This window comes from Lontra canadensis, unplaced genomic scaffold, assembly GCF_010015895.1.
Source record: "Lontra canadensis isolate GAN:19392208 unplaced genomic scaffold, GSC_riverotter_1.0 scaffold3, whole genome shotgun sequence".
Lineage (NCBI taxonomy): Eukaryota > Metazoa > Chordata > Mammalia > Carnivora > Mustelidae > Lontra > Lontra canadensis.
This window is the reverse complement of record NW_022630997.1, coordinates 15086916-15370393: the sequence shown is the minus strand read 5'-3', so window position 1 is coordinate 15370393 and position 283478 is coordinate 15086916. Positions and strand designations below refer to the sequence as shown.

The 283478-nt window shown below is 46.4% G+C and overlaps 9 protein-coding genes, 1 long non-coding RNA gene and 2 pseudogenes across 19 annotated transcripts; 5 read left to right on the top strand and 7 right to left on the bottom strand.

Moving 5' to 3' along the window:
- The first annotated feature begins 25637 nt into the window (after window positions 1-25637).
- On the top strand, window positions 25638-37458 carry INA (internexin neuronal intermediate filament protein alpha). Its single transcript, XM_032881093.1, is given in 4 exon segments — window positions 25638-26806; window positions 35159-35283; window positions 36614-36680; window positions 36682-37458. Coding segments are annotated over 4 exon segments (1503 nt in total). The 5' UTR covers window positions 25638-25741; the 3' UTR covers window positions 36928-37458.
- A 10454-nt stretch (window positions 37459-47912) lies between these two features.
- Window positions 47913-78716, bottom strand: PCGF6 (polycomb group ring finger 6). 6 transcript variants are annotated; one of them, XM_032881012.1, is made up of 10 exons: window positions 78154-78707; window positions 77278-77377; window positions 77091-77187; window positions 76226-76281; window positions 76066-76125; window positions 75073-75181; window positions 70108-70135; window positions 61121-61219; window positions 53626-53712; window positions 47913-48789 (listed from the first exon to the last, which is right to left on the bottom strand). In XM_032881012.1, exons 1-10 carry the CDS (start codon window positions 78682-78684, stop codon window positions 48733-48735), a joined length of 1224 nt encoding a protein of 407 aa, XP_032736903.1. In that variant the 5' UTR covers window positions 78685-78707; the 3' UTR covers window positions 47913-48732. The 6 variants fall into 6 exon arrangements, with proteins under 6 accessions (XP_032736903.1, XP_032736914.1, XP_032736923.1 ...); XM_032881023.1 differs by lacking the exon at window positions 53626-53712 and having other exon boundaries at window positions 78154-78714; XM_032881032.1 differs by lacking the exon at window positions 61121-61219 and having other exon boundaries at window positions 78154-78710.
- On the bottom strand, window positions 72702-73351 carry LOC116879717 (annotated as a pseudogene).
- A 3753-nt stretch (window positions 78717-82469) lies between the features above and the next one.
- LOC116881334 lies at window positions 82470-95023 on the bottom strand. Its single transcript, XR_004385388.1, has 3 exons — window positions 94570-95023; window positions 87360-87397; window positions 82470-82800 (listed from the first exon to the last, which is right to left on the bottom strand). It is a non-coding gene; the product is annotated as an uncharacterized LOC116881334 (long non-coding RNA).
- Window positions 95019-108742, top strand: TAF5 (TATA-box binding protein associated factor 5). Of its 2 annotated transcripts, XM_032880992.1 has the most exons (11): window positions 95019-95596; window positions 97604-97841; window positions 101224-101539; window positions 102280-102443; window positions 102550-102685; window positions 103309-103429; window positions 104160-104289; window positions 106080-106244; window positions 106854-107031; window positions 107212-107389; window positions 107678-108742. In XM_032880992.1, exons 1-11 carry the CDS (start codon window positions 95038-95040, stop codon window positions 107893-107895), a joined length of 2403 nt encoding a protein of 800 aa, XP_032736883.1. In that variant the 5' UTR covers window positions 95019-95037; the 3' UTR covers window positions 107896-108742. The 2 variants fall into 2 exon arrangements, with proteins under 2 accessions (XP_032736883.1, XP_032736891.1); XM_032881000.1 differs by lacking the exon at window positions 107212-107389 and having other exon boundaries at window positions 107678-107843.
- Window positions 108730-114480, bottom strand: ATP5MD (ATP synthase membrane subunit DAPIT). Its single transcript, XM_032881072.1, has 4 exons — window positions 114347-114480; window positions 110337-110432; window positions 110156-110248; window positions 108730-108833 (listed from the first exon to the last, which is right to left on the bottom strand). Exons 2-3 carry the CDS (start codon window positions 110421-110423, stop codon window positions 110159-110161), a joined length of 177 nt encoding a protein of 58 aa, XP_032736963.1. The 5' UTR covers window positions 110424-110432; window positions 114347-114480; the 3' UTR covers window positions 108730-108833; window positions 110156-110158.
- A 99-nt stretch (window positions 114481-114579) lies between these two features.
- PDCD11 (programmed cell death 11) lies at window positions 114580-156291 on the top strand. 2 transcript variants are annotated; one of them, XM_032880984.1, is made up of 36 exons: window positions 114580-114684; window positions 116285-116397; window positions 117432-117563; window positions 118129-118296; window positions 119881-120042; window positions 121365-121488; window positions 121994-122175; window positions 126955-127062; window positions 128873-129079; window positions 129714-129838; window positions 130019-130079; window positions 130733-130879; window positions 132164-132415; window positions 132999-133133; window positions 133661-133855; window positions 135197-135367; window positions 136340-136559; window positions 137448-137597; window positions 138017-138132; window positions 139665-140206; window positions 141082-141144; window positions 143615-143723; window positions 145096-145185; window positions 145385-145487; window positions 145938-146115; window positions 149154-149210; window positions 149734-149856; window positions 150477-150599; window positions 151021-151321; window positions 151557-151673; window positions 152380-152529; window positions 152750-152994; window positions 153699-153867; window positions 154433-154586; window positions 155050-155215; window positions 155945-156291. In XM_032880984.1, exons 2-36 carry the CDS (start codon window positions 116305-116307, stop codon window positions 156114-156116), a joined length of 5610 nt encoding a protein of 1869 aa, XP_032736875.1. In that variant the 5' UTR covers window positions 114580-114684; window positions 116285-116304; the 3' UTR covers window positions 156117-156291. The 2 variants fall into 2 exon arrangements, with proteins under 2 accessions (XP_032736875.1, XP_032736868.1); XM_032880977.1 differs by having other exon boundaries at window positions 114581-114684; window positions 152747-152994.
- Window positions 156292-158337: 2046 nt separating this feature from the next.
- On the bottom strand, window positions 158338-162619 carry CALHM2 (calcium homeostasis modulator family member 2). Of its 2 annotated transcripts, XM_032880970.1 has the most exons (3): window positions 162274-162619; window positions 159643-160357; window positions 158338-158858 (listed from the first exon to the last, which is right to left on the bottom strand). In XM_032880970.1, the coding sequence occupies exons 2-3, from the start codon at window positions 160195-160197 to the stop codon at window positions 158442-158444; spliced, it is 972 nt and encodes a 323-aa protein (XP_032736861.1). In that variant the 5' UTR covers window positions 160198-160357; window positions 162274-162619; the 3' UTR covers window positions 158338-158441. The 2 variants fall into 2 exon arrangements, with proteins under 2 accessions (XP_032736861.1, XP_032736864.1); XM_032880973.1 differs by lacking the exon at window positions 162274-162619 and having other exon boundaries at window positions 159643-160520.
- A 2480-nt stretch (window positions 162620-165099) lies between these two features.
- On the bottom strand, window positions 165100-169541 carry CALHM1 (calcium homeostasis modulator 1). Its single transcript, XM_032878311.1, has 4 exons — window positions 169276-169541; window positions 168789-169140; window positions 167683-168402; window positions 165100-165582 (listed from the first exon to the last, which is right to left on the bottom strand). The coding sequence occupies exons 1-4, from the start codon at window positions 169539-169541 to the stop codon at window positions 165100-165102; spliced, it is 1821 nt and encodes a 606-aa protein (XP_032734202.1).
- A 9546-nt stretch (window positions 169542-179087) lies between these two features.
- CALHM3 (calcium homeostasis modulator 3) lies at window positions 179088-185192 on the bottom strand. Its single transcript, XM_032877428.1, has 3 exons — window positions 184906-185192; window positions 182664-182919; window positions 179088-179573 (listed from the first exon to the last, which is right to left on the bottom strand). Exons 1-3 carry the CDS (start codon window positions 185190-185192, stop codon window positions 179088-179090), a joined length of 1029 nt encoding a protein of 342 aa, XP_032733319.1.
- Window positions 185193-201004: 15812 nt separating this feature from the next.
- Window positions 201005-280084, top strand: NEURL1 (neuralized E3 ubiquitin protein ligase 1). Of its 2 annotated transcripts, none has more exons than XM_032880935.1 (6): window positions 201005-201674; window positions 259649-259890; window positions 260311-260632; window positions 272591-273280; window positions 276733-276879; window positions 277576-280084. In XM_032880935.1, the coding sequence occupies exons 1-6, from the start codon at window positions 201590-201592 to the stop codon at window positions 277812-277814; spliced, it is 1725 nt and encodes a 574-aa protein (XP_032736826.1). In that variant the 5' UTR covers window positions 201005-201589; the 3' UTR covers window positions 277815-280084. The 2 variants fall into 2 exon arrangements, with proteins under 2 accessions (XP_032736826.1, XP_032736835.1); XM_032880944.1 differs by lacking the exon at window positions 201005-201674 and adding an exon at window positions 246695-246943.
- LOC116881252 lies at window positions 221270-221567 on the top strand (annotated as a pseudogene).
- Window positions 280085-283478: the final 3394 nt, after the last annotated feature.

Below are 283478 nucleotides of genomic sequence, written 5' to 3'. Positions count from 1 at the left end.
CAGACTCCCTGCTGAGAAGGAAGCCGGATATAGGACTCGATCTTCGGACTCCAGGATCATGACCTGAGCCGAAGGCAGTTGCTTAATCAACTGAGCCACCCAGGTGCCCTAAAATAAATATTAAAAAAAAAAAAAAAAAAAGACAGACAAATCTAGAAACAGACCCTTAACTATAGAGAACAAACTGATGGGTACCAGAGAGGAGCTAGGTGTGGGGATGGGGATTAAGAGTCCATTTATCATGAGGAGCACTGAGTAATGTACAGAATTGTTGATTCAAGGCACCTGGTGGCTCAGTGGATTAAGTGTCTTGACTCTTGGTTTTGGCTCAGGTCATTATCAGGGTCATGAAATTGAGCCCAACGTGGGGCTCCACACTCAGCATGGAGTCTGCTTGAGATTCTCTCCCTCTCCCTCTGCTCCTCTGTCTCCTCACAAGCTGTCACTCCTTCTCTCTCTCAAAACAAATAAATAAATAAATAGAATTGTTAAGTCACTATATTGTACACCTGAAACTAATATAATTGGAATTAAAATAAAAAAAAAACAATTAAAAATAAGTTTATCCCTTTCTGGCCCTGAGGTCTTAAAACCCTTGGGATTTCCTAGGTGCCCTTTGCTATGTTAATGAGGTGACTTTTGGACCATACTTAACTGGAGGTTGGTTGTCGGGGAACCAAACTTGTGAGTCCCACCCCACTGGTCTCTGGGGTGGAGAAGGGGGCTACAGATTCAATCAATTAGCAACAGTCCGTGACTGAATCAATTGTGCCTATATACTTAAGCTTTCATAAAAACCCAAAAGGACAGGGTTTCAGAGAGCTTCCTTCCAGGTTAGCAAACGTGGACACTTGGGGAGTCCCTCCCAAAGGAAACACAGGGACACCCTCAAAGAGGGTACAGAAGCTCCTCACTCCCCTTCTCCATGCCTTGCCCTATGCCTCTCTTCCATAAGTTTTATCCTTTTGTAATAAACTGGTAATCTAGCAAGTAAAACGTTTCTCTGACTTGTGCACCACTTTAGCAAATTAATCAAACCTGAGAAGGAGAGGACTGTGGGAAGCTCTGATCTATAGCCAGCCAGTCAGAAGCACAGGTAGGGACCTGGACTGGTGAGTTGCGTCTGAAGCTGGGGGATGCGGGTACAGGGACCTGTGGCATTTGATGCTGTCTCTGTGTAGACACCATCAGAATTGCGTTGAAATGTAGGACCCCCAGCTGGTGTCCAAGAATTGCTTGATGGGGTGAGGAGACCCCCTCCCCTTGGATTGTCCTAGAACCCAAACACACCAGTAGCTAGAGGAAGGCAGCCATAAAGATGAAAGACTCCTGACTGTGTTTGTGTTGCAGGAGGAGAACCAGAAGAGAGACTGTGGGTGGAGGAAAGGGAGGAGATCCTGACGGTGCAGGTGGTGCTGAGGGCATTGTCTGGAGGATCGGAGGAGGAGGGGCACGTCTGGTCGAAGGGGAAGAAGTAGGGAGGCCGCTCCTGGGCTGGGCCTGAGAACAGAGATCCAGGGACCCATGACGTCAGTCAGAGAGCAAGTGCACTGGGAGTGGGGCAAGTGGGAAAACTGAGGGCAATGGAGTCTGGCCAGAGAACTGTAGGTGAGCATTTCTGAGCTGGAACAGTCGTGACAATGTCCAGGGTGTGGCTGGCTGAGGTGGCAGTTGTGTCCTGCAGTTAAAAGTTCAAGAATTATGAGTTGGCTTATCCTCAGGAACAGATCTGAGATGGAAAAAAAAGAAAAGAAAAGAAAAGAAAAGAAAAGAAAAGAAAAGAAAAAGCCTGGTGAGTTCTATTCTCAAAGAGATCAAGAGAAAGCAATTCCCCAGCCTGACACGGAATCACATGTGAGGATTTAAAAACATAATTCCAAGACCTAAGTTATGGCTGATCTAACTACCTCTTGCCAAAATATAAACGGATAGCTTCATCAAGGGTAGACCAAACATTCAGGCTGTGTAACAGACGGAAACTGCGAAGCAGGAATCTACATGACAAATCAAGGCTCCGTCAGCTACAAAATGAGTTAAATCTACCTTTCTGAGTTAGACTAAGGACCGGTCTCCGCTCATTCACGCGTGCATCCAACAACCGTGCCTTCTTTCTGCCAGGTACTTTTGCTGAGCCCTGGGGATGCAAAAATGAGTCATCGGTGATCTTTATGGAGCTTACAAACAAGTACGGGCACCAACCCTAAGCCAACATGAAAATTCTAGAGCAGAGGTAGGTAGAAAGTGCAGGGGGATTATGTAAACACAAAGAAAGGGACCTAGATTTGGGGGAAGCAGCACAGAAGAGCAGATATATGAGATGAACCTTGACAAGGAGCAGAGTGTCCCAGGCAGTACTGATAAGAACCTGGAGGGAAGGAGGGTCGCTACACCCAGGCAAGACATGAGGGGTTTCTTCAGGGGAACATGCGTTAATCAGAGATCAAACCACAACCAGGATCCTGATACCACTCATTAGCCGGGGGCTGCTGGGACATCATCAGGCTCCTAGGGGACAACAATCTCCCCTGAGCAGAAAGCAGTAACAGCAACCGTGGCCCACATAACTGCACATGGGCCCACTCCAAATCCGGGCTGAGGGACGCTCCCTGTGGTGCTGAGGCTTGTGCTGAGTCATCCCTCACAGGACCGAGTTTCTTGCGGCCCCTGGGATCTTGCTTCACAAGCTGCTGCTTGGCTTCCCTGTGGTTTCCAGGCCAAGCAAGGAGAAAAAATAAATATTAACCAAAGGTACTTCTACAGCTGGGTGCCCAGGACCCCTCCCCATGCCTCCCTCCTCTTATTCTTTGCTCTGGAAGCTAGGATTAGCTGCTGATTGCCCAGTTTCACAATCCTCTTGGCCACTCTGCGAAAGGGCAAAGGTGAGCAGCTCTCGGGAGGGATCTGGGGCTGGGAGGGACGTGAGGGCAGACAACCTGTTTCCCTGGGAGGGCCCCTGGCTGACCTGAAGCTCCCTTCAGCACCCAGGCCTGGCTCCCAGGGAGGCTCGCACCACACCACACGGCTTTTCAGGGGAACTTCCTGGTTGACTGGCACCAACGGCGGGAACCTGACACAAAACAACTCTCTCTTCAGCTTCAGCTCCTTCTGATGGAGCTGGACTCCAATGATGGAGTTGGACTCAAAGAACTTCAGGCAATCCTATCCTGAGCTGAGCTGAGCTGACCAGACCAAATACCTTCTGCTGGTTGACTCCTCCCTCCAGCACCCCAGGAGGTCTGGGAGGTGCTTCAGGTACTCTCCAGAAGAGCCCATCTGTTTAATTTATTATTTTCTGAGGGCTTATTTGCTCACCACAACAACCCTATGACATGGGTACTATTATTTCTATTTCACAAATGAAAAAAGCGAGGCCCAGAGAGATTAAGTAAGTTGCCCCAGAACATTCAGCTAGTAAAGCTGCGGAGTCCCCATTAGCTCTAGGTCCAAAGACCTGGGTCCTCCCAATCCATTACACTTCACAGTGCTGGTCGACCAGGGGTCAGTCAGGTGCAGATCACGGCCTATACTTGAGTTGTTGGGGCCAGGAGTAGGATGTCAGACCAAAGGACAAAACAACTTGTTGGGCTTTTTGTTTTTTTAAGATTTTATTAACTTATTTGACACACAGAGAGAGAGAGTGTGTATGTGCTTGCATGCACAAGCAGGGGGCACTGCAGAAAGAGAGGGAGAAGCGGACTCCCCACTGAGCTGGGAGCCCAACTGTGGGGCTGGATCCCAGGACCCTGGGATCATGACCTGAGCCAAAGGCAGACGCTTAACCAACCGAGTCGCCCAGATGTTAAATGGGGATAATAATAGTACCTACTTCAACTGGTGGTTGTGAGGATCCAATTAAATAACTTAAAAATTCATAAATGCTTTAAAAACAGCTACTAATGGGATGCCTGGGTGGCTCAGTCAGTTAAGCATCTGCCTTCGGCTTGGGTTGTGATCTCGGAGTCCTGGGATCGAGCCCTGCATCGTTCCTGGTCATTGGGGAGCCTGCTTTGCCCTCTCTCTCTGCAGTGCTCCCTGCTAATGCACACTCCCTATGTCAAATAAATAAATAAAATCTTTAAAAAAAAACCATAAACCTTACAAGTCGTTTTGTCCTTTGGTCTGTCTTGACTCCTCACTCCCTAGCCCAACAACTCCAGTATAGGCCGCGATCTGCACCTGACTGACGTGCTTCTCCCTCTCTCTGCCTCTGCTTCTGCTTGTGTGCTTTCTCGCTCTCTGTCAAATAAATAAATAAAACCTTTTTAAAAATCAATAAAGTAAATAAATAAAAACTCACTATTATTAATGAATGTTATATAGTAGTTGTCATTTTTTTTAAAAGATTTTATTTATTTGACACAGAGAGATCACAAGCAGGCAGAGAAGCAGGCAGAGAGAGAGGGGAAGCAGGCTCCCTGCTAGAGTAGAGAGCCTGATGCGGGGCTGGATCCCAGGACCCCGAGACCATGACCCGAGCCAAAGGCAGAGGTTTAACCCACTGAGCCATCCAGGCACCCCAGCAGTTGCCATTTTTATTTGTTATTTGTTTTTTTTTTCCTTATGTATCCTTTCATTATACCCCTGGTTTCTCTTGGTTTAGAGAATTGAACATTGCCTTGGTTCTTTTGTTGTTTTTGTTTTTTTTGTTTTGTTAGTAGTGGCCAGTTTTAAAATTTTATTTATTTGTTTTAGAGAGAGAGCGTGAGCCAGAGCCGGGGGCTGGGGTGGCGGTGGGGCAGAGGAAGAGGGAGAAAGAGAATATCAAGCAGACTCCCTGTTAAGCCCAGAGCCCAATGTGGGGCTCAATCTCACAACCCTGAGATCATGACCAGAGCTGAAGCCAAAGGTCCAACGCTTAATTGACTGAGCCACCCCAGTACCCCAATAGTCACCACTTTTAAATTGTGTAACATATACATAAAATTTACCATTTTAATCACTTTTAAGTGTACGGCTCAGTGGCATCAAGCATATCCACACCGTTGTGCAACCATCACCACCAACCATCTCCAGAACTTTGACGTCTTCTCAAACTTAAATTCTGCCATCAGCTTTCATTTAACGTAACATAACTCTTACATTAAATATTTTTATGCTCCTATCTCCTTAACCGCGGGATGGAAATTACAACTCTGGGTTCAGATTCAGATTCCCTCACTGTCTGTTTGAACTTGAATAATCCCGGTAAATCTCTGAACACCAGTTCCTCCTTGCAGATAGGGAGAACACACAGTGTTGTGGTTAGTATCGGAAGAGATCACAGAGGGAAAAGTACGTTGCAACCTCCATGCAAAGCACTCCACAAACATATGGTCTTTAGATTGGTGGATAGATCCTACTTTTAAGCTCCTAGCTCAGCTCCTGGCACGTAATAGGAGCTCAGAAAAAGTTCTGAAGGAACCAGGTAAATTCCGAGGTGTTGGGTCATACTGCCCCCTGGTGGTATCCAAGAAAGGTGCAGCGTCTCTGGCCTCGCGGGTACTCTTGGGGCTGATTGGGTAAGATCAGGGGCCGACCGGGAACTGGAGGGAAACCCAAGGTTCCATGCCCAAAGGGCCTTTCCTTTTCGCCTAGACACACACATTATTCCCAGACATTCCCCAGGTTCCACTCTCCATTCCAAAAGGGCTGGTCTTCTTTCCATACTCCTAACTTTCTCTTACTGCTTTTGCTCATGCTGTTACACTTCCCCACTGGTGGCTCACCCAAATCCTAAATCTTCAGACCGGCTTAAATATTGCCTCCTCCAGAAGGCCTCCCTGGAGTCCTCTCCCTCAATCCTTTATTGTTTTGTTTTGTTTTTTAAGAGAGGAGGTGGGGAGACAGAGAGAGAAGAAGGTCAGAGAGAGAATCTTAAGCAGGCTCCATGCCCAGCACTGAGCCCCATACAGGGCTGGAATCTCACAACCCTAAGATCATGATGTGAGCCAAAATCAAGAGTTTGGACTTAAGGGACTGAGCCACCCAAGAGCTCCTCCCCCAACCCTATTTTTAAACCTCTGCAGAACTCATAGTCTCTACTTGATTATATGCTGGTATGTAGTTCTCTCCAAACTTTGGTTCGTTGATATAATTTCCTGGTTTTCTTAATGTTCCCCAGGTTTCCAGAACATGAACTGAAGGGATGAACTGGATTTCTTAAAAGCTGTACATTTCTGAGAGCCTAGGTACATGCTTCGATATACAGCACTGGGTACTTTTATAAACATGCTTTTGTTCTTCATGGTAACTGTGATGCAACGCTACTGCACATTACATATTACAATTTGTAGAGAACGAAACTGAGATACAACCAAATGCAGTGTGTGATCCAAAAACAAAACCCGAAAACAGCTAAAAAGACAACTGGGAAATTTGAATATAGATATATATTAGAGCATTGATTGGGCGCCTGTGCGGCTCAGTCAGTTAAGCGTCCAACTCTTGGTTTCAGCTCAGGTCTTGATCTCAAGGTCATGAAATAGAGCCCTGTGTGCTCACCATGGAGTCTGCTTCAGACACTCTCTCCCTCTGCCCTTCCCCGCTGTGCGGGTGCAGGTGCAGGTGCTCTCTCTCTCTCAGAGAAATAAATCAATCTTTAAAAAAAAAAAAAAAAAAGTAAAAACTTTTGATGGGTCCCCTGGCTGGCTCAGTCAAGAAAGCATGTGACTCCTGATCTCAGGGTCAGGAGTTTGAGCCCCAATGCTGAATGCAGAGATCACACACAAAAAAAAAAGTAAAATTTGTGAATAATTTTAAAAATATTTGAAGACTATATGAACACAAAAAATACATGATAAAAGCTAAATTTTTAAGCAGAATACAGAATTATAACAAAAAATTGGGAGGAAAAAAATAAACCTTTTTTTCTTTTCACATGGCTGAACAGAAGCTCTGAGACTTATTTCTCTAATTATCACAAGAACTTTTAATTCTTTTTTTTTTTTTTTTTTTTCACAAGAGCCTTAACTCCAAGAGAATCTCTGAAGGAGTTGCTGCAAGCTACCTGTTACTTTGAACCTATTTTTATGAGAGAGAGAATATATCCGTCTAAATCAGGAAACAGAGGGGGGAAAGAAGAAGCCTTCAGATTAGGTCCTGACAGTGCCTGCATGTCCAGGAAACATTCTGAAGCACCAAGTCAATCATTAATCACAAAATCTTATAGCAGGAATAACCTAACCTAATTAATTTCTTTAAAATGCGTTTACCTGGGGCACCTGAGTGGCTCAGTCGGTTAAGCATCTGCCTTCAGCTCTGGTCATGATCCCAGGGTCCTGGGATCGAGCTCCCCACATCAGCCTCCAGCCTAACGTTGTTGGGTTTTCTGCTCTGCAGGGGAACCTGCTTCTCCCTCTCCCCCCTGCCTGCCACTCCCCCTGCTATGCACGAGCTCACTCTCTCTCTCTATCAAATAAATAAATAAATAAAATCTGAAAAATGAACTTACTTGAGCAATGATGGGTCAGTAAATACCCATCACGGAACACTAGCATTTGTCCACCTGAGGGGACAGAGAGGCAGCAATAAGAATGGAAAGGCTGGGAAGCAAATTGTCTCAAATGATGAGAAAATCATGTAGCTCTGATGAGCAGGAAGGGGGTATGGTCCTGTTTCACAGAACACTAAGACACAGGGGTGGGGGTAGGGAGTAGGAGACTGGTGCCGAGACAGCCTTCTCTGAAGGATAAGGGCCCTTCTGTTCACTTCAGGATTCCTGTTTTCCACTATCCTTGTCCTGCTCTCCAAAGAAACAGGGAAAGATATACAGATTTTTCCCACTATCAAAAAGTAGATCATCCTTATGAAACCTTTTTAAATGGTATAGAGTCAGGGTGCCTGGGTGGCTCAGTGGTTTAAGTTGCTGCCTTCGGCCCAGGTCATGATCTCAGGGTCCTGGGATCGAGTCCTGCATCGGGCTCTCTGCTCAGCGGGGAGCCTGCTTCCCTCTCACTCTCTCTTCCTGCCTCTCTGCCTACTTGTGATCTCTCTCTGTCAAATAAATAAATAAAATCCTAAAAAAAAAAAAAGATTTAAAATGGTATAGAGTGAAGAAGCAATTGCCATTCATTTATATGGAAATTTTTTTAGAGTTCTCAGACCCCAAAAATAACCTCTCTTAGGCTTTCCTGATACCTTAGGACACACCTTGCCAATGATGATATTGAATTGTGATAAAGCACGCATGCTCATAGACAGCTTGATGCTCAGTTGTTGAGTGTGGTTCCCCAGGAAGGAGTCCACCTGGGCCATGCCTGTTGCCCAGAAGGCACACTGCCTCTCTGGGGCTTGCTGCAAAACAAACCCTGCACGTTATTTTTGATTCTCGCCTTTTTTCTATAAAAGCCAAAATCCTCTTTGGATTTCTTTTGGTTAGGGAAAACAGAAATTAATGTAGGTCTTTCCTAAAGACAAAGCGGTAATAATGCGAACTTTGGAAAAGTAGAGGATATCTGTAATGACAAGATATGAAGCAAATGTTTCTCAGAAGCCCAGTTTTAATCAATGTGACCAGCATGACCAGAAACAGCCAGAACCACTAGCCTAGGGGATAAATATGGTCACATCTCTTCTATTTTCCAAAACAAAATCAGCTTATCACCTAATACGCCAGATTAGCAGAGAAAGCCCAGTATCTGTTTCTCCCCTTAAGTTGTCCAACACCCCCAGTTTTACTCAAACCAAAGGGACCAATATTATCTCTGAGAAATTTAAGGACGGAGAACTAAAGACACATTTCCATTCACCAGAGAACAAGTTTCGGGGAGCTGCTTCCCCTCTCTCTGCCACACATGCAGCTGATGAAAACCCTCCATGCACAGCCCGAAACATTCTGTCCCTCCCTGCAGGTAGCTTGCTGTTCTAGATCTCTCTGATGCTCTGAGCTGGACCTCCCAGCTCTGAGGTGACTCCCACATACTTGACCATCACGTGCCAGTCTCGTTGTAAGAAGAGGAGATAAGGACACAGACATGCAGAGGAAGGACCATGTGAAAACAGAGGGAGAAAATGACCAACAACAAGCAAAGGAGAGAGATTTCAGAAGAAATGAACTCTGCCAAATGCCTTGATCTTAGACGCTTAACCTCCAGAACTGTGAGCAAATTAACTTCTGTCATGTCAATGACAGTCAATACTGTCATTTCAGTCTACAGTATTATGGTAATCCTAGCAAATTAATACAGGGTCAACTTCATTCTTTTGCAGTCATCTATCCAGTTGTCCCTAAATCATGTGTTGGAAAGACTATTCTTTCCCCCATTGAATGTTCTTGGCACCCTTGTCAAAAAATCAAGTCACCTAAAATGTACAGGATTATTTCTGTACTCTTAATTCTATCCCATTGATTTACAGGTCTATCCTCATGCCAGCGCAACACTGTTTTGATTAGCATAACTTTGTAGTTAAGTTTTGAAATCAAGAACTGTGAGTCCTCCAACTTTGTTCTTTTTCGGGATTGGTTTGGCTATTCAGGGTACCTTGTAATTCCATATGAATTTTAGAATCAGTTGGTCCGTGTCCAGCTATTAAAAAAAAAAAAAAGCCACTGAGATTTTGGTAACTATTGTGCTGAATCTACAGGTCAATTTGGGGGAGTGCTGCCATCAGATTAAGTCTTCTGATACATGAACAAAGGGACATATTTCTATTTATTTAGATCTTTAATTTCTTTCAGTGATATTTTGTAGTTTTCAGTGTATAAGTCTTGAATTTCTTTTGTTAAATTTATTTCTAAGTATTCATTCTTTTTAATGCCAATATAAGTGGAATTTTCATTTTACTTTTTTTTTTTTTTTTTTTTAGTTTTTATTTTAAGTAGGCTCCATGCCCAATGTGGGGCTTGAACTCACTACTCTGAGATCAAGATTCACACATTCTACTGATGGAGCCAGCCAGGTACCCCGTAAGTGGAATTTCTAAATTTTAATTTTCAGATTATTCATTGTTAGTTTATAGAAGTACACTTGGTTTGGGTACACTGATCTTGTATCTTGCAACCTTGATGAACTTGACATCAATAGGTTTTTCCAGATTCTCTAGGTTTTCTCTATATAAAATCATGTCATCTGTGAACAGAAATAGTTTTATTTCCTTCTAATCTGAAGGCTTTTTAACTTCCTTTTGTTGCCTAATTCTTTGGCTAGAACTTCCAATACAATGTTAGATAGATATGGAAAGAGTGGATATCTTTGCCTTGTTCCTGATCTTAGGAAGAAAGCTTTCCATCTTTTACCATTAGGATTTTAACTATGGGTTTTTTGTACATGCTTTTTATCAGGTTGAGAGAGTTCCTTTCTTTAAAAAAAAAAAAAAAAAAGACCATGAGTTCAAGCCCTGAGCTGAGATCAACAGACACATGCTTAACCAATCAAGCCACCTAAGGGGCCTGAGAAAGTTCCTTTCTATTTCTAGTTTGTTGGGTGTTTTTATCATGAAAGGGTGTTCAATTTTGTTGAACAATTTTTCTGCATTGATTGAAATGAAACCATGTGTATTTTCACACTTTGTTCTATTAATATGGTGTGTTGTATTGATTTTCACATGCTGAGCCACCATTGCATTGTTAGGGTAAATCTCACTTAGTCAAGAGGTGTAATCCTCTTAATGTACTTGCTTAAATCAATTTGCTAGTATTTCGTTAAGGATTTTTGCATCTGTATTCATAAGGAATATTGGTCCTGTAGTTTTCTTTTTATGTGTTATCTTTGTCCGACTTTGATATCAGGACAATACTGGCCTCATATAATGAATTAAGAAGTGTTCTTTTGGGGCACCTGGGTGGCTCAGTTGATTGAGTGTTTGCCTTCAGCTCAGGCCATGATCCTGGGGACCTGGGATCAAGCCCCACATTGGGCTTTCTGCTCAGAGGGGAGCCTGCTTCTCCCTCTCCCTCTGCCGCTCCCCCTACCTGTTCTCTCTTTCTGTCAAATGAATAAATAAAATCTTTTAAAAAAGTGTTTTCTCTTCTTGTATTTTTTGTGAGAGTTTGAGAAGGATTACTGCCGATTCTTCTTCAAATATCTGATAGAATTTACCCGTGAAAGCAACTTGTCCTGGACTTTTGTCGTTTTTGTTTAGAGTTTTTATTATTGATTTAATCTCATTACTTATTATAAGTCTATTAGTGTCCAGTGTTCTGAAAAAGTTGATTCTGACAGTTTTGCCACCTTTTTTGTTGCCATTATGAAGGGATGAACTCTTGGAGTTTCTTACTCTACTGTTTCGCTGATGGGACTTCAATATGAGTTATTATTGGTAAAATAAACCTGGTGACTTGGTGAAGGTAGTGTCTGCAAGGTTTCTCCACTGCAAAGTTATTATTTTTTTCTTTTTCCCTATGCTATTCCAAAGGTCAGCAAACTATGGCTGGAAGGCCAAATCCACCCACTGCCTGTTTTTGTAAATAAATTTTATTTAACATTATTTATTTAAATAAAGTACACAGCCTCTCATTTGCTTACTTATTTTCTGTGACTGCTTTCATGTTACAATAGCAGAGGTGAACTGTTACAAAAGAGACTGTGTGGCTCACAGAGACTAATACAGATCCTACCTGGCTCTTTGCTGACTCTAATTATATTCATTAGAAGCATATCACTAAACTTAGCCCATGTGCAAGAGGAGGGGAATTAAGGTCTAGGTTGTGGAGAAAGGAATATCAAAGCATTTTTGGACATATGTTTTAAAAAGATAATAAATATTTGGGGGACTCTATTTTGAAGCTATGCAAATATCCTGTTTCTCAAAGTTTTGCCCACTAATATTAGCTTCATCAGCAGATTTTGCTTGCAGCAATTATGACTGTGGTGTTCTAATAGTGATTTTCTGTTTCTCCCATCTCTTTTACATGTATTAATTGAAATCCTTCTATAAGGGAGATTTGTCCCTTCTTCCCCATTTATTTATTTAATCTTTTAATTATGTAAGTATTGGCTCAAAATTGGGTATTATATAAGACTGATGGATCACTGAACTCTATCTCTGAAACTAATAATATGTTGTATGTTAATTAACTGAATTTAAATAAAAAACTAAGTATGGGTTCACAAATATTTATTTATTCTTTGGATCATAATCCAGCACTATCATATTTATGTATCATAATTTTATTTAGGTATCATAACCATCATCATTTACTTCATGGTATGGGAATTGTACTTTCTCTTGTTGGAGAGACAAATGAGAACACAGTACAAGGTTTTGAGTTAGAAACCTCAATTTGTGACCTTGAGCAAGTCTCTTGACCTCTCACACTTTTTTCTCATCAGCAGAATAAAAATACCAACAGCCACCTCACAGGCTTCTCATGAAAATGCTGTTTGAACTGAGAAGCAGGATGTAGATGTTAGAGTCTTTGGCAGTGAACCTCCCTTACTATTATTTTCCTCTTCACTTTTCTTCTCTTCCTCTTTCTTTCCTCCATTCTGAGTCCACTTGTTTTCTCCTCTGCCTGTGTCATAGGCCCAGCAGATGTCCCCCATGGCACTATAGGGGTGAAACCGGTAGGGTCTGAGTCACAGCACTTCTTTGAAGAAGGACCGTTTCTAGGACCAACCCAAATAACCAGTCTCCTTCTGCCGCTACCCCTAGAAGTCACTTTACGGACTACTTTGGGGTTCAAAGAAGTCTGCTTCCAGCACACATTTTCCTAGCTCTCATTCCCTGGAGGACAGGGAGCTTGCCTTAATCTTTGTAACTCCCTCACCTCCCTTATTACACAATGCCCTTCAGATAGTCTTCAATCATCTTTGGATGTGGATTTTAACACACATTCTGCATTTAAAAATACACATATTCTGCCTGTTACCACTGTGCAGAACAGGCATATTACTGGCAAACGTCATCAATGAAATTCATTTGATGGTTTCTATCATTTTATTAGAGCCTCATTCCTGGTTTGGAGATATCTGACTTTCTACTTCAGTAGGAACTAGCTGTGTGGGAGGCTCTAAACTAAATCAGGTAGACATGGCACTGGACCTCAAGGAACCCACAGTATAGGTGAGGGAAGAGAGCTCTGCACAGATAAACAACCATAGATTATCAAGGACTTCAAGTTTTTATTTATTTATTTATTTGTCAGTGAGAGAGAAAGCACACAGTGGGGGGAGCAGCAGGCAGAGGGAGAAGCAGGCTCCCTGCTGAGCAGGGATCCCAAGGTGGGACTCAGTCTCAGGACCTTGGGATCATGGCCTGCGACAAAGTCAGATGTTTAGCCAACTGAGCCACCCAAGCGTTCCTATCAAGGACTTCAAATATCAGACAAATCAGACAAATATCAGACAAAGACCTTTGAGGAGGAAGGTGATGTAATCCATACTGAGGAAGCGGAAGGGGTGAAATGCATGAGCCTGGGTACATGGGGGCAATCAGAAGGCTTCTAGAATGATCCCATGAGAAATAATATACATCAATGGCAGTAAGAATGTAAAGAAGTAGACAAAAAACCTTGCAACAGGACATGATCAATTGGGAATCAGAGAATCTTAGAAGGTGACCTTTGAAATTATCTGGGACAACTCTTACGTTTTAGAAGAGGAAGATGAGAACTGAGAACACTGTTAACTTGCCCAAGCTCACACTGTTAGTTAGCAACTGTACTAGTCAAGGTAACTCTAGGTTATTCTGCAGTAACAGTCAATCCCCAGTCTCCAGGGCCTAACCCACAGAAGTTTATTTCCTATTCACAAAAATTTCACTGTGAGCCTGAAGGTTCCCCAGAGCAGCACCATTCTGAACAATGATTCAGGGACCCAGTCTGCTCTTGTAGGTTCTGCCAACTCAACTCATATCTTCCAGGATGAGAAAGTATGGAGGATATGTATCACTTCCTCTCACAACCTTTGGCCAGAATTAGACACATGTCCCAGCCTAACTGCAAGAGAGGTTGAGAAATGCAGTGGGAAGAAAGTGGGCATGAGATACTTATGTGCTGTTTGGTGAGCACTACAGTCTCTGTCACAGTCACAGAACTAGGAATGGCCTTATCCCCATAATCCAGTCCTTTTTATGACAGTTTATGGTAAGGGGAACCCACTGCATACATTTGCTCACACCTGTGTTCTATCTTCATGTTACTGTAGACTTGGCAAGAGAACTGAAAACAGATTTTCAGTCTTGAGAGAAACAACCTCATTCAGAAACTGTAAGTAGGCAGCTTGAAATAAGCTGGGGATATTTAAAGCAACTCCAAACTACATATCACCATATGGTAATTATTCACACAATTTAAAAAATATGTGCAGAAATATCTGCATAGTACACATCAACTCAGAATATATACCTGTGATCCATGACTTGTGAAGTCACAGAAGTAGAGACAGGGCATAATAGGGTTATAATACAATGGACAGCCTCACCATAAAGCACAGGAGAGCTGATCTAGAAGGATGGAGTCAATGACTCCCTGGGCACCAGCCTGTCATGCTCTCAACCTCCTTCTGAGAGAAGCAGGCCTTTACCATGAAAAGCCAGATTCAATAGCATAGGACTTATCACTCTGGCCACCACTGATTAGAGAAGAGGAAGATGCTTGACTTGAGGGCAGCTAATTTCTTAGGCAGGCCAGTGGCTTATGAGGTGGTATGATAGGAGATAATTGGAGATTAACTAGGCCAATCAGAAAAAGAGATTTTTGAAGACAGTCTGGAAATGAAGGGCACAGGAGAAAGATAGAATGTCCTTGAAGTAGTAGAAATCTGGAGTCAACAAAAGCCTGAGTGTTGCTGCTTCTCAAAGAGTGAGAGTAGGTAGTTCATAGTGCCAGACCATACAGAAGCTGTGGAAGCAGAATATCACTGAGTTGGCAAAATGGCTGAGTATCAGAAAATGAGCAAATTCCTGCTATTAAGGGGGCAATGATATATTTGGGTTCCTAGAGTTGTGCTGATTAGATTCCAAACTGCTTTTACGTCCCCAATAAGCCCAGTCATAGAGCTATTCCTGAACTTCTAAGCCCTGTTGCTGAGATTTCTGTCTTCCTTAATTTTCTAAGGTTGCTTACAATCACCCCTCATTACTGGGGTGGCCTGAGTGAATCTGTCCTTTGCAGTCACAAGACTCTATTAGGCCATAGAAAGAAACGAAGTTCTAATATGGGCTATGACATGGATGAATCTTGAACACATTATGCCAAATAGAATAATTCAGACACAAAAGAATAAATATGGTATCATCTCACTTACATGAGGTACGTAGAATAACCAAAATCAAAGAGACAGAATGTAGAATATAAGTTATCAAGGGCTGGGGTCTGGGGGAATTGGGGAGTTATTATTTAATGTTTAGAAAGTTTTTGTTGAATGATGAAATGAATGATGAATGATGAAAAAGTTTTATAAATAGTGGCTACTATCTAGTGGTAATGATTACATGACATTGTGAAAGTACTTAACACCACTGAGTTGTACATTTTACATTATACATTTTAAAAGTTGGGGCACCTGGGTGGCTCAGTGGGCTAAAGTCTCTGCCTTCGGCTCAGGTCATGATCTCAGAGTCCTGGGATCGAGCCCCGCATCGGGCTCTCTGCTTGGCGGGGAGCCTGCTTCCTCCTCTCTCTCTGCCTGCCTCTCTGCCTACTTGTGATCTCTGTCAAATAAATAAACAAAAATCTTTAAAAAAATTGTTTAAATAGTAAAATTCATGTAATGCATATTTTACCACACACACACACACACACACACACACACACACATCCATTAGGGATGCAGTATGATGGAAGGAACAGCAGCTTAGAGTCAGAGAAACTGGGTTCAAGACTCAGATCTGCCATTTTCTACCTGGGTCACTTTAGTCAAATTACCCAACTTCTTAGTATATTCATTTGAAAAACAGATAATAAAACCCTTTCTAAATTTGTTATGAGGAACAATGAAGAAAAATGTATTAAATCATTACATAAACATCTTTTGAAAACAGTCTAGTTACTTGCTATGCATATTTGAAGTGGAGACAACAGGTCTCTGTATTCTCATTTTAGGAAAGTGTATTCTCATTTTAGGAAAGAGGGAGGCTTCTCCTTTATATGCTCAGGGCACACTGGTGTGAACATTGTGAAGCTCACCATGTCTGCCTTCAAGGACCAGACTTCACTGAATGCCCCTCTTCTCCACTTCATTCTTCTACTCCCTCTCTAGCCCCTTTTGGGTCCCCACTACTCTGCTATTCTCCCTTCCTCCAATCCCTATGGAGACTAGCCCTTAGGAAGGATTATTTTTTCATTCAAACTGAAGTCCCTTTATTCCCCTTCCCAGAGTATTCCTGTGTTTAGGTCATATCTCTTTCCACAGAGGGAAAAACTTAATCTGTTTAAGTTTGCTGACTTGAACTGAAAGATTTTTTTAGGCATCAGGGACATGTAGGTGTAAGAAATGCTGGAATAAAGAGAGGCCTCCAAGCCCTTTGTATCTCCCACAGCCAGGCTGTTAATAATCCTGAAATATTTGCTGACTGGGATCTTTTCTCTGGGCATCAGCAAAAGGCAGCGGTGGACTAAATGTTTCTCAAATTTGATTCCATTCTGACATTCTAAGAAGTCTAGTAAGTAGGCACACACACTAGGAAGGCTGAAGAGCTGTCCAAGGTGCTGAAGTGTAACTGAGCAGCGAAGCCTCTTTGTAGGCTCTGGGGGGCCTTGGCAACACTGGTTCGGCTTTAACTCAGATTTACAAGAGGTGGATGAACAGATAATTCCGGGAAGGGGAAAGGAGGAGAGAGAGAATTACACAAATTCAGACTTTCAGATAGGTTTAAGCACAGAGAGACTGATGAGGTCAAAACACAGAAAACTTTTTTTTTTAACCTAGAAACTTTTATTTTCAAATAAGAATGGTTACCAAGATAGGCCAAATGTCTTTAGCAAAAATATGGCACAAGTGAAAAGGAAAAGAAAACTGTGTGTCAAAAAAACGCAACACAGGGGCGCCTGGGTGGCTCAGTGGGTTAAAGCCTCTGCCTTCGGCTCAGGTCATGATCTCAGAGTCCTGGGATCGAGCCCCACATCCGGCTCTCTGCTCAGCAGGGAGCCTGCTTCCTCCTCTCTCTCTGCCTGCCTCTCTGCCTACTTGTAATCTGTCTGTCAAATAAATAAATAAAATCTTTTAAAAAAATTTAAAAAACGCAACACAAAACCATCTAAACACAAATTTATAAGCAAAACTACAACCACATAGATTGATGTGTTGCCATCAACTGAGCCATACCAATGGACTCATAGCTCTTTATTTTTATCTTCTATAGATGGAAAAAGTTGTATTTTTATGAAGAGAAGACAACTGGAAGTATGACTTAGCCTGATGTCACATTATTTCACGTGTCTTTGCTAAAAACATACACCCTTCTCCAGAAGTCTGGAGCATGATCCTCCTTACCTGCCTTAACTATATGCTCAAGCAAGCATCTTTTCATCAAGGCTAAAGAAACTTTGCTGAAAAAAATAACTAATCTAAAACCAGACACAGAGAGAGGATGGGTTTCCCTCTGAGTACCCAGCACTTATGGTCTGCAGTCAAATACATACTGCCTAATGTTAGTCCTTGGGTTAGGAACAGAAGTTAGACATAACTCTCCAACTAATCCCAAGTTCCTTAGGAGTAGCGACCATGTCTCACATCTTCTACAAAGACCCAAACAGCACCAAACATGCAGCCGGACACACAGTAGGTTCTCAATAAATGTTGGTCGGTTTGACTGCTTAAGGCAAAGTAGAAATGGAAGCTGGATTTTATTCAGATGATGTATTTTCTTTTTCTTTCTTTTAAAAAATTAAAGTGTTTTTAATGGGGAAAAACTAAAAACAACATAAAGTCCAACAAGACACTGAGTAAACAAATTATGGCATATCCATGCACTACACTGAATTGTAGAAAGACGTAAATAGATCCGGATACCTGCTATGAGAAAATGGCCACAATTAATGACATTTTAAAAAGCTCCAGAACAGTATATAAGATGCACATGATTCTATACTTATAAAAATTTAATCTAAGAATAGTGACTACTTTTTATCACTTCTATATTCATTGCTGTAATTCTAGCAGCTGGCATAGGGCCAAGGTTCAGTTAATGTTTGTTAAATGACTAGGATAGCACCAAGCACTCAGAGTAGCACTTAAAATACTCCCAACAAAGTGTGAATTCTGATCTTTTTCTGTTACACTAGAAAAAGCAGGATTTTCCTATTGTTGGGCAAAAGGAGGGAGGAGAAGACTTCAAATTAGATGAAGCTGGGAGAGCATTAGATTGAAGGTCATTAGTTCAATCCTAGATTTGGGTGACACTTTCTCTTTTTTAATTTCTTATTTGAGAAGGGCAGCGGGGCAGACGGGGAGGGAGAGAGAGAATCTTTTTTATCTTTATTTTTTAAGATTTTAGTTATTTGTCAGAGAGAGAGAGAAAAAACAAGCAGGGGCAGCAGGGGGAAGAGGGAGAAGCAGGCTCCCCACTGAGCAAGGAGCCTGATTCGAGACTTGATCCCAGGACCCTGGGATCATGACCTGAGCCAAACATAGACACTCAACTGACTGAGCCAACCAGGCATCCCGAGAAAGAGAATCTTAAGCAGGTTCCACAACCAGCACAGAACTGGATGTGGGGCTTGATCCCACAACCCTGAGACCATGACCTGGGCCAAAATCAGGATGTTTAACAAACTGAGTCACCCAGGTGCCCCTGCCCCATTTTTTGCCTACTTTATCTGCCTATCCATCTATATATTATCCAATCTTCTTAACTTTTTTTTTAAAGATTTTATTTATTTAGTTGACAGAGAGATAGAGATCACAAGTAGGCAGAGTAGCAGGTAGAGGGAGACAGAGAAGCACGCTCCCTGCTCAGCAGGAAGCCCAATGTGGGGCTCAATCCCAGGACCCTGGGATCATGACTTGAGCCGAAGGCAGCCACTTAAATGACTGAGCTACCCAGGCACCCCTCTTCCTAACTTTTTATTTTGAAAAATTTCAAATCGAGAGAAAAGTTGCAAGGCTAATAAAATAAACACCTGTATTCACCAACTGTTAACTTTTTGCCACATTTGCTTTATCTCCTCTGTGTGTGTGTGTGTGTGTGTGTGTGTGTGTGCTAAACCATCTGAGAGTAAGTTATATAAACCATGACACTGCAACCCAAAATACTTCAGCATGTATCTCCAAAGAACATTTGCCTATTTATATATTTTTTCCCAAAGAACTATTTCATACTTTGAAATACTTTAAGACTCACAAGAAGTTGCAAAAATAGTACAGAAAGTTCCCAGGTATCACTCACTCAGCTTGCTCTCCATGATAACATCTTATATAACTATAGTACATTATCAAAACCAGGGAAATGACACTGACACAGCAAATTTATTCAACTACAGATCTTATTTGGATTTCACTAGGTTTCTCAGTTTCTCTCTTTCTCTCATTTATGAAATTTTCACATGTATAGATTTGAGTGTCAACTGCTCCATCACCATGAAAAAAACAACAACCTTGTTACCCCTTTATAGTGACATCCTCCCTCAAACCCTAATCCATCAACCACTAATCTGTTCTCCTTCACTATAATTTTGTCACTTTGAGAATGTTTCACAAATGGAGTCATGTATTATGTAACATTTTGAGATTAGCACAGTGCCCTTGTGATTCATCCAAGTTGTTGAGAATTATTCATCGATAGTTGATTCATTTTTTAATTTTAATTGTTTTAATAGTTGATTCTTTTCAATACTGAGTGGTATTACATTGGACAATTGGTTTGTTCACTCACCTGTTGAAGGACATTTGGGTTGTTTCCTGTTTTTGTCTACTATCAAGAAAGCTGCTATGGATATTCATGTACAGATTTTTTGTAGGTTTTCATTTTTCTTTTTTTTTTTTCAGATTTTATTTATTTGAGAAAGAGAGAGCATGCATTGGGTGGGGAGGGGCAGAGGAAGAAGCACACTCCCTGCTTAGCAGAGAGCCTGATGTGTGTCTCAATCCCAGGACCCTGAGATCATGACCTGAGCCTAAGGCAGCTGATTAACCGGCTGAGCCACTCAGGTGCCTAGTTTTCATTTTATTCTAGGCTAAATACTCTGGAATGAGATTGCTGGGTCATATGGTAAGTATATGTTTAACTTTATAAAAAAACAGCCAAAGTGTCTTCCAGAGGGGCTGTACCATTTTACAGTCCTACAGATAACAGATCCAGATGTTCTGAATTCTTGTAAGTAGTTTGTATTGTCAATATTTTGTTTCAGCCACTCTAGGAGGTGGATAGTATATATCACTGTGGTTTTCACTTGCATTTCCCTAATGGCTAGTGATTTGAACATATTTTCATACACTTATTTGCCATCTGTATATTCCCTTTGGTAAAAAGTCTATTCAAATCTTTTGCCCATTTTTTATCTTTTTTTTTTTTTTTAAGATTTTATATATTTACTTGACAGAGAGAGACAGAGCAAGAGAAGGAACGCAAGCAGGAGGAATGGGAGAGGGAGAAGCAGGCTTCCGCCAAGCAGGAAGCCTGATGCAGGGCATGATCCCAGGATCCTGGAATCATGATCCCAGCCAAAGGCAGACAATTAACGACAGAGCCACCCAGGCGCCCTTTTGCCCATTTTCTAACTGGAATGATTCTTACTGCTATGTTTGGAGTTCTTTATATATTACGGATACAAATCCTTTGTGAGATATATGATTTACGAACATTTTCTCCCAGTCTATGGTTTATCTTTTTATCATCATCATCTTCTTATCTTCTTAGTAAGGTCTTTTCCAAACATTTTTTAATTTTGATGAAGTCAAATCTACTGATTTCTTTTGTGGGTTGCACCCATGGTGTCATGCTGAAGATTCTTCCCAAGTGGTTGTATAAAAAAGAATTTTTTAAAAAGATTTTATTTATTTACTTATTTGAGAGAGTACAAGCAGGGCTAGGGTCAGAGGGAGAGGAATAGGGAGAAGCAGACTCCCCGCTGAGCAGAGAGCCTGATGTGGGGCTCAATCTCAGGACCCTAAGATCATGACCTGAGTCAAAGGCAAAGGCTTAACCAACTGAGGCACCCAGGCAAACACCCAAAAAAGAATTTTCAACCATTTTTTTCACCTTACATGTGTTTAATACTGTGTTAGAGGCTGAGAGAGATTCACAGATGTAGAAGAAGAGTTGTGCTCAAGGGATTTTCAGTTAAGTTTAGACAAGCAAACAATTAACAGCAGAAGATGGTAGGTCATTATGAGTTATGTAAGTATTGAAAAGGCTATGGGTAGGAGGAGTTGAGTTCATGGGAGGGAACCTCATCTTACATTTGAAATAGCAGGGAAGTCTTCATGGAGGAGGTGGCATTTGAGCCTTAAGGATATGAACAGTTGAAATAGGGGCAGAGGAGGAAATACCAAGAAGAAAGAATTGCGTAAGTGAAGAAACAGGGGTAGGACAGAAAAGTCAACATCAAGAAGTGGGCTGGGGTGGGGAGGCTAAAGGTTAGATGAGTTCACTTTTAGATATACAGGACTTGAAGACCAGCAAGATTGATGAGGAGATGTCCAACAGGTAGTTGGAGATGTGAGATTAAATTTATACAATGGAGGGGCGCCTGGGTGGCTCAGTGGGTTAAGCCTCTGCCTTCAGCTCAGGTCATGGTCTCAGGGTCCTGGAATCAAGCCCCGCATCGGGCTCTCCACTCAACAGGGAGACTGCTTGCCCTCCCCACCCTCCCGCCTGCCTCTCTGCCTACTTGTGATCGCTCTCTGTCAAATAAATAAATAAAATCTTAAAAAAACATTAAGTTGGACATTGGAAATAAGGATTTGAGCATCATCAGCATAGGTCAGGCCTTTTGTTATACACCCCACAGCAATCTGTACTCTCCTTCAAAGCACTTGTCACAGTGATAATTAATAATTCACTGTGTAATTAGTTGTTTAATCTCTATTTGTCTTGTTAGGATTCCAGTCTCATGAAGAGAGTCCATATCTGCCTTATATGTTGGACCTAGTCCAGTGCCTTGCACTCAGAGAAATATTTGCTGAACGAATAAAGAGATAGTTCTAATAGCCACCATTTATTGAGCAGGCACATGGCAGACACAGTATACCAATTCTATATATATAATCTCATTTAAACCTCACGGAAATTTTATGAGGGGCAGGTCAAGGCTTCTCAAAACTAAATTCCAGGGTCTGAGGTAAGGCCCAAGAATCTGAATTGAAGCTCCCAGTGAGTTCTAATGAGCAGTCAGGCTTGGAAACCACTCAGGTGCATAGTTCCATTGAAATGGTACAGATAAAGAAACTAAGGTTCAGCAAGTAACAGTGATTTATTCAAAGTCCCATGGCTAGAAAGAGCCATGATACAAAAGTAGATCCCTTAGGGAGAGAATTTTACCACAAGCTTCCTTGCCTCTGTGAGACATAAGATCTGGAAAAAGAGTTTATGAAGGAAGAGCAGAAGGCCAGAAACTGGATCTTTGAAACCAAGGTGAGTAGTGAGCACTGCCAAATGCCACAGAGGGGCCACAGAGGATGTGGCATGGGGGAGGACCAGGGGATGCCTAGTCCATGAGTCTGCAGCGCCTGGGTCTGACATTACAGCAAGATCAAGATATGGACTTTGCATAGGGCAGGGCACTCCCTCAAGAAACCTGGCCAGCTGGAAGAAATTGTCGTTTGAGGCTCAGCCAAGATCACTTCTTGGTAATAGAGCTTTGTGCTAAAAATATTAAAGCCAAACATCTGGGCTATGGGGTAGTATGCCAAGAAAAGGGAGGTACACAAGCCCCATGGGGGAATCTCAGTTTGGAATCAAAGATCGACTGTTTAGAAATTACAAAATGCAGCCCACTCTAGATTTTCCATGCCACTACCCCTTTGTTGGATTATTCAGGCCTTTTGCCTCACCTCTGCTTTGGGTGTGTTTTACCTTTGGGGTACTGCTTCTATTGGAGGATGGAAAGAGAAAGAAAGGTAAAACTCCAACTAGGACATTTTGCTGATATTTAGTTATTCAGTCCTGAATAATAGAGGAGTTATACTCATGAGTTATTCTCAGTTGAAATGAGACTGGAACTAGAGCCCAGACGATCTAGTTTACTGCAGCTATTTCTACTCACCACGCGGTCATGCTGGCCTCAGGTACCCCAGTCAAGGTTGGCTGTATTATCTTTGCCAACGGGCAGCCTCAAGGCCTGTGCAACGACATGGTGGACAGTTTCCTGCAATCCCATCACTAACCCCAATTCATACCCTTTTGATGGCAGATGGGAAGCAATGTCCCTTTATTTGAAAGAGGACAATGATGACGAGAATCCCTTATACCCATACAGCTTACAAAGCACCTTCACGCGCATCACTTCAATCTTTCATGACCCTGGGAAGGAGGTGTTGTTATTCCTACAAGCTTGGTAAGTGCAGAAGCCACAATTCAAACCCATCACCCTGATTCTTTGAATTATAAAACAAGCTGCTACTTTGTTATTGGCCAAAACTCTTCGGAAGCCCACTATTATGGTTACACTGGCTGCATGGAAATTAATGAGACAAGAGCCTCTTTGCCGTAAGAAGTAGAATTACATAGTGAGGAAACAATGTATGTTTGCTTGCTAGCTACCTTGTGCAGAGTGCTGCAGCTGAGCCCTGGTTTCTGATCTTTAAGATGGGGGTAAAGGGACACCCTGAAGAGTGGCCAGAAGGAAACAAACCTATATACAAAAGTCCTGGCACAATGGCCAGCAGAGAGTAATCACTCAGGAGTGTTAGCTAGCACTCTTCTGTCCTTCACCTCACCAGGTATTTCTGAGCCCAGTGAACACAGAATTAAGCTCAGATCTTGGTCTGTGATAAGGAACCAGGGGGGACAGGCTGTGGCATGGCCTGACCATCTTCCACGACATCAAGCATAAAGCCAAGAAGTATATTCCAAAGTCCCATAGGACTCCTATTCTCCCTTCCTCTAGTGGCCTGTCTCAGGTACTATTTCCCTGTGTGAAGTTAAAACTTGTCCTAGATCATGATCTCAGGGTCCTGGGATCGAGCCCCACTTTGGGCTCTCTGCTCGCAGGGAGCCTGCTTCCTCCTCTCTCTCTCTCTGCCTGCCTCTCTGCCTTCTTTTGATCTCCGTCGGTCAAATAAATAAATAAAATCTTAAAAAAAAAAAAAAAAACTTGTCCTAGAACTACATCCTTGAGATTCCAAATCAAAAAGGACTTCAGTCTGGAATTCTGGAGTCTACTAAATGTTCTTCCTAACTCCCTCTCCTAAGCCATAGCCACATCGGGAGAGATAGGATAAGCTAGAAGGTGAGTGCACACTACAGACCCTACACTGACTCCTCCAAGCCTTCATCTCTCCAGATCCCGGTCTTTGACAACACCCACCTCCACCCTGTGTTTCGAACTAGGCCTGCCCTGTGGCCAGCACTCTTCCCCACTCCTGGAGTTTAACGCCTCTTTTGTTCAAAGAGAAATGTCCCCAGGAAGGGGCACCCCTAAACCAGAACAGCATTTACACAACCTGAAATCGCTAATACCTACAGGACCACATAGGTAAACTAAATGAATTAAGAAGGTGGGTGTTAAGGACGCCTGGGTGGCTCAGTCAGTTAAGCCGCTGCCTTCCGCTCAGGTCATGATCCCAGCGTACTGGGATCGAGTCCCAATCGGGGTCCTTCCTCAGAAGGGAGCCTGCTTTTCTCTCCGCCTCTGCCTGCCACTCTGCCTGCTTGTGTGCTCTCTTGCGCGCGCGCGCTCTCTCTCTGACAAATAAGTAAATAAATAAATAATCCTAAAAAAAAAGAAGAAGAAGAAGGTGGGCGTTATTAAATGGAGAGTGCTGGGGGCTGTGGTGAACCCATCCTCATCGGGAGCTCCCGGGGCGGGTATGAGCATACAGGCCACCTCCCAGAAAAACCCTAACTCAGGGTGGAGGCAAGGAGGACAGGGTCAAGGCAAGCGACAGAGCCGCGTGGTCTGCGGATGGGAAACCCGCTTACTTATACAAATGTCTGAAGCACTTCAGTTTTGCCCACTACAACGTTCCAGCTCTTTCCCGCGCGTCCTTCCACTATCTGCAACTCAGGCTCGTGTTCTTTATCCATCTCCCATCTTTTCCAGGGCGTCACAAGCATTCCACCCAGCCACCCGCCCTGGGCGCTTCCGAGAGCTGCAGAGGAACAGCTGATGAGATGATCTCTGACGTAGACCCACTCTACCCCCTGGGAACCCCGAACTAGCTGAGGAAAGGGACAAAGCCTGAGGGAGGAGACAAAGTCCCCATTCTAACTGAAAAAAAACAGGGCCTCACCCTCAGGAGCTCCCGGGGAGGGATGGGCGGGCCTACGGGACCCCTCCCAGAAAACCCTAGCTCTGGGTGGGCTAAAGGTGGCAAGGAGAACAGGGTCAAGGGCAGCGACATAGCCGGGTCATCTGCGGATGGGAAACCCCAGTCGTTTAGACACCCCTCCGCTCAAGTCACTCCCAAACCAGACAATTCTTGGGGAGGAGTGCCGCGGGCAGGGAGCGGCTTCTACGCAAATCGCTTTGTCTCCGCGTCCTAGGTCCGCCGCGCGCGCAGCTGCAGTTGTCACTGCGCTCCCCCACCCCCCGCCCGCTTCTGGATGCCCCCCTTCCCTCTCTCCACCAGACCCGGAGCAGGAGCTCCGCCCCCAACGCGCCGCCCCAGCCCCGGCGCTTTAAAACCCGGTGCACACCGCCCAGCCGCGCCCCGTCTGGCGCACCTCTTCTCTCCTCTGTATCTTCAGCCGCAGCTGCTCTCCCGGCCCTGGTCCCGGCACCATGAGCTTCGGCTCGGAGCACTACCTGTGCGCCTCCTCCTCCTACCGCAAGGTGTTTGGAGATGGCTCTCGTCTGTCCTCGCGCCTCTCCAGCGCCGGTGGCGCGGGTAGCTTCCGCTCGCAGTCGCTGTCCCGCTGCAATGTGGCCTCCTCGGCCCCGTGCTCCTCGGCCTCGTCGCTTGGCCTGGGCCTGGCCTACCGCCGGCCCCCTGCGTCCGACGGGCTCGACCTGAGTCAGGCGGCAGCGCGCACCAACGAGTACAAGATTATCCGCACCAACGAGAAGGAGCAGCTGCAGGGCCTCAACGACCGCTTCGCCGTGTTCATCGAGAAGGTGCACCAGCTGGAGACGCAGAACCGCGCGCTCGAGGCCGAGCTGGCGGCGCTGCGGCAGCGCCACGCCGAACCGTCGCGCGTTGGCGAGCTCTTCCAGCGCGAGCTGCGCGACCTGCGCGCGCAGCTGGAGGAGGCGAGCTCGGCGCGCGCGCAAGCCCTGCTGGAGCGCGACGGGCTGGCGGAGGAGGTGCAGCGGCTTCGGGCGCGCTGCGAGGAGGAGAGTCGAGGGCGAGAAGGCGCCGAGCGCGCGCTGAAGGCGCAGCAGCGCGACGTGGACGGTGCCACGCTGGCCCGCCTGGACCTGGAGAAGAAGGTGGAGTCGCTGCTAGACGAGTTGGCCTTTGTGCGCCAGGTGCACGACGAGGAGGTGGCCGAGCTGCTGGCCACGCTGCAGGCATCGTCGCAGGCCGCGGCCGAGGTGGACGTGGCTGTGGCCAAACCAGACCTGAGTTCGGCGCTGAGGGAGATCCGCGCCCAGTATGAGTCCCTGGCTGCCAAGAACCTCCAGTCAGCCGAGGAGTGGTACAAGTCCAAGTTTGCCAACCTGAACGAGCAGGCAGCGCGCAGCACGGAGGCCATCCGGGCAAGCCGCGAGGAGATTCACGAGTACAGGCGTCAGCTGCAGGCACGCACCATCGAGATTGAGGGGCTGCGTGGGGCCAATGAGTCCTTGGAAAGGCAGATCCTGGAACTGGAGGAGCGGCACAGTGCAGAGGTGGCTAGCTACCAGGTAAGGGCTGAAACGCTCCAAAGGGAGGGGCGCCCTGACCTCTCCCCCACCTACCTATGCCTTCCCACACAATTGGGCCCTTAGGAACTGAGAGGAACGGGAGTGGGTGGGTGGGTGGAGGAAGGACCCCAACTGGAGGTGCTGACAAACAAAAGCCCAGGAGCCTACACTATTCATTCTAGAGTCCTGGTCACCCTCTTTCCTTGCCCGTCAAATCCCCGTCCGAGCCCTTTTAGAAAAAACCCTTAAGCTTATGTTTTTCAGAATCCAGAAATCTAATTTATTCCTCTCTGTCCACAAGTGGACATAAACATCTTGGTGACCTGAAGAACAGTCCCCCACCCAAAGTAGGAGTGAACCCAATGCAGTTGGGATACAGTCTCTCATGTTGGCAGTGCTGTCTCAGCTGTGTGGATTGTTGGGTTGACTTTGGAAGGCTTTCTGTGCGCCCGGAATTGATATTTATGGAGTATGGTCTGCGCTAGAGAGAAGAATGGTGGACTGACTATGGTATGTGCTAGGGAGAAGAATGCTGGATCCTTCTGGGAAGGGTTTCTGCCCAATCATTTTCTTGAGTTTTGCCTTCAAAAGAGTAGAGATTGGGAGCCAAGGAGCTGAGTGATTGGGCTAGTTACAACCGCCCTTCTCTACCCTCTTTCCCTTCCAAGACAGACAGACAGACAGACACACACACACACACACACACACACACACACACACACACGAGTTTCCTTGTCGATCTGCAGCTGGTATTTCTTCCTAAAGAAAGCTTTATACCACTTAGCAAATAGGAATTGCATGGGCGCTGTCCGCGGTGCTGATCTAGAGTGCTTTCCATCTCAGAAATGATGTCTCCCGTCTCATGTCCTAGTTATGACTCTAGGTAATTAACTGCTTTGTTGTTGTTGTTGTTTTTTCTTCTGCAACACCATCACATCAGTCTTGGCTACCTGCAATCAAAGGTCACCTCATAGCATCAATTTTCACTGTCATGGATGGCTTACCACTTAGCAAAAAACACCTAATCTGCTCAGCAGCAGTGAGGTCCCACTTGAAAATTCACATCTCCTTAACAATTTTCCATCCTCAATGTATGTGATAAATCACAGAGATGGGTGATTCTATCCTTGTTATAGGCCACTTATTTTTTTCCATCTTTCCATGTCTCCTAAGCTCCTTTGAAGGTGTTAATTGGATCTTTCTTCCTTTTCTCTCCAAACAAAGACCACGGCATCTTCAGTTTTACTGTATTGGGCATTCTGGGCTTATGACCACAAAGAGTACAGAGACAGGAGAAAAGAAAGGAATCTAAATAGTGTTTCAGTTTCAAGGTCCAATTAAAGCTCCATTGGGTAGAATGGTACTAATTCAGAAATTTGCAATAACTCATTCTGGCCAAAATCGAAGTTTACATTTGATGAAATTAATAGGGCTTGGAAACATTAATAAAAAAGAACAAAGAGAGGAGTAAAACCTCAAAAGTACTGTTTTAGTCTATAGCTGAAGAATTATTATTGGCGTGCAGGTATTTATTGTCTATTAAAACTGCTCCATTTGCTAAAAGAAGAAAGCTTGCCTGGGCCTTTTGTTTGGGTTATTTGGAATTACAGTACTATTCAAGTAAATACTTCTATTCTGCTTCAAAAGCTGTAACTTGAATTTTTCACTGTATGGCCTAGCTCCTGCATGGCCTGAATTAATCACATTTAGTTAACTGAGATTTCATGTATTCTTCTAGAAGCCTCAAAAGATGAGCTAGGGGGTCTTCTGAAGGGCTAGCCCAGTCTTTCTACAAAAAGGCTAACTTACCTGCAACTACAACTGCCATCTGAATTGGTCTTTGCCATGCCCTCTGTTTGCTTAGTCTAGCCCTACACCCTAAGAGATAGTGACAGTATTGTCTGACTTGTTTTGGTTGCTTTAATCGGCTTTCAGTGTCAGACAATAGGAGGGTCATCCAGACACGGTCTGCAGGAAACAAACAAAAACCCTCCAGAAACTGCGGCACCTGCGTCTCTGCAGTGTGCCCCTGTCCGCGTTGGCCTTCAGAGCCTCAGTGGACCTGCTGGTGGAATGGAAGACCAGCTAAGACAACAGAAAGCTATTTCCTACCCCTTGGGACTTCAGGCTGAGGAGGGGCTCACACCCTCACCTGCCGAACCTGAAGGCCTGAAGTCACAAGCGTATCCTCTGGCTGTTTTCTCTAAGAATTTTAGCAGTGCTGGCCAAGATGAAAAACCTCCTTCTCCACAGTGAAATTCAGCCATTGTTTTCTTGCCCTCTCCCCCCTCCCCTTCCGCTGCAGTAATGGGAGGCTGTTCTCTTTCTTCTGCTTCAGAGATTAGTGATAGGCCCATTTTCCTTTGCAAGCTTACCACCCCCTAAGAGGCAGAGGAAAGCCCCATTAAAGTGACATTTTCCCTGCCCAGAATGCTGACAGGCTATTCAAGGATAGAAAGCTTATTACAGTTTTGAAAGGGTAAAGAATGATTCAAGGTGACATAGTAAGTACACAATGATATATGAGATTGTCCAAATCAGGCGACAGGAGAAATTATGAAGAGCTAGGGCCATTGTCTTCAAAAGCCAAATGTAGCCACCCTCTATAGCTGAACCCTTTTCCATTTCTGACCCAGGGTGAATCTGGTTCCTGCATAGCTGCTCTACCACCATTAGAGGCCCTGTTCTCCCAAAGATGCGTAAGGATATTTTTGCAGGATACTGGAGGCCCTGGCCCTGTACTCTGGTCAGTCTTGGAAAGCCGGAGCTTTCCTTGAAAGACCTTGCAGAACAATCAAGCTCACCATTAGTTAATGCTCCCCAGGGAGAAGAGCCAAGTCTGCCCTCTTCTCTCTAGTATGAGATTGGAATACAACCTAATGAAATAGCAAAAAGGGGTTGGCCCCTTGGAGATTGGGCGTGCAACTGGCTGCTTATAAATCTATGGCTTGATAGATTTATCTCTGAAACTAGAATCCAAGAAGAAACTACATTTGTTCCTGTTTTTCCTTTTAACTCTTCCATGTGTTTTTAGTTTTGTTTTTGCCCCTCCCTGCCTCATTGTATTGCTGTCACCAAGGCCACCTTGATAGCTCCTCTACAAAAATAAATTTAAACTTGCAGTTCCTAAACCCATTGATCCACCAAGGTCACTTAGGGGCTTAACAAAAAGATTCTCAGGCCTACGCCCAAAGATTTGGATTCAGTGGTTCACAGGTGCGGCCCAGGAATATGCATTTTCAGTAAAAGCCCTGCACCGTCTTGTCCTTGGGCTGATTTGGCAGTGCACTAACCTAAACCACACTCCACAATATAAACCAGCTCATAGAATGCAAGATTTCAAAGTATGATAGGGAAAGAGAAAGGAAGCAAGCAAGCAAGCCAAGACAGGAGGGAGAAGAAGGCATATGGGCAGTCCACCTATAAAAATCCTCTCTCCTCGCCCAGTAATTCTGGAGGGGCTCTTTCACCCAGACTGTGCTGCTGCACTCACTACTACTGCTCACCTGGCTGAGGGCTCCCAAAAGTGATGAAATCCATAGCACTATTTGTGGTTCCTTTCCTCCACTGCAGATGTGTGTGTGGCGTGGTCTTTCTCTTATTCCAGGCCCTGCATCCTTCCAGCCCTTGGGAAGATGCTCAGCACATGTTTTAGCTACTACTCCAGGAGAGACCTCAGCTGGAACTGGGAGTGCCTCTGCCATTCCCTCAGGCTAAGCCAACAGCGGCTGCGTGGTTGGGGGAGGGGGTAGACTGCAGCACTCGGCTCAGATTTCCAGCTGGAGGCCATCTTTGGCAGGGCTTTTGAAGGGCAATGCAAGACAGTCTGGTGTGGGCTGAAGACAGCATAAACAAAGGGACTAGATGTTGAAGAGCAATGATCAGCAGTCAGCCCAGTTCCTTCTGAAAGGAGCAGAGTCATGCTTTTTGTCTACTCCGATCCATAAAATAGACATGTGAAATGTGTAACATAAAAATTCAAGAAAATCTCTATCTAGAACTCAGCTCCCAACAACCTTTTATTCAGCAAACACAGCTCTGAAACAAAAATGTTGTTTTTAGAAAGGACCTTATTAATCTGCTGATGAGACAAAACGTCCATGTTCAAATCACATATTGGGAAGCTGACCACTCTGATGATCCTAACTTACTCATTCTTACTTTTCATGATTCTAAAGGACATTGTCTTTTGAATTTGAAGCATGGTGCAAGATAGAGAAGAGGGACCAATGGAGTCAGCCATCATGGAGAAAGAGTAGCTTAGTTCAACTTTCAGAACAAAGAAAACCAATAAATAGCAAGCACTAATTCAAACACTGCTCTTTGGGGCCATTTAGGGTAGAAATAAATAATCTGATATACCTCAGTTGACAAAAGACATCATAGAATTATAGAAAAATAATTGCTCATTATCATAACCTGTAGTTGCTAAGAAAGGCTACATTATGTTTATATCCTCATTAAGAACGGTACCTTCCCCATGGGGCACCTGGCTGGCTCAGTCGGAGGAGCATGCTACTCTTGATCTCGTGGTCCTGAGTTTGAGTCCCATGTTGGGTGCAGACAGTACTTTAATAAAAAAATATTTTTAAAAATGGTACAAACTCCTTTAAAAAGGCTTTTTTCCCCAAAAATCATTATTTTAAGAAAATCTGGTGCTTTAAGGAATATGCCTTCAACTATCTAATATTAACGTCTTATTATACATTGTTTTCCTTGGTAATCCAGGAGGTTGCAGGGAGGCCTCATGATTAATTCATCCATGTGATTAAAAAGGGTGTAGACTCGCATGGTATGATACTAACAATAATTTATTGACCAATTTTTACGTGACAAGTGCTGTTTTAATACCCGTTACCTAATTTAACAGATAATCGACTCATATAACAATGTGAGGTGCTTAATTTGAAATCCCAACTTGAGGATCTCAGAACATCTCAGAAAAGAATATTATAATTTTCCATATATAGAAATGGGAACTTTGAAGAGACTAAAATATAGAAAACTGACTGGGGCGTGTTGGATATTTGAGGCAGGGCAAGAAATGCAACCCCAGGGCGCCTGGGTGGCTCTCAGTGGGTTAAAGCCTCTGCCTTCGGCTCAGGTCATGATCCCAGGGTCCTGGGATCGAGCCCCACATCAGGCTCTCTGTTCCACGGGGAGCCTGCTTCCTCCTCTCTCTCTCTGCCTGCCTCTCTACCTACTTGTGATCTCTGTCTGTCAAATAAATAAATAAAATATTTTTTAAAGAAAAGAAAAGAAATGCAACCCCAAGATCCTGATGAAATCCTCCTCTTTTCCTCAGATTTCATTTCTCCTGTCCTTTGCCTACTGAGAGGTCTTCCTCCCTCTCCCCTTTCCCACAGTAACATCGCTTCTCTTACCCCCAGTGCATCACTAGCAGACTTGCCTGTAGGTTAGTTTAACCTCAACTAACAACCATCAAGTAAAATGTTTGGTAAAAATCATTTTAAGCCCTTATGATCTCTTAACACACTTTGGAATATTTCCATCACTGTCCGTATAATATATATTTTCCCCACTGCTTGTCATTCCTTGCTCTGTACCTGTCGGTTAATTGAGTTTCTCCCTTGTGGCATTCCCATCAATATTTAGAGAAGAGGTAGGAGGTATGAATTTTCCTTCTTTCTGCAGATTCTCTTGATTTGGAAGTTTGCACCTCCCAATGTTACCAGCCCTGCTTTCCACCATCACCTCGTCATCCCCACACAGGAAGTTACAAGGATCCCTCACCACTTACTTCTTGAGGTTTCTGATGTTTATCTGCATCACTGTTTCACAAAAGTTACTCTGAATTGCTGTGTTCTTCATGTCGACAAAGTTGCAACTGAATTATATGGGTTATTTGCTCACATCTTTTCAGGGCAGAGGAAAAGAGGCGCTGGTGTAGCACGGTTCATTCATTTAACGATGACTCACAGGCCATCTACAATGTGCATTGTGCTAGGCTCTGGGCTTTCAGTGGTGAACCATACAGAATCAGCCCCCATTTCCACACCGAGTACATTCTAGAGCAGTCGTTCTCTGATAGGAATGACTTGCCTTCCAGGGGACATTTAGCAGTGTCTGGGGACATTGTTGATTATCACAACCAGGAGGGAGAGTACGTGCTAAACACCCTCCAATTCACAGGACAGCCCCCCTCAGCAGAGAATGATCCAGCCCCAAATGTCAACAGTGCCTAGGTGGAAAAACCATGAAATAGAGGAAGGTGACAGAAAATAAATTAGTAAAGTAATAAATAAGTGAAAGAATTTCAGATAATGATAAAGCAGAGCGGCCAGTTCAAGTATGTGCTTTCTTTTAATTTGTCCTCCCGCTGGAGGTGCCTTTTTCTCATTTGTATGAAGCCCCTTCCCATGCTAGCCACTGCCCGGGCTTGAGGTAAATTAGGCTGCTTAATTTGGACACAAAGGAAGACTGACTAGAGGGCATTTGAACTGAATCTTCAGTGACTGAGAGTTGGCCACGGAAGACCCACTACAGAACATTCCAAACATACGAAACAGCTAGCTTAAAGGGGGGCCTGGAGCAGAAGTGAATTTAGCATAAGGAGTAAAAGAGAAAGCCCAGGTCGCTGAAACCCTTTGAGCCAGGGGAATAGTACAGGCCATGCTGAGAAGTTGGGACTTAATTGTAAAGCTGTTAGAAGGTTTCAGACCCCGTGAGCGACTAGATCTGCTGTGTTTTCGAAAGACCCTTTGGGGGCGCCTGGGCCGCTCATTTAGTTAAGCAGCGGATTCCTGGTTTTAGCTCAGGTTGTGATCTCATGGGTCATGGAATCAAGCCCAGAGCTGGGCTCTGCTCAGTGGGGAGCCTGCTTGAAGATTCTCTCCCGCTGCACCCCCCACCCCCACACCAAGTGTGCACACATGCGCGCTCTCTCTCTCACACGCTCTCTCAAATAAATAAATATTAAAAAATAATAATAAAGCTTAAAAGACTGCTCAAGGATCAAAGATTAAAGTTATTTTTTGGGTACCCAGGTGGCACAGTCAGTTAAGCCTCCGACTTTTGGTTTCTGCTTAGGTGGTGAGCTCAGCCAGGGTCATGTGACTGGGTTCCGCGGGGAGTCTGCTTTGAGTTTCTCTCTCCTTCTCCCCTCCCTTTCCTGCTTGTGCTCTCTTTCTCTCTCAAATAAATAAAATTTAAAGAAAAAAATTTTAAGCTGGGGCGCCTGGGTGGCTCAGTGGGTTAAAGCCTCTGCCTTCAGCTCGGGTCATGATCCCAAGGTCCTGGGTTCGAGCCCCGCCATCGGGCTTTCTGCTCAGCGGGGAGCCTGCTTCCTCCTCTCTCTCTCTCTCTCTGCCTGCCTCTCTGCCTGCTTGTGATCTCTGTCAAATAAATAAATAAAATCTTTAATAAAAAAAAATATTTTTAAGCTATTTTTCTACTGGGCTTGTACCCGAAAGAATTTGGAGCAAAACTATTATATGGACCTAGTTTCTTTTTTATTTATTTTCAAAGATTTTATATATTTGGGAGAGAGAAACGGCAAGCTCAAGTGGCGGGGAGGGGCAGTTGGAGCAGATCCCAAGCAGACTCTGCATTGAGTGCAGAGCCCAGTCCAGGGGTAGACTTAACCACACCGAGATCATGACCTGAGCGGAAATCGAGAGCTGGCTGCCCAACTGACTGAGCCCACCCAAGTGCCCCCTAGTTTCTTTCTTAAAAGTCTAATTTCAGCCTGCCATTTGGATTTTTTTTAAATTCTGTGGAGTATTTCTGCTTCCTCCTTGCCTGCTGTGTAAAATGCTTTCAGTAAGGTGATCAAGCAGCAGACTTCCAGGAAACCATCCAGACGGATGGAGGCAGAGAAGACTTGCTATCTTCTCTGTGCTTTTTCACAGTTGGAATTTTCTGAGTCTAAACTCCTAACCTGAAGCTTTGGGTTTTGGAAAGGACATACAACAGCTGAATTATTCAGTAGCAATACAATAAGCAAGGGAGGGAGGAGAAGTAAGTTGTGGGTTTTGGGTTTTTTGGGTTTTTTTTTCTAAGTTTTTACTTCAATTCCAGTCAGTTAATATACAGCCTGGTATCAGTTTCAGGTGACTGTTTAACAAGAGAGAGAGAAAATACCTCCCTGGTGTGCATTTGAGAAGCACAAATGCAGTAGAAGTTGCCAACCCTTACCATGTGTCTGAGTCTCCTAGGGACCTTGTGAAACAATGCAGAGGCAGGGACCTCACCCCAGAACGAGCAAATCAGTATCTGGGCCGGGGTACAGGCCTAGATTTTTAATGTGTCATCAGGGTTGAGAATCCTTGTTTTGTGGAAATCTCACTGCATTGCAGCTGATTCAAAGATGCTGGATATGTCACTTTTCAGGATAGCATCGGGCAGCTGGAAAATGACCTGCGGAACACCAAGAGTGAGATGGCGCGCCACCTTCGGGAATACCAGGACTTGCTCAATGTCAAAATGGCTCTTGATATTGAGATAGCCGCTTACAGGTATTTCAAGGGGAATGCTCCCCCAAGCAGATCCAGCCACCTGGGGCAACGCCCCCCAAATAAGTGGATAAGTGGTTTTATAGTCTCTCCAATTTCTGATGGGTGAGAAGGGATGAGGAAAGTCATCTCCGGCCCCTTGCAGGGGAGCTAACTCCTCTGTCCCTCAACTTATTTATATCCCAACTCTACCCTACTAGTCCTGGAGTGGTCCACCTGCCTCTGCTAGGATTGAAGGAGATAATGTGAGTATCCATTTTTAAAGATGCTAACTTAAAAAAAAAAATAGGGCTTACACAACGTAGAACATCCTAACAGGTAAAGTATCCCTCTGAATTTCTTCTCAATGTTCAAGCAAACATTTGCCTTTAAAAAAAGATAATAACAGTAGCTACTATTTTTTGAATGGCTACTATGTTCCAGGCACTATTAGATACTGTATTTAAATGATCTAGGTATCCAGTCATATTATTTCCATTTTGCAGATGAGGAAAATTGAACCACAGACTGACCATGTAACTTGTTCTGAGTCATGGTGCTGGTGAAGGGAAGAGCTCAGCTTCAACCCTGATCTGAGAATTCTTTTTCTTTTACATTATATATACTTCTTCAAAACAAAACTCCAAGAGTATGTGATAGTGTCTTGAGTTTCTGGTTTTAAAGAAAAGATGATAAGCAGTATTAGAAATAAGAAAAAAAGGCATTGGGCCCATTGCTATGATGCTCGTTAGGCTAAGCTGAGAAAAAATCTGGTATCTGAAACAGTTGAATTCACTGGTTTTTGAAGTTGCTGTTTCCCTTTTCTTTGTACTCCTCTACATTGAAAAAAAGTACAAATCTCAAGTTCAGGCTAAATGAGGCATCTCCTTCCTCCTCTGTGGGCTTCTCTCCTCCTTATCCCTATTGCACTTAAGGTTCTAATTAGTAAAATTACTTCTCCTTAGAGCTTGGTAGACTCTAAAGTGCCAAAAATGGGTGTGATGAGGCCAAGGGGAATTGTACAAAAATTCCTTTTTGAATGTATTCATGAATAGGGTAGGTTTCCCTTTGGTAGTGCTTTAAACACAGCTGATGCTAAAGGTGTGTGAGTGTGTGTATGTGTGCACATGCACGTGTGCATGTATGTGCACATATGTGTGCATGTGCTAGATCAACTCCCAAGTCTTTGAACCTTGGAAGACAATATTTATTGGTCTCAACCTCACAAAGAGACTGCAGAGACTTTCAGAATCTTTCTAAAATGAATAGGAGCTGGAGGGTTAAGTTCTTTTTTTTTTTTTTTTTTTAAGTTACAGGTTGACTTCCTAAGACTTTTTCTCTGTTGGATTTACAGGAAACTGCTGGAAGGCGAGGAGACACGTTTTAGCACCAGTGGATTAAGCATTTCAGGGCTGAATCCACCCCCCCAATCCGGCTTATCTGCTCCCACCTAGAATCCTCAGTTCTACAACCTCCAAAGTCTCATCCACTGGGCTGTCTCTTAAGAAAGAGGAAGAGGAGGAGGAGGAGGCTTCTAAGGCAGCCTCTAAGAAAACCTCCCAGATAGGGGAAAGTTTTGAAGAAATACTGGAGGAGACAGTAATATCTACTAAGAAAACCGAGAAATCAATTATAGAAGAAAGCACCACTTCAAGCCAAAAAATATAATTCTGTCGCTTTAAAAAAAAAAAAAAAAGTTAATGCTTAAGAGGGGATAATATGCATTTGACTTGTTAAAGAGCCTATTCCTGAACCAAAACACCTGTCACCACTAGAAAATATCTTCAAGGCTTCAGTCTCCTATCTAGCATTGAACACTCCACTTTCTCTAATAAGACAACCACCCCTTAGGTTGGAGCAAAGTGCAGTCCTAGAGCAAATCACAGAGGAGTTATCTAAGAACTCAGCTTTCTCACCTAAAGCTCAGGCTTCACAGCGTTAGATGATTCAGGTACAGAGGAAGTACAAACTAAGGTGCTAAATCTGTGATCATCGTCATTTGCTGTGAATTGAAATTAAAACTTAGATTCGCTCACCATACCCAGACCTCACCTGGCCCTATAGTCTCATTCTAGGTACCTAAAACATAAGATCACTGCCAAAGATAAACCAATGGTCCACATCCACAGCACTCTGACGAAACTGCTTCACAAGTGATAGGTGTTTGTTTAATAGAAACTTCCTCCCTCCCCTCGAAATTCCATCCTTTTCTTCCATTCAGGAAAAAAAAAAAAAGCTAGTGTAGTATTCTTCCCCCTTAAAAACAGTTAGGTTCTTCTCAAAAGAATTTAACTTACCCCCTTTAGATCTCTTTGTTCAATGGGTAAAATTAGATGCATGTTGACCATTTCTGTGATTCGTGTAGACTTCTCCCTGCCCATTTCACGTCCTTCCAATAATGTAAGTGAAGAAAAATGGCAGTGATGAGTTTTAAGGGTTGTCCCCAACAAATAATGAAAAGAGTCCCTAGATTTTAGGCTTTCAACTTCTTCAAATCCACTTAATTTAGGGAGAAAAAAAGTATGAAGAATGTAGTTGTTCACTTTAACTTTAGAAACACGGTCTTAGTGCCCCAAGCTGTGATTAAGCTGACCTTAAATTTAGTAGTAGAAGCTAGAAGAGGTGAGTATTTGTGTGAATGGAAAAAGTCGAGGTCTCATTGATCTGTGTGAGTTCATTTGTGGTGATCTAGAATTAGCTGTTTCAGGCCCTTACCCTTAGAACACACATAGCCCCTTTCTCACTGTCTCAGTCCTAAAGAGGCCTTGCTTTCACTCTCCTTTGCCTTGTAAGAGTGCTGAGTGTAATTACTTTATCACCAGGACACAATGCTACTGCCCAAAAGTAACAGGAATCGCTTCTGGTCAATCACCACCACCAGCAAACATAAAAATGAAATCCTTCTCTTTTCTAAAAGAGCCCTGCCCCACGGTTTTCCCATTGCTGCATGGCTGGTGGGGTCTCCTTTCCCTGCTGGAGAGGCAGCGACGCTCAGGCTAGAGAAGGGCACACGTGCTCCTACTCGTGTGCAAGAAAGGACACTCTGGAGAGTCCGCTTTTCATCTGCCCGACCGTGTAGCAGCCGCATCACCCCACCTTCCACATGTGCCAAGTTTGATGTAGGGCTAAGTCTGTCCTGCAGTCCCTTCCGCCAGACCTAAGAGTTGCCGTGTCTGTCGCGCACCTTTGCTGCAAGTGCTGTTGTGATAGGGAGTGATGCTGTTACTGAACTTTCTTATCCTAGGACCTGCTTCAGCGGTTCAAGGAACTGGAAAGATACTTTCTCTAACTCGTTTCCCTCACTCCATCCCTGTCTTTACTCCCCACACTTACTGTAACACGTTAGTAAGATAAGAATTAAAAGTCACACGAATCCCACCAACATAATGTGTTCTGTGGTTTTTGTGGCTACAGTAGAGAAAACTGCTGTTTTGGGGGCTCCTGGCTGGCTTAGTTGGGAGAGCATGTGACTCAGTCTCAGGGTCGTGAGTTCAAGCCCCATGTTGGGCTTAGAGCTTACTTAAAAAAGAGAGAGGGATGCCTGGGTGGCTCCGTCAGTTAAGCGTCTGCCTTTAGCTCAAATCATGATCTCGTGGTCCTGGGGTTGAGCTCTGTGATGGGCACCCTGCTCAGTGGGGAGTCTGTTGCTCCCCCTCCCTCTGCCTCTGCCCTTGCCCCTGCTCATGCTCTCTCTCTGTCAAATAAAATCTTTAAGAGAGAGAGAGAAGCAAGCACTGTTCTGGTTCAGTAAGACAGCTGGACCCCAAATAATTTTGGAATTGTATATTCTCTGCTTTTGCATCCGTGTTTACATGGGAAGCCTGGGTGGCTCAGTCGGTTAAGCATCCACATTTACAGTTTTGGTTTTTTTTCCCTTGCCAAGGTTTTGTAGTTCTATAGTCTGCGTGTGTTCACACTGTCTCAAACACATAATGCACTAAGCGGTCAGTTTATGGCAAGGAGTGGAGAAATCAAACAAATGATGCAAGACAATATGTTCTGTGCCTGGATAATGATTCAACTAGCTTAACTTGAACATTTCTGAGAATGAAGTGGCAGAACGCATATGGTAAAAGGTAATTCAAAACAGTATCTTGTCTCTTTTTTTGAAGATGGGTTTATATTTCTGTAGAACCCATATGTTTAATTAGCCCATTGGCAGCAGTAATAGAATTTTCCTCTACTGTAATGATTCTTAACCCTTTATGGATTACAGACCCCTTGTAGAAAGCTATGGACATTTCTCCCAGAAAAATCCACACACAAAGCTTTGTAATATCAAGGGGCTTGGGGCTTCTTGTTGAACCATCTACCTCTGGTGTCCAGAAGTCCATGGACTTCCCAGTTGGGGTCCCCTAATGTCATGTTAGGTTCCGGGATAGAGACTAAATGAGGGGAATACACTGATGTGGGTATGAAGCTGGAGTTTGCTGAATCCTGATGGATACCGTCATTCTCAGTGCATCTGGCTAAGAGTGCTTGAATGCCTTGCAAAGATACATTGATTGTACTGCTTCGGGAAAAGGGATGTTAGTCCCACACCAACAATGAGAGTTTTATAACAATTAAACATCTTTGAGGACCTCTTAAGGAACGATAATAGTCTCATCAATCCATGGGTTTGAAATACAGATATTGGTTGCCACTTCTAAGAATACCATCTCATTAATGGATCCTGGATGCAAAACTGCCAGGCTTTTATTACATTTATATAATTTCTAGCTCTAATTGGCATCTTCTGTTTTCAGTGAGTTGCCACTAATTGCCATGAGCTCATTTATAAAGGATTAAAAGCATCTTAAGGAGTTGATGAATCATTAAATCAGGACAATTTCAGTAACAAGGAAACATAGAATTCAGAATCATAAGGCAGGGAAGGGGAAGGAAGCAACACCATCAGTTAATGACAGAACAGGACACCACAGTGAGTCTGTGCGATTGTGGGGAAGCCTGTCCATAAAGCATGTTAGTGATAACCGATGACGACTTTCAGATTCTTTAGACAATGAGGTTCCCCTGCATCCTGAGACTAATAACAGCTTTAATTTCTTCAGTGCCTGCCTACTATGTGTCAGACACTGTAGTAGGCAGTAAACAGAAGTATCTCACTGAAACCTCACAACCACTCTTTAGGTAGTATTTGTAGACCCATTTTACAAATAAAGATATAGAGCCTGGGGGGCGCCTGGGTGGCTCAGTGGGTTGAGCCTCTGCCTTCGGCTCAGGTCATGATCTCAGGGTCCTGGGATCGAGCCCCGCATTGGGCTCTCTGCTCAGCGGGGAGCCTGCTTCCTCCTCTCTCTCTGCCTGTCTCTCTGCCTACTTGTGATCTCTGTCGAATAAATAAATAAAATATTAAAAAAAAAAATAAAAATAAAAATAAAAGATATAGAGCCTGGGAATGACGAAGTTAAAACCCTTTGTCTAATGTCAGAGAATAAGAGCTGGGATTTGAACCCTTATCTTCGGACTGCAGTGCCTGCTTCTCTTTTCTATATTGCCTCTCTACATAAAAGAAAGTTCTCTCACTCGAGGGAGTAAAAATATTTATTTTTCTCCTCTTTTTCCCCTCTTCCCCACTGGGTTTTACTTACGGTTTTTCTGCCCTAGAAACCTTTGACAACACCAAGTCCCACAGGCAAATTGCAAATTGCAAAAAAAAAAAACAAAAAAAAAAAACCACTTTGCAGACTTCCCGAACCTATTAACTTCCTGCATTGCCATGAGGTCATAACAGCTCAAACCTGGATTCTGAGCCCATCTAACTGAGTCACCTCCTAGTAAAAACAAAATAGAATTGCGTGCCTTTACCTAATTTTTAAAAAGCAGGGTTTTTTTAATATTTTATTTATTTATTTGACAGACAGAGATCACAAGTAGGCAGAGAGGCAGGCAGAGAGAGAGCCAGGGAAACAGGCTCCTTGCTGAGCAGAGAGCCTGATGTGGGGCTCGATCCCAGGACCCTGGGATCATGACCTGAGCCGAAGGCAGAGGCTTTAACCCACTGAGCCACCCAGGTGCCCCTAAAAAGGAGTTTTAAAAAATAATTTTGCAAAGGAACTCTGCAGCTCAGTATCAAAGGGCCTGGAAATTACAGGATGTTGCAGAAGGGACAATTCCTCAGGAGGTAATAAATCCAGGATAGTTAGAATTCATTTTACTGCACTGGCTACAGAAGGGGGCAAGATTTGAGCAACTGTCTAGAAACCAGAGTCCAAATTTTAGCTCCAGACCCGATGCAAGTCACATATAGTCCTGCAGGTAAACTTCTAGAACTTACTTGTGAACGCAATTAGGGAGTCCAGAACCACCATTCATGACTCTAGAGGCAAACATGAAATAGTTTGAAAATGTTTTTTAAAATTCACTGTGGGGTGTCTGAATGAAGCAGTCAGTTGGGCATTTGACTCTTGGTTTTTGCTCAGCTCATGTTCTCAGGGTCTTGAGAATGAGGCCCGTGTTGGGTTCCCCACTCAGTGCTGGTGTCTGCTCGAGTCTCTCTCTCTCTCTCCACCTCTGCCCCCCAACTTGTGTGTGCATGCTCTCTCTCTAAAATAAGTAAATAAATCTAGGGGTGCCTGAGTGGCTCAGTGGTTTAAGCCTCTGCCTTCAGCTCTGGTCATGATCTCAGGGTCCTGGGATCGAGCCCCACATCGGGCTTTCTGCTCTGCAGGGAGCCTGCTTCCTCCTCTCTCTCTGCCTGCCTTTCTGCCTACTTGTGATCTCTGTCTGTCAAATAAATAAATAAAATCTTTAAAAATAAAATAAGTAAATAAATCTTAAAAAAAATTCATTGGAACAGAAAGCAGATTGGCAGTTGCCAGGGCTAAAGAGAGGGGGTGATAGGGGGTAACTCTTCAGGGGGCTTGGGGTTTTATTTTGGACACAATGCCCAGGATTGTGAACACTGCACATGCCACTGAATTGTTCACTTTAAAATGACTAATTTTATAACATGTAAATTTCACCTCAATTTAAAAAATCCACTGATCGAGAATTTATGGAGCAGAAAAATATAATTACAAAGTCTACTATACCTTCTGCTCCAGCTGAGACCGCTATGTACAGCCAAGCTGGTTCAATCTCAGTGAGAAGGAATTCTATTAGGACAACATAAGCCAGATCTAATAAGAGTATTGATCCAAAACGGGACCTAGAGAAAAACACCAGAAATGGCTGGATGTAAACAAAAGAAAGAATAGCTAGAAAGGCTGCTTGTTTATGAGCACCCATCATTGATTTCCAGTTGAGATTATTTTTATTATTATATCATCAGAAATTTCTAAAGTCCTGGAAAACATCTGAATCAGAAGAATACATTTTTCCCCCTGAGAACCAAATAAGCTGGTGTGCCTGAAAGCACAGTAACTTAAAATGGAAAAAAACCTGAGAGGGGCTTTGTAAGATCTTAAAATAGAGCTCATATGAGAAATTTTATTTTTCTTTATAGAACATACTACTACTGGCTTGGCAGCGTGTTCAAATTTAATGTACAGTTTAGATCGGTCATCATGCCTTTACTCTTTTCAAATATCTTATATGGATATGCCATTTACAAAGGGGGTGTATGCTCCTGAATCCTGCCAAACAAAGGATTGTTTTTATTAAATTACCGTCCCCTGCTGCAAATCCTCAAAAGATGAGGAAAAACAGTTACTATGTAGATCAAATGACTTCTCTCCTCCTCTATTGATCTTTTAGATGCTTTGATTGAGCTCATGTTTTTATGTTCCAGAAGCTTACTAGGTGGGGGGTTGTGAGTAGCTAAAATGTATAAATTCTTTCTTACAATCCCTTGAAACACTCAGACACACAGACACATATCCCAGGATTGTAATAAGACACAGTGAGTCACACTGCGGATGTTTAAACATGTATGATTCTACAATTCTTCAATGATTCCAAATAATAGGAAATAGAGAAAGCTCAGGATACAAAGGAAAATGGAGATTGATCTTGGAGGGGTCTCCAGGCCCCCTTCCTCAGCGATTGATTATCGTGAATCACTCCATGGCTATTCTCTCCCTGGTGAGGTAAGTGGTCTCTGCTGGGTAGGTCTGAGACACTTCATTCCAGCTCTATCATATCTCTTATTAATAGGGGGTATAGAATGCTAGCAGAGCGTAACCAGAGTCCTTAGCATAAGGGCTGGAGTTTTGAATACAATCAGTAGCAGGTCTAGTTAATTGCTGATTATTGTGCTGGGCAAAAAAGGTATTTTTTCTTGGAAGTGTTCATTATATATTTTTTAAAGTAATCTCTATGCCCAATGTGGGGCTCAAACTCAAGACCCGGTGATCAAGAGTTGCACACTCTACCGACTGAGCCAGCCACCTAGGTGTCCCTAAAACAAACTTAAGGGGTCCCAGCTGGCTCAGTCAGTAGAACATGTGACTCCTAATCTCAGGATCGTGAGTTCAAGCTCCACATTGGGCATGGAGCCTACTTAAAATTAAAACAAAACAAAACAAATTTAACTCACTTAGGTTCATCTCTTATGCTGGGAGTATGAATAAATGAGAAGTGTAACTTCCATTTCCCATGATTTCCTGGCATAAGGATTCATACATGGCATATACAATTCCTGATGTCCTTCAGGGCTAGACAATCTTTGATCTTCACCTCAAGTCAGCCTGGAGCTCAACAAAAGGAACTCCTGGCAACTGAAACTGTCTATGGACTAACCTAGTCTGCAAAGTATAAGCAGCAGAGCCAAGACTAGAGTTAGGGTGAAAGCAGAATCCACGTCTGACTTCAGAGCCTGTGTCCCCCCACCCCTGAGCCAGTTATCCGTAGAAGGATGTGAAGAAAGAAAATATGCAAGGAAAGAAGATGGGAAAATAAATGGTTCAACATCAATCTTTTAATATTAGTGGACCCTCTTACTCATTAGAAAGGAACTAATTCAGCAAAGTAATCTAAGAAGTGACTACATAGGGACCACATTTGAACTTGGTAGTAGGTTTATGCCAGCTGTGGTCCTGAATGCTTTACATATTCATTAATTCTCATAACAGCTCTTTGAGTTAGGTTCCTTTGCCCCTGTTTACAGGTAAGAAAAACTACAGTTCAGAGAAATTATACATGTCCGAGATCATAGAACTTGCAAGGAGCAAAGCTGGGAATCAAGACCATGCAGTCTGACTTCAAAATTCATCTCCTTAACCACTATGCATTAATGCCTCTCTGTTTGTCCTGGCAAACCTTTGTCTTCCTTAACCTCTAAATTAAAATATTATTTAATCAGCTTTTCTCTTGGGAAAACATTTTCTTAGAAACCTCTGAAGGAAACAAAGAATCTGTTCTCATTTAAATGAAAATAGTATCACAATAAGAACCTCTGGGAAACCACAGACACCATCAGAACAAAATCAAAATGTAGTAAAAATTAAACTATAATTTCCATTCCATGTAAGTAAATGTTTGGCAAGCTTTCAGGAGATCAATATGACATTTCAGTTGTGAAATGACTATTAAGCTCAATAGATGATAAAATATTTCATCAGTCCAGTTTTGAAGAGAGGCCAATAATCAAACTCATGCGCACAACATACTGAAAAGGGAAAAAAATGAAGACCCACTCCAGTCTTGGCCTCCCAAAGAAAACAAAGGCGAACATTCAGAATCAGAATCTGCTTGAAACTTCTCTCTTCACAGGGGTTGCAATATTAGAATTCTAAAGAGAAAAAATTTAAAAATGTAAAATTAGTCACACATACATTTGATAAGTCGCTTACAACTTGGTGATCCTACAAGAATATTCATCTAAGATTGAATCACAGAGGATATACTTTGAGCAAGAAATATAGGACAGATAAATGGGTCAGAGGTATTAATTTCAAGAATTCAAAGTCATTGTAGGAGAGTCATTGTGTGTGTGTGTGTGTGTGTGTGTGTATGCAAGATCTGTGTTAGTCTGAAGTCAAGAGAAGGAATTGTCAGAGACGAGATAAGAATGTATCTCAATCAAGAGGGAAGGGCAAGGGCGCCTGGGTGGCTCAGTGGGTTAACCCTCTGCCTTAGGCTCAGGTCAGGTCATGATCTCAGGGTCCTGGGATCGAGTCCCACGTCAGGCTCTCTGCTTGGCGGGGAGCCCGCTTCCTCTCTCTCTGCCTGCCTCTCTGCCTACTTGTGATCTCTCTCTGCCAAATAAATAAATAAAATCTAAAAAAAAAAAAAAAGAGGGAAGGGCAATGCAGTAGAAGCAGAGGGGAAGCTCAGTGACACCCAAGGTCACCGGAAATGACTTTGGCCTATACTAGAAAGAAAAGATTGGAATGGCAATTAAGGGAGAAACTGGAAAACCTGCCAAGCACATGTTCTGCCAAACTACAACCACCACAAACTATCCATCTGGGCATCTTTGCTTAGTGTCAGCTCAGAGAGGATGTAGGCAAAACCAAATGGACCTGCAGCTATGCCAAATGAATCTATTTTTAGCCACTGAAGTTGGGCTCTCAAATCTGTATTTCATATACCTTATTCACGCAGATTTGGGAATTTAATCTTGTTCCTAATAAAAATTACTTTTGAAAAAAACTTTGACCTTATTTCATCTAAACTAAGTGCATGCTGCCAGTGATGGCAGCCAAGCTAACCCAAGGCAACAAGTCAGCCCTTGTTTGTGCTTTTCCCACATCCAAGTCTTTGGCCCTCAGTCATCAGACAGAGACCTTGTCTTGTCTTAAGTTTTAGCTTCTCTGAGTTAACCATAAGCAATTGCTTAACCCTCACTCTTGTTTCTGCCCTAGGTCTCTCTCTTGATTCCCTATCCCATTACCCTCCCATCTCTCTGTAGTTGGGTATGCTACCAAGAACTGGACACGACACAAAGTGGATATTTGAATTATTAACTCCCTTGATCTGAAATTGTATTTTTGTTGATGGAAGCCCAAGATTGTACTGATTTTAGGGAGTACAGATTTGAAAGCCAATCAATCAGCAATCTTTGTTTACTGCCTCGTAGTAGCAATAAGTCAAATAGATATAACCATGTATGACTTAATTCTTTGGGGTTTTGGAGGTCAAATCTGGAGGGAGCAAAAATAGAAAAGGTAGAGCTCTTTTGTGACCTTTTTTTTTTTTTTTTAAGATTTTATTTATTTATTTGACAGGATGAGAGCACAAGCAGGAGGAATGGCAGAGGGAGAGGGAGAAGCAGGCTCCCCGCTGAGCACCCCACTGCCCTCCATACAGGGATGGACCCCAGGAGCAGGGAGCCCAATGCAGGAGTTGATCCTAGGACCTTGGGATCATGACCTGAGCTGAAGCTAAACGTTCAGCCAAGCCACCCAGGTGTGCCTCTTTTGACTCCTACTATAGTATTTTACCAGTAACTGTCTTTTACTAAGATTCTGAGAACTGTGTGTAGCTATAAACTGTGATTTCCTTGAAGCAGACCACCCCTTTAATTTTAATCTTGTCCATGCAACATCTAACAAGAATTTATCAATTCTTCTTGTTCATTGTATAAGTGTTTATCAAATCATTACATTTAATATTCTACTTTACTAGAAAAACTCATCTACCAAAAAAAATTTTTTATTTTATATATATATATATATATATATATATATATATATATGGTATTTTCCCATGTTACCGAGCCCTTGGAATATCCTGTCTGTATGCCTGAAACCTTGGGCCACACCAGATAGTTTATCCTAACAATGTGACTTATGGTGAATGACTATTTTTGTATACCTGGAGCCCCGGGATATGCTTTATCGGTTTGACCACTGAGTGGGTGCTGGACTCTCAAAAGCTGAGTCAGTCATGGACACTGCAGGATTCCCAAGAAAAACCCTGGATACTAAGGCTCAGGTGAGCTTCTCTGGTTGGCAAGTTTACCCATGTCACATATCGTTGCTCAAAGAATTAAACACCGTCCCTGTGTCTCCACGGGGAGGAGACAACTGAAAGCTTGTGCCTGGTTTTTCCTGGACTCTGCAGTATACATCTTTTTCCCTTTGCTGATTTTAATCTCTATCCTTTCACTGTAATACACCATAAGGATAAATATAATGAGTCCTTCTAGTGAACCATTAAAGCTGAAGGTAGTCTTGGGGATCCCTGACACAGATATGTTAACGTGGGACAAGAATTAACATAGTAAGTAATTTCGGCAAGAAACATTTAAGAGGCAATGAACTCCATGGTTGCTATTCTGTCCACTCTCAGGGAGCAGCACCTGGTAAAATCAGTGACGATGTTTATAAAATATCTGTTTGATGGCAGTTTAACTTTAATTTGGATGCCTCATCTCTTAAAGAATTTTGGTTATTTTTCCTTCAATCCACAATAAATATGAACATTTCAGAATAGGTTAAAATAAATTTTTATTAAAAATTTTTATTAAATGTTAGAAGAGATTTATATACAATTCACAAATTCTTTACAAAACAATTGCCAAACCTTATTCATTTGTAATTGTTTCTGTGCAGACTTGGAAATTTTATAGTGAAATAGGGTCTATAAAATATTTTTTTTAGAAAGCATCACAATGCTAGTTTTAGGCAAAATAACATTTAAAACTGAAATCTTTGCATGTGAGTGAACTCTCAAGCACCCGTATTTTTTATCCCAGTGACAAAGTAATGGGAAAATGAACATTAAATTGACTGAGGAAACAATGAATAAGTATTCTGTAAACCTGCAAATTCACTCAAGTTTATTACTTTCAGAAGCAGTGGCATTACAAGGTATTGACAACCAAACTATGTACTCAAATAAAATGAATGTTAGTCAAATTAACATTCAAAGAATAAAAATAATGTTTCAAAGAGGCACCCCTTGTTGTAAGATCTGTTAAAGAAGTCTCTAGCACACTGAAGGCTTACGGTAATAAACCCTGCAGGAGATAGTCTCTTCACACAGAATGATAATTCATCCCTTTTAGAAGTAAATATCGTCTCTGTAGTAGTATTGCTGGTAAATGAAAGATACAAGTTCAAAATATGATGGTAACATACAAAAGTGGTCAACAGTTTTGGTCTTTGTCTGAGAGGTAAACTCTGTAGTTCAGCAAAGACTGGCTTTGAGTCTTCAGTACGAAAAGGATGACTGTCCATCCATCCAACCAATACCATTCCAGAGGGCAGAATCCTAACCGCCAACTTGAAAGGAATATGGCTCAACAAAGAAGAAACAGTAACCGATTTACCTCAAAGAATAGGAAGCAAAATCAACATCAAAGTATTTGAAATCACAAGGAATTTAAAAATTTAATGCTTTGAAAATTTCCCCCTGAGCTATGGATGCTTTTTTATATATAGTCTCTAGTAAAACAGATGCATTCTGTCATTCCAAATTGTACTTATAAATGCTATGAATCTTGGTGCTGAAAATAAGTAAGTTATGTCTCCAACAGCACAAAGTGGTCGCAATTACATGTTCTGTGGAAATCTTTGGTGAAATGCAATCCTGCAGAAGCCTCCTTATTTTGTTTCCCTCCTCCTAATGCTGCTAGAATCTTCAAGTAATTTTTAAGGGAGAAACTACAAGACCATAATGAAGGACCAGCAGACCATCCTGAAAAGAAAAAAAAAAGTGTTTTGCAGTTATTTGAAAACCAGTTCTGTAAATGATTAAGTCAGATATGGTTTATTTTTCATAGCCCAACACTAATGTGAAATTCTTTGGTTTAAAGAAAATAAAGGGTCCAAGATAAATAAACCTGCTTATTCATATTCACCTCATCACCAAACATTCCCTGTCAGTGTGCCTTTTTAATCATTTTTCAGTATGTAACACATGCTCTTTTGCACCTAGAATACAATAGCTTTGAGTAAGGGCTTGAGAAATGTTACTGTCTTTTTCTGAGATTCTACATCATATATGTATTGTTCCTCAACTACCCTGGCAGGCTGATCAATGGATTTCCCTTTTTCTTCTCACTTTCCAATCCAAACCACTTCAAGACTTTTTTTCACTGATTCCTAACACCATTTCGTTCCATCACTAAGCTGGCTGTATTGCAAAAATAATTACATTTCATACATCTTCATCTTCTTTTTGGAAATAAGAGAACTGTTGCTCAAGGAAAAGCCAGTTATTTTTTCAAAGAAACAGAAAGGTGACTAAGTCCTCTTCCTTCTTTGTAAATCACACATAAAATTCAAGTTAATAATGATAGCCGTTTGAAAAACTAATGGTCCCTAATCATTGTATTGCCAATTACTTTTGCTACTCTGACAAACTTTCCATACCTATAGTGTACCTATCTAACGGAAGGATAATTATAACCTGTAATATTGCAACAAAGAACAATCAGCCTTGGAGCATCTTTCCAATACTCAATTACATATAAATTTTATTAGCAAAATTATGAGACTTGAGATTTCTTTAAAAAATCCAAATGCCATTAAAAAAAGTTATGAAAAACTGTGAATGGCCATGAAATGGCTATTAGTATTAATTTGGGGGTTACAATGAAACATTAATAAGTAAGCAAACCTACAAATATGGAATCCATGAATAATAATTACCAACTGTATATTCTTTCGCTCACTGTTAAGTCTGTACAACTCATCCCTGTCGCTGCATATGATAGTTGTATTCAATTGCATGTATATGCCACAATTTTTTACTCATTCTTTGTTGGACATTTGGGTTGCTTCTAGTTTGTGGCTATCACGAATGAAGGTATTATAAAGTATCTTGTACATGTCTTATGGTAAACATAATATTCATTTTTTTTTAGAAAATTTTTTATTTACGTATTTGACAGAGATCACAAGTAGGCAGAGAGGCAGGCAGAGAGAGAGGGAGAAGCAGGCTCCCTGCTGAGCAGAGAGCCCGATGTGGGGCTCGATCCCAGGACCCTGAGACCATGACCTGAGCCAAAGGCAGAGGCTTAACCTACTGAGCCACCCTGGCGCCCCTATATTCATTTCTATTAGATCTATACTCGGGAATGGAATTGCTGGGGGAGTGGGCTTTAGTAGATATTACCAGCAGAATTCCAAAGTGATGAGGTCAGTTCACAGTCCCACTACCAACGTATATAAATTCTAGTCACTCCACATGCACACTGACACTTAACTCTGAGTCTTTTTTCATTTTAGCTGGTTCTTTTGCATTTTGGTGTGCCAATTTAGCCAAACTGGAACTATATGTCCCAGAATTCCCTTCCCTTTTGAGTTAGCCAGCAGAGATTTGTACAAGACTTGCAGAGTGAAGGAGGCAGAAGCCATTAGGTTCAGGTCATCACAGGGCACCAGATGCCCATCCAGCTTACACACAGTGTTGGGGGTACACTGGCTCGAATTATAGGTAGAGGGCAGCAGCCATGCCTGCAGCTAACTCCTCTTGCTCCCAGCTTCAGCCTCTCTGAATGTTGGGCCAAAGACCACCAGCTTTGTCTCTAGATCCCACATACCACTGAAGATGGAAATGATGAGAAACACATGCCATTTCTCCTTCCAGGTTCCAGTTTATTCCCACTACTCCCCACTTTCTGTCTATCTTTTCTTCCAACTGCTGCCCTCTTGATACACAATGACTACTAATCCACAGGCAGTATCTTTCCACACACTTCTTCACCAGCCCCTACGAATGTTTTAAGATATAATCCCTTATCCCATTCATACTGGTTCTGATTCCCAGATGGAATCCTAACTGTTAAAACTGGTGAATCTGGGTAAAGCACAGATGGATGTTCATTATACTATTCCTATGACTTCTCTGAAAGTTTAAAAACTTTCAAAGTACAAAGATTAATGTAACACCTTTGTAACCAGTACTCAGTTTTATTGAGTGTTAACACTTTGCCTTTTTTGTTTCAAATCTCTTTTTAAAATGATAAAAATTTTCCGGATGTCTGGGTGGCTCAGCTGGTTAAGTGTCCCTTCTTTGATTTCAGCTCAGGATGTGATCTCAGGGTTCTGAGATCGAGCCCTGCATCAGGCTCTGTGCCAGCACAGTCTGCTTGAGGTGCCCTCTCTCCCTCCCCCCTTGCACACGCATGCTCTCTAAATAAATTTAAAAATAAATAAATAAATAAATAAATAAATAAATAAAATCTTTAATAAAAAATGAAATAGGGGCGCCTGGGTGGCTCAGTGGGTTAAGCCTCTGCCTTCGGCTCAGGTCATGATCCCAGGGTCCTGGGATTGAGCCTCGCATCGGGCTCTCTGCACAGCGGGGAGCCTTCTTCCCTTCCTCTCTCTGCCTGCCTCTCTGCCTGCTTGTGATCTCTGCCTGTCAAATAAATAAATAAAATCTTAAAATAAATAAATAAATAAAAAGAAATAAAATAGGGGCGCTTGAGTGGCTCAGTTGGGTAGGCGTCTGCCTTCATCTCAAGTCATGATCCTGGGTCCTGGGATTGAGCCCTGAATCAGGCTCCCTGCTCAGTAAGGAGCCTGCTTCTTCCACTGCCACTCCCCCTGCTTGTGCAAATGCTCTCTCTCTCTCTCTCCTGTCAAATAAATAAATAAAATATTTTTAAAAACATAAAAAAAAGTGGGGCCCCTGGGTGGCTCAGTCGGTTGGGGCCTCTGCCTTCAGCTCAGGTCATGATCCCAGGGTCCTGGAAGAGAGCCCTGCATTGGGCTCTCTGCTCAGTGGGCAGCCTGCTTCCCTCTCTCTCTCTGCCCGCCTCTCTGCCTACTTGTGATCTCTGTCAAATAAATAAATAAAATCTTAAAACAACAACAACAAAACATAAAAAAAGGGGCTCCTGGGTGGCTCAGTGGGTTAAGCCTCTGCCTTTGGCTCAGGTCATGATCTCTGGGTCCTGGGATCGAGCCCCACATCAGGCTCTCTGCTCAGTAGGGAGCCTGCCTCCCCCTCTCTCCCTGCCTGCCTCTCTGCCTACTTGTGATCACTGTCTGTCAAATAAATAAATAAAATCTTAAAAAAACAACAGTTGTTTCCTTGTAAACAAAACATACACCTTTCCTATGATCCAGTAATTCCACTTCTAATTATTTGTTCAAAATAAGTGAAAGCATATATTCTTAAAAAAAACTAGTTAAAAAAGACAAGGAGGAAGAAAAGAAAAAAATATATACTTGTATAAGACTGTTTATAGCTACTTCCTTTGTATTAGCCCAAAACTGGAAATAGCCCACATGTCCATGAATAGGAAAATAATAAAATATGGCATATTATACACTGAAATACTTTGCAACAATAAAAAGGAATAAATGATTGCTACATGCAACCACACTGGGTAAGTTTCAAAATGTATGGTGAATGAGGGGCGCCTGGGTGGCTCAAGTTGTTAGGCGTCTGCCTTCGGCTCGGGTCGTGATCCCGGGGTCCTGGGATCAAGCCCGGCATCGGGCTCCCTGCTTGGCAGTAGGCTTGCTTCTCCCTTTCCGTCTCCCACTCCCCCTGCTTGTATTCCTTCTCTCTCTGTCTCTGTCAAATAAATAAATAAAATCTTTAAAAAAAAATGTATGGTGAATGAAAGATGCCAGACACAAAAGAGTTCATGTTCTAGGATTCCACTTATATGACATTCTAGAATAAACAAAATTAACCTATGGTAAACATAGCTGCAAATATTTATGATTTTGGGTTAGGCAATGGTTTTTAGATATGACGCCAAACACAGAAGGAACAAAAGGAAAAACAGATAAAATGGACTTCATTCTAATTAAAAACTTTTGTGTTTAAATAAATAAATAAATAAATAAATAAATAAATAACTACAAACAAACAAACTTGTGTTTCAAAGGTCACCACAAAGGAAATGAAAGGACTACCCACTGAATGGGAGAAAAGTTTTACAAATCATATCTGATAGTGATGGACTAGTATTTAGGACATATGAAGAACTCTTACAACTCAATATAAAAAGACAAAAACCCCAGTTTTTAAAAATGGACAAAGGATCTAAATAGAAATTTCTCCAAAGAAGATAGACAAATGGCCAATAAACACATGAAAAGATCCTCAACATGATTAGCCACCAGAGAATGAAATCAAAACTACAATGAGACATCACTGCACACCCAACAGGATGGCTGTAATAAAAAAAAATAGGTAGTAAGTGTTGGCAAGGATCGAGGGAAACTGGAACCCATATACACTGCTGGACGGATTATAAAATTGTGACATTGCTTGAAAACAGTCTTAACAGTTCCTTGAAAGGTTAAACACAGAGTTACCATACAACCCAGTGATTCCACTCCTAGATGAACACCAAAGAGAGATAAAAACATGGCCACACAAAAAAGGTAGAAATAGGAGGAACAAAAGAGCTAAACCATATAAATTGTTTAGAAAAGTGCCTGACACACAGGAAGCATTTGATAAATATTAGCCTTACTATTTATAGTCCAAGCAATGCTGATAACATATTTTTCATTGAAAAGCTTCCCTGCAGGCATAGGCATGATAAAGTGGAAGGGCTACCTGCATAGCTGCGTCACCAATTGCACGTCGAATTTCCCTTAGAGTCTGATACTGCTCCAACAAGTGATCACCACAGATGATATCTACCTATGGGCAAATAAGAGTATCAAATTGGTTTCCTGCTTCAAAAAACTGCATGAAAAAATTAAGAAAAACCAACGTAATTAATTCCAGACTAGACTTTGCTATTTTATTTTAGACTGATAAAACACTCTCAAGACAGATTTTAGAAACTTGCTACAAAAATAAAATGGAAGGAGCATTAGAAGACATTGTAGGACAATAGCATAGTACAGCAGATACTCAAAATGGTTTCCTTGACTCTCTGAGATCAAGTAAAATCACATTTGATATATTCAGCATAAAGGTGGCATAGGAAGATACATTTTTTTAAAGTTCTAAGATAAAATGATTAAAAAGGTATACGATACTTAAAAAGAAAATCTCTAGTTATTTGAATAATTCCCTTATAAGGAATATCTAATTTTCCAACAATGGAGAGTCTAACCCTAACATAAAGTACACACAAGGGAACTATTTTATGGATGCAACATCTTAGGATCGTTTTAGTCCTTTAGTAATATCAAAGCTCTAAGATAAATCTACTTTTACACTGGATGTTCTAGAAATAATGATGTTGTATAGTTATATACTATATGGTAGTGAGATTCTAGTATACTTACTTCCTAAGGCAAAAATGCAATTTTCAGTCTTTCTTTGTCCTGCAATGAGTATTCCTTTCCCATTGCCTTAAAATGGGGTCAGGTCCTTGATGTCTTATTAGTATAGAGCCCTTCACTGGCTGCATCTCATAATACCCCTGTTTAGTTTATGACATGACATTTCTCCTTGTCCTCTAACCCGGAATAGAGTATCACCTCTGCCTTTTATTTCTTCTTCCCCTTTCTTCTTACATGCAATCAGTCACCAAGTCCTATGGCTTTTTTTTCCCCCGACAATACCTCTTAGAGTTCATATTATCCTTTCAGCTGCTGCCCCGAGACTTAAAGCAGAAACCACACCACCTCCTAACCAGATTTCCTACTTTCAAATTCTGTTTACTCTAAAAATTGCACAAACTGCCAACATGTTAATCTTCCTAAAACCTTAAGCATGGCTGGGGAAGAGCAGTGAAAGCAGTTGCATTTCACTGAGAAGCTACTATGTATACCATATCTTATACCACATAACCTGACATGTGATCTCATTTAATCTTCATTCTTATGAGCTAGGTATTATAATTCCCATTTTACAGACAGGAATACTAAGAGGTGAAGACATTTAACTTCCCTAAGGTCACAAAGCTAGTAACTAGGAAAGTCCGGATCTAAACCCAGGTCTGTCCCAGGTCTATTTTTCTCCAAAGCCTACGTGTGTGTCAGGGGTTGGTGAACTTTTTCTATAAAAGGCTAGATAATAAATATTTTGGCTCTGTAGGCTGTAGGATCTGTCGTATCTACTTGATCTGCCACTAAATAGCAAGAAAACAGCCTATTTGGGCTGTGATCAGTGAAATTTTGTTTATAAAAACAGATGGCAGGCTACATTTGACCCATGGGTTATAGTTTGTCAACACCCAAGCTATATATCATAATGCATAAACACCGATTAGTACCAACTTTTGTGTTTCATACTCAGTAGTTTCAAAATTGGCTGAGCAATACTTGTTTGCAAAATGACTTAAAAGCAGTGATAGTGTAACTTGAGCACAGAACTTAGGTCCATGAAAAATTAAAGAACTTGGAAACGATCGCTATGTTCTGATTTAGTATTCAGCAACCCAGGGGCCGTCACTCTTCGTGAGCTTCACCATATGATCAAACCACATTAATGGTTTGGTTACTATATTTTTCAACTTAATCTTAACCCCCCAGAAGTTGGCCAGTTACTAACATTTTGATGTGCACAGCCCTAGATCTATGTGACCATGTGTTTTTTTTTTTTTAATGGGATTATAGGGGCGCCTAGGTGGCTCAGTGGGTTAAAGCCTCTGCCTTCAGCTCAGGTCATGATTCCCAAGGTCTTGGGATCAAGCCCCGCATCGGGCTCTCTGCTCCGCAAGGAGCCTGCTTCCCCCTCTCTCTCTGCCTGCCTCTCTGCCTACGTGTGATCTCTGTCAAATAAATAAAAAATAAAAATAAAAAATAAGTCTTTAAAATGGGATTATACCATACAAATTGTTCTACAACTTATTTAAAAAACAAAACAAAAACCCTTTATATACCATGGACATCTTTGAAGTACACAGTTAGCTCTCTCTTTAATACCTACACAGTGGGGGCACCTGGGTGGCTCAGTTGGTTAAGCACCTGCCTTTGGCTCAAGTCATGATCCCAGGGTTCTGGGATCGAGTCCTGTGTTGGGCTGCCTGCTCAGTGGGGAGTCTGCTTCTCCCTCTGCCTCTCCTCCTGGCTTGTGCTCTCTTTCTCTCTCAAATAAGTAAATAAAATCTTAAAAAAAAAAATAGCCACATAGTGTTACACTGTATGAATATATCATATTTTATGTACCCATTCCCTAGATAAACATTTAAATTGATTCCAATTTTACATACTGATTTTTTTTTTTTTTACATACTGATTTTTAAAAGTCACCTGACTGTAAATATTTCATAAATTACCACATTCAAACAGTCAGATCTCTGAAGTACCCACAAACATGATCCACATTTTTGGTAATCTGCTAGATGGACTCATGAAACATAGCAAGGATACATGGCCAGATCAGTAAGGGAGAATGATGTAGGTGGAATCTGGGCACATTCATGCACAGGCTCGCTATGCACATCCCACCGTCACCTCAGTTTAGGAAAAGATACACCCACAGCACTCCTTCTCCAGCACTAGAAATGCAAGCAACTTGTACAACATTTCTACCCAGGGAAGCCCATTTGAAGCCTGGAGTATAGATTTTTACTGAGAGCTGTTCATGTTGGCATTCTCTGCCTAGCAACCAGACTCCCCAAAGGAAAGCTGGTATTCATCACAAACCCACTGTTTATACAGTCTAGGCACAGAGTAACACCCTTATCAGTTAGGGCACTTTCCCTATTATTGTAGGGAACTTTTTACAGGCCAAGTTCCTAGATGCCAGGCAAGGGCTAAAGGGTAAGCAGGTCCTTCTACAGACAGCAGCTTCAAGCTGGCTTTATTACCTCTTTTCCTGTACAATCTTTCTACCCTCTGGCATATCAACTCTCAGAAAGGATAACTATAATATTTCTGAATCTCAGAGCAGAAATCAGAATGTGAGGCTAGTCTTAAGGCAAGAAAAACCTGTATCTTTTTATTTATTTATTTTTAAAACCTGTTTTTTGTTCATTTGTTTTTTGTTTTGTTTTTATAAGCAAGATCTCACTACAGGTTTCAGAATAGGATTTTTCACTGAATAAGCTAGTGCCACACGTGTTCTTTTCTGTTATAGAAAGTTCTTTTTTCTTCATCTGGTAAATTCCTGTGTACTCTTCAAGTCCATTCTTTGACTCCTCCGGAGTTAAATCGTTCACTCTTGTGCTCTTGCTGCACTCACCCTACCCTACTGTCTTTCAGCTGTTGTACCACACATCTCTCCCACACAACCGAATCCCTAGGTGGTATCAATTTTCTGTCTCATCTTTGTACTCTTACGGCCAAGTACATTGATGCTCAATTTAATATCAATAGGTAATAAGTAAATGGCAGGGATACACCATATGATACATTAGAGTCTGTTCAAAAATTGATTTGGAAACAATTTAATAGCAAGGTTAAAGTCATATAGTAAGCAAGTAATAATAATAACCTATCATTTAAGATATAATTAATTATGGCAGGATTAAAAACAAAATCTAGTATCACTTCCTTTATATAAAGAATTTTTAGTGATCAATATAATGTTTATTTTCTAAGTCTCATTTCATAAAAGCAAAGTAAGATCTAAGACCAAACAATGTACAAAGGAACACAAGAATAATTGTAAAACAAAATAAAAATAAGACAGGGCGCTTGGATGGCTCAGTGGGTTAAGCCTCTGCCTTTGGCTCAGGTCATGGTCTCAGGGTCTTGGGATCGAGCCCTGCATTGGGCTCTCCTGCTCAGCGGGAAGCCTGCTTCTCCCTCTCCCACTCTCCGTGCTTGTGTTCCCTCTCTAGATGTGTCTCTCCCTGTCAAATAGATAAAAAAATCTTAAAAAAAAAAAAAAGACATAAATGAGTTCAAAACACCACTACCTCAACCACAGTTAATCCAGAGGCACTGAGATCTCTAAGTGATGCCATCTATTCAGACAATTACTGATTTGTAATTTTGAACTAACTTAAATCTCTTAAGAATACATGATCTGTATTTTATTATTTTTCAGAATTATCTTCCTTTTTAATTCTGATGTGCCACAAATAACTTTAAAGGTAGTTTAGCATTTAACAGTTCTATAGCCCCATCCGTACCCACTGGTGAATAACCATAAGTGAAGGTCACATATCTGTAAACAAGGCACACATTTCCTACTTGGGAATAACTGGTTTAAAGAAGGTCAGCACAGCAGGCTCAAGTGACTGGGTTGGCCAAGTATTTTATTTTGATTAATGGTTAACTCGTTCAATGTTCCGCTCATATTAGAAGTAACTCTTGTTTATTCTCTCTTGGATTTGGAAGGTCTAAACAACTTTAGTCACAATATCTGCATATCTGGTAATTCTCTGTTCCATTATTTCAACATTTTGGTGAAACAGTAAATTATGAATGTTATCAGCTATATATATATTACCTGAATAGGAAAGAAATATTTACCTAGAGAGCCAAGAACTGACAGAAAAAATTAAATGTTGAAACAGATTTTATATAATTTTATCTCAAAATGCTGAAGGCCTTGAATTCTATGATATGGAAAAAAAAAATCACCACATTTTTACACAGTAAAGCCAATTTGGCAATTTAGAGGGGGTGGAGGGGAGGGGCAGGAGAGGGAGAGAGAATCTTTTTTTTTCTTTTTTAAAGATTTTATTTATTCATTTCTTAATTTGACAGATAGAGGGAGAGCGCAAGCAGGGGGAGTGGCAGGTAGAAGGAGAAGTAGGCTCCCTGCTGAGCAGGGAGCCCAAGGCGCGACTCAGTCCCAGGACCCTGGGATCATGATCTGAGCTGAAGGCATATGCTTAACCAATTGAGCCACCCAGGCTCCTCAAAGGAGAATCTTAAGCAGGCTCCATGCCCAGCACAGAGCCCAATGAGGGGCTCCAACCCACAGCCTGAGATTGTGACCTGAGACAAAATCAGAGTCAGACACTTAACTGACTTAAGTCACTCAGGTGTCCTGCAACTCATTTCTTAAAACACCAATGTAAAACTTCTAAATGCTGGGGCGCCTGGGTGGCTCAGTGGGTTAAAGCCTCTGCCTTCGGCTCAGGTCATGATCCCAGGGTCCTGGGATCGAGCCCCACATTGGGCTCTCTGCTCAGCAGGAAGCCTGCTTCCTCCTCTCTCTCTCTGCCTGCCTCTCTGCCTACTTGTGATCTCTGTCTGTCAAATAAATAACTAAATAAAATCTTTAAAAACAAACAAACAAAAAAAACTTCTAAATGCTAATTGTGTACTGATCAATATCTAGCCATAGAAGAAATCATCTATATCCTAATAAAGCCCTCTTGGGTGGTTCTTCTTAGATATTCTACATAATCAGATGCAAGTTTTCTGACTTCTGTTTTTAGAAATAATAGACTATTATGGGATCACTCACAGTTCTTTGTCCAGAGGTCTCTAAGCAGCTACCTATCTCTATCCAAAAGATGAGGAATAATCTCAAGCAAGTTATGGCTACAAAGTTACAGATAAGTCATTCTAGTTTTTAGTTGCCATGAGATACAGCCAGCATTATGTCAAACTCAGTCAGAGAAGTCATATTTCTCTGGATTAGACATTTATTTCGTACCTACAAATACCAGTACTAAAAACACTATCAAACTTTCAGCCAATTTTAAAATGTTAGTTGAATTAACAGCAAATAGGTGTTTTAAATAAAAATTATTTTATGAAATTTTACGCATAATGGATAATAAGAAAAACCCCTTTAAAATTTAAGTAATAATGGGGCACCTGGGTGGCTCAGTGGTTTAAGCCTCTGCCTTTGGCTCAGGTCATGGTCCCAGGGTCCTGGGATCGAGCCCCGCATCGGGCTCTCTGCTCAGCGGGGAGCCTGTTTCCCTTCCTCTCTCTCTGCCTGCTTGTGATCTCTCTCTGTCAAATAAATAAATAAAAATCTTAAAAAAAAATAAAATAAAATAAAATAAAATAAAATTTAAGTAATAAAAAAGGGGGGCGCCTGGGTGGCTCAATGGGTTAAGCCTCTGCCTTCAGCTCAGGTCATGATCTCAGGATCCTGGGATCGAGCCCCACATGGGGCTCTCTGCTCAGCCGGAGCCTGCTTCCCCCCCTCTCTCTCTGCCTGCCTCTCTGTCTACTTGTAATCTCTTTCTGTCAAATAAAGAAATAAAATTTAAAAAAAAAAAAAAGGAAAACTAGGGACGCCTGGGTGGCTCAGTTGGTTAAGCGGCTGCCTTCAGCTCAGGTCATGATCCCGGCGTCCTGGGATCGAGTCCCGAGTCAAGCTCCTTGCTCGTCGGGGAGCCTGCTTCTCCCTCTGCCTCTGCCTGCCACTCTGTCTGCCTGTGCTTGCTCTCTCCCTCTCTCTCTCTCTGACAAATAAATAAATAAAATCTTAAAAAAAAAAAAAAAAAAAAAAGGAAAACTATGTGCATTGTTACTGGCCCTCATTCTATGTTATGTTCAACAATACATGAGGTTTGAGTTCCCACCTTATAACAAGAACAAATTACATAGCCAGAATGGGAGGTTCTTTTCTTTTCTTTCTTTCTTTTTTTTTTTTTTTGTGGGGGGGAACTTATTTTCTAATGCTCAAAAACCAAATAGGGCTTATATTAGACAGCTATTTCACTTTTCTAGGTGTCTTGGAGCCAGTTTGCTGTAAAGATGTCCTCTAAAGAAGGGGCGCCTGGGTGGCTCAGTGGGTTGAGTCTCTGCCTTCGGCTCGGGTCATGATCCCAGGGTCCTCGGATCGAGCCCTGCATCGGGCTCTGTGCTCAGCAGGGAGCCTGCTTCCTCCCCTCTCTCTGCCTGGCTCTCTGCCTACTTGTGATCTCTGTCTGTCAAATAAATAAATAAAATCTTAAAAAAAAAAAAAAAAGAAAAGATGTCCTCTAAAGAGAAATGGATGACTAACAGATAATCTGTTATGCTAGTTCCAAAGAGGGGAACTGAGGCTCTTATCTTCAGCTCTTCTCTGACACTTACAGGTGGTTATCAGCGGCAGCGAGAAGCAGACAGTAAGTCAAATGTGATTCAATTGAGGCTAGAATCACTGTACCAATATTTAATGAATATTTACAATATCTACATATTCTAAAACAAAAGCCTTGGCATGAAATCCTAGAAACAGCTCTTTCTTCAATATGCTAAAGGTGATCTCACAACTTTATCTGTCCTTTCACACACATGTACTCTACCTGACAAGCTGGATCAAGACCCATTTTTCTTCTGAGGAATTTTTCTACATGCCCAATAGTTGCTTCTCCTGAAACTCGGACAAACTTCTTCTCCAAGGGCTATATAAATAAACATAAATAAATATTTTCAGAATAAATATGCATAAAACATATAAATCATAAAATAAATTTTATAGCAAAGATGTTCAACAGATTTATGAGAAAAACTACTATGAAATTTGAGCTAATTTACCTATCAAAGAAAAAAAAGAATTTTTGCCTAGCTTCCCCTCTCTGAAAAGTACATAAATACTTTTTAATAGAAAGGCCTACTGGTTTATTTTAATACCTCATCAAAAATAAAACTTAGAGTAAAATTTAGTGACAGAGAAAGAACACCTAAGACTAAATTATGTCTGAAACAATCTAGTTTCTTCAACAAAAAAACTGCAAAGAAAAAAAAAAAGATGGAGGATGAACTTCTAGACTAAAAAAGATACAAGGAATATAAATAAGAGATATGTCAACCAATTACAATGTATGACTCTTACGTGGGTCCTGATTTAAACAAATCTATAGGGGACGCCTGGCTGGCTCAGTGGGTTAAGCCTCTGCCTTCGGCTCAGGTCATGATCCCAGGGTCCTGGGGTCAAACCCCACATTGGGGCTTAGCAGGGAGCCTGCTTCCTCCTCTCTCACTGCCTGCCTGTCTGCCTACTTGTGATCTCTGTCTGTCAAATAAATAAAATCTTAAAAAAAAAAACAAAAAAACACAAATCTATAGAACAATTTTTATGAGATAATCTTGGAAATTTAAGTAGTATGTGCATATTCGATTAAGGAATTTGATTAAGTTCATTTTAAAAATTGGAGTATCATTATTATATTTGTAAAAAGTCCGTATCTTTTAGAAATAAATCTAATTATTTACTGATAAAAATGATACAGAGTCTGGGATTTGCTTTAAAAGCATGAGAAGTGGTGAAGATAGAGATGAAATGAGACTGGCCATCAGTTTATAATTACTGAAGCAGAGTTGTATACGTGGGCATTCATTTTACTGTTCGGTCTAGTTTTGTATAAGTAGGAAATTTTCCATAATAAAGGGTTTTCTTTTTTTTTAGTAAAGGGTTTTCTTTTTTTAAGTGGAAAATAAAAAGATTAACATCAAGACATATGTGGCTGGAGTCTGATTCAATGGTCTAATGTGATAGGTAGAGAGGCCTCGGGGTTTTAGAGCAGAAACTAATGCTTAGCCAGCTACTTCTGTCTCTGAGGCAATTTTTAAGGAGGCTACTATCTAATACAAACAAAAAGCTGAAGTAAACGGAACTAAAAGGCTACCTTTTAGGAAAACATGAGCAGTGTTTTTCAAAACTGAAAGAGAGGGAGCCCAGAATGACTACCAGAGGACCTAGACAGGTCAGGCAAACACTTGCTCCATGTAACAGTGCTCAGCTTTCCTACCCGTAGTTTGGTTTCTTAAGATCTTTCCTTACAATAAAGCTATCTCAAAAACAAACAAACAAACAAACAAAACAATAAAGCTATCCCTTCTTACCACAGTGTATGGAGCAGATAGCCTGAGTGTTTAGTGCAGACATTTCAGAAACAGACTGCTTGGCTATAGGTCTTGGGGTTCTGCCATCTTCTAGCTATAAGTCTGTATGCAAGTTGCTGAGTCTTTCTGTGCCCATTTGTAAAAGAGATAATAGCACCTACTACATCTCTTATATTTATCAAGAGGAAAGTGAGTTAATGGATGCAGATACCTATTAATTCCTGACATGTAGTTAATACCTGAGTACTGTGACCATTTTACTCTTAATGTAAAAGAATTGGACTCTTATAGAGGGCTTAATAATCATCATGGGATATTGATATAAACTAGACAAAAATGGCCAAGTTTCATTTTCTTTTAATGCAGGTACAGGAATCATCTCACAAAGCTAAGGCAGTCTCACTGAGGAGGAGGGACAGCCATCCCACTGGTGCAGTCCCCAAGAAAATACCTTATTGTAGGTGGCAATGCCTGATGAGAATGAGAATCCCATAAAGTTCCTTAGGAAGCTGCTACTGAATTATCTAGCTACGTCTATCCGGCAACCAGTGCATTTCTTTTTTCTTTTCTTTTCTTTTTTTTTTTTTAAGATTTTATTTATTTATTTAACAGATAGAGATCGCAAGTAGGCAGAGAGGCAGGCAGAGAGAGAGAGGAGGAAGCAGGCTCCCTGCAGAGCAGAGAGCCTGATGTGGGGCTCGATCCCAGGACCCTGGGATCATGACCTGAGCCGAAGGCAGAGGCTTTAACCCACTGAGCCATCCAGGCGCCCCAACCAGTGCATTTCTGAAGGTTAATTTCCTGGGCTTACCTCTGGTATACCAGCAGAGGACAGTCCATTTTCCCTTATTTCTAAATTCCTGGTGAGCACCTTACCCCAGGTGTTCGTTAAAATTAATCCATCCTAGCTAAAGTTATAAATACTGTACTGTTTAGATAATCCAGAACAGAAGTATGACATGTGTCAATACCTGGGAAAAAAAAACTGGTCTGGGCTTTCAAAGCTAGGGTGGCTAACCTTAGTCCTCATGCCCCAGGTTCAGAAGGTAACTGAATTTTCCTCCCATATAATTCACATCCAGTTTTTAAGAAAACAATTTGTCTTTTGTTTTGTTTTTCATTTAAAGCTCTAAAACCAGGGGCGCCTTGGTGGCTCAGTGGGTTAAGGCTTCTGCCTTCGGCCTTGGGTCATGGTCCCGGGGTCCTGGGATCGAGCTCTGCATTGGGCTCTCTGCTTGGTGGGGGAGCCTGCTTCCCTTCCTCTCTTTCTCCTGCCTCTCTGCCTACTTGTGATCTCTGTCAAATAAATAAATAAAATCTTTAAAAAAAAAAAAAGGCTCTAAAACCAGTTCTTACCTACATAGTCAACTCATTTTTTTCTGCTACACCTAACAGCCTCCTACCATCTGCAAATAAATAAGAAAAAAAATCCACAGAATTACACTTCTTTGAAATTAACTGACAGCAGTCTTCCCTGCCATCTATAGCACAAAAGGTCAAGTTGATAAAGTTGAGTAAGATAGTTTAGGATCTGTAGGGAGATTTAAAAGACATCTGTTATTTTCTTGCTTTAGATAAAGCTCTAAAAAGAGCTTTTAAAAAGATGGTATCAACTCATAATTACATTTTACCTTGAAAAATTCCTATCTCTGTCAACTGAAAAGGCCTAGAAACAGTTAAGAACCCAGTAGCTAGATGAACCCTTGGTAGCCAGACTTTGATTTTTAAAAACCACCAAAAGGAACCAGAACACCTTGGAGAAAGGACTAATGCCATGTCTGGGGGTCAACAGAGGTACAAGTTGAGCATGGAACACCTCGTCATATCAGATAGCAAGAAAATATTACAGACTATGATATCTAAGAAAGACAATTTGAACATCAATAAAGAAAATAACTGAAATGGGCTTATTTTTTTAGAAGTAAAAATTTTTTTGAGAGTGAGAGAGACAGAGATAGCGACAAACAACACAAGCCAGGAGAGGGAGAAGCAGGCTTCCCACTGAGCAGGGAGTCAATGAAGGGCTTAATGAAATGGGTTTAAATCACAAATATGTTTAAATTCATGAGTCCATATTAACTTTTTTTTTTTTTAAGATTTCATTTATTTATTTGACAGACAGAGATCACAAGTAGGTAGAGAGGCAGGCAGAGAGAGAGAGGAGGGAAGCAGGCTCCCTGCTGAGCAGAAAGGCCAATATGGGGCTCTATCCCAGGACCCTGAGATCATGACCTGAGCCGAAGGCAGAGGCTTAACCCACTGAGCCACTGAGGTGCCCCATGAGTTCATATTAAAGTAAAAGCAAAAACAACAAAACCTATTTGTGGTCATGACTGAAGTATGCTAACGAACCAACTCACTACTTTGGACTTGGGAAGTAAAGGAAAAGAATCAAGCATTTATCCTGCTTTTCCTATAGAAACTATACCACTGGCTAACCAAACAGACAAAGGGAAGTTTCTCTTTATAGAAGTATGTCAACTAATAAAAGAAAGAATGATGGGTGCCTGGTTGGCTCAGAGGGTTAAAGCCTCTGCCTTCAGCTCAGGTCATGATCCCAGGGTCTTGGGATCGAGACCCACATCGGGTTCTCCCCTTGGCGGGGAGCCTGCTTCCTCCTCTCTCTCTCTGCCTGCCTCTCTGCCTACTTGTGATCTCTGTCTGTCAAATAAATAAATAAAATCTTAAAAAAAAAAAAGAAAAAAAAAGAAAAAAAAAAAAAAGAATGATAGGAGCACCTGGCTGGCTCTGTTGGTGGAGCATGTGACCCTTGATTTTGGGGTTGTAAGTTCAAGCCCCACATTGGGTGTAGAGATTGTTAAAAATAAAATCTGGGGAGCCTGGGTGGCTCAGTCGTTAAGCATCTGCCTTCAGCTCAGGTCATGATCCCAGGGTCCTGGGATCCAGCCCCACATCAGGCTCCCTGCTCAGCAGGAAGCCTGCTTCTCCCTCTCCCACTCTCCCTGCTTGTGCTCTCACTGTGTCTCTCTCTGTCAAATAAATAAACAAAATCTTAAAAAAACAAAAAAATTAAAAAGTCTTAAAAAAAAAAAAAGAAGGAATGATAGCATCATTTTCCAAACCCTATTTAGTTAATGGGCTTAGTCATTGAGCACCAATGGCTGCTAACATTATAAAGAGGCCCAGACAAGCAGACATTCTGTGCCTCTAGATGGAAAGAAACACCACCACCTATGAAGTAGCCTCGCTCCCCTGAAATCAAACCTTTCTGATCAACACTCAGACTTAACTACCAGTTTATGGGAAATACAGAAGACAGAAACGCATGCTAAATTATACTGGGGCAATGCAACATCAAAACCCAATCTGTAGAAAACTGTAGCAAAAAGATTCAATTTCAACAATGAATTAAAAGAAAAAAGAAATGGAAAACCTATAGATTTGAAGACTTATCAACCAATCACAATATGTGAACTTTACCTGGATCCTGATTTAAAGTGTTACAGAAAAGAGAGAGAAAACACCCACTGTGATTGAGACAATTTAAAATTCTGAACATTGGATAGATATTGGACAGTAAGAAATCATTAAAACTTTTTTTCATTCACCATCCCCAACCTTTTGAAAAATGACTAACTTACAACATTGTAAGAGAGTACCCGGAAAACCCAGATAGCTTTCGCCTAGTTTGCGAACTGTTAGTATATTGCTATATTCATTTTATCTCTTTTAATTTATATGTATGTATGTGTAAGTGCATGTTAATGTTTTGTTGGACCACATGAGAATTATTTGAAGACAGGTATTTTACTCCTAAACATATTAGCAATTATCTTTTCAGAATAAAGGGATTCTCCTATATAACTACAATATAATTAACAGGAAGGATAAGGAGTATTCAGGCAATTTAACATTAATACAATGCAATCATCTAAAAAGTCCAAATTCCTTTATAAATTGCCCTAGTAATATCCTTTAAAAATTGTTCTTATGTCCTGAAGGCTCACCACTGCATTTTGTTGTCATGTTTCTGTAATCTCCTTTAATCTAGAATAGCTCTGCCACTTTATTATCTCTGATGACACTGACACTTAAGTAACTTTTTTTTTTTTTTGGTTATGACACTTTGTCATAAAAAAAGAGACTCGTCTTTTAAGAATACTGCAATATTTACAAATGAAGTGGCAAATGCTGGGGATTTATTTCAGAAAAATACTAGAAGGGAAATGGACAGAGGTATAGAAGAAATAAAATTGGCCATTAGTTAATTGGGAGAGCTGGGCGATGGGACACAGGGAGGTTCTACTTTTCACTATGTTTAAAATTTTTCACAATTAATGGGGTGACTGGGTGGCTCAGTCAGTTTAAGCACTTAACCCTTGATTTTGGCTCAGATCATGATCTCAGGGTCATGAGATCTAGCTCATGAGGGGCCTGCTTAGGATTCTTTCTCCCTCTATATTTTTTCCACAAAAACCTTGTTTTATTTTTATTCTTTCTTTAATGACAGCCCTAAAAACAATGAAATCATTTTCTGCTGGGTAAGAAAATGGAGGCAATTCATGAAATTTGAACATTTACTAGATATTTTCTGATATCAAGGAATTTCAAAGTATGATAATAGTATCATGTTTTTTAAAAAGATCTCTTATCTTCTAGGGATATATACTGAAGTGTTTACAAATGAAACATGTCTGGGGTTTGCGCCAAAACAAATCTGGAGAATGGGCGCTAGGAAGCAGTTGCAGTGGGAAATGGGTGTGGTATATTTAAAACAAGTTTGGCCTCGAGTTGATAAAGCTAGGTGATAGGCATATAGGAGTTTGATTATACTATTCTCCCATAGTTTTGAGACATGAAGTTTTCAGTTTTAATTGATGATACAGCTATTAATTTGAAGGCCTTATATCTGTGAGAGATGATGAACCTCTTTCATAAACAAATGGTTCTATTAATTCTGCATTTTGTGATGATTTTTACTTTGCTGAAACAGTCTTATACTTTCTTAGTTAACAGATTGGCAATATTACTGTTTTTTTCTTTTTATTCTGTCACTTTAACAATTCTAGTTATAGCCTTTTTTTTTTTAAGATTTTATTTATTTATTTGACAGAGAGATCACAGGTAGACAGAGAGGCAGGCAGAGAGAGAGGGGAGGGAAGCAGGCTCCCTGCTGAGCACAGGGCTGGAGGCGGCACTCGATCCCAGGACCCTGGGATCATGACCTGAGCCAAAGGCAGAGGCTTTAACCCACTGAGCCACCCAGGCATCCCAATAAATAAAATCTTAAAAAAAAAAAAAGTTCCCACTGGATCTTGGTTTAATTACTTTTTAAAAATTTAATAGCTTTACTGGGATAGAAGTCATGTATCATTAAATTCATCATTTTAAAGTATACAATTCAATGGCTTTTAGTTTATTTAAGCAGGGTTGTACAACTCATCACCACTACCTAATTTCAGAACATCTTCATCACCCAAAAAGAAACCTCACACCAAAGAGCAATCACTCCCAATTTCCCCCTCTCCCCCAAGATGCTGGCAACCACCATCTATAGTATTTACTGCTTCTGTGAATTTCCCTGCTCTAGACATTTCACATAAATGGAATCATGCATTATGTGGTCTCTTGGCACCTGGTTTCTTTCACTTAACATAATAGTTTCAAAATTCATCCATGTTGTAGCATTTACCGTACTCCACTCCTTTTTATTGCCAAATAATACTCCACTGTGTGACAATATCATACTGTGTTCATCCATTTACCAACAGATGGATATTTGGGTTGTTTCCAATTTGGGGTTATTCTCTCATAAATGTTTATTTTTCAACTTGAATCCAAATAAATGCTATACACTGTAGTGAGTTATGTCCCTTGAGTCTCTTTTAATATGTTCTACGTATGTTTCCTCTTCCCCTCTCCCTTTTATTCCAAAAAAAGCTGTAGCTTCCCACTGTCTAGATTTGGCTTATTATATTCCTACGGTGTCACTTAACATGTTCCTTTGTCCCCCGAATTTCTTGTAAATTAGTAATTAAATCTAGGGAGTATGATCAGCCGCACATTTGTTTTGGCAAGAATACTTCACAGGTGGTATTGTCATATTTTTCTAATGTGTGACTATTAGAACTACATAAATATTCTAGGTCCATATGTGCTTTTGTGGAAGCAACAGGTTAATATTTCAAATTAATGTCTAGTTCTTTCTTCATGAAGTTTTTATACTCTGTTGGTCTGTGTGGCTACTACAGGTCATTTGACAAACATCTTTGGCAAACTCTAGGATCATATGACACTGTACTTGTCCCATACGAGAAATTTATATGCTATTTTCCCACCCACCATACTACTAGGGAAAGAACTCCCTTATCACCATAAATCTGGTATTTGACAACTTAGAATAAATTCAAAGTTACCAAACTTAACACTGCATTCCCTCCATCCCACTGATCTCTGGGAAACATCTATAATATACTTCATCCACAGAAGTACCTATCTATTCCTACATTTTAATCCACATCTCTAAGCCAATACTGTATTCACAAAACAGTATACTCAACCAGGTATAATTCACCCAAATATTAGTACAGACTTTGAAAAAGTGTCAAAAAATCTATACAGATCAAAGTCAGCTATTTCCTATATATTTACAGACGCAAGTAACTGTAAGGCCGGATCTAGCCCTTTTCAAAAAGTTACCTCAAAAGAGGAAAAAAAAAAAAAAAGGAAAAGTTACCTCTTCCTGAACGACTCGTACTATAGGAGCAACACTGGGTATAATGGGGCCTGTGATAATAGAGGCTTTAAGACAAACTCTGAACTTAGGTACATTAACAAAGGACTTCATTCTTACCTCTAAAATTTTAGTAAATGATTGAAGCAACAAGTTTGGGCAGCTTGACAAGCTTGGCAAGCTTGAGCCCAAAATGTTACATGCAAGTAAAAATTTAAGTTCATATTTAACTCTGAATGCCAACTATGCAAAAAATGCTTTGAAATATTTTTAAAATATTTCATTTATTTATTTGACAGAGAGAGAGACAGTGAGAAAAGGAACACAAGCAGGGGGACTGGGAGAGGGAGAAGTAGGCTTCCAGCTGACCAGGGAGCCCAATGCAGGGCTTGATCCCAGGATCCTGGGATCATGATCTGAGCCGAAGGCAGATGCTTAACAACTGAGCCACCAAGGTGCCCACTTTGAAATATTTTTTAAAGTCACCAAATTATCACAGTATTTGGTTTTAGAGTTCTAAAAATTTCTCACTTGTTTACTTAGACCACTATCCTGAATTAATAACAAATCCCTACTTAATAACTCTTTTCTCATAAACTTATTATGAGAGCATTACTAAATGTACTTCACATTTCTACAACTTTTATTTACAAAACTGTACTGTAATCGAAAACATTCTCCACATGATTGCTAATCTGACTCTGTAATTGTGGACTACAGGGTCCTCCTGTGAAGTAAATAAAAATAAAATACCTTAAAATGTCCCGTGCCTTCATTAGCACTGAAAAACGAAAGCAAAATTAATCAACATTTTAAACTATACATTAAATCATATAACACAGAAAAATAACATCAATATAAATATTTGAGGAACATCAGTTTAAGTTTAAAACCTAACCCTTTACGAAACAAATAAATGTAGTTGTCATTTCTGCCACCTACTGGCAAGGCAAAGGCAGTGTTACCTACTATTTTAACACTACTTTGTATACTCCAGGAGTTACACTACTTTGTATACTTCCAGGAGTTAAAAGTATATCCTTAATATTTAGATTTTCCCCACACGTAGCATTCTAACATTTCCCAATTTAAAGTAAAACTTCTTTCTATTATAATTAATGTGTCTTTTTCTTTACAGTAACCCTTACAAAATAGATTTCTTACAAGAAGTCTGCTAGATTACCTATTGTTTTACTTATAGCAATAATGGGCATGATTTACTCAGTTTGCTCTTTACCTTGACGTATAAAGATATTTCTTGGTTAAATCAATTATGTTTATGTCATGAGGAGACAAGGGGAACTAATTTTTGTTGGGCATCTACTATGTACCAGGCATTATAGTAGGTCTTCATAATAGGATGCATGTTTTTCATTTAGTCCTCATAAAGCCCTGCATATCAGGTATTAATATTCCCCTTCTGTAGAAGAGAATAAAGCTCAAAGAGGTTTAATAACTTGCTTAAGGTCACAGAGCTATTAAGTGATAAAGCTTCCAACTCAGGTGTACCTAGCAACAAGACCCACATTCTCTCTTCCCTATCATGTTGTGAAGAGTAGGCCAGATCACAATTGCATCCGCTACGGCATATTCTTATAATACAAATAAAGAAATATATTAAAATATAACATAGAAGCTATATTACAAAATATTACATTAAGATAAATGTTATATATGTGGGTATACTAGAAACCTAAAATATATAAGTTTAGAGTTATAATACTCTATTTTTTACAAGAATTATCTCTATAGAATCCATGATATATGGTCATCTGGCTTCTCCTTAGGCACCTAAAGAGATAGAGAGTTTATCTGACAAGTCAGTCTGTTCCATTTGTGGGCAACTTTGTTAGAACTGCTTGCTTGCACTGAAGCAAATGTTTCTCCCTATAACTTACACCCGCTAATCCTAGTTCTGCCTTTTGGTAGTCTTATGAACTAAACTCAGTCTTTCTTTTATATGATAACCCTCTAAAGATCTGAAATGAACTTAAGGGGCTTATGACTGTTTTCTCTTTTTCAGATTATTTTTGTTCCTTCCCTTACCACGTATGCCATGGTTTTTAAAACTTTTACTGTTCTGGTTATACCTTGGCTTACCATCTCTCTTAAAATGTATGTAGTTGAACATAATACTCTAGCTGGATTAATACAGCATACAGTTGGCTATCACCTCCCTGGTTCACTAAATGCTACTGAGTTTAAAACTGCATGAAATTTCTGCTGTATCACATGTATGTCATGTGAGTCCATTTTCCACACTAGACACATGTACAAATTACAGTACCATGGACTACTTTAACTTTTATTTTTGAATGACCCTGCATTATTTCAATATTCACATATTGATAATAGTTTAGACATGGTAGGAATACCATAAGTTGATACTTAGAACAATCTTGTTAGTTGCTATTATAATCCTCAATTCAGAAATTCAGAAACTGATGATGAGAGTTCAACTACATCCCAAAGGTTATATACCTTGACTTACTGACTCTTCAAAGTCTATGCTTTCTACACGTACTATACTACCTATCTGAAGTTATTTCTTTTTATCATCTTCTACTTTACTCACAGAAACTAAAGAACAAAAAAAGACAAGTACAAGACTATCTAAAGATCACAAAACACAGCATATTCAGTTTGGGGGGGGAATCTAACTTCATATTCCAATAGTTGAAAAATCACTGTTCACAGGCTAAACCTACCTCAGTTTTTTTGCTCCTCCAACTTAAGTGGGCTCAAAAGCTGGTCCAAATTTGCTTTTGTACTCGCATCAGGTTAAAACTCCTCTGCCACTTGCCCTGCCGTGAAAGAGCTGTCTATGGGCTACCCTCAGGAGCCTGACTTTGTGGTAACATAAAAGCTCTTCCATGTAGTGAACTCTGGGGACTGGTGACTTCAAACGGATTCTTTGCCTCTGGAAGCTTTCTTTCAAAAGGACTCCTTGCCACACTGGAAGCTTTCTTTCCCTCAACCAGTTGAAAACAGATAAAGAGCTATATTATGAGTTAGACTACTCATCATAATCAGCCACATAAAAGGCTCAATTCTTTCTTTTTACGGATAGGGAAGCTGAAACCCTGAGAAGTTAAAACTAAAAGTTCCATGACAGCAAAGGCCATGGCTGACTTATTCAAACTGTATTCTCAACAACCAGCAGAAGGCTGTGCTGGTACATATAGCAGGACCTTAACAAACATCTTGTGAATAAACAAAAAGCAATTTGTTAGTGATTACAAAGCTAGATAATAGAGAAGCGAGGATTTAAATCTAGATCCTTTATTCCGAGTGAGGGCTCTTTTTTTTTTCCTTTTTTTGGAACAAGAACCAAGTTTTTTATTTGTTCATTTCTTATATTTGAAGTATTCTTCAATGACATCCCTGGCCCGAGACTCTTGGCCATAGCCTTTAACCACCACACAACTGCAACCAACCACTTATGGGGTTTTCCTTCTCTGTCAATTTTATAGAGGCCCACCCATTCCCCTAGCTTCTTGCTGTCATCAGCCTTAGTTAGGCTGATTTAGTGTTCAGCATAAGGGGCCTCCATCAACTTGACATACATAGGCTCATCATAGTTGGATGCAAACACACAAAGATAGGTTTGGTGCTTGTCTAAAGTTTTGGCAGCTTTGTAAATTCCACATGCTTAGGCCTGTATGGGTGAGGGCAGTCGTCAGCACCTCTTTTAAAGCAGTATTAATGTCCATTATACTTCCAGCAGCAATGCCTTTCTCGGCCTTGGCGGCAGGTTTCAGGTGGAGCCAAACCGAGTCCACCTAAGCCTCAGCCTCCTGGCGACTGGCAGCAGGGAAAGAGCATGAGGGCTCTTTTTTCTATAGGAGGGGATGTACTAATAATATAATATGTTTGGTAAGTGGTAATGAATGCCTTGAGTACTGTGGTCAAGTCTCACTCATATAGGAGAGTCTGCCATGATTAATTATTGATTTCTGCAGGTGGGCAAAGGAAGTGGCAATGGTGGCACATCCATCGCATATCTGCTATCTTTACATCCTTGCCACTTTTCAAAAAATGTATTAAAAAACCTAATCATCAGTTCTTACCATGCATTGTAGGAAATGTTACATTTCCTAAAATATTTTTTGGAAATATAAATTCCTTTCAGTTTTCAAATTTTAATTAGACTTATTAAAAATCAAGTTACATGGTAAAAATTCAAATACAATGAAAAGAAAGACTTTTTCCCATTGTAGACTCACATACTAGTTTCTGGCAACTAACTGCCATTAACATTTTCTCATATATCCTTTCAGGAATGGTCTGTGCATGCAAAACATATGTCTACACACATCTTTTCCATCACCCTCTTTAAAATAAATAAGTAAACAGAAACACACTATGTAGTCTCCTCTTTTGGAGACTGTTCCATATTAGCACACACGCTATCACGCTAACACATACTCATGTGCTATATACCATTATTTAACCAGGTCCCTTTTGGACATTTAGATTTGAACACACTCCTTATTATCAGAAATTGCTGGTTTAAAGTTTGGTATTACATAGTTTCTGTTCATTCTTCCAAATGGATTTTTATTTCATTATCAACCATTACTACGTGGGATTTGTGTAGGCAGGAGAAACGTTTCTGGCCTCTTAGAGGTCCTTAATATCAGCTGATAACATAGAGTGACTACATAAAAAGATAAATACAATATAGCACAAGCTGAATACTAGTAAGTGATATGGTCAACCTAGAATTATAAGGTGGAAATAATTAAAAAGTAATCATCAGTGACATAAAATGGGAAGTCCATATTTTCCAAAAAAAAGCACTTTACTTTATTCTGCAAACTAAATATTCTGAAAACTGCAGTTTGATACATGCCAACTCTGTGATCATGACAGTGTTTAACAGTGTTGCAATATAACAGAGTACACCATATGCTACATATATCTTTTGAAAGAAGCAATTTATACGAATTAAAAGGATATCCAACTACTTTAAAAAACAATTTGGCAAAACCAAGTAAAGTTAAAAACAAACATATGCTAAGACTCTGCAAACCTATACTCTTAGAGAACTATCTTATATATGTGTGTGTGTATATATATATAATATATATATGGAAATATGTATACAAATACATAAAGTAACATTGTTTATAATAGCAAAAAAACTGGAAACAAGTTAAATGTTCAACAGTACAAGAAAAGATAAATTATGGTATGGCAATGGTGAAAATGAATGAACTAGAGCTACCTATTTCCACACAGATGAATCACAGAATGCAGAGTGAAAAAAACAAGTTGGGAAAAAAAAAAGCAAGTTGTAAAACACTTACAATGATACTATATGAAGTTTTTAATGGATAAAAGCAATTCTACATATTACTTAAGCACTGATACATGAGATAAACATACTTTAAAAATCACGGGAATACCAATCATTACTTTTAGGAGAGTGGTTATTAACCTCTAAGAGGGAGAGAGGGGGCGGTGAACAGGAAGAGGTAGTTGAAGGGCTTCTGGCATACTAGCATGGGTTATTTCTTAAGCCAGATGATAGTGATACAAGTGATTATAGTACTATTCTTTAGAACTTTTTTTAAGTCGTGAATATTTCAAGATTAATTTTTAAAAGGATATCAGAAGAACTTGATTTTACCTGAGTTCAGGATGATTTCGTAACTGTTGGGACTTAACAAGTTCTTTATTTTACAGTTAAGAGGTAGAGGTTTAGGTACTCACCCAATGAACTCTAGTAATAAAGACATATCAAGTTCAGGTGGAATACGAAACACGGATTCTAAGACTTTCTTAGATCTTCCTTTGCTTGAAGGGACTGGCTGTGGAACAGCTATTTAACAGCCAAAGAAAAAAAGCTGAGTTAGAATAAAAATTTCATGAATTGAGATCTTTGAAAAATTATTACACATAACTATGTTGACTATTTAAAAGATCATAAAACACTCAAACTCCCTTTCTCTAATAACATTAACTAATCTGTCAAAGCCAGTGAAATTGTACCTGGGGACCACTCCACAATGGAAGGCAGACATATGTGGCTGGTTTATCAGGGCCACAGAGAGAGCTCATCACTACACAACAGATACATGTAATCTTTAACAAGCACTACTGTGTGCCAGAGTTCAGGGCTCATACTCAGCACTGTACATGCACGTTCTTGTTTAATCTTATTATAATCCCCTAAGTATACTGCTACTCTTTTTTTTTTAACAGTTAAAACTACAAAGAAACTGAGATTACTGTTTAAGTGAGATTAGGCAATACGTAGTAAGTGGAAGAACCAGGATTTAAACAGAAATGTATCTAACGTCTATACTGTGACATTACCATCATCACAAAAACTATCTGAACAGTTACTATGTTCCAGGCACTGTTTTAAGTGCTTTGTATTACTCAATGTATTCTTACAACAATTTTATGAAGTGCTATCATTATCCCTACTTTATAGATGAGGAAACTGAGATATTGAAGTCTCACAGAAAGTAAAGGGGCAGAGCTAGGATCAAACTCAGACAGTCTAGCTCCAGAGCCTATGCCCTTTATTTTTTACAAATAATTAAATTGGATTATACTATATCTTTATCTTCATAATCTTTCTCCCTCTTTGATCATAAAATAACTGGCTATCACCAAAAAGAACCTCAAAGGGAGTAAATTTTATTAAGTTAGTATTCTTAAAGCTACAAATATATTATGATATACACCCAAACTTACCAGGTTTAGGTACTTCTAGACCTCTTTCTTTATAGAAATCATGCATTTGCTTTTTTTCTCCTAAAAAATGATAAAACACAGACTAAATTACACTTAAAATGTAACTAGTAGAGGCAGCAGAGATTCTGGGATTCACAACTATGTAATAAAACAAACTTACTTTCCTCTAGATTGATCACTAATTTGTACACTATGTCTTGTAACTGTCGGTCCAACCTAATAAAAGGAAAGGATGGAGAATACCTCAGAATTCAGCAAAATGCATTTTGGTACAGAGTGGGAGTGAATGATGCCCTTTGCAACTGTTTTCTCTTGGGAGTGGAATATCTCCTTTTTCAGAGGTGAATTACTTTTAGGTAGCACTGGCTCTCACCTGAGATGACCTCAAGTAATTAATTCTATGTAATCATAAGTAATCATAGACTCTCGAATAGTTTGCTCAATTATTCCATGTGTACTGGTCTTACTCCCTTGCAGAGACTGTATTTTGAACTTCTGTGCATCATCTACAAAGCATTCTTCTATGAAGGAGTAAAAATGTAATAGTATTTGCTGAACAAATGAAAGTAATCCACCTTTAGTACTTTTCTTCCCTTAGGAAACGGAGTATGAACGGAAAATGTGAAAAAAAAAAAAATAACCCACAATGACCTATGATACACAGGTTTTTCTAAAGAGGACAGTTATCTCAGGCATTACTTTTAAAAAGTAATTTCAAAATAAATTTTTAAAAATTCATTTTTAAAAAGTATTCTAAATATCCCCAAAATGACAAGCCTAAACTAGTTTCATTAACTTGAGTGACGGAATTAAAATCCTCAAAAAGAGAGGCCTGTGCTTTTTAAATTTTTTTGTCCCCAGCAGATATCACAGTGCCTGGTTCAGAGTAAGTGTTCTATATGTATTTTAGAGAATATGTAGTCCCCTTTTCAAAAGAGGTCAAGAGTTTATTCCCAACTACACAGCTAGAAGCCTTCAGAAAAAGTATATTTAAAATACAAATATTACTTATATATTTGTCTTACCTTATGTTATAAAGAGGTTGTGTCTGATGTACTACTATGTTGCATTTTGGACATCTGTTGCTATAGTAAAAATGTCTTACAATGCAGCTTTTACAAACTGTTGAAAAAGAAAATGTTTAAATTAGGACGCTTTACAGACATTCCAAAAATTGAATGTATTAGTTCGAAATGTGAACTATATGCTTACACGTATGAAGACATTCTGTAATGGTAGTTGCATCTATTAAGTAACCTTTGCAAATGGAACACAAGATGTATGGTGTCAGCTCAGAGAGATTAATCAAGCGCTGGAAATGCAATGCAAATAGTTGTAAAATACAAGTACTTGTCTTCTCAAATTCTTAAACCATAATCCCCACATTTCATTATAAACAATGTGTAACTTAATTTGCAACACGGTAACATGTTACAGTACCTCCAACCCTTCAAAATCCTAATCGAAGTTACAATAACACAATATAAACCAATGTTTCAAAAAGATCTCATTCTTTTGGATATACTTTATATTACCAGATGAGGGGTATCTTACTTTATGAATTAATTACAAAATGGGCAAACTTTCCAGATACTGGTGTTTACGTTTAATATATCAATTCCGACTGGCTAGATGTTACCAACTTTATAAAGTATGCGCTACGACATTAAAAAAACGAACAAAACCCCTTCCCAATTATACTTATGACATAGGGGTTTACCATCCTCTGAACACCCTGTAGAAAGGACTGTTTCCCTGTCCGACCGTAAGCTCTTGGAAGGCAGGAGCACTGTACCCTTGGCCCCTACCCGCCTGGCATAATTTAATAATTATTTACAGAATAATAGAGTCGGACCTGGAGAGCCTAAGTGATTGGCAGGAAGCTCACAAAAAGAGTCGGCAAGGAATCGGGTGCGGACCAGTCCGCGCCACATGCCTAGGCAGGTTGAGAGGGAGGGGTGGAGGTCGACGCGAGTGCCAAAGGCTGCAGCGGCGAGCTGGGGACGCGGCCCAGCCCTTACTGGGGAGGGCTGGCTTGGACCCTCAGGCCCCTCCGGCCCCGCGTGGTCGGGCACCGGCTATAAATACCTCCTCCTCGTCCTCTGAGTCCGGCCGACCCCCCTCCAGCCTCAGCGAGAAGTGGCTCATCTCTTCCTCCTCCTCCTCCTCCTCTTCCTCCAGCTCCTCATCCTCTTCCAACTCGTCGTCCTCGTCCTCGAAGCGGCCCCTCATGCGGCCCAGGCTGCGCTCAGGCTCCAACTCTGGGGGCCGGGAGCCCGAACAGCCTGGAGCCCCCGCCTCGGGCAAAGGCGGCGGGCCCTCCTCACCCGCTGCGGGTGCCGGGGTGAGAGCAGGCGGGGAGACAGCAGGCGGCGGCGGCATGGCTGCGGCTCCCTCGGCCTTGTCGGCGCCCGCGCTCCCTGCGGCCACCGAGACCCTCTCCATGCCGGGGGCAGAGACCGGGGGAGACGAGACCCGGCGGCTGGATAGCGCGGGAGTTCTGCCTACCTGCCTAGGCGGCCAGTGCGCAGGCGCGGGAGACCTGCAGGGCCCGCTGGGAAATGTGGTTCGCTGCCCCTCACCTAAACCTGGACGGGCATGCACTGAGCCCCTGTGCATATAGGGTGGGGCCTGCGGGTCGTATTCAGAATTTTTTCTTTGGAAGGCTGACGCTGTCTTTACTCCCTTTTGTTTTATTTATTTATTTTTTAAGATTTAATTTTTTAAAGTAATCTGTGTACCCAGCGTGGGGCTCGATCTTCCCAACCTGAGATCAAGAGCCGCAGGTTCTACCGACTGAGCCAACCCGCCCGTCTCTTCACTCCCTTTTAAAAATGACAAAATTGGTACCGTTCCAGACAGCAGTATTCTGTCTGCATCAGTTGATGCGCTGAGCACTTAAATGGGCTTTAAAGTAATGTATTATGAACAATAACGACTTGAATTTGAAGAGCCATTGTGCGTTTCTTTCATCCAAGATTATTTCCATTACGAAGTATGACGTCTCTATTTTTGAAATATGTAAGCTTACTTATTTAGAGCAATTAAATCTTGTATTGCCACAGGATGGAAATTTAATCGCCGTTGGAAGACCATCCGTGAGTTCCCAACACATAGAGGGAAGTCCATTATATTTAATTCAACAAACATTTATGGAAGGTCTATTATAGCAGGAACTGAGACCTATTCAGGCATTCCCACCCCCACCCCCAATTTTTTTTAGGAAAGATATTTGGAGTTGCTGACTAACATAGTGCCAGTTAATGTCATGATGCTTGCAAGCTGGATTCAGAAAGGAATCAAAAGCTCCTTAAGAAAAAATGCTGGGGGAAAAATATCTGAGAGAATTGGGTTGTCACTGAGTAAAATTAATGCTCATGTGGGAGTGGTGTACATTTTTCTTAGGGAATGGTGAGAAAATCAAGTCACTATGCTGGTTTGGGAAAAACAATCAGATTTAATGTGCCCCCATTGCTCCTGCACTAGCCTCTACCTTTCTCTCTGCAGTCCCCAAACTCTGGTCAAGCCTAAGATACTGAAATTTGCAAGATCCAAAAAGTGGAAGAAAGGAAATGTCTCCTTCTACACGGAGGAGTATAAAGCCTCAAGGGAGGGGAATGGGAACTTAGACCAGGATATTGAAAGAGGACACTGAAGAGAGAGAGATTGAAAGAGACAAGCATACACAATACCTGAGATACTCTCCTTACTGGGCTCTAAAACTATAAGCGCTTCCACATGATTATATTGGATGAAGGAATATAGCTTCTAACCTTTCAGCATTGTTAAGAGCTACCTGATGAAAAAGAATTACTTGTGCCATGAGCTTTAATTATAAAATTTTGAAGTAGTAGTAGATGAAATATTATTAATAATATTAACATTTTACTTTATGTATAATATGAAAATGTAAAACATTAATAATCCCCAAATTTAAAAAAAATACAATCAAGAATTGCACATTTTCAAAGCTGGCAAGCTGAGGAATTACGAAATTTGTATTACTGCTACTGGGTCCTTTGAGTTTAGCTGGTAAGCAGACATATCTGCAGGCTTTGTTAGTCCTATGGTATGAAAGGTAGTTTTATGTGTCATCTTGGCTAGGCTATACTGCCCAGTGATTCAAACACTTACCTAGGTATTCTGTGAAGGTATTTGTAGATATAATTAACACTGCATCAGTTGATTTTAAATAAGAGATATCCTGTATAATCTGAACAGATTTTATTCAAACAGTTGAATGGCCTGAGAGGTAAAACTGAGATTCCCCTGGAAGAGAAATTTTTCCTGAGGCCTGCAGCATTAATCCTTCCCAAGAGTTTCCAGCATGTTGGCCTGCCCTACAAGATTTCAGACCTACCTAGCAAGCCCCCATAATTGTGTAAAGCAGTTCCTTGTAATAAGTATCTTAGTAAATATATATATATATCCTACTGGTTATGTTTCTATGGTAGACCAACTAATCCATATGGTAAATGGCTTAATTATGTGATATTTATAAATATGCAAGGACTTCCAGGATATATCTATTTCATAAAATGAGAATTTCTTGCATCTCCGTTGTGATCCAAGTGTGTTTCCACATCAGACTTATATTTTAGCACTTATCAGGGACTTTACATTTTGACAAAGCATCAGAATTGAATCATATTCTAGACTGAGCTAGAACTTCACTCTTACTCTGGATGCTAACTAGTTAAAATGGTGTAAATGTAAAACAGCAAAAGTGGATCTAACACAAACAGTATTTGTACTCCTTGTATGATTATTAAACCAAGAGAGATGCTATAGAGTTGGTCTTTTGAAGGGAGGAGGCGTTGCTTTGACATTTCAAACAAAAAATCGTATCTAGGGGTGCCTGGTTGGTTCAGCTGGTGGAGCATGTGACTCTTGTTCTGGGAGTTGTGAATTTGAGCCCCACCTTGAGTGTACAGCCTACTTAGAAAAAAAAAAATCATATCTAAAAACTTACGAAAGTTTCACACATTAATTCACTGGGAGATGGCAGAGGTTGGTTGATTGTGAAGGATAGTGAGTTTCTGCGTATGAAATTTTTATTTTTATTTTTTAAATTTTTTTTAAAGATTTTATTTATTTATTTGACAAATAGAGATTACAAGTAGGTAGAGAGGCAGTCAGAGAGAGGAGGAAGCATGCTCCCTGCCGAGCAGAGAGCCCGATGTGGGGCTCGATCCCAGGACCCTGGGATCATGACCTGAGCTGAAGGCAGAGGCCTTAACCCACTGAGCCACCCAGGCGCCCCTGGGTAAGAAATTTTTAAAGCAGATCCATGACCATATTGTGGGACAGGCTGGGGAATCAAGAAATCATAAATGCTCCTTGGGACTTGGAGTGATTTCCTGGTACTCTTTGATGTAAGTAAACAATTCACTGAAGACCTTAATTTTTTAAAAAGATTTTATTTATTTACTTGACAGAAATCACAAGCAGGCAGAGAGAGAGAGAGAGGGAAGCAGTCTCCCTGATGAGCAGAGAGCCCAGTGAGGGGCTCGATCCCAGGACCCTGAGATCATGACCTGAGCCGAAGGCAGAGGCTTAACCCACTAAGCCATGCAGGCGCCCCAAGACCTTAATTTTTAAAAGCAGATTAAAAACCAAAGGGCTGTGGCACCTGGCTGGCTCAGTCAGAAGAGCATGTGACTTGTGAGTTTGAGCCCCATGTACCCAAGTACATTTACCCAACTAAATAGATTACTTAAATTAAAAAAAAAAAAAAAACTAACAACAACAACAACAAAAAAAAAAAACCAACAAAGGACTTTATGGTATCAATGTTCACTTCAAAAAATATTATTAAAACAGTTTCAAATCATCAAATGCATGTTATATATATAATTACTGATACTGAGCAAAATACAGACTCCAATCAAGGTCAAGACTTGAAGATATTTACACCTATTTCTTGTGCTGATTTGCTAACATAATGAGGGTTCCTGAAACACAGCTTTGTCTTGATTTCAAGGACCACATGGTTAATGATCTAAAATTCTGTACTACTGCTCAAGTCCTACAAATCTTGTGTTCTGATGTTATACAACAAATTGTATTTGTGAAAGAAAACTTTAGAGTCCTCTGAAACAAGTCAGATTCCAAAGGTTTAAAGCATCATGGTCCCTTTCCCAAATTAAAACATGTTTTCCCAAACACCTCATCCCAAAACACCCTCCTTAGAATTCCATTATAGAGGTTTGTAGGAACGATACGAAATCTGATTAAAGGCAATGGATCAATACATCCATTTTTTTCTTGTTGTTGCTACAAAAAATTGACCAAGAATAGCCAAAACCATCTTGAAAGAGAAGAATGAAGCTGGAGGACACACATATCCTGACTTGGGAACTTACTACAAAGCTACAGTAATCAAAACACTGTGGTGCTAGCATAAGGACAGACATACAGATCAAACAGAATAGAATTGAGAGTGCAGAAATAAACCCTCACATTTGTAGCCAATTGGTTCTTCACAAATTTCCCAAAACATCTAAAGGGGCAAGAATTTCAACAAATGGTGCCGGGATAACTGGATATCCACATGCAAAAGAATGAAGTTGGGCCTCTACCTCTTACCATCTACAAAAATTAGCTTAAATAGATCGCAGACTTAAATGTAATAGCTTAAAAAAGTGAGAGTACATTAGCAGACATGAAAATAGTATATTATGGTTATGGAAAATGATTCCATTATTTTTTCTTTTCAAAATTATGTTCAAAGACCTGGAAGTTAAAAAAAAAGAGGTCATAAAATTGTATAATAGAAATAATTCCTGAATAATAATAATAATAAGTCTTCATGTAAAATGACACTGGACCCAAGAAAGAGAGACTAAATAAGATTAAGCACAGCTTTTCTGATATGCTTTCATGAACCCACAGATACATGTCTGGTGCACATCACCATTATGTGTAATGAATGTTAGATAGCCCCTTCCTGTCCTTAAAAAATTAAAAAGAAATAGTAATTAAAGAGTTTTATATGTGTTATTGCGCTAATGCAATGTCCCGATTGATAGTTCTGAGATCCAAATTGTTTTTTAAGATGTTATTTATTCATTTGAGACAAAGAGATAGAAATAGAGAGCGAAAATGAACGGGGGAGAGGCAGAAGGAGAGAGAGAAGCAGATTCCCTGCCAAGCAGGGAGCCCCAGGTGGGGCTTGATCCCGGGATCCAGAGATCATGACCCAAGCTGAAGGCAGAAGCTTAACCATTTGAGCCACCCAGGGGCCCTGAAATTTTTTTTTTTTTTTTTTAAAGAGAGAGTAGGGGAGGAATAGACAGAGAGGGAGAAAAATGATCTTAAGTAGGCTCCACAGGGCTTGATCTCATGACCCTGATATCATGACCTGAGCCAAAATCGAGAGTCAGATGTTTAATTGACTTGAGCCACCCAGGCACTCTGAAATCTTTTAAAGTATATAAGGCAAATTTTGTCACTTGGGATGAGGGTATGGATATATCAGTAGGCCCTAAGTGCTGGTTTCACTTAATTCAGACCAGATATTCTGCACAATGAGGCAACCCAGGTCTTCTTGGTTGAGACTACTATCAGGAGTTCCCACAGAGGAAAGAAAAGGAACCAGCCTGTGGCAAACCACTGGAAGATATTGAAATAGAGCAACAATCTCCCTAAGATCAGTGTGGGTCCACAGAGGTAGAGAACCATTTAGCCAATAGCTGAAAAGTGAATACATTTGCATATCCTGTCTAAGTCCTTCAGGCAACAATTTCTCAGGTCTGAGAATTTGCTGTTTTTGTTTCACTTTTTCCCTGTGAGAAATAATATGCTTTTCCACTGGAAATACTGGAATTCTGAGGCAAACCCTCTACCTGGCAGGAATCAGAAAAGGCCAAAGCCATGTCTGAAAGGAGGCTATGAGCTTTTCAAGTCAAGTCCTGCAAATGCTCACAGGCGGCAGAAGGGCTTTGCAATTTGGAGTATAGTGGTCATGACCTACAGGTTATTCACACAGGAGGGGATAAAGCATCAGCCAACCACACACCCCAGGAAGCACAGTCTCCCACAGGAGAGACAGGTCAGGGGGCCAGTGTTGTCAAAATGGATCATACTCATCTTGTTCCATGAAGAACAGCATATTCAGACAGGGAGAGAGGGGAAGCCAAAGAAGAGAAAGAGAGAGAGGGAGGGAGAGAGGCTGATTTAAGTTAGCCAGTCTGCAATTATCACTGGGCATAGGCACCTGCTGAGTGTCATGAACAAGAAAATTCATGTTCATATGACAAGGCTTGTCACTGGCCCAGACACAGGATCTGGAGGAATGGAGAAATAAATATTCATAAAATAAAAATGTGATAGTCATTTAAATTCCCTCAAAATGGAGGAGGTTATTCCTTTTCTTCATTAGGAGAGGCTCATTTGGCCTGAATGAAGACAAATTGTTGCCTGATGTCTGCTGCCTATTCCATAAGTCACACCATGTCCTATTACTTAATAGACCAGACAATGCAGTCTATTACAACTACAGATCATATAAATTTAGAGAATTTACTAGAGGAGATAGCAATAGCACCTGGAAGAAGTTAACTATCTAGAGAAAAGAGGAAACCAAATAGTGGATCTGAGAGCACTAAACAGGAAACCGATAGCCTACAATAGAGGCTGGCAAATTTTTTTTCTGGAAAGTTGCATATAGTAAATATATTTGGCTTTGTGGGCCATTTAGCCTCTGTTGTAGCCACTCAACTCTGCTGCTCTAGCACAGAAACAGCCAGAGGTAATATACAGACAAATAACTGACCTTGTGCCAATAAAAGTTTATTTATAAAAAAGGCAGTGGGCCAAGTTTGGCCCACTGACTATAGTGTGCTGACCCCAGCCATAGAACAACTAATATCCTAGCATTAGAGATGAACTACCATACCAGTTGGTAGTCAAACCTGCAAAAAGAAAAGGTATAGCGGGAGTTAGTGGATGGGAACAGCTGCTTAGGCAAAGTGTGCCACTGATGAATGGGAGCTGAGGTTGAAGAGATAGGCTTCAGTTCAGGCAGGAGATGTGAACCAAGGGAAAGAATTTACATATTATGATAATTGAAGTAGGAAGACACTGAGGCGTGTAAAATTTTAAAGATTTTATTTTTTAATTTTTTAATGTAATCTCTACCTGCAATGTGGGGCTTCAACTCAGGACCCCAAGATCAAGTGTTGTATGTTCGACAGACTGAGCCAGCCAGGTGCCCCATGCATGTAAGATTTTAAATAAATTTATATTTCAAAAGGTCATTGCAGCTACTAGGTGAAAAAAGGGGAGGTGGTACGCTGAAAAAGGCTCGCCCCAAAGGATATCCACATCAAATTTGCATTCTGTGAATGCACCTATTCAGAAAAAGGACCTTTGAAGATGCAATTAAAATAAGGATTTTTTAAGTTAATTACTTAGTTAATATGAGAGAGAGAGTGAGAGAGAAAGAGAGAGAGCATGAGCCAGGGGAGGGGCAGAGAAGCAGACTCCCCACTCAGCAGGGAGCCCAACATGGAACTTGATCCCAGGACTCTGGGATCATGACCTGAGCCAAAGGCAGATGCTTAACTGACTGAGCTACTCAGACACCCTTAAAATAAGGATCTTGAGATGAGGAGAGAATCCTGTATTGTTGAGGTAGGCCCTAAATCCATTGACAAGTGTTCTCATAAGAAAAAGGCAGAGGTTAGGGCGCCTGGTTGGTGTAGTCAGTTAAGTGTCTGACTCTTTGTTTCAGCTCAGGTCATGCTCTCAGGGTCTTGGGATGGAGCTCCATATCAGGCTCCACACTCAGTATGGAGTTTGCTTGAGATTTTCTCTTCCTCTGCCTCTGTGCCTCCCACTCGTGCTGTTTCTCTCTCTCTCTCTCTCTCTCTCTCTAAAATAAATAAAATCTTAAAATACATATAATATGTATTATGTATATAATACATATATGTGTGTGTACATATATATATATGTATGTATAAGAAAAGAATAAGATACACAACATATAAAATAAAGATAAAAGAAAAAGATACAGACACAAACACAAAGAAGGTGGTGTGAAGGTAGACATTGGAATGGTGTGGTCACAAGTCAAGGAACACCAAAGAATGTCAACAATCACTAGAAGGTAGAAGATACAAGGATCACATTCACTCCCTAGAGCCTTGAGAGTGAACACTGCCCTTCTGACAACTTGACTTCAGGTTTCTAGCCTCTAGAACTGTGAGAAAATACATTTCTGTTGTTTAAAGCCACCAATTGTGTGATAATTTGTTATAACGGTTTCAGGAAATAAATACATAGCATAAGAAAAGAAGTAAGGAGACCCTTTAGGAGCCCACTGCAATAATCCAGATGATTGATGCTCATAGTTTGGTCTAGGATAATAGCAATGAAGAGGGAGACAGGTTGTCAGAATCAAGGGCTGTTTCAAACTAGGAGTTGGAGCAGACTGACCATGAGCTAATGAGGCCTGGGTTTCTGGCCTAAGAAACCAGGATGATGGTATTGCTAATTCCTGAGACAGGGAAGGAGCCAGTGTAGTGTTCACTTATGGACATATTGTGTTTAAGATGCTGGAGAATCATCAAAAGAAAATGTAGAGGGGTACCTGGGTGGCTCAGTCAGTTGAGCATCCAACTCTTGAGTTTGGCTCAAGTCATGATCTCAGAGTCTTGGGATGGAGCCCTCCATCAGGCTCCACACTCAGCATGGAGTCTGCTTGAGATTCTCTCTCTCTCCCTCTGCCCTTCCCTCCCCATACACCCTCTTTCCCTCTTTTTCCTTCTCTCAAATAAATAAATAAATCTTAAAAAATAAAAATGCCTGATACCACACTGCCATATTCTATAGTGGACATCCTTGCACATGCACACCAGATGGTTATTTCCATAATTCTTTTTTTTTAAAGATTTTATTTATTTGATAGAGATCACAAGTAGGCAGAAAGGCAGGCAGAGAGAGAGGGAGAAGCAGACTCCCTGCTGAGCAGAGAGCCCGATGTGGGGCTCGATCCCAGAACCCTGAGATCATGACCTGAGCCGAAGGCAGAGGCTTTAACACACAGAGCCACCCAGGTGCCCCATGGTTATTTCCATAATTCTAACAGTGGAATTAGTGAGTCAGAAGGTATAAACATTTACATTTTGGTCACACTTGTGGTTCTTATTTTATTTTAAGTCATGGTAAACAATGAAATATAAGGATGCTGTGAAAATAGGCCCTCTTATTGCTGGTGATAGTTTAATTAGTGCAACTTTAAACAAAGCAATTTACTAACTTATCAAGATATTGAAAAATGTATACACCTTTTACCTTTTAGCAATCCTACTCTGGGAGTCACTACCTAAGGAGATAATAAACATAAAAGTACTATTTATGACAGTCTCCATTAGAATACTATACAGTCATTAAAATGATGGTTATGAGGACTGTAATAACATGGTAAAATATATATTTATATATATAATTACAATTGTATAAAAAGAAACAGAAACACAGTGATATCCATGTTATGTTAGAGTATTGGGATTAACATAGTTTCTATCATCTTTCTGTAACGTGGTTTATTTTTGTAGAAAAAAATGATATTTGTTAAAGGTTGGAAAACAGACTTTATCAAAGGAAGAAAAGTTGGGTAGAAACAAGCTTTCATGGAGATTGACATGTTGATGCTAAACTTCATAGGGAAAAATAAACATGCAGGAATAGTCAGGAAAAGACTAGAAAAGCTCCAAGGATAGACAAGCTCTACAGTATTAAGCACAATATAAACCCTTTCTAATGAAAACATTGCATTACTATTACATGAATAAATAAACCAGAGATAGAATAGAAAATCCAGAAATCAATGCAAGTCCATATAGTACCTCAGTATATGATAAAAGTGGCATCTCAAATCACTGGGGCAAAGTCAGACTTTTTTCCAAGAAGGTGCTTAGGAAAATTAGTGATTTTGTGAGGAAAGAGTTAAAATAGCAGGTCTGTTGCTCATTGTCTTCTGTCTTCATGGGAACCCAGAACCATGATTGACCCTTGGTCAACCTCTGGGAATATGGCCCTCAGAATATTTTTGTGTATGTGTGTGTGTCGGTGATTGATGATTTTGCTGTGTACACCCGAAGCAATGGACGCTGCTGTCCCAGCTTGTCAGATTACTTTCAACGACATCAAGACTGATGATTTGCACGCATCTGATTTCACTGGTGGGGTCCTGAATGTGGGTTGCCAGGCTGGCTGTGTAGCAGGATAGACCTCTCATATGACTAGCCCTCCCACAAATGACTCAGATCTCAAAACTCAAACAAGATTTCTTGGGCAGAACATATCACATTTGTCTCTTTAATTTGATGGTAGAAAGAAAGCATGTCTGTGTGGGCTTGGATGGGAAATATGCAAAAGCCTGGGTTTGGCATTGGACTCTGGACTCTGCCAATACATCATCTTCCTGCCGACTTTGTTCTGCATCGTTTGCTGTAATAAACCTCAGCCTTGAGTCTAACCTGCAATTGAGTCTTATGAATGCTTTTGGTGAATTGCCAAACTTGAGAAAGTTTTGGAATTTTTTAAAAAATAATTTTTTTAATTTTTAAGTAATCTTTATACCCCCCAATGTGGGGCTGGAACTCACAACCCCAAGATCAAGAGTCACATGTTTTACCAACTGAGCCAGCCAGGCACTCCAGTTGTGGGATTTCTTTCTTTCTTTCTCTTTCCTTTTTCCTTATTCCCTTCCTTCCTTTATTCCTTCCAGATTTTATTTATTTATTTGTCAGGGAGAGAAAGAGAGAGAGCACAAGCAAGGTGAGCAGCAGGCAGAGGGAGAGGGAGAAGCAGGCTCCCCGATGAACAGGGAACCCGATGTGGGAATCAATCCCAGGACCCTGGGATCACGACCTGAACAGAAGGCAGACATTCAACCAACTGAGCCACCTAGGAATCCCCCCCTTTATTTTTCTCCTTAAAGACTTTATTTATCTACTTGTGGGATTTCTGAATCACTTTTGAAAAAAATAGATTTATACCTCACCTCATATTCAAGATTCAATTCCAAAGCAATTAGAGAGCTCACTGGAAATTATTCAAGCTCTAGAGGAAAATATGGGTGAATTCCTCTTTAGATGAGAGGAAAATCTATGGTTTCAAATCCAGATGCAATAAAATAAAAGTTTGTAACTTTGACTTCATAAAAAACACTTCTGGGGGCACCTGAGTGGCACAGCTGGTTAAGCATCCAACTCTTGGTTTCAGCTCAGGTTGTGATCTCAGGGTCCTGAGATGGAGCTCCATCTTGGGCTCTGTATTGTGCACGGAGTCTGCTTCAGATTTGTCTTCCTCTCCCTCTGCCCCTCCTGCTTGTGCTCTCTCACTCAAATATATAAATAAATCTAAAAAAAAAAAAAAAATCTTCTGCATGGCCCCCCAAATATAAACAATACCAAAAGACCATGGCCAAACTTGACCAAACTAGGAAAAAGTATTTGCAACACATATCTCAGATAAAGAACTAATATGCTAAATAGATAAAAAAAAAACTTAAAAAATTAGAGGAAAAAGATAACACTTAATCCCCCCACAGTAATATAAAAACAGCTCCAAAATGTGAAAAGATGTTCAAACTCTCTAATGATAAGACAAAACATAAACTAAAATACATATTGACCAAGGTAGCTGAGATTACTGGGGTTCTGGTCAAGATAATTAGTGCTTGGGACGCCTGGGTGGCTCAGTTGGTTAAGCCACTGCCTTCGGCTCAGGTCATGATCCCAGTGTCCTGGGATCGAGTCCCACATCGGGCTCCTTGCTCAGCGGGAGCCTGCTTCTCCATCTGCCTCTGCCTGCCACTCTGTCTGCCTGTGCTCACTCTGACAAATAAATAAATAAAATCTTAAAAAAAAAAAAAAGATAATTAGTGCTTTACTCTGTATTTTCCACTTAATACAGGTAAAAACTCTGGACAGAATGCATGGAATAACTATCTACAGACTCTAGAATGCAAACGGTAAGAGGCAGGTTGGGGAAGGCAACCGGAACTCAAACTAAAATTGACTCATCAATACATTTCCCATTTTGTTTTTCCTGTGGTATCTCCTGGCCCGGAGATACCACAGGAAAAACAAAATGCTGAAACCCAGAACTGTATACCTAGTGTGGTCAGAGAGAACTCCAAGAGAAATCCTCTATCATGGTTTGAGGACCAGGAAAGGGGGCCTCTGTAGGTCATAAAGTGTGATGGAAATCCAAAGTTTGTTTTTGTTCTTCCATTCTCTCCCACACCAGGCCATAGGCTCATCCATAGTAGCAATGGACAGGGATGGCAGTGGAGTCCAAGTAGGCACCTAAATCTCTGAGGGGAGAACACTGATGTTAAGAGCAAGGGGGTATCTCCGCTACTGTTTTCATTGTATATCTTCTTGCTTCTTCGTTCCACAACAGTTGGATTTTCAGGGTACACAACAGAGAAAACTAAAGCCCACTCCCTTTTCTAGCTAGAGGACCAGAAAGGGAAGTGTTAGGCAGATTAAGGAGATCAATAAAATGGTCCCATAAAGTTGGGTTTATCCTCAAGCTGCATATGCATGATCTGAGCCTAATCAATATTCCACAGGTTTTAAGAATTGAGATACTTGGTATACAAGGTATACCACAGCCTAGAAATTTCATTAATTTGATAAAGGGCATTTATAAAAATCCCACAGTGAACATCACACTTAACTATAAAAAACTAAGTACTTTTTCCCTAAGATAAGAAATGAAGAATGTCCACTTTCCCTCACCACTCATATTCAACACCATATTGCAAGTCCTAGCTAATGCAATACAACAAGAAAAAGAAATGAGGCACATGATTGGAAAGGACAAAATGAAACTGTGATGTGATGAGAAATATGCATTTGGTCTCTGACCCCTTCCTCTCCTAGCATAGGACTCTTAAAACCCATGGAGTCTCCTAAGTATTGTCTTTTTGTATGCTAATGAGATGATTGGTGGCTGAGGACATCTGAATAGCCTCAGGATGAGGTCTGGAACCAACCAAGGGATGGTTAGAACTTTCAGCCTCATCCACCCCGCCCCCACGTGACTTTTAATTTTGGAACCAAACAAGATGGTAAAATCACACTGGTGGCTGGCGCCCCATTACACCCAACCTGAGAAGGCACCAAAATTGACAGAGCTGTAAAAACTGTGAAAATCTTGAGGATATGTGTTTGTGCACATGTGTGTATGGGAGTTGGCAATAGGGAGTGATGGAGACCAGACAGTGACACCACAGACTTTCCTCCTTTTGGTACATCCTTCACCTTTTCCCAATGCTGGGCTTCTGCCTCTCCCTCTGGGTATACATACTAGCCAAGGAGCTGATACCTTCAGTGAAATACAAATTCATAGAGAAAAGTAATGAGATATAGGAGGGATGAGATAACAGATTAAATACATCCAATGAAATAGAATTTAAATAAATACACATCCTCAAAAAGAAAAGAATTTATATTGGTTTTATCAGGAGTTCTCGATTTGGGCACTATTGACATTTTGGGCCAGATAGTTCTTTGCTGTGGTGGGCCGGGGCTGTCCTGTGCATTGTGGGAAGTTTAGTAGCATTCCAAGCTCCTACCAGTTAGATGCCAGAAGCACTACCCTGAGATGTAACCACCAAAAGTGTCTTTAGATATTGCCAAATGTCCCCGGGGGGTGGGGACCAAAATCTCCCAACTGGATTGAAGCAGGATAATAAATCATGAAGAACCAATTCAAAGTACTATGGAAGGGGCGCCTGGGTGGCTCAGTGGGTTAAAGCCTTTGCCTTCAGCTCAGTCATGATCCCAGGGTCCTGGGATCGAGCCCTGCATTGGGCTCTCTGCTCAGTAGGGAGCCTGCTTCCTCCTTGTTCTCTGCCTGCTTCTCTGCCTACCTGTGATCTCTGTCAACTAAATAAATAAAATCTTAAAAAAAATACTATGGAAAATATAGTGGTTGAAGTAAGTAACTTAATAAATGGGTTATGTAGCAATATGGGTGTAGGCTGAGAATGAATGATTTCACTGAAAAATCAGATAGAGGAACCCTGCTAGAATGTATTAGGAAGAGGTAAGCATGAAAATATGAAAGCAAACCTAGAAGATAGAAGTGTAAATATTAATATCTGTATTATAAGAATACAAGAAGAGGTGTGCCTGGGTGGCTCAGTCTGTTAAGTATCTGCCTTTGGCTCAGGTCATGAGTTCAGGGTCCTGGGATTGAGTCCCGCATGGACTTCCTGCTCAGTGGGGAGTCTGTTTCTCCTCTCCCCATCCCTCCCTGCTCATGCTCTCTCTGTCTCTCAATAATTAAGTAAAAATCTTTTTAAAAAATCCCAAGAATATAAGAAGAAAGGGAAAAATAGAAGGGAGAAAATATCTGTAGATATAATGCTTCTAAATTCCCAGAATTAAAAAAAAAAATCTCAGATTGAATGGGTGTATAAAAGGCCAATCAGGAAAGATAAGAAAAATCTAATCCTAGATACATTAGAGCAAAATGAAAGAACATTGAAGAGAAAGAGAAATATCCAGAGAGAAAGAGTAGCTCTCCTGTAAAGGAATAAGATACAGATTGATATTAGATTTCTTAAAACATCCTGAGAGTAGAAGGAGAATGGGAGTAGGGATTAGAAAGGAAGAGGAAGGGGTGCCTGGGTGGCTCGGTGGTTTAAAGCTTCTGCCTTTGGCTCAGGTCATGATCCCAGGGTCCTGGGATCGAGCCCCTCATTGGGGTCTCTGCTCAGGGGGGAGCCTGCTTACCTCTCTCTGCCTGCTCTCTGCCTACTTGTAATCTCTGTCTGTCCAATAAATAAATAAAAAATCTTAAAAAAAAAGAAAGGAAGAGGAAAAGAGAAACAAAAATTAAAAAGTTGGCCTTGCAGTTATTCAATATACTTATCTCTACCATGGTATAACAGGAAAATCATTCTACCTGGAGTAAGTAACTGTCTGACGTACCAGCCCAGACTTTTTGGAACTTAAACAAAGGCAGGTGAAAGGTAGACCCTACAGAAGGAAAGGTAGACCCTATACTTTTGTGAGTCCCAGTATCTGGGCTTCAGCTGTAGAGGTGGATCCAGCTTCTAGGATCTGATTCTCAAGACAAATACACGCACCAGAATGTTAATTTACTATTTGTAAGGGCATAAAACAACCTTCCAGGGAATAATAAGCGTGCCTGAGCTTGTTAACCATGGCTTCTCTCAACTAGGTGCTCAATTATTTACCAATTAATTATCAAGTTATTTAGTAAATACTGAATCAGAAAAATCAGTTCAATGATCCTAAGGAAAAGGACAAATGCTCCCCACTTCATAAGTGTACACATGAGATTCAGGTTCTCTATTGATCACAGCTGGGTAAATGCTAAACAAGTCCTCTTAAAACAAACAAACAAAAAAGGTGCCTGGCTTGCTTAGCTGATGGAGCAAGAAACTCTTGATCTTGGGGTTGTGAGTTTGAGACCCTACATTAGGTGTAGAAATTATTTTAAAAAAATAAAATAAAATCTTGGGGGCGCCTGGGTGGCTCAGTCGTTAAGCGGTTGCCTTTGGATCAGGTCATGATGCCAGGGTTCTGGGATCGAGCCCCACATCCGGCTCCCTGCTCAGTGGAGAGCCTGCTTCTCCCTCTCTCTCTGCCTGCCGCTCTGCCTATTTGTGCTCTCTATCTCTCTGTCAAAAAAAAAAAAAAAAAAAAAAAGCTTTAAAAAAAATAAAATCTTTAAAAAAGATGTTAACCAATTCTTAGTCATCTTCCACTCTCCCCCACTTCCACCATGTTCCATAATTTTACTTTAGATATCCAGTTAGATTAGTTTCATATTCCAGTCTTGTGATCACCTTGAACATCATAACTGGACTTTATCAAACATTTACAGAACAGCTTTTATGGTGAAGGAAAAAACCAACAGCTATTTAATGGGTGTTAAGTATATCATGCATACATTATCTCACTTAATCCTTACACAGCTCTGTGAGGTTGGTACTATTATTATCTCCATTTTAGAAATTGGGCAACTGGAGTTAAGTAACTTGATCCACGTCATTCAGCTACTAAACAGGGTTGAAAGAAACCGGTGGGACTTAAAAACCAACAACAGTAATAACTATGCTAGATCTTCCCAACTCCCCAGGCTCACTTCTCTTGTCTACACCCATCCCCAGAATTTTGAGATTCAAATGAAATAAAATATGCAGCAAGGTTTTATAACCTATGAAGCATATTCCAAAATGGCACATGCTATTTAAAGATATACAATTAAAACGCAGTTTATTTGTAATAAAGGATAACACAGCACGAATACAGAACGTACATATTTCATAATGACAAAATGTAGGTACTTACTTTTTATTGAATTGTAACATGCATGCTGTGAAGTTCACAAAACTCAAGCGTGTAACTTGGTTCATTTTTACTAAGGTAAAACCAACACACACACACACACACACACACACACACAAGTCACAACCACCCAGATCAAAATATAAAATATTACCAGTATCTCAGAAGCCTCCTTCTGGCTCTCGGGTTTGCTTTTGAGTTTTAGACCTGGATTCAAATCTTGACACTTTGACTTTCTTCTTGCGAGACTTTGGCAAGTTGTTCAACCTCTTTGGGTCTCAGTTCAACCACCTGTAAAGAGAGGATAATACTGCCTTATGAGATTGTTGAAGTAAGGAGGTCATAAAATGTAAAATGTCTCTCACAGTGCCTAAAAATAGCGGGTCTGCAATAAACGGCAATCATTACAGTCAACTGTTACGGGCGGTCGCCACCTCCCACTTCCTGCCTTTCTGTCACTCATTTTTGAAAGTTGCTCTTGCTCCTATTCTTTTTCTCCTTCTTTCTCGCCCCTCCTACTGCCGTATATTGCCTTCCCAAGGTGTCGTAAAACGCTCCTCCCCGCCCTCCATGTGGCGAAAACGCAATCACGCTTGACGGCGCGAGGTGGCTCAGCCGCAAGATGGCGGCGCTGGCGGAGGAGCAGACGGAGGTGGCGGTCAAGTTGGAGCCAGAGGGACCGCCGACGCTGCTACCTCCGCAGGCGGGGGACGGCGCTGGCGAGGGTGGCGGCGGCACTACCAACAACGGCCCCAACGGCGGCGGCGGGAACGTTGCGGCGGCGTCATCGTCGGCCGGCGGGGATGGTGGGACCCCCAAACCCTCGGTGGCTGTCTCCGCCGTTGCTCCGGCGGGGGCGGCCCCGGTGCCAGCCGCTGCTCCGGAGGCCGGCGCTCCCCACGACCGACAGACTCTGCTGGCCGTGCTGCAGTTCCTGCGGCAGAGCAACCTCCGCGAGGCCGAAGAGGCGCTGCGCCGTGAGGCCCGGCTGCTGGAGGAGGCAGTGGCGGGCACCGGAGCCCCAGAGGCGGACGGCGCCGGTACAGAGGCGGCTAGCGCGCTTCTCAGCCGGGTCACAGCCTCGGCCCCTGGCCCCGCGGCCCCTGACCCTCCGGGCACCGGCGCTTCGGGGGCCGCCGCGGTCTCGGGTTTAGCGACAGGTTCTGCGGCTCCGGGGAAAGGTGAGCCGCGGAGTCCCGGGGAGGCAGGGCACGAAGGGGGAGCAAGCCGGGAAGGCTGAGGCTGGCAGGCCTGCACCTCTGCGGGCTTGTTTTGAATTTCCTGGGCCCGCCTCTAGGGCCACATGCCCGCCCCTTTCGCTAGTGCGCCGGCTGCGCAGTCAAACCCTTTTCCAAGCTGTCAGTTCCAGTGAGAGGCTGAGGAGAGCTGTTGAGCAGAGGGATGTCTGGGGGAAGGTGGGCGCTGAGAGGCGGGGACCTTCAGGGTTTTGGTCCCTTTCTTCTTTTTTCGGTTCTTGAGGCTTGGCAGGTCTGCATTAACACCCAACAATACTTACACAGTTCTGTACTAGCTTCTTTAAGTAATTACTAAAAATACTTTACATATCCTAATTCTCATAATTCCGCTGTGAGCTTAGACGTTACCTCTGTTTTAGAGATGAGAAAACGGACTCGGAAAGGCCAAGGGACTTGCTTTGGACCAAACAGCCAAGGAGTGATGGAACATAGTGTAGCCGCTATTTCGCAAAATATTAGGCTAACTAGTGTTAAACCTTTTGGGGAATGTAGATTTCTTGGCGTCACTTCAGACTTAGTGAATCAGATCGTGTAGAGGTGGAGTCTAGGAATCTCCATTTTTGAATATATGCTTCCAAGGGATTATTAATGTGTTTGAGAACCATTCCTTTAGGAGTATGCTTTGGACAGACCTAGGTTCAGACTCTTGTCTCTGTTGCTTTTACTTGTGTGATGCGGCTCTTCCTGAGGTTAAGGGGGTTTTTTGGCCCCCTTTTAAAATGGGTTATTGTGAGGCTCAGATATAATACACATATATATATAAAATGCCTGGTACTGATATGTATATACCTAACACTTAACACCCGAGACCACCCTCCCCAGCCTTTTCCTAGCAACTGTGTTGCCAAGTCCGTGCAGTAAAATTCATACACAGCATATGGTCTCAGAGGTGATCCTGAGCTGATGATAAACATTTATTGAATTAAGTTATCTAGTGCAGAGCCTCTAGCCAAATTAATCTCTATTTATGAGCCCTAATCTTTGCAGCATTGCCAGAAGTGAAGTATGAATATGTAGCATTGTATCCCACAGATAGAAATGTGCAAAAATGTGACTGAGGGGAATGTTTTCTGAATGCTGAACTTTATGAATGAACTATAAGATGGATGGATTATGTTGGTTATTTTTCTGTAATCTCTCATCTCTTCAGAAACTTGACCTATCATAACTCAGAAACCAGTAAGAAGGAAAAGAGGCCATCAGAATAACCAAAAGAACTTAAAGCATTTGTGCAGTGAAGAGCACAGCAGTATTAAAATTGCAACCTAAAATTTTCCAACAATCAAACTTTGATTAGATTGACAGGTGTATCATTGTTTGGTATTGGCATATTCCAAATAAATACTCGTGTTTTCTACCTTGGAATGATGTTTACAGGAATTATTTTAAGCATGTAGATTGAGTTATCTTTTGGAAACAAATAAGGCTCATCCATCACACTCTTGAAATGCTTGCATTTTATAAGGAGTGATAGATGTACATATATCCTACAGGTTAGGATGTGTTACAGGAAAGTCACAAAATACTTAGTAGCTCAGAGATCTGGGAATATTACTTCAGGGCATATCTTGGTGGTGGTGGGTGCCATTTACACTGAGTCTTGACAGAAGATTAATATAATTGTTTGATTTGCACATATCGTGTTTTATGAAATTTGTCTTTGAGGTAGCTGCAGGAAAAATACTGAACCTTTTTGTACTGATCTGAACATTTTATTTTAAGATATGGACAAGCTAGCTGAAGGAGTTTTGGATAGGGACTGAAACAGTCCCTTGACAGATTGTGTGATTGCTTTGGGGAAGAGACTTTGAGAGGACAGGAACAAACATCTAAGAAACAGTTTACCTCTGGACCGTAGCAAAACAGCCTTAGTCACTTGGTATATATTTTTGAAATACATTTTTTGAAAGTTGTTCTTCATTTTTTAAACAGTTGGAAGTGTAGCCGTAGAAGACCAGCCGGATGTCAGTGCTGTGCTGTCAGCCTACAACCAACAAGGAGACCCCACAATGTATGAAGAATACTATAGCGGACTAAAACACTTCATTGAATGTTCCTTGGACTGCCATCGGGCAGAATTATCCCAACTCTTTTATCCTCTGTTTGTACACATGTACTTGGAACTAGTCTACAATCAACATGAGAATGAAGCAAAATCATTTTTTGAGAAGTATGTGAATTTTATATATATTATATATATAGCACATATATATAATGTATATACACATCTGTAACCAAACAAATGTAAGATTGTAACTGAGAAAGTATTTCATGAAGGAGAGGTACCTGGTGCTAGGAGAACCTAAAAAGAGGGAGTGTGATCTAGTTGGAGAAGTCAGGGAAGGCTCCCAGAGGAAGTGATGCTTGAGGTAAGATCTGAAGATTGGGTAGGAGCTAACCAGATGAAGAGAAGAGGGAAAAGTATGTGTGACACTTCTGGTGGGAGGATCATGGTAGGTCCAGAGACGAAAGAGGGCCAGTGTGGCTGGAGCAGAGTATGGGTTCGAAGCTGGGCTGGAACAAGCAGGTTCTCGGGCCATGTCAAGGGTCTTTGTTTTTCCTGAGAACAGTCATGGGTTGTATTGGGTAGCATTATATCTGGTTGAGATTCACTGAAAACTCCAACAATAATGGCATAAATAAAAGTTTACTTTTTGTTTTTATCCTAAGAGCAATAGGAAGCTGTGTTTATTAGATTAGACTGAGAGTGACTGAAAGCCCAAACAACAGAGGCTTAAATACGATAAAAGTTTATTTCTCTCTCATAAAGATTAGGCAGTCCAGGACTGGTATAGAGTCTTTGATTACCAGGAACCTAGGCTTTCACCATCTTGATGCTCTTCCATCCTTGTCATGCGGCTTCCTCCTGTGGCACAAGATGGCTCTTTGGCTCTGAGCAATCACATCAGTGCTATAGTCAGCTGGGAGGGCACATCGTTCCTCAGAGTTGCACATACCTCTTCCCTTTTTTTATGTCGTTAGGCAACGGCTACAGTTACCTACAAGGGAAGTAAGACGTGTGGCCTTTGCCTAGGTGTTTATGTGCTCAGCTAATATTCAGGTATTCTGTCGTGGAGGAAGAAAGGAAAAAAATGGATGTTTGGGGACAGTGAGGTGTCTCTGCTACAGAAGTCATTGAAGGATCATGCCATTATTAGATTTGCATTTTTTTAAATTTTATTTATTTTTTTTAAGTAATCTCTTCACCCAGTGTGGGGCTGGAACTCACAACCCTGAGGTCAAGAGTTGTACGCTCTACTACCTGAGCCAGCCAGGCACCCCAATTTGCATTTTGAAAGGACCTTTATGCAGTTGGGAAAATAGATGGTTGTGAGGGGGAACAGAATGACTTTAGAGTGACCAGTTTGCAAGGTTATTGTAGTGGTTCTCAACCCAGAGTAGTAGTATTCCTGCTTCCCCTGGGCTACTTGAAAATGTGTGGAGGTGTTTCGGTTGTCATGACTAGAATGGGGAAGAGCAGGTGGCTTAGGGGTGCCAAATGTTCTAATATGTGCAGGTAGTCCACGTAGCAAAGAATTGTTCTGCCCCAAAATGTTCTGTTGAGAAACACTAGGCAAGGGTACATTAGTGTTTGTGAAAATAAGTAGCATATTGGTGAGGCAGTTGGTGATGGATTGGATATGGAGGTGAGGGAGATGAAGGTATTGGTAACCCCTAGGTTTCTGGCTCCCCCATCTGGATGGGGGAGTGCCCTTCACTAAGACAGAAAACCCTGGAAGAGGACCTGGTTTGTCAGGTTGTGGAGTAATCTTGACTTCGGATTTGAATATGCCTTTGACTCATTTAAGAGATACCAAGTCGGTAGGTGAATGATATAGAAAGCTCTGGAGCTCTGAAGAGATGTAGGGACTAGAGCCATAAATTGGAGTTGTGTGTAATTTTTTTTTTTTTTTTTTTTTTTTTAGTTGTGTGTAATATTGATGGATATGGATGAGATTGTCTGGGGAGGGGATGGGGATTATGAAATAAGTCAACAAGAGGGCTACACCTGGGCCTTGAGGAACTCCAACATTTGGAGTAGGAGAGATGGAAAAAGAGTAGAAGAGATGGCCAAGTAGAAGAGGTATAAGGAGAGGTCAGAGAAGTAGGAAGAAAACGGGGAGGGTATTGAGTTAATAGAAGCCAAAGAAAGGAGTGGTTAAAAAGGGGGCAGTACTTAACAGTTTGAATGAGAGCATTTTAGTACAAGCAATAGACCCAAAAGCCAGCATTTGTCAGATAACACAAGTAGTGGTAATACAGGAATAATAGAACTCCGGACACTTAGCTTCTTTGCCATTATGTCCATTCATTATTGTATGGTGCCTAACAGAAGGTTTATAAAGCGAATGTTCCGTAGCTCAGCATTTTTCAAAAAATTAACAAAGGCTGTTGATGACAGAACTTACACTCTAACCTAATTTTTCTTAGAGTATTGTCATCAAAAAACCTCTTTCTCTCCCAGTCCCATGAGATAGCCATCTCCTTACATAGGAAGCTGGAATATCCTGGGGAACTCTGTCTCCTTGTTATGGACAATCTCAGCCATTGCCCAGACACCATGCTCAGATGAGGTTATGGGCAGTAACTGATGTGAACACCAAGAGGCTGAGATTTCTAATTTCACTGAAATCTTGAACAGAAACCCTTAGTTCATGTCTTGATGAGTCTCAAAAGGGTAACACGGGTAACAGTTTAGGCATCTATTGGCTGTGTATCAGAGCTAGAGCCTATCTTATGTTTAGTCATTGTTCTTTAAATGTTTTTGCATTGTTTGCTGCTCTTAGTGAGTGCCAAATATATGATCTTTAATTTTACTTTATCAGGAATATTAAGATTTATAGAAACAAAAGTACATTTAAATTCACTAATTGTCACCAAGGCTGAAAGCTTTACTTAATTACCTTTGGTATTGGTGAGTAACATTGGAAGTGTTCATTCTTTGGTATCAACATTTGTTTGTCCTTTAGTCATATTATTATAGTGATGTTTAATAAATGTGTCTGGTATGAAGAATACAAGAAGTCATTGAAAATGTTAGGTTTTATGAGAATGCCATGTATTGATTATTATATGATATATATTATAATGTAATTATAATATAATAATTGATTATTATATATTATAAGGGGCTGGGTGATAGGTTCATTGAGTTAATTATACTAGTTTCTATTTTTGTATATGTTCGAAACTTTCCATAATAAAGTTTTTAAAAGTGGTTTTGAGAGAACATAAAATTTAGTAAAGCAGAAATTCTAATTCAAATGTCTACCAGTGGTGGATATCTTTCATTCACTTATGGTATTTATTTCAAATTCTCTTAAAATGTTAATGGTACATTTCATTAGAGAATTAAATTTTTAAATTTCAGGATGAATTCAGAAACTGAATTGTGATCATTTTGAAATGAGTTACTTCTGATCCTGTAGCTTAGTCCAGGATTATTCAGACTGCTACGTTGAAAATATTCTGGGATGTTTATAAATATATGGGGGAGAGCAGATCCCTTAATGATTACATTGAAAAATGACTTTTTAAAATCACTGAAACAGGTTCCATGGAGATCAGGAATGTTATTACCAGGATGACCTACGAGTATTATCTAGTCTTACCAAAAAGGAACACATGAAAGGGAATGAGACCATGTTGGATTTTCGAACAAGTAAATTTGTTCTGCGTATTTCCCGTGACTCGTACCAACTCTTGAAGAGGCATCTTCAGGAGAAACAGAACAATCAGATATGGAACATAGTTCAGGAGCACCTCTACATTGACATCTTTGATGGGATGCCGCGTAGTAAGCAACAGATAGATGCGATGGTGGGAAGTTTGGCAGGAGAGGCTAAACGAGAGGCAAACAAATCAAAGGTATGGGAATAAACCTAAGAACTATATAATGCAGATTATGAAAAACTGTAGCATTTCCATCTACATAATATACACATTTTTCTTATAGCTAGTTTGGGAATAACAGAACCCTGTATGCTAAGTTTCATGTTTTAAGGATGACGTGTAAATTAGTGAGAATTTGGGAATGGTTGCATTTAACAGAACCCTGACTACAGTGACTGAAACAAGGGATTTTGCATACATATAATGAATTGCAAAAGAAAGCCCTCTTGCTCTGGCACAAGGGCTCCTTCTAGTTTCTCCTCCATCATCTTTAGAATGTGGCTTTCTTCTTTGTGCTCACAGATGGCTGTTGTAGCTCCAGCATTGCACCTGCATTCCAGGAAGGCAGAAGGGGGAGGACAGAAGACATATCCCTGCTAAATCTTATCAGGAAAACAGTATTTTTTTTCCCGAAAACCCTACCCAGTATATTTGTATGTACATCTGCTGGCCAGAATGACGTTATATGGCTATTCCTACCTGCAGGGGAGTCTCGGAACAGAAATAATTTAACTGAGCATATTGCTGCTCCAACAAAATCAGGGTTCTGTTAGTAAGGAGGATGGGGAGATTGGCTATTGGGTAGATAAGTACAGAATCTGTTTCAGGGTATAAATTACTGTATTGTAATTGTGATTCATCCTATCAAGATATGAAAATGATGTATTAATGAATGAAATATTAATTTTGAAAATGTTGGCTCTTTTGACTTGTAGGTATTTTTTGGTTTATTAAAAGAGCCAGAAATTGAGGTGCCTTTAGATGATGAAGATGAAGAAGGAGAAAATGAAGAAGGAAAACCTAAAAAGAAGAAGCCTAAAAAAGATAGCATTGGATCCAAAAGCAAAAAACAAGATCCCAATGCTCCACCTCAAAACAGGTGAGGGCAAAACTTCAGGAACATGTGTGGAGGTTTAAGATGAACTGTTACTACAGAGAATTCAGTTTCTTAATAGAGTGATTTTCAGTCCGTTTTTCTTTCACAGAATCCCTCTTCCAGAGTTGAAAGACTCAGATAAGTTGGATAAGATAATGAATATGAAAGAAACCACCAAACGAGTACGCCTTGGGCCAGACTGTTTACCCTCCATTTGTTTCTATACATTCCTCAATGCTTACCAGGTTAGTAAGATAATTGTGCAATTTCTGGCTGGAGAGTCGTGTAATATGGTGACTTACCACTAAAAGAAACTTAGATGTGTTAACTAAGACGGAGTTTTCTTTTTTAAACTCTTGATGTAAATATAGCTTGAAGACAGAAGTTAAGAAAGGATAATTGGACACTGCTTGAAATAGTTAGAAGGCAATGTTGAAAAGACCTTTAGCAACTTGCAGGTGCCAGAATGTTGCTTATGTGTGTCCCTCGTTTTACTGATCAGAATTCTGTTAGCTTTTGAGGAGGAGGAAACTGTAGTTTAGCTCTTTTGAACTTGGCTTATATAAACTTAATACTTTTTATTAAAGATTCTATATGTCTTTATAGATTGTAATAAGCTGCTGAGGATATATTTATTAAGGTACAAAAATGATTAACATTTTCTTCATATCATGTGCTTTAAATTTGGAGGACAAAAGGGGTGAATGGTGACATGTTCTCAAAGTAAATACTTTCCAACAGTGTTTCATGGGAGAATGAAATCTTTTCTATGAGAGAAGGAGTTATCATTATGTTGTTTCTAAGATGTAATTTTTTTTTCCCGAGACCATATTGTGTAGTATAAAGTTTTTATTTTTTTTATTGGCAGGGCCTCACTGCAGTGGATGTTACTGATGATTCTAGTTTGATTGCTGGAGGTTTTGCAGATTCAACTGTTAGAGTGTGGTCTGTGACACCCAAAAAGCTTCGTAGTGTTAAACAAGCAGCAGGTAACTGAGATGACTTGTGAGGATGTGAACTCGTCCTTAGTTTACACCAATCTGGATTCCATGGAGTACGCATAAGAGATTGTGATCACAACAGAATTTCATTTGATTTTACTTTACCTCAAAATGCTAACATTCCCAAGCAAAAAGTGCATTGGAGTGGCAATCAGGAGACTGGGGTGTTAAACTGGTTTAACTTTGTGGGGCCTCAGTTTTCTCATCTGTAGAATGAGGGGGTTGGGCTAGAAAACTCCATGAGTTTAAAATCTAATTTTATGACTGTTTGCCTGTGAATTTTAAAAATGCCTTTAAATAATGGGAGAGTACTTTGTTTTAGCTCTAAAAATGGCTTAAAAAGAATTAGTTTTAGTATTTTTAAAGAGTTTCTTGCTAAATGTATTATTTAAACAAGGTAATACATTTTCAAAAACTTTTAATACTTCCATAGTTTCCATTTGTGTATGATATATTAGGTTACTTTGAGTTTTAATCATAGTTCCAACACTGAGCAGCTATGTACACTCCAGCAAATTGTTAACTGTCCTGAACCTGAGTTTCCTCTTCTGTACACTGGGATAGTTAAAGGCATTAACACTGTGGGTGGTATGTAGGAGGACTGTTCAAATGTTAGTTCTTCTGAACCATGATGTGATTGCCTTGAAATATTCTAATGAATGCACTTTTTAAAAAAATGAATATATTTTAAAATATCAATATTTTTGGACCGTTTTAGATCTTAGCCTCATAGACAAAGAATCAGATGATGTCTTAGAAAGAATAATGGATGAGAAAACAGCAAGTGAGTTGAAGATTTTGTATGGTCATAGCGGGCCTGTCTATGGAGCCAGCTTCAGTCCGGATAGGTAACATACAAACAATGAAAAATTAAATACTGCTGTATTATATTGAGATAATATATAAGTTAACTACTGGAAACATTTTGGGAAAAATTCTGTTAGAGAAATCTCATGGCTGCCTCTTCTGCATTATCTTTTAGAATCTTGCCATTTGCTAATTCATCTTGGGGTACTGGTGTACAAGATAACAACTTAATATATACCCAGATTTATAGAATCAAAGATGCACAGACTCAGGGTTTATTGGTTTTAAAAATTAGCTTCAGTTTTTGTATAACCCTGAGAGGGGCTGAATTGCTTCTTTGGGTTCCTGCCTTGGGTTTGTGGCTACTGCTGTATTCTGTCATCTCCAAATTGAGAACAGATTCCTGATATTAAAGGCATGTTAGCTGTCAATTAAAGATTTTGTGTAATCAAAAGAACTAAGAGGATACTGAAAAGGGAATTTGAAACCCGCAAATAGGTATTTGCTTATTTTTTATGATCTCTAATATTCTGTGAAAATGGGAGGAATTTTATATTTATAATAACCATTTGTATCTTAATTGGATAATAACTTTCAATCCATCAACATTTTCATCTTTATGAAATCTTGATAGGGTTTAGCCAGATGATACATTTTTACTTGCGGAAAATCTCTAATTTCAGCGAAAACCATAACAGTTTCAGTGATGCAGCTTTTGTGTTTATCTCTGAAAAAGCTAAATTATTACTTAAATGTCTATAGTGTTGTTTTTTTATTTTTTATTTTTTGTCAAAAAGACATTTCCTATTAAATGCTTATACATGGGGGCGCCTGGGTGGCTCAGTGGGTTAAAGCCTCTGCCTTCGGCTCAGGTCATGATCCCAGAGTCTTGGGATCGAGCCCCACATCAGGCTCTCTGCTCCGCAGAAAGCCTGCTTCCCCCTCTCTCTCTCTCTGTCTGCCTCTTCCTACTTGTGATCTCTCTCAAATAAATAAATAAAATCTTAAAAAAAAATGCTTACACAAGTCAAGAGAGGAAAAAAGCATCTCCATTTTATTTTTTAATTTTATCTTTTTAAAGATTTTACTTATTTATTTGACAGAGATCACAAGTAGGCAGGCAGAGAGAGAGAGAGGAGGAAGCAGGCTCTCCGCTGAGCAGACAGCCCGATGTGGGGCTTGATCCCAGGACCCCGGGATCATGACCTGAGCGGAAGGCAGAGGCTTTAACCCACTGAGCCACCCAGGCGCCCCGAGCATCTCCATTTTAAAGTAAAAAATTGTTGAGTTTTAAGTGACATCTTATATCACATTTCTTAGCTTTTCTCGATTAACCTTTTTGACTGACTTTCTGTTGGTACCCTTTGGTACAATTTTTTATAAGAAGTGTGGTTTTTCCATTATACTTTTAAAAATAATCTAACCTTGGGGCACCTGGGTGGCTCATTTGGGTTGAGTGTCTGCCTTCAGCTCAGATCATAATCCCAGGGTCCTGGGATCTGGCTCCTTGCTCAGCGGGGAGCCTGCTTCTCCCTCTCCCTGCCTCTCCCCCTGCTTGTGTGATCCCTCTCTCTGTGTGTCTCATAAATAGATAAAATCTTAAAAAAAGATCTAACCTCACTTAGTATGTGCTCAGTAGATGTAGAGTATTAGAGCTAACATTAGTTTTGTTATTACTTTCAACTTTTGTTATCTGCTGTGAATTCCATGTATAAAGTAAAAGATGTAGCATGTCAGGTTAGCTGTACTTATCATACTCAAATGTACAGAGAAACTGGACAAGTAACGATTTGATTCTGGGAATCAAATATATCACATTCTCTTCTCTCAGGAACTATTTGCTTTCCTCTTCAGAGGATGGAACTGTTAGATTGTGGAGTCTTCAAACATTTACTTGCTTGGTGGGATATAAAGGACACAACTACCCAGTATGGGACACACAGTTTTCTCCATATGGATATTATTTTGTGTCCGGGGGCCACGATCGAGTAGCTCGGTAAGAACACTGTGATCTTATGAATGGCAGAATGGTTTCTTTTTAAGGGAATTACAAGCTCCAGCCAAACTTATTTTCACTTCAGTTATTTGGGATCAAATTTTGAGATTGTCAGCATTTATAGCTTCTTATTTGAAAATTAATTTGGGGAGTATTACGATGTCTGCATTTATGTCCATATCAAGAGTCCTCCTTTTTTCCCCCTCAAGCTCCCACCAGCTAGATTTTCACTACCACTATGAGCACTGCTGGTGTTTTCCTGTGATCTTGAAAGTTCAGGATGAGGTAACTCAGGTTAGAAACTAATTTTATGGTGGCCAAAACTAGCAAAAAACACTTTTCTATGGGTTAGACTAAGAATTAGGGTAGGAAAGGTGGGTACATACAGAGAACTAGAGTTTAAAAAAATTTTGTACTAGATCAACTTAGTTTTCCTTAAGAATGTTATTTCATCTCATTCCATTTTTTTTTTTTCCCCTCATGGAGCCAGCGAGCGGGACCTATTTGGAGCTAGTATCTCACATGGGTGTTTCTATTTATTTCAGAGTTTTGGCAGTTAACTGTTACTTTTTTTTTTAAATTTTCTTTCAATGCATTTTTTTTTTAAAGGCTCTGGGCTACAGACCACTATCAGCCTTTAAGGATATTTGCTGGCCATCTTGCTGATGTGAATTGTACCAGATTCCATCCAAATTCTAATTATGTTGCTACGGGCTCTGCAGACAGAACTGTGCGGCTCTGGGATGTCCTGAATGGAAACTGTGTAAGAATATTCACTGGACACAAGGTATTTTATACCTTCATTATTATGGCATACAAGGTTGTTTTTGAGATAAAAATATTTCAAAAATTAACTAGTAACACATTTTAAAGAAACTATTCAATTCCACTAAGCTTTAAAACTCTTTATCTTACTTTGAGATATTTTTAACCCACTGTTGATTCTTTCCCTGGACTTCTTTTTTAGGGACCAATTCATTCCTTGACATTTTCTCCCAATGGGAGATTCCTGGCTACAGGAGCCACAGATGGCAGAGTACTCCTTTGGGATATTGGACATGGTTTGATGGTTGGAGAATTAAAAGGCCACACTGATACAGTCTGTTCACTTAGGTTTAGTAGAGATGGTGAAATTTTGGCATCAGGTAAATGACTAGAAATGGCTTTGTGTTAAAGGGTAAATGGTATGTTGAAATGAAACACTTAGGTTGACCGTGTTAGGTTTTGCTTCTCTTAGCCATGATTCCAGAGTATCCCCTGATCTGTGTGTTGACTTCTCAGGTTAAACTGATTGAAATGGTCCTTTAGAAGGAAGAGTTTATTAATCAAGTTTAGATTTTTTTCACCATAAATATACAGTAAATATATGAACTATATGTCAGACTCTAAATATGGTAGATGCTACTAAATGGTTTTCTTTGACTTCCTGTTAGGTTCAATGGATAATACAGTCCGGTTGTGGGATGCTGTCAAAGCATTTGAAGATTTAGAGACCGATGACTTTACTACAGCCACTGGGCATATAAATTTACCTGAGAATTCACAGGAGTTATTGTTGGGAACATATATGACCAAATCAACACCAGTTGTACACCTCCATTTTACTCGAAGAAACTTGGTTCTAGCTGCAGGAGCTTATAGTCCGCAATAAATCATCGGTATTAAAGACCTTTTGGAAGCTACTGTTTGAAAAAGGGAGACTAAAAGCAAATACCTCAGTGATTAATATTTAAGCTACAAAGAATGTTTTGTCTATATGGATCTGGAAGGATGCTGCTTAGAAAATCTGAACAGGACAGTTCCACGTTTCTATAGCAACCACATTTAACTAATTTCCGTTAGTTGAATAAGAGGTATTATGTTCGTGGAGGGGACATTTATGGTGCTTTGGATTGTGTGGAAACTATGCATTTTCTGTTCAAATGCTATTTTAATTTATTATGTTTAGGAAAAAAAATCAATTGACTTCAGTAATTCATCCTGCTTCAAGATTCAAACTGAGTAATGTAATACCATCTTGAATTTTAGCTGAAGAATTCTATGAGCATGTATGTTTCTGCTGTAAAAATGTAGTTACTGTATGGCACTCAAGTACTATGTTAAATGATCCACTAACATTTTTGCTTGCCCCATGATTAGTGGAATGTATGTTATTGGGTAGGGTGAACTACAATTTCTTTCTAAGAACTAGATGAAGTACAACCATCCACTGACATCTGAATTTATACCTGTTGGATTCTGAGTGCACCCAAAAACTCTATAAACCAGGTGAAGAAATTTAGCTTCCATGTTCTACTTCAGCTAAAACAGCTACATAAAACCTAGTACACTTGAAGTCAGACAGACATTTCAGTTGCTTACCTCCAGTACTGAGCCTTGCTTTGGAAACTAAAAGATTTAGACCAAGTCACTGCCAGTTTTTTGCCTTCGTTGCATTTTGTACAGTTTTTATATTTTTGATATATTGTAAATAAAGACAACCAGCTTTTCCAGGTTCATAATTTATTGTACAAATTGAATATCACATGATGAGCTGACAAAAGCTTCTCCAGGCATGGGAACTTAACAGATGAGGTACAAGTTAAAATCCTATAAAAAAAGTAAAAATAAATTAGACACAATTGTGTTCAACTCTACTTTTAAGACATTCAGTATAAGACATTACCAGTATAGGACTATCCCTGAACCCCCTGAAATTGAATGCAAATTCATCAGATTCTCAGAGTCAGTAACCACCCCAAAATGTCACAGCTTAATACAGTTTAACCTAATGGTTTACCTTTAACAAAAGAGCTGACTTCAGCATGACCCTGAATGTATGCTACTGCAAAAGTCTAGTATACAAAAGTACATTTTAAACAGTAGTAAACGTATCAGATAAAATTTATCCATTTTTATAATGGGGATACTACCACTCTCCCCAAAGTTGGGAGGTACTTAATACGGAAAAGTGGGCAAAGACTACCTATTTGTCAGGAATAAGTCATGGACCACTGCATGATGGGGTATGTATTCAACAGTTTTGAGATTGGAAAAGCTTTTAATAGCAGAGGAAAAATTTTCTCTGGAGAGCTATGGTAGATTAAGATCTAGGTTTTGGGTTTTCTGCACATCATCTACTACCAAAACAAGTATTTATTCACTCAAACATGGGCAAATGGAGATTGTGGTGTACCACAAGAAGAAAATGAAATCTATGGGAATTAAATGAAAATATAAAATTGTGAATAAAAATCTGAAACTAGCAAAAAAATAAGATATATTTGCAATGTACTTACAAGGTTGGTTAATAATTATTACATAAAGGGCTTATGTAAGAGAAATAAGGTCTTCCTAAAGAGACTCAATTGTTAAATGAAAAAAACATAAAGGGAATGTTAAGAAAAATACAAATGGTAAACAAATGGAAAAAATGTGTAACTTCATCAAATAGATATTTTCACTCATCAAATGAACAAAGATCAGAAACTGATTATTCAGCACTGGCAAAAGAGACCCTCTAACAAAGCTGGTTGCCCCATTAACCCTTGGGGAAAGCAGTTAAGCCTAAAACTATCATACAGACAACACATCATGTTCAAAAGTGTTCAATGCAATGTTATCTGTATTTAAAGAAAATCTCAATAGGAAACAGATATAAATCATATATCCATAAACACTCATGCATTCAAATAGAGAAAATATTTGTTATAAGACAATATTACAGACATGATTCATAGCCACTGGAAACCAAAGAAAAAAATATTAAAAAGAGCCAAACCAAAATGTTAACAAAAATTGTCAGGGTAATGGGATATGAACAGTATTTTCCTCCTGTATGTAACTTTGCACAATGACAATTTACTTCCATAGTGAGGGGAAAAGCCCTAACAACAAAATGGCTGTTATAAACTTATATATCAATTCCTTACTGTTTATGTTGCTTTCACAGCTGGTGTTTTTTTAGACCTTAACTTGAAGTATAAGATCATCAAAGCAATGCCTCCATATGTGGCCAGTACACACTAAAAAACAAAGGAGAAAGTAAACAAGAGCTTTTGCCACTTACATTATTCTAAAACATAACTGCTTAAAGGTATCACCAATACTTACATTCATTCTACCTGTGAGAGTATAAGAGTTGAAATATTTTTTGATACCAGTGAAATGGAATTGGGCATCAGCTTCTGGACCTGCCATGATTTCAATCTTTAAAAAAAAAAAAAAACAAACAATAAATTGGTTTGGATACAATTTAAAAAAAAATTTTGTTTTTGTTTCAAAGATTTTATTTTTTTAAGTTATCTCTACACCCAGCATGGGGCTTAAACTCACAACCCAGAGATCAAGAGTTACATGCTCCACCAACTAAGCCAGCCAGGCACCCTTTTGTTTGTTTGTTTTTAAAGTTTAAAAACCTGAAAAGTCATTGCACAGAAGAATTATGAGTTTTTTTTAATGCCTTGCCCAACACAGAAGTAGCAAAGATGGTTGAAAGAGGCTTGCTGATAAACTTTCAGAAGGAAGACTTTACCTTAGTTGCTATTGTATACATTCCAAAACATACATCAAATCACTTAGCACAGGAAGAGAACACAGTTTTCTCTAAGGCCCCCTCTCCTTTAACCCAATCTTGCTTGCTCTGCTACAGCATGTTACACTGTGTATGGAGTCAATCAGTTTTAAGAGTAGTTGAAAGTTGGAGCTTGTAATACATTTCAAAGTTTCTAAGGGTAACCACTAGCTAAACAGCTCCACTTGCAACTCCTTTCATAATTTTTCTTATGAAATAATTTAGGACCTCCATGGGAAGGAAGAGAAAGTATCATTTACTAAATGGAATTGATATATACTCCCATTTTTAAAAAACTAGCATTATTTTAACAAAAGGGATGCACATCAGAGTGTAAGAACTGGAAGATCACTTCCACAGTTTCAGGAATAAGAGCATGCTGGTTCAAGTTCTTTAAGATGGAGAGCCTACTAAAATGCTACCTAAATTAAGTCCTACCAAAATTATCAAAGTCTGTCAACTAGTTATAAAGAGCACATACCCACCATCTAGGCTGCAGTACCGTTAGCTCCTAACCCCCGCCCCCAGGACACACACTAGCTATTGGTGGTAGCAAGAAAGGTGGAATACCTTTCCCTCACAGCAAAATAGATAAAAGATCTAAATATAAATAGTAAAACCAAAGAATCCTGGAAAAAAAACATGGGCCAAAATTCTAATTATCTTAGGAAAGGGGAAATATAAAGGACAAAAACTAGAAGGGAAAACATAAAAGTGATCAAAGAAAGTAAAATGAGGCCAATATTTAACTATAAGACTGGGAAAAATAAGCATCTCCTCTGTTGCCTGAGTATAAACTGGTACAACTTTTCCTAAAGTACAATTTTGCAATACCCGTCCAATTATAAAATTAGTATACCCTTTCATGTAGCTGGATCATTTGTTCTCTAGGAATTTACCCTTACAGAGAAATCACAAAGGGAGACATGTTATATGGTTCAAGAATAGTGACTGAAATACTGTTCATAAAATAAGAAACTGGAAAAACTAAAAGTCCATCTACATACAGGAGACTGAGAAAATGATGGTTTCCATTTGAGGAAATACAATGTGCACAGATCCTTATGTACTGAAACAGAAAGATGTCCCTTTGTAATCTTAAAACAGTAAAAAAATAAAAATAAATCTATTTTTGGACATTATATTACAGAGCACATAAATGGTTCTCAGAGTCTGCTTCCTAGACCAGCAGCAACGATATCACTTGAAACTTGTTGAAAATGCAAATTCTCAGGCCCAATCTCAGGCCTATGCAATCAAAAACTCTGGGGCCCAGTAATCTGTTTTAATAGGCATTTCTGATGTAAGCTGAAGTTTGAAAGACACTGCAGTAATAGAAAACCAAATATTTGTTAGTAATTATATAGAAAAACTCTGGAAAAATATGCAGCAAACTTTTGGGAGTTATAAGTACCTATATTTTACACAGGCATATTATTTGTCATAATAAAAAATAGCAAAGGCACATTCAAAGGTCACCAAAACAACACTTGACAATTCGTATGTATGACCGCCTATCTACCACGACCGACGCCACGCCGAGTCGATTGGCAACACAGACGAGCCGGTCGAGGTCCGGTCGAGATTGGTAGGCAGTGGCCGTGACTCAGCTGGCTCTTGATGAAATGGAAGAGGGAGAGATCTGCGAAGAAGTCGTTGCTATAGAAACTGGCACTCCCCCTATTTACCATTCAAAGGCCTTCAGAGGCATTCACGTGCACAGAATTGGCAATGAAAATTTGGACAAATGACCTTAATTCTAAACAGTTTCAAGAAGGTTCTTGGAACAGTGAAGGAAATCCAAGCTTCCTTGGGCCTCCTCAGGGACCTTGGCCTTTCAGCCCAAGCAGGAAAATTTGCATTAAAATAAATCTTCATAATATAGCTTTTATAGTAACGGTTTCATTTTACTAGACTTACTAAAGGAATAGTTCCCCCCCCCCCATTCATTTTCATGACACACTTTTGGATTCTTACGGTATCAAGTGGGTTTCAAGGAGAAACCCTACATAAAAACAGGAGCTTGGTCAAATCATTAACTGATAACCCCACCACCTTGTGTGTAACAAAAACTTTTAGGAGGATGGTAGTGTCCAAATGAAATAATATTAAAGTGCTTTAAACTTCTCTCTACACAGTATGGGAGGAAGCCTGTGATATTCCACAGAGGACTAAATCTGACTGCTGGGAAGGGCATGGTATAGGAACTGGAATTTAGTCTGGGTCTTGAAGACTCTTGTGAAGGTGAGATGGAGGCCGGAGTGGGGATTAAAATGTTGCTGGTGAAATAAACAATGGGACAAAAGCCTACAAGCACTGGGGTCTGCACTCTTCAGCAAACTGCACAGTTACTTTTGGACGAAGACCAGGAACCCTTGTAGCTAGAGCACCCTCTGTGGAATAACTGAAACTGACACCTTCTTCCCTTTCTAATCGTATAGACACAACAAGGGAAAAATTACTTAAGACCAATAATTGCACTAACTGTTAAAAGATGGCCTGTAGAGAAGTCTAAGCATGGGGTCTTCCTGTTTCTTTCTTCTTCTTCTTTTTAAAAAAATTAACATATAATGTATTATTTGCCCCAGGGGTACAGGTCCGTGAACCACCAGGTTTACACACTTCACAGCAGTCACCATAGCACATACCCTCCCCAATGTCCATCACGCAGCCACCCTATCCGAACCCTCCTACCCCCCGGTCCCCATCAACCTCTTGTTTCTAATTAACCGGCGCACTGCTTTTAAATATTAATGAAGCCTTCCACCTCTTTCTTCACCTGTGAAACGGGAATTTCAGAAGAGGCCCAAAGTGACCAACTGTCCTCGCTACTTTGTTTTTTGAAACTGCCATTTTCCTGTCTGACTGAATATCTACCTGGAACGGTGAGATCACAAGGTAAAAGGAGGTCACGTCGAGAGCTACTCGGGTACCAGAAGCAGCCTCTTGCACTTCAAGGAGTATACAGCTCTCTGTTCTGGCTATCTCTTGGGAAAGGCCTTCCGGCTGGTCGACACAGACTGACATCTAAGCCTCTTACTGCGGGCCTAGCGACCCGCAGGGACTGGGCCACACACACACTCCCTTTGACAAAGGCTGCAGTGCCGCTAAAGCAGGCCTTGCTGGCCGGCTCCCTAAGCACAGCACAGGGGAAATAAACTGCAATGGGCAAACAGAGGAAAAGAGGTTAATCTGGCCAGAAGCCCGAGTTCCATTCAATATTACGTTGCTGGGTGACCTTGGGGGCGGGGGGACTCCCTTTGCTGCGGGCCTCTTTTTTTCTCTACTGTGATAGACGATCTAAGGGCCTTCGGGAACCATGGGAGCCTCCGGGACCTCCTACCCGCCTCGCCCCAAGGCTTCCCAGCCCAGTACAACCCCTCGCGCCTCGGCTCTCGTTATCTCTAATTCCTTTTCCATTCTCCACTGTCCTCGCACCCCACAACGAAGACCTAGCTGTGTTCCTCGACCAGGAATGGTCGGATTTTTATGCCAGCCCCGCAAAGCGGAGGCACGAGGCCTGAGCCAGGGTTCTCGTCTACACACCCACCTTGCAGAAGACACCAATTCCGCGGGTTGTGTCCTTCAACGTACGCAGCTACCCCGCAGCCGGCCGGAAGATGCCTCCTCCCCCGCACGCGTTGGACTGCCAGAGCGATTCAGCCTTCAGCGTCGATTGGCTATGGCTTGAAGTCCCTCCTTTCCGCTTCCTGTTTCTAACTCTCCTCCGCCCGGCCAGTAGGACTCTTCTTGGTAACGGAAATAGGGTGCTGGGCCCGCCCACGCTTCCGGGATAGCGTCGTTGGTCTCCTGGTATACCGGTCTCCGCGTGTGTGACTTCCAGCCATTCGGGTTCTGAAGTAGAGAGGTGCTGGCGTCGCGAGACTGGTGAGTGAGGACAAAGGCGAGAAGGGAGGAAACCTTGTGGCTTCCAGGTCGGTCCCAGAGCTAGATCCTCTGGGTCTTTGCCGTGCACGTAACAGTGCTGGGTGGTGAGTGGTTCACCCACCCCAGAGCAGCTCAGAAGCTGGCCCCTGTAACATCAGACTCTGTCCCTGGGAAGTTGCTTATCTCCCTTCTTTGCCTCTTTGAAGCTTCAGTTTCCCCTTGTCTGAAATAACATTAAGGGTCACATTCCCCGCAAACTAGACTTCTGGACTCTTTCCTATTTCTATGAAGCATGCACCCACCTATTCCTGATACCAAATCCAAGGCTTCCACTGGTCTTCACTTCTAATACAGTCTCAGCACTTTTTAGATCCTTATTCCCAGGGTCTCTCAGAACCAATCTCTGCTCTCTTCCATTCTTAGACCTAGTTCGCATTGGCATGGTTTCTCTGCTGTAGCGCAATTGACTTATACTCTATTTACTTTCCTTTAGTTCTCCCTACCTGTCCAATATATAGCCTGCAGTATATTTTTCTTGATTGTTATTCTCCTTCTTCCTCGACTTAAGGCTCTGACTTTTCAAAGTAAACATTAAACTATTCGTATCTAGTTCAGTATCTTTCACGAAACAGCTGCCTTGTGTTCTACAATTTAACTCTGATTATTATGCTTTATTCTCCCTGTGGCCTAGTTAAACAGTTCTTCAAAGAAAGAAAACAGCAACTTCTTGAACAATATTTTGAGAAGTTGCTGGTGATTACTGAAATATTTTGCTTTGTTTCTGTGCTTTTCCTCACATTCCTTCTCCTTTTCCTTTTCCACCTGTCAAAGTCTTTTTCATCTTTTAACAGCTCAAACAGATCTTCTTTAGGAAGCTTGCCCTCTTAACTGAAGACCTCATCACTTCCTCTTTCTTTGTTTATAGTTTCATTTGTATTTTATTTACTTTTTAAACGTTTATTGTTATTATTATTTTAGTAATGTCTACGCCGTACGTAGGGCTCGAACTTAATGACCCTGAGATCAAGAGCTGCTTGCTTTTCTGACTTAGCCAGGAAGGCCCCCCCCAATTAGTGTTTTATTTGCATAATTGTTTCATTTTTCTTAAAAATTTGCATGTTCCTTTTTTTTTTTATTAAAAAAATTTTTTTAAGTAGGCTACTCCCCCAGCGTGGAACCCAGCATGGGGCTTGAACTAATGACCCTGAGGTCAAGACCTAAGCCAGGAGCAAGAATCAGATGCTTAACCGACAGAACTACCCGGGCGGTCCAAAATCATGCATGTTCTTTGAAGATAGGGACTTATATAATCATTTGTGTATCTCTGACTTAACTGTAGTTACTCTATCATATTTACTAAATTGGATCTATAACTTCTTTTCATGGAGGAAAATGTATGGACTTGTGGTTTTGAAGCAGAGATCTTTGGATAGAAGAATTGTGGGTTATCTGGGGCCTAGCATCGAACCGTCTATTTCTTAGTCCTGAATGTTGTCTAGTACATTGGTGCTAGAAGGCTCTATCTCTTGCTCACTGATCACAACCTTTAGGAAATGGCACCAAGGTTACAGCACACTGATACTCTTCGCATTGTTTTTAGGAGACTGAAACACAGCAACCATGGAAGAAAGTTTCCCCCGAGGGGGTACAAGAAGGACCCACAAATCAGAGAAAGCTTTGCACAAGTCAGTTGAACAAGACAACTTATTTGATGTAAGTGGTATGCTTGTTTGATAAGACTCACAGAGCATTTATTCTTGTGAAGAACGAACCTTGTTTGAGAATGTGGTATTTTCCATATTTGTTTCTTTTGAAGTCTAGTTTTGGAAGTTGAACTTGTAAGAGAGTCCATACCACCATGAGGCTGTTTTTTAAAGCATGGCATTTAGTACTTGGGTTTACAGTGCTGTTGTTCCTTGTTCTTGGAAATTTGTGCCATGTCATTTAAGGTTGGAGAGAAAAGTTGTGGAATAAGTCATGAAAGGTACAACATGGGGAATATAGTCAGTGGTGTTGTAATGGTATCATATGGTGACAGGTGGTAGTTACACGTGGTGAGCATAGCATAATGTGTGGAGTTGTCAAATCACTATGCTGTACGCCTGAAACTAATGTAACATTGTGTGTTAACTGTACTTTAATTACTTAAAAATAAAGGATGGGGAGAAAGCAGTTGGTGATTGATTTTTAAATGGGATCCTTGCCACATACAATGGTCAGAATTTGCATTGAAATTCATCTTCACCTAGAGTAGGCTCCAAATGCTAGAGGGAAGGGAACTAACATTTGATTGTATTTTATGTAATCTTCCCAACTATACTGGAATAGAGAACATCATTCCATGTTGAGGAACAGGCTGAGAGAGGTTACATATTTTAACTGAAACCACACAGCTTGTTATGGTGGAGTTAGGAATTTAACTCGGGTCTCGATATCGGTACCTTCCATTTTTACACACTGTTCCTAATTGCTTCTCATAGTGGGGACCCCAGTGTCCATCGCACTCAAGGGAGGAAGAACATGGGAGCAAAGGGGCTTTTGAGAATATGAAGATGGCACCCACCTTGGGCAAAGGGAGCATTGGTGACAGAATGGGAGAGATGGGATTGGAGCAGGAATTAGAGGAACACTGGGGGTGTGGAGCAGTGGAGGAGTAACAAAGCAAGGTGACAGGTGACCCGAAGTTTAAGGGAAAGCCCAGGATTGTTTCTCTTCATTCTTTTGGATCTTTTGTTCCCCCTCTGTAGATTTCTACTGAAGAGGAATCCACCAAAAGGAAAAAGAGCCAGAAAGGGCCAGCAAAAACAAAAAAGTTGAAAACCGAAAAGAGAGAAAGCAGCAAGTCTATAAGAGAGAAGTTTGAAATCCTTAATATTGAGGTTTGTTACAGTTTGGTTTTGTTCTAAACGAACTACCTTATATTTTATATGCTCTTCCCTTTCTCATTTGCTCCATTCCTTTTGTATATATACACACGTGTGTGTGCGCGTGCATACGCACGCGTAAAGATTATTGCAGTTCATGCTCAGAATTGAGCATTATCACCTTCTAGTATTAACCAATGCATGGGGTCATGTGTCATTTTTCTTTTTAGCTGTTGAGTCCCTCATTGTGCTTGTGTCTTCATGAAATGTGTTTCAGTAGATTCATAGGTTAGAACTGGCGATAACTTTTAAACCTTTCTACTTCTACTCTTTCATTTCATAGCTATGGGAATTCCTTTGGAGAAGTGAAGTGGTCTTTTAATGTTCTTTACATTTTTAGATTATAACTTGGGTATGTGTTGTAAAAAAGAAAAAGAAAAGTTAAATGGTTCCTAAGGAAAAGATTCAAATTCAGCCTGCAGAAGTGTTTTGTTTGTTGGGACTAGAAGCCAGGCCCCCCCTAACATCCTCAGTCATTGTTCTTTTCCCTCTTGTGCACATTTCACTTTTCCTCTTCTAGTCCCTGTGTGAGGGGATGCGGATTTTGGGTTGTGTGAAAGAAGTAAATGAACTGGAACTGGTGATTAGTCTCCCCAATGGACTCCGGGGCTTTGTGCAAGTGACTGAAATCTGTGATGCCTACACTAAAAAGCTGAATGAGCAGGTGGCTCAAGACGAACCTGTGAAGGTAAGGGAAGCCTGGATCTACTCTGACGGGAACTAAGTGGTATACAAGCAGATGTAAAATTACAACTTTGCTAAGTGCTAAGAAGTCAAGGCACAAGGGCTCATGAGAGTTTATAGAGGGATTTTTTTTTTTTTCTTTCTCAAATAAGAGGATTTTGACTTAGCCCAGAGAGCCTGGAGGACTTCCTGAGGAAGGGACACTTGAACTGAGATCTGAAGGCTGAGTGTGTACTGGGTAAAGAAGGAAGGGAGTTCAGGCAGAAGGAGCACAATGTGGAACAGGGAGAAGGCTAGTGTGGCTAGAGCAGAGAGAGCAAGGGAGAGTGGTGTGGGTTGGGGCAGGAGAGGTGGGTGGAGGCTGGACCATGTTAAAATTAGTTTTTAATTCTAGAACCAATGGGAAGCCCTTGAAGTGTTCTCACTGGGGACGGGTGATGTGTAGACAGCATAGAGAATAGATGGAAGAGGCGTGTAGTTGCCTAGAGACCAGTTAAGGGGTTACCGTAGTAGCCCAGCTCTGAGATTGACAGCAGGCTGTGTTTAGGGTTTACCTACTGAGGAGGTCAAGTCAGTGCCCACTGATGGATTTGGTAAGGGGGATAAATCCTAATCTTCTGTTGTGTGTGAGTTGATGGTCAGCCTTGCCATTCTGAGATAGAAACCCTGAGAGAGGACCTGGGTTGGGAGAGATGATCACGATTTTATTTTTTAGTGTGTTGAATTTGAGGAACAGTTGAGACATCCAGTAGACAGGTGATTTCAGAGCTCAGAGTAGTCTGGGCTAGACACATAAATGTGTGAGATTACTCTGTGTAGGTGGTAACTGAAGCTAGAAGAGGGAAGAAGGGCCTAGAAGGAGCGGAAAAAGTGAGAAGAGACTGAAAGATGGACCCTCAAGTGAATACTGACCCTGGAGAAAGACTTGAGTCTTGAGTACTTTTTTTTTTTTTTAGATTTTATTTATTTATTTATTTGAGAGAGAGAGCGCACATGCACACATCTGTGCGCAGCAGGGAAAGGCAGAAGGAGAGGGAGGGAATCTCAAGCAGACTCCTCATGGAGCACAGGCCCCATGCAGGCCTCCATCCCACAACTCTGAGATCACCACCAGAGCTGACCAAGAGTCAGACGCTCAATTGCCTAAACCACCCAGGTGCCCCAGCCAGTGTTAAATGCTCTCTAAAGGTCACATATAAGAAGGACTGCGAAGCAAGTTACTGGATTTAGCAACATGAAGATCACTGGTGATTTTATTGGGAGTTAAAGTGGTGGGTGAGGGGTGGAACACAGTTCCGGAGAGCTAAAGGGCGAGCAGGAGATGAAGAGTGGAGAAGGTGAATACAGACGACTCTTGACAGGTCATCTTCATTTGCCTGTTCTGTGGAGATATTTGGAGGTCTTACGCTGAAATTGAAGACTGTGACTTGGCCACAGATCCCTCTTCCTTTGGCGAGTGGTTACCTTCTTCATGCACTTTGGGCTCTTTGGGGTCTGAGGATGAGAAACCACAGAGCGAGGGTTGGGCAGTGGTATGTTGGTTCATGGGAGGAGTGGGTATCAGATTGTTCTCATTTGTTTTATGCAGGACCTGTTCGGCTTGCCTGAACTCTTCTCACCTGGCATGCTGGTGAGGTGTGTGGTGAGCAGTGTGGGCATTACAGAGAGGGGCAAAAAGAGTATCAAGTTATCTCTGAACCCCAGAAACGTCAACGAAGTGCTAAGTGCTGAGGCCCTGAAGCCTGGGATGGTACGTATGGGGTCAAGGAAGAGGAGCAAACAATGTGCCTTTTTCCTGCCTTGTCTCCTAGGGAGTATCTAGACCACCTTTTACTTTCAGCTTAACTATTATACACAGGGGTGGGTTTTTTCCTGGGGAGAAGGTCTCTAGGGTGCTTAGGTACTTAATGGAAATCGAAGGCTTGAGCCTAATCACAATACCTTGGAGGGGCGAAAGGGAAAATTCACTGGTGGCCAATTAAAAAAAAAAACAAACCTCCGAGGAGGTTTAGCAGGGCGAGGAGTTCCTCAAAGTGCCTTACTTACCAAGACTTGTTCTTTACAGATAAAGTCATTTTCAGAGGCTTTCTGGCATCTCTGGGGAATGCTTGAGGGCTGGTCTCTGAGAGCAAGAGACAGGGTAGATAGGGGCAATGAGTCTGTCAGCTGTACTGATGGATAGCTCACTATTGAGTCTCCCAGCCCTGTGGAGAGTCAGGAGAAGTTAGTCCTATTTTCTGAGTCCCAACGTCTGGTAGGTATAAAACATACTCATAAACTACACTCATCTCGGTGCTCTTGTAATTAAGAGAAAGGAGATCAATATGATTTTTTAACTTTTAGTTAGAAGCAACCAGTTTGGGACAGGCCCTGAAAGCTGGCCAGAAAGGGGAATAAAAGTAAGCCAAGGTGCAGGAAATTGACAAATGTCAGCCTGCTGTTTGGCAGGGGCTGTTTTAGACATTTCATCTGAAGAAATTCTCAGCAATCCTGTGAGGCAGAAGGTAGATATTCCTCTTATGTATTTGGTAAAATGGACTCAGGTTTATGACTTGCCAAAGACCAAATGGTAAGAGCCACATTTGAATTTCACACTGCTTCCCATGAAATGTAAAGGAGGCTGGCAAGATTTTTTTTTTTTTTTTAAGTCTTGGAGACACTTAGAAAAAACACGGTGACAGCTAGAAGAGTAGTTCTGGATTAGTCATGGCTCTGGGAGTGACCTTGCAGGGCAATCTGGTTTACTCCTCTTTGTGTAACAATAGTCTTTGCTATCTTTTGAAAATTCTCTAGGGGAGAAACCCCTCTTTTTCGTTCCATTCAGCTGTGTATAACACTTCTTGCTGTCTGGAAACCATAACATTCCTCAAGCCCTGGGAGAATGAAAGCTGATGTCTTTCCCTTTTCTATCCTCAAGTGGGATTGAAGTTGTTGGGGGAGGCTTTGGGGGAGGATTGTGGGATGATGTGTCAAGATTGATGGTGGGAACATTTGTGTTTGGTAGTGGACTTCTGTTGTGTGTCCCATTACCTTTGACTTTTGAACTCTGGGGAATGCTTTCTCTTTCTCCAGCTGCTCACAGGCACTGTGTCCAGCCTGGAAGACCATGGCTATGTGGTGGACATTGGTGTTAGTGGGGCCAGAGCCTTTCTGCCAATGCAGAAAGCCCACGAGTATATCCGACAGAAGAACAAAGGTGAGGGGAGGAAGAGGGCCTTCTGCATGGTAGTGAGGCGGTACGTGTGGGGATGGTGTGTAAATACCATTTGGTGAATAAAATGACAGAATGGTGACTCCAAAGGCTGTTGCCTTTTCTAAAATCAGTGTTAATTCTAGCTGATAGGAAAGGGAATGTGTGTGAAGGGCGAGGGAGTGACAGGGTCTGAAATCCAATGGACCCGTTTCACTTTTCTCACCTAGAAGATTCCACTGAAATTTGGGCCTCCTGGGCCTCTGAACCAGCACTCTTCCTGCCTTGTTGAGAGTTTCATATTTTTAAGCAGTGTTGATACCAAATCAGTCAGGGTCACTTTATTCCTCTCTTTTAATTGGTACTGAGAGATTGGGAACGTGTGTATTATATGGTTAACTGGGCAGGTAGACCATAGACCTTTACAGATAGTGCTTGAACCCAAGTTAAGAGCCCTTCTCATGAAGGTATTTTTCCTTTTGGGGGCTGGGGCTGGGGCCGGGGCTTGCAGGTACTAAACTGAAGGTGGGGCAGTACCTGCACTGCATCATTGAGGAGGTCAAAGGCAATGGAGGAGTGGTTGGTCTGTCTATTGGTCATTCTGAAGTTTCTGCTGCCATTGCTACTGAGGAGCAAAACTGGACCCTTAATAACTTGCTACCAGGACTGGTGGTCAAAGCCCAGGTACAGAAGGTAAGCCATTCATTATCAGTACTGTTTTTATAAAATAGAGATAATTTGTGTTGTAGTGCGTGTGCATAGTCTGAAACTGTGCTACCCAATAGGGTAGACCTTGGTCGCTTGTGGCTTATTACACACTGAAAATGTAGCAAGTGCCATATGTTGAAATGATAATATTTTGGATGTATTGGGTTAATCAGTTATTAAAATAAATTTCATCTGTTTCTTTGTAGTTTTTAAATGTGACCACTGGTGAAGTTAATTACAGTTACACATGGATTATGTTTCTTTTGGACAGTGCTGACTGAAAAAGTCAAATAGTTTTTTGTTTTTAAAGATTTTATTTATTTGGGGGGAGGGGGAGAGACAGAGGGAGAAGAGAATCTCAGGCAGACTCCATGTTGAGCACAGAGCCCAACGCAGGGCTCAATCCAAGGCCCTGAAACCACAACCTGAGCTGAAATCAAGAGTTGGATGTTTAACCGACGGTGCCAGCCAGGCACCCCGAAAAAGTCACGCCTTTTTTTTTTTTAATTTATTTTATTTTTTATAAAAGCTTTTATTAAAAGGCTTTTATAACAAAGAACTATCTCATCTTTTCTAACTCCATCTTTCACTCTTTTATTTTTGGAAACTTACCTCTGTATGTTAAGTAATAAGCTTCTGCTGGTATCTCTTGGTTTATCAATTTTAGGCATTGAGTTTTAACTTCTTACCGTGGTAAGGTGATAATAAGACGATTTGGCTCTCTTAATTTTCCCTTTCCTTCCTTCACCCTCCTGAGATATAATAAATTTTTGGTTAAATCGTTATTCAGAGCTTAAATTACTATGGTTATATAAATATTATTTACTGCTGAGCTAGATAACGTACTATGATTGTTTCTCAAATAGCTTTTCCCCCTGGAGCTGATAATCAGCTTTTTAAAAAATATATATTTTATTTATTTATTTGACAGAGAGAGCTCACAAGTGGGCAGAGAGGCAAGCAGAGAGAGAGGGGGAAGCAGGCTCCCTGCTTTTTTTTTTTTTTTCCCCCTAAGATTTTATTTATTTGAAAAAGAGTGAGAGAGAGCACGAGTGGGGATAATACATCCTGTAGTTATTTTCCTCATACTGCATTTTTCCATAAAGGTGTTTAAACTTTAGTTACTTTTTTTTACCTACCTAGAGCTCTTTTTACTGTTACCCTCCTCTTGTCTAGACCAGTTGCTCTGGTAGGACTCCTGCAGAGCTGATATCCTTGGATTTCCTTTCTTGGTCTTCTGGGATCCTTCCCCTCTTTCTCTATATCGGAGTCTTCTTTGATTCCACATATTCCTCTTTTTTGGTTTACTTGCTCATTTTTGTGTGGTGCATTCTCCAGAAGCATCCTTGGTAAGATACAAAGGAGGTTAATTTCCTGACTTAGGGTGCTGAGGATCCCCCAGACCACTCCCAGGCTTGCTGATGCTCTAGAAGCTCTCAGAGGACTCCATATAGTGACACTTGTGACTGTGGTTTATTACAGTTGAAGGAAGCCAAGCAAAATCAGAAAGGGAAAAGGCACCAGGAGTACAAGCTTCCAAGAGTCCTTTCCCAGTGGAGTCAAAAGGGTGTAACTGTCTCTTTAGGAAGCTTATGAGAGAGTCAGTGCCCAAGAGTTTTTACTGGGGCTGCTCATGTAGGTACTCTCTTCTTGACATGTACCAAAATTCCAGATACCATGCTTTTGACACAAACAGTTCAGGTGCCGAGAGCCCCTTGGTTCTGGGAATTGTGGGAACATTTGTAAAATCTAAATTTTCAGACTGCAGCCAATGGCCAACCTTGCCAGCAGGCTTTTCTGAGGATCACATTCTGGGTCTTTCTGTGTTACTCTTTTCTGCACACCTAGTATGTCTGAAAATATCTTTACTCACATGTGATTGGTAGTAAAGCTAGGATTAGAATTCTTTGTCAAAAATAACAGAATTTTGAAGACCTGTTGCCATTGTCATCTAGCCTCTGGTGCTCTTAAAAAGTCTAGTGCTACTTTGATTTCTCTTTCTCGTATATGTTTCTTCTTTTTGGCAGAGTTCAGGAATTTTTTTTTTTTTTTTTTAAAGATTTACTTAGTTACTTTAAAGAGGGAGAGTGAGAAGTGGGGGAGTTGCAGAGGGAGAAGGAGAAAGAAAGAATCTCTAGCAGACTGCCCAATGAGTGCAGAGCCCAATTTGGGGCTCAATCCTATGACCCCAAGATCATGACCCGAGCCGAAAGCAAGAGTCAGATGCACAACCAACTGTGCCATCCAGCCGCCCCTTGGAAGAGTTTAAGAATTTTATTGTTATCTCTAAGCTTTCATGACGGGGCACCTGGGTAGCTCAGTCAGTTAAGTGGCTGCCTTCGGCTCAGGTCATGATCCCAGGGTCCTGGGATCTAGTCCCACATCTGGATCCCTGCTCCGAGGAGAGCCTGCTTCTCCCTTTCCCTTTGCTTGCCACTCTGCCTACTTGTGCTATCTCTCTGTCAAATAAATAAAATCTTAAAAAGATAAAAAAAAAAGATTTCATGATGATGTGTTTTGGTGTGATCTCTCTCCATTTATTTGTTTTACAATCCAGAAATGCAGATCTTTCAATTCTGAGAAAATTTCTTGTATTACTGTTTTTTTTTCTTTTTCTATTTTCAAATTGACATATAATTCACATATGGGAGGATACACCCCTTGTAATGTATACCTCAGTAATTTTTTAGTGTATTCACAAAGGTGTGCAGCCATCACCACTATTTGATTCTAGAACATTTTCATTACCCCAGTAAGAGATCCTGTACACATTGATGGTTACTCTCCATCTCTCCTTCTCTTAAGCCCCTGGCTCTACTTTTTGTCTCTAGATTTGTCTATTCTGGATATTTCATATAAATGGTGTCATACAATATGTGGCCTTTTGTATCGGGTTCTGTCACTTAGCATGTTTTCAAGGCTCATCCTTGTTGTAGCATGATGCAGCATGTGATTCATTCCTTTTTATGGCTAAATACTATTCCACAGTGTGGAGATGGCACATTTTGTTTCTGCATTCATCAGTTAGTGGACATTTGGGTTGTTTCTGCTCTGGGCTCTTAGGAGTGAAGCTGCTGTGAGATTGGTGTGTAAGTTTCTGTGTGAATGTAAGTTTTCATTTCTCTTAGGCATATACTTAGGAACAGAACTGCTGGTCATATGGTAACTGACCTTTTAAAGGAAGAGCCAAAATGGCGGCACCAGTTTATATTCCCATCACCAGTTTACATTCCCATCTTCCCATTTTCATAAATAGTTGTTATTATGCTTTTTATTATAGCCATCCTAGTGGGTATGAAGTGGTATCTCCTTGTGATTTTGATTTGCATTTCCCTGATGATTAGCAACGTTAAGCATCTTTTCATGGGCCGGTTGTGTTACGACCACTCGTGTATCTTCTTTGGAGAAATATCTGTTCAAAAGTTCTTTGTCCATCTTAAAGTTAGGTTATCTTTTTATTATTAAGTTGTAAGAGTTCTTTATATAGTCTGGATACTAGCCCCTTATCAGCCTTTTTTTTTTTTTTTTTTTAATATAGTTTCTTTTTTCTCTCGAACTCTGGATGATGTTAGGCTTAATGTTTCAGTTCTTTAATTTTCTTATTTTTTCATCTCACCTTTGTTTTGGTATGTGCATGTATTTTTCTGTATTGTGCCTTCTGGGAGACTCTCTTCAGTTTTAACTTTGTACTCTCTCTTAAATATTTGTTTTGATTGTCATTGTATGAGTGAGGTGCTGGAACACTTTGTATACCTGGTTGAGTGGGACATGTTGATGACCTCACACTCAGAATCCGGAGCTAGCAGACTTTGAGCAGCTCCCAATGTCATTGGTGTTAAGTCTTCTCTAGTATGTTAGATTTCTCTAGAAAGGATCTGTTAATCTGTTAATCTCCTCAGGAGGGTATAATACTGGCCTGAGAGCTAGGTGGTATATAATACTCAGAATTTTTCTTAATCTACATTTTCAGGGTTTGCACTCTCCCTGTCTTTTGAGTCTCTGTACAAGTTTCCTAGAAAATAACTCTCATTTTCTGTGAAACAGGAGAAGCATAGACCCTGTAGTTTGAGAAGAGGACCTGAGGGTTTAACTTTGTTTCCCAGATTTCAGTCTTCTGCCTCATTGATCTCTTTTGAGGTGCTTGTCACCTCTAATTGCTTAGCTTCTGGGGGGCTCCTTAGGGTGAATCAGCACAGGCAATATCTCCCTTTTGCTGGCATTAGGGTTTTGCCTTCTCGGTCTGGGCAGATCACCAAGTTAGCAACAGTTTGCCCAGGTGATCGGACTGGCAGTTCCCAAAGGATCCTTGTGAAAATGACCCTCCATCCCATCAGGAAATCTCAAGTTGGGAGGATTGATGCCTCTCATGCCAGAAGGGAGCTGAGCTTACTGAACAAAGGAACAGCTAGGGGTTGCCTGGATGGCTTAGTCGGTTAAGGGCCTGCCTTCGGCTCAGGTCAGGATCCCAGGGTCCTGGGATTGAGCCCCACATGGGACTCCTTGCTCATCAAGGAGCCTGCTTCTCTCTCTTCCTCTGCCTGTCCCTCTGCCTGCTTGTGTTCTCTCTCTCTGTGTCAAATAAATAAATAAAATCTTAAAAAAAATAGCACTGGGTGTTTTCCTGCCACTTAATTTTAAGGAAGAAGAATTGATAAGGGTTAGCTGAGGGAGGAGAGAGATGCAGTTGTGGAAAACACAGCAGTGAGGGTTTTGTATGAACAGTGTCTCACATTCTTGGTTCCTTCTTGTTCCATATATTTCTAGGTGACTCCAGTTGGCCTTACACTAAACTTCCTTTCATTCTTCACTGGCCTGGTCGACTTTATGCACCTGGATCCCAAGAAAGCTGGAACATATTTTTCAAATCAAGCAGTAAGAAATGTTTTCTTAATTCCAGTTGTATCCCAAACAGCTGTCTGGTATTGCAGCTAGCTATGAGCAGATCCTAGGGCTGCATGTGTACAGGTATTAGAGGCGGTGAGGGGAATGAAATGTGTTTTGGAAGGATCAGAGGATGCCACAGCGGTTATTTCTGTGGATTGAGATTAGAGAAGGAATCTATGAAAAAGAAGGCAACTTGTAGTTTGTATTTCTTACTGTTTTATATAGTTTGGTTTTGGCGGGGGTGGGTAGTGAATCTTTCGCTGTTATCATTTAAGGTGTTTAAGGATATTTAAAGTAAAAGAACAACATGTGCATTTAGTATATGTGCTGCCAAAGCAAGCACCAACATATGCATTTAAACAGAAAATGCAATTTACAAGCGCTATGGATACAGTAGATCCAACTTTGAAAAAATTTTATTTTTAAAAAGATTTTATTTATGTATTTTAGAGAGAGAGAGGGAATGTGTGCATGTGTGAGTGTGAGCTGAGGGAGGGGGAGAGGGGGAGAGAGAATCTCAAGTAGGCTCTGTGCTGAGTGTGGAACCCGATGTGGGGCTCAATCTCATGACCCTGAAATTATGACCTGAGCTGAAATGAAGAGTTGGGCACTTAACCAACTGAGCCACCTAGGTGCTCTGAAAAAATTTTTATTTTTACTTCAAAAGTTTTTAAAATTTTTTAAAGATTTTATTCATTAGGGAGAGAGTGTGCATGTGTGCGTGCATGAACCGGGGAGGGGTAAAGGGAGAGGGAGAAGCAGACTCTTCCTGCTGAGCAGAGAGACTGATGCAGAGCTCAGTCTCAGGACCCTGAGATCATGACCTGAACCAAAGCAGATGCTTAGCTGATGGAGCCACCAAGGTCTCCCTGAAAAATTTTTTTAATGGTATACCTGGTTAAAATACTGGCAGATTATACCGTGTGGTGTTAATCAGGATTAACTGGCTGATTTTTCTACATTTACCTAAATATCCAAATTTTCTGCAGTGATTATGACTATTTTGGAAGAAAGTCCCAATATACGTTATTCAGAGTTTTTTTTTTTTTTTAAAGATTTTATTTATTTATTTGACAGATAGAGATCACAAGTAGGCAGAGAGGCGGGCAGAGAGAGAGAGGAGGAGGCAGGCTCCCCGCCGAGCAGAGAGCCCGATGCGGGGCCCGATCCCAGGACACTGGGACCATGACCTGAGCCGAAGGCAGAGGCTTTAACCCACTGAGCCATCCAGGCGCCCCTGTTATTCAGAGTTTTTAAAAGAATCCTAAAATGATTTTCTTTCTTTTCTTTTTTGCTTTTAACAGTAATATATGCTATCGGATTCTACAGAGACATGTTTTTTAGCTAAACAAGTTTTCCCAGCACTTAGTGATAATATTAACTGTTTGGTGAACTTTTTTCTAGTAACTTTTTCTCCTTACAATCCTATTTGTAGACGTTTTACATGCTGTGACCTTGTGATCAGAGCAGGCTGTTCCTGGTGTGTTTTAGGCGGGTCTCTGGTACAGTGATGCTGGGACATGGCTTCTGTCGCATATGCGTTATTAGCCTCATGGTGTTAAGGGGACCCTGGTATGTTTTCCTGGCCTTGAGTGAGCGTGGATTTAGTTAGACGCAGTTTCTCTGGGGCATTTTGTTTGACTTTTGCCCAATTTTGTTTGGATTGCCCTAGTTGATATTCCTGCTTCCATCCATAACCTGGGCAGCAGACGTGGAGTCTTGAGCTCCGAAAGTCTGCTCTGGGGGCCTGATATTCCGTGTGCCTCCTCCTGCTCATGATTCTCTTTCTCTTATGTAGGTAAGGGCCTGTGTTCTCTGTGTCCATCCTCGGACCAGGGCCGTGCGACTGAGCCTGCGTCCCGTCTTCCTGCAGCCGGGACGCTCCCTCACCCGCCTCTCTTGCCAGCATCTGGGAGCCGTGCTGGATGATGTTCCTGTCCAGAGCTTTATCAGCAAGGCCGGCGCCACCTTCAGGCTGAAGGATGGGGCGCTGGCCTATGCCCGGGTGAGGAAGCGTTTCGTTTCAGCGGGATCTTATCACTAGAGAGACTCTGGGGACACGTGGGTCCTTTTCTGTTTTCTACATCCCTTGTATTAGTTGCCTATTTTTGAGTATCCCCAGCTGTGGCACACTCTGCAGAGGGATTAGAATAATATCTGTTTGTTCTTAGAATTTTTTAGGATTAATCTGACTGACTTTGATACCTGGTCGATGGTAGGTACAAGAATGAGTTCAGATCCACACCAGAGCTTGGCAAAGGTTTTGAAAGGGCCAGGTAATAAATATTTCAGGTTTGTGGGCCATTCGATCTCTGTCCTAACCACTCAGCTCTGTTGTAGCCGGAAAGCAGCCATAGACAGTACATAAATGAAGGGGCATGGCTGTGTTCCAGTAAAACTTTTATTTGCAAAATAGGCACTAACTTATGAGTTACAGTTTTTGGACTCATGATCTAGGCTGTTCTCTGACCTTACACAGTCTATGACCGTAAAGAGCAGTGTTTTAGTTAGCGGAATTATTTTAATAGGCGATCAATAGTGTTTTTATGGTAGGTGCTAAATGTGTCAATGTGTTTTCATATCTGATTGCCTCAGATCTATTGTGTCTGACTTGTGGTTAATCACTTGGTACTTTGTAGCTCAGCCATCTCTCCGACTCGAAGAACGTCTTCAGTGCTGACTCCTTCAAGCCAGGGAACACTCACAAGTGTAGAATCATCGATTACAGCCAAATGGATGAGCTGGCATTGCTCTCTCTTAGGACGTAAGTCTGTCATCGACACGTGTGGGGCTGGAGAAGTGTGCTTCTCTGGGGTTGCTTGCTCACAGTTTCTCCTGGCCTGACGTGACTATTTTCTTTCTTGCCAGCATGATTTTGGGAGCCCTGAATTTTAGGTAGCCTCTGCCCTGGCTTATTTAATCTTGTGTTTTCTTTTTGTTCTAGGTCCATTATTGAAGCTCAGTACCTTAGATATCATGACATCAAACCGGGGGCACTGGTGGAGGTAAGACTCAAGCATATCGTTAGATACTCGTTCACCTTCAGACATTCTTTAGTTCACAGGTTAACTGGCCACTCATTAGTTCTCACATGAACACATCAAAGTCATTTTCCTTACCCCTGCCTGTTAACTGGAGATTCTTTTTCTTCCCTTGGGTAACATGTAATTAATTTCAAGGTAAGGTCTTAATAGCATTACTCAAATACACAGAGGCAGGAGGTTATAAATCCTGGCATTTGATGGTATTTATTAGATTTGGGCAAAAGTTAGTTCTATGCTAGTTGAACTCCTGAGATGTTAGTATGAGGTCACTTGCAGTTGCCTCTCGTGTCCAGCCATTTAGCCCTAGTTGAGCAGATCTCCTTTATAGGTAGAGTTTGTTCCTTAAGAGACAGAATTCCCTCCTGCGAAGAATGTGCTCATGAGGTAGACAGAGAACATGTTCCCACAGAAAGATGTGAAGGTTCCTGTAAACAAAACAGACTGCATTCACATCAGTGCGGGGTGTGTGCTTTACCCTGTGACATCTGGAATAACAGGCAGTTAGCCTGGGAAGCTGGGCTTCAAAAGAGAGGTGTGACCTGCTTTGTTGTAAGAAGTAGAGGGGGGAAAGCCATTCTTGAGGCATGATGGCATCTTTTCTTTGGATTCTCTAGGGCACAGTGCTGACCATAAAGCCATACGGGATGCTGGTGAAGGTGGGCGAGCAAATCCGGGGCCTGATACCGCCCATGCACCTGGCCGACATCCTGATGAAGAATCCGGAAAAGAAGTACCACATCGGGGATGAGGTCAAGTGCCGGGTGAGCCTCCTGAAGGGTCTCCTTGGGGTTTAAGCCAGATGGGAAGAGAGCAGTGCTTCTCAGCTGAAGTTTCTGCCTTTTTCCACAGAATGACCATGTAACATCTGTGGTTTGTATCTGGCATTGAGAAGAGAAAACCGGGTCTCTGCCCTTGATTGTTGTGTAATATAATTGAGAGTCAAAATAATACATGAAGAGAGCAAGCCACTGTGTGACTTTTTGTCACTTGGTTTGGTGCAGGCTCTGTGCTATGGTCGTATCTCAGAGGGGAGGCAAGGGTGGGCTGGGCCAGCAGGAATATTGGTGATATCAGTAGTAACCACCCTGTAACATGTATTTTGTGCCATTTGCTATCCTAAGCCCCTGACATGCATTATGTCATTTAATCCTTAAAACGATCCCATAAAGTAAGTACCGTTATCCTCGTCTTGCAGTGGGGAAAGTAAAGTGTAGGAAAGTGAAGTCACACAGCTCGCTCAGAGTCACATAGCTAATAAATGGCAGCACCAGTTTTCACATGCAGGTCTATATGACCATCATAGCTTCTAGATTTCTGGCAGAGGTGGTACTTGAACTAGAAAGGATTTAAAGAGGAGCAAGGGGTGTGTTAGGCACAGAAATATCTAAATTAAGCTGCTGAAACCTGAGTGGTTTATAACAAAGTCTTGAATCCCAAGAGAAGCTTCACAGAGTTGTGAAGCTTAAATGTGATTCGCAGTACTTACCCCTAGGCCTGGTGTGTGCAGGCACTCACAACGTTAGATTTTCTTCTTTTCGTTTTATTTCATTATTGAGTTGAGAAAGATGCTGATCACCCATTGGTGCAAAATTTTATGGTGGTGGAGTCAGGAAGTTAGAAACAAAGGAATTTCTCTGCCTTTAAGGAGACGACCTGAGGGATGAGAGACGGTTGGCTCTCTCAGTCTCAGTTAGTAGCTAATACACATAGTGCCGAGCTGCTGAGTTGGCCTGGTGGTCCATTCTGTTCTACCAGACGGCACGTGGTCTGGGAGGGAGCTGAGGTGGCATTGAAGGGACTGACCCAGGACGCTGTGGAGGTGCATGGGGACGGTGCTTGTGGATGCAGGCCCAGGAGGGAACGTATGGGAGGAAGTACTTTTGAAATAGGTCGAATACTCCCTAGATTGTCCTCTGGCAGGGAGCAGGGAGAGAGATGGGTTCTTAAGGATGGACCCTGGCCTTTGGGTTCAGAGGTTGCAGAGACCAGTCCGATGGCTGTCTTGATAACGGGTAACTTGATGACAACCAGTATTCTTCCCTTAGGTTTTGCTTTGTGATCCTGAAGCCAAGAAGCTGATGATGACGCTGAAGAAAACCCTAATTGAGTCCAAGCTGCCTGCCATTACCTGCTATGCCGATGCCAAGCCTGGTCTGCAGACGCATGGCTTCATCCTCAGGGTCAAGGACTATGGCTGCATCGTGAAGTTCTACAACGATGTGCAGGGACTGGTGCCCAAGCATGAGCTCAGTGCCGAGTATGTCCCTGACCCAGAGAGGGTCTTTTACGCTGGCCAGGTAACCCTTTCCTGGGACAGGCCCATATCCTTGGTGACCCCATGAACTCCGATTTGACGGAGTAGCGGGAGGACTACTTTTTAAGGGCTAAGGAAGGGGCATGTGGGGCAGTGGGTTGGAGCCAGCTGCGTGGAGGAGATGTGGAACAGAAGTGAGAGGAACCCTCAGGGGGTTGTAGCAGAAGCTGGCAAACTAAGTGACCTCAGCCCCACAACCTGGAAGAGATGAATTCGTCTTTACCTGTAACAAACATGCTGGTGGCCCTCACATCAGAAATTGTTCTGAGGTCACTGTCACCACAAGATGGCAGTGCCATAAAACTAGTGAGTCTGGGTCTATCTAGGAAAAATAAGTTTTGAAAGCTTGGGGTTGTATCAAAAACCTATTCATGTTTTCCTCTCCCCTGAAAGGTGGACGTGAGGGGGATTCTGTGTATCTATCAGTACATTACTCTCCATTGCTTTCTGACCTGATCCCAGGTCTACGTGCCTCTCCCTCTGCAATGCTCATGGAGGGCAGCTCTCTCCAGGGCCTGGCTGGCCTGCGGGGAAGAGTTAGCCAGGCAAGTGTGATTTCTCACTAGGTGGTGAAGGTTGTGGTGCTGAACTGTGAGCCATCCAAAGAGAGGATGCTTTTGTCCTTCAAGCTGTTGGGTGATCCCAAGAAGGAGCATCTGGGACATAGTCAGAAGAAAAGAAGAACTGTTAGCCTTGGACAGGTACCTGGACTTCTCCAGAGAAGCTACTTCAGTTGACAAAGGCAGAAAGTGGGGTGCCACTGACACGTGGGGCACTGGGACCTGTGGAGGGAAAGATCAAGGTAGCTAGATAAGGTTCTAGGGCTAGACAGAATTGAGGGTCTTGAAAGAGGGTTCTTTTCTGTGTGTCAGAGCAAATGGAAGCTGTCCAGGAAAGGAAGGTGCCATTCTTGTATAGCTATTCAGCAGTGTCCTGCTGTCCTCTTTCCTCTCTGGTCTTTAGGACCAGCCTGCGATACTGCCTTTCCCCTGAGACTCAGTAGAGGGACTTGGGAGAGGAGTGATGCGAGCACTTAAATGCGTCTTGGTGTGTGTGCGGGTCCCTGGCGGCTCTTTGGGGGCAGTGGTGTGGGGTGTGGAAGAAAACTCCTTCTCTGATCTTGACCTCTCAATGATCCCTGGTGCTGGGACTTATCTCTGGCTGAGCCAGATGTGGTTGCTGTCTGCTCAGGACAAGTACCATTTTTTGTCTTTCTTTTCCTGAGTAGTTGGTGGATGTGAAGGTTTTAGAGAAGACCAAAGACGGGCTGGAGGTGGCTGTCCTGCCCTACAACACCCCTGCTTTCCTCCCCACGCCTCATCTGTCGGACCACGTCGCCAATGGCCCTCTGTTGTATCACTGGCTTCAGACTGGTGACACCCTTCACAGAGTACTTTGTCTCAGCCAGAGCGAGGGACGTGTTGTATCCTTTACTGGCATCTGGTGAGCTGTGGGCCCTTGGGGGAAGACTCTGCTCCGAACTGGAAGCTCCATGGGAAAAAGTCAGTCATTTGACTTCAGAAATACCTCCATAAAATGAAACTGGTGACCAGTCTGTACTTTCTTTTTTTTTTTTGAAAGATTTTATTTATTTATTTGACAGACAGAGATCACAAGTAGGCAGAGAGGCAGGCAGAGAGAGGAGGAAGCAGGCTCCCTGCTGAGCAGAGAGCCCCATGCGGGGCTCGATCCCAGGACTCCGAGATCATGACCCGAGCCGAAGGCAGCGGCTTAACCCACTGAGCCACCCAGGCGCCCCCCAGACTGTATTTTCCCTGCCTTCCCCTGGTGGAAAGTAAGAGGATATAAGTTCTACCAGTAGATGCTCGTCAGGACAGAGTGGGAGTCTAAGGTGTCGGACAGAGGGCAGTGTGGCCTGCCAGGTCCAGCGGGATATCTCCAGTAGCACATCTTGCCTTCTTATATACAGTGCTTGCCCCTTGAGCTGGAACAATTAATGAGGCAGCTGCTGTCCTCCTTCCCAATACCCGTCCCCCCTGCCGCCACCACCACCAGGCCCATGGGGCTCCCAAGTATTCCCTTTGGTCTTGGTATGTGTACTTCAAAGGAGTACTTCCTCACAGAATGTAAAATGAAATCTCTGAAGGGTAAAGATTGAGGAGGTGGGATAGAGTCAGTTAGTGTGAAGATTGTGGAGGATCCTGTCATGGTTGGTCCAGCTGCCAAACCACAGAGATGAGCCTGTCTCTTTTTGGTCCTCTTCAGTAACCTGGAGACAAACTAACAGAGAAAGGAAGAACACTGGTTCCTAAACTTGAGTGTGTATCAGAATCACCTGGAGGCCTTGTTTACACAGCTTGTGGGGCCCCACCCCAGAGTCTGTGATTCTGTAGGTCTGGGACAGTGCTTGGAAGCTTGCATTTCTTTTTTTCTTTTTTTTTTTTTTTTAAGATTTTTATTTATTTATTTGACAGAGAGAGAGAGAGAGACAGCAAGAGAGAGAACACAAGCACGGGGAGTGGGAGAGAGAAGCAGGCTTCCCGCTGATTAGGGAGTTTGATGCAGGGCTCAATCCCAGAACCCTGGGATTATTACCTGAGCTGAAAGCAGATGCTTAACAACTGAGCCCCCCAGGCATCCTAGGAATTAGCATTTCTAACAGATTCCAGGTGATGCTACTACTGTTAGTCTGCATGCTTAGAGAATCACTGTAGCAGTAGAGCAGGTAGAATGGAAAAAGGAGATGGAGAGATGGTTATTTCATCTGCGCTTTCTGGAATGTTCCTTGATGAAGTGCCATTAGCTCCTTTGTAGGAAGCCAGCTTTGGTCTCCACCGTGGAGGGTGGCCAGGATCCTAAAAGCTTCGCAGAAATCCATCCTGGGATGCTGCTCATCGGTTTTGTGAAGAGCATCAAGGACTATGGTGTGTTCGTCCAGTTCCCATCAGGTCTTAGTGGACTGGCCCCCAAAGCTGTAAGTTCAGCTCCATGTACCAAGAGCCTTGGGGGAGAGATACTGCAGTCATGGAACCTGAGAGTGGGAAGGTGCAGGATACCTTAATCCTTGTAAGATTTTCAGGGGCAAGGCAGAAAGGCCACCTGGCTGAGGGGAATGGGGCTGAGATTCTTGCCCAGCCATGTGTCCTGGTGCAGGGCTGTGTCCTGGAGGGAGGGGCATCTTTACTTCACAGTACAGCGTTGGGTAGGTGGGCAGGGGCTGTGAAGACTAGTCTCCAGTGCCAGAATAGTGACTTACACTCTCAGCATGTATAGACATGGCCGTTAACTTTCCTGAGCCACTGAGTACCAGTTTTGCAACCTCTGGGGTTTTTGAGGCATCACGATACCAGAATACCTTGGAAGGATCCCCTCCACCACGGTGTCACTGAAGTCATGAACTTTTCAGATTGCAAAAAGTCTTAGTGACCCCATCGTTGAACCCCTCATGCCTGCTGACTAAACTGTGACCCAGAGTCGGAGGAGTCTTAGTGAAGTCAGTGTAAGACGGTGGGAGAGCAGGTGGCCTGTAGTTTACCTATGGAAAGGAAGAAGTATGAATAAATACTTCTTCCTTTCCATAGGTTTATCCCCCTGATGTTTTCCCTAGACGGCTCTTATTTGTATCCCCTGCCAGAACAATTTGAGAGAAGAGGGGAAGCCTGCAGAAACATGCATAGCACAGGGCAGAGGGTTATCATCGTTGTTAGACATGTGGCTTGCCAGTGATGTGCCTCCTTGGCTGGGTGCCCTCTAGAAGGCTGGCTTGGACGGCCAGGGCCTTGCATGGTTTTCTGGAAGGGGAGTAGAGCTGTGCTGAAGAGAGGGCTGAGGAATCTTCCTGGCCTCCATCTCTCCCCACTCCTTCCCCCACACATCCTTTCCTGGGGGCATGAAGTGAGTTGTCTTGATAGAGACGTCCTGTCTTTACTTTCTGCCTGCTCATTAGATCATGAGTGACAAGTTTGTGACTTCCACAAGTGACCACTTCGTCGAGGGGCAGACAGTGGTTGCGAAGGTGACCAACGTGGATGAGGAGAAGCAGCGCATGCTGCTGTCGCTGCGGCTGTCGGACTGTGGTCTGGGCAACCTGGCCACCACCAGCCTCCTCCTCCTGAGCCAGTGCCTGGAAGAGCGGCAGGGTGTGCGCAGCCTCATGAGCAACCGAGGTGGGGGCACATGGGCTGAGGGGAGTCGGGGGTGGGGAACATCTGTTTTATTTGAGAGAGAGGCAGAGAGAGCACATGAGTGGGAGGGACAGAAGGAGAGCGAATGGCAAGCAGGCTCCGTGCTCATCTTGATCCCACAACCCTGAGATCACTACCTGAGTAGAAATCGAGAGTCAGATGCTTAACCAACTGAGCCACCCAGGCGTCCCCCCACCTTTTTTAATGGGAGTATAACTTGTATAAACTGCATACATCATTTAAGGTATAATTCAGTAAATGTTTATAAAACAAACACCCTCATTTACTCCCCAGATTCAGATAAAGATCATTACCAGTATCCCAGAGGTCCCCCTTGTGTTCTCTCCCAGACCAAAGTCAGAACTTCCCCTAGCTCTGTGTCCTCAGGTTTGCATTTGTTGTGAATCTGTTCACGTCTTCACTGCTCACTTACTCAGCCAGTACCTGGTGGATGAGAGAATGGAGCAGGGACCTGCTGGAAGACTCTGAGGGGTGGTTATGTTGATTTCTAAAGTTTCCAACCATCAGGGAGGATTGTTGGAATCCTGATGGGATTTGGGAATAAGAAGCTTGAGAGGATAGATTCCAAACTGAAGCAGTGAAAATTCAGAAAGCAAAGGAGAGTGTGTGTTTGTGGTATTTGTTGGCTACTTTCATGAGTGATGGCCAGGGAGGGTCAGCAAGAGGTGCAGGTCTCCCTCCCGGCAATCGGAGTGTTCACGGGCGTCGCATATTTCTACCAAAAGTGATCTACCTTCGCAATGCTCCAGGATTCTACTCTCCTCCGTGGGGCAGTGCGTTGCCAAAGGAAGAGAACGGTGAGTATTGTTTCCGCTTGTTAATCCTGTTTCCTTTGGGTCTCTCTGGCAGACTCTGTGTTGATCCAGACGTTGGCTGAGATGACACCCGGGATGGTCCTTGACCTAGAGGTGCAGGAGGTGTTGGAGGACGGCTCTGTGGTATTCAGTGAGGGCCCTGTGCCTGGCCTGGTTCTGAGGGCCAGCAGATACCATCGGGCAGGTGAGCACTGCTGTCTTGCCCCCAGTGGTTCATGGGGGAAATTCTTCGTCCATTCTTCCCTCTCTTGGGTACAGAATTCCCAAATGCATAATGTAGAGGAGCTGATTCAGTAGAAAATGTTGGCATCCCTGTCTTGTGTCTATGTAAATCAAGACACCTGACAGCGTGCCAAAGGTCTAAGTGTGAACCCTATTGTTATAATTGGGTAAATCCAGATTCTTATATAGCAGGTTGCATAAATTAAGGCACACCTGAATTTGAAATATGGGAGCTACACTTTTGGTTTTTCTTGCCCATATCATCCCAGGACGGATGTCCCCTTTTCTTTTTTGTCCCCAAGGGCTTGCAGGGCTCTTGGAGAGATGCTTCCTTCCCTACTCCAGGAGGGCGATCACGCTGTGTTTGCTTCTGCCCTGCAGGGCAGGAGGTGGAACCTGGGCAGAAGAAGAAGGTTGTCATCTTAAATGTTGATATGTTAAAATTGGAGGTACATGTTTCCCTTTGCCACGATTTGGTGAACAGAAGAGCTAAAAAGGTAAGCTGGCGATGACTTCCATTCCCGAGGTTTCAAAGGCATCACCCACCTCTTCAGCCCCACACACTTTGCTCAGGGGTTTCAGTGCAAATGCCTGTGGATGAGGTGATCATCTGCCTGGGTTGGTGGGGGTCATTCCCATACCTCTTCTCTGGTCTTGGTGGGGTTAGTAATAGTACCGACTTGCACTCTGGTGCCCATGATAAAGGATGTGGTCCCTGGCTTAGGGCCGGGTGGATAGTGTAAATGAGTGCAGCGGGCACGGCCAGCCACAGAGGGGCCGAGACGATTCCGTCCCATCTGCTTGTTGCCACGTGGGAACATCAGCATGTGCTGTTGCCGAGTCTGATTTTTAAGACGAGGCAGAATTTGACTTTTATTTGAAATAAATGTGGGAAATGTTGGAAACTCTTATTTTTAAGACCTATAACCCAAACAGAATAGGGCTATGCATAGTTCTGACGTCCAGGCTGCTCATCCACATTCCGTCCCGTACACTTCTGTGTGAGAGAAGAAGGGGTTCAGGGGGTGTCTCAGCACACGTGGTCTTTTTCTCTGGATGATGTATCTATTTGGTCCTCATCTCAAGTGCGTATTAAGAGGGCCCCTGGTAAGCGGCCCAACTCTTGATCCCAGCTCGGGTCTCCATCTCAGGGCCGTGAGTTTAAGCCCCACATGAGGCTCCACTTAAATAAACAAATGAATGAATGAATGAATGAATGAAGTACTTATTAAGCATCTAACTGTGTAGGGTGGGTGGAAAGAATTACATAGGTATAATTCCTCATGTCTGGCTGCCTATAATTTTAAGACATGGGGAGACAAAGAGAAATAGAAACAGTGTTGACCCCTCACTGAGTTTTCTAGCAGACCCATATCCCATATCTCCAAGTGAAACTGGTGCGCTCATACATAAGGGTGTGAGGGTTGGACTCTGAGGAAAGGGTGGGCTAAACTCCTCGCACACAACGAGCTCTCGGGAGTGACTGGTGAGTGGCTGAAAGGGTGAATAAACCATGGGGGCGCTGCAGAACTACGAGAGTTGGGGACACAGTGTCTTTGGCCATTAGGGGACACCCGGCTCTAAGAATCACCCCAGTAACTTTTATTTTATTTTTTTTATTTTTTATTTTTTTAAAGATTTTATTTATTTGACACAGATCACAGTGGACAGAGAGGCAAGCAGAGAGAGGGGAGGAAACAGGCTCCCTGCGGAGCAGAGAGCCCCAACACCCCAGTAACTTTTAAAATTCTGATTTCACTCGTTCTAGGATAGGACCTAGGAATCTGAATTCAAAACAAAAGCTAAGTTCCAGGGATTCTGATGCGGTGCTTTTGCGTTTAGTCAGGTCACCTCAGTAACAGGAGAGGAAGCCAGGCGGAGGGAGTGAAGGCTAGTTCGTTACAACTCGTCCTAACCCTGGGTTCCCTGGACTCAGGGGGCTTCCCCAGCCCCGGCCTGCCCAGTGGGTGATGACTGAGCACTTGTGCCCTGTAAGAAGTGGGGATGGTGGGTTTTCTGTGTTTTCCAGCTGAAGAAAGGCAGCGAGTACCAGGCGGTCGTGCAGCACTTGGAGGAGTCCTTTGCTGTCGCCTCCTTGGTCGAGACTGGCCACCTGGCAGCTTTCTCCTTGACCTCTCACCTCAATGACACCTTCCGCTTCGACTCAGAGAAGTTGCAGGTGGGACAGGGTGTCTCCCTAACCCTCAAGACCACAGAACCAGGAGTGACCGGTTTTCTTTTGGCTGTGGAGGGGCCAGCTGCTAAGAGGACTGTGAGACAGACCCGGAAGGACTCTGAGACCATCGATGAGGACGAGGAAGCAGATCCAGCTCTGGTTGTGGGGACTGTAAAAAAGCACACCCTGTCCATTGGGGACATGGTCACAGGCACTGTCAAGTCCGTCAAGCCCACCCATGTGGTTGTGACACTGGAAGACGGCATCATTGGTTGCATTCATGCCTCCCACATTCTAGATGATGTTCCAGTGGGCACATCTCCTACTGCCAAGCTGAAAGTTGGGAAGACAGTCACTGCCCGAGTGATTGGTGGGCGAGACATGAAGACATTCAAGTAGGGAGGCTTTGGGAGATGGGCTGGTTTGGAGGGGACATTGTTGTAATTGTGGGAGAAGGAATGGGCACTGAGGCAGGTTCGAAAAAGTTGTGCACGAATCAGATTTTCTTCTAGTTAGCAGAAGTGTTCACCAAAAGAATCCTTTTGTCTCTTTTCCTTTGAAAAAAGAATAGCATATGGTGCAGTGGTTAAGGGCATTAGTTTAAAGTGAGAGAGACCTGGGTTCGCATTCCAGGTTTACCACTTAAAATTGTGTGACCATGACTTAAGTAGTTACTTCACTCTGAGTTTTATTTTCCTAATTGGTAAAATGGGAGTATGGGCGGTTAGCACCTTTTGTGCAGAGGTTGAGAGAACATCTGGTACCCAGTGTGCTTAGCAGGTTGCCTGATGCAGTTACTGCTCAGTATACATTAAAGGTTGTTATAGTACTTTCTCCACTATATACTGTAGTCATCCTCCTTTTCTTTAAATCTACTTGCAATATTATTATTGTACCAGGAATCTTTGCTGTACTAAGAAAAGCAAAATAATTCTTAGTCTATAATTTGCATATTAATTTCAGTAACCGTACTCTCTAGACCTCCGTTTCCTTACTTTCAGAGTAAGAGTTGGAGGATGTAGTCCATAAGGAAAATTCTACTCAGGGTTTAATAATACAACGCTAAAGAGCAGATGAGTCAGCTACCCAGCATTTGCTGCTGAGAGTGAGAGAGGAAGCCCTCAGGCCTGACACGTCACCAGTGGGCAGGCTGCCAGCAGAGCAGGGGTCTTTTAATCTGGGTTTCCTGGGAGTAGAGAGAAAGTCTGATCTCCAGATTATGGTGGTACAGAGAATAAGAGAAATGATTTGACCTTATTTCTTTATCCAGGTTTCTCCCAATAAGTCATCCCAGATTTATTCGAACCATTCCAGAGCTGAGTGTCCGGCCAAGGTGAGGGGAACCCCAGTAGCATGGTCTCATGGAAAGAGTGGGGGACTTTGGAGTCAGGAGCCTGAGTTCCTGCCACGATTCTGCCAGCATTGTGACTTATTTTGCCTCTGTCTGTCTAGGTTGTCTTATTTCTCTGATAAGGATATTAGGCTTTGATAGGGCTAGGTAGAGGGATTATAAGAAACTTAATGTAAAAGCTATATTTAGGGTTTAAAAGTCTGGTTGCAGTTCTGTTTGTCAGCATGTAACAAAAAGGCACATTTTTGGTCTCAGTTCAATTTTTTGGAACTCAGTAATTCCAAAAATAAACAACATGTAGCCAAGAGTACCCATTCTTTGAGTGTAGAGACTACTGCTCAGTGACTGGAATTTTAGGTCACGCTCTAGTGGATTTCAGAGAGGGGTGTTCAGTGGGGGATTCTGTGTGGAGGAAAAACCAGTTCGATTTAATGTTGGATCCAGTTTGTCTGGGATCTTTTTTTTTTTTTTTTTTTTTCCCCCCAATTTTTCTTATTTAGTGTAATACTCTCTAGGTCCTTCCATGTTGTCACAAATGACAAGATCTCATTCCTTTTATGGCTGAACTTCAGAGTAAGCTCTTTAGTTGCTGAATGTGAGATTTGGTGGATGCACACACTCCTATTTGTTTACTATGTGGGTTCCTTGGTTTTGTCGATTTTGATCCTGATCCCCTCTAGTCTTTGTCATGAAAACAGACCTTTGTTGTGAGTCCACCAGATCTTCACCTGAGGTGTGATGCCTTATTTAATTAAGAGTTGGGGTCAGGTAGTTTCTTTAGGCTAAGGGGCGATACGTCCAGGTAACAAGGGTTGGTTCTTCTGAGTCCTCCCTTCTTGGTTTGCAGATGGTTATCTTCTTTGAGTGTCTTCATATGGTATTCTGTTTGTGTATATCTGTATCCCAGTCTCTTCCCTCATTTTGCTTTTTTGTTTTATTGTGGTTAAAACACAAAACATAAAATTACCCTCTTAACAGTTTTTAAGTTTGCATCACAGTGTTGTTGACTGTGTGCACATTATTGTAGAACAGATCCCCAGAACCTTTTCATCTTGCATGGCTGAAACTCTATACCCATAGAACAACTCTCCATTTCTTATTACCCCTTGCCTCCAGCAGCTGCCATTCTAACTTCTGTTTCTTGCATTTGATTACTTTAGATAACTCGTGTAAGTGGATCATGGTCAGTCTTTCTGGCTGTCTTCACTCAGCACAACATTCTGAAGTTTCATCCACATGGTAGCATGTAGCAGAATTTTCCTTCTTTTTAAAGGCTGAGTAATCAAGGCACCAGGCTGGCTCAGTCGTTAAGCGTCTGCCTTCGGCTCAGGTCATGGTCCCAGGGTCCTGGGATCGAGCCCCACATTGAGGCTCTGTGGGAAGCCTGCTTCTCCCTCTCCCACTCCCCCTGCTTGTATACACACACACACACACACACACACACACGCATGTATGTCTACAAAATTATTTTGTGTGGTTTCAAACTTCACATAAATGGCATGCTGTACTTAATATTTTGCAACTTGTTTTTTTCACTTAAAATTTTGTTTTTGAGATCTGCTTTTGTGTTTGTAGTTAAAATAGTAATTCATCTTTTATGAATGTGCCCAACCGATGGAGGATGTTTAAGGTGGTTTCCAGTTTTTCTCTATTATAAATAATGCCACAGGGAACATCTTTGAACTTGTTCCACTGTGTGTCTGTGCAAGGATTTCTGTAAGGTGGAATTTTCTGGGTTATAAGATATATGCATTTTAACTTTACTAGTATATGAATGTTTCTGTTTTTCTATATTCACCAGTGATTGCTATTATATGTGATAGTTTACTGGCATTACTTGTACTATTTTCTTGTTTGGTTTTGTTTTAGAAATTACTTGGTAAGCTGGATGGGGAGTTCTGTGATTTTTTTTTTTTTTTAAGTGCTTTGTGGACTGATAACCACATCCCCTTTTTTGCTTTACTGAGCAGAAAGGCAGTAATAATTTCAAGGTAGCATAGGGGACAGAGCCCTGGATTTTTGAATCAGAGCCCTGACTTCAACTCCTGGTTTAATAGCATAAAATGAGTTTAATAGTATCTACCCTGCCTCATGCACACATAAGATTGTTGTCACATTCATTGAGAGATTATTTGGGAAAGTTCTGCAAACTCTAAAGCAATAGGTAAATAGTATTACAAAAGAAGTGGTAAAACCATGTTGTTTCCTAAATTTTTACAGATTGTAGGCTACCTACTTTATAGCTTATTCATACCTAGGTGAATGAAGTGGAGGAGATAGCTGTCATGCAGATATTATGGCCATTCCCCTTGGAGGAGAGAAATGGGCCTGTGGGTGGTGTGCATGAACATGGGAGGTACAGTCAATCCATGACGATATCAGGGAGATGGTTTTAAGCTAGAAGCTGTATCCAGAGGTTGGCATACCCTTTCCATTGCTTTTCTGCCAACAGTGAGCTGGAGAAGGATGGCTGTACTGCTCTCAACACTCACTCTGTTAGCCCCTCGGAGAAGGTTAAACAGTACCAGGCTGGGCAGACTTTGATTTGTTTCTTGAAGAAGGTGAGTAGTGCACACTCTGCAGCATGATGCTGTCCTTTTTTCAGAAGAAAAAAGGGAGAAGCTGGAGACAACAGCCATTAACACTTAACATTTGCTTCTGTTTGCTACCATGTTGGTTTGTGGGAGACCAGAAGCCTAACTGAGGAGCTAAAATTATGGCTTATGAAACACTTAGCAAGCAACTCACAGTTGAACATGTTTGTAGATTAATGATATGAAAGGGAAAGAAAAAATCGAGAGCAAAATTTAAAGTAAATGTGCTGTTGGAGTCTAGATTTTTGTCTTTTATAAAGTTCAGGTACATTGTAGAATACTGTGTACCTGGGTGCCAGATTATGTGTTCTAGCCCCAAGTGGAACCAGGTGTTCATGAAAGGGAGAAAGGGAAGCGATCAGTGAAAGCTCTACCAGTTGGACTGTATCAAAGAGAAAGTTAGATTGGGCTTGACATTGACAGATACTTTCTCTTCACTCCTGCCAGATTGTTCTTCCATAAGCATCTGGCTGAGCATGTCACTGATGCCCTTTAGTTACCTCTTGTGCCCCTGGTGTCTTAGAGTGGTATTTAAAGCTTTTCATAATCTGACCTCATACACCTTGTGTACCAGTTAGCCTGAAAACCTCCTCTTTCCCTTCTTGTCTTTATTTCTGTACTCAAAGTACCCTCTGTTCATTCCTATAACCCTTTAAGGCCCAGCACAAATATCCCCCCCACCCCCTCCGCCCCATATTCCTAGTTCTCCTATGTATTCCCGTAGCACAGTGTGTTTCTACTGCTCTGGTTATTTGCACACTTGTTTGACTTACTCTTTATAGACTGTAATCTTGAAGGTAGGGTTTGGCTGTTATTTATCACTATGATGCCACGTACATAGTAGCTGCTTGGTAAGTGGTTTGTTGAATTCACTTTGAAAACTAGGGCTGCGTGTTTAGGGCAGGGCACTGTAAAGAGGGAAGAATCAAAATCTAAATTGATTTAGAAATCAGATGTTGAGCCCTGGAGAGAGGTGATTAAACCATCACTCGGCAGAGCTGATCTTGGAGGAGTCTGCAGAGGTCAGTGGGATTGTTCCTGCTGCTTGAGGCACCTCTGAGATCATTTTTGCCTCCTGATCAGTTGAGGCACCAAGAGGGATGCATGGTCGGCTAGCCTAGCAGAGGCTCTGAGCCAGGCTCTTGACTGAAGTCTATGAGAAGTGGAGATTGGGCAGGGGCAGTGGGATGTAGGGGGTGGATTCCTGTCCCTTGGGGAAAATGTAGGATTAGGACCCCTTCAGCCGTGCAGATTTTAGGAGAGTCTTCTATTCTGATGAAGGGAAAAGAACACACTTATATCCATCCCATTCCGTCTCTCCTCCTATGTTTTTCTCCAGTACAACGTGGTTAAGAAATGGCTTGAGGTGGAGATTGCTCCAGACATCCGGGGCAGGATTCCCTTGTTGCTCACCTCTCTCAGCTTCAAGGTCAGTGAGCTTGAGATGCCTGGAGAGGAAATCCAGGCTCCTAAGCTGGCCGTGTCTGGTGTGTGCACTGGGTACAAGAAACTATGTACTTATCCAGGGATTGGTTTGGGACATACTTGGTACAGAGACTTAAATGCTAGTTTTGGGTAAATGACAGACCTTTTCTCCAAACATTAAAGGAATTTTCTTGTCCTTCCAGGTTCTAAAACATCCAGATAAGAAGTTCCAGATTGGCCAGGCCCTGAAGGCTACTGTGGTTGGCCCAGATTGTTCCAAGGCTTTCTTGTGTCTCTCACTTATAGGTGTGGTGAAAAATGATGCCTGGTCAGAGAAGGGAGAGGGTAGAAAGAACTGGGAAAGAGTCATCAGGTAGTGCCCAGGTTCAAGGATGCCTCTGGTATTGGAGTCCTCAGAAAGCCTACTGGGGCCTGTGTCTTCTGGGAACACTTTCTTTGGGGGCTTTGTTCTCTGGCCTGTGTCAGTCTCCTATTGTCTGAGTCACCTCTTCTGACTTGGTTCATTTTCTCAAGTCTCTCAGAAGGGATTGTCCACCACAAGGCCCTGAGATTTCCCGACTACATGGCATGGTAATGTGGGTGTTTATGATCGTTTTGGTCCACTCTGCCTAGACATCCCCAAGTCTGGGCAGCCTCTGACTTCCCCAGCCCATGCTTGGCCAGTGTTCCAGATTCTTTCTTCTTTTGCCCTTCCCTGAGTCAGGTTTATTCTCCTACCGTTTTCCTACCTACCAGGTCCTCACAAGCTTGAGAAGGGGGAAGTGGCCATGGGCCGAGTGGTGAAGGTGACTCCCAAGGAGGGGCTGACTGTCTCCTTCCCCTTTGGGAAGATCGGAAGAGTCAGTGTATTTCACTTGAGTGACTCCTACTCAGAGATGCCCCTGGAAGACTTCGTCCCCCAGAAGGTTGTCAGGTAGGCCTAGTTTGTTCAGTTTTTTCCTCTTCAGCTCTATGTGGGAATGTAGATTTCTTTTAAAAAAAAAAATATGGATGTGATAGCTGATTTTGTACCAGAAGAAAATTGTAATAAAAAAGGAAAAGTTCTGTTGCTCCTCGCTTTCTCTACCACTTTTCATCATTATATACCTTGGTTTCTGTCTTTCAAGACTTTTACACACATGGAGGTATACTTTTTTTAATGTAATAATAGAATTCCGTTTTATATATTCTGCAGCTTGCTTTTTTTCTCATAGCAGTTTATCGTGGACTTTTTCTTTTCCTGTGCTAGTATATCTAAATCTACCTTGTTCTTTTTTTTTTTTTTTAAGATTTTATTTATTTATTTGACAGAGACACAGTGAGAGAGGGAACACAAGCAGGGGGAGTGAGAGAGGGAGAAGCAGACTCCCCACTGAGCAGGGAGCCCAATGCGGGGCTCGATCCCAGGCCCCTGGGATCATGACCTGAGTCGAAAGCAGACGCTTAACAACTGAGTCACCCAGACACCCCTCTACCTTGTTCTTTTACCTTATTTTTAACATTTTTGTTGGTGTCCCATTTTATTTTTTATCATTTTCTAAAACCTCTGTTGATGGACAATAATAATGAAGTGAATGTCTTTGTGCATGTGTTTCAACACAAGTGGAAATGTATCATGAAATATATTCCCAGAACTAAAATTGATGGGCCAAACGGCATTACACGTTTTGCCAAAGTGCTCTCCAAAAAGACTGCTGATTGATGTTCCTGCCATAAGTATGACTGTTTCTCACACCCCTGCCAGCAGTGGGTATTCTTAATTTTTAACCTAAGCTATTAAATAGGCAAAAATTGATCTCTCATTTTAAATTGCATTTCTCCCGGGGCGCCTGGGTGGCTCAGTGGGTTAGGCCGCTGTCTTCGGCTCGGGTCATGTTCTCAGGGTCTTAGGATCGAGCCCCGCATCAGGCTCTCTGCTCAGCAGGGAGCCTGCTTCCTCCTCTCTCTCTCTGCCTGCCTCTCTGCCTGCTTGTGATCTCTCTCTGTCAAATAAATAAATAAAATCTTTAAAAAAATAAATAAATAAAAAATAAAAAAATAAATTGCATTTCTCCTACGGGTCATTTTCCCACTTTATTGGCGGTTTACATTTGTTCTGTGCTTTGCTTGTCTTGTTCTTTGCTTTTGTTTGCTCATTTTTCTCCTGGACCATTCATCTTTTTAATAAAAAAAAAAAATTGATCTGTACATGATTTCTGCAAAAGGAGACCTTTTGCAGTTGGGGTGTTTTATGAACTATATTATGTGCACTAAAATGAGCCTGGTTTGGAGTTTTGTTTTTGTTTTTGATTTTTTAAGATTATTTATCTTAGCATGAGTGAGGGAAGGAGCAAAGAGAGGGAGAGAAGCAGTCTCCCCGCTGAGTATGGAGCCTGACATCACAACCCGAGCCAAAACCAAAAGTCAGATGCTCAATAGACTGAGCCACCGAGGTGCCCCTGGTTCAGAGTTTTAAAGTCATTTTCCAGGGTGACTAAATCAGCATTGAAGAGGCAGCCTTCAGCATGATACTGTACAGACTTCTGAGAATCCAGGTTGGCTGACAATAGAGTGAGAAGCCTTGAGGAGAGAGGGTGGAAAGTTGTAATGTTCTTTCCCACTTTAAGTATCCCAGCCGCCAGCACCTGCCTCATAAGCCCTCCACCACTTACCAGAGCTGAACAGCACAGAGATATTCAGGGCCTGGGTGAAGAAAAGAAACACATCTGAGAATTCCAGGATTATCTTTGCTTTGTCTCTTTGAGGCTTAAAAATGTGGTTGTGGGGTACCTGGGTGGCTCAGATAAGCGACTGCCTTTGGGTCGGGTCACGATCCTGGGGTCCCGGGATTGTGTCCCACGTCGGGCTCCCTGCTTGGTGGGGAGTCTGCTGCTCCCTATGACCCCACCCCCCGCCATGCTCGCTCGCTTGCTCGCTCGCTCGCTCGCTCTCTCTCTCATCTCTGTCTCAAATAAATAGATAAAAATCTTTTTAAAAATGTGGTTGTGGCTTTTAGCAAAATTTTTATTTTATTTTTTAAAGAATTTATTTACTTGACAGAGTGAGACAGAGTGTATGTGCTCACAAGCAGGGGGAGTGGCAGTGAGAGGGAGAAACAGGCTCTCTACTGAGCAGGGAGCCCAATGCAGGGGGCTCAATCCTAGGACCTTGGGATCACAGCCTGAGCTGAAGGCAGATACTTAACTGACTGAGCCACCCACGTGCCCTAAAATATTTACTTTAAATATATTTTATTTTAGCCAAGTCTGTGAGTTCTATTCATTTATGCTATCTGTCTAATGTGGATAATAAACTAATTGCCTAAAGGTAGATGATCCCTAAGGTCCTTCCTGCTTTAGGGGCTAGGAGGCAGGAGAAATTTGGGACTATTGTCATGGGAAAAATTTGGACTATTGCTGAATTTCTTTCCACTGCTTTGAGTCAATACTTTGAAATTGTGACTTTGCATTGCCAAGTGCTGTTTTCGGAGAAAAAAGTTTGGAAACCTAACCAAAGAGTAAACCTTGCTTCCCCTCCTTGGAAGCCTCCCCTGCTCAGGCCTCAATGATCTGTTTCCTCTGATCTGCCACGAGCCTGCTCTAGGACCTAGGTCATCCCCTGGTTACGGTTCCCAGTGGTTAGTGGCTAAGACTGCACACTGCTGGGATCCAACATCAGGCTGGTGTCACCTCCTCTGGGTACCCATGTGGTTCTCTGTGTCTTCCCAAGGGATCCATGCCTCCTTCGTTTTCTTCTCCCAGAACCTTTCTTGGGTAAGAAGACTAGGTAGTGAGAGGCTAATAAACTGAGGCCCAGAGAGGTGACTTGTCCAGAGTCCCTCAGCACATTCTCAACAGAATGAAGAACAGAGCCCAGGTGTCCTGTCCCTTCACTCTGGCCTGTTGGTCAGCCTTGTGGAGAGGAAGCTCCAGTGTTCTGCTGTCTCCTAGGATGCTGAAAAGTCAGCATCTCGTTTTCCGGCTCTCATTCCAGGTGTTACGTCCTGGCTACTACAGGCCACGTGCTGACTCTGTCACTGCGATCGTCCAGGTGAGTGTCTGTGGTGGGGAAGAGAAGGGCATGGAAGAGAGGCTAGGCTGCATAGACCTGATACAGAACTTGGGGCTTCCCCCCTTTCTTCTCTGCTCGTGCACTTTCTACCTGGCCCTGTCTGTCCAGAAAAGCTGCGGGCATTCACATTGCTAGAAGAACCTGTCAGCGCAGACTCTTATTGCCCAGGGCAAGGTTCGGACATCTGAATGTGATGTTCAAGGTGGCCATGCAGTGACCCCAGTGTGGGGAGATGGTCCAACCCCTGGGTTCCATAGTTCATGGCATGTGTCATGGAGTGATTGGCCTGAAGTCAGCCTGTTCTGTGGTTAGAAATCGATGTTTTTGAGGCCAAGTCCTGACAGGAATTTCAGGAGAGAGTAGGGCTGGGCTCTGAAGGTATAAGCCTATGGATGGGTCCAGAGTTGTATTCTTAAATGTAGAGTTTATCGCAAACGAGTCGGGGGTAAGAGTGGGGAAAGGAGGGTTGGGGTATGTGTACGTAAGCCTTTTATTCCTTTAGGACAAACCCGAAGACGAAGAGCAAAATAACTGATCCTGAGATCAACTCCATCCAGGACATTCAGGAAGGGCAGCTCCTGAGGGGCTATGTGAAGTCTGTCCAGCCGCATGGCGTGCTCTTCCGGTGAGTGAGGTGGCGCTTGCTGGGCCTGACGTGAGCGCCATCCCCCACCCCCTGGACCTGTTCTGGTCCTTAGTCTGTGGCGTTCCTTGGTCACTTTCTCTGAAGAAGATAGAAAGGAAAAGGGAGGCTGAGTTCTCATCAGTTTATTAAAATTCTGAGATGTTTTTAGACTTTAAAAAAAGTTTTGACTATTTTTATTGGTGTTTCGGACAAAGAGCATGGCATATTCAATTTCAATTTTAAATATATTTGGATTTTCTTTGATTTAGTATTTGATCATGATTGGTAAATGTTCTGTGAAATTACGTAGCATTCACAGCCGGCAGGGAGCACGGCCTTTTCTGCCACAGCTTCGTCATTTTCATCTTCTCCAGCCGTTGAGATTCATGTGTTCTGGTGTTCTGGTGTGGGGTGGGAGACTCCCTTCAGTCCCACCTTCATTATGCCTGATAACTGTTGCTAGTTTACAAAGCTCTCTGTATCCTTTTGAGTGCCAGGAACTTCTGTCTGTCCTAAATCCTTGTCACAACTTGGGTCCTTGGGAAAGTGGAGGCACTAGGCTAGGCTGGGACTCTGTTGCTGTATTTATGATCACAGGACCCTTGTCTCTCTCCTGTCAGCCTTGGCCCCTCTGTTGTGGGTTTGGCCCGATATCCGTATGTCTCCCAGTACAGTCCATCTGAGAAAGCCCTTTACAACAAACACCTCCCGGAAGGGAAGCTGCTCACAGCCAAGATCCTGAGGTAGGTGTCTCCCCTGCCGCACCCTGCCCTGCACCCCCTCATTTCCCTGGGAGCCCTGGGAGGAGATTCAGAGGTAAATTAGACACAACGGCTTGGGGGGTTGTGGTGCAGTGTTCAGATGAACACAGCCCTGTTGTTTGGAGCCTTCTACCTCAGCCCTAGTCTTGGCTCCTGAAAGCTGATGCGGAGACTTTTCTGTGCATAGGCAGTTGTTGTTGGGGACAGAGTAAGGGAGCATCGCAGCTGACCCCTGTATTTCACTGTTCAGTCTGGTAAAATGTGCAGGTCATTCTGAAGAATACTGAACAGATTCCAAGGCAGGGGGTGCCGGGCCCAGAAAACTGGGCTGCTCAAGAGAGGGAGGCCTGGGCTACTTGCTGTGTTTGTTGTCGTCATTGTCCTCCCTCCCTCCCTGTTGTAGCCTGAACCGCGGGAAGAACCTGGTAGAGCTGTCGTTCCTCCCTGATGACACTGGGAAGCCGGACGTGTTTCCTGCCTCCCTAGGACTGCCACTTCTAAAACAAGAGGAGAGGGAAAGGGAGGCGGCAGAGAAAGAGCACAAAGGAGAAGAAGAGAAGAAGAAGAATCAGAAAAGGAAAAGGAAGAGGAACCAGGAGGGGCCAGAGGAGGCACAACTGCCCGGCCAGGAGAAGAGTGAGGCCCAGAAACCGCAGGCAGAGAAGCGGGGCAGGCGGTGGCGCCAGGAGTCTGCAGGCGAGCAGGTGCGTCCCTCAGGGAGGGCGGCCCCCTCTTGGGGAAGGGACTGTGTTTCACAGCCAACTGGCCAGCCAAGTAGCCTTCTCTTGGACTGAGAGCCGTGTGAGTTCGGAGCCGGGCCCTGGGGGGTGCTAGGAGGGGCAGGGGGAGGGCATGGCCCTGGGCTGCCTGCGGGTTCTCCGGCGCAGGAGGGCGGCTCGCCATCTCTCCCCCACCCCGCCCCCGCCCCGATGACTTCAGGAAAGAGTGAACAAGAAGCAGAAGAAAGTTGCTCCATCAGAGGAGGATGACAGCGGTGTTGAAGTGTACTATCGGGAGGGAGAAGAGGAGATGGAAGAGATGAGTGTGCTCCCCAAGGTGAGGGACAGCGCTGAGTGGGGGTGGACAGGCTGTGCTGGGGAGGGAGGTCCTTGGTCCCCTGCCTGAGAGCTGGACAGTCTTGGGCTCATCCTCTTCTCTCCCATGGCCTAAGGCAGGGCTGCTAGGTCTTCACTTGGTCATTAGCATCCTGAGGACAGAGACCCTGCTTTACCCAAGGAGTGGGCTGCATAAAATAAGTTCTCATCAGTGTTTATTGAGTAGAGTGGAATTAAATCAGTGTGGTAGGCAAATAAAGGCTTAACCTCTTTGAGCCTGTATCTCCCTCTGAAAAATGAGGACGGTACCATTTGGACAGAGGCCTGTGAAAGGGCTGCCCAGACGTTAGGTACTCATATCCCTACACCTTTGGAACGCCTGTCACGTCTCTGTCCCAGCTCTGCTATCACGTTATACGCATATGGTACTTCATACAAGAACGTATGTAGGAATACACATATATATGGGATTTTTTAATTTGTCTTTACATACGTATGCTTTATAAGCTTGTTTCCTAAATGAATTTATTTACAAGGAAATCTTTTACATCACTACTATGTAGTTTCTCCAGCGGAGTGGGCCTGGCGTAGCCTGGCCCTGGGGGGTGAGGAAGGTCTCTGTGCGTGGTGGGGGCCCTGGCTTCTCAGGGGGAACAGGGTGCAGCCCGAGCTGAGTGCTTTCCTCACACACCTCTGTGATCCTTTAGGAGAAGCTGACCAGGCCAGCAGAAGCGCCCCGGCTCCAGCTGTCCTCTGGTTTCGTTTGGGATGTGGGACTAGACTCTCTGACCCCGGCATTACCACCTCGAGGAGACAGCTCAGACAGCGAGGAGGACGACGAGCCGCAGCAGGCCACGGTGGCGTATTTTGCAGGGCTTTGTCCTTTAGCAGGGAGCCCTGGGGGCCAGTCTCCTTTGCTCTGTCCAGGCCTGAGTGTCCTGATGGGGCAGGGCAGTCTCAGGCCTATGAGCAATCCTAGGGCTCACGGACCGCCCTGCCTTCTCTGGCTTCCAGCACAGACTGCCTTACTGGCCTGGGGAGCAGGTTACTCACGAGTGTTTGTGCCTTCCGTAGCAGAAGAAGAGCAAGAAGGAAAGGCTGTTGGAGAAGCAGAAGGCAGAGAAAGAGCTGTCCCGCATCGAGGAGGCGCTCATGGATCCTGGGCGACAGCCAGAGTCAGCGGATGATTTTGACCGCCTCCTGCTGAGCTCCCCCAACAGCTCCATCCTGTGGCTACAGTACATGGCCTTCCACCTGCAGGCCACAGAAATCGAGAAGGCCCGGGCCGTGGCTGAGAGGGCTCTCAAGACCATTTCCTTCAGGTCTCGGCTTGGCCCCCTGCTTGCGTAGGGGTTGGCTCTTGACAGGGAGGTGTCTCCCCGGGCTGCAGGCCTTGTCGCCTGCGGACCGTTTCCTCCTCAGGAGGCCGACAGCAGTTTGGGTGGCTGCCATCAGCACCCGTGGATTTTCAGGCTTCGGCTCCTAGCGAAACAGATCTGCTCGTTTATATTTTATAGTCCTCTTCACTGAGGTAGTGAAGGGTGACACTTACAGGAGTCCCTGTGCTTAGATAAGGTGCCCAACTTGGAACAGAAGTAGAACAGGGACAACGACTGCGCATAGGTGGGTGCAGACACTCAGTGGCCACGTGCCAGGCACAGGGTAGACTGAGTTTCCTGACAGCTAAGAGGAGGGTCGGCGAGCCTTTGCTTCGTTCTCTTAGTTTGGAGACAGAACCAGACCAGAGATTCTGTTCCTTTCCGGCCAAACCTTGAGCCAGGTTAAAATTTCGTGGGCTTCCTTTTTCAGAATGGAGGCAGACACCAGGGGAAGCCCAGGAGTCAGGGCCGGGCGTTCCTGCTTCCGTGAGAGCTACAGCGGGGGCCACGGGTTCACTTGAGGGCAGGAGCTGAGGGTGTGGTTGGAGCCTGCGAAGGAAGTAGTAGTTCCAGGCAGCATCCCTGGGTGGTAGTGCAGGCTTCCTCGGGCGGAAGTGATGGAGCTCATGTGCGGACTCTCCCTCCAGAGAGGAGCAGGAGAAGCTGAACGTGTGGGTGGCGCTGCTGAATCTAGAAAACATGTATGGCTCTCAGGAGTCACTGACCAAGGTCTTCGAGCGGGCCGTGCAGTACAACGAGCCTCTCAAGGTCTTTATCCATCTGGCTGACATCTACGCCAAGTCAGAGAAATTCCAGGTAGGAGTCTGGGCCAGGCGGCCCACTGTCAGGCGGCCCACTGTCAGGCGGTCCTCGGCGACTCGGAAACTAATTCCTGGCAAGTCCAGGGAGTCTTCCACACAGGCTTGCTCTGTGACCTCTGGGCCCCAACTTGTTCATCTTCCAAGTGCGAGGAGTCCTTTCCTCCCGTGTCTGCTTTAGGAAGGCAGGGCAAAGATGAGGGAAGTAAAGGGGACAGTGGACCCCTGTCGTGTATCTCATGGACCTACAGCCACAAGGCAGCAGCTCAGCCACATCCCTTTTCTGTCTCTCCTCTTCTCCCTTGGCATTCTCATGTTCTTCTACTCTTAGGACCTCCATACAGCACAGGATTAGTAGGGGGACTCCCTACCCTGTTAGGCCCTTTCTGTGCTCTCCCCATCTCTGGGAACCTGCCCGCTTTCCTCAGGATCTAGAGTTGCGCCTACATAGTGACCAGAGTCTGAGGCCATGTCTAGCCTCTTATGAGCATAGCTGTCTGTCATTTGTTATTCTTCCTGTCTCTGTTGTTGCCCCCTCTGTCTTATCACACTTCAAATCACAGGAAGCTGGTGAGCTCTACAACCGGATGCTGAAGCGGTTCAGGCAGGAGAAAGCTGTCTGGATCAAATATGGCTCCTTTCTTCTGCGGAGGGGCCAGGCTGGGGCTAGTCACCGTGTGATGCAGCGAGCTCTCGAATGTCTGCCCATTAAAGAGCGTGAGTGCTCATCCCTAGCCTCCAGCCCCATTCCTGGTCACATTATGCTCTGTGATATCTGGGCGTAGGGATTGGAGGTTTTCTCATCTGAGGGTGGTGTGGTATTAGGAAAGCCTGGTGGAGGGCATGGATCTCACTGTTGATTATATGCTCATGAACATCACATGTGTTGCATTTCAAATGCTAAACTTTTTAGAGATGGAGGAACAAAAAATAATCAGTGCTGATTTTGTTGCCCCTGCCCCATCTCCTTTCTGAGCCAGAGAGTGAGGTGTCTGCAGTGGGAGTCCTACATCAGTGCCCATTTGTGTATTTGGCCCCAAACTTTCCCAGTGTTCACTTGTCATCACCTAGGTCTTGGAACCTATGCATAGGGAGTCAGGAGTCAGACTGTCCGTGCAGCACGTTATGCTGTGGGGAGGGGTCTCTCTGCTTTGTGTGTCTGAGCTGTCTCTCCCTGCAGATGTGGATGTGATTGCCAAGTTTGCCCAGCTGGAGTTCCAGCTGGGGGATGCGGAACGGGCCAAAGCCATTTTTGAGAACACACTGAGCACCTACCCGAAGCGCACTGACGTCTGGTCGGTTTACATCGACATGACCATTAAGCATGGCAGCCAGAAGGAAGTCCGGTGAGAGGCAAAGAGAGGCCAGGGCTGAATTAACTGTGAAAGGTTGGGGATGTGGGCCAAGTGGATGAGTTTTACCCCCTGGAATCTTCCAGTATTCCCAGTTCTCTCACTGACTGGAAGACTAGCTTTGACGTGACATACAAGGTCCCGTGGTACTCATTTTCCAACTTGTTTTGCTGCCTCAGGAGCCAGCCTCTGGTCTGTGTCTGGAGTCTTGGGTGGGCTGGCCCTGGTGTGGGGGTCAGAAGACTTGGATTTCCCACATAATTCATTGAGCCTGGCTCTTGTGGTAGAGAATGGTCGCAGGCTTGCTGTTGTCACCTGCATCCCCAAAGGGGCAGAGAGGGTTAGAGACAGGTGGACTGAGGTCCAGAAAGAACTAGTGCCTCGCCCAAGCCCATCAGTGAGTTTGAAGCAGAGCTCTTCTCACAGATCCCTACCTTGTGTATATCTCCATCCCAGCAGCTTTGTCCTGACTCACTGTGTGACTTCAGGCCACTAAGTCCTTTTAACACCCGTGAGTGTCTGTCTGATCTGGAAAGTGAGGGTGGTAGTCTCTCTCCCCATGGACACCTTAGGAGTTAAGATGGTAGTAAATGTAAAGGTAGGAGTGAGGGTGCTGGGGTACAGGGGGCCTGGCTGCAGAGCCGCAGGGCAAGTAGACTAAAACTAGTCAGCGGTCAAGTGGCCGGGGGCAGGAGGCAAATGCTGCCTTACTCTTCTCCACAGGGACATCTTTGAACGGGTCATTCATCTCAGCCTGGCCCCCAAGCGAATGAAATTCTTCTTCAAGCGCTACCTGGACTATGAGAAACAACATGGCACTGAGAAGGATGTGCAGGCAGTAAAGGCGAAGGCCCTGGAATATGTGGAAGCTAAGAGCTCTGTGTTGGAGGACTAGTGGCCAAGCTGGCCTCGGATGACCACGTCAGCAGTGAGCCAGCCCGGCTGAGTCTCGGGCCCCTGGGCCGCTGGAAAACTGTGTTGCCTGAGGACTCTTATTTAAGTGTTGCTTTTTCTGCAGCAACTTTATGGTAATCCTGTCAGGATGAAAAACAATTTCAGCTTTCCTATAATTCCTTTTTGCATGTTTTATTTTAGTACTGCTTTATTTCACCCCCCCCTTTTTTTAGAACAAGAGAGAGAAAGCACATACGAGGGGGAAGGGGCAGAGGGAGAGAGAGAATCTCAAGCAGACTCACCACTGAGCGTGGAGCCCAACATGGGGCTCGATCTCACAGCCCCGAGATCATGAGCTGAAATCAAGAGTCAGACGCTTAACTGACTGAGCTACCCGGGTGCCCATTTTCCCTTTTTCTGAGGTTGCTATAAACAGCAGGCTCTTGGACTCCTTAAAGAGCGAAGACTCTCTCCCTCTTGGGGGTTTCCTGGGGAGGAGGAATGGAGGGGCTGACTCCTGACGATCTTGTGGTCAGGATCCCTCTTTGGCCCTGGCAGCCTCTTGGTCCAACCAGAGGGAGTCAGCAGAGCCCAGGGAGCGGGCCTTCTCCCCTAGGTCTCAGAGTCTCTGGGCATTCCCTCAACCTGAGCTCAGCTAGTTCTTGTGCCCTTTTGTGGAGTACATGAGGCTGGGACAGGAGGACAAAGGCAGACCCCTTTAGGGAGAAGGACCATTGGGGAGCCGGGCCTTTTGAGAGGAAAGCCATAGGTATTAGCTTAAATTACCTGGTGGTGTTGCCTCCCAGGCTCACCAGGCCCCGATTATCTAAGGTCTCCAAGGTGGGTGTCTCATTTGTGAAATGGGGACAAAAAGTCTTACTCTGAAGAGTTGTTCTGTGGATGGAATGAGAATGTATGTTTGTGTGCTGCCGCAGGGCCTGTGGGTAGGAGGCTTGGTTAGGGTGTAGACTGCCATGCTCTGTGAGCTGGGAAGAACTGCACTGTTTCTCCTTGTGGCTCCTCTGGGAAGAGGTTGCTGGGTGGAGGGCATTGATTGGCTTGATGGTTTTCCTTGAGATTGGAGGGAATGGGGACAGGTTGGGTCCACTACACCCATACCTCCCTGTGACCCTTGTAAACTTCCTAGAAAGATGGACTCTGTCTCCTTTGATCGTAATAATCCTGTATGTTTCAGAATTCTTGGACACCAGCACAGACCCTGTAGTTGTTGAAGCCAGTTCCTATTCAGCTTGGTCTTAAGGGGGTTAAATGTTTTCTTTGGCAGAGAGCTTTATGTGCCCTGAGAGTGGGAGAGCTTTTCCATGGGAAGTGACTGGGTCGAATGCTGGGAAGCAGGACAGGGAGAGCATCAAAGGTTTTAGAGGTGGTGGAGGTGACCAGACAGGGGTGGGTGTGTGTGGGTCGGGGGAGAGGCCCAGCTGAGGCTGTCCTGGTTTTTGGGCGTTAGCACAGGCTGTAGGAGCCAGTCTGCCATACGAGTGTGCAATCTTCTGACTCATGAAATTGAAGCCAATTTTCCCTCCAAGAAAGGCCAGGTTTCACCTCCTCAAATCAAATCAGATAACTGAATCTAATTGTCAAGACATCATCAGCCGTAGGGCCTTCCCAACACTTGGCTTTTTCCCTCTACCCCTGTCCTCCCTCCCATCCATTTTAATCTCACCCAGGGTCTCCCTGTCCCCCACCCCTCCCACAAAGGGGATGGGATTTGGGCCTGTCGCCATGACTACCGGCCTACTGTGGCATGGCCCATCCAATCATGCAGACACCAAGCTAGTGCTTTATACTAAGAAAAACTTTTATCAAAAATTTAAGTATATAAAATAAAGCCAGAGGTGGATGTTGGAGGGCATCTCCGGGCTGAGCGCCCCCGAGCCAGGTAACCACGTCAGTCACGTGTACGTTAACCACACGGTGTCCCGTACGAGGCATCTGCTGGTGAGCTTCCCTGTCACCTGGCTCCGCTGGCCATGGCTGCCGAGGCTTGGAGTCCCGTCAGTAAAAGGTCGTCCACATCATAGTTACGGAAGGACCAGTTCTACAGAAGGGTCTTTTCTCTCAAGCTGTTGACTGAGTGGTTGCTGTCGGCGGGAGAGGGGATTTCTTAAGAGCTGGGGCCTTCCTGTTGGAGTGGGCCCCACTGTCTGCTCACTCTCCACACCCCAAGCTACTTTGTCCTCCTGGCTCTTGGCCCATTTCCCCCCCAAGTGAAAAAAAAAAACCCTTCTGATGCTGGTGGGAGCAGGCATGGAGTTCAGTTTGAGACCAAGTACCATCCCCTGCAGAGAGGGTGGGGGCCAGACCCCTAGGAGGCGAGCGGGGCCATCTCCACGGTCTCGGGCGCTGCCCCGTTGCCCGTCAGACCCTGAGCCCACTTGTGCAGGCGGCTGTAGAGCGGGAGGCCCAGGTTCTCGTGGTACAGATAGACGCCGGTGATGGCGTTCCACTGCGGCCGAGGCTGTGTGCCTTCTACCGGGAACCTGGCCACCAGCTCCTCGTCCTCCTTGCTGAGCGCCACGAAGCCGAAGAAGCGGCGCACGTTGTTGGCGGCCAGCACCCGGGAGTGCACCTCCGCCGTGCGCTGGAAGAGCTGGTCCTCGCTGGTGCGGTACTGCGCCCAGTAGGCCTCCTGGCGGTAGCTGAGCGGCGAGCAGTAGCGCTTGAGGCACTTGGTCAGGAACACCAGGATGGCCACCACGCCGATGAGCAGCCACCCGAAGAGCTGGCCGGGGAAGGGGCAGGTTTGAGGAGGGGCAAGGGGCTGCCTGGACCCTCACCCGCCCCAGGAAGAAGCCGGACAAGCAGGTCAGAGGGCTTGGGCTGGGCTGACCCTGTGGGCCACACCCTCTGAGAGCAGCTTCTCCCTCTCTGAGGGAAGCCGGCCCTTCCGGCTGGGATTCCACTCCGTCCTCACTCCTTTGAACTCACGTGCTCTGGTTTTGGTTTTTGCTTTTTAGAAAATCCTGGGCTCCTTCCTGTCCCCTACATGCCCTGCTGCTCTGAGGGAGCACTTCCAGCTGTGTGTTCTGCCCAGGCCTCTGCCCGGACGGACCCGTGCTCCCTCAGAAGTGAGCCACGGCTGAGGCTAGGATCAGGGCAGCAGCCGTCGCTTCCTGGCTCGGGGGACTCCCTGAGGTCGGCAACACCTGGGCTCCCTTGGTGCTGGGCTGGGGTCCTTCTGGGGATAGGAACTTGTCAACTCCTAGCTGACAGCAGATGTTTCGTAAGCTTACAGGGGCTCGTGCTCAATCGGACAAGTAGCGATGACCGGGATCAAGCCTAAGTCTGAGCCAGAAGAACGTTCCTTTAATGTTTAAAACTTGCCTCACCAAGTCCTAAGCCACAGGCTACCCAACTCAGATACTGATGCTGATCTAGTGCTTTCCTGGAGACCCTAGCCCCCGAGGACCAGCTCTGGCTTCAACACTGGACCCCCCGCCTGGTACCTTCCCACCCGCTGTCACCTAGGGAAGAAAGAAGAGGAGCTTCCCCTTGCACAGCCTTACCTGGGACTCATACTTGAGCCTGCGGGTGACCTCCTCCCGGAAGCCCGACATGTTGGCAGGTTCCTCCCCGCAAGGGAACCTGGCCAGGATTTCGGCGGCATGGGCTGGTGGGAAGCCCTTCTCCCCGGCTGTGAGGGAGGATGGGTCCACAAACTCGCTGAGAGCACACACGTAGGCCTCACCTCGAAGCAGGGAGATGACAGACCAGGTGACAGGGGCCACAGCTGCACGGCCCAGGATGGAGCTGAGGAGGAGGAAGTTGGGGGCGGCCGAGCAGTTCTTGGTCCTCCGGTACTGACACTCGGCGACTAGGTTCCAGGTGTGGTTGTTGAGGATGACCCCGATGAGGAAGAGCGCCAGGGCCGGCACACCGATGGCTGTCAGCCCATACAGGTAGTTCCGGGCAGGTGAGCAAGGGCAGTGGAAAGCCACCATGGAGAACAGCTCCTGACTGCCCACTGTGCCCAGTGCCACCAGCCCATTAAAAATCATTACGTCCTTGCTCTTGAAGAAGAGTGATAGGAAGCGGAAGTTCTCTGCAATCAGGGCTGCCATGGTGATGCGTCAGTGCGGGGACCGTCGGCAAGGCTGGGGGTGGGGGAGACCAGGATCGATGGTTCCTGATGGGACTAGGAGGGAGTGGAGGCTGGTGGGTATCTGAAGGCAGGGCATGGTCTTGCCATTTTATTCCCTCCAGTGTCCAGCCTGGTGCTTCCTATGGGATAAAGGAAGCTGATAAATGTTTGCCTTGGAAAACTGAAAGGAATCGAGGGGATCCTGTATGGCCAAGCTAGTGAGAAAGGAGGAGACTTGGGGAACCCTGGACCTTGGGGACATGGTGACAGCTGCTCACTGAGCTCCCACTGGGTGTCAGGTGCTTTCTATCCCTCATTACCCATCATCACGATCCCCCACGGAGCTGCCCTGTCCCACGTGCATAGAGGTGAGGGGCTTGCCTGGGACACACAAGTGGCAGAGCTGAGATTCAGGCTCAAGTCCGTCTGCCTCAGGCACTTGGGTTCTTGTTACTCCCACAGGCTTCCCTTGCTGTCGAGATTAAGGATGGCCCTGTGGCGCCAGGGAATGTGGGGTCCTGGTGGTGCTAGGGCGCTGAGGGACCTAGGACTATTGGGGGCTGTTGTCCTCCAGGCCTCTAGCCCATGGGCATCCCAGCTGCAGTGGGTGTCCTGGGAGATAAGGGCATGGGTTTGCCTCAGTGGCATGGGGTGGGGTGGAGGAAAGAGTCTGGTCAGTGCTCAGTGAGGCACAGTGTCCCAGAGTTCATGAGAACTTTCCATTTTAGAGACCTCAGAGTCCAGACTGGTTTTAGGAGATTCTGGCTGTCAACACACTCCATGACTTTTCTCTGGGTCTGTGTCCTCATCTGTGAAAAGAGGATAAATCCTGGCCCTTGGTCTCCCCGTAGGGATGCTGGCGGGAAAAGAGAAGGAATTAATGATGCCTGACCATTGTCCTCTGTGTGAGACCCTCCATTTCACCCTGTCAAGACTTTAGGGTGACTCCCAGAGGTGAGGCAGTGGGGACGATTCTCTTTCCTGCCAAGATCTGAGGCCTAAAGAGGAGAACACGCCTCACTTGAGGCTATGACAGCACGGAGGTGTCTGGGCAGGACTTCTGAGCCTGACATAAGGAGGTTTGGGAAGCAGACAAGGGTGGGAGGAGCCAAGTGAGTCCTCTGTTTTCTTGGTCTCCAGCCCTTGCTCTGTGCTCAACCATGAGAGTCCTGGCAAACATTCCCTTCCCCACCCGTTACCCCTGCCCTATGTAGCAGCCTCCCAGGGGGGCTGCCCAGACTGCCAGTGACCGAGAATGGAGGCCAAGGCTCAACCATCCCCACCAGCCCATCCCCAGTTTGTTTGGCCATGATCTGGGCTCCAGTAGTGCCAGGAAGTGGGCTCCCTTTCTAGGCCCCACCCACACAAGCAGAGACACAGCCTAGGGTGTGGCCCATGTTCTCCCCATCTGGGGGATAAAAAACAAAACTCCACAGTCAGAAGCAGCCAGGGAATGGAGGGATAGGGCGGGCAGCAAACAGAGGTGGGGAGACCTGCCACATTTCCTTCTGTGCCTCTTTACGCCAGCAGTACCCCCCCATGCCAGTCTCTGCCAGTGTTGCCAGATGGGATGGGCAGAGCTCAGTGACCATGTGGGGAGCCAGGAGGAGGAGGGATCTAACTCTTCCTCCCATGCCCAGGGCAGGGACTCCATCCTACACCCTGGGAAAGAGTTTGTAATGTTGCCAGGACTGAACGGGTTAAAGGCAGGCTCCTCTCTTCCTTTTCGCCTCTTAACTTCAGGGTTTCTCATGAGCTTTCATGGGGCCCTGGGTTCATAATCTGCCCAAAGTGGGGTACAAGATATCAGAACACAGAGGATGGTGAGCAGTGGAGGGATGAGGCCATCATCTGAGACTACTGAAACATCTGGGCCTGGGTGGGACCTGCTACAACAGCAGTCAGGGCAGAAGACAAGACAGCCTGGAAGAGGGCTGCCCAGAGGAGCCTCAGTGAGAGGCCCTTCTCCCCAGGACAATCCCTCTGGGCAGCCTTGAGCAGTCCTGCCATGCTCCCCCTGTTGCCCGGCACGCCCCAGGGAGGGGCCCTTCCTTACCTGGGGCCAGCTGCGGTGCCAACCAGTGGCTCCAGCCCCAGCGGGGCGTGGGCCTGCAGGGCGGGCCCCCCAAGTGCCGTCCACGGGCTCCCTCGTGCTTTCTTCTGCACCGGAGCAGGAAGCTTGAGACCAGCAGGGCCTGGGGCCGGTGGTGTTTTCGATGGTGTTTTCAAAGAAGTTTTAAACTCCAGGGAAGCAGAGGAAAGAAACAGGATGGAACTCGTGCAGCAAGCCGTGAGTGGAAAAACAGCCTCCCTCCGGCGCCAGGCAGGGGAGGGCGGGCAGGGAGGGCGGTGCAAGAGGAGAGGAAGTTGGGCTGCCTGTTCAGCGGCCAGCGGCAGTGGCCCAGCCTGTGCCTGGCCTTGCCTTCCCCCCCTGAGCCAGCTGCCCCGGCGGCCTGCACACCAGTGGGACCAGTTCTGGGGCCAGGCAGGGGGGCCTGCTGGGACATCCTGCCTGGGCCTGCCCTCCCTGCCAGTTTCAGGAGCACTCCCCATGCTGGATTCCCGCTGGACCCCAGCAGGGTTGGAGGGGTGGGCCATGCCATCAGACTGACGGGGAGCCCTAGTAGGATGCACGGGCCAGGGCCTCTGTACCTTATTCTGGCTCTTCTCCCTCAGAGCCCTCCTGCCCCTGCCCGTCCTCCTCCTGACTGCTGACTCTTCTATCCATACTTCAGCTGACTCCCAGGTATTGCTTCAAATCTCAGGAGGGCTGGCAAGTGATTCTCTGAGGCCATGTGGGCAGAGCTCTGGGTGGTGGGTGGAAATTACAACAAGGCAGGTTTGTTACCATCAGAGCTGCCCAGCCTGTCCCAGAAAGTGGTCATGAGCTTCCCATCCATGGGCGTGTGCAAGCTGAGGCTGCAAAGTTATGGATCAAGAATGCTAAAGGGGAGAACCCTGTCCTGGGACAGACTAGATGACACCTATGATTAAGGGAGACCCCCAGTCTCCCGTCAGCTCTGCAAGAGCTTGCGGTTCTAGGATGGCGGAACTGTTCAGTGCCATGCTGGCCTCCCTGAGCTGTGCTTGTCACGGGCAGGGATGAAGGGAAAGACCAGTGTTTATTATCCAGGTTCTCCCATGTGCCAAACACCACTCCAGATTCTCTCTCCAAAGTTACCCTTTTTATTCTCACCATACTTGTGAAAAGTGGGTCCTTTTAAAGTTCTGTCTTACAGATAGACACACTGAGGTTTAGAGGGATTTGGTGAGGTCTTACTGCTCTAGTTCTTAAACCCCAATCTGCTTGACCCAAACCTTTGTTCTTTCTTTGACATTCGTACCTCATGATATCCTGGACTGGCTTTTCCCACTGGAAGCCCCTCCCCACCCACCAACATAGACCTGGTCTCTATGCCTTTGAACCCTGTCCTCATTCAGGGCCTAGATGAAGTCCCACCCCCAGAGGAGCCCTCCAGCCTCTCCATCAGCCTCCTGGGCCTACAAGGTTCATCCTTCTCCCAAATAATGAAAGGAATGCAGACCAGGTCTCGGAAGTGGGGATGGAGGGAAGAATAGATGGGAAGAAGGGAAATCATGAAAACAATGTTGCAGGAATCTACATTACAATGACCACCCTGTACCTAGGGCCTGTTTTGTCCCACGAGCTTCACAGGCTTCGCCTGTTTCCTGATTACAACACCGTCAGGTAGGTGCCCTCATCCCCGTTATATAGATAAGGAAACTGAGGCACAGAAAAGGAAGCAATTGGCCTGAGGGACACTGTAAGTGGTAGTGGTAGAGCCAGCCTTTGACCCAATTCTCTCTTGCTCTGGAGTCTGAGCTCTTTCTACTCTAGGCAGCTCCCCAACCCCACCCCTCCACCCTCATCCCTACCTCAGGCCAAAGCCTCTTAACACTCTGGAGCCCCCTCCCCAAGGGTAGGGGTTTTGAGAAAATGGAAAGATACCAGTTTCTTTTCTTTTCTAAGTGCCCAAGCTCTGGGGAGGTCTGATTTCCCTGAGACTTGGATGTGAAGGAGGCATTCGGGTGGTCTCCAAGGAGCCTTCCAAGGGAGGATGGTGTGGTCTGAATGTGTCCCCCCAGATTCATGTGCTGAATCTTAACTCCCCAAGGGGATGGCATGAGGGGGTGGGGCCTTTGGGAAGTGCTTAAGTCATGAGGGCAGAGCTTCATGAATGGGATCAGTGCCTGGAAAAGAGGCTCCAGGGAGCCCTCCTGCCCCTTCTACCTGAGGACATGGCGAGACTCAGTCTTAGACTTAGACTTAGTCTAAGGCTAAGACAGGAAGACTCTCGTGCTCGGGACTGAATAAATGAACAGTCCACTTGACAGGTGTTGGGTGGCCTCCATGTGACCACACACTCTGGCTTCTGCTGAGTAGACCTAACTTCTGGCATGTTATCTCCTCTCCTGCCACCGCAGGTGTGTTACGTCAAGTGAGGCTGGGGGCCATGTCCTCACGGCCTACCTATAGCCTCATTCAGGAGATGGACCCAAATCAGAGGGTTCCTGCTTTGTGAGACAGCAAGACGCCCTCCCACTCCCTGAGCCTTGAGCATAAGGGAGCAGAGATCATAAAAATTCACAGCAAGGGTGGCCACGGGACCTGAGAGGAGACAGTGAAGTAGAGATGAACTGGCTGGGGAGGGGGCTGGGCAGGTGGGAGCTTGTCCACCCAGACCCCCCCAGCCAGTTCTGAGCCCTTCTGACTAATACTGCTGTGTCGCAGCTGGGGCACTGATGTCCCCTTCTAGCTCCCAAATTTCCTGCCTTAATGGGCAGGTGAACGCCTGGGCATGTGGGTCTGTTCCAGGAGTTTGTGCTGTGGCACTGGCAGGCTTCACTTTTCCATCCCAGCTCACACTCTGCTGAAGTAGGTGGCCACCTCCTTGCGTGGAGCCCGGGGCCCGCCCCCCGCCCAGCCGTTGCCCAGCAGGGGCTCCTCCTGGCCCAGCCGCAAGGGCGGCTTGCATTTGTGCCAGCTCGCCAGCAGCCTGTTCATGGTGCCTTGGTCCGTGATGCCTCGCAGCTTCTCCCTCTCCTCCTCAGCCCCGTCCGTGGTTGCGGGGGCAGCCGAGCCAGCAGGGGCCGTGGCCGCTGCCCCGTGGGCATGACCCAGCTCCAGGTCGTGGTTCATGGCCTCGAAGAACTGCTGGATGCAGACCTTGGCGAAGGCCTTGGCGTGCTCCGTGCACGTCTCATCGAAGAGCTTGCGCTCGATGTTGATATAGTGGGCCCAGTACTTGCTTTGGAGGAAGGCGGCCTGGGTGAAGCAGGGCCGCACAGAGCGCACGACGAATGCCAGCAGTGTGGTCAGCAGCACAAAGGACCAGCCCAGGGCCTGCAGGGGAGACGGGAGAGAGTGGCCGGCCCTGCCCTCTGGCCTCCCAGGCCTGTCTACACCCCCCCAAAGCACCCTCCCTCAGGGCCCTTAGGGGAGAGAGTGCAGACTAGGCAAATGACTTCCCCTCTTGGCTTCTGTTTCCTTTTCTGTCCAATGGGCAGAATAGATGCACCACCTCGTAGAAATGAGATCGGGTGTGGAAAATGCCCCCTGTGTGGGCCTGGCACTCAATACGCAGGAGATAACTGGGCAGACCTCGGACTGAGGCCGCCTGGCTTTGGACCCTGTCTCCAGTCCTTACTAGTTGACCAGGAGCAAGGTACCTGACTTCTCTGTGCCTCGGTTTCCCCACCTATAAAATGGGGCTGTTGGTAGTACGGATCTCGTCGGGTTGTTGTGAGGACTAAATGTAATCACGACTAGCACAGTGCCTGGTACACGGTGCTCAGTAACGATGAGCCACTACGATTATGTCAACAGGCCCTCACTAACCATGCCTCTTCCTTGACCTCCTGAGGCATAGGGACCCTCATCTGAGCTTTGCTCCTCTCCTCTGGCTCCTGGTGTTGTCTATCTTTTGGGAGCTGACCTTAAATGAGCCTCCTCTGTGTGGGCTCTGAGCTAGGCCTCAAGGGTCACAGAGACAAACCAGACACTTGCTCAGACTGTGCTGAAGAGCGCTAGACATTTGGGTGCCAGACCTGTTCTGCCAATAATTCAGCGACAGGCATGGGGCAGGAGGCTCTCCTAAGCTGGGCTTCCGGGTCAGCCCCCAGCTGCACAGAGAAGCGTTGGCCGGGTCAGGATGAGAGAGGTGGGTAAATGCCTGTAAACGGGGCCGGGGACTTGTGGCTGAGCACACGTGGGCTGCCAGGCTATAGAGCACGTGTTGGGTCTGGGGCTGTAGGCATCTACTGTGCCCGTCAGACAGGCAACGTGGCCCTCGTGGGGCTGGGTCTCCTCATGTTTCAGGGAAAGCAGGAAGTCTGATTTTTGTGTGAAAACGTCTGGTTTTCCAAAGTTGCCGAGTTGAATTTTGAATTTATATGGAAGGCCAGACGAAACATGTCTCTAGGCCAGGCAGCCTGCCCTCCAGGGGCCCTTTCAGTTCATGACGCGGTGGTTTAAAGGTCAGGCAGAGGGACAGCTGTCCGAGGCCCTGAGGCCTGGGAAAATGGCACAAGTGCCCACAGGGAGGAAGTAGTTTGGGAGGAAAACAAAGCTGGGACGCTCAGAGCCACATTCACGTGGGGCCTCTGATGAGGATGTGGGCCCCACAGGAGGGCCAGAGCCAGGGAGCCGGTTGTCTGGACTTGCCAGAGCAGAGTGCTCCTCTAGCTCTGGCCCGGGAGGCCAGACCCCCTGCACCCTCCCTGCCCCTCTGACATGGGGCTGCTTCCTCCCTGTGCTGCCGGGACTACAGGGGAGGCCTGGGGGCTTAGAAGGGGGGCGGGTCCAGAGGGGCAGAAGACAAGACAGTGGAGCCCTCACCTGGATTTCCCTGTCAGTGGGCCCTCCAACCCTGCCTTTAGGGCATATCCCAACAGAGCATCCCCCTCACCCAAGCCCTCCCTTCCAGGGGTACTGGGACCCTCGGATCCCACTCCCTGAGAGTAGGGAAGCACCTGCTGGGGGCATTTGCTAGGGAAATGTACCCAAATGGCCCAGCCACCCACCTGCCTCACCACTGCCCTGGCCTGGAAGGAGAAAACGATGCAAATATACCAGGCTTCCCAGCTGGAGCTCTGGATGGAGGATGTGGGGCTGGCCGAGCTGTTAGGTCCACTCTAGGGACCTCAAGACAGGACACAGGCCTCTGGACTAAGCTAGCCACAGCACTTTTTCCAGGTGGCCTGGATCCAGAGAAGACACACAGCTCTGCCTTCAGAAGCCCTGGCCTCTGCTGGGCAGTGCCCCTGCCCCAAAGACCTCCGACTGAGGGGAAGCCCCAGCCCAGTGTGGGGAGCTCCCATCTATGGGGTAAACATGACTGTGCCCTGAGGAAGCCTCATTTCAAGAGGTGGGGGGTTAGACCTTTGCCAGAGGGAACCCGGGCCATGAGGGAAGACCCAGGCCAAGGCCATGCCACCTCCTCACCTGGGAGATGCAGCGCAGGTAACGCACGGCCACATCGCGGGCCAGCAACCAGTCGCCATCATAGACGTCAGGGCAGGGCACCCGGGCCAGCAGGCGGGCGAGCTCGGGCGCAGAGAGACCAGGGGCCAGGCTGCCGTTGCCCAGCACCGTCACAGGCACAGCAGTGCAGAAGGCGCAGAGGAAGCATTTGCCATCCAGCAGCGTGACGGCCACCCAGACGATGGGCGCGATGAGGGCGCGCTGGACCATGGAGCAGAGCATGTACCGCAGCACGGCGGGGTCCTTGGTCCGGCGGCCCGGGGGCCGCTTCCACTCCTCGGCCAGCATGGACACGTTGTTGTTCACCACCAGGCCGAGCAGGAAGAGCACAAGGGGGGGCGCCAGCAGGATGCCCGCGCTGTAGGCCGCATTGTAGCCCGGCAGGCAGGGGCAGCTGAAATCGAAGGCGGAGTACATCTGGGCGCTGGCCAGGGCCATGATGCCGCAGATGCCATTCATGAAGGACTCCTGGTTGGACTGCAGAAACTGGAAGATCATCCGGAATTTGTCCATTGTGCCCCCTGTGGGGCCTGGTGGCCTCCTCCCACCTCGCCCCTGCTTCAGGACGGCCCCTGGGGCCCGCTCCGCCTGGCGGGTGCCCACCGCATGGCTGGGACAGGCAGAGCTCAGGGCCGTGGCTGAGGTCACTGTCTCTTTGAGAACCTTCTGGTCAGGGGCTGGCTGGGAAGGCACACATCAGCCAATCCTGTGGGTCCTGCCCGGGTTCGCCCCTCCCTTCCCTTCCTCGCCTGGGTTTCTCTCTCCACGGCTGCCTCCCGGCACTGGGAAACCACAGGGATCACACCTGTTGGAGACCAGCTCTCTGTGGGTGTGGGAGGAGGCTCAGAGGCAGGCTGAGAAGACACTGTCTCCAGCAGGGGTGGGGTGTGGGAGAAGCCAGGGCTGTGGCAGGGCCTGAGCTTCTTGACCTTTTCCCCTGGGTTCCTAGAAAGCAGGGGAACCCTCTTCCTTCTGCACTTCCCAATGGGTCTTTCCTCCATGTTGTATGAGGGCTCATGAGGGCTCCTCTGTCAGTTCAGACAGTGATGGTTTGACAAGGTAGTCACAGCAGTGATGGTGGCGGCTGTGATGGGGGCAGTAATGGTGGTGGGTATGGTGAAAGTGAGAGTGGTTCTGATGGCAGTGGTGGAGGTGAACATGCTGTTGGTGCTGTTCCTGGTGGTGGTGCTGGTGATGGTGGTGGGGATGGCAGTGATAGTAGTGGTGATGGTGGTGATGGGGATGGTCATGGGGATGGTGGTGATTGTGGTGATGGTGGTGGAGATGGCAGTTATGGTGGCAGAGTAGAGATGGCAGTGGTGGCAGTGGTGATGGTGGTGATAGGGTAATGTTGATGGTGGTAGTGGGGATGGTGATGGTGGGGATGGCAGTGTTGGTGGTGGGGATGGTGGTGATGGTCTTGGTGATGGTGGTGGGTGAGGATGGTGGTGATGGTGGTGGTTATGGGGTAGTGTTGTTGATGGTGGTGGTGGTGCTAGTAGTAGTGGGGATGGCAGTTAGGATGGTAGTGGGGGTGGGGATGGCAATGGTGGCAGTGGTGATGGTGGTGATGGGGTAGTGTCGATGGTGGTAGTGGGGATGGTCATGGGGATGGTGGTGATGGTGGTGATGGTGGTGGGAATGGCAGTGTTGGTGGTGGGGATGGTGGTGACAGTGGTGGTGGTGCTAGTGGTGGTGGGGATGGCAGTTAGGGTCGTGGTGGGAGTGGGGATGGCAATGCTGTTGGTGATGGCGGCCACAGTGGGGACGACAGTGGTGCTGGTGGTGGTAGTGGAGATAGGGCTCAGGTAGGCTGGCATAGTGTAAAAAGCCCTAAATTTGGAGTAAGAGGTTGGGGATCTACAAGATTGTGGGAGTCTCCTCGTGGCCAGCCAGGGAGCTACGCCTGCGAGCACATTGCAGGGGCTTTTATGTTCTGTCTGCTTCTGTCTCTGTGGGCATGTCTGTGTGTTTAAGGACTGTGGATGACAAATCCCTTCCGGGCTGCCCCTCCTACTTCTACTCCCCCAGATCCAAAATTAAAGAGGTGGTGCTGTGGGGTTCATGCCTGGAGCCGTGGCCTCCAGAGCCTCTGGGGAACCAGGCCAGGGCCCCTCCATCAGCATATCAAAGTGAGGTCAAGCTTAAAGTGCTCCCTTTGATGTTGCCTGCTCTCCCAGAAAAACAGGTCAGATCCAGCTCCAACCAAATGGAAGCCAAGCAGAGCAAGAGCCTGGATACGGAGGCTTTGTGGGGCCCCCAGATCTGTGTGTCTCTGTGTGTGTCCACGTGTGAGCTTCTTGTGACTTTGGGCTTCTGTGTATGTGCATGTGTGCGAATGGCCATGGGAGAGGTCTTTGTGTCTGTGTGTCTCTGTATGCCGGACAAGACGAGCCCTGCCTGGGACTTACCCTGGGTCAGGCCCAATGCCGGCCCTCCACATGCATCACCTTGTGTAACGCTCATACAATCTTATGGCAAAGGTGTTATTGTCCCCATTTTACAGAACTGGGGACTGAGGCTCAAGTTAAGTTACTAGCTAAAGGGTTACATAGCTTGTAGGTGGAGGATCAGGATTTGAATTCAGACCAGGTGGGAGTTAGGGGATGGAGGAGGGGCAAGGAAGTGTGTTTTTGGCCTTCCTCCTCGGGCTGAATCAGGTTCTCTTATTCTACTAGTTTGGATGGAAATGCTAGTATATCACAAGTAGGATTTTGTGGGGAAGGATATTGGTCTCCTCAGTCCTCAAGCTCGAGCACCTGGGCTGGTGGTCCTTGGAGTCTCGTTTCTGGGGGCTCTCCAGGGGTTGCCCCCACAGGTGGAGAGCAGGATGAGAGTGATCCAGCCAAGGAGATGTCTGTTCCCAGACATCTGCTGCAGCATCAACGTGCGTGGTAGACAAAGTTTCTGAGCTCCTGGCAGAGCCTAGTACATAGCACCACATGTAGAGGGTGGGGTGGTGGGGTGCAGGAGCTCCGGAGCTCAGAAGGAGTGTGGCTCCAGGGGCTGCCTGGAATCTCTGTGGCTCCCTGTTTGTAGATGATGGGTCCTTTCAGTGACACCTGAGCTGGCTACCAGCTCGAACCTCTTTTTACTCTATGCTGGGCTGCATACATTCTCTGCCAATTCTAACTTCAACATTATTTTATGTTTCTTAAAGATATTATTTATTTATTAGACAGAGAGAGACACAGCGAGAGAGGGGATACAAGTAGGGGGAGTGGGAGAGGGAGAAGCAGGCTTCCTGCTGAGCAGGGAGCCCGAAGCAGGGCTCGATCCCAGGACTCTGGATTATGACCTAAGCCAAAGGCAAATGCCCAACCGACTGAGCCACCCAGGTGCCCCTTCAACATTATTTTAAAATACTTGATAAAAACAGTTTGCTTGGGGTCCACCTGGGTGGCTCAGTTGGGTAAGCATCTGTCTTTAGCTTGGATCATGATCCTAGGGTCCTGGGATCGAGTCCCGCAATGGGCTTCCTGCTCAGAAGGGAGTCTGCTTCTCCCTCTCCCTCTGCCCCCGCTCCCTGCTCTCTCGCATGCTCTTGTGCTCTCTCTCTCTCTAACAAATAGATAAAATCTTTAAACCACCCCCAAGAAACCCAGTTTGACTGAATTCTAAACACTCTATTCTCATTATCATGAGAATTTTATTTACAGTTACAGCAAATAAATGAGTGTTAGGCTCTTTACACCCCATTCAAAGTCTTGTAAATTTTTGTAAAGATCATCATTAAACAGCCTTGAGGTGGGGGTTGGGATAAATGGGTGAAGGAGATCAAAACAAACTCCGGTTATAAGTCATGGGGACATAATATATGGCATGGTGACTACAGATAATAACACTATATCATATATTTGAAAGTTGCTAGGAGAGTAGATCTTAAAAGTTCTCTTCACAAGAAAACAATGTTCTAACTATACGTATGTGATGGGTGTTAACTAGACTTATTGTGGTGACCATTTTGCAATCTATACAAATATCTCATCATTAGGTCGTGCACCTGACATCACCATCATGATATATGTCAATTACATCTCAGTTAAAAAAAAAAAAAAAAAGCCTTGAATAGGAACTGGTCGTTTCATGCAAAAAAACCCCAAACAAACAAACAAAAACCTGATGCTAAAAGGTTGTGTTCATCAAATTTTCCAAATTTCTCATTTTAAGAGGTCTGGGGGATTTCATTAGGATATTTTATACCAATTCAGTATCTAATATCTTTCCTAGTACTTTGTACCACAGCTTTCTTACCATAATTATAGAAGATAAGGAAGATGTGATTTTTTTTGTTTCCCACCAGGCTCTATATAGACAGATGTCTCCAACTCCTCTCAGTTTGCCCCAGTGTCTTGTACTAAGGTTATCAGTGTGTTGATCCACTGTGATGGGAAGGTTAGGAACTTCTGCCTCTAAAGTGGGGGTGGGGTGGGGCAGGAGCAGGTGCCGGGTAGAAGGAGGAGGTGGCCTCCTGAGTACCAGCAAAGGCCAGAACTGAGTCAGTGACCACAGGAGGGACACAAGGCTGCTTGGGAACAACTCCTTAGCCATCACCCCTTTACTTGTGCTGTCCCCACTCTGGGAACACCAGCTGCCCTCATTCTGCTCACTGAATAAGGTTAAGAGCAACCTAGCCAATGACCTGGGTTCAAGTCTCAGCCCCCCTTACACAGCAGCCACAGACCTTGGTCAGGTGATTTCATCTCTAGGTAAGATTAGGTGCTACAGTCTTCTTGTGGAATGGGGAGATTTAAAGAGCTTACGTCTCAGGCTGTTGTGAGAATCCGGGGGATGCTGCGGGTAGAAACTGAGTGCAATGCTGGGCCCCCAGTGAGCTCTCAGGAAATGACTCTGATAACCTTGAATGGTAATGATGATCATCTCTGCACTGGAGTTGCAGTAGTGCATTTTAAAAATCTATATTGGGGTGCCTGGGTGGCTCAGTCATTAAGCTTCTGCCTTTGGCTCAGGTCATGATCCCAGGGTCCTGGGATTGAGCCCCACATCAGGCTCCCTGCTCGGCGGAATGTCTGCTTCTTCCTCTCCCACTCCCCCTGCTTGTGTTCCCTCTCTCGCTGTGTCTCTCTCAGTCAAATAAACTAAAGTCTTTAAAAATAAACAAAAATAAATAAATAAATAAAAATCTATATTAGTTTCCCACTACTATAGAAAATTATCCCAAGTTTACTGGCTCAAAACCACACAAGTATATTCTCTCATAGTTCTGGCGGTGAGGGGGGTGGTGGGGGTTAGGAGTCTGAAATGGGTTACAGTGGGCTAAGAATCAAGGGCCTGGCAGCCTGTGTTCCAGTGGAGAATCCACTTCCCGGCCTTCCCTGGCTTGAAGAACACAGGCACATTCCCCGGGTCCCCATCCCCGTGTCCCTCCGCCCTCTGCTTCCATCCTCACTTCTCTGCCTCTGACCCTCCTGCTACCCTCTTCTAAGGACACTGATCACATGGGTAGTCCTGGCTAATCCAGGAGAGTCTCCCCATCTCAAGAATTTTAACCCAATCACACTGGCAGAGTCCCTTTTGCAGGTAACACACTCACAGGTTCCAGAGACCAGGAGGTGGCCTTGGGGGCACATTACTCTTATCTACTGCAGCAGGATCTTTGGTAGAGCAGCTAGCTGTACCCTGTGTCTTCTGCACCCCTTAGGTCTTAGATAGTGACTGGGCAGAGACCGAGAACAGGATGTCATGACCCTGCTCCAACTTTTGGATGACTTGGGCAGCGGACTTACCCACAGCCGCCACTGTGGGATGTGCACCAGCCCCTTCCCCTCCTGCCTCTGGAAGTTGTCCTACCACCGACGCCAGTGCTGGTGAGGCCCCTCTGGCTTGGAAGAGTTAAGAGTGTCATGAAAAGTAGCATGCAAAGGGGGCCTCGGGGGGAGTGAGTGCTGTATCTCTAGGAAAATGCCCGATTTGCGTAGGAGGGCACGCGTGTGTGGCGCTCCGGTGGGTACTGCCCTCTACCAGCAGCTGTGGGAACACCCAGAGAGCAGGGCCGTGGAGGAGGCAAGGGCCATCAGTGAGATGTGCTTGGTGTTGTCAGGCTGTGTTATCAGAGATATGAAGTCTTTACCCAAGAAGGATATAGTGCCACGCTCTTCTGCACCACCCAAACTGTGTTGGAGGTTGTATCTTGTGGCAAAAACAAATAGGGCTCATCAAATATTCTGTGTGCTTCCCTACAATTCCCAGCCCGTGCTCCAGGTAGATTGGGAGCATGTGGTTGGGTTCTGGCATGGAACCCCCCCCCGCCGACCTCTTACCACTGTTCCTGCTCTTTTTCTTTCTATCTCCTGGACCCTGGACATCAGTGTAACCGGTGCCTTTGGGCCCCGCCCATCTTTGCCAGTACTCACCTGTACGTTCCAAAGGCAGCTTACAGCACACCTGAGACATTTGGCCCTAGGCAAGCTGGAGGTGCCTCAGTGTCCCAAAAAACGACAGTTAGAAATTGGTAATAAACACTCCACTTTCCTCCCTCCTAGGTTGGGATGACTCCTGTGCATGGCTCCCAGAGTTGCTCACTGCAGTGACTGGCTGGCTCCCCACCTTTTGCTGGCTTTCTTCCCTTTCCTATATTACTTCCCCTGTGCCTTTTCCGTGTTTCCTGGGAGCAACTTCCAAATAAACTAACTTACACTCACTTCCTTGTCTCAGGATCTGGGGAATATGATGTGTCTTGATGGTGGCATCCCAAGATGGGGGGAGTCTCCGTCCATTGGGTCCCCAGGGGACCAGAGGAGCCTCCCTCCTCCCCTCCTGCCCTCCCTTCCCTTTTACCTACCTCAGACTTGGCCTGAGTGAGAAATCACTTTGTTGTGTTAAGGTGCTGACATCTGGTGTGATGTTGACTGCATTTTGTTTTTGTTTTTGTTTGTTTGGTTTTTTAAAAGATTTTATTTATTTATTTGACAGAGAGAGAGATCACAAGTAGGCAGAGAAGCAGGCAGAGAGAGAGGAGGAAGCAGTCTCCCTGCCAAGCAGAGAGCCCGATGTGGGGCTCGATCCCAGGACCTTGAGATCATGACCTGAGCTGAAGGCAGAAGCTTAACCCACTGAGCCACCCAGGCGCCCCTGACTGCATTTTGTTTTTATATCATGGTCTGACCTAACGGTGGTCTGCTCTGTGCATTGCATTTTAAGCAGGACACTGACAAACAAGAACACCCAGAATTCTAGATAATTCTCACCTGCTATTTCTGCCCATCTCCACCCTAATCCAGGTTCCACTAGCTCTTGCCTCCTTCTGCAGGGCACACTGGCCCTTACCAAGCTATTCCCAGGCTGTAGACCATGTGATCTTTTAAGAGTGGACATCTGGGGCGCCTGTGTGGCTCAGTTGGTTGGGCAACTGTCTTCAGCTCAGGTCATGATCCTGGAGTCCTGGGATGGAGTCCCGCATTGGGCTCCCTGCTCGGCAGGGAGTCTGCTTCTCCCGCTGACCTCTCTCCTCTCATGCTCTCTGTCTCTCTCAACTAAATACATAAAATCTTAAATAAAATAAAATAAAAGAGTAGACATCTGATTCTATGACCACATTCTTAACTCCCTTCAATGGTTGAAGTAAAAAAGTCCTTACCAGGCTCTGTAGGCCCAGATGAGAGCCGACCCCTGGGGCCACTCTGCTTCCAATATCTGCTGTCCAGCTCAGTTGTCTGTTTGCACTTCCTCAAATGGGATATACCCATCCCACCTCAGAACCTTGCATGTGCTTTGTGCCTTCTTGTATCCTTAAGACAGCCTGATGGTCCGTCTGCCGAGAAGTTCCTGAACCCTTAGCTTGGACAGTTCTGCTGACATGGGCTTTCACAGCCCCCCGGGTGTAGTGTACTTTCCCTTCCCAGCACTGATCTGATGACAATTTCAATTCCTTATTTTGGAGGGGTGTGTTTATTTAACATCTGGGGCTCCCCTTGGATCATAAATGTCAAGGGCCCACACTTCTTTTGTTCACTGCTGGGTTCCTAGTGCTTGGCCCGGTGTGGCTGGTTTAGCAGACATTCAGTTAATAAGTGCTGAATGAATAAACACATGAATAAGCGAATGAGGGGGAAAAGTGAGCCTTAGATCAAGAGAAGTTTGAGAGGAGGCAGAAATTCAGATACAAGGAGGGAACAGTCCTGCCACACTGGCTCCGAGCTTGCCGTCAGGGTTAGGTTCTGTGAGCAGAGTGGGGAGGGCGGAAGAGCAGGTCCCTCCTTCACATGAAGGGGGCCTGGGTGGGAGGGGTGGGCAGGAGGGGCTGGTGCCCGCCCATTCAAAGCTCATTACCATGGTAACAACCAACGTCACCTCTGTTCTGCTACCCCAGACCATCTCTCGTGGCTCTTCCCTAGCTCTTCAGGGATGCTCTCCCCATCCTCCAGCTCTCCCTGCCCTTCCCCTGCAGAGCACATCAAGCAGAGAGAAGGGGAGGTCATTTCATTTGGCCCCGAAGAGCTGGGTAGAGCTGGGAGAGAACTCCTTTACCTTCTATGAGACCCTGGAAGTAGAAGTGTGTGAGCGTGGACATGACTCCTCTATTCTCATCGTACTTTAGGGTCCTGGTGCATTTCCCTCAGCATCCTTTAACAGGGGTGCTGAGGATCCCTGCCATGTCAGTATCCTAAAACAGAGCAGGGTCCAAACCTCTCACTTGTTCTTTATAACCCTGGGTGTGTGTGTTGGGAGGCACATGCCCAGGACTTAATAGGAATCCTACAGAAGCCCAGCCATCTGCTTCACCAGGACACCTCCCTGGGTGAGCAGTCCCCCTGCCCTGGACAGTTACCAAAAACCAATTATTGTTCCCTCAGTCTTCCCACTCCGGGGGCTCTCTGAAGCTCTGGGTTTATAGCTTATCCTTCTCCCATCCTGAAATTCACTCACCCCTGGCCTTTTTCCGGACTCTTCCTCTATGATTCTTCCTTTCTCTCATTTACTGCCCCCCTCTTGGTCCTCCAAAGCTCTAAAGGTCTTGGTCTTTCCTCTGCTCACTCAAGCTTCTCTCTCTTTCTGGCCCTGCCCATTTCCGCAGCTTCAAACATCACTGCCACATCCTTCCTCCAGACCTTGCTCACATGTGCTTGCCTCTCCTGACAGCAGGATCAAGCCAAAGTCCTGACCTAACTCCCCAAGGCTCCTACCATCTTCCCCTTCTCATGCAGAGCTGCCGCTGTTCAGGCAGCTTCTAGTTCTGCCTTGCCCAGCTGGCCACTACTCTCTGCCCCCCCAGGCCTTCCAACAATACTTGCTGAATGAATAAATGACACATACCCTGCCCTTTTCCCGGTCCTTTCCCTTTGTTCTTGCTGTTTCCTCCCCGCAGGTGCCCCGTGGCCCCACCCCCATCTCTCTCTCCACTAGACAAAACCATCCCCCCTCCTTCCAGACCCATTCAAGTGAAGCCTTCCCTGATCCCCCAGCTTGGAGCCATTCTTCTCCATGCTAAATCTCTGTGGCATGGGGCTTGCCTCTATCTTCTCACCTTTTGCTCTGGATTATCTTTGTTTCTGTACCCATCTCTGTCCCTGTATCAGACAGTGAGCTCCTTGAAGGGAGGAGGTATCATCTGTGTATTCTCTCTTCCCTATTCCCTGGCACGATACTTTTTGGATGTTAGGTGCTTTATAAGTGCACAATATAAGGAGGCAGCGGTATTGACTGTAATCGGTGGCTGTTTCCTGGGCCAAATGCTGCTTTCTTGCAGCCCAAAGTGGGGACCTTGAGCCCACTTCTCCTGAGCTGAGAGTTTCCCTGGGCTGACTGGGCCATCTCTAAGACTTCTCTCCTTCCTCCCCACTCAATCCCTGCTAGCACTTCTGTTAAATCGTGCTGCATTTCAAACATTTGCATGGCCTGACCACAGCAGGGTAGGTGGGGGGAGGCTGGGCAGAAAGGATTGTCTGGTCATACAAGTCTCTTGGCAAGAGTCCAGGAGCGCAGAGCTTGCTGGACACAGAGGGGGCTGGTCTCCAGCGGGAGCGTCCAGGGGCCACCGTATTGCCCTCTAGGCCCTCAGCACCAGAAAAGTATGGGGTGACTCAGGTTTGTCTGTCTGTGGTCACCATCTGTGCTAAGGAGGCATCAGCAGCGTGTGTGTGTGTGTGTGTGTGTGTGTGTGTGTGTGTGTGTGGTGAATGAGTCATCAGGGAGGGGCAGAGGTCCAGAGGAACTCAGAGGCTAGATCTTCCCAACCTTTCCTGTTTGGGCTGCCAGAGACAGAGTGGCCATTTTTCCAGCAAGACTTCACCCTAGTGTTTTAAGGGCTTTGCTTCCTAGCCAGACCCCAGACACTTGGCACAGAGGTTCTTAAAACCGGGAACTTATCAGGGGCGCCTGGGTAGCGCAGTTAGTTAAGTGTTGGGCTCTTGGTTTTAGTTCAGGTCATGATCTCAGGGTCCTGGGATCAAGCCCCGTGTTGGGCTTCGTGGTTAGCATAGTCTGCTTGAAGATTGTCTCTTCCTCTCCCTCTGCCTCTCCACCTGTTCTCTCTCTCTTTCTCTGAAACAAATAAATTCAATCTAAACAACAAACAAACAAAAAACCCAACCAAAAAAAAAAAAAATGGAACTTATCGAATCACCTGGGGTGCTTGTTAAGTGTGGGGGTGTCTGGGTCCACCCCGCCCGGATTTTTAGAGCCGGTCCAAATACCACACACCTGGAGCTTGCTAGCACTTGCTTAGAGAAACTTGGTGGAAGCTACAGGAAGCCTAACCAGAGGGCTGAAAACCAATACACAAACTCTCTAGAGGGCCCAGGAGTATAGCAGCTTAGACTTATGTAGCAGACAGGCCACCTGGGATCAAATTCCAGCTCCTACATGGGTGACCCCAGGCAACTTAACCACTTTTGGCCTCAGTTTTCTCTTCTAAAATGGGGCTAGTAATCATCCTACTTCATTGGATTATCATAAGGTTCAAATGAGTTATATAGGGAAAGACCTTACAACATGTAGTAAGCACCACTGACACCTGCTAGATGTTATTATATTATTATTTCAAATTTAGAATCTGTACATCTAGGATCCAGAATCCACAGGCAGATCTACTCAGACTCTTGCTAGTTCACAAGTTCAGTATCCCCTGGGAACCTGACAGAAGGGCAGTCTTGGACCCAATCCTAGACGCACCAAATCAGAACCTGCATTTAGCAAGAGTTCGGGAGAACAGTGAGCAGCCTAAGGTTTGCGAAGCCCTGTTTTAGAGCACTCGGGAGGCCACACCCTGAAAGTGGGCCAGAGACTGGGCTATTTTGAGGAAGCAAGCCAGCAAGGGTTAGGTTGTCCTGCCTCGGGATTCCCACAACCTGGAAACCCCCAGGCCATTGCCAGCGTGGGTATTTCACGTGGGGACACTGCTGGGGTCCTTATACATCAGTATGCTGGGACAGTCTGGTGCGTGGGGCCACCGTGGAAGCGCGGTGGTTGAGGCCACGCACCCAGAGCCCCGGGGATGCCACGAGGTCGAGCGGCGGTTTGCTGGAGTACCACGTGCTCAGGAGGAAGTCCACCTGCTCCCGGCTGGAAACCGCCCACAGGTGGGCCTTCCTGCTTCCGTCGCCGTCCAGGCCGCTGGGCATCTCGGGTGGCTCGGGGCCCCTGCCTGCAGCATCCCGGCTCAGCCCGCGCGCCCGCATCTCGCTCTGCATGCTGGCGAAGAAGTGCAGCACGCAGCGGTGGGCGAAGTCCCGCGCATGCTCACAGCACGTCTCGTCGAAGAGCTTCTGCTCCAGGTCCACGTAGTTGCTCCAGTATCTGCGCTGCAGGAAGACTGTCTGGTCGAAGCAAGGTCTCAGGCAGCGGGCCAGGAAGGCCACGATGATCAGTAGCAGGGTGATACTCCAGCCGATGGCCTGGGGGGTGGGGGGTAGGGGCACCAGGTTAGATGTGTTCCAGGTCGGTGCTATGCGGTATGGCAAGAGTGTCCCAAAGTCTCTCCCTTATCCCTCCCATCTCTCCCAAATCTATCCATGTTCCCACTTAGTCATCCATCCTACCATCCACCTCCACCCATCCTCGCTTGCATTCAGTCTCATCCTTCCACCATCCATCTGTCCAACTATTTCTCCATCCACTCATCCCGCTGTCTATCTTCTCACCTGATATTATGTCTCAGCATCCCATCCAGCCATCCTCCCAGCAGACCTTCCGTCTGTCTATCATACGTCCTCCTACCCATCCATCCCTGTTCCCATATTACCATCCTTTCTTCCATTTATCTATCCATCCACCTACCCACCACTCATCCTCCCAACCTCCCTCCTGAAGAAACCAGAATACGTCACCCCAAAGTATGCCTCTTTGACATAAAAATTATCTTGAATGGAAGATAAGAAGCAGCAACCATAGGAACAGCTCTCTTTACCCTACTCTTCTGTACCTAAGGCAGGAAATACATTCTCCTTGTACTGGGAGACAACTCTTTTTTTTTTTTTTTTAAAGATTTTATTTATTTTTTTGGCACACGCAGAGAGAGAGAGAGAGAGAGAGAGAGAGAACACAAGTAGGCAGAGTGGCAGGCAGAGGGAGCGAGAGAAGCAGGCTCTCTGCTGAGCAAGGAGCCCAATGCGGGACTCGATCCCAGGACTCTGGGATCATGACCTGAGCCGAAGGCAGCCACTTAACCGACTGAGCCACCCAGGCGTCCCTGGGAGACAACTCTTATCAGCCCAGGGACAGCACCAGAGGAATCTCATGATAAACCTCACTCCTTTAGTGTCCTCGGAGACTAACACTGCTCTCCTTTGTCCTGTCATTGCTCTCCAAAGGTTTTGCTCTTTGTTTGTTTGTTTGTTTTTTTGTTTTAAAGATTTCATTTATTTGTTTGACACAGAGAGGGCTCACAAGGAGGCAGAGAGGCAGGCAGAGAGAGAGGGGGGAAGCAGGCTCCATGCTGAGCAGAGAGCCCGATGCGGGGCTCGATTCCAGGACCCTGAGACCACGACCCTAGCCGAAGGCAGAGGCTTAACCCGCTGAGCCACCCGGGAGCCCCGGTATTGCTCTTTTCGAAGATGGCAGATAAGCTGCAGTTCTAAGCGACCATTTTGAGTTACTCTTTCTTTGTTTCAAGTTTCTCCCATGTGATGTGTACTGTGCACATTAGGAAACTGTTTTTCTCCTGTTAATCTTTTTGTTAGAGTCTCAGCTGAAAACCTAAGCTGGGTGGAAGCAAAGTTTTGCCTCCCTTACACTCCCCCCACCCATCATCCATCCGTCCACCCACCCATGCATCCATCTATCACCCTTTCATTTTTTTATCCGGTTCTTCATCTATCCTCACACGTGCTTATGTATCCCATCTATGAAGCCACACGTCCTGTATTTTGGGAGAGGCACTGAGGACTCCTGGAACTCACACTTCAGTGGAGGAAACAATGAAATTGGTGATAGACTGGCTGAATGCCATGTTGAGGGTCGTATATTCCCATAATCCCTTATTATGGGAATACAGAGGAGGGACACCCAACCTGAACTTGAGGGCTCAGGGAACAGTGAGGCAGATGCTTAGCCCTGAAGCATGCGTAGCAGGTCTATAGGCCATAAACAGGGAACAGTGTGCCAAGCAAAGCATGATGAAAGACTTGAAGAGTTCCCTGAGTCTGGAACCCACACATGCCTGACACCCCTCCCTCCTCTCTACCCACCCAAAGCTTTAGTCTCTCCAAGGCTGTGCTTAAGACCAAGCAACTGTGTGCTCCTGGGGCAGAGAAATCACTCCTCTAAGCCACAAAGACATATTTGAACCCTTATCATTAGTGGATGTGGTTCATGAAGCTCTCTCACTGGCCTCTCTCAGGATCCCTCCTTTCCCCTACCAATTAAATATAGTCGTGTGGGGGTTTTACACATGAGGGGCTTTTTATGTGCCTGATAACCTCCATCTGAGTCAGGACTCGAACCCTGGTGTGACTGAAGATTCTACACTCTTTCCAGTGACGAGCGAGAGCCCAGAGAGTTTAATCCTACAGGGCCCATCCACGTGGAGGAGACCAAACCTCCCTTGATTTTGTAGGAGAGGCTGAGACTCAGAGGGGAGTGATGTGGCCAAGGCAGAGTTGGACCCAAAATCAAGTGCGTCCTGAGTGCTGGCCCTCTCTCCATCAAGCACAGGCCTGCATTTGCCACGAGTTTGTCCTGGCTCCCACAGAGGGCTGGGTTGTGTTTTTAGTCCCTGTAGCCCCAGCTTGCTCTGCATATAAATACTTTTGGGGGGGACCCAGCCCTGATTGGGGCTCTGGGAGGAATCTGGAGTCTGGGCCAGGGGTGGGCCTGGAGTCTGCCCCCAGGCTGATGGAGTGGGGGTGCCAGTGTGGGGATCCAGGGGTCTGGGGAGGACCTGCATTTCAGGGAGGTGGTTCAGAGGGCTGGGAGTGTTGACAGTTCAGCTCCCCGCCCTGCCTCTTAGGAGCTGTGCAACTTGGGCCTGTGAACTAAACTCTCAGGACCTCCATTTCCTTATCTGCAAAATGGGATGATAATGATTGCACCCCCTCATAGGGTTGTTCTGAGAATAAATGAAGTAATGCATATGAAATGCTTACACAGTGTCTGACACATAAATCCTCAATAAATAGTAATAGTAGTGAGTATGATTTCTGGGAGGTGCCAAGAATGTGCGTATGGGTTGGGGGGGCAGGGTAGAGGAATGTATCTCCAGGGCTTTTGTCATTTAGCTTCCTAGGGATGGAACGCACTGACTCCTGGAGGGTCTCTGGTCTCTGCCGTGGAGGCACTTAGTGTTGAAGGCGAAGTGTCCATTACCTAAGGCCCCCCCAGTGTCCTGTATGTGGGTCACACCCCTAGCCTTCCAGGGACCACCTGCTCCTTGCTTTTCTTTCCAGCATTGGGGAGGGGCCCCAGGAAACCCTCTGTACCTCCTTGCCCACGCCGCTCAGAACCAGTGCAGGAGATTTTCCAGGGCTGGAGAGAACCACCCGAATTACCTGTGACAGGCACCGTAGGTAGCGGGACACTGCTTTTCTAGCGGGGCTGTCCCTGACCAGCTCATCCTCCTTGCAGGGCACCTTGGCCAGGAAGAGCTGCACCTGGCTGGGGGTCATGTTGGCAAAGTCCAGAAACTTTTCAGGGTCCACGGAGCTGCTGAAGGCACACACGAAGCACTTCCCGTCAAGGAGGGCCAGGAGGATCCAGACGAGGGGGGCGGCCAGTGCCCTCTGCAGCACAGAGGAGCACATATACCTAGGGGTAGCGGAAGGCGGAGGGGTTAAGAGGGGCAGCTGGGATTCAGCTGCAGCAGGAAGGCCACAGGAGGGATGCAAGGATGGACTTCCCAGGAGGGCTAGGAGATGCCTGGGGTGGTGGCTCCCACTGCAGAGGTCCCAGCAGCTGAGGCAGGGAGGCTGGAGGGCTGTGGCTCCGGGAGGTCAGGAAAGTCCGGACTGGCAGCCCAGGACTGGAAACTGGGGAGCGGGCATGCCTCTTCCTCTCAGGCTCTCCTGGTGCCTTTCCCATGCCAGAGGCACATTAGATCTTTGGTGACGAGTTCCATTCATGTGGCAGGACTGCGGGCCTCTGACCTCAACTACCTGCGCGGTTCTGCCCGAGGGCTTTGGAGGAATCTCTGCTCTCAGAGGAGGACGGTGGAAGCCAGGAGAGTTAACGACCCCAATCAACCTTCCGTCCACAGGGACCCCAGCTTCCTAGACTCTCAGTGGGACAGTTCTGAGGTGTGTTCTACCCATGTTCTCAGAGGGTCCCCAGAAGGACTGACCCCGGTGAGCCACTTATTATCACCTTCTCCCCAGAGCTGCTTCTGGGGGGAGCTAGCCCCGCCTAATAACCCTTCCAGAAGCAGTGCCTCAGACCCTTCCCTCCAAGTCCAAAGTATCCCACCCCCAGCACCGTCCCCAGGGGGCTCTCCTGCCCTCTGCTCTTCGGGAGGTTGGGTTCTGATCCCAGGACAGGTGCCCCATGGAGCTGCACTCCCCGGGCCCCAGAGGAAAAGGCAAAGGACACAGCCAGTGCATGTGACCCTCCCCGCGAGGCTGAATCATGGGGAGCACGGGACCCCCAGTGCGTCAGGAAGCAGAGGCAGCTGAGCACCTGTTTCTGACTTGAACTGCATACAAAACATACAAAAATGGTGTCTGCTGGGGGTGTGTATATGGGTGCACGGCCTCCCCCGTGGGGAACTACAAATCCATCCGACATCAGGGTGGCCCTGGTGTTTTCTATGGGCATTGTGGTTGGAAGGTGGATCTGAGGACGTGGTATGGACTTACATTACATACGCTTGAGAACTTGAGAACACTGCGACTGTCCGTGCCAAACCACGGGGAAAGGGGGCGATCGTCAGCAGGCTGAAATCCACCAAGCCCCTCCGGCCTCTACACACAGATCTAGATCACTTAGACCTTTTGTCTAAAACACTGAGGGGAGTGGTGTCAGCTTGGGCTGGGAGTGCACCTGTGCTTGAATCTGGGCCGTGCCTCTTCCTCGTTATAGGAGCTCAGTCAAGTCGCTTAACCTCTCTCTCTGCCTCAGGGGCCTCATCCTTAAAAATGGGTCTACTCCTGGAGCAGACCCAGGGCCGAGCTAAGAATTGAGAGGCTGCACACACATGGCCTGGGTATAGAGCTTGGCACGGAGCAGGGGTTTGATCCCAGGACCCTGGGACCATGATCTGAGCTTAACACCTGAGCCACCCAGGCACCCCCATCAGCTGGTTTCAATACGGTGCACCAAGCAGGTGAGAGGCTCCGAGGGCCCTTGGTACAGCAGGTGAGGTCCTAGACGCTAGGGAAGCTTACGGGAGAGGGAATGCAGCCTTGAAGCCAGTCATGCCTCCGACTATGTGTGCAAGCCGGCTGTGCATGTCATGGGATGGTCCTTCCTGTATGTGCTGAGTTACAATTCCTGGCCAGCCAACACATGTGACCTGGGCAAAACCTGGGAATCCTGTATCATCCATGGGTCGCCAGTCCTGGCCACGGAAGGGTGACGGATGACAGGAAAGGAAATGTCTGTTTCCGGCATGGTAAGTGGCTAAGGGGTCTCTGTGAGCTGATGTCACCCCAGCTGGAGAAAGGAGGGGACACAGGTGATAATGTCCATGGGGGGAAGCCCTCCCGATACCCATGAGGATCACCGGGCCTGGGGAGTGACCTGGCAGTGTCTGAGTGGGGAGGCCCTGACCGTGACCACCAAGGTAGTGTGGGACCGCACCTGACGACGCCTGGGTCCTTCCTCCGATGCCCCGCAGGCCGGCACCACTCCTCAACCATCACCACGGACTGCCGGTTGGCAAGGAGGCCGCAGAGGAAGAGGGCGAGCGGGGGTGTGAGCAGCAGGCCCAGGCCGTAGAGGGCATTGTAGCGCACCAGGCAGGGGCAGTTGAAGTCGAAGGAGGAATACATCTTGACTGTGACCGCGGCCAGCAGCAAGCAGACGCCATTCATCACTGACTCTGAGCTGGACTGGAAGTGCTGGAAGAACATGCGGAACTTTTCCATAGCCTCGGCCTGGCAGGGGTGGGCAGCCGTGGGTCCGGGAGAGCACTGAGGCTTCGGTCACCTTCCCAGCCAAATCCAGATCCTTCTGGGGACAAGTCTGGGGTCTTGTCTTCCAAGGGCCTGAGGGGACAAGGAAGGGGCGACGGTCAGTCCTCAGCCCAGACTCCTGGGGCTCAGCCACAGACGTGGGGCAGAGGCAGGACTTATCTGCAAAGGCTCCCCTGCCCAGCCCTGACTGTCCCCCAGTGCCACTCCTCTGTTCTCTGGAGGAAAAAGTCACTGCTCTGCGACCCGCCAGCCCAAAGCACCTCTAGGCAAATGTGCCCTGCCCTGTAACTCCACCCTCCCCAGCCAAATCCTCCCTCCCTTCAGGGTTTGGATACTGAGGCCCGAGAGCTGGTGGTGCTTCTTGTGGGGGGATAGGCAAATTTGGGGTGTGGTAAGGCAACGATGCTGAGGGGACCAATGATATTTTCTGGTCTCGGTCAAAAACATGTTTTGACTCAGCTGAGCTCAGGGAGATTTTTGTGTTGACTTTCATGCTGGGAGGGCCCAGGGGGCACCTCACCCTGCCTGAAGGCTGCCTGGAGGAAAAGACCCCGGAGAAGAGTCTAAATGGTGTTTTGGTGTTTGCTGGGTGAGGGGCTGTGGAAGGGGAAGGCCTTCCTGGCAGAGGGCAGCGCACGGCAAGGAGGTGAGAAGCAGCCTGAGGTGGGTCAGGAGTCTGGGATTCCTGGAATGTGGTATCAGACAGGGAGTGTCGTGAGGGGGGTTGGAGGGGTCAGTGGGGGTTTGCAACCTTCCTCTCTGTTTTATTCCACTGTCCCCAGGTCAGCCTGGGCCTCTCTAAATCATGGCGTCCCACACATCACTCGTCTGCCTGGGTGGGACCAGGGGCTCCCTCAGCTTCCTAGCTTGGCATTCAAGGCCCTCTTAAATGTACCCAGGCATGCCCTCCTGTCTCCACACCTTTGCTGACACCCTCTTCCAGTTGGAACACCCTTGCTCCTCCCCTCTGATCTTCAAGAGGCAGCTCAAAGGCAGCACAGTCCCCCAGCACCCCTTGGTGACCTCAGCTCTGGGGGAGCCTCTCTTCCCCTTTGGCCCCTGAAAGGTTGCCTCAGCCTGTTATTATTAATCCTCCTCAGGGGTGGGGGGTGGCTCTCCCAATGAGGGCAGTGACGTGGCCTGCAATGTTGTTTTCTGTAGCATTGAGCATGGTGTTGAGGGCACAGCAAGGGACAACAGAAGTTTGTTCTCTGGGATATTGATGCCCAGACCCCCTTATTTTGTCACCAGCTCTGTCCTCTCTGCTGGCCACTTGGCCTGCACCTGCCTGCCTCTCTGCTTCTAGAAAGCCAATCAGTGGAGCATAGGGCCTGCCCTAATTTCTGTCGGTCTGTCTCCCTTTCTCTCTCTCATTCTGTCTCTGTCTCTCTGACTACCTTAAAATGTGTGTGTGTGCATGCATGCGTGCACACACGCGTGCAGGTGTGTGACTTTTTATGTCCCTCTGGGTGTGTTTCTGGGCCTTTCTGGGAGTCTGTCTCTCTCCATCTCTCTCTCTGTGTTGTTGCCTCTTTATTTCTGTCCTTCCTTTCTCCTCATCTGCTGTCCACCCCATAGCACCCCTGTCTTAATGGCCCTCACTTATGACAATGGCCGCTTGGCTTTGGGAGAGGAGTGAGGCTGTCACAGAAGCCCAGGGGTTTGTCCTTGAGGTCATGGGTTAGTAGGCCTTGGGCCTGGAGCATGGGCTGGGGCTGGGTGAGGTGGCCAGACCCCAGCTACCACCATCACTCAGGCTCCCTCACTCGGCCCAGGGTGGCCTCTGAGATAGGGCACACCTCAGGACTGGGATGGCCCTGATCCCACTGAGCCCTGCTCTGTCCAGCCTGGACAACTGGTCACCCTTGGCTCCAAGTGATGGCCTCAGTCAAGGTCATGCATCAGCCCTGGTGTCTTTTCCTCAGACCTTGGGTCCTCACAGTTATGAATGCCACTTCACATCGACCCCGTAGGGCACACGGGGTGAGCATCCTTCCGTCTCCTTCCCATCCTCGGAGACCTGGTCCAACTCCCATCTCCATGACACTCGCCTGGACCGCAGCTGCACTAACCAGCCTTGTTTCTCTATTCTCAAGTATCTTCGAGAAAAATCTCTGGTTTTTCTGATTAAGCACCACATTATGAAACCTTTAAAATTAGAGAACATGAACGTGTCCCCATCCCTGCAACCCCCAGAAGGTCTCCCTGCCCTTGCTTCAGTGTATGTCCTTCTAGATTTGTGGCAGGGCCCACGGGGACCCAAGGTGGCCAGCCAGCCTGGTGTTCCCTGGGAGAACCGTTTGTTACCCACTGTGAATTTGCCACTGGGGGGCCGCTAGTCACGCAGCAGTGGGGTTGCCCTCCAGAAGCTCAGGCCACCCTTCTGAGGTGTGGTCTCTTTCTTCTCTTGACACTCGTTACCTGGGTCTGCCATTGTGTCTTGGTTCCAGCTTTCTGAGGGACCCTTGGGCCTGCAAAATAACTTTTGTGTGCGTCACTTAGCCTGCATTTTAAGGCAGACCATCCCACATATGTCCTGCGAATTTCATAACTGTGCGGTCTATACCTATAATGAGGTAGTGACAGACAGAAACTGGGGTCTTACTTAATATTTGTATTTTACATCATGAGAGTGTTAGTGTGGGTCCTATGAGACAGGATTACCGTGTAAGGGAAAATGAGGAGGGAGCTGGAGGAGGTGGGAGGGCCATCCTGGGTATGCAAGTGTGATTCTGAGTGAGAAACTCTTCTAGCCTGATTCAGGCTCCTAAACGTAGCTGAGGACCACCACTGTGGGAGGCCACGGTAAGGCTAGAGACGAGAACCAAACCAGGCCCCGACTTGTGCCTCCTTTAAAGGCTGAATAGCTGAACAAAAAAGGCTGAGGTCGATAAAGTCGAGTAGCCCTGAGAAAGGGTCTGTGCTATGTGTTGTGCGCTCGCCTACGTGACATCCCACACGTTCGCTAGTCAGATAGAAACGATTTGGCCGGGGTCAGAAATTCTTGGCCGGTCCTTACTGTCCTTGCACGGGCTATAGACTACACCACTGTAAGACTGTGCTGTGCTTACACAAACTATGTCTTGAGTGGCCTTGAAGTCAGTACATCTGGCGCTAGAAGGTCTATTGATGTTTAGGAAATAGATAATGGGAAAGCTTGAAGGATTTTATGTGCTTGTTGCAAACTCTTTAGTAATCAGCTAAAAATAGATACTTTCTTATGATTGTTTCTGTTAGCTATATAATGCCTTGCTGCCTTGAATAAAATTGGCACTATTGGACATCCTCCTTGGTGCTCCTCCTGCCCCCATCTCTTTGTCTCTTAATTTCTTTTCAGCACCCTCTGACCCTCTCGACCCTGGTCGATTTGTCGCGCCGGCCGCAACACACCACCACCATTCTTCAGGTGGGTGTGGGTCCCAGAGAGGCTGGACATCTGTCGGAGGTCACACAGCCTAGTGGGGACAGAGCCAGGAAGTGAGCTGGGATCCCCTTTCTGTGACTTCCAGACCTACTCACCTGCTGGGTAGCTGAACTTAAGAGCCCCTAGGCCGATAACCTAGGGATTCTCCACAAAAAACAAACAATCTTTCTGGGAGAACATGGCAGGAAACTGGGACAAGGTCTCTCCCAGTTTATCCTGTTCACAGGTCCAACATGAGAGGTGAGACAGAGCCCCCTGGTCTGCCCACCACAACTTAAAGAGATATTATCTCCCAGAGTTTGGGTGTAGCTTTACATTTAAAAAAGTTTGAATTTCCTTCCTTCCTCCCTTCCTTCCTTCCAAAAGATTTTATTTATTTATTTGTCAGAGAGAGAGAGAGAGAGAGCAGGGGGAGTGGCAGGCAGAGGGAGAAGCAGGCTCCCCGCTAAGCAGGGAGCCCAATTCAGGACTCAATCCCAGCACCCTGGGATCATGACCTGAGCCAAAGGCAGATGTCTAACCCAAGTGAGCCACCCAGGCATCACCCAACATTCTGTATTTTCTAAATATCTACTTTTATAACAATGATTTTAGAAATTTCCCAATAAATCATCAACTATTTCTACTGGAAAAACGCAAAAGGGTTATGGAACAGGGTAAAAGGGGAGGAGGATCACATTTTGTTGCCAGGAGCCCAGGGCCTGCTGGACCAGGAGAGGCAGCGACAGAGCACAGAACCTGAGAGAGACTGATTTTCCTCCTGTGGGTGGGAGGGTATTAAATTGCATATCTGCTGCGTGATAATACCTTGAAGCAGCCTTCCTTCATTAAACCCCTTCCACACCCAGGGGTCTGTGTCTCTGTTCTTCTGGGTCTTTTCATTCTAGGGAATTTTTTCATTCTAGGGAAATGGTGTCTTAAATCTTTTTAGTGGTTGGCAACATGGGTTAACTTGTAATCTGAAGATCGGTATAGAACAAGTCTTTGGTTTATTTTTTTTTCCTTAGGGTCTTGCAAATATATCTTGGGGGGTCTTCCAGATCTTTTCCCCCGTTTAACAGGAACCTGAATACTGTTTGAGAAACCTTGGCTTTGCTGTTCTTGGAGTTCCTGTGACTGAAGGTTTCACTGGGTCTAGGTGCTACCGGAGAAACAGCCTATCTGGAGTGTGTCTGGCTGTATACATATTTGTGGGTGGCATGTGTGTACACGTATGCGTGTGTGTGGTACGTATGGATAGTGTTTGTGTATAAGTGTGTGTCTTCTGAAATACAGGTATGGCTCTGTTTCTTCTTTTTGTAGTGAGCATACTCTCCCCTGAGGGTTCTCTCTCTCTTTTTCCTTCAAAAGGAAGACACCGGAAGTGTGTCCCTCTTGTGGCTCAGGATGGGAAGACTATAGTTTCCTCATGTCTAGCAGAGCAGTGGCGGTGCCCTTCCCACCTTCGGGAGCCCACCTGGTCTTCCACTCTGATGACGGACGCCTCTGCAGGATCCTGGTGATGACCTTTGGGTCGGTCTCTGGCAGAAGTGGGGGAAATCAACATGGACCTCTGCTCTGGAGCCCCGTGGCCCTTCAAGGACTGGAAAGAGGATGAAAATGAAGGCAGTGGGCTGGGGCGGGGGGGTTGTGAGTCTGACAAATGGCATGGGAACAACCCATCTGAGAAAATCTTCACCTGGATTGCTTTCTCATTCTTTATACCCAAATCCATTCCAAATGGCTCAAAGACTTCTGTGTAAAAACTACAAGCATAACAATTCTACAATAGCATGTAAGTGGATGTATTCATGACCAGAGGCTAGTCGAGGCCTTGGTGAACAGAGCACAGAAGTCAGCCGCTCTGAAGGAGAAGAGGGTTAACACAGGCCTCAACTGTGGGCAAAATACCAGTAAACAGAGTAAAAATATCAAACTTAAAAAAAGGCATTTGCCAAACAAAGGCCTACGTTCCTTAATTTGCAGAGAGATCCTATAAATCAATGAAAGAGGTGAATCATCCTATGGGAAAATTGGCAAAGGATATCAATGGGTGTCCTTTCACAGAAAAACAAGTGGCCCCAAATCCTGCAAAGATTCTAATTCTCACCTATAATTAAATACAATCTTAAGAACCAGGTGCCTCTTTAAACTTACCATACTGTTGGAAACTAAAGGGTTGATGGTATCTGATGTCGAGGAGGACTTTGGGAAACAGCTGCTTTCATAAGCTGATGGTCAGAGTACAAATTTGTAGGGAATCTTCTAGGACCATTTGGTAATATAGTGAAAGCAAAATTTTATTTATTTATTTATTTATTAGTTTTTAAAAAGGTTTTATTTATTTATTTGACAGAGAGAGAGACAGTGGGAGAGGGAACACAAGCAGGGGGAGTGGGAGAGGGAGAAGCAGCCTCTCTGCCGAGCAGGGGGCCGGATGCGGGGCTCGATCCCAGGACCCTTGGATCATGACCTGAGCCAAGGCAGAGGCTTCACCGACTGAGTTACCCAGGAGCCCTTGTTGATTTTTCAAACAATGTGTACATATGAATTTTATTTTTAAAAGATCAGTAAGAGGCTGTTTTGTGCCCTTGGTGTGGGGGGGCTTACCTCTCATATTTATAATCTTAATTTCTATAGCGCCTACCATGGAAGCAAATGCCTTCTGTATTGCTAGGTACATATCCACTCCAGGAGTTGTAAATAAGTTGTTCTGTGCATTAAAAAACAAGCCTGTTTTTGATCTTCCAAAAGGAAAAACAGAAGAAAAAAGAAAAAAAAAAAAAGAGGCTACCTGGGCACTGGATTTATGGAATTAAAAAATATGTTTCCATATATACATTGAGAAATGTTATTAGAAAATAGGGTTAAAACACACGACATACACAAGATAACAGATCCCAATTCAGACGTTAATATCCTTCTACACTTAAATTTCTGGTCTTCACTCCACAGGATACGGATTGTGGAATAATTTCCTTAGTTCACAATACATCTCTAACTCCTTTTCTCAGAAGAAAGAGAGGAGCCTGGTTTTGTGATATTATTTCCACCTCTCTCTTTTTTTTCACATGACTAACAAGATGTGAACACGGCTTTTCTAACCAAACTGACATGAAGCTGTTTCTAGCCCCTGCTGAGGAGGGCTGGTTTTCTGGCATGGAGATCTTGCCAGGGGTGACATCCGATCTGAGATGATGGGCCAAATGCAGAGACTTGGGGACAAACACAGGTGGCTTGAACTGGGGGGAGGGGAGCCCATCCAGTTGGATTTTCTGGATTCTACTCGGTAAATATCAAAGCCAGAGTGGCTCCAGGGCCCGCCTTCCCCTGTTGGCTGCCCACGCAAACTCTGGAGTCTTCTGAGATTGCTCCTTGTGGTTGAGTAGACATAGAGGTGCTTGTGGGAAGACAGCTGGGCTGGGAGTTGCAAATCCCAGCTCTGAGCGTGATCAGGTGATCAGAGAACTAAGCTAGGAAGGGCCCCCGTTATTGGCCACATACCCTCAAGTTCTAGCCACAGGCAACAGCTGTTCCCTGGGCGTCCGCCCAGTGCCAGGTGCTGTGCTGGTGCTGGGCCCACACGTGCCCAATTCAAGTACCAGATGCAGCCAGGGGGCGTCTCAGTGTGAACTGGAGCTCTCTGTAGAGGACCTATCCTCCCTCAGTCCTGGAAAAGGGTATTTGTTGGTAGGTTGGAGCTCCTTTGGGGCAGCCATTGTGATGAGGAGGACTCTTGGCAGGTCTGGTCTCAGGATGAATGATGAGAAAGGAGCCCTAGTGAAGCAAATAATACCTAGAGGGTAGAATTTCAGTGGCTCAAGACTAGGGCTGATTTCCTCACTGATACATTTTCTTTACAATGAAATAGCTAAGGGAAGCTATTAAAATATGTATTTCCCTCACCCCCATCCCCCAAAATCTCTCTTTGTTTTGAGAGAGAAAAAGGGCAACCTGAAGCATTTTTAAAGGTGTTTTGATGGACTTGAGTGTTTCCCCAAAATGTTTGCTAGGGACAAAGGGGATTCTAATGGAGTTCTAGCGCTACCTAGTGGTGGCTGGAGAGAGATTGAGGAGCTGGGAAGAGGAGGGGAGAGATGGGGACACCGGGTGGTCCCTGCTCACTCTGCTGAGAGAAAACTTCCCACTGGCTACCCTCAGTGGGCAAGAGGCTCCCCTGAGGGGTCTTTGGGTGAAGGTCGGAACAAGCGATTGCCTCTGTCACCTCTCTTGGAAAAGGTGGCCAGGAGGGAGATGTCACACCACCAGCCATAGGGGAGAGATGCCTGGTCTAGGGCTAAAGGGCATTTGAAGTGACTGAAGACTATTGGCTTATTGGGCATGTGCCTCCTGACTCCTATCTGTCTTTCAACTTTTTCCAGGAAGAGTTTTAAATTTTTATGTAGTCATATTTATCATATTTTTCCTTTATGATTCTCTGGTCTTTGCAACATTCTTAGGAAGGCTTTCCTGATAAGTAAAGGTCTTTTATTTTATTATTATTATTTTTTAAAGATTCATTTATTTACTTATTTGGCAGAGAGAGACAATGAGAGAGGGAACACAAACAGAGCAAGTGGGAGAGGGAGAATAGGCTTCCCGCCCAGCAGAGAACCCGATGCGGGGCTCCATCTCAGGACCCTGGGATCGTGACCTGAGCCGAAGGCAGATGCTTAGCGATTGAGCCACCCAGGTTCCCCATATTTTATTTTTATATGTATATTTTTAAGTAGCCTCCACATGGGCAGTGCAGAGCACAATGAGGGGCTTGAACTCACGACCCTGAGATCAAGACCTGAGCTGGGAAACAGAGTCAGACGATTAACCGACTGACCACCCAGGTGTCCCAAATAAAGGTCATTTAAAACATCTATGAGGCCTGGTGGCTCAGTTGGTTCAGAATCTTACTCTGGGGGCGCCTGGGTGGCTCAGTGGGTTAAGCCTCTGCCTTTGGCTCAGGTCATGATCCCGGGGTCCTGGGATCGAGCCCCGCATCGGGCTCTCTGCTCAGCAGTGAGCCTGCTTCCCCCTCTCTCTGCCTACTTATGATCTCTCTCTCTCTGTCAAATAAATAAATAAAATCTTAAAAAAAAATCCGACTCTGGATCATGAGTTCAAACCCCGAGTTGGGCTCTTCTCCGCTAGTAATGGAAAAAGCAAACATCTGTGAGAGAAAAAAAGTGCTGAGGTATTCCACCATTTGATCATTAAAAAAATGTTTTTCAGTTTGGTTATTGTCAATCTATTTCATGTTCATTATGGTCATGTGCTGCCTGGCTAACTTCCAGGAACTGAGCCAAGGCACCTGGGAGTCTTCAGGGTTTCTCAGAAGTTTTAAGGCTTAGGAACCCAGTGAGGACAACTCTTCTGCAACAAGTGTCTTTCTCAGGCGGGGCACTTGGAGGAACCCTTTTGTGGGACAGGCACAGTATCGCAGAGATCTGGATTCAGACCACCCCAGGGCTGTAACTCAGTGTTTCTTTTATCAGCTCCTAGCCAGACGTCTCAACTTCCCTAAGCCTTGAGATTTTCATTTGTAAAATGGGGATGATAAAAATGAAATAATAATAATAATAATAATAATAATAATAGTACCTACCTCCCAGGCTTGAATGAATTACTACAGACGAATTGCTTAGATCAAGGCCTGGTCCATACGACTGAGTGCAGTCATACGGCCACTATTACTGAGCCAGTGGCCCTGGGGTGGGTCAAGAGGGATGCTGGACTCTTTTGTTGAAGTCACTAGACAAGTTTCCTAGGCAGGGATCTTGTGCTCCTCTTTCTGATGTTGGGTATTTTCCTTTCTGGGTGTAGCAGGGACCTTCGCTGTCCTTTATCTTAAAAAGATTTTTATTTGTTATTTATTTACTTGAAAGAGAGAGCACAGAGGGAGAAGGAGAAGCAGACTCCCCACTGAGCAGGGGCCTGATGTGGGACTTGATCTCAGGACCCCAAGATCATGACCTGAACCAAAGACAGATGCTTAACTGGAGCCCCAGGTCTATGGGCTTTCTAAGGGTCTGTTTAAGACTGGAAAAAAAAATGATTGGCTCCAAATTATGATGGAAAAATTTCAAAGTCAAAATTAATATATATTTACTTACTTGCCTACGAATGTTATGTTGTATCAACTTCATTAATCATTACATGAGTACTCATAAAGGGGCTCCTGGGTGGCTCAGTGGGTTAATCATCTGCCTTTGGCTCAGGTCATGATCACAGGGTCCTGTTTGATTGAGCCCCGCATCGGGCTCTCTGCTCAGTGGGGAGCTTCCTTCCCTCTCTCTCTCTGTCTGCCTCTATGCCTATGTGTGATCTCTCTCGCTCTGTCAAATAAATACATAAAATCTTTTTTAAAAAATCATTACATGAATACTCATAAAGATTTCATTATGTTTAAAGACAATTGTAGGTTTTTCTTACTTGGCAAGAAATCCAATACATGCATGATTGCTTAGAAATAAAACCAATTGTAAATTCAGTGAGATACTTGTAGTCCAATGATTCCAAAAGCCAAATTTATAAAAATCCTTTCAAAATGTATAAGGCAGGAAAATAATGTTTAATGCAGGTTGTAGCATATTTGAGTGGAGCTGATACAGTTGAGCTCCAAGGATAAGAGTTTGGGGGATTTGTGAAGATCTTACAATTGGTCATGGACCTGGGGGCCACCTCCCAGGGGGCAAGTCTGTCTATAGTTAGAATCATAAGGTAAGTAGCCTTTTCATATATTTTCTCATTTAGTAGTATATATTTAAGTTTCCTCCATGTCTTTTCATGGCTTGATAGCTCATTTCTCTTTAGCACCGAGTAATATTCTAGAGTCTGGATGTACCCCTGTCTGTTTATCCATTCACCTGCTGAAGGACCCCTTTATTGCTTCTGAGTTTTGGCATGATGAGTAAAACTGCTATAAACCTCCTTGTGCAGGTTTTATGTGGACGTAAGTTTTCCATTCCTTTGGGTAAATATCAAGGAGTGTAATTGCTGGATTGTATGGTAAGAGAATGTTTTCTTATAAAAATCACCAAATTGTCTTACAAAAAGTGTCTGTACCACTTTGTATTCCCACCAGCAACAAATAAGCATTCCTGTTGCACTCCATATCCTCACCAGCTTTTGGTGTCGTCAGTGTTCTGGATTTTGATCATTCTAATTAGTATGTATGGTATCTCCTCATTGACATAAGATGTGGGGCATCTTTTCATGTGTTTACTTGCCATCTGTAGATCTTTTTAGGTGAAGGGTCTATGAGGGCCTTTCGCTTGTTTTTAAAACCAGGTTCTTTGTTTTCTTATTGTTCCATTTTAAGAGTTCTTTACATGTTTTGGATAACAGTCTTTTGTCAGATATGTCTTTTGAAAATATTTTTCTCCTAGTCTCTTTGGTTTGTCCTTTATTCTCTTGCCGTGTCTTTTGCAGAACAGAAAAATCTAATTTTAATGAAGTCTAGCTTATGAATTCTTTCCTTCATGGCTCATGCCTTTGGCGTTGTATCTGACAAGTCATCACCAAACCCAAGGCCATTTAGATCTCCTCTCTTATTATCTTCTAGGAGTTTTGTAGTCTTGTATTTTCCATTTAGGTCTGTGATCCATTTTGAGTTAATTTTTGGGAAGGGTGTAAAGAACGGATTTTTTTGTTTTTGTTTTTGTTTTCTGCATGTGGCTCTCCACTTGTTCACGTGCCACTCGTTGGAAAGACTACCTCTGCTCCATTGTATTGCCTTTGCTCCTTGTCAGCTGACTGCATCTACGTGATTTTATTTCTGGGCTCTCTAGTCTGTTGCATTGCTCCACTTGTTTAGGCTTTTGCCAATACCGTGCTGTCGTGATTACGATAGCTTCATGGTAAATCTTGAAGTTGGGTAGTGTCAGTCCTTCAACTCTGTTCTTCTTCAATGTTGTGTTGGTTATTCCATGTCCTTTGCCTCTTCCTACACACTTAAGAATCAGTTTCTTGACCCCCCACAGAAAACTTGCTATAATTTTTATTGGGATGCATTGAATCCATAGATCAAGTCAGGAAGAGGTGATATCTGATGATACTGAGACCTACTGTGTGCTCAGCCCTAACCTTAGGAGGTAGGAAACTGGGATGCACAAAAGCACAGGAGCGGCTCCCCCATGGTGCTGGCAAGGAAGCTGCACCCCACACAGTGCCGGGCATATAGGTAGTGCTCAATAAATGGTCACAGGGTCAATAAGAGATGCTGAATTCCAAAGTGCCTGGGCCATGTGGTGCCCATTTCATGCTAAGATGGTAGCACAGACTCCGTTCCAAGGGAAGGCCTGGCCTCAGGGAAAACTTTGTGAGAAAGACATTGTTGAGAAGGGAACAGGCCAGGTGGGCTGGTCTGAGCAAGTCTTCTAGCTGACAGGGTGGCTGTACTAATAGGAGAATTTCCTGATTTATTGATTCATTGATTCACTGAACAAATATTTATTGAGTATCTATTATGTATTAGGCACTCAGAGATCTCCCCCTCTAACATGTCCAGCCACCTCTAACATGTCTAACAGTCAGGCAGGACAACCTGTATAGATTTTCTGATGGCCTGATAACTATGGACTGGGCCTTGGGGGATGGTGGGGGGCCCTGTCTCCCAGCCTCGGGATGGTTGTGGTTTTTTCCTATCTTAAGGTTAGTTTCTTTTTCTTTCTTTCTTTTTTTTTTTTAAGATTTTATTTACTTATTTGACAGACAGAGATCACAAGTAGGCAGAGAGGCAGGTGGAGAGAGAGGAGGAAGCAGGCTCCCTGCTGAGCAGAGAGCCCGATGCGGGGCTCGATCCCAGGACCCTGAGACCATGACCTGAGCCGAAGGCAGAGGCTTTAACCCACTGAACCACCCAGGCGCCCTTAAGGTTAGTTTCTTGACAGGGAGGAAGGTATCATGGTATGGACTAGGGTGGTCTCAAGTTGCAGGGAGCCCGGCTTGGCTTCGATGAACCCCACTCTTGTCTGCCTGGTACGACCCCTCCCTGTGGCTGGTTCTGGGCCCAGCATCCAGGTGCTCAGGGAGGGACTTGTTACTTTGTCCAGTATTTTATTATTTATCAATGTGGAGACTCTTCAAGACTTGAACTGAAATTGGGAGCCTTGGAGAGTGAGAGAGAAGGGGAAGAGGGAGGGGAACCAGCAGGAGGAGACAGACAGGGAACAAAAAGAGAAGAGAGACAGCCGGGAGAGAAAGTGACAAGAAGCAGAGAATGGCAGGCAGAAGGGGACAAAGACAAAGGGAGGGAGGGAAAGAGGGAGAGACAGAGAGAGAGGGAGAAAGGAGTCAGCCTTAAGGGAGAGAAACAGGGGCTAGAGCTGCCGTCGAAGGACCCCCAGTTCTGCCGGAGATCCTTGCTTGGGCTCCCCCCTCTCCTACGCACTGGTGTGAGCACTCACAGCACCCACTTGTGCACGCACCAGCACACACAGGTACATACATGCAAACACATGTGCACCGACACCCATCCCCTTGGGCACTGCCTTCGGAATCCATACCACTGGGGAGGCGGGGTTGCCACGGTGACAGGTACCAGAGCCCCACCTCACGGGTATTAATAGCTTCTACTGAAGTCACCAAAACAGTGATTTCATCCAGCCTTGTCTCCCCGGAATCTTCCTCCTCCCTCCTACCTACCAGGATGGGGCTAGACAGGACCCATGGGGCCACACACGCCATTTCCCTGCCTCCTGGCAGCTGCCTTGGTGAAGAATGTCCTACACGCCTCGGGGATTCTGCCCCAGTGTCCGGAAGGGGACTGGCAGAGTTCGTTGATCCTTTGAGCTGGGTCTAACCACAGCCCCTGCCAGAAAAGGGTTTCTGAGACACAGGACCCTCCGAGGGCTTAATTCTCAGCTTCTCTGAGTCCCATGCCATCACGACTGCCTTCTCTAGGACCCTGCCTGGCCAGACACTTGCATACAGTTGACACTTGACTGTGGCATCCCTTCCCACAGTACAGAGCTCCCTGGAAGGGCGAGGGCCAGGCCAGGGAGGTGGCTTGGGGTGCAACATTTCAGAGGCACTCCCTCGTGACCCCAAGAGCCAGCACAAGGGTCCCTTATCTTCTCCTGGTTCTGCAGCTGCTCCCATTACCTCCTCAGCCCTCTTGGGGCAGGGGAGGTTTCTTTCCTGCTCTCAGTTCCCTGGGTCTCCGATTCCTCTTACCTTCCCATGAGACTCCCTGGGATCGGGCTGCAGAGCCTGTGGCTGCCTCTGGGCTCCCCTGCCAAGCACTAGTCTCTGGCCCTTACTTCCTCTTCCCTTTGACCTTCTCTGTCTCTCCCCTGCTTTGCCCACAGTCCCAGCTTTAGACTACATGGGGCCTGTGACATCCCTGCTGTCCTCTCCCTTTGGGGCCTCCATCATCCCACCCCCACCCCCTGGTGCCCATGCACCAGCTCTTCCTCCTTGGGGAAGGCAGGGGTGGGACCCCAGGGCAGGCCTGAGCCACGCCCCAGCCGCTCTCTGCAAATCCTCCCAGGAGCCCCGCCCTTCACTCACACTGTGGGGGGGGATCAGTCTGGTCTATACAGGCCTTCAGATTTATTCTGAGGCCAGCAGCAGCTCTCGGTGACCTCACTGCAGCAGACTTCAGGGGTGTGTGTGCGTATGCATGAGAGTATGTGTATGCTAGTGTAGAAATGAGTGTGCGAGAGGGTGGAGAGGTGCGTGTGTCGATGCGTGAGTGTGCTGCCATTCAGAGCCCATGGATTTCTGATGCGTGAGTCACTGGTTGGGAGCCAGCCATGAGAAGATATGCCCATAAATAAGACAGCACCCCTGGCCCCTGTGTCCATTCTGCAGCTGGCTGGGCACATGATCTTGGGCATTTAAGACGTTGGAGGCGGGGGTGGGGGCTGTCTTTCCCTTCAGACCCCACAGAGCAGCTGCCATGGATATTTCTAGCTTGCCTGGAGTCCCAGACATTTATGGATGTGATGCCTGCAATGGGTGGGAGTCAGGGGGCAGGAGATGGACGTAAAGAGCCTCACTCCCAGGGGTCTTAGTGGAGTTCTGCTGGCGGCAGGCAGATTCATCCATTTCACAAGTATTTTTTGATAGTCTGTCATGTGCCAGGTACTCCCAGGGACTCGGGACATCACGGTCAGCAGAGTTGACCTGCCCTCTAGCCTCACAGAGCTTATGTTCTAGTGGGGGAGGCAGAACATAAATAAGAGGGAAAGGCTACTTTCACGCTAATCCCTCCCCCCCAAAAGAACCCCCCAATAATGGTGTGGAAAGTGGCCGAGGTGGTGGGGGTTCTTTAGTTGGGGTGGACAGGGAAGGTCAGGAGGTGACATGTGAACTGTGCCTGAATCATGAGGAGCCATCTCATGGAATCCTGAGGGAAGAACCTTCCCTAAGAGGATGGATGAGATGCTTGTTGTAAGCTCACACCCTCACTGGATTCTGGATCAAAGGTGTTGAAGTCAGTTAGAGAACCAGAGGTGACCTAGAGGAGCAGGAAGTCTGATTGTTTGAGGGGATGGTGGCTCATCTTTTACCCCAGCAGACAGGGAGGAGATAGCCTATGACCACGTAGAAGGAGAATGGCTCCCTTACCCCTTCCTGCAGGCTTCCTGGGAGCAGTACTGAGCTGGAGGATAAGAGAGTCATGAAAATAGGCAACTTGCTGAAGCCCCTTCCTCTAGGAAGCCTTCCATGATTGCTAAGCACCGCAGAGGCTGGGCTCCCCCAAGTCTTACAGCTGTCAGAACCAATGGGTTCAGAGTTGGTGGTTCTCTCATGGTTTGTCGCTGAGATCTGTTCCCCCAGCTGGGCCAGCAACCCAGTCTCCTAGGTCCGGCCCGTATTTACCCCAAGGCCCCCAGTGCGATGTGCGCAGAAACCGGATAGCTGGGCTTCTGGTCCTGAGCCCCTGCCCCAGCGCACCCACAGATGTAACTGCGGGCCGAGGGTCAAGTGCTGGCGTTTCTGACCTCACCTCACTCATCGAATCAACCATTCACTCCTCAAAACAATTTTTTTTTCTTGAGCTTTGCCTGTGGGCCAGGCCCTGAGCTAGCGCTAGGGAGGCTGCGAAGTAGAGCTAACTTGCCCTGCTCCTGGCCCCCAGGGAGCTCACCGTTCTTGCTCTTTCTCTGTTTTCGACACCAAGTCCCACCACCCGTGAGAGGAACGCGCCCAAGTCCCCGGGCCCCGGCATCTGCCTGGCCCCGCACCCCGGCCCGGGCCGGGCCCCCAGCGCCGCAGAGAACTTGTGGCAGCGGGAACGCGGCGCGCCCCGGGGACACATCTGGCTGGGCGGGCGCGCGCGTGTCACTAAGACGCTCATTCACCCGCGCAGCTGTCACCATAACAACCGGAGCCAGGGAATCCTGGCGACGGCGGCGGCCGGGGGGCGGGGGCGGCGGTCGCGGGAGGAAGCCGGCGGGGGCGGGAGCGCCCAGCACGCCCCGCGCGCCACAGAGCCCCGCTCCATGCGGACCCGCCGGCGGGAGGGCGCCACGCACGTCGCCGCAGCGGCCGTCCCCGCGGGCGGGGACCGAGCCCGCCGCCGAGCCGCCGAGCGCTCGCGCCGGGAGCCCTGACTCTATGGCCCGGGGGGAGCTCGCCGGAGTCTCCGCGCCGCCCACCAGCAGCGGGAACCCAAGCGCCAGCCCGAGGAACGGGGGAGCCCCGGGCGCCGCCGCCGGCCCCGGCCCAGGGGCTCGTCCGCGGCCCCCGGCCCCGCCGCGGGGAATGGCAGGCAGGTAGCCGGCTCGCGCGAGGACCCCCGCGGCGGGCAGGAGCTGCCGAGGACGGCGCGGCCCCGAGAGAGGGAGGAGAGCGGCGGCCCGCCCGCCCCCGGCCGCAGCCCCGGCAGAGCCCTCCCCCGGCGGCGCGCGCCCGCGCGCGCACACATTCGCACACAGTACCTCCGCTCCTGCCCGGCCTCTCCTGCCCCCCGCGAGCGCCGAACCCCCTGGGGCCGGATGCCATGGGTAACAACTTCTCCAGTATCCCCTCTCTGCCCCGAGGAAACACGAGCCGGGCGCCGCGGGGCCACCCCCAAACCCTCAAAGGTAAGGAAGGCTCCGCTGGGCCGGGCGCAGCCTGAGGACTGGGGCGCAGGTGGAGGGGCAGGGAGACGGAGCGGTGTAGTTGGGGAGTACGGGCAGGTGCCACCTGTTGTTCGTAATTAGAGACTTGAGGTGCTCTTCTGGCCCTGGAGGTGAGCTAGGGGTAGGGGGCTGCTGATGCTGATGTTGAAAACCGGGAGGATGGCGTTCCGTGGGGTCTGCGCAGTTGTCCCTGCCAGCACTGGGAACGTCACTGGAGTTAACTCAGGCCATGATGCTAGGCTAACGTGCAGGCGTTGGGAAGGGCATTTGCCCAGTGGGTAGGGGAGTGTGGCAGGATGCTTAGGCCGGACAGCTGTGCTTTTCAAGGGCGGCATCTCTGTCTCTTTTTCATCTGCCCAGGGCTGGAGAGGTCATGCTGGAAGCACTAGTTGCATTTCCAATTGGAGGATCTTAAAGATCCAGGACTGACTTATCGAAGCCTGGAAGAAGGGGCCAGAGCTGGTGGCCTCTGGAGTCTTCTGCAGCTGTTGACTTTTTGCATCCACTGACTCAGCTTGCTTTCTGGTTCCTCCAAGGGCCAAATGTCCAGTCAGAACCTTAGAAAGGAAAGGCTGGGAGCCTTGAAAGAGAGGAACATTTGCCAGGAATGTCTTTGCTGTCTAAATCCCTAGACCAACGCGGCACCCCCAGGGAAGCCCTAGGCCCAGTCCTCAGCCCTGCGGCTTCCAGTGCTGTCTCTGACCTTTGTAAGACACACCTGGGTCCTCCCAGACCCTCAGACCCACTAATTCCCTTCAGAAATCTGCTTTTCTGTCACCCTTAGAACCAGCTAGCACGTGTCTTGGGCATTCTGATGACTAAGAGACAGGAAGGGAAGTGCTTGGTCTTTCACAAAGAACCACCCACTTCTTCAGCCCCTTGGGTTGTGAGAAGGATAACAGTCATACCCCTTGACAAAGCGTTAAAGTTTACAAAGAACTTTCACAAACGCCTGAGCGTTTGGAAATTGTTCTGAGTGGTCAGCAAAACCAATCATACCCATTTTACAGTCGAGGAGAACCAATGCTTGTTTTAGGTTCCTGAAGCCAGTGAGGGGCAGAGCTAGGCTGCAGAGCTGTATCTTCTGACTCGGAATTCTGTCCTCTCTTTCGCTGGATAGTTAACTTTCCAGACTGCGAGAGAGGAGGAGAGACAGGACCTCCGTTCTGCATTCTAACTCCAAACCTTTCAGAACTGCTGCTCTCACTGCGTTTGGGAAAATCAGTGGGTTTGTTGTGTCTTTCTGGAAATTAATATGGTGGTACATGTCAATCTTTTTAGAAGAACACATTCATTGGCCTTGTGATCCTCCCCAGAAGAACTGATCCTAGCAAAATGGAGATCCAGGCAAATATTTACGCAGCAGGCTAAGATGTTCATGGCAGTATTATTTATACTAGGAAAATGACCTAAATGCCTTATAATCATGATATATCCTCTTGGTGGAGTATTTTGCAATCTTTAAAATTTGTATTTTTGAAGAATATTTGATGCCTTGGGAAAATGTTCAGTGCAATATAATGGTGGTTGAAAAAAGCAGGATACAAAGTTGTATATGCTGTGAGATCCGAATTTTGTTAAGAAAATACGAATACAAAAGAAAAAGAAAGTTACCAAAAAGTTAATGATGGTTTTTCTTTCGGTAATGGGATCATGTAAGACTTTTTCTTTTCTTTTTTATACTTCACTCTTCTTAAAAATTTCTACAATAAGCAAGTATTTTTTTTATCATCAGAAATAAGCTGTAAGTATTAACATGTATAAAGACTATTTCTGAGTATTGGAAAGACTCCTAATGTTGGAAGAACCAGTGGACATCCTCTTGTGCATTGTCATCCCTCGCAAGCGAGAAGAAGGAAGGGAAGGGAGAGTGATTTGCTCACTTACTCAGTGCATCAGGTGACTAAGTCAGGCTGAACCCTTCAAGGATAGGGTAGCTGGGCCAATGAGTTGACTTGGAGTTTAATTGCTCACAAACTGCCCCAAGAAGGCAGGCCTGCTCCATCCTTGACCCTAGGGAAGCCCAGGAAATGCTTTGGTAATTGCATCCCTTTTTACCTAAAGTGTGGGATTGTGGGGATGTGAAGTCTCTGTGGCTTGGGTCTTCAGCAAGGGAGGGAAGGGGCGGGAAAAAGTCTGGGAGCCTCCCACCTCCCTGCCCCCACCCCAACTTTCTCCTCTGCCTGACTCCCCACCTGTGTGGCCTGGGAAACCCCCCTTGTGCTGCCTCCCTGATTTATAGGGTTGAGTTTCTTCTTCTTGGGGACTACATGGTGGTGAAATTCTCCCCCTGCCTGTCTCCCTCCCTCTGCCCATCTCCTTTCAGGCTTGATTTACCAGAATCCACTCTCTTCTTCCTTCCCACATGCCTACAGGAGGTGGCCATGAGAATTTTGATTCTGCTCCTTCCAAGCCTGAGATGAAGGATTAGAGTGTGCCCATGACAGCCACCTATAGGTACCCTCTGTCCTTTGCCTGGGTTACACTGATCCTGACTTCTCCCCACCCTAATAAAGCCATCAGCTTTATTCTGTGATTGTTTTAGTGTCCATTCCAAATTCCCTTCTAACTGTATCAGCATTGACCTAGTAGTCTTCTCTGATGTATCAGTGGTCATCCAGAATTCCATTCTAATTATATTGGTGTTGACCTCAATACTGGCTGTGATTCTAAGCCTGTCCACCCAGACTTCTATTCATATTGCTTCTGTACTCACCCTGAATCTAGTTCTAATTCATATCAGTGTCTGTCTTAAAAATTTGCTGGGGGTGGGGAACTCTCGATTTTTTCTCTCCTTCTATAATTGCAATCTCTATTGACTTCTCACCATTTTAATTAAAGCAACTGGAAGAGGTCTGGCATAATAGGGACCCTGGGACACACTGGAGATCTATGATTGGTCTAGTTGTCAGGCTGACATGAAATGAGGCTTGTCCATTACCTTTCAGGTTATAGGCTTTGGTATTCTCCCTGGAGACACACTGACTTCACTGCTGGTGATTCCCACTGGAGTCTGAACAGTGTTGGTCTAGGAGGGTCCAGGGGAGAGATCCAAGGCATAGGTCTGGGCTTAGGACCAACAGAAAGTTATGAGGAGTTGCTGTGTGCCTGGACTAGAGGTGAGGTCTTCTGACATCCCTGTATATTCACAGGCTGAAGATCTATTTTGAAAAGGCAGGGCAGCTTTGAGCTGGTCATGGAGGGAACTGCAGAAATTTGATAGATGACAAGGGGTGCAGCAGGTGTGCTAGGTTATGGGGATGAGAGGGGGAAGGGACATACAACAGAGGCTTGGAGGTGGGAATCGGTAACTGTGTGTATATATTCTCAGTGAGGGGCACAGGGTAACTGGGGCAAGGGGCACTTGCTTCATGGAGACAAATACAGAGAATAAAGAACTTTCTCCTTTCCCAGCTCTCTCTGAGTGCCTGTCTGCTTGTTGCTAAGTGTTGAGGGAAAGGTAACTGAAAACCTTGTGGAGGACTATCCAGCCCCAGTGGTCACCTATAGATGAGGATTGGATGGGCCACCTCCCATCATTTTAAAAATTGTAGTGAAATTTACATGAAATCCACCATTTTAACATTAAAAAAAATTTTTTTTAAATTTTATTTTTTATAAACATATAATATATTTTTATCCCCAGGGGTACAGGTCTGTGAATCTCCAGGTTTACACACTTCACAGCACTCACCATAGCACATACCCTCCCCAATGTCCATAACCCCACCCCCCCAACCCCCCTCCCCTCATCAACCCTCAGTTTGTTTTGTGAGATTGAGAGTCACTTATGGTTTGTCTCCCTCCATTTTAACATTTTATTTATTTTTTATTTTATTTATTTTAGAGAGACAGAGAGGGAGGGAGAGAGAGTGGGAAGAAGGGACAGAGGGAGAGAATCCTCGAGCGGATTTCCTACTGAGCATGGAACCCAACATGGGGGTCAGTCCCATGACCCATGAGATCATGACCTGAGCCAAAACCTAGAGTCAGGCACTTAACCAACTGAGCCACCTAGGTGCTCTCATTTTAACATTTTAAACTGTACAGTCTAGTGACATTTAGTGCATTCACGGTGTTGTCCAACCATCACCTCTATCAAGTTCCTGAATGTTTTCATCACCTCAAAAGGAAAGCCTGTACCCAGTAAGCAGTCATTCTCCATTACCTCCTCCCCTGAATCCTTGGCAAAGAATGTTGTCCAGGATCACTGACCTAGGAAGTGGTGAAACTGGGACTTCTACACAGAACACCAGAGCCCATGGGGAATAAACTTGGTCTTGGGGGAATTTTTGCACATTAGGCTTTCTTTTCCCTGACCCTCTGGGATGAGATGTGCTCACTTCCAAGATATGCACTTTGAGGGTCTGGCATCTGCTCTCAATCACAGAGGCCAACATGGAGGCCAGACAGGCAAGAGCAAGGGGGAGGAAGGGGTGAGGGAAGGAGGGCAGGAGCTGGGCACTGCCCAGGGGATGCCATGGATGCCTCTATCCTGGTGTGCCAGCTGCCTAGGCCTATTTCTTGTTGGTCTCTGACTCTCCCAAGGGCTAGAGGCTTAGGGGCTGCTTCTCACTGAACTGGTTGCTCTGGCAACCCTGGGCAGGATGCGAGTGGTCTCCTTGGTAACGCCTGGGAAACCTGCCTGTGGGGATGGAGGGAAGTGGACTGGCCAGTGGTCAAGCAGGGTGGCACATTCAGAGCTGGGCTAAGCTCCTGAGCTCAGAGGCCTTTGGGGAGGGCCAAGCTTATGGAATAGCCTGGGTTGCCTGTTGGCCATTGCCCAGGAAGCCAGAATCCAGAGGCCCAGGTGAACTGGAGGCCGGCCTGGCGACACCAAAGGTTCCAATGCCCAGGAAGTGGGAGGAGATGGGGGTGAGAGTGGGAAGGGGGGAAGAATATAGCTTCTGGATGACAGATCCAGCTACAGGGTTTATTAAAAGATGCTTATCAGAGGTCATTACCCAGATCCTGCTGTTTTGGGAAATGAACAGGTGCTGACGCCAGTGGGGGACCAGGCAGAGAGAAAAGAAGGTCTAAGAGAGGAGGGGAAGGAAATAGATAAGAGTCACTGGCAGGCAGGTGGGAGGCCTTGGCTTTCTCTCTGCTCTAACTGCAAAGGGGGGGGTAGGGTTGGGCTCAGGAACTAAGATTCTCCAAGGGTAAGAGTTGGGGTTCCAGGGACGCTCTGATGGGAAGGGCTCATTCTGTTGTTTAACAAATGCATACTAAGCATCGATGAAGGGCCAGGAACTCTCACAGGCATGAGAATACAGTGGTATACAAACTAGATGAGGGTTTGCTGCTGTGGCTGCCAGAAAGCTTCCCCTCCAGTGGAGAGGCAGATGGGAGGAAAAATGACAAATGCACAAAAATAAATCGGAATACGATAAGTATGAACATGCTGTGTGCTGGAGCCTCTTTACACCTATTACCTCACTTATTTTTTTAAAAAGATTTTATTTATTATTTTAAAGAGAGAGCATGTGTGCACGTAAGTGGGGGGAGGGGAAGAGGCTGAGGGAGAGAGAAAATCCCAAGCGGACTCCGCACTGAGCGTGGAGCTGGATGCGGGGCCTGATCCCGTGACCCTAAGATCATGACCTGAGCCAAAATCAAGAGTTGGCTGCTCAGCCAACTAGCCATTCGGGCACCCCTTATCGCGTGTAATTTTTTAAAACCTCCTTGTGAAGTAAGTATGATTATTAACCCCATTTATGGATGGATAAACCGAAGCTTAGAGGTTAAGCAACTTGTTCAAGGTCAAATGGCTGATAGGAGGTGGCTCTGGATTCTGGGCAAAATCCTTCTGATTTTGGACCCACTGCTCTTTCTCTTTTTGATACAGGCACACTTGGGAGATATTGTGGGTTGTGCTGCCGATCTCTGCAGTAAAGCGAATATTACAATAAAGCAAGTCAAATGAATTTTCTGGTTTCCTAGTGCATATGAAAGTTGTGTTTACACTATACTGTAGTTTATTAAGTGTGCATAGCACTCTGTCTAAAAAAAGTGAACATACCTTAATTAAAAATACTTTATTGCTAAAAAATGCTAACTATCACCTGAGCTTTCGGTCAGTTGTGTTCCTGCTGGTGGAGGGTCTTGCCTTGATGTTGATGTTGATGGCTGCTGACTATTCAGGGTGTTGGCTGCCAAAGGTTGGGGGTGATTGTGGCAGTTCTTTCGTTCTTTCTTTCTTTCTTTCTTTCTTTCTTTCTTTCTTTCTTTCTTTTTAGATTTTGTTTATTTGAGAGAGAGCCTGAGTCGGGGGAGGAACAGAGGGAGAGAATTTTCAGTCAGATTCCTTGCTGAGCATGGAGCCGGACACAGGGCTTAATCCCATGACCTGGGAAATCATGACCTGAAACCAAGAGTCAGACGCTTGACCAACTGAGCCAGCCAATTGCCGCTGTGGCAGGTTCTTAAAATAAGACGACGAAGTTTGCTGCATCAATTAACTCTTCCTTTCAAGAATGATTTCTCTGTAACATGCAATGCTCTTTGATAGCATTTTAAGAACAGGAGAACGTTTTTCAAAATGGGAGTCAATCCTCTTGAACCCTGCCACTGCTTTATCCTCTAAGTTTATGTAATATTCTAAATCCTTCGTTGCCCTTTCAACAATCTCTGCAGCATCTCAAGAAACCACTTTGTTCGTCCATAAGAAGCGGCTCCTCATCTGTTAAAGTTTTATCACAAGATGGTGGCCATTCAGCCCCATCTTCAGGCTCCACTTCTAATTCTAGTTTTCTTGCTGTTTCCACCCCATCTGCACTTACGTTCTCCACTGAAGTCTTGAACTTCTCAGAGGCATCCATGACGGCTGGCATCAGCTTGTTCAAAACTCCTGTTAATGCTGACATTTTGATCTCTTTCCATGAATCACAAATGTTCTTAATGGCATCTAGAATGGTGAATCCTTTCCAGAAGGTTTTCTGTTGACTTTGCCCAGATCCATCAGAGGAATCACTATCCAAGGCAGTTACAGCCTTATGAAATGCATTTCTTAAATAATAAGACTTGAAAGTCAAGATGACTCTGATCTATGGGTTGCAGAGTGGAGGTAGTGTCAGCAGGCATGAAAACAACATGAATCTCACTGTCTCTCTCTGTCAGAGCTCTACAGTGACCAGGTACGTTGTCAACAAACAGTAATGTTTTGAAAGGAATCTTTTTTTCTGAGCCGTAGTTCTCAACAGTGGACCTAAAATATTCAGTAAACCATGTGGTAAACAGATGTGCTGTCATCCAGGCTTTGTTGTTCCTTTTATAGTGCACGGGCACAATAGATTTAGCATAACTCCTAAGGGCCCTAGGATTTTCAGAATGGTCAAAGAGCACTGGCTTCAGTTTGAAGTCTCCAGCTGCATTAGTCCCTAACAAGAGAGTCAGCCTGTCCTTTGGAGCTTTGAAACCCGGCACTGACTTCTCCTCTCTAGCTATGCAAGTCCTGGATGGCTTCTTTACTGGAAGGCTATTTCGTCCGCATGGAAAATCTGCTGTTGAGGTGCAGCCACCTTCCAGAATGATCTTAGCTGGATCTTCTGGAAGCCTCGCTGTGGCTTCTACAGCAGCCCCTGCCGCTTCCCCTTGCATGTTCATGCTGTGGTGACGGCTTCTCTCCTCAAGCCTCATGAACCTGCCTCTGCTAGCTTCAAGCTTTTCTTCTCCAGCTTCCTCACCTACCTCAGCCTTCCCAGAACTGAAGAGTTAGGGTCTTGCTCTGGCTGAGGCTTTGGCTTAAGAAGATGTTGTGGTTGGTTTGATCTTCTGTTCAGACCAGCAAAGCTTTCTCCATATCCACCATCGGACTGTTTTGCTCTCGTATCATCCATGTGTTCACTGGAGGAGCACTTGTAATTTCCTTCAGGACCTTTTCATTTGCATTCACAGCTTGGCTAACTGTTTGGCACAAGAGTCCTCGCTTTCCCTATCTCCCACCTTCCTCACCAAGCTGAATCACTGTTAGCTTTTGATTTAAAGTGAGAAGTGCAGGGCTCTTGTGCTTGAACACTTAGAGGCCAATGCAGGGTCACCAACTGGCCTAACTTCCCTATTGTTGTTGGTGAAACAGAACACGTACAGCATTTACCGGTTAAGTTTGCTACCTCATAGGGGAATGGTTTGTGGGAACCCTGAATAATAACTGATCAATAGTTGATCACAAATCACCATAATAAATATAATAATAATGCAAAAGTTTGAGATATTGCAAGAATTACCAAAATGTGACCCAGAGACACGAAGTGAGCAAATACTGTTGGAAAACAGTGCCAGTGGACTTGCTGGATTCAGGGTTGCCACAAATCTTCAATTTACAGAAAAAAACAAAAAACAAAAAACAAAAAAAGCCCAAACCTCAGTATCTGTAAAGTACAGTGAAATAAAGTACCATAAAATGAGGTATGCCTGTAACCTCTTTATTTAGAACAGTTTTAGATTTACAGGATTATTGCAAAATAGTATGGAGAGTTTCCAGATACCCCATGTCCAGTTTCCCCATTATTAACAATTTAGTATGGAAAATTTGTGACAAATAATGAGCCAATATCCACACACTGTTATTAACTACTGTCTATACTTTATTCAGATTTCCTTCGTTTTCCCAGTGTTCTTTTTCTGTACCAGGATCCCATCCAGGATACCACATTATATTTTCAGGGCCCATCTTATATATGTAGTTGTCATGTTTTCTTAGACTCCTCTTCGTTTTGACAGTTTCTTATGCTTTTTTTGTTTTTGGTGACCTTGACAGTTTTGAGGATAACTGGTTAAGTGTCTTGTGGACTGCCCCTTTCCTGGGATTTCTCTGATGTTCTTCTTGTGATTAGATTGCTATAAAGGTTTTGGAGAGCGAGACCATAGAGGTGAAGTGCCATTTCCATCACATATCAACAGTAAATGCAATCAACATGATTTATTCCTGGTGATGTTGACCTTGATCACTTGGTTGAGGTAGTGCTTGTCTGATTTCTTCATTATAAAGTTAAAGTTATACTTTTCTCCCCCTTTCCATATTGCACTGTTGGGAAGAAAGTCCCCATGCACAGTCCTCACTTAAGGAATAGGAGTTACACTCCACTTCCCTGAGGCCCAAGCACTACTTCATTCTGTCAACTGTTCTTTAGTCAGATCAGTTACATTTGGATAAGGGTGGTGAAAGAGAATACTGTGGAGCTACGGGGGGCGGGGGTGCACTGGACCTTGTTCTGGGGTCTGGGAAGGTTTCTCTAGGGAAGTGTTCTGAGGATGAGTCGGGGTGGGCTTTATGTTCCCAGAGGGGTGCTCCTGGCCTATTGAGTGTGGAACTATTCATTTGGCACCCCTGACCCCTGCCTGTTCAATGCCAGTGGCCACCTTGAATGTCTTTGTGACATCAAAAAAAAAAAAAAAAGAAAAGAAAAGAAAAGGAAAAAAGCTCTCCCAAGGTTTTCTTTTCTTTTTTCTTCTAATTCCCGTGTAGTTAACATACAGTGTTATATTAGTTTCAGGTGTACAATATAATGATTCGACAATTCTATAATTACTTGGTGCTCATCAAGATAAGTGTATCTTAATCCCCTTCACCCACCTCCCCTCTGGTAACCATCTGTTTGTTCTCTCAAGAGCGCCCATATATTTAAAAAAAAAAAAAAAAAAAAAGAAGAAAGAAAGATCTCCCATATTTTTAAAAGCTCTCCAAAGGAGGCAGTGCCAGCCCTAACTGAGAGCACGGAGCTGGGTGCGGAGAGCAGCAGGGCCGGCTGTTCCCGGCAGGGAGCCTGGCATAAGCCCCCCTTGAGGGCAGAGTTTAGAGTTGGCTCCTGTTAACTGTGGAGGGGGTGGGGAGTGATCCCAGGCTGATGTCATCCTGACCCCCTGGGCCAAGGAACTTTCAGCAGAAAATCGTTAAGAGACCACTGCCTTGTCTCTCTTCTGTGGTCACAGAGGCTGCCTGTGCAAGGCTGGGGCAGCAGCAGGAGAGGGCATCTTTTCTGGGATGCAGGAAAGGGCAAGGGAGGTATGTCTGCTGGCTTATCTGTGTGGCCTTCTTTGCCTCCATTGCCCTGGAATGCCAGCCTGGCTGCTGGGGAGGCTGAGGAGGGGACAACGACAAGGGAGAACAGCGCCAGAGGAGGTGTTGTCTTACAATAAGGGCGGTGGCAGGTCCACAGGCACCTGGCTTTCACCTTCGTTTCCCCACCAGTGGCTCACCCTGGTTTCCACCCAGCATCCACTGAAAGGCAGATCTGCTCCAGGGGATGGGTCAGCCTAGGGCGTGTCTGTCCCAGGGAGGGTGTCCATTCAGGTGCCTCTGAGAGAGAGCGGAGGAGCCACTTAGCCTCGATCAGTGTGAATAAAACCGCAGGGGGCCTCCGGGTGACCTACTTGGTGTATTGGTGCCCTCTTGGTGCCCGACATGGCGCTGGGTATGGAGAACGGAGACATGAATATTGGGCTTTGGGTCTGCCCTTGAGGTGCTCACAGCCCAGCCTTATTTAATTCAGACATGTGTGGGTGTTCCCTTGAGTGCTGCGTCCCGCCCAAGCTTTGAGGTTTTAGAGCCGGGAGGAGAGTCAGGTGAGTAGGGCAGGGCTGGCTCTGGGCTCTTAACTCCATCTCTACCACCTGGGAAACTATCCATAATTGATACTGCCTCTGCCTGTCACAGGTGGCTCCTGCAGAGTGGGCAGACTCAGGGTGCTGACATCTGCGGGGTGACGTGCACCTGGCTTCTGGCCCCCTTGAGACCTGATCTAGCCAGGCTTTCTCAGGTGGCTCCTGGCTCTCAGTGTTCACACACAAACCATGAAAGGTGGCCATAAATCAGCCCGGACAGGCCAAGGTTGCTCTGGTTTTCCCAGAGTGAGATCAAAGCCACAGACCCTCACCCTGGGGCTTGGTACTTATTAAATTATTAAACTGTCAAGGAAGGGGAGAGCAGGAGGGACTGGATGGATGGCCAGTAAAACAGAATGAGGAAGAATGGGCTGAGAAATGAAGCCGCCTGCGGTGCATATCTCTCTTCAAGACAAAGATTTCAAGACAAGGATTCCAAAGGAATCCTTTGGTGGTTTTACTTTAAATTTTTTGAGGAAGCTCCATAGTGTTTTCCAGAATTGCTGTACAATTTGCATTCTTACCAACAGTGTACAAGAGGTCCTTTTTCTTCATGTCCTCATGTTATCTGTCTTTTTGATAAGAAACATCCTAACAGGTGTGAGATGGTATCTCCTTGTGGTTTTGGTTTGCATTTCCCTGATGACTAGTGATGTTGAACACCTTTTCATGTACCGCTCGGCCATTTGTATGTCTTCTTTGGAAAAATGACTCTTCAGGTCCTTTGTCCATTTTTAAATTGAGTTACTGTTATTATTTCCTTGCTTTTGAGTTGAAGAGTTCAGTATGTATTTTGGAGGTTAACCCCTTATCAGACAAATGGTTTGCAGTATTTCCTCCCAGTCCTTAGGTGGCCTTTTTATTTGGTTGATTGTTTCCTTTGTTGTGCAGAAACTTTTTTGTTTGATATAGTCTTACTTTTTTTTTTCTTTCTTTTATTGCCTGTGCTTTTGGGATCCTACCCAAAAAATCATTGTCAAGGCCAGTGTCAAGCTTTTTCCCATGTTTTCTTCCAGGAGTTTATAGTTTCAGGTCTTATGTTTAAGTCTTTAATCCATTTTAGGTTGATTTTTGTATATGATGTAAGGTAAAGGCCTTTTAATTATTTTAAGTGAGTTTAATTATTTTGTTGATACTCAGTTTTCCCAACACCATTTATCCTTTCCCCATTGTGTATTCTTGGCATCTTTGTTGAAAATTAGTTAACTGTATATGCATAGGTTTATTTCTGCATTATTTTATTCTATTAGTCTATATATCTGCCAGTTGACACTTATGCCAATACCGTACTATTTTGATTACAATAGCTTTGTATTATAGCTTGAAATCAGGAAGTGCTATGCCTCCATCTTTTTTCTTCTCACTCACAATTTAGCTATTCAGCATCTTTTATGTTTTTTTTTTTTTTTTTAAAGATATTATTTATTTGACAGACAGAGATCACAAGTATGCGGAGAGGCAGGCAGAGAGAGAGAGAGGAGGAAGCAGGCTCCCTGCTAAGCAGAGAGCCCGATGCGGGGCTCGATCCCAGGACCCTGAGATCATGACCTGAGCCGAAGGCAGAGGCTTAACCCACTGAGCCACCAGGTGCCCCTCTTTTGTGGTTCTATACAAATTTTGAGATTGTAACTTTCCATTTTTATGAAAAATGCTGTTGGAATTTTGATAGGGATTGCCTTCAATCTGTAGATTTCTTTGTGTGTTATGGACATTTTAACGATATTAATTGTTTCAATTCATGAATATGGGATATCTTTTTTGGATAGTTTGTTGTTAGTGTATAGAAACACAGTGGACTTTTGTATGCTGATTTCATCTCCTGCAACTTTACTGAATTTATCAATCTAACAGTTTTTTGGTGGAGTCTTGAGATTTTTCAATATATAAGATAATGTTATCTGCAAATAGAGACCGTTTTACTTCTTCCTTTCTGATTTGGATGCCTTTTATTTATTTATTTTTTTCTTGTCTAAGTGCCCTGCCTAGGACTTTCGGCACTGTTTAACATTTTAAAGTAGGCTCCACTCCCAGCATGGAGTCCAACTTGGGGCTTGAACTCACGATCCTGAGATCAAGACCTGAGCTGAGATCAAGAGTCAGATGCTCAACTGACTGAGCCACCCAGGTGTCCCTCTCTCACTGTTTAAATACAAGTGGCAGGAGTGGGTCCCTTTGTCTTGTTCTTGATCTTAAAGGAAAAACTTTGAGCTTTTCACCATTGAGTAGGAGATTAGCTGTGAACTTGTCATGTATGGCCTTTATTATGTTGAGGTACATTCCATATATACTTAATTTGTTGAGTGTGATGGAAAGATGTTAATTTTGTAAAATGCTCTTTATGCATCTGTTGAGATGATCATGTGATATTTTATCTTATATACATATTTGTTAATATGGTATATTATATTTATTAATTTACATATGTTGTACCATTCTTGCATCCTAGGGATAAATCCCACTTGATCATGGTGTAAGATCAAACATCAGTGTGCTAATATTTTGTTGAGGATTTTTGCATCTATGTTCATTGGGATAGTGGCCTGTAGTTTTCTTTTCTTATAGCATTCTTTTCTGATCTTGGTATTAGGGTAATGCTGGCCTCATAAAATGACTTTGGAATGGCTCCTTTCTCTCTCTCTCTCTTTTTTTTTTTTTTTTTTTTTTTGAGAGAGAGTTTGAGAAGGATTGACGTTAATTTTTGTGTAAACGTTTGATAGAATTCACCAATGAAGCCATGTGGTCCTGGACTTTTCTTTGTTGGGAGATTTAAGAATACTTTACCCAGCAAAGTTATCCTTTGGAATTGAATGAGAGATGCAGACATTCCCAGACAAAAAAAGCTGTAGTAATTCATAGCCACTAAACTTGCCTTATAAGAAATGCTAAAGGAGTTCTTCAAGTTGAAAAGAAAGAACACTAACTAGTAACATAAAAACATATGAAAGTATAAAATTCCCTGGTAAATGTAAATGTATGCCAGTTTCAGGATACTCCAATATCCTAGTCGTGGTATATAAATCACTTACAACTCTAGTATAAAGGTTAAAGGACAAAAGAATTTTAAAAAGCTATAATTGCAATAATTGGCTACTGGATATACAGTATAAAAAGATGTAAATTGTGACATCAAAAACATAAAATGGGGGTGCCTGGGTGGCTCAGTTCTTAAGTGTCTGCTTTCAGCTCGGGTCATGATCCCCAGATCCTGGGATTGAGCCCCACTTTGGGCTCGCTGCTCAGCAGGGAGACTGCTTCTCCATCTCCCATTCTCCCTGTTTGTGTTCCCTCTCTCACTGTGTCTCTCTCTGTCAAATAAATAAATAAAATCTTTCAAAAAAAAAGTGTAAAATGGTTAAGAAGCAGTAAAAGTGTTGAGCTTTTGTATGTGAACAAAGTTGAGTTGCTATCAGCTTAACATAGACTGTGATAAGATGTTGGCTTTTTGTTTTGTTTTTGAGAGAGAGTGTGTGTGGGTGCATGAGGGCGGGGATGGGCAGAGGGAGAGAGAGAGAATCCCAAACAGTCTCCATGCTGAGGCTCCACCTGGGGCTCCATCTCACGACTCTTAGATCATGACCTGAGCTGAAATCAAGAGTCAGCCTGAGCCACCTAGGTGCCCCAGACTGTGATAAGATGTTTTATGTAAACCCCATGGTAGCTACAAACCAAAAACCCATCGTAGGTACAAAAAAAGATAAAGAGAAAAGAATGAAAGCATACCACTATAGAAAATCATCAGGTCACAAAGAAAGACAGGCAGAAAAGAGCAAAGGTTCTATAAACTACCCAGAAAACAATGGACAAAGGTGGCAAGAGTAAATCCTTCTCTATGAATAATTACTTTAAGTATAAATAGTCTAAATTCTCCAGTTAAAAGGCATGGAGTGGTTGGCTAGATAGGAAAACAAGACCCAATGAACTATGCAACTATAAGAGACTCACTTAGCTTCAAGGTTACCTCTAAGCTGAAAATGAAGGGATGGAAAAAGATATTCTGGGCAAATGGAAACCAAAGAAAGCAGGGTACTTCTACTTACAGGAGAGAAAATAGACTAAGTAAAAGGAAGAGAAAAGGTCATTATATAATGATAAAGGGATCGACTCATCAAGAGGAAATAACTATAGTAAATATACACACACCTAACATCAGAGCACATAAGTATGTAAAGCAAATATTAACAGATCTGGAAGGGGAAATAGTAATACCATAATAATAGGGGACTTCAATTCTCCCCTTTTAACAATAGATAGATCATCCAGACAGAAAATTGACAAGAGGGCGCCTGGGTGGCTCAATGGGTTAAACCTCTGCTTTGGCTCAGTTCATGATCTCAGGGTCCCTGGGATTGAGCCCCTTATTGGGCTCTCTGCTCAGTGGGAAGCCTGCTTCCCTTCCTCTCTCTGCCTGTCTCTCTGCCTGCTTGTGATCTCTCTGTCAAATAAATAAATAAATCTTAAAAACAAAAGAATATCAATAAGAAAACAATGGACTTGAACTACACTTTAGACCAAATAGACCTAACAGACATATACAGAACATTCCATCAAACAGCGGCAAAATGCACATTCTTCTCAAGTGCACACAGAAAACTCTTTAGGATAGATCATATGTTATCCACAAAATAAGCCTTAACATATTGAAGAAGTATCTTTTCTAACCACAATGGTGTGAAACTAGAAATCAATTATAAGAGGAAAGTTGGAAAGTTTACAAGTTCGTGTAGACTGAACAACATAGTCCTGAATAACCAGTTGGTTAAAGAAGAAATCCAAAGGGAAATAAAAAAAAATCTTGAGACAAACAAAAATGGAAACACAACACACCAAAACTTACAGAATGCAAGAAAAGTAGTTCTAAAAGGGAAGATTATAACAATATTAGTATATGTGCTGCTGAAGCGAGCACGGGAAGATTATAACAATAAATATTTATATTAAGAACAAAGAAATATCCAAAAAGCCTAACTTTACACCTCAAGGAACTAGCAAAAGAATAAACTAAAGCCAAAGTTAGTAGAAGGAAGGAAATAGCAAAGATCAGAGTAGAAATAATGAAAGAAATGAAATAAAGACTAGAATGATAACAGAAAGACCAACAAAAGTAAAAGTTGTTTTTTTGAAAACACATAAAATTTACAAACTTTTCACTAGATAAAGTAAAAGGGAGAAGACTCAAATAAATGCAAAGGATCATAAGAGACTACTGTGAACAATGATATGCCAACAAGTTGGACAACCTAGAAGAAATGGATAAATTCATAGAAACATACAACCTACCAAAACTGAATCATGAAGAAGTAGAAAATTTCAGCACCCCAGTGTTTATAGCAGCAATGTCCATAATAGCCAAACTACGGAAAGAGCCCAGATGTCCATCAACAGATAAATGGATAAAAAAGATGTGGTATATATGTACAATGGAATATTATTCAGCCATCAAAAATTTGAAATCTTGACATTAGCAGTGACATGGATAGATGTAGAAGGTATTATGCGAAGCAAAATAAGTCAATCAGAGAAGGAATTATCATATGATCTCACTTATATGTAGAATTTAAGAAACAAAACAGAGGATCATAGGGGAAAGGAGGAAAAAAAATAAAATAAGACAAAATCAGAGAGGGAAACAAACCACAAGAGACTCTTAATCACAGGAAACACACTGAGGGTTGCTGGAGGGGTGGGGTGGGGGATGGGGTAACTGGGTGATGGACATTAAGGAGGGCATGTGATATAATGAGCACTGGATATTATATAAGACTAAAGAATCAGTGAACTCTGCCTCTGAAACTAATAGTACACTATATGTTAAATAATTGAATTTAAATTAAAAAAAATAAAAATGAAAAAAGTTCTGAATAGACCAATAATGAGTGAGGAAATCTCTTTTCAGGGCAGAGACAGCCTAGCTAGACCTGAGAGGTGCAGAGGGGTTTTCCATCTCCTGGGCTGGGCTGGCAGATCCTTTGGGGTTGAGGAAACCAACTAGCCACTCAGCCCTTGGTATGGAGCCCAGAGCACAGAGGAAGTGGTGGGATGAGGCTCTGAGTGACCAGAATGCCACTCACGTGGAAGTTTCTGCATCAGGGTGCTGCGCTCCTGGAAACTGGGGCTCTGGTTACATGAGATTCTTCTGGTTCCTTCACTGTAAAATCTGAAAGAAACTGTTTTAGGGAGTTTGGGTCTCCTCGTCTGGTCCCCAAGTTGAGGGTGTGTTGAAGAAACAAAATACAACAAGAACCTAGATCAGTTGTTGAGAAGAAAGTTTCCCAAGATTCAGGGCTTGTTCTGAAAGTGGGGGTTTACTGTCTAGTGCTAAGTTTCAGATCCTAGGGCATAAGGTTCTATTTTGGGGTGAAGTTGCCATTTCGGTAGACAAGATTCTGCCTTGGTATTGAGGTGCCTGTTTTGGGGGTCTGATTTCCATGCTGGGGTGAGAGTTCCATTCCTGGAGGGAGTTTTCACTTCAGGGCCCCGGATTCTTGATGGTAGTTGAGCTTTGAGTCTTGGGGCCAAGACTTTGGTGCTCCATATTCTAGGAGCGCCATATTCTAGGATTGGGTTGAGGTTCTCTTCTTGGGCTTGGGGTTTGATTATCAGGCTGGAAGTCTTGTGCCCCGGGAGGAAGAGAAGAGCTAGAACCCCCTTTCACTTCTGGGGAAGACTTTCTGGGACCAGCAGCAGAGGAATGGGCCAGTAGACTCAGGAGCTAGTGGTCAGGAGGCCTGGGCTCTAGCCCTTGCCTGGGTGTGAGATGGAAGAGACATCACTTGTAAGCTTTAGGTCTCCACTGGAAGCATGGCCGGGCAGTGGTGTTGACTCACAAAGCACCATCCAAGCTCGCCTGATCCTCCCAAAGTGACACTAATGGTGGGGTTTGTAGGAACTGGTGGCCATCGCTCGGTGAGTCAAATCCGTGATGACAGTGCTCAAGCTGCCCTGGGCACTGTCAGCTTGGTCCAATTAGTGCCAATTGGATCTTAACTTGTGCTGAGGGGCCCTGGGGAGAGGGAGCACACTGAGTGGGATATGTTAAATCCGGGGCCCTGGGGCCTGGTGTGTGGCTCTGGTGGGTGGGAGCAGGGCTGAGTTGGGCCCACAGCTTCCCTCCTAGTGGGCCAGTTCTCACTTAGCCCAGGCGGTGGGTACAGACAGACCAGAAACCATGATCTGAAGGAGCCTGGCTCTCTCCCTTGTGGTCTGCAGAGTAGAGGGACAGGGAGGCAGGGGGGATGGCTGTGTCCTCTGCCCCCAGTCAGGCTGAGAAACATCCGCTTCTATATAGGGCCACCACCCTAACTCCCCTCCCTCATTTCCTTCTCCTGTTATTCCACTGGGGATCCTCTCAGAGAGCCAAAGTTGCTGGGAAGAAAAAAGCCCACTATGTTTGTCTGGGTCTTCCAGCTTCGTGAAGCCCTCCTCCTGTCTCTTCCCTCCTGGATCTTGCTCCACATCTCCTAGGGATTGCTGGGACAGGTGTCTTGGCCCTATTTCCTGGAGAAGCAGACTGAGGTCTAGTTGGGTGGACATTTCCAGGGTACCCTCAATGATGGCTGCACCTGCTTGCCCAGGGGGCTGTGAACAAGGGTGCGTGCCTTGTGGCCTCCTAGCCCTCAGACAGCCCTCTGGCAGGTGCATCTTCCAGCCTGCCCCAGGGGTCCTCCTCTGTTCTACACAAATCAGGGAGAGCCGTGAGTAATGTAGAGCCAGGGTGAGGCCATTCAGGGAGTTCCCAGCTCAGGGGCACTTACTTTAATGTTTGAGAAGAACTTCTCCTTTAGGACAAAGCCCCTTCCCTAGGACCCAGGAAACTCAGGCACCTCAGAAGACTGGTGAGTTTCCTCCCCCACCACGTATATCTGGGGATGGAGGGGGTGCCCTGTCTGGGTCTACAGGGACTCTCCGAACCCCACTGTGTGGGCCTGGCCGAGGTACTTTGGAGGTTGAGAGTCCGGGGGAATCCCCCTGGGCTTAGGAAACTCAACCCGGACATTGGACTCTGGTGTGGTCCAGCAGGCCTCTGGAGTTCCCCATGGGCATGGCGGGGGAGCCCAGGGCGAGGAGGGAGGAGAAAGGGCAGGCAAGGGAGAGGCGCTGTGGTTGAGGGACGGACTCGGAAGTCAGATTTTGTCTTTGCTCCTTGTGCTACCTGGAGCTAGAGGCTTAACTTCTGCATACCCTCATCCTTTATTGGAGAGAATGCTTGATGAGTCATGAATGCATGATAAATACAAGTTACTGTGCTCATCATTAGGCTCAACTGGCAGGTCCCAGCTTAGACATCACTTCCACCAGGAAGCCTTCCCTGATCCCTGTCCCATCCCCCACCTGGGTTAGATGGCTTCTGTGTTCTCCTCACTGCCAGCCCTGTGCCCCCCTCGCAGCATGGATCTGACCAGGCTCCAGGGCCTGTTTAGCTGTCAGTGTCCCGTGTGGTCTGTGCACTCCCCACTGTGTTGCTGCTCCAGGGCCTGGCTTACACAGTAGGCGCTCAACAAATATTTTGAAATGAATGCAAGAATGGGCTGATTCTGGGCAAGTCAAACTTTTCTTTCACATCCCCTCAGTGCTGCAAAAGCCCTCTTTCTTTCCCTGGTTGAAAGGACATTTGCTGTATACCAGGCTCTGTGGCCAAAGCCAGAGAAGGGAATAGTGATGTGGGACTCTTGGTTCACTCATTAATTCCCTGATGGCACAGATGTTCTCGGGGTGCCGGGCCTCATGCCAGCCTCTGGGGACGAATGTGGCTCCATCCTTACAGCACTCATGCTGCTGATCCTTGGTGTTGGCGAAGGTCAGAGGAGAGGAGGGTCGTCAGCTAGGCTGAGTAGAGTCAGGGAAGGCTTCCCGGAGGAGAGATTGGCTTTGAAGAATGATGGGAGGCAGAATCGGGAGGCGCTGGCAGAGGGGATCGCTACCGGACATGAGCAGTAGAATTGCAACCTTACCTGCCAATGGACCTGATCGGTTTCGGTTATGTGGCCCTTGTGACGTTTGGTAGCATCTTGGGATATAAGCAGAGACGTGGTGTTCCATCTCTGATCGCTGGTCTTTTTGTTGGATTTTTGGCTGGCTAGGGAGCCTACCATCTCCAGTGACAAGCGAGATGTCAAGCTGTCACTGTTTACAGCTTTCTTCCTGGCCACCATAATGGGTGTGAGGTATAAGAGATCTAAGAAGATCATGCCAGCTGGGCTGGTTGCAGGTTTAAGCATCATGATGATTCCGAGACTTATCTTATTGCTGCTCTGAGAATCCAGAGGAACTGACGACTAAATTCACATGATTCTACTGTAACAGGCAGAGCACACGCTTTGGATTTAAAAGATAAACTTCCACATGGAATCTTACATGTCTTATTTTACATTGCAAACAACAGAAACGCTCCAAAATGAACACCAGTTTGAGGGATTTTTTTTTAAACCAAAAACTCTACTGTTTTCTATTTGTCAGATAATGGTCTCATTAAAGATATTTAATAAATCATTATACACCCCCCCAAAAAAGAATGATGGGCAAGTTTGGGTAGATAATAGATAGGCCTTCTCTTGGGGGTGCGCAGAGAGCAGATAGAGAAGATGGGGCTGCCTGTGTTTGGAAATAAGGCAAAGCTGGCCAAAGACATTGTGGCCTGAGGGTGTTGCTGAAGATGGTTCACAAGCTGTGGGTAACACTGATCCTCACTCTGCCATCCATAGATGAGTGACCTGGGCAGGTCACGGCATGCCCCAAGTGCTGGTGTGTTCACCTCTCCCTCCCCAGAAGCCTTTCCCAAACACCCCCACTTCCTGGAGTCCAGCACTACCCCCCAGGTCTGCTCAGGGGGCCTCAGGGGAGCACTGACCTCTCCCTCGCCCCGTGCTCCAGAGACAAACAGTCGTTTTTTTTTCATTTTTAGTGCTTAATACTGAGAATGTGAAGGTCTGTTTAGTCTTGTCCAGCTAACATAAACCAGCCGGAACTGGGCCATGGCGGGGACTTTGCTGTAAGTTCCCTTATTTGGAATGAAATTCATTGTTTTTCAGTGGGAGGCAGTGGGGGATTTGGGGAGGCCCCTCTGGGCCCCTTATTCATGATGTGGCCTTCAGGGCCCCTCCAAAGGTCACCACGGTGTCCGTAACATAGAGCCTGTCCCTAGGACACCAGTTACCCCCAGTACCTCAGGGATGGAGGGGGCCTGGGATCATGTTGTCCAGCACTGACCTTTTCCAGGGGGGAAACTGAGGCTCAGAGAGGAGAAGGGACCTGCTCAGAGTCCCAGGGCAAGTTGGAGCAGACGGAGGTCTAGATGGCTCCCGATTCTCTGGCTCTCAGATCTCTGTGCTGTGCCAGGATGCTTCTGGCCTAGGAGCTTTGCGGGGGAGGGGGGGGTGGGGGGTGGAGGGGGGCGTTGATGAATCTGACTGAAGTGGCCTTTCAGTCTGGGAATCATCCAAGGCTTCTGGCCTAGGGGCTAAACAGAGGCCTGGGGCAGTGAGCTGGAGGCCTGGGGTATGAGAGCCGAGGAAAGGCAAGGAAAGTAGAGAGTGTGCAAGGGAAGGGGTGGTGGCTGAGGGTCCAGAGAACTGGTTCTAGTCCTGACTGCTGCTTTGCTGTGACTTCTGGCTCTTGGATTCCTTCTTTGACCTTGGTCTTCCCTACTTGTCTTAGAGGCTCCGCCTTTTTTGTGCCTCCCCCAGGATGTGCCTTGGATGAACCAAGGCGGGGGGTGATGGGCTGTATGAACCTGCTCACACGGCAGCTTATTATCTCTCTCTGGGCCCAGGTTTCCCTTTCTTGAAAAGGGGTGTGTGGCCCCTTCATGAGTCTTCTGCAAGATCATGAGGTTTCGGTCTTGACTGATGCTTTCTTTCTTTCTTTCTCTTTTTTTTTTTTTTTTAAAGATTTTATTTATTTATTTGACAGACAGAGATCACAGATAGGCAGAGAGGCAGGCAGAGAGGCAGGCAGAGAGGCAGGCAGAGAGGCAGGCAGAGAGAGAGGGAGAAGCAGGCTCCCCGCTGAGCAGAGAGCCCGATGTGGGGCTCAATCCCAGGACCCTGGGATCAAGACCTGAGCCGAAGGCAGAGGCTTTAACCCACTGAGCCACCCAGGCGCCCCTTGACTAATACTTTCTTAGCTGGGCTACTCATGAAGGACACAGGCTTCAAAACCTGGGGCTCTACAGGGAGCAGCGGGGGTCTTTGCAAGGAGGATGTGAACTCATATACTCAAGATGTCTCCCTGATGCCCAAAAAATAGAGTGGGGAGTGGGGCAGGAAGCAGGCCAGCATGGTGACTGCTGTCTTTGAGCCACACAGCTTACCCAGGCCTGCTTTGGGGCTCCCCGTGGCCCCGCTTCCTTTGCTCTATCCGGGGCCCCTACTGGAAAAACAGCAAGCGCATGCTTAGATATCTTTCTAGCGGGAGTTCCCCATTTAACATCCTTTTAGAAAGAGCTTCTCATTTATTCACTGATTCTTTTCACAGAGATCACACAGCTGGGACGTAGGAAGCTGTAACTGACCAGTGTAGGAATCCCTGGGTCTGAAAAAGGAAAGATGTTAGAAAGCGCAGGCCTGAGAAATCGCAGCTAGAAGGCCCTGGTGCTGGGGAAATCAGGGCAGGAGACACAGGCATTGTTTACTACGAACATTCCATTCACAGCTCTTTTAGCAGTAATGCTAGTACTAGTATCCAAGGCTGCGTATCAAGGTACGTTAAACGTCTGCTTCTAGATGGTTGTTGAGGCGCTCGTTTACAAAAGATCATCTCCTTGCCAAGAGCCATCCACACCCTAGCAAAACATTAAACTCAGCATTAAAGTGAATGGAGATAACGTAAAGACATCCACACTGCTCCTGGGCATCTCTGGGTGGTGGGAAGCCATTGAAGGTTTTAGATTTGCTTTTTAGGTAGATCAGTCTAGCTGCCTTGTGGACGATGGATTTAAGAGGGACAAGATGGGGGCAGGGAGACTAGTTATGGTGGGAGCACAGCTGTCTCGGGGAAGGATGCCTAAGCCTGAAATACAGTTTTGGCGAAAGAGAGGAATTTGAGACACTTTGAGCGGGGTGCTTGGCAGCACTGGTAAACCGATGGTGGGGGTTGTAAGGGAGAGGGAAGAACCCAAGATGGTGCCCAAGTTTTCAGGTGGCTGGGAAGATGATAATTCCATTGAGACCCTGGGCAGGAGAGGAGGATCGGAGGGGAAGCTGGTGAGTTGAGTTTTGGGATGCCAGAGGAGGGCTGAGGCATTCTGGGAGAGACTTTTGGGTCAGCGGCTCCATGTGTGAGCTCAGAGCTCAAGGGGGAAGTCATGGCTGCAACCTGTTGTCAGCAATGGGTGCCACTTAAACCTTGAAGGTGAATGATGAATCCTAGGGTGGACAGAACAAAACTGAAGGAGGGGGGCGAGCAGTAATGAAAAACCAAGAAAAGACAACGGGCCAGAGAAGATGATGGAGGCCATGGGGCTAGAGTTTAGAGATTGTGATATGGCATAAGAAGTGGTTCTCCGACCTTAATGACCCATCAGATTTCCTGCAGATTGTAAAAATGCAGGTTCTTGGAGCCTAGCCCCGGATAATCTGGCGAAGTCAGTCTAAGCTTGGGCTTCTGGGATCTGCTTTTTTTTAAACAAGAGTCTCAGGTGATACTGATGTGAGAGTTCTATGGACCACCCATTGTGAAACACTTCCCTGGGAGTTGGTCAGATCTGGGCTCAAATCTTGGTTCTTGGGTCTTGACCTTGGTCAAGTGTCTTGATCTTCCAAACCTTTGGTTTCTTCATTGGTAAGCAGGCATTCTAGTTCCCACTTTACAAGGTCACTGTGTGGATTAATTGGGGTGGCTCAGGACCTGGTCCATAGTAAAATGTCAGTAAACAGCAGCCACTTCTTGTTCATAACTAGGAGTTTGAAGATAGTGAGTGACAGGACAGAGTTCAACCTGGTGGGAGTCCTCCCCTGCCTAGCGTCCAGCTGGCCCCAGATTCCATCTCCAAGTTGTCTTGTCTTAGCTGATACGACTGGTGGGGGGCTCCTGGCTCATCGAATCTCATGAATCAAATCAGAAGTCAGCTTACCACTTGGCAGTGAGAAATTTACTGTCAGATGGACCAAACAGCGTGTCAACTGCTTGCCATTTTCTCCCGCTGCAGGACGCTCCTTGAGTGCCGGGTGAACCTGGCATCTGGCTGGGGAGCTGAGGCCACGATCTGAGGATTTAATGCCCTTGGGCCCTGAACTCCACCCAGACCACTTCACCCACAGGGAGTTGCCTGCCGGGTGGACCCAGCACCAGGCCAGACCTGGCTGTGCTCCTGTGGATCCCACTACAGTTTGCTTCAGGGACACACCCTTTTCCCTGATTCCTTGGCAATGAACACCAATGAACACCTCTTTGCTTTAGGTTTGTTAATACCTCCGGTCAGTACTCTTTTACTGGGGCTGTTTCATCTCTCGAGGGTAACTTTGCATGCTCTGATTCATGACCAGTTGATTTCATAGACTGAAAATCGGGCAAAGCTTATTATTAAGTGCACTGGGGAGGCACCTCATGGTGGCCCTCTCCCCACTTATGGTCCATACAGGCTTTCAGGAAGGAGGGCATGTGGTAAGTCCGTGATGGCACCTCTATACACAAGATGACTTTGCAACTTTTTTTTTTTTTAGATTTCATTTATTTAATTGACAGACAGATCACAAGCAGGAGGGGGGGGGCAGGCTCCCCGCTGAAGCAGAGAGCCCCATGCAGGGCTCGATCCCAGGACCCTGGGATCATGACCTGAGGTGAAGGCAGAGGCTTTAACCCACTGAGCCACCCAGGTGCCCCGACTTCGCAACTTTTAATATCCAGTGGTACTGTTTTTAAAAATGTCCACCACTCGGGGTGCCTGGGTGGCTCAGGGGTTAATGCCTCTGCCTTCGGCTCGGGTCATGATCTGATGCTCTCAGGGTCCTGGGATCGAGCCCCGCATCGGGCTCTCTGCTCAGCGGGAGCCTGCTTCCTCCTCTCTTTCTCTGCCTGCCTCTCTGCCTACTTGTGATCTCCGTCAAATAAATAAATAAAAAATAAAAAAAAAAATGTCCACCACATTGTTTAGAGCCCAAGCGGAATTGCACAGTATGTCTAGTGTGTATAATATGGTCCTATTTGTGTCTAGAGTCTTATATTTTTCCTTTCTCTTCCCTTCCATCCTTCTTTTCTTCCTTCCAACTAATATTTATTTAGTACCTACTATGTGCCAGGCACTGTTCTGGAATTAGGATATAGCAGTGAACTAATTCTTTGTCTTACGGAGTTACATTCTTCTGAGTATGAGGAGAGACAGAAACACACACACAAAGTAAAAAAAGAAAGAAAAAAAAGATGACATATGGGATGTCAGATGGTGATAAATGCTCTGGAGAGAAATAAATCATGGGGTGTGGCAGGGATGGGATTACGGGTGGGGAGTCTGGCGATGTTTACACTTTAAATAAATTGGCCAGAGAAAGTCTGATGGCATTTGAAAATGACCAGAAGGAGGTGAAGGAGTGAGAAATGCAGATGTCTAGAGGAACAACTCTCTGTTCTGTGGTTTGATGTCTTGCTAACTATCTGTGCATCTGTTCATTGCCCATCCGTATTTTCTTTGTTCAAACACAGACCAAGGCTGAATGGATGCCCACCCAACTGTTACCAGTGGCTACCTTTGGAGACTAGTCTGGGGATGGAGTGGTGTGGGAGAATGGGGTGCTTTTGTTTGTACTCTACACTAATTGGCATGGTTTTATTTTATTTTAAATAAATAAATAGTGGTTTTATACTTTAAACTTTTTTTTTAAAGATTTTATTTATTTGAAACAGAGAGAGAGATCACAAGTATGCAGAGAGGCAGGCATAGAGAGAGAGAGGAGAAAGCAGGCTCCCCGCTGAGCAGAGAGCCTGCTTCCCTCTCTCTCTCTCTGCCTGCCTCTCTACTTGTGATCTCTGTCTGTCAAATCAATAAATAAAAATCTTAAAAAAAAAAAAAAATGAACTTCCATATCCCTGCCCTGTCCCCAAAGAGAGAGTGGTCAACAGAGTCAACTCCCTGCTTTGTTGAACTGTATTGAGGAATGAATGAGATTCTTGGTATAAAATGGCCAGTGGTTGTGCCTGGTACTTAATAAAGGTTAAATTCCTTTTCCTTCTTAATTTTTCCCCTCAGTGCCCAGGATGGGGCTAGGTGTCCAAAAGTACATAACGACAATGGGTGAAATTCAAGCCAATCCTGAACTCATGTCCCTTACTGGGACCCCCCGGGAATCAGGGGCTCTCATGCCTCTGGAGGCTGGGTAGGTCTGGTTCCCCTCTATAGGGATCAGATAACCCTGTAAGGACTCATCTGGAGGACCTTAAAGCTTCCTGGAGCATGCATGTGGTTTTTGGACACCCTCTCTGAGATGTCACACTGCACCCTTCTCATCATTTTGGTCACCATTTTACTTTTTGTTTGTAAGTAGGCTCCATGCCCAGCGCAGAGCCTAACGTGGAGCTCAATGCCTGGCTCAAAATCACGACCCTGAGATCAAGATCTGAGCTGAGATCAAGAGTCAGATACTTAACTGACTGTACCATTCAGGTACCCCTTGGTCACCATTTTAAATTCTACTATCATCACCAGCAACAGATGCTTTCAAAACAGTTTATTGCTTAAATTATTGTGAGTAACATACCCTTGGCCAGCATCTCTCTCCATTTCCCCCACCCTTCAGCTCCTGAGAAGTACCATTCTGCTCTCTGCTTTTATGAATTTTACTTTTTTAGATTATTTCTTAAAAGATTTTCTTTATTTATTTGAGAGAGAGAATGAGAGAGAGCATAAGAGGGGAGAAGGTCAGAGGGAGAAGCAGACTCCCCATGGAGGGGGGAGCCCGATGTGGGACTTCAGGATCATGACCTGAGCTGAAGGCAGTCACGTAACAAACTGAGCCACCCAGGTGCCCGACTTTTTTAGATTTTATATGTAAGTAAGGTCATGCAGAACTTGTCTTTCTCTGTCTGGCTTATTTTACTTAGCATAATGTCCCCTAGGTTCATCCATCCTTCCCCAAATGGCAGAATTTCCTTTCTTTTTAAGGCTGAATAATAGTTCGTTTTGTATATAAACCACATTTTCTTTATCCATTCATCTGTAGATGGACACTCAGGTTCTTTCCATATCTTGGCTATCGTGAATAGTGCTACAGTGAATACAGGAGTGGAGGTATCTCTTCAAGATAGTGATTTTATTTCCCTTGGATATATACTCAGAAGTGGGACTGATGGATCACGTGATAGTTCTATTTTTAATTTTTTGAGGAACTACCATATTTTTTTAAATAATGGATGTACATTCCCACCAGTGTTGTTCAGTGGTTCCCTTTTCCCCATGTTCTTGCTGTCACTTGTTATCTCTTGTCTTTTTGATAATAGCCATCTGACAGGTGTGAGGTCATATCTCCTTTCGGTTTTGACTTGCATTTCCCTGATGATTAGTGAGGTTGAATACCTTTTCAAATTTTTATTGGCCATTTGCATGTCTTCTTTGGAAAAATGACTCTCCAGGTCCTTTGCTCATTTAAAAAAAAATCTAGTTATTTGGGGTTTTTTGTTTGTTTTTTGTTTTTTTTTTTGCTGTTGAGTTGTTTGAGTTTCTTGTATATTTTGGATGTTAACTCCTTTTCAGATGTATGGTTTGCAACTATTTTCTCCCATCTGTAGGTTGGCTCTTCACTCTGTTGATCACTTCCTTTGCTGGGCAGAAGCTTTTTAGCTTGATGTAGTCCCACTTGTCTATTTTTTTGTTACCTGTGCTTTTGGAATCATATTTAAAAAGTCATTGTCAAGACCAATGTCAAACTTTCCCCCTATGTTTTCTTCCAGACTTACATGGTGTCAGGTTTTATGTTTAGGACTTTAATCCATTTTGAGTTGATTTTTGTATCCGGTGTGGTATAGTGATCCCACTTCATAATTCTACATGTAGACATCCAGTTTACTCCATACCTTGACAAAGATTGCTTGAACATAAATGCTTGGATTCATTTGTGGGCTCTATTTTCTATTCCATTGGTCTATATGCCTGTTTTTATACTAGTACTAGAGTATTTTGATTACTAGAGCTTTATTATAATTTGTTCTTGCTCAAGATTGCTTTGATTTTTCAGGGTCTTTTATGGTTCCATATGAAATTTAGGATTGTGTTTCTCTTTCTGCAAAAAATAACATTGGAATTTTGATAGGAATTTCCTTGAATCTGTAGATTGCTTTGGGGAGTATGCACATTGTGGCAATATTAATTCTTCCAGTCCATGAACATGGGCTATCTTTCCATTTGTTTGTGTCTTCTTTAATCTCTTTCACCAGTGTCTTATAGTTTTCAGTGTACTGATCTTTCACCTAGCTGGTTAAACTTATCCTGAAGTATTTTGTTCTTTTTGATGCCACTGTAAATGGGATTGCTTTCTTAATTTTTTTTTTTTTTGAATAGTATTTTTGCACTTGTCTTTTCTGCATAGAATGTGACAGCATTTTGGGGGAGACTAGCTTTTAGTGCACCCTTTCAAAGCATTCAACCTTGTTTTTGTTTTGTTAACCATTTTTGGTGGATAAATGTCAGTATACTGGCATTGAGTACATCACATTGTTTTGTAACCATCACCACCGTCCGTCTTCAGAACTTTTTTCATTTTCCCAAACTGAAACTCTGTACCTATTAAATACTAACTCCTCATACCCCTCCCTCCAGCTCTTGGCAACCACCATTTTATTTCATGTCTCTATGCATTTGACTACTCTAGGTACCTCATATAAGTGGAATTATTCAGTGTTTGTCCTTTCATGACTGGCTTATTTCACTGAACATTATTGTCCTCAAGGTTCATCCATGCTGTAGTGTGAAACAGAATTTCCTTATTTAAGGCTGAATAATATTCCATTATGTGTATATCTGTCTCTTTATAGGTCACGTTTTGTCTATCCATTCATCTGTCAATGGACACTTAATGTAGTTTCTATCTTTTGGCTGTTGTACATAACACAGCTATGAACACAGGTGCGCAAATATCTGTTTCGAGACTTGGCTCTCGATTCTTTCGAGTGTGTTCCTAGAAGTCGGATTGTTGGATCATATGATAATTCTGTTCTTCATTTTTTGAGGAACTGATTCAACGTAGTTTTTACCAAAAAAACTGTAATTTTCTTTCCTCATCCCCTCCTCTCACACCCATATTTAATGGATTTTTAAAAAGTAGCTTTTTTGAAGTATAATTGACATACAAAATACTGCCCATATTTCTAATGTATCATTTGATGAGTTTTGATGGACATGTGTACTCTGAGACCATCAGCACCATGCAGTTAATGAACGTTTCCATCATCCTCAAAACTTTCCTTGTATTTTTTGTAACCAGCTGTCTTTCTCCTCCCTGTCCCCTCCCAATGCTGAAGTAACCACTGATCTGCTCTCTTTCACTGTAGAATAAGTTGTCTTTTTTTTTTTTTGAAGATTTTATTTATTTATTTGACAGAGAGAGACACAGTGAGAGAGGGAACACAAGTAGGGGGCGGTGGGAGAGGGAGAAGCGGGCTTCCAGCCAAGCAGGGAGCCCAATGCGGGGCTCGATCCCAGGACCCTGGGATCATGACCTGAGCTGAAGGCAGATGCTTAACGACTGAGCCACCTGGGCGCCCCTTAAGTTATCTTTTTAAAGAGTTCTGTATAAATGGAATCATAGAGCATGTACCCTCTTGCCCCCTGGCTGCTTCTACTCACTTAAGATTTGTTCGTATTCTGGTGTGTATTGATAATTCATTTTTTAATTATTGTTTAGTGGTATTCCATGTATGTATCTACAATTTGTTTATCTCTTCACCTGTGGATGGACATTTGGGTTGTTTTCAGTTTTATGCTATTACAAATAAGCTGCTGAGAACTTTTGCAGAAAGTCTATGTATGGACATGCATTTCCTTTTCTTTTGGGTAAATACCTAGAAATGGAATGGCCAGATTATATGATTGGTGTGTGTTTAGCATAAAAGAAACTGACAAAGAAAAATAGTTGTACCGTCTATATTTTCACCAGCAGAGCACAAGAGTTCTAATTTCCCCACATCCTCACCACCACTTGGTATGGTCAGTCATTTTAATTTTGGCCATTATAATAGATGTGTAGTTGTATCTCACCGGGGCTTTAAATGGCATTTCCCTAAAGATGAATGATTTTGAACATTTTTTCCATGTGCCTATTTGCCATCCATGTATCTACTTTGGTGAAGAGCCTACTGAAAATTGCCTCCAGTTTTACTGAAATATAATTGGCACATAACATTGTGTAAGTGTAAGGTATATAGTGTGTTGGTATGATACATTTATATATTGTGAAATGATTACCACCCTGGTAATCATTTTAGTGCCATGATTTTGGTAATCATTTTAGTGCACTTGCTACCACCACCAACCCATCACATAGTTACCTTTTCTTTTTTGTGATGAGGATGTTTACTATTTACTCTTTTAGCTACATTCAGGTATATAACACAGTATTATTAGCTATAAGCACCATGCTGTGCATTAGATCCCCAAACTTGTTAATCTTACAAATGGAAGCTTGAATTCTTTGACCAACAGCTCCTGATTTCCCTCACCTCCCATCCCCTGGTAATCACCACTCTACTCTCTGTTTCTTTGAGTTTGACTGTTTACATATAAGTAATATCATACAGTACTGTGTTTTTTTTCTGTCTGACTTATTTCACTTAGCATAATGCTATCAAGGTTCTTCCAACTTATTACAAAAAAGCAGGGGTCCCTTCTTTCTTATTGGCCCATTACTTCTTATTGGGTTGGTTTTTATTTTTGTGTTTTGAGACTTCTCTATATATTTTGGATTCTCAATTAAATATGTACTTTGCAGTCATTTTCTCCCAGTCTGTGACTTGTCTTCTCATTCTCTTTAAAGAGACTTTTGATACGTTTTATATGATATTTAAATATATTATATAGTTTCCTGGCATACCAACCTGTCACAACTAAGTTCAAGGACAACACAATGGCTCATATTGAGCATATAGTTCAGCTTGGGGGAACAGAAGGATATGTAGGGACACCAGGAAAGACTCTCCCACCAGTTTTGAAGAGTCTTTGTGCTATGGGCATCCCTCATAATGTTTTCCAGAGGGAATGGAGCTCATCACAATGGCCAAGGACCTTGTTTTTATTTGAGATGACAGTGTGTCCAATTGAAAAGACTACGTATCTCAGCTTCACTTGCAGCATGGGGTAGCTATGTGACTACATTCTGATCAATGAGTGTAAATTTGAATTTTTGGGCAGACTTCAAGTGAATTTCCTTTAAAGAGGGGCAGGTGGCTGGTGTTGGTCCTTTGATCTTGGTTTCCCATGCTCCTCCTGCTTCTTGCTTGGAATGTGGACAAGGTGGCTAGAGCGTCACCAGGTGTCCTGGATCATGAAGCAAACTTGAAGTGTCGTGTGGAATGGTGAGGTAGAAAGATAAAAGAAGCCTAGGTCCCTGATGACTACTGAACTGACATACTAGCCTTGGACTATGTTCTTACAGACTTCTTCTATGTGAGAGAAAACACTTTCAGTGTTTAAAAAATCCATATTATTTCTGGTTTTTGTAACTAACAACCAAATGCAATTTCTTTTTTTTTTTTTAATTTTATTTATTTATTTGAGAGGGAGAGAGAGAGATCACAAGTAGGCAGGGAGGCAGGCAGAGAGAGAGGGGGAAGCAGGCTCCCTGCTGAGCAGAGAGCCCGATGCGGGGCTCGATCCCAGGACCCTGAGATCATGACCTGGGCCGAAGGCAGAGGCTTAACCCACTGAGCCACCCAGGCGCCCCCCCAAATGCAATTTCTAAAGGAATTTGGTTAATATGGCAGTGGGTCAAGGGGAAGTCCATTCTTCTGCATATATATTTATGTCATTGAGATCATACTGTTGTTATTTTTTCCTGCTTTTGTACCCTTCATACTTACCGTCATCAGTACTGCCGTTCCCTCCGTCTTTATAATGATCTTCACCTCTCTCACCCTCCTCTTCATGTTGTTGCATGAACAATAATAATTTTCATTATTATAATAGTCTTTGAGAGAATTCACTTCTTGTTGGTGGAGGGGTGTCTGTATTGAAATGTATTTCTCTTGGTGTATATTGCATTGAGGGGTAAAAGAAGGGGAGACCGAGGGAAGCTTTGACACTGAGGAGCATCTGTGGAACTGGGTGGCATTAGTAATCAGATTTAGGGCAGCTTCGGTGTTTATTGGTCATGGGGCCATGCCAGTCATTTCTGCCCTGTAGATAGCTGGTATTGTCCCCCATGGGGAAGTTCTCCAGGGATGTAAGTGAAATAACAGGGATGAATTTCAGTCCTTTGCTAGGTTTGGCCTGTGGGGCAGGTCAAAGTCAGCAGTGCCTGTAAAGAAAGGCTGGGGAAATTACACTTGATGGTGTAAGAAATAAAAAAAACAAGCGAAGGTTCTTGAGTAGGGAAGTAGCAGGTTTGTACAGGAAGGATTGTGGATGGGGTTGGGTGGGGGGACTCAAAAGTGGGCGGGCCACTTAGGAGGCTTTCGTGGTGGTCCAGGCGTGAAGTGGTCAAGGTCAAGTGTTAGGCGGGCCATGTATTGAACAGTTAAGCAGACATCAGGAGAAGATTAAACATGCAAAAGTTATTTTAAAAAATTACCAGAGGAAATACCTGTGTGAGGAAAAATAGGGAAGAAGTGAGGAGAGCCTGAGTGAATCATCAGACCTCAACGCACGTGCGACCCTCAGTGAAGGACAGGGTGGCAGGAAGTTTGGTGGAAGTATTTTAGACTGCAGTCAGTTCTCAGGCAAGTTCTGCAAACCCACGGAGAGTCCTCAAGCCCAAGCTACGTTGCTGGTCAGAGAAGTGCCATCTTTCCCAGGAATGAGCCTGCCTTTATATCCCTGCCTCACTCGGTCATTGGCTGGGAGCCAGGGTGGGAGGCCTGGCCATGGAGCAACGACGGGGATGGATCTTAGAGTCCCAGAGCTCCTGCCCTCAGTCAGCTGTGCTTCCTATGGTGGAAGATCTAAGAGGGGATGAGTGGGGTGTGGGACGAGGAAGGTGAGTGTTGTGTCTTAGGGCTGTTGTTGCAAGTAGCAACAACTTAAAAAATGGCTTAAAAAATGAGGAGCCACACCATCTCAGATCACAGGAAGTCCAGGTGTGGATGGATTTCCATCAAGGATGTAGTCAAGGATGAGGTAGGTACGTGCCATCTCTGCTCTGCCATCCATGGGTTGGCTTCCTTCTGGACTGGTAGTGACATGACCATGGCCATCCCAGGAATCACAACTAGACACAACAATATTTAGAGGAAGAAGAACAACCTGTCTCTTAGGCTTTTTTATGAGGAGCAAGAGGGGTTTGGCAGGTTTTCCACTAAGCGTCGTTGGCCCAAAGTGGGCCACGTGGCAGTTCTTGACCCAATCCCTGGCAAACGGAGTGGAACCATGGTTTATACGATGGTGATCGGCTTTTACCAGTGGATTGCCACCCTGGTTGCACATTAGAACCACCCACAGAACTTTCAGAAACACCCATGCCTGGGCCTGTGTTCAGAGTTTCTGTGTTACTTGGTCTGGCATGGGAACTGGGCATTTAATACCTTCCTGAGGCGATGCTGGTGAGCACATGGGGTGGAGAGCCACTGTCAGTTTGGAGTAGAATGGGTGCTGGGGAGGCAGCCCCAGAGTTCTTTACAGTCTCTTACTACTTCCTTGTGGCTTGTGCAAGTCACAACCTCTTTGGGCCTCACTTTCCCCATCTGTAAAATGGGGGCTGGCAGGAGCCCCCCTCCCACCATTCCCGGGAAGACGGAGCGAGCTCATGGATGCTCACAGACTTTGCAAACTGTAAGTCACTGACACCTGAAGGATGGTTGCTCATCCTCCTCCCTCTGTTTGGAGGGAAAATTTAGCTTGTGTGCTGCCAGGAACAGGGGAGAGATCTCCCTGAAGCACGGCTTCCTGCCGTTAAAATAAAAAACGAAAGAGAAGGAAAAAACCGGCAGACCAGGAAGCCACAGGCAATGGCAGTGGGATTTTTTTCTTCTTGGAAGCGTGGGTTTGAATGTGCTGCTGTAGATGGTTTATGCAAACGACTTGGAGGGGCTCGTCCCCCTGCCACCTGCCTCCAGGAGCGGGAGTGAGGGCCAGGAGACAGCCTGGCACAGGGCTTCTAGCATCACCTCCCGCAGTCCTGACTGCCTGGCTGAGGGCTGCTGGTTCTCCCCTGCTGCCTCCAGGGAAGATGGTCAGATAAGGCTCTGGTTCCTTTGTGTTCCAGGACACACCTGGCTGCTCAGCTTCTGGGCTGATTCTGTCTGAGTGAGCTGAGCTCTGGCTGGTGCTGCCCATTGTAGTGAGGGGGCCTGGAACCCTGCCTTGGGGGTACTGTGAGGTCAGGGGCCAGGCAGTCTGTCAGCCTCGGCTGCCACTGTGTCTGCAGGGACCTGGAGCATCATGGCTGGGAGGGGGACCTTACAGATGCTCTCTGGAGCCTGGATAAGGGGCACATGGGGCCCAATAAAGACCACCCACCAGCAGCCCTGGCCTCTCTTCCTCCCTCCTCCTCTTCCTCTTCTTCTTTTCATTCTTCCTTCATAAGATATACTTCATGTACTACCCAGTGCCTACCATGTAGATGCTGGGCTAAAATCCAGAGCTAAAGCATCTGCCCTTGGGTTGTCCCAGTGTGGAAGGGGGCCCTCCTCCATCATTTCAGGGCTGGGCTGCACAAAGGGCTATACAGGTCTTGGAGGATGAAGGCCCGTCTGCCCTGGGGTGTTAGAATGATCTCAGAGGAGAGGGCCCTTGGAGCTGAGAGACAAAGGTGAGGTCAGAGTTTCTGAGGAACCTTCCAGGGAGAGGAGCAGGGCTCGAAGGGCCACGTCCATGTGACACGCAGCGCACATGGCGCCATGTTCAAGTAGACATGTGGTTCTTTTTTCTTATTTAAAGATTTTATTTATTTATTTGAGAGAGAGCAAGAGTGAGAGTGAGAACGAGCATGAATTGGGGAGGATGGGGCAGAGGGGGAATCAGGCTCCCTGCTGAACAGGGAGCCCAACATGGGGCTCGATCCCAGGGCCCTGGGATCATGACCTGAACTGAAGGCAGACGTTTCACCAGCTAAACCCCCCAGGTGCCCCTCTGTGTGGTTCCTGTGCATGGGGTGTAGGTACTTGGTCTGGGGGGATGGCACAGGAGGTGAGGCCAGACACATGTGCTGGGGCCAGCTCACGGAGGATCTTGAATGCTCCCAAAGGAGGGTCAAGTTTATCTACTGTGGGCTCTCAGCCGGACAGTGACCCAGCTAGATTAGTCAGGCAGAAAGGTCAGCCTGGCAGTCCTGAGGAAGAGGAATGGGTGGCCAAAGGCTGTGGGAAGAATTGTCCAGATCAGGTTGATGCTGGCGGCCTGAACTTCAGGAGTAGCCAGAGGATAGATTATAGAAGGACACAGTGACTGCTCAAACAGGGGAGTCCAGGATGACACCAGACTTCTGGCCTGGCTAGTAGAACTCAAGGGGGAAACTGGGCCACAAAACCTGGGGGATGTACCCATGCCGGGTGGGGTCAGGAAGAGGACCAAGAAGCAGTGACACCCAGCTGAAAGCATCCTCGCCCATCCTCGGCTGTCCACCAGAACTTGGTGGAAAGTGGCAGAGAGGGAGGAATTCTTAATGGCCTTCCACCAAGTGGTCCCCCCGCCCCATAGCTCTGATTCAGGAAAATCCTGGTTCAGAGCTAAAGATGCGTGTGTCCAGTGCCTCCCTTTTACAGATGGGAAAACTGTGGCTCGGAGAGGGGATTGATTTACCCAAAGTCATACAGTAAAATGTGGAGGTGATATCAGGACTAGTAAAAATAGATCCCCCAACAGAGGCTAATGTAATCACCTCCCTTCATTGGCCCTGAGGACCAGGAGCTCCCCTCTGGGCAGGAGCAGTGGCTAAGCAGGGTAGAAAGTGTGAGGGGCAGGGCATTGTTTTAGAGAAGGGAGGGGTGCCAATGGGGAGGGAGAGATCCCTGCTCCCATCTGCCTGGCAGTGTGGCCCCACCCAGGATCTGCATTAATCCACCTTCTGGAGCCCTTACCCCCGCCAGGAGGGAGGAACCTCTACAGACACTAAAAGGGGCTACCCTCCCTGAGTCTCCCTGAACCCAAGCAGGCATCTACAGATCTTCCCAAGCCTTATGAATTTTCCCACAGACCACAAGACCAGCCCAGAACCCAGGAGCCCTGACTCCCAGGGAGGGCTTTTTCCTCTAAACTTGCTGGAGAGGTGACCTTGTGCATTCCTGGGGTCTCTCATGGCCTGCCTGACCCCGGGCTCCAGAAGCTGGGGGGAGGGAGAGAGAAAGTAGCCCCGAAGCCTATGGCATCTTGGGGGAGGAGCCTGAGATTCCTTACTAGAGAAAGAGGAAAGGAAGGCAGAGCAAAAGATGGCAGTGCAAATTGGGAGATGGGGTAGCTGTAGGGCGGAAGATGGGTTTTCTGTCATTGTCTTCACCCTGTGGTCATTTCTGCCCTTCTTGGGCTGTTCTTTAGGCAGGAAGACCGCAGTCCCCGCAGCTGCCTTTGGTCCAGCCACGCCTGAGCTCTGGCTCCAGAGGGAAGGGCTGCCAGCCCTGAGCCAGCCACATTCTCATGGTCCCCAGGCTTTTAGGGACTAAGAGCCCCTGTTTGTGCGCTTCCTGAGGCTGTGATGTGAGGCTGTCTGGGGCTGGGATTGGGGACTCCATCTGGGCCTAGGGCTGCAGGTGCAGTCTTGGGGACCAGAATTCCTTCATAGGCTTAGTAGGCTTGAAAGCCTCCAGCCTCTCCGAGGGGCCCTGAATAGACTTTACTCACAGGTTCCCTAGGCTGGCGGTGATGTCCTGTACTCTGCGGCTAGTGTGGCCCGTGTCTGCTGTTCTCCGGGGCAGGGCCCCTGGGGCTGGGCACAGAGCTGGCCTAGTTCAGTGGCTGGACCTCAGCTTAGTCACTTGCTTTGGCTCCTGTTTCAGAACCAAGCTGAGCCCCTCTACTGCTGAAATGCACCTGCCTTTCCCTTTGTCTTTTCAGAGCATTTGTGTCTCAGGGCCTTGGAGACCTGGTGTCTCCTTGCATTTGTTTGCCTTTCCCCTTGGGACACGTATATGGTATAAAGCTCTGGCTCCCAGAACTCAGAGCCCCCCACTGTGGGAGGGGGGCCCAGACCCTGATGGGGGTGAGTGCTTAGATGTACAGCGGGGACACCTGCTAAAGTCCAGAGGTAGCTGACATTGGGATCAGCAATTTCTTACATCTGTGCCTGCGCCCGCCCTGGGCCCCTCTGAATGACACCATGTTTATTTCATTGCAGGGCGTTTTTCTCAGGACAGCACTGTGTCATAGACAAAGCCCCGGAGCCCAGGCTCCTGTCTGAGATTGAGGTTCTGGGCCAGCTCTGGCACTTTCTGGCTTTGGCAATTCATTTCCATCTCCTTGAGCCTGTTTTTCTCTTCTCTTAAAAGAGATGAGTTTCTGCCCAATGGGACCGAATGTTTTTGCAAATCCAGTACTGTTTTGCTGAAAGTGATGAGCTGGGTCATTATTCCAAGAGGCCCTGTGGCAGAGAGGCCAGGGCTTGGGGCCCTGTGTCTGGGGGTCGTACAGACAGATCCCAACCTCGCTGCGTATTAGCTGTGTGACTGAGACATGGTGGCCAGCCTGTCCGAGCCTCCATTCCCCCATCTAGGCCACTGAGTTCCAGTGCTTTCCTTTGCCTGCCCAGAGCAGGTGTTTCAAGATGCTGGAAGCAGATATGATTTTCTTAATTGACTTGGGTACTTGTTTGTCTTAATTCCTGCCTGATTTTTATAGGAGGAGGAGGTGCTGGACCCCCTGAGGAAGGATTGAAGGCTTTTTAGGGGAGCTGTGTTGGCGATCATGGTGGGTGGTGGGAGGCAGCTCGCCCTGGTGGGATGAAGGAGCTCTGAGGGGCAGAGGCCCTCGGGCAGCTGGAAAAACACCTCTGGTAGGGTCGTCTCTCTCTCTCTCTCTCTTGGGCTGGGATTCTGAGACCTTGGTCCTCACTTGCTCTCAGATGGCCCCTGGGAATCAGCTCATTCTCTCCACTCTGCTGAATGACTTCCTAGATACTAGCCTCACTCCCGCACCCTGATCTGGCCTGGGCCCCGTGTGGTTACCAGCCCTGTCCTCACTGAGGCTGTGCCTGTTACTGTTGGTCAGCTGGGAGGCACTGCCCCCCATCCCAGGAGGAGCACCCCGCAGTGCTTACGAGGGCAGGCCCTGGAGGCCAGCTGACCTGCGGGCAGATGCTGCTCCACCATGCCCCACCTTGTGCCCCGCCGTTTCTCACCTGTCAGGTGTGTGCTCCTCTGCCTCCCACACTGTTCTGAGCATGCTGTGTGTGTGAACATAGCCCCCGCCCCCCCTGGAGACCTCTGAGGCAGGCACCATTATCATCAACCCCCTTTTCAGAAGAGGGGGATAGATACCTCGTAGGTGTTAGAACCAGGATCTGAACCCAGGCAGCCTGGCTCTGGAGCCTGCTCTCCACCACCACCTATGAAGTTGCCCAGTGTAGACGCATGTGCTTAAGTGGCCACATTGAGTAGCGTTTACTGATGTCAGCTCAGTGGGAACTGGTTGCGGTGGCCCTGCTGGGAGGACCTCAGCCCCGGGGCCTGGCCCCTGGGGGTCTCAACTGTCATACCCACCTACCTGCTGGTGTCCAAAGTCGGAACCCAGCTGTTGGAGTGGGTGTTCTGCACTGGGCGGGGGGCAGGGCCAGGGCACAGAAGTGGGGGTGGGGGCTGAGCCAGCTGATCCTGGGCGCTGCCCTTCCTCCTTAAGCTGGACCTGGGAGGGGCAGGAAGCAGGAGAGAGCCTGAGAGCAGACTCCTTAGAGGCAGGGGGGTAGGGACTCCCAGACTGGGGGTGGCTTCAGCTGACTGGGGGGCTGGGTTCCAGAAGGGGTGGGCACCATGAGCTCTGCCTGAGTCCTGGGGCCTAAAGGGGTGTGTGTGTGTGTGTGTGTGTGTGTGTGTGTGTGTGTGTTGGTGAGGGTGTGGGGGAGGGTGGTCTCTGCCTGCAGAGAAAGGATTTAACCTCCTGCTGTCAGCTGCCGGCTTTTCTCATAATCTGGACAGGCCTGGCAGGATCAGTCGGGTATGCGTACGCATCTCTGAGGGGTGAGGCTCGGGGTGAGGCTCTTGTCTTGCTCCAGCACATGTGGGCTGTCTCCTGTGTCACTCTGAGCCTCATCTCTGCCTTACCTCCCCCCTAAGTGTCTCCTTGTCTGCACTTCCTCACCCTCCTCAGCAAGGCTATAGTTGAGGGAGCACCTTATGAATTCAGGCCCTGGCCATTTATCACTGGTGATCCCCGGGACAAGGACGAGCTTCAAGTTTAAATTTCGTTCTGCCCCAGAACAGACACAGAGCACCTGCCTAAGGGACGATGTTGAATCGGCTTCCTTAGAAGACGAACCTGCTGGTACTCAGCACCCCGAGATGGCATTTGCATTTCGGGCATGCGTGCAGTCAGGCACGTACAGCCCCCACCGGTGCCGGGTGCGGGTGCCAGGTGCCGGGGAGCAACGCCGAGCAAGTGATGCTAACGTGCCGGGGGAGATGGGGCTGTCTCTGAAGGCCTTCCTCCCTTTCTTTTCCTTGGTGTGACATTTATACTTAGAGCTGTCCCCATACTCGGCATCTTGTGTCTCCCCTTGCTGAGGCTGGGCAGCAACCTTGGCCCCTCTAGGTACTACCTGGATTCCTGGGCTCTCAGGGTCTCTGAACAACAACATTGACAGCAGTCGTTACTATTACTGGTTGATCCAAGCACGGGGTCTCGGAGAAGCTCAGTAGCTTGCCCAGTCATGTGGTGGTAGAGCCTGCCTTTCTCAGCTCCCAACCTGCACAAGGCGGGGAGGGCATCCATCCACCCTCCCTGGCCGGTGACATAAGTCTTATCATAGGCAAATGTTTGCTTCCGGGTAGGGCCTCTGAGGGTGTGGGCTCCATCTGGCACACTCTGTCCTGGGATTTGAAGCCTGGTTTCTTCCTTGTTCTGTCCTTTCTGCCTGGCATGGATGGTGACCCCTCTGTCTGGTCCAGGCTGGCCAGGCTGGCCCTGGGAAGCAGGCGTAGGTGTGTTTGTTTCTTGGAGGGTCTGAGAAAGGGCTGCTTGGCGCGGGGCCCAGGGTCTGGGAGGGGCAGCCAACTCCAGGCTGTTTTCTCAGATTCCCTTTCAGTTTCCGCCCCCGCCTCTGCACCTGTTGTGTTCCCATCATCCCGGGCGGCTGGCAGCTGTCACTGCTGGGGCACCTGTCCCAGCCCCAGAGGACGTCCTGTAGACTCCCTGGCTCTTGTTTCTCTACAGCACACGGCTTGTGCTCTCTGTCTGTGTCCTTGTGTGTTTCTATCCTCATCTCCATGCACATTGCCTTTGTTGCACTCTCGTCCTGATTTTGGGCAAGGGAGGAAGCTTTAGGGTGGGTCTTCCTGCTTCGCGTTCTCCTGCACCAGGCCTCATCTAATAGGGTCAGGAGGATGGCCCTGGTAGGTTGGCCTTACCCCTCAAATGCCAGGTGACTCATCAGCTCAATCAAATTATCCCTTGTTCTTGACGACAGAGATACTATAGCAACCAGGAACTGCCTCCTTGTTCCTCCCCAGCAGGGCCCCCTCCCCTTTCTGACCTCTCTTTATGGTCCTCTTCAGACCTGAGTCCCCTGTGCCCCCACCTCGTAAAGAGAAGTTACCCTTCTCCTTGTCCAGTCTTTTCTTCCATGCCTTTGGATGCCCTGACCCGTATGCCATGTTAAGTAACAGAAGACATTAAACCTGAGTTTAAGTCCTCCTTATTCTATACCCACTGTGTGACAGTTGGAAAGTCGACAACTTATGAGGCCTCATTTGTTACATCTGTAAAATGGGCACATTACTTCTTGGCCTTCATGAAGGCAGTGACTGGATCCAGAGCTTTCTTGAGGCTCCTTCCCTTTAGGGATCTTGGAGTCTATGATTGGGATGGTTTCTGTTGTGAATGTGTTCTGTGTTTGGTTCCACATTTGCTAGGTGTGCCCTCGACTTTAAGTTCTGAGAGGGCAGGTTCACCTGGGGACATGAATGAGGAGGGACTTGGTGAGGAGAGACGTGGGCTGGGTAGCCCACCATGGAGATCAAGATGGCACCCAAGAGGGAAGAGGAACAGGTAGAAAGGAATCAGAAGACAGGGAGATGACAGGGAGAGGAGGGTCTTGGGAGTGGAGTGGGTTCCGAGAGCCAAGGGGGTGGAGGTTCCCTGCAGCCAGAGACGGATGCAGCAGGGGCCAGCAGAAAGGGAGGGGCTTCTTCCTGAAGATTGGTGGGTTTCTGACACACCAAATTGCTCCCCCAGGGTGCATCCAGCCCTGCCTTCTGCCGTGGGCTCTGAAGCACTGCAGGCCCCATGCAGGCCGCGGACGGGTCTACTTTCTGTAAGATTTCCAGGATGGTCTCTCCTGCTAGAAGACAAGAAGTCCAGTCTTATGCCAGTCCACAGTCTCCCCACCTTCCTTGAAGTTCCACACTAGGATGTCACCCTCTGTCCTTTGGAAATCTCCTAGGCTCTCCCTCCCAGTAGAATTTCTTAAGGACGAGGTCCATTATTCCCTTTTCTTCTCTTTCTTAGGTAAGGGGATTGCCAGCTCTTCGACCTTTTCTGGGTGGAGCATGAGTTTTGATGCAGGCGCGTCTGGGTTTGAGCCCCAGCGTGTCTTGCCTCCCACGTATCCTCTCTGAGCTCAGCTTTACAGCCTGCAAGATGGGCCTGGCTCTAATCTCACAGGGATGCTGTGGGGGTCAGTGGGATTATGTATGTGAGATACTCACCATATGTAGAATTGCTTATAGCTTCTCCATCCCATTCACATCCGCTTTCACATCCTTTCTGGCCAGAGAACAGAACACTGAAATAATTCAGTCAGAGCCAGAGGATCTCCATTCCTTGATCCCAGCCTGGCTTCCTCTCAGCTTCCAAAGGGAGCCAGCTGGGTCTTGCTCACCAGTGGGTCCGTGGCGGGCGCTCTACGAATGCTCCATGAGTGAATGAATGGCGTAGGTCTGGGCTTCTTTCACCCATGCAGAAACAGCATCCTTTGGCCAAATGAAATTTTATGTGATGTCCCAGTGAATGAGACAGAGAAGGGCACAGCGCTGGCTGCTGCTTCGTCTGTGGAGGCCTGGCCGCCGCTCTTGGGTGGCGGTCGGGGGACCCTCAGACCCAAGACACTGCCACTTCCTATTTAAATTGGGGAAGTGGACTATAGGGAACAGGGGCCAGTTCTGGCGGGAAGGCCCTTTAGACAGTGGTGCTGTGAAGGCCAGGGGCCACCCAAGCACCTCCCAGTCCACCGGGAGGGGCCAGAGAGAGGGCCACGTCCACCCAAGGGACTTCTGGTTTGCTGACCTTTCACTCGGTCCCCATTCCTGCCTGTTACTGACCCCCCAGTCCTGTGTCCAGAAAATTATAGGAACTCAGCTCTGTTTCGGGGGTTCTTCCCTGAGCATTTGCTCTGTGTGGGCCCGATGCTAGGCTGGAGGGGAGTGAGGGCAAGTCAGGTCCAGGCCCACCTGTGCTCCCCCTGCTGCTTTTCCCCCCAGCACCTTTCCTTCCTCTGTGCATTCTCCACACCAGATGGCAGGATGACCTTTTAGAAATGCAGGTCTGGTCTTGTTGCCTCTCTGCTAAACCCTCTCAGAGGTTCCCTACTGCTCTCAGAAAAAGGGCCAGATTCTTCACCCTGATCTTCAAGGCCCTCCTGGGGTGTCCTTTAACCACCTTGGCTTGCCACTGGAAAATTTCCCCTGGCTCCTACTGTGGTCCCTGCTCTAGATGCACCAACCCTGCTTCTTGGATGTGTGGGCTTCCTCCAGCCACAGGGCCTTTGTACATGTTGTGCTCACTCTCTGGAGCTCTCTCTTCAAAGCTACCTCCACAGTACAAGGACATACCTGCTTATCCTTCACCTTTGCTTTTCAGGAAAGCCTGCCCTCAGCCTCCCCGAGAACCCTGCTCCTTTCTTTCAGCACACTTTTCTAGGATGATGATGATATATTCCTTAGGGAGACTACTTGATAAACATGTTTCCCTCTGGACTGTAAGTTCTCGAGAGTCAGGGCCTGTCTGCTCTTGATTACCCTTGCGTCCCCAACTTAGCATCTGACGCACAGCAGGTGCGCATAAATGTCGGTCAAGTTGAATGGTTGAGATGCCCCCAGGACAGGCCGACAAGAAGACCACAGCTAGGCCTGGCCGTCTCTGGTAGGGCAGAGTAGGATGAAGGGTTGGGAGAGGCACAACTTGGGCTCAGAGGAGAGACCAGCTCCAAAAAGGGAGACTCACCCTGTACCCAGGGTCTCAGGGAGGCTTCCTGGAAGAGGGGTTCCCAGTGCTGAGGAAGTGGGAAGATTGGGGGGCGGGGCGTGTGAAAGGGGGTGGTTGGGAAGAGCCCAGGCAGGGGCATTAGGAGGCAAGCAGACTGAGGGGGGCTGACTCTGCTGCCGCCAACAATAGCCTCCAGAGCTGCCTCTGTTTGCTTTGGTTTCCTCATCTGTAAAATGGGCATAAAAACGCAACTTATCCCTGAGGATTGTCCTCGGGTATGAACAAGTTAATGTAGGTCATATGCTTAGAACTGCCTGGCGCAGTCAGTCCGTGTTTGCTATCATTATGATTATTTATCCCACAAAAGGAGTTCAGGTTATTTCCTCTGTTAGACTTTGACTTAGTTTCCTTCCGTAGAGGAACTGGGCATGTGTGCCCCAGAGTGTGCAGGTGCGTGCACATGGGGCTCCGCACAGCCACAAGCACCGTGTCCCGGGAGGAAGGGGCAGCCTTATGTGAACTGGGGGTCAGCGCTTATTCTGGGGAGAACACCCAGCTGTGCCTCTGGTCTCGTAGGAGGATTAGCGTTCTGGGCCTGCGGACTCTTTCACCCAAGGCCTCCCTCGCCCTCTGGCTAATCAGGCCTAATGTCTGTCCCCCAGACCTACTCAGGGCTGGTAACAGCAGGGTGTTGAGGTGAAGGCTCAGAGCCCAGCACCACCCCTCCTAGTGCCGAGGCCTCTGAGTCCCATCTAATACGGGGCAACCCTGCCTTTGCCTTAGCTCTTTCCCCAGCCCCCACACCTCTGCTCCCAGGCCTTCTCTCCCCACCCAGATCTTTCCCTGGGAACCCAGATCCTTGACCCTGAGGACAGGGCCTGGGAGAGACCCCTGTTCTGTAGAGAGCCAGCAAAAGGGTGATGAACTGTGAGAGTGTCTTGTAGACCCAGGCTTGAGTCCTGGCTCTGCCTCTGACCTGGTGGGTCACCTCAGGCAATTTCCTGAGCCTTTTAGAGTCTCAACTTCCTTTTCTGTAAAATGAACCTAACACTAGTCTCTGCCCTCCAGAATACCAATGAGAGTGCCCTCTGTGCCTGACTTACACAAGTCTGGTGGGCAGTAGGGTCTTAAGTGTGCACGATGGTGAATGCTTATGAGAGCCTGTGTCATACGTTTCCATGTGACGTGGTGCAGACAGGTGGTGAGGTCTCTATATATTTGTGTGTGCTTGTGGATGTTACAGTTAAAGGGGTGATGGGGGCAGATGAAAACCTGGATTCCTGGGTTTCCTTCCCAGCCCTGCCACTTTCTAGGCTGGTAACCTCTTTTTGTCTCATTTTTCTCATCTGCGAGATAATAATAATAATGGTACTTACTGATAATAAGAATAATACTGACCTCTTCATTCAGCCAGTGAGGACTGAAGGGGTTAATAGTCCTAAAGCATTTGTGACAGAGCCTGGAAGAAACCAGAAGCCATGTTAGCTGTTTGTTAGTAAGCTCCACTAGCCAGAGTGTAAGCCCCCTGAGGATCGGACAGTGTGTTTTCTGCTCACTGTGGTGCCCTCAGTGTCTTTGTCCAAGGTCTGCAGGTAGTAGGCGCCTAATTGCATGCGGGTGGCAGGAAGCCTGGGCGGACAGTGAGGCTGTGTGCATGGGGGTGTCTGTGAAGAGGTATGTGATGGGGAATGAGCATATGTGTGCGTGTGCGTGTGTGTGTGTGTGCACGCGTGTGTGTGCGCACGCGTCTGCTCTGGCTGGGGCATCTCCAGTGCTTTCTGGAGCCTGGCTATTTCAGGAAGCCTCCAGTCTCCTCCTCCTTATGTAAATAAACATGACAGATCCCATTGCCTGTACCAGTGCAGGGTGGTGGGGGAGGCTCGGGGGAGTGGGTGGGAGCTAGAGGCGGCGAGCAGGGCCAGAGGGGTGTGCTTGCGTGTGCCTGAGTGCGTGTGAGTGCGTGCGCGCGCGCGTGTGTGTCTGTGTGTGTGTGTGGCTGGCCTCGCAGGCAGGCAGCCGTGTGCGGGAAGCAGTTGGTGGGGACGCGGGAGGGGCGGGCCCGGCCCTGCCATGCCGGCTGCTGGCCGCCAGGGAGGAGGGGCAGGAGGAGGGGAGCTGGCGGCTAGGGTGGCCTGGTGAGGAGGCCAGCCGGCCAAACGAAGGTGGCTGTGCTGACCGCTGCCCGCGATGGGGGCACAGATCACCCGGAGCAACCTCCACGGTAAGGCCCCAGCTGATGCCAGGGGTTCCGCCCATTCCCAGCCTGGGGACCACCTGGGAAGGCTGGGGCCCTGGGGCCCTCGGGCTAGGGCATGATCATCCCCCTGCCTCTTTCCTCCTTGCTGGGCTCTGGGGCCATGGGAGGGGGTGCCTCTCAACCACAGAAGGGTGTTTGACCCTGGGGTGGGAGCCAGCAAGTGAGCCTGGGGAAAGCAGGAAGAGGTGGGCTTTCCCTGATAGTCAGCAGAGGTCAGGAGGTGAAGTCTCCCCACAAAGTCTTGTTGTCCTCTCACCTTCCCTGGGTGCTGACCGACCCCCACACGGGGTGTGAGGTCCTGGGGGTCCATACCCTCTGCTCCCAGAACCGACGCAAACCGTAGCTAGAAAGCTGGGGGAACCTGTTTGTAGGTCCCGGGATGCAGGCCACGGAGGTCAGCACTGTGATCCATGATGGAGACGTGGAGAGATGTGTGGGCACACACGTGTGTGCATGAGTGCGTGTGTGTGTCTGTGCTCACAAGGGTGCATTCGAGGTGTCTGTGGGTGTGTACCTGTGTCTGCTTGTGCCTCAACATCCAGATATGCAAGTGACAGCCCCCCACGTTGCCTGGCTTCAGTTCGCAAAGTGCGTGCTTTGTGGGGGAGGCCAGTGAACTTCTGACCCCTGGGGTTTATGTCCACGGTCAGACACGGCGCCCGGCAGGCAAGGGAAGGGGTGGAAGGGAGGAGCACCAGACTGGCTCCCTGTTTGCAGAGCTGCTGCTGCCCGGGCTCCCATCCCCTCCGTCCGCTTGGCTCCGGTGCTGCGGTCTTGGGAGTAACGTGGCTGATGTGGCACCAGATTCAGAAGGGAAAGACTTCCCAGGGACCTGTTTTGTCATTGCCGGGCCCCAGGAGCTGGGTTTTCTGTACAAACCAGCTGGGGCCGGAGCAGTGTGGGCTGACCTTGGGCAGTCCCCGCCACACTTCCCTATGTCCCCTGCTCCCTCCTCAGACAGGGCGTTAGGAGATGGGGCGGCCTCATCTGCTGAGTCCAGTGGGCACTAAAGAACCTGGGAGAGGCCCCGGGAAGAGGGAGGGTGGTGGCAGGAGCAATCAGGAAGCTGTGGCTGGGTCTGGTGACCAGGTGGCTTTTCCCTTCCAGGCTCTGGACTTTGCGAGAGTAATTTCTAATTAAAAAAGAAAAAGGGAGGAAAGGAGACATGGGAAAAGCACATCACTGACTCTCTTAAAAGGAAATAAATTCTGTCCTGGGCCTGCAGCGCTCAGTGACAGATGGAGGTCCTGGAAGACACATAATCCGGAGCCGGCCAGTGGCCTGGGCCTTGGCCCGAGACTCGGACTGGGCTGACCTGGGCCTGGCCCTGGGTGTCCACAGGGCGGGGGCTCCTCTCAGGGCTCATTGGCCCCAACAGGGCCTGTTGGCAGAGGGTCTGTTGCAGGCTGGCATTTTCCACTGGAAACAGACTTGGTCAAGCCTGTGGCCTGGGAAGGACAGAGAGGCCCTCAGAACAGGCCCAGGATGTAGCCCACTGTCCTCCAGCTGGCCCTGGGCTTCCGAGGGGAGTGAGAACCCTGAGACCACCCAACACAGCACACGTACTTCACGAGCCCCTGCTCCATGGTCCACAGACACGTATTCGAGTGAGGGCAAGTGTCTTCCTTGGTTTTCTCGTCTGTTCAGGGGGCTGACAGGAGTGCCCTTCTCAGGACTGTGGTGAGGATTACTTGGGAGGGTGTGAGCAAGGACTGAACATGAGGAGAACTGAGCACAGGCTTGGAAAAGCATTCTGAGGCCAGGGTCAGACTCCCTCCTTCTCCCCCCGGAACAGGAGGATACTTAGGATGGGCTGAGAGCTCTAGGAGCTGGGCCTCCAGGCTGGGTGGACGTTGGTGAGTGCTAATGAAATGCTTCATCTGCTTTGCTCTCCTTCCCTCCCCTGCCCTCGGCCGAGAACCCCCTCCAGAGGCTGGGCCTCCCACCAAGCTGGCCCTAGCCCCTAGCCTCAACCTACCATCAAGATGAGTAGGAGAGGGCAGTTGGAGGATGTGGGGAAGGCGTCCTTGCCCGTGTCACAGGGCCCCTTAGCTGGAGCCTCGGCGTGCATGTCCTCACACTGTTCATGCCTGCACCCACGCCTTGGCTGCCTCAGTGGCTCTCATTTTGCCTCCTTCTGGGGGGGGTGCAGGAAGTGGGAGATGCAAGGATATGGCTCCTTCCTAGGGGCGCTCTCCGCCCACAGCCTGACTCCCAGAGAATGCTTACATAGTTCTCGATCGTATCTTCCCCGTGGGCCCTGGTGATTTGGGTTTGGTGCAAAGGGAAGGTTTTGAATTGCTGGGTGACAGAGATGATGGGGATGTGACAGAATGTGACCCCAGACTGTGTGTATGTTTGCGGGTGGGTTTCTAGCCACGTGTTTGTGGACGTGTTCTGCCTGTCAGTGATCCTGGTGTCTGCAGGTGGTGTACCTGTGCTGGGGGCTCTCTCTGTGGCTACCATGTGCTGTGTAGCATGGGATGTGTACGTATCTGTCTAATATTTAAGGGATTTCATGCTATGCCTGCATATTCATGTGTGAGCCGTCACACTTGTGTTACTTTGTGCGGAGGACATGTCCTTGTTATTCTGTAGATAGATGTCAGTGTTTCTGCATGAGGGGTGTGTGTGTGTGTTTGTGTGTGTGTATTAGGGCTGGTGGTGAGGAGTCAGGCTCCTCTGGGACCAGCCTGGCAGGAGACCCATGGGAGAAATTAATTCCCATTTGCAAAATGGTTTCGGCAGTTACACGCTTGATGTCTTTCATCGGGCAGATTTCCAGAGCTGCTCCTGGTCTTGAGGGCAGGAACCGGGGAGTGGAGAGCATGGAAGGAGGCAGCAGCCATAATCACCGGCCTTCCTTCCTCTTCCCTCCCCCGGCCCCTCCCCTCTTCTCTCTCTTTGCCTTCCCGCTTTACCTCCTTCAGTGCTCCCCCACCGGTAAGGACAGGCCCAGTGCTGAGGGTCTGATGCGTGGATGGCACACACGTATTCACCCCGACATGTGTGGCACATCTGTGGACCAACAAACCCTAGATGCTGGGGTGCAGAGACTTGAGAGTTGGTCCCCAATTGTGTCCTTTCACAGAGGGGGATGCTGTGACCCAGAAGTGGAAGTGGTTGGCTGAGGTCATGGCGCTGGTGGCTCGGGTGGGAAGTCAGGGCTTGCCCCTTCTGCAGCTGGCTCCCCACTCTCCTTCTCGGGTTCCTTCACAGGCAGCAGGGGAAGGGGCATCCCATGGCTTGTGGGACCTGGGATTAACATGGAGGGGGCTGTCTCTCTCCTGGCGGCAGCTCTGGAGGCTTAGGCCAAGGTGAGCTCGCAGGTGGGGTGGCTTAGCTTGATCCGTCTTATTCTCTTAACCCAGCTCTGTGTCTGTCCCCACCCCCAATGGGCACCCAGTGGATCCTTGGTCATTGAGTAAGAGGGAAGAGTGAGGGGCAGAGGCCCTGGGTGGCTGGACCGTGTGGCAGCTGGAGCTGTAGGTGACCTGGGGGACAGGTGGGATGGAGCTGTCAAGGACAGCTTTGGAGGATGTGAGACCTGAGCTGGGCAGTGACACCAGGCAAAGCTAGAGAGGAAGGGGATGGTGGGGCAGGTGTTCTTGGTGAGAGTTTGAATCCGGATCCACTGGCTGTGTGACTTTGGGTCAGTTTCTTCCTCTGTATATTGTCCTTTTCTGTACATCAGGGATGGTAATATTTACCCTGAAGGATGGTAGAAAGGGTTAAGTAAGGTCATGGGCATTAGTGCACCGTGAGCACCCTGGAAATGAATGTGCTTCTGCGAAGGTTTCCCTGGAGGCTCCTCCTGGCCTCTGTATGTTCGTGTGTACACACACGCACACCTGGCCTCCTCGAGGGACCCCAAGTGTCTCTGCCTCCTCCAGCCCTGATGGGTCTCGTGTCCACCATCAGCCACACTCTCTGGTTGTGTGTGTGCACACATGTACACATGCGTGAGCATGGCTTTATGTGAGGGAAGCTCCGGGGGACAGTCTGTGGGGTGTATGGATTTATGTGACTGAGCCGTGCTCCCCCCAACCCTGCAGTTTCCCAGGCCTGGCCCAGGGGCTTTGGGGAGCTGCTGGGAAGATGGGCCCAGAGCTGAACCCAGGATAGCTATCATCTGGAATCTTGGGGTAGGATCAGGGAGGGGAAGAGGAGGGCTAGTCCCCTCCCAGCAGTGAGGGAGGCACAGCTGTATGCACATCTGTTGGGAATGTCAGAAATTGGGATGTCACAGAATGAATGAGAGCAGGAGGCTCAGTGTGGGGAGATCAACTTGGTGATGAAGGTGCCGATCTTGCCCACTCCCCGCCGTCCTCCCTTGCCCCACTCGTTGTCATGGATTCATTCAGTCTTCCAGGGAGCAGCAGGGCTTGCTGTATGCACAGGCAGTGCCTGAGGAGAGATGAGAGGCCTGACGTGGCCCCTAACCCCGAATCACAAAGGTGGATATACGTGGGCATGGAGAAACCAACTAGGTTGGACCGCAGGGTTCGTGTCGCCGAGAGCGGACCTGGCCAGCTGGCCAGTGAGGCAAGATCACCAAGGGCGGCTGGAGAGTGCATTACCCGAATCAGAACCCAGAGCTGCCACTTGAAAGCTATGTGATCTTGGGTGAATTAGTACCTCTCAGAGCCTCTGCTTCCTCATCTATAAAATGGGACTAATATATTATGTGCAAAGCACATCTACTGTACCGCAAATTACCCCAGAAGTTAGTGGTTTAAAACAACAAACATTTCATTATCTCAGTTTCTGTGGGTCAGGAATCCTGACACAGTTTAGCTGGGTACCTCCTGCCTAATGTCTCTTGGGAGGTTATAGTCAAGTTGTTGGCCGCAGCTGTGGTCTCCAGTCTGAAGACTTGTCTGGAGGGGAATCCGTATCCAAGCTCACTCACGTGGGTATTGGCAGTCCTTGGTCCCTTGCCACGTGGGCTTCTGCACAGGGTTTCCTCACAACACAGCAGCCAGCTTCCCCCAGAGACAGAAACCCAAGAGAGGCAAGAGAAAGTAACCAAGATGGAGACTGAAGGCTTTTGATAGCTGGTCTTGGGCATGACATCCCATTACTTCAGCTGTCTTCCATGCACTAGAAGCTGGCTGCTAGGTCTGCTCCACACGCAAAGGTACAGGTCTGCAAGAGGCCATGACTGCCAGGAGGGGGAATTGGGGATCACTGGGGCCATCTTGGAGGCTGCTTCCTTCAGACACCTGTCTTGCAAGGACTGGGAGGGTGAGGAGAGGTTGCATGAGAAGGACATCTGCTGCAGTATTTGATACCAAAGAAACCCATCAACTCTCATCACCTTCCTTTTCTCCTTTTTCCGGCAGGCAAGTGGGGAGCTGTTACAGGTTCTTAGGCACACGGTGTGGGTGGGATCCTGGTGCTGGGCAGTGAAGGAAGCTGTCCTTTTAGTCCCCTCTTTCTCTGATTTCTCCACAGGACACCAGAAAGGGCAAGGCACAGAGTGGGTACTCCCTGGACACTTGCCAGTTGGTCAGTGGATTGAAGAATCAAACAGGGGCATTCCGTTCAGCATCTTGTGTTGAGCACCCGCTCTGTGCTCTCCACTAGGCACTGGGGAAACAGCAGTAAAAAAGACAAAAAGAGCTTCTGCCCCCAGGAGGCTCAGGGTCCATCTGGGAGACAGACACAAATAACCCTGCAGCCTTTCCTCGCCAGAAAGCTGCACCACAGAGCACAGAAAATGATCCGAGTGACTCTCTTCTCAACCATTCTGGGTGTGGAAAAGATGTATAGTGTCCTGCAGATAGCGGGCAACTCAGGGCCTTTGCACTGAATTCTGCAGAGGGAGCAGAGTTGAGAGAGGCTACTTGGGTGCTGGAGGCTCTGTTGGGGTGTGTGGGTAGAGTCCCTGGGGGTCCATAGCAGGGCCCTGAACCCAGTCTGGGGCCAGAGAGACTCCTAGAGGAAAGTGGGCTTTAAAATCCAGGTCTGAAGGATGAGTGAGAGAAAGGCAGGTAAGTAGGTGGGAAGGAGAGAAAGATTCCCAGTAGAGAAATGTGCTTGGACCAAGCCTGGAGGCAAGAGGCACATGAGGGAGGTGGGCCCCTTTAATGACCCTTAAGAAGGTCACATCTGCCCTGTTTTACAATCATCTCTCTCACTGAGGCCCCCTCCCCACCTGCTTTCCCACCCTTCAAACTGGCTGCCACAGTCTTTACCCCAGAGAGAGCAAGCCCTGTTCAGTGCATGTGTATAAGCTAGTCTAAATCAGGACTACCCTGGCAATCCAGGATTAGGGTGTTTGGGATAAGATAAAACCAGAGTGCCTGGTATCCCACTGGGCTGAAAAGAGCTGGTGATTTCCTACAGTGGGATTTATTGCTTTTATTAAAAAAATAAGACCTTATGTTGGAATCTGGTGTTCAAGTTTGCAAAATTCTTTCACATCTGTGAACTCCCTGGGTCGTCACAGCAACCAGGAGAGGTGGGTGGAGCAGCTAAGATGACCCTATTTTACAGAGAAAGAGATCAAGGTCCAGAGAGGTGAAATGACTTGCCCAAAGTCACACAGCAAGTCTGTGGCATGGCTGGGGTTTGAACCCATGGCCCCCTGACTCCAGGGTTCAAGCTCTTTGTTCCCTAACCCCCATTGTCTAGAAAGTGAGACAGGTCTCCTTCGTCAGAGATGCAGACAAGCATGCCAGCCCTGGAGGTCAACGTCACAGACTCAGAGCAAGGCGGTCCTGAGCACAGTGCGATTCCATGTTGAAAGACAGATGGGACTTGGAGAAGTGGAGGTGGGAGGTGGGGCAGGGAAAGAAGCTGTATGGCGGGGAGGGGCAAAGAGCTTGAACAAAGGTGTGGAGGTACGAGAACACAGGTCGATGTCAGTAGCATTAATAATTATTATTGTTATATAATAAGTACTGATAAGCTAACTGTGTCTTAATTATAATATAATTACAAGCTGTTATCTATAATAATTATTATAATCATTATTATAGCAACCACTTACTGGGTTAGTTTTGCATACATCATCTCATTTAATCCTGACAAGAGTCCCGTGAAGAAGGTCTGCCATGGCTCCCATTTTATAGGTGAGAAAAGTGAAGCTCCAGAGGTCTCCCAGTTAGTGACAGAGCCGCTGGGTTTGGAGGCAGCAGGCCTGGGTTCATATCAGGGCCCTTTGCTCTGGCTGGGTAACTTCACGTCTGAGGACCTGTGTCCCAGTGGCACTGGGGGCAGAATGAAGACCCCACCTATAAAGTCACATGGGGTTTGGTCACTGTCGCTAGTACTGCCCTCTCCTTGGCAGCCCAGCTCAGCTCAGCCTGGGTGTGCGGGGCTCTGCCAGGATGGTTCTGGGCAGATCACGGCGTGGGGGCAGTGAGGAGGTCACTCTGGAGGCTTGTGTCCCGTCATCTCCCCCAGGGACCCGACCGAGAGGCAGGAATGTGGTCCAGAGCTAGCTGAGGGTTACCTGGAGGGCTGGCCAGGCTTGTGTCTGGCACCTCATAAATGCCCAGGAGGAATGGGCTCTTTGGGGGAGTTTCCATTGTGTCAGCAGCAGCCTCGCCTTGGGGGGGGGTTGTTCCCACTGTGGCTCCTGGGAAGCTTGTAAACCTGTCACTAATGGGAGCTCTGAGAGCTCTGCTGGGAGCCAGATGGGGAGACTGGGGCTCCACCAGGACCAGTGGCCAGTGGGGGAGTAGTGTCCCAGCATCTTGAGCCTGCTTGCTTTGCTGTGGCTGTTCCCCCAGCTGGGACTGGCCAGAGCCTTCTCCACGCAGCCTTTTCCCACTATGCCTGCCATCTTGGACTCGTGGGGAAAATGGGCTCTAGTATTAGATGCCGAGTAGGGTAAAGGACCCCTATGAGCAGCACTGGAAGATCAGGGTCCAAGTCCCAGCTCTGCCACTTCATTGCTATGTGAGCTCAAGTAAGTTGGCTAACCATTCGGAGTCGTAACTCATCCCTAGAATGGAGACCTTAAGGGCCATAGTGTCTGTTGAAGTGCAGGGAGGGAGCCTTTTAGGATGGGGTAGGGAAGGAGACTTGCCCTCAGCTGCCCCTCTGCCTCTGAATCTCAGAGCTGTGCCCAGGGTTCTCATTCCGCTTTCTCTCCTTCCTCCCCCCAGGCCATAATGCCAGCTGAGGTGGAGGAGGTTGCTGGCAGGCAAAGACAGCAGGGGTTGGTGAGGTGACAAACACCAGCATGTTGGATGCCTCAGAGGGCCCCATTCCTCTTGTAGTCTGTGTGAACGGCGCCCCCTGGAGGCAGGCAGGGAGGGCCTTCGTGGCTATAAGCAGTGGCTCTGGCCCTGCTTTGAAGAGACATGATGAGGCACGGATGTCTCTTTCTCAGGTGGGACTGGCCAGCTGGATGTGGGGTGCTCAAGGATGCCACTGGGCCTGGAAGCATGGTGGGGGGTGTTTGGTGGGCTAGGGTCTGGAGTTCAGGTGGGGGTCTGCCAAGCGGCAGGGGACCATGGTCACTTTGAGATACCCAGCAAGCCGGAGAGGATTTTCATATCATCTCCACAGACATGGCTCGGTGTGCACTGATTCCTCAGAGCTGAGTGCAGAGAGAAGAGGCCAATGACAGCTCTGGGGACAGCTCTGGGGACAGCCCCGGGAGCCACACTGCGGGCAGGAGGAGGCGGGCATATAATTTCGCAGGTCTAGGAGTCAGTGAATGTGCTTTGTAGCGGCCAGAACGCTCCCCTCATACCCACTCCAGAGGCTCAGGGCCGAGAGTTGTGGGCCAACCAGGCTTCTGTGTCTCCTGTCCAATGGTCCACATCCTAGGCACTCCCTGCCGTGGGCTGATGGCGGCAGTGGTGGTCAGCCTCCCTTTCCTCCATCTCAGTGGACCCTGATTTGTTAGTTGTTGTTGCTTTTGAGGCATTATTTGTAGATAATAAAGCTCATCCTTTTTAAGTATGTAGTTTGGGGAGCTGTGACAAATGTGCAAGCTGTGTGAGCACTGCCACAGTTAAGATAAAGAGCATTCCATCACTGCCAGAACTCCCTTTGTGCCCCTGTGTCTTCCTCTTCCCCAAACTCCAGTACTCTGGAGCTTTCAAGCTATGTAGTTTTGCCTGTTCCAGAATGTCCTACAAAAGGCATCAGAGCATAGGTAGGCTTTGGAGCTGGCTTCTGTCACTCAGCATGGTTTCGAGGCCCCTCCTCCTTACACCCTTGTGAATGCAGAGCGGGATGCCTTGTGAGCGCATGCCACATTTTATATCCAGCCGTGTAGGAGGGCGATGCAGGCCACATGGTTTGTGTTTCTGTGTCTTGGTGGCCTACACACGTGTATCATGAAAGCAGCCTAGCAGAATGCCGGGTCTCCCCCAGTGTGCTACTCAACAATGGTTCTGCATGGCACATGGACAAACATTTCCCCCCATATTTTACCAGTCGCGAGTATAATTTAATGTGCCTTTAAAAGAATGTGTCTGGCACACAGAACCCCTGTGGTCTTGGCTGTTGGGGTTTCATGGCGAGGCCACAGGCCTCCCCGCGGGACTGCCTGCGTTCGGCCGCTGGAGGTTCTCTGTGGGAGCTGGGTGACCGTGGGCAAGCCACTCAGTGTCTCTGAGGCTCAGGGTCTTCATCAGTCATATGGGCTAGTGATATCCCTCTCTCCAGTTAGAGTTTGCCTTAAGGCTGAAACCGGTGGGTGAACATCAACTCCCCGTTCAGGGCCTGGCCCGCGGCTGTCCATATTACTAGAGGTATGTGGTCCATGGGTGCTTGGACCTGTCCTACGTGTGCCGTTTCATACATCCCTGTGGACATGAATATGTGTGTGTGCACGGTACGTGTGTAAACGTGTGATTCCTGACCCAAGGGATTAGGGAAGAAATAAGTCTCTGTCTCCTAGGGTCTGGAGTACCTTCATGTACCCATAGTTGTATGTGAGGTCACCCGTCTGGGTGCTCATTGTGTCCCAGGGACCAGGGTTTCCCTCACCTTCCTTCTCCATCTGTCTTGCTGTCAGCCAGGGTGGCTGGCCCTGTGCCACCCTTGCCCACCCAAAGTCCTCCTGTGGAAGGGAGGCCCAGGGATATGGTCCTCCCAGGGCCTGGATCTCTGGCCCTGGGTGTCTCCACCGTATCTGCCCAGAGTCAGTGTTTTCTGGGTCTTTTTGCAGAACCCTAGGACCCCACCCAGGATGGGTGGGAAGGAGAGGGAGCATTTTGAAGGAAGCTGAGGTCTTGTGGTTGGTCCATGGGTCCTGAGTGGAGGCTGGGGAGTGGCCCTGTGGGAGAGGCTGTGATCAGCTGCTGGGCTCAGCAGATTTAACAACCTGCTTTATTGAGTTGTAAGTTGTATTGACATACGTTCAGAGTGTACAATTGGGGGGGGGGTTACATATGAGTACACCCATGAGGTCATCACCACGATCCAGAGAGTGAACATATCCATCATCCCAAACATGCCCTTGTGCCGCTTGGCAATCCCTCCCCCTCTCCCCTCCATCCCCAGGTGACCTCCAGGCTATGTGTTATCACTAGCCCTTAGTGTGCATTTCCCAGATCGGGGCGAATGGGACGGGGTGTAGGTTTCTGTTTTGAAAGGAACAGAAGCCCTACAGTTACTCCATGGATTGTGTTTGCTTATTTCTTAAAAACGGGTTTATATCATTCAGCATAATTATTTTGAAATTCATCCATGTTGCCTCTCATATCAGTGGTCCATTCCCTGCTCACCAATAATATTCCATTGTATATCTGTACCACAATCTCTAATCCCTTTCCCCAACTGGTATTTTTTGAAGCCAGCAGTCATGCTGTGCCTGAGGCTGGCCTATCCCAAAGGACACCTCTCCCAGGCAGGGCACCTGTAGGTTTCCTGTAGCCACTCTTTGTCCTTCATCCCAATGGCCCCCTTCCCTGGAATGACCTCCCTTACTCTGTACTATCTAGGGGTCACCCAACCTCTTCCAGGTATCCTTCCCAGACTGACTGGGTCGCCTCTGAGCAGTTCCAACCTTCACTGCTTGGTGGCTTTAAAGGCCTTGAGCACTGTTCTGTGATTCCAGTCTTTTCTCTTAGTGGGAACAAGAGGAACTCCTCCTTGTTCCAGCTCCGCCTCCCACACGCAGGGTGTCTGGCTGGCCATGGACCATGGACGCTGGTGTCTGGGGCCCTTTGGGAAGAAGGAAGCAAAGATGCAAAGTGATGCAAAGTGATGCAAATATGGCCTGGACCAAAGTCAGGGTCTTCCTAGCTCAGGATATTGCTCTCTCCATCTCTCCTCCCTTCCTGTCTTCCTATCCTTCCTGGAAAACTCTCCTCCTCTTTAGGGAGTGGAAGACCTCTGTGAAGGCCTGATGCTGATTGAGCTTCTTACATTATTAAATCTCTGCCTTGGAGGAACCAAACTTTGACACCTCCCAGAAGGCTTCTGTCACATTCTGTGGTTTCCTACTTCCCCCACTCCATCTTCCCATCTTCCATGTCTCTCCTTCCTCAAGTTGATGGCACAGGGCAGGGCTGCCCTTCCTCATGGACAGGATACAGATCTTGGGGAAGAAATGAACATCTTTCCTTGTCCCCAACTGCCAAGACTGCGTTAATACTTCCGGTGCTGCTGAGATGTGTCTTAGAGCTCCAGCTACCCATTGTGCTGGAGCAGGGAAGTGACGTCCCTCAGGTTACACAGCCAGTGAGTGACCGATACAAGCCACCTGCCACCTCCTCCACGTTCCTTCTAATCCCTGCCCTGTCTCCTGAACACCAAACCCACATGCCTGTAATGTGCCTTCCCCTGGACCATGCCCCATCCTTTCCTCTGTCCCATTTTGGGGTGCAGTAGAGCTATCAGCAGGAGGAAGTGGCATGCCTCGCAGCCAGAGTTTCTTGAGGCTGATCCGAGTTCCATCAGGAAGCCTGGGTGCCGAGGCCCACCTGTTGCGGGCGTGGGTGGTATAAAGCCGGAGGGCGGCCTGAGGTGGAGAGGGGTGGCCCTGAAGGAGGGCAGCCATGGGCGTGGTCCCGGAGCCCAGCTACCCTGCTGGTCTCCAAGGGCAGCTCCAAGGTCACGTGTGCACTGCAGCTCAGCCTTGTCAGTCCAGCTCCATGCCCTCTCCTCCTTCTCCCCTCCTCCTGGAGGCCTTCCCGGGAAGTGACCTGCCGTTCCATCATTTCGGCATTAATCACTGTCTGCCATTTTTATCATGATTCCTGCATATGTCCTATTTCCTTTCCTCGGCTGTTGTCTTCTTGAGAAAGGATCCATGTGTGTTTCATGCCTGTATGCCCTGTTCCTAGGACAGGGCTTGGTATTAAGTAGGTCTGTAATGAATATTTGTTGAATAAAATAAAATGATGGTGGTGGGGAGTGGCAGGGCATGGTGGTGGATGTTGGTAGTAAGTGCTGATTTATCACAAAGGTGGGTGGTGGAGGGTAGATGGTGAGAAGCACTGGTGAGTAGCAGTAGCTTGTAGTCGGTGGTGGGAGGTGACAGGCAGAGGACCAGGGCCGATGGTGATGGATGCTACACGGTGGTAGGTGGCAAAGGGGGCTATGGCAAGAGATGGTGGCAAAAGGTGCCGGTGGGTGAGTTTCAGCGATGGTGGATGTCCTGGGCCATGAGCAACTTCTGCTTGCGCTCAGCCCTCTGCTGCTTCAGGGGTCTCTGCCACACCCTTGTCATCAAGGCTCATTCCTTTGCAGACTCCATCGGGGGCCCCTTCCCTGTCACCTCTCACCGACGCCACCACAAGCAGGAGCACTGTGCTCCGGGACCACCTGGCGGGGGGCTCCCAGCCACACCACTGCTCTTCCACCCGCACACCAAGGGCTCCCAGATCCTCATGGACCTCAGCCACAAGGCCGTCAAGAGGCAGGCCAGCTTCTGCAATGCCATCACCTTCAGCAACCGCCCGGTCCTCATCTACGAGCAAGTCAGGCTGAAGGTGGGGCTTCCCTCCCTGCTCTCTGTGCATCCCGGGGACCAGCAATGCCTCCCGCTCCCGCTGCACCCCGCCCTTCTCATCCTCTGTGCTGCCACTCGCGCTCTTCCTCACCTTCCTCGTGCTGGACCCTCTTACTCCTCCTTCCTCAACCTTCCCAGAGGGACGTGGCCTCAACTCCCAGAGAGGGAGTGGGGGAGGGGTGTGGCTGTGGGGACCTCCATGAGCTGTCACCAGCCTGTGGGAAGGTTCCCAGAGGAGAGAGAGGAGGCCAGCAGGGCGGCATGAACCCCCCACCCCAGGGGAGTCCGCCCCAGGTGGTCCACTGGGAAGAACGCACTCCCTCCCCGTTGGGCCATGGTGGGTGCGGGAGAGGCTGGGCCGGGCAGGGGCTGCCCTCTGAGGGTCTCTTTTCCCATCCAGATCACCAAGAAGCAGTGCTGCTGGAGCGGGGCGCTGCGGCTGGGCTTCACGAGCAAGGACCCGTCCCGCATCCACCCTGACTCGCTGCCCAAGTACGCCTGCCCCGACCTGGTGTCCCAGAGCGGCTTCTGGGCCAAGGCGCTGCCCGAGGAGTTTGCCAACGAGGGCAACATCATCGCTTTCTGGGTGGACAAGAAGGGCCGCGTATTCTACCGCATCAACGACTCAGCTGCCATGCTCTTCTTCAACGGGGTCCGCACGGCCGACCCGCTCTGGGCCCTGGTGGACGTCTACGGCCTCACGCGGGGCGTCCAGCTGCTCGGTGAGTGCCTGCTCCCCGCGCCTCCGAGGTGCTGGGGTGTGACGCTGCTCGGGTTCATGGCATGCGGACCTCTCCCCCACTGGCAGGGCCCCAGGGCCACGTGGGCACGGGGACAGCTCAGGGAGCCTTCCTGTGTCCAGCAGAGCTCACCCATCCTTCATGCCCACAGCTGGGGCAAGGGGCTCCGGGGTGGGATTCCTGCCCTCCAAGGCCCCTCAGGTTGTGCCTTTGAGCAGCATATAACCCTCGTCAGAAACCAGGCTCAAAAGACCCTCCGCCTCCGGAAAGTCATGAATATTAATCATCGACCCCACAGCTGAGCTAGGACTTGCTGTGGGCCAAGCACTTCGTTGCTGCTGTGCTCGTAGTGACCCTGGGAGGCAGACTCTCTTAGTGTGGCCCGGGGAGACGAGGCCCAAGCTCAGGGAGGTTGAGTCATTGGCCCGAGGCACTGCAGCTGAGAGGGCCAGCCAGCACTCAGTTCCAAGTGAGCCCCTGGCCCCTGGGCTGTGCAGTCCTCCAGGAGGCCCAACACCGTCCCAGTGCTTCTTGCAGGAATGGGAGTGAATGGGGTAAGCAGGGAGAGCAGAGGGCACTGGGGTGCCTAAGACTTTTCTGGCAGCTCCTGGGTGCCCAGGGTGAGTAGGGCCTCCATACTGGCAGCAGCAATCAGGCAAGGAGGAGCAGCAGAAGGCAGCCTGGGGTGCTAAGGAGCCAGGCTTCCTGGCGAGGGCGCCCGTTACCCCAAAGTTCCGGGGCTGGAAGCGGCCTTGGAGAGTTTCAGGCTTCCTAGGGTCCCACGCTGAGCTGGTGGCTGAGTTGAGACTAGAATCCAGGTCACCTGACTCCTGGTCTAGGATCGCTCTCAGCTTGCTCCCTTGTGCACATGCTGACTCTGAACATACATCAGCTCACGGGCAAAACGGCTGTGTCTCCAGGCAGAGCCGGCAGAAGCCTCAGCTTTCCTATCTATGAAATGGGTTTGTGGGACAATGAAGGGAAATTCAAGAGGCTGTAAGTAAAGCGCCCAGCACAGTCAGTGCCCGGCCTGTGCTTGCTCGTCCCAGCTCCCACCCCTGCCTCCATCTCTCTGCAGACAAAAATGCCATGGATGCAATGGAAAACCTTTTTTTTTTTTTCTTTCCCCTTTCATTGCTTTCTGGCTTCAGAGCCAAGGAACAGTGAAGCTCTTTTCAAAACACCTTCATTTGAGTGAAAGTAAAAACAAATGAGTAATTGTCAGAAGCATTTCTGTTGACTTCCAAACATCAGGAGTCTGTTTTTATTAATTAATAGTTTGGGTACTTTCTGTTTTTCAACTCCATAAAAGTATACAATCACATGGATAAGTTAAGAGCCTGAAAGCAAGCCCTTCCAGGTCTTAGTAAGTGAAGAAGGAGCCCAGGCTGCCCGACAACGAGCTGCTCTCCTCTCGCTCCGTGCAGTGGGTGCTCCTGCTGGAGGCGGAAAGAGTATTGGTTCTGCCCCAGGTGGACTCCGGGCCTCACCCTGTACTAGCTGCAGGGACTCAGTTTCCTTATCTGTGAAATAGGAGTAGGTAATAATAAATTGTTTTCAGAGTTCTTTTGGAGGCTTAAAGAGCCGAGTTACAGGAAGCAGCTGACACACTGGAGGTAGGCACTGACCGTCAGTCTTCCCCATCCGTCCCGGGGAGGGCGAAGCTTAACCCAAGTTCAAGTGAACACCCTCGGCTGATCTCGTGTCCTTAGGGCCTCACACTTCCAGGCAGTGGTCTTCTGGAGCCTGAGTTTGTGCTCCAGCTTGGACACTTCTGTCTGAGTCTCAGGCTTCTCATCTGTGAAGAGGTTGTGAATACTATGACTTAGCCCCTGGGCGGGGTGGGGTTGGGGGGTACATGTGGGAGACAGAAGTGTCTCAGCTCTAAAAAAACGTTATAGTCTTGTTGGGACAGCAGTAAAGGCAGTAGGGGCAGCATTCTTGCTTTCCCCTTTCCTAGCAAAGAATGCATTTTCCTACAGTCCCCAGAAATCAAAAATCCCACTCTGCCATTAAGGCCTGGCTCAAGAGCCACCTCCTCCCTGAAGCCTTCCAGAGTGAGCTCTCTTCTCTGTTTCTTGAGTCCCACCACATGGTGCCTGGGATTCTCTCAGTACTGAGGCATCGGCTGAGCTTTCTGGCCCATCCATAGGTCTTTCCCAAGATGGGGAAGGCTTTCAGGGTGAAACCATGTCTTACCATGCTGGATTTCTCTCCAGAGTAGAACCTTGTGTCTGGTGTGTGGAAGACACCAAGGGTTATTTGGGGGCTTAGTAGGGGAGTGTGGTGGGGAGGGCAGGTAGCTTGTTAGATGAAGGAAAGTGGTGGGGAGTGAGGTAGACCCAGCCTCGCTCACAGATAGCCCAGCCTCACTGGGAAATCAGAAAAACAAGCGCTCCAGACACCATCAGGGCATAACCCATGAGAAGACAGTAAATTGTTTAGAGCTGTGGTCATAGGATCCTTTCCATCTGTTGAGATGGTTTCCATCCAGCTATCTCATTTAACCTCAGCAGCTGGCCCTGGACAGAGTGTTTTTTCATTCCCATTTGTCAGGGAGAAAATTAAGACCCATGGAACGCTTGGCTTACCTGTGTAGGAATGTGGCGGGGCTGGGATTTGAACTGGGTGTTCTGATGCGAAAAGCAGTACCTTCTCCAGTAAACCTCCAGCAGGTTAGGTATGGAGGGAGGCAGTAAGTCAGAGGAGGCTGAGGTCAGTGAGGGAGGATGGAGTCCAGGAAGGCTTCTTGGAGAAGGGGGCTTAGGTGGGGTCTAGAAGGTCCAGGAAGGGGTAGGGAGGGGATGGTGAAGGGCACATGCTAGGTGAGATGGGTCTTCCAAACCTCTGGGGCCTAGAGACTGACCTGGAGAGTAATCTGATGGTCCCCACCTTGGGACACAGCCCAGGCAGTCTCCCCGGGCCTGGCCCTATTACCCCTCTTAGGCTCTAAATGGGTTTTCAGGAAGTTTTTTCAGTTGCACCTGGATCTTCCAGCAGGCTCCCCTGCACCTGGATCTCCCAGCAGGCTCCTCTGGGCACGTTGGGTAAGCCTGAGGTCCCAGCAGATTCCTGTCCGAGCTGTAAATCACAGTAATCCCTGGGCATTTTCAAACACTGATGTTGGTCCCTGAATTCAATTAGCAGATTAAAATATCTCTTTGTTTTGTTCTTCCTAAACTCATATTTTTTGGTGTAAAAACAAAAGAGATCCAAGATCTCTTCGGAGGTTGGCACGCTGCTCTATACCCTCATCGGTGGCCTCCCCTCTGGGGTCCGCCTGCTGCCCTATATAGTCCGGGGGTCAGTCTCCTTCCCCGTCCTCCTCACTGCCTACCCACCCCCCAACTCCCCACGGCTGGCCCGGATCCCTCCAGTGTCTCTGGCTTTCCCTGCGCTCCCTCCTCAGCCAGTTTTGAGTTTCTCCATCTCCTGAGAGGTTGCTCTCTGCCTTGGCAGCTCTGAAGACGGGCTTTCTTTCCTGAGGTGATTGCCCACCAAACCAGTGTCTCATCTTTAGGGACTTCCTGCTAGGCCTGCCCCCTCCATTCCTATCTGTCTGTGGGACCTATGGCCCAAACTCTCCAAACCCTACCTGGCCCATACCTGCTCTTCAGATCAGAGATATCTTGGGGCCACTGGCACCCAGCAGATCTGCAAATCAGGCCATGGACAGATGGGTTGTCTCCCCTGACAGAGTGCAGACAGGGGCTGGGGTCTGTGCCTCAGTGACCATTCCAGGCGGGCATGCCATCCCACCCCCCACTGCCCGAAATGAAGCCAGGCCCACCGGTGCCCCCACCACGGCCTCTGCAGGCCTGCCTCATGCCTTCCAGGCTCCCGACATGCTGGAGTTCAGGAGATCACCTCTGGCCTCGGGGTGCCCTGGCCCAAGCCTGGGCTGGGATTTCCAAGAATAACAGCTTCCTACCTCCAGGAAGAGGGACCTGCCAGCAAGCAAATAAACACAAGTTTTATGGGGTGATTAATACTTAGAGAGATAAGCTCCTATTCCAGTTTTTCAAGGTCTCCCAGCTCTTCTCAGAAATGTTGGCTCGGGAAGAGCAGCTCTGTGGGTCCTGGCACAGGACCCACAGAGCTGGTGAACCCAGACTTCAAGTATAGGGTCTTCTGATACCCTTGGGCCCCTTACAGCCTATGTACTGTGCAGAGTGGGAGGGGAGGGGAGACGCAAGAGTTGAAAACCCAGCCCCTCTTCTTGAAGAGTGTTTAGTTTAGGGGTCATCATCTAACTGCTCTGAGGTGACCTAAATCCAGTTCTTCAGGGAAATGTGACTGAAGAGTAAAACTGTGTGGCAGGGGTGGTACAGGTGGGGAGTAATCCAGGACTTTCTGTAGGAGATGAGTTTCGAGTCAGGAACCACATAAGGTGAAACAAAGGGCCTGGTTGGGGAGGAACAGCTGAGGCCAGACAGGAGGGTTGTGCTTAGGCTCAGAGGTGGGGAATTAGCCATCGGGGAACAGAACCGTCGGGGGAGGGAGCGAAGCGAAGAGGTAATTTGTGGAGAAGGGGGTATGCGCGTGCATCAAAGGAGAGAGAGCCGTGAAAGCAGAAAATTTTGTGGCTTCCATGCTGTCAAGTCTTTCAAATGGAGGAGCTGTGGCCCAGAGATGGGAGAGGGCCTGCCCAAATTCTCCCAGCCAGTCAGAAGCCAGGCTGGGCCTGGAATTCCTATCTTCCAGGCTGATTTGGGTGTAAGGTCAGTGTGAGAAGATATCACCACGTCCGAACAGTAGTGGCTGAGCTCAGGAGGGCATTAGGGGACCCCTGAGGTGGGCTCCCAAGAGCTCATGGTGTTCTGCTTCAGCCCAGCCCAGGCAGAGGCTCCCAGGTCCTGGTAACACCTGCCTACTGAGGATGGAGATGTACAGAGATGCTCGGGCAGGGGAGCTTTCGGAGAGGCAGACTGCTCTTGGGCTGGTCTGTGGGCTGGCGAGCCAGCCTGGCTTCCTTCCCTGCAGCAAGAGGCTGGGCCCTCTCTGGAGATATGGCCCTGGGTTAGGTCTCCCATTCAGGGTGCGCGTCAGCTGGGCGGCACAAAGTGTGTGACCGTACTGGGCAGCAGAGGACCACACTGCTATCTGGGGCTTCTGCTTCCTGGACTAAACCAATATTTACCTTCAGCTGTGGCTGCCAGGGGCTGAGAGGCAAATATTTAGTTTAAGGAAGCCGAGCGAAACTCGGGATGCGGGAAAGAGCGGAGGATGCTGATGGCAATTTCTCCTCTTTGCTAGTTTTCACTTCTTCTTGATTAAAACAGAATTTTATTGTTCCTCCTGCTTCAGGGACTTTTCCTGCCACTCCTCTCTGCTCACCCTCAATTCTGCTGATCATATCAGGGCTCATCACCAAGCCCTCCCCTCCACCAGGAAGCCCTGATCTCCCCTGTTCCTACGACCCTTCCTGCGCCTGACCACCCGAGGCACGTGGAGGTCTCGGTGGTACCAGCAGTTCTGCATCACGTACTGTCCTGCTCTTTAAGAAGACGTCGTAAGCCCTTCAAATGTTTTGTAAGGAATGTTATTATTGTGCCCATTTTGCAGATATGGCAACAGAGGCTCAGAGAGGTCTGATAACTTGCCCAGGGTCACACAGCTCAGGAGAACTGGGCCTTGGGCCCAGGAAGGTGAGCTGTATTACTTCCTAGCTTCTCTAAATGTGAGTCCACCTGGTCCCCCTGCTAAGTCTGGGTATCTCCCAGGGGTGGGGAGTTGGCTATCCTCCATCTTCCAGGGTGGAACTCATGAGAGCTCAGGATGTCAGGGATCGGCAGCACATGTTGGGCATGGATAGGCTCCCAGAGCCCTAGCAGTGTTGGCTGGGGAAGTTGGGGGGTGCCCAGCACCCCGATTCAGCGGTGAGTCTGTCTGCCTCACAGTTCCCTGAAGGCTCCTGAGGGCTTCGTCTGGTTCTTTTGTTCACAGTACACTCTGGTTTTTTGGTTTTTTGTTTGTTTTAAACCAGAATGAATATATGAAAAGCATGATCTTATATGATTGGCAATATTAGGCTATTTCTAATACCCAGAAATGGCAGTTTCAGATTTTCTACCTTTTTGGCTCAAGATACAGTTTTGAGGAGATTTGGAGAGACCAGGGGGTCCCAGGGTGGAGGGGTGTGTAGCAGAGAAGCTGGGGCCTTGCAGGACTGGAGACAAAGCCCACATTTCAGAAGGAAGAGAGCTGACTGAGCCAAGACTTGACATGGCCACTCACTAGCTGTGAGCAAGACTTCCAGCCTCTCTGCGGCCCAACCGCCCCGTCTGCTGTTTGGACATAATTAGACACGTGCCATTTACCTCTCGGAGAGTCTGTGAGGCTCACGGATGTGTAAGAGTGTTTACGCAAATGGCAACGGCTATCGTTTGTAGGTTAGAAAGGGATACTTAACTTAAAAATCCCACCAAATAGACAATTCGCAAACCAGTCCTCTCTTTAGAGGGGGAAGCCTTGAAACCAAGTCCCTGTATGTGGGTGAAATTCAAACCATGCTCTCTAAATTGTTTCTTGAAACAAGATCTATGGTTCTCCAGCTGAGTTCCTTGGGACACTAGAGTTCCAGAGGTATCTTTGAGGCAGCTGAGTTGGCAGGGCTCTGTGACCTCCTCTTAGACTTGAACCAGAGCTTTTGGTTCTGTTGGACAGAAGGATTTCACTGCTTTAAAAAAAAAAAAAAGTTTGAGAACCACTAAACTGGATGAGTCAGAATCTATATGTCTAAGATCCTCTGTCTTGAAAATTCCATGAATCTTAGAGTCTGTGACTCCAAGTGTTTCTGGGACATTCTACCCTTCCTTCCATGAACCTCACAAAGTATTTGTTTCTCCTAGCTTTCCTGCGGTTGGGTGTATATGGAGAGGGTGGAGGCAGGTGTGGGTTTCAGGGCGCTGCCCAGAGGGGTGGAGAAATCCCTTACCCGTCCAAGCCATGTCCCCGCCCTTGGGGCTCCTTCCCTTGCCCCATGCTGGGTGCTGACCAGCAGGAGAATGTTTATGAAGACAGTAAATAGGCCAGCAGCACCTTCCAAACAGGGGCCGGCAGATGCCCGCCCACCAGCCAGCCTGCTGCCTCTGGCCGACCCCTGGTTAAAGATGAGCCAGGGCTAGGGAGGTGAGAATCTAAACAAATAAGACACTGGGGCTGATGGGTGGCCCTGCTTTGAAGGAGCCCCTTGCCTGGCCCTGAGGGCCTTGGCACCAGTGCCCTGGCCGTATCTTGGTTGCCCTGCACTGCTGACAGCATGTGGGCCCAGTGGGTCCCTTGCCAGAGCTGGCCCTGGTGCCCTCAGTCTGGCCCCTCCTCTCTTCCTCTCCCTTCCTTTCTCCCCACTGGCCTCAGATTGTTCTCCAGGTGTTTGCTAGCGCCGTTTTCCCACTGAGCGCCTCTTGCTTCTGTCCATCAGTCCAAACTCTCTTGTCCTTCAGGGCCCAGGACAAATCTTGTTTCTTCTAAGAGGCTGTCTCTGACTCACTGTGAAACGGGAAGGGCACCTCAGCCTCGGTTGGAGAGCATTATCCTAAAAGGGGTATTTATCCTAAAGAAGAGAAGGCTAAGGGAGAGCCAAGGAGCAGATGGGGGACACTTCTGGATCCATGCAAGGACAGCTTTCCTAACAGCTGTAGTTGTTCAGAGAGGGGGGACAGATAGCCTTGGGATGTGGTGAGCTGCTTGTCCCTGGGGGCATTCTAGGCAAGGCTGGGTGAGAGCTTGGCAGAGAGAAATGGATTTCCTCTGGAGACACTAAGAATTTTGTAAGGAAATTATATTCAAATATTTTCACGCCTCCAAGCTTTGATCCTCCCATATCTGACTGGCTCCTTGGGGCCCAGGTGCTGGCTTCTCTTCTCTTTACCACTGCCTAGGCCTGGGCAGGTCAGTGAGTGGGTGACCTGAATGCCACCTGGAGGGGAGGAAACCCTGGCCCTGGCTTCACTGGCCTTGTGGGTCCTGGTTATTTCCACCCTGGTGCAAAGTATCGCCACTCCCCCTCCCGCCCCGCCAGGCGCCAGATTCTGCAGGAGCTGAAGACTGACAAATTCCTGCCCAAAAGATGAAAGCCGGGACACCGAGAGGGTTGCCAGCCGAGCAGCATCTCCTGTGGCCTCGCGCCGCTCCCTGCTCTGGGCCCTGACATAAACACCTCCAAGGTGGGCAGCCATGTGTCCCCGGCCCGGGGAGTAGAACTTGTTGCTTCCGAATGGGCCAGCCCATCCTTGGGGTGACAGGTTGCCCTCTGCCCTGTCTCCAAGCGGGGACCCTGGGCTAAGCCTGGCCCCAGGGCACTCTCCCGTGGCTTTGGGGACCCAGCCCCTTCCCTGGCTTTCAGTCAGCTCTGACCTCTGCCGGCCCTTCTGCATAGGGCGCCCTGCCCGGCTGCTCCGTCTCCAGTGTCATCTATTTCAGGCACAGCTGGGCACACCGAGGGGATGCTTATTTTGGAGATGGCCAGCAGCCTGTAGCTGCTTCCGACCCCGAGGGGCAGCCTGGCTGGGAGAGAAGACAGACTTGGGCTGGGCACTGGCTCCGGGGATTCCATTTTTAGCTGTTTCCCAGCATCTCCTGTACCTTTCCGCCTGACTCCTCCAAGATTTCAAGCAAGGCTGAAAGGGTCATTTTCCTGCCCCTCCTCCTCCTCTCTCCCCACCCCCTGCTGTTTCTCCGGCCTTCTCTTCTTTCCCCTCTCATCTCCGCTTCGTAGCTTCTCCTTCCTGGTCCTCAGTCAAGGATGCCATTCATGACCCATGTGAAGTCCTACAGTCCGGTGCAGAGCGCTCGTTGCCTGCTGCGGGGGAACCTGACTGTGGTTGGCAGACGACCTGAGTAGGCACTGGTACCTGAAGTTGTCAAGTACCTCGGTCTCAGGGGCTGCCCGCCCTACCTCTGACCCCCATGTCATCATCGCAATGCAGTTGTGATTCCCCCCGTTCTCTAGCTGAGTGACCTGGGGCTGGGAGGCACGGTGACTCAAGTGCTGGCTTGGACATTTCAACCCAGGCCTGGATCACCCCAGAGCCCATGCACTCTCTTCGGAGCCCTGGGGCGGATAAACCCTAACAGTGGCTCCTACTTACCTCGTGACTACAAGGTGCCCTCGAGGTGACCTTCTATGTGCCCTCTGTAGCTTACTGCATTTGGACTTCACTGCATCCCTGCTGAGCGGGGTGTTAGAGCACAGATGTGATACACCTCGGGGAATGCCGACTTCACGGCTGAAGAAGAGAGGCCCAGAGAGGTTAAGCTATTTATCTAAGGTGCTATGGACAGGAAATGATGCAGCCAGGATTTGAACCTCGGCTGATGACTTCAAAATCCTTACACTTAACTATGCTTCTGTCCTGCCTACCAGTATATGGATTCGGGTTCCTAAAAAACCCCAAATACCCTGAGGTTACGTTATGAGAAGTCTAGCGCAAATATCAAGGGAGGCGGTGGTCACACTGTGCCTTGAGCGGGTCAGGGAACATCTGGAGCACTGAGTCTGGTTCTGCTCATTGTCTAAGCGGTGGGAAGGTGTGTGGTGGGTCTGAGTATTCCCTGAGGGGAGTGTTTTCTCCACGGGGCTACCCCAGAGGTAGTATTGGCACAGAGGGACACTGGAGCTGAGACGTTAAGTAAATCTATCCAAGATATCCTTGGATACAGGGAGCTAGATTTCAGTCTAAGAGAAGGAACTGCTTTCTTAGAGGAGCTCATCAGTGGCTCAGGTTGCCTGAGAAGCAGCCATGTTTAAGTACAGAAGGACCCCTGAAGGGGCAGAGCTTGGGGAGCACACATCCAGCCCCATTCAGAAGCCTGTGCTGATGGTCTGCCCAGCTCCATGGGCCCTGGACCGAGTGTCCTGAGTGTGTGGGGTGGGGTGAGGTGGGAGGGGAGTGTAGGGATACGTGCGTGTGAGGCCTGTGACAGCCTCCTTCCTATAGGCTCTGGCTGGCATCTCTGAGCCTTTTGTTTTCTTGTCACTCTGCTGTCCCTGTCCCTTCCTCTCCATCTCCAACCCTGGAGTTGTCTAGGGCCAGTGCCCACAATGCCTAAGGTATGGGGAGCAGGGGCTATTCTCCGGGGCCCCCAGTCAGCCTACAGCCTGCGCCAGGTCCCCACAACCGTCTCTCAGACGTCCCCTCCTATTTGGGCCACCTTGCCTCTGCCTCTCTGCAGCCCCCAGCCTCTCTGCACCATCGCTGTCACAGATGCACCATCGCTGTCACAGAGTCAATTCCCTGGAATAATCGCATTTTCCGGCTGGCTCCCTCCTTCTTGCCAAGCACGATGCTGGGAATCCCAACCAGCCAGGCCCCAAGAGGCTTCTCCAGGCAGGCGGCGGTGGGGGACCAGGGAAGGGGTGGGGGCAGTGGTTGGCCAGCACCCTCTCTTGCCGTGGCCCAAACAACACTGTTCCTGAAAGGTGCAGGGGGAGAACAAAAACAAGGAGGCTTTAGAGACGGTCTCTAGATTTAACTGGAGCTGAATTCTGGCCTTAGCCGCCCAGGTTAGTCCAGTCCTCCAAGATTTGCTTTCACATCCAGCACCCCAGCCATCCTTATCCAGGTCCTGGAGAGAAAGCACAGATCCTCCCTTGGGGAGGCTCAGAGAAAAGGCTCCCAGGGAGGGATTGGCCCGTGATGTGGTCTACAGTGGCACTAGCCAAATCTGAGGACTATGACTCCCACAGAGGGGGTGCAGGTTCAATAAAGAAGGAGGGCCTGAAATCAAAGAATGTGATGTGGGGAGTTGGACAGACCTTGCTTCATTCTCGGATCTGTCACTTGATGGCTGTCACATCACATCTCTGAGCTTTATCTCCATAATGGGAACACTTCCATGGGATGTTTTAAGGATGAAATGCAGGGGTAATTTATCATGCATGATGACTTTTATTATAAATGATAGGACTCCATAAAGTAGGACATAACACAGCCATTTAAAAAAATATGGTGTTGGAAACATGGTTATTGGCATGAAAAGGTGCTCAGGACATAGTGGAAAAGCTAGTTTTGAAAAGGAAATCTGTATAGCAGGATTCTTAGCCTGGAGTCCATGCCCATGGATGGCTTTATGGGATTCACAGATGTCCTGAAGTTATCCACAGAATGTAGGAAGAATATGTGTTCTTCTGAGGACACAGGTCAAAGTTATCACATTTTCAAAGGGATTTGTTACCCATAAAAGGTTAAAAACTACTGGAGTTTATATAGCATGATTTGATTTTTGTATTAGAAAAAGTAACTGAGGAATATAATGGGGAAAAAAGCTGGAAGGTCCTCACCCAAATATTAAAGAGTATTTTTTTCCCAGATGGTAGGCTGAGAGGTGATTATTTTTTCTTTTTGCTCATCTGCCTTTTCTACAAAATAGTCTATCTTGCTTGTATGATTAAAAAGAGAAAGAGGTTGATTTCTAGTTAAGTCACTTTCAAAAGGAAATCCCGGATAAATTTACTAAGTACTCGCAGCCTCAGTGTCCTTCTGCGGCAATGATAACTCAAGAGGTAATTGTTAGGGTAAGATGAGACAATTTATGCAAAGAGGCTTTCTGGGGAAGGGGGTAGGATGTCCGCAGTGCATTCAACAAATATTTACTGCTGTCTAGCCACAGGGGATCAAAAGGAAGTTCATTAAAAAAAAAAAAAACAAAAAACTTTTATAGGCGTGGCATGTAGAAGGAATGTTTTTAAATTTGGTGCTCGTCCTTCCAGCTTCCATCCTTTACTTAAATAGTTAAGAGTCCTGCGTGACTGTTTCCCAGACCAGCGGCTGAGCCTCCGTCCCAAGCCTCTCCCATGCTGTTCATAGTGCCGTGGGTATTTCACGGTGCAGACCGGAAAGGCTGGCGGCAGGAAGCGCGCAGGTGACGGGGTGGGGGAGGAGGGGACTGCTGGGCCCGCGTGACAGTCGCCCTGTCTCTCCCCCTCCCCGGCCGCAGACAGCGAGTTGGTGCTCCCGGACTGCCTGAGGCCGCGCTCCTTCACCGCCCTGAGGCGGCCGTCCCTGCGGCGCGACGCCGACGAGGCGCGCCTCTCCGTGAGCCTGTGCGACCTCAATGTGCCGGGAGCCGAGGGCGACGAGGCCGCGCCGGCCGCTGGCTGCCCCATCCCGCAGAACTCGCTCAACTCGCAGCACAGCCGCGCGCTGCCCGCGCAGCTCGACGGCGACCTGCGCTTCCACGCGCTGCGCGCCGGGGCGCACGTGCGGATCCTGGACGAGCAGACCGTGGCGCGCCTGGAGCACGGGCGCGACGAGCGCGCGCTCGTCTTCACCAGCAGGCCCGTGCGCGTGGCCGAAACCATCTTCATCAAGGTCACGCGCTCCGGCGGCGCGCGGCCCGGGGCGCTCTCCTTCGGCGTCACCACGTGCGACCCCGGCAAGCTGCGGCCCGCGGACCTGCCCTTCAGCCCCGAGGCCCTGGCGGACCGCAAGGAGTTCTGGGCCGTGTGCCGCGTGCCCGGGCCCCTGCACAGCGGCGACATCTTGGGCCTGGTGGTCAACGCCGACGGCGAGCTGCACCTCAGCCATAACGGCGCCGCGGCGGGCATGCAGCTGTGCGTGGACGCCACGCAGCCGCTCTGGATGCTCTTCGGCCTGCACGGAGCCGTCACGCAGATCCGCATCCTCGGTGAGTGCCTCCCCGGAGGGCCCCTCCGACAGCCCCAGCGACAGTGCCCTTTCCTGGAGGACAGGGCCCTTCCGGGGAAGGAGAAGGGGGAGAATCCACCGCGCCCCGCTGCCTCGCGCTGTCTTGCCACCAAGTCACAGGCACCGAAATGAGTTCTGGGCCGGACTCCATCCGCTGGACCTTGTCCTTCAGTCTCACCAGCCGCGTCCTGGGGGCGGGCAGAAAAGTGTGGATCTCTGAGTTTCACTCCCAGAATCTGATTAAGCCATGTCCCCACAGGTACATAAGTCACTGGCCACTTAAAAATGAGAAAAAAGGTTTCCACCAGCAGTTAACGTTCTGAGGCTCAGTTTCCATTTCTCCAAAATGGGAATTAAAGCCTCTGCCTCATAAGGGCGGCAGCATGTCTAGATAGGAAAGAGTTTGGTATGTCCGAAGCCAGGTGTTTGTGCCTTGTGGTGCCTGGGTTGGGAGCCTGTGGGGAATCCGAGCAGAGGGCCTTGGAGGAAATGGGGTTGCAGAGGTCTGGGCCATTATTTCTTGGGTTTGAATGAACAGAGTTTGAATGGACTGGTGGATGTGCACTTGTGAAAGTTGTTTCTGGTAGAGTTCTGTGAGGAAAAAGTTGGGGATTCTTTACTGCAGAACTTCTCAGAGCCTTTAGTATGCAGTGTGAATCTTTAATGAGGGGGGCGGTGGTGGTTATCAAGTACAGCTTTTTTTTTTCTTTTTAAGATTTTATGTATTTGAGAGTGAGAGAGACTGTGAGAGAGGGAACACAGGCAGGGGGAGTGGGTGAGGGAGAAGCAGGCTCCCCACTGAGCAGGGAGTCCAACGCAGGGCTCTATCCCAGGACCCCCGGTGTGATGACCTGCGCTGAAGGCAGATGCCCAACAGCTGAGCCACCCAGGTGCCCCAATGTACAGCTTTTTCTAAACTAATTTAACCAGAAATCTTTTTTTTCCTATAAAGCATCTCCAGGGACCTCTGTTTCCCCAGAATGTACAGGTATTCATGCTTTACAAGAGCTGGCCTCCTAACCAGCTGCGGAAGATTGGGCTAGTTCCATTAAATTCATTAGGAGGACCTGGTACAGATTTTTTAATCCCACCTGCAGAGATTTTGATTCTGTAGATGTTGGCTAAGTCCTGGGTATCTGAATTTTTTTTTTTTTTAAGATTTTAATTTTTAGAGAGGGGGAAAGAGAGAGAGAATCCCAAGTAGGCTCCTGATGCAGGGCTTGATCTCACGATCTCACGACACTGAGATTATGACCTGAGCTGAAATCAAGAGTCGAAGGCTTAACTGACTGAGCTACCCAGGCACCCCTCTGAATTCTTTAAATAGGTTTGCTTAGGCAAGTTTGGAGACCTCTGGGCTTCATAGCCCCATCCTAGGCCTCACCCCAGGAGGCTTTGTAGACAGGGTAATGTGTGTATGCAAGTGAATGTGTGTTATGCTCTAAGATTGGTATGTCTGTGTATAGGCACACGTGAGTAAATGTATGTGTATTTATGTGTGTAATGCTGTTGTTGGTGATTCTATGTTGGAGTTTGCGAAATCAGATAAAATATGTGGGGACTTCCTACTCTGGAAAAAGACCTAAATGAAGATGGAGTGAACAAAAAAATCCGAAAAGGAATTAAATGAGGCAAGATGCTAAGAAGTTATTATTGAGGGAAGATAAATCAGGAAGGAATGGAAAGAAATCAGGAAGGAAAGAAGTTGGGGTGAAAATTTAGAATGGGATAAAAAGAAATCAGACTGGGGTGCAGAAAAAAATCAGGCTGAGGTAAACAAAATAACAAAACTCCTTGGCTACACTCACTGGGAGACACTGCTCCTCAGATGAAGGGAATTGTGTAAGGGGAGGAGGGTACTATCCTGCCTCAGCACCATCTTAGATGAGTAGCTTTCTCCTGAGATTCCTGTTTCCCAGAGAGGCTTACTAGACACAGGAGGAGCTTAAAAAAAAAATCGGGACTTAAATGTCCTGAGAGGTAATTGGGCCAAGGTGGGTGTTTAAGAGTAATCATCCAGATACATGCTAAACCGTGTATGCCAAACAGAGTGCACCTGGGCTGTAAGAGAACTGGGCATCTGAGTCAGCAGATTGGTGTTTGGGGATCCTGTGGACTGCAAAGGAAAAACAAACCAGTGAATGTGAAGGGTAATTATTTACAGAGGAGTGCTGTGCTTCGTGAAAGGCCTAAATGAACTAAGAATGGAAGGATCTTTCCTTTACTCCAAAATGATCACTAAGTTTCATACTTAATGACAAAATATGAGAAACATTCTCATTAAAGTCAGGAATATGATAGGGGGATGCCTTACAGTGTTGTTCTGAAAATGCTAGCCAGTGCAATAAGGCAAGAAAACTAGGAGGTGTGAATTTCTGAAAGAAGAGGATAGTTAACTTGAAAACTATTAACGCCAGAGAAAACCCATGTGGCTATCTAATGCATATCCTTGGAAACAGTGACTATTGACTTAGAACACGTGATGATAAAAGGATCTCAGGGAGCATTTATGTGTAGGGCTGTATGTTAGATCCTTGGGAGAGTCACAGGTGAATATGATTTCCTGCTCTCAGGAAGCTCATCACCTGGGGAAACAAAGCTGCATACCTGGGCAAAGAACAAATAATACCTCAACTTTGTGATAGTTTAGTCCCATGTATGTGGTGTGTGTGCCCGGTCAGTGCTAAATAATGTGGTTTTTGGGGGTAGTCAAAGTTGCCCAGAGGAGGGGGTTTGAGGACAGTCCCAAGGGGCTCCCTGGACAGTTAGCTCTTTTGGGGCAAGGGCTCTGTCGGTCTTGTTCTCAGTGTTACGTTTACTCAGTGGATGGTGCCTGGTAGGTACCTGGTACCTTGTTGAAGGGAGGAGTGGCGGGGGTGAGGGGTAGGAAGAAAAGAGGGAGGTGAGGAGAGGAAGAGGGAGGGAAGGAAGGAAGGAGAGAATGTGGCACAGAATGAGCTTGGGAGATGCTGAAGGGCATCCGAAAGGTGCCATTGTAGTTGAGACGGTGGGTGATACCCAAGGGGAAGTGACAGAGGGAGCACGGGGCTTGGACCCAGAGGGTCAGGCTAGGACTGGAAGGGCCATGCCAGGCGGGAAGAGGGGGTCTTTCTTCACATGGGAAACCTCAAAGGTGAGGGTACGTAGGAAAGGTAGAGGTGGGATTCCAGGCAGGGGGCTCGTTTGGAGACTGCTGATGCAGTAACACCAGAGCATGAAGTGGCCTTCCAGTTTGTGGGTGGGAACCGACAGCTGGGGCTGGGCAGTGGGCCTCTTTCTGGAATCCCGCCCTGAGCCCGCCCAGTGGCCGGACTGTGTGGTGGTGCTGTGTCAGCACTTTCTCTCCTAGGACCCTCTAGGAGGGGCAGAGAGTCACGCTTTCCCCCAGTGGGCCCCTCAGTGGCTCATGCGTCCTTCCCTCCCCCTCTGCAGGCTCCACGATCTTGGCAGAGCGGGGCATCCCATCACTCTCCTGCTCCCCTGCCTCCACACCAACCTCTCCCAGCGCCCTGGGCAGCCGCCTCTCCGACCCCTTACTCAGCACGTGCAGCTCGGGACCGCTGGGGAGCTCTGCGGGCGGTAAGTAGGCTGGCCACTGCAGTTCCACGGTACCCCTGGTGGACCCCCACACCGAGACCCCCTGGCTGAGGCGGGAGTGTGGCCCCCGTGTCAGAGTTGAGTACTGGATGAGCTGGAGACACGCTTGGCGAACCTTTTTTGGATGGTGATTTCTTTTCTTTTTTTTTTTTTTTTCTTTTTAAAGATTTTATTTATTTATTTGAGAGAGAGACAGTGAGAGAGCATGAAAGGGGAGATCAGAGGGAGAAGCAGACCCCCCATGGAGCTGGGAGCCCGATGTGGGACTTGATCCTGGAACTCCGGGATCATGACCTGACCTGAAGGCAGTCACTTAACCAAGTGAGCCACCCAGGTGCCCGGGTGGTGATTTCTTGGGTGAATCCCACCCTGTCCCTCAGCTGGGCACCTTTCTCCAGAGCACTTTCTAGCACGCTGGGAAGAATAAAGGATAGCTCAGCGGGGGCCTTCCTTAAAACACTCTTGGTCCCCTCCCTTCCTCCACCCCTCTTCTCCTCTCACTGCCTCATGGGCACCCTGGCCCCTCATCAGGGGCCTCCCAGCGCCCAGGAAGTGGGTTGTCAGGGGAAACAGGCAGATGCTAATCGATGGAGAGACAAGAGACCGGGGGCTCTCTTCCCATGAGCCTGGGGCCAGACTGGACCATGTACATGCTGACTGGTGTCCCCTTGTCCCCAGGGACGGCCCCCAACTCTCCAGTGAGCCTGCCTGAATCTCCAGTGACCCCAGGCACAGGACAGTGGAGCGATGAGTGCACCATTTGCTATGAGCACGCCGTGGACACGGTCATCTACACGTGTGGCCACATGTGCCTCTGCTATGCCTGTGGCCTGCGCCTCAAAAAGGCCCTGCACGCCTGCTGCCCCATCTGCCGCCGCCCCATCAAGGACATTATCAAGACCTACCGCAGCTCCTAGCCCCATGTGGCGCCCCAGCCTGCACGCCTGCCTCCGCAGGCTTTGGCCCCACTCCAGCCAAGAGGCAAGCCCACAGGGCCCCTTCTCTTCTTCCGCATTTTGGAAACTCTTCCCTTCTTCATTAAACATGGGAAACTGAGGCCCTCAAAGTTTTGGGGAGAAAGGGAGTATCAGGCAGGGAGGTGAGGGGCAGAAACAAATTGCCCAGCAGAGAGGAGGGGAGGAGTCTGCTCTCTTCCTGTCTTTCCTTTCTCTGCACCCACTCTACCCTGCATGCCGAGGGGCTAAACGGGGGTCTCAGCCTCTCCTAATCCTTCCCCATCTGGGGCAGATTTCTAGGAAGTCCTCTAGTCCATGTAAGAATTAGAAAACATGTCCCTTCCTCTGGGCAGATGTGTCCCTGAGCTAGGGCCTTCGGAGTATGGCCTGGACGTCAGTCTCCATTTGTTCTCTCAGCCAGCTGTCCTTGAGCAGTGTACAACCTGCTTGACAGCAGCCCCAGGCAGGTAGCCCGAGCTGCTGCCTTACTCTCTGACCTGTACCCACCTTCTTCCTCTCTCCCTTGCCCCTCAGGCCTGATGGCCAGGGTACGGCCGGCAGATACCTCTCACCCTGGGCAGGCTGAAGCCCCTGTGCTATGCCCCTCTCCCACTCACCGAGGGTGGGTGGATGGACAGGCCTGGGTCTCTGACCTTGTGCCCTGGCTGAGATGCAGAAGGGCCCTTCCTGGACGTAGCCTTTCTGCCCCGGTCATCTCGTCAGATGCTGCCACCCAGGGACAGCTTCGCTGTAGGCTGGAGAGCAGCGTCCGTCTTCTGGAAGGTTCTCTAAGAGTAGGTTTGCTTTTGCCCTCTGAGACCTGTCCTCCCGGATCTCAGTGCTGTCCTGGGCCTGGCTGCTACTCAGCCTGTAGTATCCCCAGGTGAGGCCAGGACCCTGGAGTGGGGGTGGGGTACCCTGGGGGTAACACCAGCCTTTTTTCTTATTTTTATTTATTTATTTATTTGGTTTGTGGGTTGTTTTTTGGGGGGGTATGATTGAGTTGCCAATCCCCTGGGGCCCCTAGAAATGCTGCCCTGGTGTGCAGAGTGCCTGGCGAGAAAGGGCTGCAGAGGTAGCTCTCAGAATCTTCTCTAGGCTCCAGCCCCAAGTCCATAGCCATTTCTGCTTGCCATGAATTAGAACTCCATAAAAACAGGCTGAATTGGGAGGACTCCTGTCCAAGTGTGTCTATTTTACAGAGATAAACTGAGCTTCCTTAGTGTCCTAAGGCTGGTGGATCTCCCAGAGCCTCAAAGTGCCCTTCCTCTCTGGGCTGCAGCGGGGTCATCAGAGTTGGCTCAGCTACATCAGGAGGCCCAGGAGCTCCCCCTTCCACAAGGAGGTACGCAGTTCTGGCAAGGCTGAAGGAGGGGAGCCGAGCTTGGGTCAGGGAATGGGGCTGGGAGGGCCTGCTCGCAGTAGGGGTTGGGGAGTCTGTTTTTAGTAAGGCTCTTTACCCTCAGGAAAGATGAGGAGGGAAGGGGCCAGGTCCCGGCCCCTTTGGGTTATTTCTGGTTCTGGGGTGGCATGCCCCCCCCAACCCCTGCTCTTAGACTAGTTGTCCCACCTCACCAGCTCTACCCAATAGACCGTGGGCTGGCACCTGCTCCCACACTCTTGGCCTAGTTTCCCCCCAGCCTCCCAACCCTCTGCCCCCTCTGACGGCTTTTCATGCCCATCAGAGACCGCTGCTTCTGTGGCTGGCAGAGTGTGGGATTCGGATTCTAGACCTGGCCACTGGGCAGCGGGGTGGTCCTGGCCGAGTCAGAGTCCTCAGCCTCAGCAGGCACCTCTGTAAAATGATTGGGGAGGAGAGCAGACTTTCCGTGGGACTCTTGGGACTTCTTTGGTGAGGGGCTGCTGTGGGGTGTTAGGTGGGATAGCACTGGGGGGTCAGAACGCCAGCCTGGGCCTTTGACTGCCCCTGCCTTGCAGTGGGCCTCCAGGAAGTCATGGTTCCACTGTGGGTCTCCACTTCCCAGTCACTGACCCTGGAGACCCCCTCCATGGGAGTCGAGGGTGGGGTGGGCCAGGTGGTGGCCGTGTCCCACCAGGAGTCTCCTCTCAGAGGCAAGGGAAGGTCTTACGTGCAGGGGCTGTGTGGCCTGTGGTTTGGGGAGAGGAAGCCATCTGTGTCACTGTCTCTGTTAGTGCTGGGATAGTTGCTGCCTCCTTTGTGAATTTGGGTCGCTGTGATTGTGAATAAAGGTGATTTCGTACCAGCCTGAGGGCTGTGCTGTGCTGTGCTGTGTGGAGGGCTGGGGAGGAGGAACAGGATGGGGTTGGGGAGGAAGGGGAAGGGTCAGGTGTCAACAATCAGGGAAGACTCCACGGAGTGGGGGACAGGAGGATGACCTGGGGCTTGAACAGCAGGGGCCAGAATGCCAGGTAAGCCTTGTAAGTTGAAAGAGAGAGGCCACTGCCCTTTGGTGCCCTCAGATCCCTGGATCCGTGAGGAGCAGGAACAGAGTCCCTCAGGCCTTCTCAGCTCTGTTAAGGCTGAGGTGGGCCCAAACCTGGCCCTACACCCTTGTGGGGTGGCACTGCCACCTAGGGGCTAATGGAAGGATGACAAATCCATCACGCAGGTCAGGAGGGGCCAATACTTACGGGGTGACAGCAGCCTAGAAAAGGGAGGCCTCTGGCCCTGGACCTTTAGTGAAACTTTCTCGATGTATTGAGTATACCTGGTTGGCTGTAGAAGCTGGGAGTGGTGGAGCGGAACTAGGCACAGTGTGGTAATCTTGCTCCTCTGTTGGGGCTGGGACTCCAGTGCAGAGCATGCCTGCCTTCCTGTCGTCTCTCCTGGGATGATGCTCTGGTCCCTACATCAGGACAGCCCAGCCCTGTTTACTGGTGTCCAGCAAAAGCAGGGGAGCACCTGGGGCTCCAAGCTGAGGGGTCAGCCAGGTCTGCTGGATGTGGGTCTTTTGCCCCAAGGTCTGCATCCCTCTCTCTCAAAGCCTTGGCCACTGCCCAGAAGCTTCCTATAGGCAGGGAAGGGAAACATGAGCATGGCTGTCACCAACAAAAGTGGTAACTCACCTGCCTCCCCCCGCCCCTCCAGTGTCCTCAGAGGGGCCCAGGACCGTGCAGTTCACGCTGCGTTCTGGATGCAAAAGGTGGTTTTTGCCATGCAGCCGGATGGCTTTTCTGATGGCAGGGAGAATTAAGAGGTGATTCTATTCAGTTAAAAAGGCCAAAAACTTTATTTAGTTTTCAGGGAAATACAAGATGTAAACATAAACAAAATACAAAACAAAACAACCCAAATCTTACAGTCTAGAAGCATGCCAAGACAGAATATTTTCTGCAGACCAAAGAGTCCCGTCAACAGGATAAAGGACACCTGGAAAGTGGCAGGCCAAGGGGTTGCATCCCTTCCCCAAGGACACTGCATTCTTGTGATGAGAACAATTAAAAAAACAAAACAAAACCCACTATTAAAAATATTAGAAACATGGAGATAGTTTAGCACCACCATTGATCCTGGAAATGTTTTAGCACTCAAATAGACTGCGCTGAATTCACTGTCCTTACCTTCAGTTTCTCTGCTATGGGTAGAAGAGGGCACAGCCTCCTCTGGACCCCACAGAGCCCGCCCGGAGCTGCAAGGGGCTCAGTGGGCCCTGTGAAGGACTCCCCAAAGCCCTGGGGCCCCAGAGACACCCAACAGTTCACAGGCAACCACGCGCTCCCCAAACCACACTCCAGGGACCTGCCACTCACATCCTCCCTCAGAAGTCACCTTCCCACAGACCCCTCAGGAACAGTGAAACCCTTTTCCCAGACTGTATCCCGGGTTTCAAGAAAACCTGTTGCAGAGAACAAGTTGCAGATCCAAGAATGGTGGCTCTGTTTACCCTTCTCTCTCCTAAGTAGGTGCTTCCGGAGAGGTGGCCTGGTGACAGGCCATGGAAACTGAAAGGACCTGTCCATGCAGGAGTGTGTGTGGCCCCCTGTCTTCTGAGTCACACCTGCGCAGCCGGCTCAGCAGACCAAGTCACCGCAGGTATCAGGAGAGATACTCCAGAATGACTGGTGTCAACAGAAGAAAAAATGAGGCAACTTCCCTCCCAGACATGCTTGGGGGTCGTGGGTCATTACCGGACAACCCATTATGGTCAATGAGTTGTCCGATACTCTTGAACTCTAACCCATTATGGTCAATGTGTTGTCCAATACTCTTGAACTCTAACCAGTTCAAGCAATTTAAGAGGCTAGCTCTGGATTGGACAAAGGGATGTGGGCAAAACCTGCTGGTAACCTGGGAGATGGAGGAATGTTCTGGAGCCAGAGCCTCCAGACTCAAAGACTGGTTTGTTGCTAGCAAGTTCTCATCTCCACTAAGTAAATGAGACGGAGGAATGTTCTGGAGCCAGAGCCTCCAGACTCAAAGACTGGTTTGTTGCTAGCAAGTTCCCATCCCCACTAAGTAAATGAGTGACCCAGGTTGTAGCCCAGCAAGTAGCTATCTCCTCAGGTTGTCTGATTCTGTGGCCAAATCTTAGGGCTTTTTCAACCTGCTCTGACTGGACCCTTGGGGGCTGAATCAGTAAATTCCCTCTGTACCTGTTGTCTTTCTCCTGAAACACTCAGAACTGACTACTTCCTTCTTTTGAATAAAGACCAAACTCCAGACTCCAAACCCTCTCTCAGCCTTCTCACACTTTTCCCTTTCTGCCTAGAAGACATCCTCTTCTGGAAGCCACCTTCCCAGAGAAGGGACGGTAAGCCCCAGCCACTCCAAACATGCACACACTCCTCACTCCAACGTGCCTCTCGCTTGCCTCCAACGTGCTCGAGCCTTCCTTCTGCCTTCAAACAATTCTCTTACACGCTCTCTCCCCATTCCTCTCGCCTCCTGAGGTCCAGCCCTTAGCCAGGGTGGAGCTGGGAACAAAGGAGGGACCTTCACTTCAGAAACCCACTCTCTAAGGCCACTAAGTTCTAGGACTAGGATGGGAGAGGGGGCTGATTGTCAAGGTCAAGTGCAAACCCAAGATTAAAAAGATAGGATGGGGAAAGGAGATCGCATGATAACACCAACCTTACAGGCAGGTTTGGATCAAGGCCTTAGAATGTAGAGCCCTCTACTTGGTCTGCGAGCACCAGTGAGCCCAGCTTCTGGCTGTGGATCTAGGTGCGCAGGACAAAACAAGAGGAAAGCAAAAATCAATGAGGCTGCTTTTCCTGAAAGAAGGCTGTAGGTCAGTAACCCCATCCTGTCACTGTCTCTGGTTGCAGAACTTGAGAACCACTGAGGCTGCCTCAAATAGGGATCATGATTTAGGCCAAAAGCTCCGTTGGGTCAAGGGAAAGCACCCCACACTGCTCCCGTGACATGCTCAGCTGGGCCGTGCAGTCTGGTGTACTGACCTCACCTTGAGCACGTTCTCGCCCCCAGCAGCCTGACCACCCTCAGAAACAGGAACCGAGGGCCTCCCGCAGCGATGACAAGCATGGCGGCAGCGGACGGGCTCAGCCTGCCGGATAGCACGTCTGGAGGTGGCGGCCCTCTTCAACCATCTCAGCGCATCCACACCCAGTGACTTCTCTCTTCCACAGCTTCATTTTGGAGCCCGGGATGATGGCCTAGGCTGCTTCTGCTAGATCTGTTAA

Coding starts and splice junctions, on each gene's coding strand:
- CALHM3 (XM_032877428.1), bottom strand. CDS start 185,192: ATGGAAAAGTTCCGCATGTTCTTCCAGCACTTCCAGTCCAGCTCAGAG. Junction 182,920..184,905: donor AAGGACCCAGGCGTCGTCAG/GTGCGGTCCCAC, acceptor CGCTACCCCTAG/GTATATGTGCTCCTCTGTGC. Junction 179,574..182,663: donor ACCTACGGTGCCTGTCACAG/GTAATTCGGGTG, acceptor CCCACCCCCCAG/GCCATCGGCTGGAGTATCAC.
- CALHM1 (XM_032878311.1), bottom strand. CDS start 169,541: ATGCCAGCCTACCTGAGCCCTATCTCCACTACCACCACCAGCACCACT. Junction 169,141..169,275: donor CCATCACCACCATCACCACT/GCCACCATTGCC, acceptor ACCATCACCAAG/ACCATCACCACCATCCCCAC. Junction 168,403..168,788: donor CAGCCGCCACCATCACTGCT/GTGACTACCTTG, acceptor GTGCCTTCCCAG/CCAGCCCCTGACCAGAAGGT.
- TAF5 (XM_032880992.1), top strand. CDS start 95,038: ATGGCGGCGCTGGCGGAGGAGCAGACGGAGGTGGCGGTCAAGTTGGAG. Junction 104,290..106,079: donor GCCAGCTTCAGTCCGGATAG/GTAACATACAAA, acceptor CTCTTCTCTCAG/GAACTATTTGCTTTCCTCTT. Junction 106,245..106,853: donor GGCCACGATCGAGTAGCTCG/GTAAGAACACTG, acceptor TTTTTTTTAAAG/GCTCTGGGCTACAGACCACT.
- PDCD11 (XM_032880977.1), top strand. CDS start 116,305: ATGGAAGAAAGTTTCCCCCGAGGGGGTACAAGAAGGACCCACAAATCA. Junction 140,207..141,081: donor CGAGACATGAAGACATTCAA/GTAGGGAGGCTT, acceptor TTCTTTATCCAG/GTTTCTCCCAATAAGTCATC. Junction 150,600..151,020: donor CTCACAGCCAAGATCCTGAG/GTAGGTGTCTCC, acceptor TCCCTGTTGTAG/CCTGAACCGCGGGAAGAACC.
- ATP5MD (XM_032881072.1), bottom strand. CDS start 110,423: ATGGCAGGTCCAGAAGCTGATGCCCAATTCCATTTCACTGGTATCAAA. Junction 110,249..110,336: donor CTCTCACAGGTAGAATGAAT/GTAAGTATTGGT, acceptor TTTGTTTTTTAG/TGTGTACTGGCCACATATGG.
- NEURL1 (XM_032880935.1), top strand. CDS start 201,590: ATGGGTAACAACTTCTCCAGTATCCCCTCTCTGCCCCGAGGAAACACG. Junction 260,633..272,590: donor GCGGGGCGTCCAGCTGCTCG/GTGAGTGCCTGC, acceptor CCCCGGCCGCAG/ACAGCGAGTTGGTGCTCCCG. Junction 276,880..277,575: donor GCTGGGGAGCTCTGCGGGCG/GTAAGTAGGCTG, acceptor CCTTGTCCCCAG/GGACGGCCCCCAACTCTCCA.
- PCGF6 (XM_032881012.1), bottom strand. CDS start 78,684: ATGCACAGGGGCTCAGTGCATGCCCGTCCAGGTTTAGGTGAGGGGCAG. Junction 61,220..70,107: donor AAGGCACGGGACATTTTAAG/GTATTTTATTTT, acceptor TTATTTATATAG/CCCTTGGAGAAGAAGTTTGT. Junction 48,790..53,625: donor TTGGTGACGCAGCTATGCAG/GTAGCCCTTCCA, acceptor TTTTCTTTTCAG/GATGGTCTGCTGGTCCTTCA.
- CALHM2 (XM_032880970.1), bottom strand. CDS start 160,197: ATGGCAGCCCTGATTGCAGAGAACTTCCGCTTCCTATCACTCTTCTTC. Junction 158,859..159,642: donor GGCTCAAGTATGAGTCCCAG/GTAAGGCTGTGC, acceptor TTCCCCGGCCAG/CTCTTCGGGTGGCTGCTCAT.